The following is a 288,358-nucleotide window of genomic DNA, read 5'->3' as shown; positions in this document are numbered from 1 at the left end:
AATTTGAGAATTTTTAAACGCCATTGATCAGGTTTTGATGGAAATAACTTTGTTCAAGTATGATGATTTTCAAACTTTTTATATCATAATACTTAAATAATCTGTCACCATTGCTGTTGTTCATTATCACAGTTTCACTTTAGCTGAACATACTGGGAAAGCTCATTAAAACCATAGATATATTGTCTTATTTAAATTTCACTTCATAGTACAAACTGATCATTAAGGTGTACACATTTGTTATGATCTCTTGTAATCTGCATTTTGTTAATGTACAAAGATTTGTTAAAATATAAGTTTATTTATTTTAGACAGAGATGGCTCAATTCTTTATTCAATAAAGCTTTGCGGGTAATGTAAAGACAGGGAAAAGTCATTTGTACCTCAAACACCTAGAGAATATATAACAGATACAGGTATTGTGGTTTCATGGCTATTGTCTATTGTATATCAGCATATCCTAAACAGTTTGAAAAAAAAAAAAAAATTATGAATGTGAAAAGTATAAAATTGAAAGAAGTTTTTCAGATATTTAGCTCATATATTATTATTATTATTATTATTTAAATTATTTAAACTTTTCATTTTTTCTTTGAATTCATCATAAAAAATATTGTACCTGTTTGAATAATACACGATATTGAAGTTAGGAATCAATATATAATTTCTTAAATCTACTAATATTTTTGGTGCAAGTCCTTTGATTTTTCACCCATTTACATTTATTGTAGGTTATAAGAGCAAATGTATGATACATGGAAAACAAACACCTTTCTTAGAAAACTACTTTTAAAAATTTAATTTGGTAGCAGATATCAGTAAGAGTAAAAACTGATAATAGAATGTGGTATAAGTCAGTCTTCAGTCTGAAGTACAGCTATTTCCACTGAATTCAATCATTTTCAAAATATGTATTTTTATTGGTTTGTATGAATTGCTGTTTCTGTGAATTATAGCACGGATTTTATGTCAACACTTTTGTGCTTAATCACTATTGTGCTATATTATGTTTGTGCTGTTTACATAATTTGTATAATGTGTTCTACAGCAGAAATTGTGTGTGCATCAGTTCATCAATGTGCTAGTCTCTTAAAATTTGATGTTACACTGAAAACTGAGCATGCCAAAATATATCATATGGTAACATAAATGTCTGATAGAAGTTTTGAAATTTGAATTGAATTCGAGAAAATGTTTTTAAAGTGTTTACAATATTTGTCTTGTTGCTTAAAAGGCCTTTTACAGGTCCTATTGTTTATTGAATATTCAGAAAACCGTTCTCGTTTGATATTGTTCATCACATTGTTTAGAAAGATGAAAGGTAGTTGTTTTCACTATAGACTGCTTAGATGTTTTCAATCTTTTTAAGGTAATACCCTTCATATATGATAGTTGGATGTGGTTATAACATGCTTTTATGAATTACAGACCCTAAATAATAGGAATTAATTGATAAGATGTGATTATCTCCCCTTGGTCTGATATAAATGGTTTTTTTATACTTTTTTGGAAATTATTAACTTATGCTCATGTTCATAGAAGTATAGTAGTTAATTCATATACACATTTGATAGTTTTAGAGGATTAAAAAAAATCAGGACTTTTTGGTTTAGATCCTGCAGCCGTTCAGTGTTTTTTGGATTAAATTGTAATTTTTAAAATCTCTGCAAACTGATGATTTTGATGCCTGCTATATATGTTTTAGATGAACACCATTTATAACACATATTGTTCTTCTAACCAAATCTTACAATATATTCTGATAAATGTGTGGTCTGTGCCATCAATCTGAATGAGTCTATGAGAGAGAATCACTTCCCGGTATTGCACCTTTCTGTTCAGTGCCTGTATGATCTACAACCAAGGCTACACCAAATGCATTTTGTGTTTATTTGATGGTTTCGGAAATCATCAGAGATTTGCATCATTTTAATTAATTTCCACGGCCACAAAAGCAACTTTTTGCAACGTTTTAGTAGTTTGATAATAAAAGAACTTTTTCAAGAATTGAATCATTTTTCTAAGATGCAATCAAAACATGCCATTGAATGCTGAAATTACAATAAAATGAAGTCAACTGTACTATGTCTTGGGTAAAATCGTAAGATTGGTGACAGAATGCATTTTGGTGTGGCCTAAACATATGATTATTCTTGACTTATCTACTGTGATCTGTGAGGGAGTGGGGAAGTTGTTGTGAAAACCAATCAGTCAGGCCAGTTCTTACTTTGAAGTATATAAATAAATGTATATTATATGAAATAAACAGTTTGTTGTTCTTCTTTGATTTTGACTAACGAAATGACCAAAGGGATTGTGTTGTTCACTTTGATGTTGACTTACAAAATCACCAAAGGGATTGTGTTGTTCCATCTTTGATGTTGACTTACAAAATGACCAAAGGGATTGTGTTGTTCACTTTGATGTTGACTTACAAAATGACCAAAGGGATTGTGTTGTTCCATCTTTGATGTTGACTTACAAAATGATCAAAGGGATTGTGTTGTCCACTTTGATGTTGACTTACGAAATGACCAAAGGGATTGTGTTGTTCACTTTGATGTTGAGTTACAAAATGATCAAAGGGATTGTGTTGTTAACTTTGATGTTGACTTACAAAATGACCAAAGGGATTGTGTTGTTTCATCTTTGATGTTGACTTACAAAGTGACCAAAGGGATTGTGTTGTTAACTTTGATGTTGACTTACAAAATGACCAAAGGGATTGTGCTGTAACATCTTTGATGTTGACTTACGGAATGACCAAAGGGATTGTGTTGTCAACTTTGATGTTGACTTACAAAATGACCAAAGGGATTGTGTTTACTTTGATGTTGACTTACAAAATGACCAAAGGGATTGTGTTCACTTTGATGTTGACTTACAAAATGACCGAAGGGATTGTGTTGTCCACTTTGATGTTGACTTACAAAATGACCAAAGGGATTGTGTTCACTTTGATGTTGACTTACGAAAGGACCAAAGGGATTGTGTTGTTCCATCTTTGATGTTGACTTGCGGAATGACCAAAGGGATGGTGTTGTTCACTTTGATGTTGACTTACAAAATGACCAAAGGGATTGTGTTTACTTTGATGTTGACTTACGAAAGGACCAAAGGGATTGTGTTGTTCACTTTGATGTTGACTTACAAAATGACCAAAGGGATTGTGTTGTCCACTTTGATGTTGACTTACAAAATGACCAAAGGAATTGTGTTCACTTTGATGTTGACTTACAAAATGACCAAAGGGATTGTGTTCACTTTGATGTTGACTTACGAAAGGACCAAAGGGATTGTGTTGTTCCATCTTTGATGTTGACTTACGGAATGACCAAAGGGATGGTGTTGTTCACTTTGATGTTGACTTACAAAATGACCAAAGGGATTGTGTTAACTTTGATGTTGACTTACGAAAGGACCAAAGGAATTGTGTTGTCCACTTTGATGTTGACTTACGAAATGACCAAAGGGATTGTGTTGTTCACTTTGATGTTGACTTACGAAATGACCAAAGGGATTGTGTTGTTCCATCTTTGATGTTGACTTACAAAATGACCAAAGGGATTGTGTTGTTCCATCTTTGATGTTGACTTACAAAATTACCAAAGAGATTGTGTTGTTAACTTTGATGTTGACTTACGAAAGGACCAAAGGAATTGTGTTGTCCACTTTGATGTTGACTTACAAAATGACCAAAGGGGTTGTGTTCACTTTGATGTTGACTTACGAAAGGACCAAAGGAATTGTGTTGTCCACTTTGATGTTGACTTACAAAATGACCAAAGGGGTTGTGTTCACTTTGATGTTGACTTACGAAAGGACCAAAGGGATTGTGTTGTTCCATCTTTGATGTTGACTTACGAAATGACCGAAGGGATTGTTTACGAGGATGAAAAGTGTTAAGCCTATCGTCATGAATTCATTAATGAATTTGGTTAGATGCTATATGATGGACATGGCGGTAATTTACATGAAATATCAACGAAATTCAAATCTTTCATATTTCTAAGATCACCATCTTGACGAACATATTTCCTTCCATTTTTCAACAATTATACTTGTCTTGGGTCTGTCCTTCATGAAGCCGATTTTTCGGCGCTGTTTCCTTAGCTGTATACACAAGCTTTGACTGTCGGAAGGTATGGGTCTTGTATCATAAAACTGCGCGGTCATGAGTCTGTTGTCAGATGATAGAGAGGAAATCAAATGATTTTCCCTCTTCACGGGGATATAAGCGTCTTCCAAGCCATAAATCATTCACTAAAGACTGTACACTGGTGGATTCTACATCTATCAGTTCTTTTACCATTTGTTTTCTATAAGGAAGTTCAGGTTCTTTGTAAGCTGGCGTTACTGTAGCAACTCCTGAACGCCACAGCTTGTGACGAAACCGACTGTATTTGATACGTACTGAGCTTTAGTGAAAAGTCGCATCGACGAAAAATATTTGGTTTGGTATCTCAGCTCTTTCTTTGATACTGACGTTGGTAACCCACCAACCAAACCCAAAAACTAATATACCATGATATAGTTAATCTTGATAATCCATCTTACTGATAATCTGGTTTGCTTTTAATTTTCGTGCCATCCATTCTACAAGAAAAAGGTGGGGGAAATCTTACACACCCGATTTCAAAAACCCAGAATTCATATTATCCAAAGCACGAGGACGATTGCCGGAACCCTTGGATCGACGCACGCATTTGCCTTCGTTACATATCTACAACAGAAAGGTATTGAAGTCATGGGAATCCGATCATACACCTGTTCATATTTTCGACAGGAAAAATGTCGTTTAAACGAGGTTTATTATATGACAATGATTGTATTGCCTACTGTCAAATCAGTAATTTTCGTGTAGGATTTACTGCTGTTGAATTCGGATATTGTCCACGAACTGCTGGATTAGTATAAATAGATATTTTACCCATGAAAGCAAGTCTCCACGAAATTGTATGTTTTGAAAATCAGGAAAACTAACTCTCGCGAAAATATAGGATTTTACAGTATTGTGACTCTATCGATGAAGTTAAAAACGGTTAAAATATGAAACGAGCATTTCCATTGGCTTTTTTACCACACCATAACGTAAAATGAAATCATTTTGTAACAAAACGTTTGATTGGCCAAAGCGGCACTGTTTATTTAGAGTACATTTTGTGTATTATGGGTCAATGATATTTAAAAATAATCCAAATCGAGTCTTACATAGCCTACCTTTGATTTTACACCCTACTCATATCACACCATATAATTTTAAATGTCTATTGTCATTCTTGGTTTGGTGTAATTAAATTACTATGTACATGATGCAACGTAATTAATCAATTATGCATGTTTCTTTAAAATCTATCCCTACATACTGTATATTGTAATCAATCGTGTACAGTACCTTTTTATAATGTCATCTACGGTAAATCACTTATATTTCGCGTGGGATTTATTTTCGAATGATACGCGAGGATAGTCAAACGCGAATTCAAATCACTCGCGATTATTTGTACGAAAATAACCGTGGAGGACATCCATTTTTACTCGGTAAACTATTTAGGAGTCTCGCAAAGTCCGTGTCTCTGATAGCTCATTTGAGTTGAAAATGATTTCTAGATCAGCGCTCGCGAAATAATGTATTTGTGAATATGTCTTAAGAGGGAAGTCCGCAAAATAAAGTGTTCACGAAATCTAAGTTATCTACAGTAATCTTTGAACTGTTACTCGATGATAGGTAATATTAATTTAGCGTTTTTGGTATTATAACATGTATCATGTGAAAGTATACAATATGAAAATTATAAACTTTTTGGAGTTAGTGCAACTCTCACATGTATATCATGGATTCCTGTAAGGAAAAACACCTGTCTGGTGGAGCTGAAGTGATTATTTGTCTATACTGATTCTTAATTCCTTTGTATCGACAAGTTCTAAACTCTTCTCTGTTATTTGTACAATGTTAGAAAATATTCGGTTTGCTTTCCGAATTTTTTTCCGTTAAAACGGATGTATACTAGTAGCTATATTTGTAAAAGATTTGACAAAGCGAAAATAATTGAACATAAACAAGTTCGCGTCACGACTTACCTTGCCTTGCCCGCAGTCCGAACCATCCATGGCCAGAATACGTTGACAGTAGTTCGTGTTTTCAATTTTACAATATATCCCGTTAGAGCAAATTGTAGGGTCTGCTTCCTGTAAATCAATTCAAGTAAGCCGTATGAAAACAGGAAATGATGAATCCTTATCTAAGTAGGTTAATGGATGTGTAGTTTGTGTTAACTGTGTCTTATATCGATACGGATTAAAGAGGAATATTAACTGATTGGAAACACGACAACCTGAGCTGCGGAGATGATTTTCTCTATAAGGGAAGTGACGCTATCATGCTCCTACAGTTTACAAAACATTTTACTAAGGTCATGTTTCCATTTTACCAGTACTGAATTGTAAAATTTGACCATCCTTATCCGGGATCATATTATGTAGACACACATTCAATACTTAGATGGCAATACATTCGCAACGTTTTTTTTTTTTTTATAAAAGTTTTGAATGAATCATACAAGTGGCTAGAATGTAAACCAGCCGAATATCACTTGTAGCGGTAGTCGACACTTGATTCATCACAAAGGACGTGAAATATTATCTTAGTATTATTCAGATGCTTACTCAACACTTTCCATAAATGTGAATTTTTTTCTGACAGTCAAATAAACAGCAGACCATGACTTAGAGACGATAAAATTCAGTGTGAAAATTTTAATCAAAACTGATTTTTCCTTTTGTTAAAATAAACCTTATCATTCTCGTAGTGTCTCCTTTGTGTGAAATATGCTACCAATACTCAACATTACCGGATTAGACTTGGGTACCCCGTTCTCTAACAACACACAAGTTTGGTGTACCACCTAAAGCTGCGTTTGCGCGTGTATTACGTGTAAATAATAACCCTGTTCATACTGAATTATGAGCTTGCACGTAAAAATCTGACAAATGCTACAAGATGACAGGCTTCAAGGTGGTAGGGCATTCTGTTATTTCTTGGTGTCTAAATCGAAGTGACCACGGCGACAAACGTCCCAGGTCTGGCAGACCCCGAAAGATCACAAATAGAAAAGACAGACTACTGTGTAGACAGACAAACTACTGTGTAGACAGACAAACTACTGTGTAGACAGACAAACTACTGTGTAGACAGACAAGGCGAGCTCCATTCATCATCGCCAACAGGTTCAGAGGACAATGGAACGCCAATGTTCGTGTTAGCCGACATATATACAATCAACAGACATATGAACAGTATTTGATTTCACTCTCACCAACCAATAAAATGCCCCCTCTTGACCGCAAAGGAGACACACAAGCAAGACTGCGACAGGCACGTGATCTGCGGACATGGATTGTTAGGTCTTGGCGAAGGGTTCACTGGTCTGATGAAAACCGCGTTTTACTTACAAGGGCCGCGCTTTTCTGGGCACAGCAGTATTTGCTGATGACGGTGTTACTGTTTAGGTTTTTTCCTCTCTAAACTTTTTGATTTACTTGCATGTTACTGATGGAAAGTAACCTTCGACGCTTAGTTGTTCCGCATTGCAGTGCCAGATAAATCCCAAACCACACAGACCGACTAGTGCAAGGCTCTCTTCAACTGGAGAATTACTTTCTGCATTGAATCAGAAGTGGCAGAAGCTCCCTCAGGTACGAGTAACAGGCCACAGATTTGTACCGGAAGCGTGATTGCTATACTCGATATTTATATTTTGATATCCAATAGATCGTGTTGATTGATTTGATCTTTCCCTAGTTTGAGCCGGGTAGTACAAATGAATTTGTCTAACCCGAGCCTTTGCCAAGAGTAAGACTATCGGAAATCTCTTCCGAAGGTAGATATATCTCTGTTCTACCCTCAAACTGGGGAATGATCCTTTTTCTAGATTCCAACATACTAGATATTGAATGACGAGACAAATATATATTCACAAATATGGAAACAAAATCAGGAAAATGACAACTATTTATGTGATATATTCATGTTTGTAATCCACATTGTACAAAAACAATCATAATGAAAACTCGTTATAATACATTTAAACTTACTGGTATAACCAAAGATGATCTGACACTATCTTACAAAATATTAAACTTTTTTTACACTGCCAACATCAATCAATCTCAAATTAACAACTTCCGGTGTAGCACGTGTTTATGTTCTTAGCGTGCAAGCTGTTTTACCTTTACCGGAAGTTCGGATATTTCTGTTGGAGTAAAATAGTGTTAATCATCTTGTTCAAACAATACGTTTTGATGATTTCATATTGCATCAAGGTTGAAGTTATTTATTTTTCTAAACTTTGGAAATGCATTTTTGTCTTTTTAATATTGTATTTCCTGTTCTTTCAATTTCTTTTCCTGTCGTCTGTATATAGTTTAGCCAGGTGTAAACATTTCTATATATCCTGTTCAGATCTCATTGAATACTTTTCTTACAGCTAACAAAATTAAGGCTAATCTAAGATATGCGTGGTCTCTCACTTATGGCTAAGTATATGTATAATACTGACTCCCCCCTCTACCCTCTATCTAGAAAGTAATTAGATATATGTATACGTTAGCGTTAGGGTACAATTATATTGAATTCGAAAAATGAATTGTATAGAAATAACATATTTCATAGTGTCACCATTAAAATATGTTATTCATCCCTAAGAGTACTGGGTAAAAGATTGAAATCTTACAATTGAGCTATTTTCCCTGCTTGGTTTAGTTACTACTTACTTGGCACAAGAACGATGTTTTGCCCTGTCTTAATTTACACTGACTACTTAGGTCGTATATTTGTCCTCCACTTGCCAGACCATGGTCCCTATCGTAATCTTTTTTAGGAAAGCTATTCTTCTTTGTACATACACGGCTACCCATCCTACAATAAAAGGAAATGTGAAACTTAGAATGTCAAATAAAGACAATTTTCTTTTGTAAAATCTACATGTCATAAAATTCTTTGAGCCGGACTTAAATTACAATGTAGGCACAATACAACAACATTATATATTTTATTGATGTATCACACGCAAATATTACAGGTAGAGGTAATGAAATTAGCATATTGTTTCAAAACCTATCAAATTGACATCCTGTCAGGCTGACTTATCAGACGCAATATTGTAAAATGTTAAACGTAGACGATTAGGGAAGAAGTCACAATATGTTGAAGATCATCAGTTATCATAATACAATAAAATTGTTCAAATAGGTCTCATTCTAAAACAAATCTTGGATAACAGTGATTTGTCTTATCAGATAAAATTCGCTTGATATTAGAATGGACAACGTTCCACATATTGATAGAATGAAACACAAATATGGACTGAATGTACTACAGAAAGATTTCAATGATATTTTTATCATTGTACATTCTTTTTTATTTAAGGTCATCATTGTTTTAAAGTCAAATTTCTGATTTGACAAGAGGGAGATAAATTATTATTTGAAAAAGTGGAGAGGAAAAATTTTAAAAGGTGCTGAAAAACAATCAATTAAAATTGTAAATCTTAAGTTTAGATTTACATTACCAGATGAATATGGCGTGAAAGCGCCACCTACCTGGTTAAGTAATTGTAAATAGCGTCTGATGAACAAGACGACATCTTCCACATATGTCTTGCCACATTCTGCGTTGATGGAGCAGTAAAAGCCGCCATTATGTATTGTTTGTCATCATTACAACCGACATCTCCGTCATGACTCGACCCCAGACTGTTAGATATAAAGACAGGAGCTCAGACTGTTAGAGACATAGACACGATCCCAGACTGTAAGAGATATAGACACGACCCCAGACTGTTAGATATAAAGACAGGAACTCAGACTGTAAGAGACATAGACACGACCCCAGACTGTTAGACATAAAGACAGGAACTCAGACTGTTAGAGATATAGACCCGGCACCAGACTGTTAGATACAAAGACAGGAATCAAGACTGTTACACATAAAGACATGAACTCACACTGTTAGAGACATAGACACGACCCAAGACTGTTAGACATAAAGACACCAGCTCAGACTGTTAGAGACAGAGACACGGCACCAGGGTGTTAGAGACAAAGACAGGAATCAAGACTGTTACACATAAAGACAGGAACTCACACTGTTAGAGACATAGACACGAGCCCCGACTGTTAGAGACAGAGACACGACCCCAGACTGTTAGACACAGAGGCACGACCCCAGACTGTTAGAGACAGAGGCACGACCCTAGACTGTTAGAGACATATAGACATGACCCCAGACTGTTAGACATATAGACACGATCCCACATTGTTAGAGACATAGACACGACCCCCGACTGTTAGAGACAGAGGCACGACCCCAGACTGTTAGACATAAAGACACGAACTCAGACTGTTAGAGACATAGACACGATCCGTGACTGTCAGAGATATAGACCCGGCATCAGACTGTTAGACATAAAGACAGGAACTCAGATTGTAAAAGACATAGACACGACCATAGACTGTAAGAGACATATAACGCAGACTGTTAGAGACAGAGACACCACCACATACTGTTAGAGATATAGACAATTGTACAAAATTCCAAGTGAAAAGCACCATTCACTATAAATTTAGATTAGGTACAGTACAGCCAAACAATAAACCAAACTGCAACATACGGCTGTTTCATCCTTCTAGGACTCGTTAGTGATGCTATTGGCCTACATGTTGAAACCTAAAGGAGTGGGGGGACTGGTCGAAAGAAGTGTCAAATTCTAGATTGGGAGGTGAACTAGCCTTATTAATCAGTTGATCTCGTGTTATTATTTTTCATCCGATATTTATTTATTTATTTTTCATTATTGATACTTATCTATATCCTGGATGGCAAGTGCCATATTTGAACATAGGCAATCTGCTTTAGAATCCAGCCAGGGATTCTCCATGAGGGATCACCTAACATAGGTAGCCTCAATGATTTTTGGTATACTGTATATTTGGTAACATTCACTGGATATTTAACTTTGCTTTATTTCCGGTTAATGAAGATATCGCGAAAAACAAATACTCAGAAAATATGTTTTCAGTAAATTACTTTTTTTAATGTAAATATATAACTGGATAGCAAAACAGATACGCGTCCTCCTGTAAAGGCAGACAAATGATGCACATGTTCATGCTTCGTCTTTGATAACTATGTACATGACCTACCTGTGGCCTAATTCGTGTGATGCTGTCTGTCCAGTCGTACCGTACGAAGAATCCTCTATAATGGACACCGCCATAGTCGGTGTGGAACAAGTTGTACCCTTGAACGCAACACCTGTTACGTTCAAAGAAATGCAAATATTACACGTGCGAATTATTGAATGTCAAGGGTGAAAAAAACAGTTCAATGCATTAAGGAGAATCTTTATCCGTTAACAAATGTCATTTGTAGAAATACAAAGATTGTACTCAAATTGAAATGTCGCCGAACTTAAATCAAGATCCCATTTACTTTCGGAAATATATCAATTCGTATTTTATACAATATGATTGCGAAATGAAAAACAGAAAGAACGACACACGATCAAATAGATGGATAAATGTTGAAAATAAAAACGCAGTAGTTCAAATTAAACACCATTAGTAAGACACCGGAACGATATTGGCAAGTTCTATATGATACTAGAACACAACAAAAACACTTTGAGTATATTTGCCATTTAATATAAATGCCACGATGAAAATGGTCTACTGTTTTGTTTTTTTCCTTTTCTTTTTTTTTTCTTTTCTAGAGTCAGTGTTTCCAAAACATATATATCTTGCTCATCCCAGTTTTTCATTGCTAGAGCTGTTATAAAAACAAACAAACACAACAAAACAAATAATCAAACAACAAACAAACGAAAGTTTGTATCAGTTTTGCATGATTTATGAGGAAAACATTGCATTTAATAAGTTAACGAGGTAAAGAAATATGGACATGGTTATTTTGGAGCATTTCCTTCAGGTTGTCAAAGGAATAGAACCAATAACAGTTTGAAGTGTGACGATTCGATGACTACACTGTCACTTTCAGACAAACGACCAGTGTGAAGCCGACTGACATACGTAGCGTACGAGATGGTAAGGAGTCGACTGACTTTTTCAGCTGCACTATAAACCTATGTACACAAAGGTAGAAAATAGTTACGACGTTTCAATAAAATCCTCACTGTGTTACGGTAAATGGGATCAATATTATCTCAGGTTATTATGTTCGTGTGTCTCTATTTCTCGCTATTTAAATCCACGAACATTAAAACCTCTGAAAAAAGAAAGTAAATATTGTTTAAACTTCAATGAAAAAAAAATCAACATTTGGTAAAATATCGGACATTTGAACCATCAAAGAAAAACAAAACATATATTATCTTACCTAACAGATCGGTTTGCCATCCATCCTCATAAAACGCAAGATCCCTTCTGTAGACGTCAGAAACATACACAATGAATGTAAAATCATTACAGTGGTCAAAAGAATAACAAGGAATTGATATACAGATGTTTTTATCTTAATTTATTCATTAATTTTTTTATCAAAAATATTTAAAAGAATATATATATATATATATAATACCAAATGTTCGATATTCTATTTCTATGTACGATATAAAACTGGGCGTGCTTGACTCCCGTTGGTTCCGTTGTTGAATACATTGTTTTTATTTGAGAACATGACTTTACTTACTTTTCTTGGATTGATCAAAGTTTATTTGGCGGATGTCGTGAATGAAGCGGAACGCTTACTCTTCCGGAACAGCTGGTCTTATTCTCTTTGTACTTTTTCAGGAGTCTCCGAGTAATTTTTGTTTGTTTTTTTTCATAATTTGTCCGATTTTTATTGAAACTGGATTATGATTTTGCTGATATGTCAATATTTTTCTGATGTTTTTAGTGCCTAAATCAGTAATATTTTCCATACTAATGCCTACTTTTGTCTACAGCTTTGACCCTTTCAATGATTTTCCAGACCTAGCCATATAAAACTAATGTTTAATTTAGTTTTTCTACCAAAACATCTTTATTCAGTTGAAAGCCATCACTGTTTCTTAGCATTCTTAATTGTACGGTTATCTTTTGAATAAAACTAATGTATTATCAATGGTTTACCTGCTGAATTGCATAGCATGGTCGAAAGCCGGCAGGTATTTTCTGTTGCCGTACTGGTAATCTCCAAACATCTTCATAGAATTCTCAGCGTCGAAAATATTGTTGCTCTGAACATATTTTGGTATCCAAGGGAAACCGTCGGGAGTCTAAAAGAAACAAAGAAGTAAAACATGTACGATTTGCTGCTAAAGCCAAAGGGATACCTGACTAAAGAAACCCACTGATCATATCGGGGTATGATTCACACACGTCATGCAATAAATCTTTAAATTCAGTAAAAAAAAAGTCTTTATGATGTCCAAATCTGATAGAAAGAACTATACAATCAAGATTTCAAGTTAGAAAAAAGGCACATACTTAAAAGCGCAATATTAGATAATTCTACAAATAGAATTTGTTTCTAATAAAATATATGTATTAGAAAATAGGTCGTGTCTCTTGACTTAATCTTACCTGAGCAAATACAAATCCGTTGATCATGATGTCGACTTTGAACCTGTTATGTCGATCACTTAATGACTGGTAACGTAAATCCATCTTGAAAAGTCGAAAGAAGTGTGAAAAGAAGTCAGCTTGTGAGGACAGATTGTATCTGAGATCCCTGTTACTTGGCAAAAACAAATCACAATATGTACAGTGTGAAAAATATTCGTTTAGAATTAATGTATCTATCAAGTATCTTCTTAAAGAGACTAAAATGTTAGCAACTGATAAAAGTATTATCATATTTAAATATATGTTAAAAGTGTGTAATTTCTGTTAATTATATTATTTCAAAGTTTGCATAACCATTTCATTGACAACGTTCGGAGAGTGTAAACAGGGTCTTTGCGCTGGCAATTTTACTTTCAGATTAATTCAAATTCATTTATTTCATTTTCTCACGCGAATATCGTGGAACAAGAGGTCGTTTTTCAAAGTAGGAATTGAAAGATGGCTGACACATTAAGTGTTGGGCTAATTACATAATTATACATAGTAAGAAATAATATCCAAACGGCGAGTTAAAACGAGACTTCGGAAAGTCACAGTGAATTAGACACATTGAAGACAACTAATAAATAAAGATGTGCCATACAGCTTCAACCAATCTCGATGACTTATAATATTTGTCTCGGTGCCTTATAATATTTTACCTGTCTCGGTGACTTATAATATTTTACCTGTCTCGATGACTTATATTATTTTACTATTTTACCTGTCTCGGTGACTTAAAATATTTTACCTGTCTCGGTGACTTATAATATTTTACCTGTCTCGATGACTTATAATATTTTACCTGTTTCGGTGACTTATAATATTTTACCTGTCTCGGTGACTTATAATATTTTACCTGTCTCGATGACTTATAATATTTTACCTGTCTCGGTGACTTATTATATTTTACCTGTCTCGGTGACTTATTATATTTTACCTGTCTCGGTTACTTATAATATTTTACCTGTCTCGATGACTTATAATATTTTACCTGTCTCGATGACTTGTAATATTTTACCTGTCTCGGTGACTTACAATATTTTACCTGTCTCGATGACTTATAATATTTTACCTGTCTCGATGACTTACATCATTTGCTATAAGTATGTAGTACATCTTCATTTTCGCTAACGCTTCTTTTTCATTTCCGTCGCTGAGTTTCATGAAACTTTCAATGGAGAAAAGCATAGATAAGTAAAACCAGATAAGACTGACATCATTGACAAAACTTCACTATTGAAATCGTTAAAGTTTATTTGATATTATTTATCTTGTGAAGTACTCGTGTATTTAATTATCTAAACGTATATATTATTTACAAAGCGGGTGGTGTCAATGAAACGAAGGACGCTTCTGAATTCGGAATGCCTGGGCTTTTTCATTTGAACTTTTCAGTTGTTTCTTCAAATGTTCAATTGTTCATATTTTCTCTCGTTTCGTCAATCAGAATAACATTTTTAATTAGTCGGCATTAATTTATCGTTATTTTCTCATTTGATACCATCATGTTGTAGTTATTAATCTACTTACAAATTGTAGATTGTATCATCCAGAAAGACAAGTATTTCAACCACGTGATTGTTACCATGGGATACTGCTCTCTTTCTTACGTGTCTGATGATATCATGTCCTAGAGAATTGACGTCACCTTTTGGAAAACACAAAAGTAAATTTAGTATCAAGCAGTTGTAGTTTTCCTTTCACTACTATGAATCATTGATACATTTATTTGATAGGTTTTCATTTTAATTACTTCTTTTTTTTCTTTTAATTTTCAACCTTAATATAGTATCCGTACAATTCCTATACATTACCATGTAACCTTGAATCGCGATAAGCGGTCACTGGCCTTGTTGTTTTGGCGATGCTGTGATGTTTGCTTCCTTGAGAATGTGGCTGAATTCTAAAATGTTCACCTTCATGGTAGAATCCGCCATACTGAAGCAAAGTAACGCTTTATTTACAATATAATCAAAATAATACTACGCACAGGATGACGCAACAGAACTAATTTTAAAGGGTTATGTTGATGATGTGACCGTAGTACGTAAGGGTAGTTTATGACAGTGTAGCTATGCATAATATATATTTTGTTTACCAGACTACAAGATGGCAAGGTCTCGTCACACTTCAGTAAAATGGAGGCTCCAGTATCGTTGTCCTGATAAGTAGCATAGTTCTGAAAAAATGTTTTCAACAATATAACAAAATAAGTAATATACCATATACAAATATAGATACAATATAGGTATAAAAATGTGTATAATATCTTGTATTTATCTTGTTATATACACTTATATTGATTGGTACACTGCATGGCTGCAGCATACTCAAGCACAAACAGTACTGTTGGTGCATAGTAATTGGGATCCTTCTGCATGCTTATTGTGCCGGTCGATAAGAAATGTTTTATCTGTAATTAAAATTCCCTTCCGTAAGTACATTATTTATATATTCTTTGATATTATTCAAATCTTTAAACCAAATAGGAGTGACTTAATAACATGCCATCAGAACTCCATGAATCGTAATGTTTTCTTAAAGAAGTAAATAAAAACTCTTTATATCAATCAGGCAAATTTGATCCCCCAGTATTCCGTAAAATGTAAAAAAAAAAAAATGATGGCGGGAAATATCACCCTGAAAAGGAAATATTTATATTATATTTGTTAATTAATATATTTCGATATTCTGTTTTAATTTCCATACTCTGTATATAAATATACGTTTTGATGAAGATTAATTAGTCTGGTACGTACTATTGTGTATTGTTGATGAAGTTTTAGGCTATTTTCCCTTGACATAAGATACATAGGTATTTCTCGATCCAGATGGGCTGTTTTTGTGAGATGTAGACGTTTATCCTCCCCTCTGATGGAAACTTTGTAATCGACAAACCCGGGGTAATCGATTTCTTCTGATCGTCGGTTACGTACGTTTATAAACGATGAATCCATTTCAACACTCACAATTTCTGTAATGAATATAACGTGTTTATTGTTTAAAAAAGGAGAGGGGATAATATAGAGAAAAAAGTAATATATTGTTAAACAAATCGTACTTTCTTTTGCTACTTTACTATAATAAGCAATAGATACAGGAAAAATTTAAAATTTTAAAATTTAAAATGTCATCGGAATTAGCTCTTGCTGTAGCCGTTGATAATTTAACCGGGAAATAATTATTTTTAATTTAACAAACCTAATTCACAAAGTGTGTGTATATATGTCCCCATTTTGGGTTTAAAATATATTTTCAAAATATGACCATTAATCACGAGCTCCGTTGAAAAGAAACGGAGCACGTGGTACTACTAACGGCAAATAAATATACATAAGTGAATATTTTAATACATCTCTAGAATTAGATACGGTAGAGCCAAATATTAAATTAAGCTACATCATACATCTTTTCGTCCTTTAGCACATTAGGAGAATTTCTACAATAGTTTTACTCACCTGTTTCTTCAGAATCAAGTTCCTCAAATAGTTTAAAGCAGCATATATGTGGTATCAAAATAAGAAAACATACAGTAAAATGTTCCATAATTATAGAAAAATTACTAAGTAACTGCATTTCAAAATAAGAAATGGCCGAACACCTTGTGACTTTATATTCAATATATTTACGAAAATTAAAATTGCATGTACATGTGACGAACGTTCAGGATAGTGGTAATGTTATTAGATACCATTACTACGTTACAACGGTTCTGTTGAAATGTCTCGGGGCCATCAGGAAATGTCATTGTTCTGTGATAATAACGTCGGCAAGTACACTCAAAGTCGTGCATCCATATATTATAGACAATTAGTACATAAAAGCCAGGGATTTGACTCGTGGACAGGAGGTTTTCGCTTGACCTTTAAGCTATCTTGTCACATTTATTTAAATCATTGCATTCTGAAATATTTTGAAAGTTACGTTATCTATACGCCTTTTATTTTTCAATTTATTTTGTTTATCTCCTTATTTTAAATAATTGTTCTTTATTAATTAAGTGTGTGTGTGTGTGTGTGTGTGTGTGTGCGTGCGTGCGTGTGTGTGTGTGTGTGTGTGTGTGTGTGTGTGTGTGTGTGTGTGTGATATCCCATTATTACATGTATAAAACGTCTTAATATGCTTCCCCCATAACCTAAATATTTACCCTATGACAAAAAATCCATCTGAAGTCTGATATGCTAATACACACTTAACAAGCAATATATGGTGTTCATATATCAAACCTATCGATATTTATATAATATTAAAGCCTCTAGTTAATATTGCTACCAAATCCTGACATGTGAATTAAATCAGCTATAGGCACAATGTTACATAATGTTGTATAATATCTTAAACTTTACTGCCCCAAACTGATTTTATGTCACCTATTGTAACTAACAATAGTAGGGACCCTCCTCGATACGAAAACTATGTATTGTTTCACGGAACGCTTAATTATCATGGCACTTTCAGATTTCCATTCTTCTTGTTTTGATATCAAACCAGCAAGTGAAAATTGTATGCAATGAAAGGAAAATATTAATTTTATCATGATTTACCTAGGCATGGACAGTCGTGTTTATCATTATATATAAACGCAAACATGCCATAAATACCTTTATCTGTGGACAAGCGCCAACCAAGGATCAAAAATATTTTTAATGAATTATAGGAAAAATATACTGAAGTGTTAACAACACAGCGCAATTTGAAAGAAAAAGTCAACAATGACAAAAACAGAATTCATGGTCGTGGTAAAACAAAAAACGTGAAGTGAAGAGATAGAACATATCATTAGCATGGATAACAAAAACTGGAAACAAGACCATCAATACAGTTATCAATGTTAACAATGTTCAGTATATTGGTATGGTATTTAGATAATTGTATCCCTATTGTGAACCTTCTAAGTAGAACAATGTGTAAGAGAAGTCAATCCCGTAATCTACCTGGTTCAGACAAATGCAATTTGGACAGATATATGTAAAACCTCGGGAATTATCGTTCTAGTACAAAGGCTTACACATAGCCGATAATGTGTAAAACTTCGGGAATTATCGTTCTAGTACAAAGTATACACATAGTAAATGCAGAATGGTCAAATGCCGGATAAAACCTGGAGGAATTAACATGGACGAATTCCATGTGTGAAAATAGTCAGCTTAACGATATGCATATATCAGAATGTCAGGTAGAAAGCAATGTGTGCGAGTTTTTCCCTGACCATTTATTTACTCATTTATATCTCTTTTTTTCAATAAAGATATTATATTATGTCATTTGTGAAAAAGACTGATGACAAAAATGCTGAAATGCGTTTTCAAAAACTGTTTGGATAAGCCAACCATACTGTGGTAACTTGAGCCTTGGTAACCATCATACTATAAAATGAAGGGCTTTACACAGGAAACTTAAAGTTTAACAGAACATAATCCGATTTATGTAGTTTATAGTTGATCTAGTTTTATTACAACAATTGACAATATAGTTTAAATACCTGATTGTCGTAGCTAAACAATGAAAGTAATCTGTTTAGTGCAATTTTCCTGCCGAATGGGATTAGCAGCGCCCTACATGGTAAGGTGTAGCACTGTCTAACGATACCAAACCTCTACAGTACGTTTCGGTGACTGATCCAGTATGATGAGGATGACACCTCTCTGCATCAATCGATGACATATATGATGGCAATTGGTGACATGACGTAGACCGTGACCTTATTAAGGAGGGGGCCTATTTGAGACCATGGGGATTGGTGCGTTGCTATGGATATTATTCCTAGTTCGATATTCAGGTATGTAATTAACGGTATATTTCTGTTAATTATGTGACATAGTAAATTGTTTACTATGGGAATATTATCTTAATTATTCTAATTGCCCTTGTTTACTGCAACATTGGCCTTAGTAATATATCATGTATATTCAGAAGTAAGAATTTTGTTTATCCGTTTTTAGTAAAAGTTAAAGGTATGACATAAAATGAGATTTTAATTATATAAATTAATACCGATGAGTAAATATTCTTTTATTTATATATTTAATTATTACCTCATACATATATTATTTCATAAAGCATTATATTTATACAGTATTTTTTATATCTATCCGCTTAACATTGAGCAGATATACAAGAAACTTAAGTTAGTTATATATTGGTTTTAACATAGCAATCATGGATTTGGTTAAACTTCATAAGTAAGATAATTCTGATTTTTTCCGTTGATAGCATTTATAATGATCATTCTTGACAAATACATAGGAATGCTTTACGTATAATCAAGACCAATGTCTGACGGAAAAAATCATGTTAAAGAGAAAAATGTTAATTGATATGCTGTCAATTTTCGAAATAAACAATGAAGATCGTATAAGTGTTATAATAATTTTTACTCTAAATTGATAAAATCATGTCAAAAGACAAACAATTGAAATGCGTAGTTAGAAACAATACCATAAAATCCAGAATACTGATATTCCTGTTTCATTTAAGATAATTTACCATTTAAGAAACCTTTCCTTGTTTAATGATAATGATAAAACCTGTTGTTAATACTCGGCAATGTGTCTGGCACATCTAATTGTCTCACATACTCTTTGAATATGGCGAAAAGATTCTGAGAATAAAGACCATCCGTACACTTAAGGGATACTTTGTTGTAATTTAATTAGCTCGATTAAGAGTTTGGATAATGATGAAAATGAAATAGGAAAAATATACAAGAATTTAGGTTTATTATCGCTGTAATGAGAAGAATTATAGTATCGACTTTTCACTGAGTGGACAAGCTTCAAAGCATTTTAACTTTTCAAGAGGTTTACATTTCGAGTACAATGACTGTTGGATTTAATTGGTATGAAACGAACGGTATTGATTATTGTTTCACAGGTTATATCTCTTATCAGACACATTAGTAAACATTTATATTGACTATTATATATGTGTGAAGTGTATCTGATTTATGTGCTTTTTCAGATATTTGACATTTTCATAAAATAGTTCTTACATTACACTATTGATAGTCACCATTTTAGTTCTAATAGGTTGAAGTCAAAATGGAATTGGCTTTTACAGAAATACAAATTTACGAATGGCTATTATCAGAAAATATATGCTTGACTGAGTAATGAAATATAAAGTGCCTGATTGTGAACTGGTGTATTCATAGATCATATCTACATCTGATTTCTTATAACTTTGTAGAATGTACGTGTTCACTACCCACCAATCTAGAGGGATCCTGGACGAGCAGTGAGCAGGGTTCCATGACCTTCACCTCTACCTCTCTTCTTAACTACCCCACCACGACATTTGGCACTTTCACATTTGCCTGTGATACATACTCCGGGTCACAATATGTCCTAAGGTATATCCTATTGTATTGTACATTGTTTATTATAGTCAGTGAGTCACTGACCATTAACAATACCAAAATGTCACATTTTAGAATTCATATCTTTCATTTACCGAAATATAATATTGAATAAAACATTATGAAGTTGTCAAATGGAAAGATGTAATTATCTGAGAAGTAATAGAGGTTTGAAATATTTGTCCAAGGGCAGAATGTGTGTTTCGGTAATAGATTTTACAGCTGTCCAACTTTGTTGATACGTATTTTTTTATTTCTTACTAGGTCCCCCACTTTTACCTATCTAAGCGTTGATTTTGATGCCTACCTATGTTTAGTATTAACAGAATTATCCTCGTCGAAATTTACATACTTCATTGGCTCAGGTAAGTGGTTATATTTCTACGTCAAAATCTTTCTTTATAAGACTCGTATAAATAACATGCAAGAAAGTTCAGACCAATTTTATCTTTTCCTGACAATACTGTTGACAAATTATAAAACAAGGTATAAAGCTCATATTTAGGATGTACATTAGTACGTTATTCTCATGTGCTTTTAACGGAAACTTCATCACAATGAGACGAGACAGCTCATATATGATTCCTTCATTTGTAGGAAAAGTATCAATGTCACTTCATAGTTCATTCTCTTTTAACGAACGAAAATTTCGAAATCTAATATAAATTCATGCATTTTCCCCCCGAAAAGTACTATTTCTGGGATATTTTATTCGTTGATAATTATAACCAAAGAAATAAGCTTTTAAAAATTTAAACAGTTATTATTCGTGTAATAAGAGTATCCACGAAAAGAATAAAAACATGAAGAAAACACCACGAACAACAAGTAATCCTACAGTATCGGATTTTGGTAAATTTCTACATTGTATCTCATTTTGGAATTATTTCCTTTTTTGTCATAACTTGGCTGTCTCATGATGCTTGTTCCATTTCCAATTTTAAGAGCCGAACAGTTATGCCGGGAATGATCGTCTAAAGACATCTAGTCCAACAACGAATCTTACAGTCGCGAACGTGTGTGACCGGTCATCGTATCCTACGGGAACATATTACGTACTGGTCAAGGATGGTAATACAGTAATACTTTCATGCTCAATAATACTGTGTCAGATGCAGGTAAAACATAGTAATGATTTTGCCTGAGGATTTGATATCGAACCAGCTGAGATCAGAGTAAAATAACAAACAATGAACATTAAACGTGGTGTTTCCAGTCTAATTGTAATGTATGAAATGATGACATTGTATACACATAGACAAAAGTTTTTATAGATGAACTGAAAATTCAATTCAGGCAACTTAGTATCTATGATGTAATATGACATCTTGTTACGTACTCGATTTTTGCACGAATTCATATCGTTTGTCCTGATAAGGAAAAATTCTGGTCAATTCTAGGCGAAATAAACAGTGCCAAAACTGACTTCCCAACAGACCTACAATCAAAATGGACATACACGTATGATAACGGATCCGGAAGTGACGTATGTTCTGGTAACACAACTTCAGCTGATGTCTGTACCACTACCTCCGATATAAGCTTTTCCTATTCATCATGTTCCCAAATGGTTATGTATTCAAGTGAGTAAAAAATAAAATTTTATAAAACAATTTATACAATTTTATATTACAATGATTCTGAATAATTTGCTGTAATAACAATAGCAATGAAATCACATTTTAATATAAGAATAAATTGCAAAAAACTAAGCAAATAGATATTAACTGAAATACACTCAATATGATCCTTAACATGTTCAACCTCTTAATGTTTTAAACAATTTTGATGGAATACTTTTGCTGTTGTATGGAACTTTTGATAATAAAACAAAATTGCTTACCTGGCAAGATGGAAACTATTTTACATCAGATTCCATATCAATGCGAAAACTACATACTGTGAAATCATATATTTAAGTGGGGTTGAATTTTCGCGTTTTTCTTTAAACCTATTTCCGGGACATTGAATTGCGTGAATAAATATAGCTCATTAAGCCTACCTATACTTATTTGAACATTTCGTGGACATGAATTCGAGGATTGAGAGTACCCACGAAATGAAAAAAAAATCTCAAACAAAAATGACTGCTTTGATAGTATATTATAATTTTTCTCATGTAGCAAATAAGATTTTTATTATTTTAAACAATAAAGAGTTAATTGTTTATAGATTTGTACATTATAAAAAAATAACAGACATGTAAAATAGGTAACGCTGATAAACTGTATTAATATCATTATATCATAATTATAATTATACAATATCATTGTCATGAACAATATCATTGTCATTAACATCATAATTCATTATTTTACAGGTGGCGGTATTTTGTATTATCTCTACAGTTTCACAGATAGTTCAAATACCTATATAAATTTGTACAATGCCGACACAACGACAGACGAATCTTCTACATACCGATTTATTTGTCTGGTGAGTTTTACATATCTCAGTAACCTATATAACCCTTAATATCATCGGGTTATTAGAGACATCCCCCCAATTATGTTTAACCTACGTGTTTGACATTATCAATCTTCTAGCAACATGTGTAATTCATCCGATAAATACCTGTTTGGTGCAATACTACCAATTTTATTTTTCACGATAGTCTGTTACGTCTTGTTTGCACAATCGATGCGGTGTAGCACAGAAAACAGTTGTTAAAACTAAAAATTATGATAATGCGCTTGGACATATGAGCGTTTGAAAGAGTCAAAATTGCAAAGCTTCTAAACGACTCGGAAGTTACTCTAAAAATTCATCGGTTGCTCCTTCCTTTTGTTTTATGGATTTTGTTTAATTTTTATGTAATTATTTTTCGCTCGAGTCTAATTTTTTACTGCGAAACTGGTGAATACAAAACTAATTACTACAATCTTTACCCAGCACACATGTTTGGTTTTGCTTCACCGATCATGTGTCACCCGAACCCTTAGCCAATACAACTATACTTTTAAAAATTCCATTTCGTAGACACATGACTTCGAATCTTTGCTGGAATATTTTCATTTCTTTTAACATTGCCCTCTTCAAATATTGTTCCCGTTTACCACTGATAAATACATAGAACTCATACCAAAACTCGTTTTCTAGCACAGAGTTATGTGTCATTTTTTATAAAAATTTTCACCTCTACCATTATATCATGTATCACAAGACCCCAATAATATACAGTTATATAGAAATAATAATTACCGGTGATCTTGTAATAATAACGGAACCCTTCACTTATGTCCGATATATTATAAGCTGTATACTTTTACAGTATTTAATAAACAGCGAGCTATCTAAACTATACATAAATACAAATCATAGCAATCTCTTCAAGAAAATGATTTACCCTTAAATCACTTAGAAAGAAGAAAATCATCAGAAAGTAGACAAATCAATCAATTTAAGGAAAGAATGTATTTTACTTCTTTTCCTATATCATTTGCGATTTGCATAAAATCATGTCTATATTTATTAGTTTCGTTTTGTCTACTTGTAAAGGTTATGACAACTTCTGGAGATAACCGGTATATAACACAATACCCTAAACAATGTCATGAAAACCAGACATCTACGACAGTAAATTCTCCCGGTACAAGCCTCATTTTCAGTCTCTCAAGTAAGTCAACTATGAAATTCTGCACGATTTGAAATCAATGGTGTTGTTTTTTAATGACGCGAAACCTGTAGAAGATACTTCGATAATGTAGGTAAAGTGTTGGTTTCACATGACCTGAAATATCTTCTTTTTTTTGTCATTTTCACAGGTACCTGTCGTGAGTATGCCATTTTTGTTTAGAATCATTAATATGAATACTGACATATTAAAATTTTAGACGTTGCAAAGAAAACTCCTTAAATTAGACATTGTACATAAATTAATGAAAATTAATGTTTGGGTGATTCCGTAACTAAATAACTTTACGACTCTCACAAAATTAACATATTCTTATTCCTTCACATATGTTTGCTTAAGTTACGTCTTATACGAAACTCCGGCTTTCTAATGTATATTAATTGAATTCCAGCTACATCGTCTGACGTGTCGAATGCTGGTACTGTAGCTCTGGCTGTTCTCATTCCGTTGGTTGTTATAATCATTGGGTGTATAATCAGCTACTTCTGCTGGATCAACTACAAAAAAAGGAAAATCGAAGAGGCAGCTAGACCAGATCCTAAATTCGCAAATGGCGAAATTCGCAATCGTCGTAAAAACATTCACGATGGTGTTATACATTCGGATAAAAATGGAAACACAATACGGAGAGAGGAATCTATTGTGATATCGGTGCCTCCTCTTTCGGCACGCGAGGAGGGTATTCAATCACCCCTTTCGGACTTCGATGACTACGGCGAAGATGTTGACTCGGATGATGATGAATACGAAGTGAAGGATATCACTGAGTTTTCTTTGCGTGGTGATATTCCAACAATAGTGGTTCAGTCAGCAACCCCGAATCCCCGAGATGAGAACATGGTAGATGCTGGAACAATAACAGAAAATAATAGTGCTAAACTTAAAAAGAAGCGTCGCCGACGAAAGAAAAGTGCAAAAAGTCGAGTCTCGATAATATTAGAAGACGGAAAGGTGTCCAAACAGGCTTCAGACATAAAGGGGAAGAAGAAAACACAGTCACATACGGTTTGTCACCAATGCCACTATCTTAAAGTAGAAATTTTCTTGGACATATAGAAAATGATGATTTTGTTAATAGCAGTTTGAATTTCCTTTCCAATGAAACCGACCCTCTTGAATGCCAAACCTTCCAGCATGTTGTCCAAATCCTCCGTTGACAAACCTCATACCTACCCCTTTTTTTAAACACCATGATAGCAGAAGATATGTTCATTATACATATTGTACATATGGTAGGATATAACACAGAATCGCTGTACATTTCAATGGATTCATGTATAGTATTAAGTATAGACCTACTACCATTCTTGGACATGAAGAAACAAAGTTCTACATTTACACACGGTTTAAGTCAAAAATTAGTATTGGAGGTACTTGATAAAATGTACGATTTAATCTAGACAATTACTGTTAAGATAAAATGGCGGATTCAGTTTTTCAAAAAACTACAAAATCATCAGTAAGACCAATTGTATTCCTATTTCTCATTTGGTTTTAAAGTTACTCATGTTTTATCTTTCGTCAAATTCACGGACTCACAAAATTTGCGAACGTAGCGGACATGATTTAATTGGTAGGCATTTTCTGTTATAATTGTGCAATCTGTTTTGTAGAAAAAAAGTCGTCTAAATTCAAAAGATAAAATCACATTCGGCACCTCTACGCTTCTATTGAAGATGCCAGTGAAACGACAGAAAAAGAAAAAAAAGTACTTGGTATGTACCTAAGAAAAGGTTTAATTAAATGTATGAATGCAGGTTTCTTAAGCTTTAATAGAATCTTTATTTCTTGTTGATTATCAAACATTGCACTGATTATATTCAATATATAAATTGAAAAAAAAAATGCATCTTTTAAATTGAGGAAATCTAGAGAAATCTGCATTCATGATAATAAGATCCAATCGGCAACCAATATGACTAACATGTTTACCCGTGCCCGTCCTACTCAAACGTGGAAACAAGTAACTAACAGAAATACCCAATCCATGATTTAAACGTTTTTATAGCTATGTTTCTAACTAGCAAACTTTTTTGTAGCGTGCAATCAAACGAATTAGAAATCGCAGAAAGGTACGATGAAATCTGACTTAACAAAATATTTAATTTTATTGAAAGTTGATTTAACGTATGATATCTTTTGAGATAAAAGATTTAGGATCCTCACAGCAAGTCTTCTTACTCCTGTTTGAAAACAAATTTATTCCTGTAGTCAGATTTTACCGTGCTGTAATTGAAAATGGGTGGGTGGTTGACAGATTAAGACTGAGGAAGGAGAGGACGGGATGCCGGAAGTAGACGAAAAAGAGAAAGATATTCCATCGAACACACCCGTCGTTAAAGAAGAATCCCTCAGAGAGAAAGCCTACAAAATGAGGATGAAACGAGGAGAAACGCTGGCGGATCTCATCAAGAAGAAGAAGAAGGTGCCGATCCTCAAACACCCGATGGAGTCAAAAACACAAGTATGTGAAACATTTGACTAAATTTGTTGCTGTACACTGTAATTGGTTGGTAGTTTGTGAGGAACATAATACTAACATAAGGTCAGAATATACCATATTGACAAGAACGCATGGAACGCATAAAAGCTTTAACGCACAAGCACAAAAATATACCTTAGTGTCGATGTGTTGACACAGCCGTTGCCTATATATGTTTAATTATAGATCCCAAATAGCTGTTCTGATTGAATTTATATACTTTTGGCGGGTGTAATTGATGAAGCAGAGGACGATTATCCTTCCAAAATATCTCTACTTATTGGCCTAGTATTTACAAAGGTCCTGCATCTTGCTTTTTTTCGTATTTTGTAAGTAATCTTATTTTAGATGATATTAGTAAAACAATAATAAAAAGACGAGATAATTTTTCGCCAACTGTCACGTACTAGTTTTCCTTCGACATTTTGTCTATAGGATTCCCCGAACGTGAAACCACCAAGTAGTAGCTGGGGTATGCGAAGGGGAACCACGCCCAAAACCGCACCATCAACGATGACGGATGTAGAACGGACAAATATCAACGTAAGCATTACGGTTCTCAATCTAATGTATCATTCAGTTTTTTTTTACGTTATTGAATTTTCATAAGCAAGCTGTAAGTAACTGTATTCTTTTCTACTCGAGAGGCTGTAACTTTCAGGAATAAACTTACCACAAAAAATAAATTGAAAGAAAATGTATGATAAAGGGAAAAATTGTTGCCTCGTGGTTTTCAAGAAAATATATCTGATTTTTTTCAAAATAAAATACAACCAAACAAATAACAAAACAAACCAAATATTTACGGGTATATTCATATTTTCTTTGTACGATTGCCTCTCTATAGATTTCATCTCTATCACCAAAATTCAGTATCTGTCATAAGCAATTCCTAAGTGATATCTGTATGTATGAACATGATTCAATGAATGATCGAAATAAAAAGGTGTAAGTTAAAATTATTTTTCATTAAAATCATCACGTTATGTAATTAATAAGAATTCAATTAAATGGGAAATACCTCGGACCTTATAACAGTCCCTCACCAAATCTACCCTACCGTTGTCTGATGTGAAACTTCAGTATAACAGTTCTTCCTCTCCATTCCCCAAACTCCATCCTCTTGATCCCCATTCATGAATCAATCGGATATCCAGTCTGCATGTGTATCTTCCTTGACTTCCTTGTTTTGTAATTGTTTCCACATGTACTTCATTTGGCCATACCGCTTACAAGGTGTACAGGGGGTATTCTTTGTTTTCAGATTGCTACGCCAGTAAGGTAAGGAATTCTACATGTTCATGTCGTTCTTGATGTTTAGGGGGAATTGCTTCCCCTTAATAAAGAATGCTTTTCCTTCTGTTTAATCATTTTTGTTAGTGATAATACACTCCAATCATTTCGTCGATTAACTTATTTAATTAATTACTATGCATTTGTACCCCTTCCAACATATTTTCACTTATCTCTACATTTCTAAATGACACAGGCTATTTTGAGGTGTAATTCGGATTTTTGTGTGTATTCTTTGTGAAAGACAATTTAAAGACAAAATCATTAAATTATTATACTTTTGAAATATATATTGATGAAGTAATGGAGAGCTATTGATCAAATGTTATTCACAAAATATAGCACTGGTTTTTATTATTTACAGAAACATATGTACGTGTAGCTTATTGAATACTAGATAAAACAACACATTATAAAGCTGTGGTTATCATGGTCAACATAGTAAATATGAAATCTTAAGTCTTTTATCTAGAGTCAATAATTTTCCATATTTACTAAGGGGAGATAATAATCAAAACCTCAAGCCAAAGAGTCGTTTTTTGAACAGGTATCAATGTTAGTAATTTTATTTATGAATTGATTCTGAAGGGACGCGTGGAAACAGCAGAACTGGTGCTTCGATCAACGAGGAGTAGTTGTCGGGAGGTAGGTTGTTACTTTCAGTGTATATGTCACTTTTACAAGTTAGTATCACCTTTTAAAACATGCGTGTAGACTTTTCCAAACTGCGTGCCACCCATCTTCTCCCTTCTCACTAATCCATTCCCAACGTGTTTCAATAGATTTTAATTTGATCGAGGTAAACCCATTTCAAAAGCAGTAGCTTTAGCGATAGTAATATTATGTCATTATTGTTTTTCAATATTTACATATGACGTTAGATGTGTATGGTTAAACATGATTCCTATAATTTAATTGAATACAGGACGATAGCATGGTGATGTTCAGAGCGAACACGGATGTCGATTTATTACCCGAAGGATCCACTCGTGTTAAGGTTCCTGAGAAGGTTACCTTCTACGAACCTGTCAAACCCGCAAATGACGATTTATGGAAAAGAATGCGCGGTATGTGGAATCTAGCAAGTCAAGCGATCACAAGCCCTAGTATGGGATCGAGTTCCGCCGTAGGAATTCAAAGTGGAAAGAAAGCAAAGAAAGGAAAAGTGAGGAAAATTCAGCTATAATGCAACAGCGCCTGTGGATGACTTTTAAATGTTTGTATTTCTTACCCCTGGCACATCATGGAACGTTGTTGAAACGCATATTGACCATTGTTGTACGATAACAAATGTATTGGATATAAAAATGATATTTTTGTCAGTGTACTGCAACCCCATTCTTACTTTATGTTATATTGCATGTCGATTTCCCGTTTATTGCATGAATCAATAAATTGATATATCAACATCAATATTGTTTCGAGTATTTATTGCATAAATCATTATATTGTATTTCATCAAGCTTAAGCTCATTGCATTGACCTTCCTTTCAAGTCTATGTCATCTGTTATTGTTACCAAAGTTTGATAAGTTGACTCATTTCACGTCCTTGAAACAACTAATGTAGCTATGTTGATCTAAATTGTCAAAACTTTTCTTGAATGTCAACAATCTTCAACGACTGACAGCATAACCTTACTGAACACATCCAAATTGCACAAGGAATACAATCTTATTTCCCAATGTGATGATGATGCCGTCTGGAAAAACTTTCACAAAATCTTTAACCCAAGCGTCTCAGTTTACATTTTCTTTGGCGTTATTGACAACTAAGGTTTTTTTTTTTTTTATTCTTTTCTCACATTGAGGAATTTTCCAAAAACCACCCTCATTTAAAAGATTTGTAACGTTACACTGCATGCTAAAATTCTCATCAGCAATTCCGTTTATCCTATTATACTGAAAGTTGATTTTTAACTTCAAGATTCAAGTGCTTTCGTACTATCTAACAATTTTAAGATAGGTTCTTTAACAGATACCTTTGATTTGTGATCGTGAAACATTTAAATGTTAACAAATCCTAAGGATGGTATTGATGTCTCAAGGATGGTATTCCGGGTAGCCTTAGAACTTGTCTTTGGAAACAGTCCGATAGCGTTTTCGAAACGTACCATATTTTGTGTGTCAGCCAACATCATTTATAACTAAATAACACTATTTTAAGTGCCAGCAGAATGATTTTGTAAAAATGATAACTGACACATTATACATTGAAATAAGTTTATTTCATTGGAAGAATCTAGCATAGTTGATAGCATTGTAAGAGTTAATAAATAGCAAACAGCACTTTAAGAACAGAAATCAAACTACAAATACAGTTTATATCTTAATGATGATTAATGATAAAAAAAGTAAGTGAATGCTAAAACACTTTCAGACATAAATTGATGAATGAGATGAATGGGAGGTAATTTCATTAAAATGATATTAACTTCACAGGGTAAAAAATGCTCTTATATACGCTTTCATATAGGTAGGGAAAGATACACTATTCTGCCAATCTTCACTTTTTAATCCGAGAAAGGCTCTGCATTATTGTAAATACGATTTTCTTTGTTGAAAACTGACTGAATTAAATCGTGCAACAATATTCTATCTTGACTGGTACTAATTTACCAGTTCATCGTCTTTCCATCAAAGCAACACCAAAGTGAAGGGAAAGACGCAAATACATGGGTAAGCAGTGCTAGTGTTTTCAATGAAAGGAAAGGGTGAGCTTCACATGCCATATTTTGAAAATGCCATAAAAAGCGAGGGAGGGTGGCTTGTGATAGAAGTGATAATAATGTGCAATGAAATTAAATATTTTAATCATTAAAAAATAAAATTATAATATCTAATTAGAAAAAGATATGAAAAGATAATTATTACAAAAATAAAATGATAATGATAATAAAAAGGAATATTTTCCGCTTACATACTTCAGTTCACTTGAGACGCATCGTAATAATCGCGAAATCTCATACATCTCATTTATATAGTAGCTGCATAACAACGAGGGCCATTGGCATGAAGATGAGACAAATACTAGGGAAACATTATGTTAGGTAAGGGTCGATGTTTGGAGATGTGGAATGAAATTTGATAGTGATCATGTATTCCTATATCATCAATGAAATTACTATATCTTAAATGAATGTCAATGCAAAGATCTCAATCAATTAGAACAATATCTTAATGAATTGGTGACAAAAGTACAACGATCTTCTCTGATTTTAAGCAGATTGTAGAATCGGCTTATTTAATATTGAATAACCTTGCAAATTTGCCCTCATTCATTTATCGTGTTTAAACAAGTTTATCAAGTTATTGAATATAAACATGAGATGTGTTTTTGCTTTTTCTTGGCCAATATGCTTTAACAATTGTATCGAATTTGGTATATGATGACGGAATTATACTACTGTATTTAACTTCATTATGAATCCCAACCATGCGTCCAACTGTTGAACTTCTTGTTGAAAACAGTGTCGAAAACCTATAAACAACAACAAAAAAAACATAATAAAGATAATGATGAATATATACATCAAAACGATTTTGTAACCGCTTGGTTTTGTAATTCCGTGAAATTTATGGATAAATGCTGTCATATTGTATTGAAACTAGAGAGACTATTTACGGTATTTGATATTTAGTAATCAAATTGTAACATGTTACACACAAGGATGAACAAGGCAAACTTAGGTATCCTTTGCACATCCACTGGACATGTGATTTTTGCGATCGGGGCATAAAATGTGCGGTGTAAGCATAAATGCGTGGACTTATTTCTTGGCACATATATAATTAATTATACAAATAAGCAGCAATGCTAAATAATATCGTCAAATGTAGAATTAGAGACGGACTCTGTTAGTTTGCCAGGGAAGTCAATATGAATTTACTATTAGAAATTTCAGCTAAATGATGAATAAAAATTAGACTTCTGTGTTAGTCTATATAGATTCGTCCCTGGTGTTAAAACTTACGTCTTGGTTGTAAGGCTTGTCACGTGCAGGTACCCTTTCAAACTCAGAATATGTACTAGAATCAGTCACTGTCTTTCCCATAATCGTGTTGATTGTCGCCAATTTATTATTTTTTACCTCGCCCGCCATAACGTACCAGCCTTTCACTTTCTTTAGTTTAGGTTTCTTTGGAGGCTGCGTAAAATAACAACATAATTCTTCTATTAGCGAAGGATGACAAAAAGTGGAGATCAGCAATGAGGCGAGCACCACATTAAGACATCGCAATCGGGAAAATTTTGAAAAGATGTCCATCTTAAACACAAACGATTATTAAAACACGCATTCAAATGAACTTAAGCATTTGTCAGGATTCAGTCGGCTGTACTCTGCTTGATAGGGAAACAGATGCTTTCGAAAATACAGTCGCTGTATATATCTGTGCCAAATTCATGAATCTCATTTCGAGCAAGAGATCAGTCAAGCATTGTAAAACCAAACTAGATGGTAATAATTACACATGATTAGGAATTTAGATACGATTATAAAGATTCACATTGATGTTCTGAACTTGGGTTCAACAAGTCGAGGAATGGATTTTTAATCGGATGTTGCACACGAAATATAGCTATTTGAAACTGATATGGACCATCCTGATTCCTAACACATATTTTCCGCCAGATGTTGCATATGCATATTTAGGGACCTACTTTTTTCGCCATTTCATTTAATTATAATCTAACATTTACACTAGAGTTTTAGACTACATGTTTGTTTTCTGACATTTAATGCTATTTAAGTCTAAAGACAGTGAAAAACACCGAATTCCTGTCTGACTTTTTGTATCACGTGTAATTGTAAATGTAATACATACCGGTTTTGGACCTGCTTTGGACTGAAGCACTAGGTAGTTGGTTGCGTGGTGAAGCACTTTTACTGTTGAAGTCTTCTTAGGTTTCCGCTGAAAATGTTTATATCATAGAATGAAACGAATTTTCATGTATCGCAGAAATTGTATAATAGTTATAAGTCTTTCGTATTTGTATTTGTTATATAACCCAATAAACAACAAGGGTCATTTGAGTCGTAGTTATCTTTGTAGTGGCTGGTGGCTACTTCACTGAACTACATGCAGTAGGCATAGTCCATGTTATTCAGAGCAATCAGAGTTAAGTGTCTTGTCCATGGACATGACCATTACTGCACAGAACGATCCGTAATCTCAGCTGCCTGAGAAATACAAACTGTCCAGAGCAGGTCTATAGAACTGCACATCTTAGGTCTTCACCCAAGGTTGTAAAGTCTAGTGTGTTACCGACTAAAGTTTCATGGCTCTCTGTATATTCATTAATATCATAGAAATGTCAATACTTTGGATCGGACCGAACAAAATTATCATTTCAATGTTATTTTTGTTGAGATCTTGTTGTTGCTCCATTTTGAATCCATGACGTAAAATGATTTTCCGTATTATGACATCACAATGGATTTCTGACTAGCGAAGGGTATAATGCATTTGTAAGATATACGCGAAAATGTTATGAGCGAATTCACACTAGATATCAGGCGGATTATGTGATATGTTTTAACTTCATGATTCAAATGTTTGTGGTCTTATTTTTTAACGGAGATAATAAAAATGATTTTTCTTCTATTTGTTTAATTTTCCGACGTAGAAATAACGAAAAATGGGGGGAAATTAGAACCGAAAAAAAGAAGGTTTGACATGTTTGCGTAAAAACCTTTGATAAATGACATGGAAAATGCTACCATTTACTTGTATGGTATAAAATGTTAACAAGAGTCATATTCTAAAACAGTGTTATTGTGATACAGTTAGTTGTTAAAATCTAACACATAACAACGTGTTATTGCCAAGCAATACGAAGGAAAATTGATATCTCTTTGTGATGACAGCTCAGCTTAAGATCAGTTAAAAATGCGAGTGATCGGTTTACATCAGATAATCCCCTATACATTTCTTTAAAGAAAAACAGCTATTCACCTCCGATTTGCGTCTTCGCTTTACATAAATTTAAGAATTTATCTCGTTTCAATACTTCATTTGCATAATGTTGATTCCCTTTTATATCTTTATTTATTTTGTATATTTTCAATGGTTAACCATCATTGATGTCAATTATCATTAATATTCATGGGGGTGACAAGAGAGCAATTGCTTTGAAAACTATCATTCTCATGAAGAAACCATATTTCTTTGATAAAAAAAACATGAAGTCAATTTCAAATTTTGTCATATCGTCAAATATTATAACTTCACCATGTTTCTCCGAATCGAGGTAAAACCCTTTATCAGAACGGATCGCATTTAACCGTTGATGTGAACATCATACAAAATCATTCAAGAATTTGCAGTGAAATTAGCTTCTGAAATTATTACATACTTATCTATCTTTCGTAGCAACTCAAAACATCAACTCCCATATCAGTGTATGTATCCCAGCTTAAACATAAGTGTTACTATGTTTTAACATCAAATGAAAAATCTGCATTTTCAAGATGTGTTCTTTTCACTGCAAATCGAACAGACATTGCTAATAGCCCATGTACAACAATACCAACAAGAAATATACAATAAAAACGTTTTATGAAGACTTTAAATGCCTTTATATATTGTTGTATAAAGAGTCATTGCAGTTATGTTCGACCTATTTACTAACGTTTATTTTTCATATCTAAGTTGGTGTGACGTCATTTTAATTCTAAAGGAAGTTACATTATCTCAAGACAGTGTAAACCAAGTCTAAAATGTAACATTAGATAAAAGCGGAGGTCAATATAAAAGTATTTATTTTGGTTTTCTAGATGTACCTCATATGATTATACATGACCATAACGTCAAACATAAGTCATACATATCTAAATTCAATTAATCCCGATATGGTGTATATAATAGTATTGAAAGATGCAGTGAGCATCGTGAAAATGTTATTATCATCAGATAACGTAGTCAAAATAAACAACAAGTAATAAGATGAATGTGATTTAATTGATTATCAACAATAGGTAAAGATAAACAAAAGATAAACGAAACTGAAAGACAAATGTTCATTTTCTAGTTATAAATGGATATGGAACGAAGAAAACAGTGTGCCTTAGTGAAATTGCCGATGCAGAGAGAAGATACAATAGAAACAACACTATCATCATACATGATCAAAATTATGACAAATCTAATCACGTTCTGATACTTGTATAGCAAACATAACGTATAAGTGTATCACATTCAAACCTTATCAAACAAACTGTCTGCCATTAGTGTATGAATCAAATGTCTTTCATCAATATATGAATTTAACGTGGTTTAAATCTTATGTGACAGCGCTTATTCTTTCTCATACGATCGAACCAGGAGCCTCGCTGGTTCGCGAGACTACCGCTCAATCTGTTGAACTGAAAACTAAATTTATCGCAGACGGCTGAAAGCAGCTGTCTTTCCAGATTGACTTGAACTGAATGAGTATCAAGAAAATACTATTCTATCGCGTTATATTTACACGATATTTATTGTTCGACAGATTAGATGGTTTAACGATGTTAAAATGATGACAATGGACAATTTACGTTTGTTAAGAAAATAAAATAGTCGTAAAGACATATCGGCTACATATCATTTTAGTGAATCTTATGTGTACCAGAAAGGCATGTGAATTTTGAATAGAATCAAATGCCCCAAACCCGCCCATAAATAGCACGTCATTATTTATACATAGATCACAACTTGTTCATAACACCTCACAGCACCGACAAGATATATCACAGAAAAAAAAGCCGTTCCACCAACAACATTCAATCAAAATGTCGTCTCTCTTGGAGGTTTTTGAAATTCGTCCATTGCATCTAATCTGACTTGTGTCATTGGCGTTGGAGGAGCACGTTTCATCCCCTTTTTCTTCTTGCCCTTTGGGGACCTTGCACTTTTTAAATTAAGAGGTGGAACAAGTGACACGGGTCTTGGAGGAATCGGTTGCTGCTCTTCCCAAAACGTTGCACGATCATAAAGGTAATCTAATCCATCCTTCGCTTGAGACTTCAGATCGTCCTCAACATCTTTCCCTCTGGAAGTTTCTATAATAAATCATTAAAAATTTTGATAGTGTATAAATAAGTTAAATGACTATAACATATTGTTTTAGTAAGAAAATAGATTATGACAATAAGAGCGTGAAATATCTGTGTGTATAATTTTTTTATAAATCTTTTCGGAATGACATGCTTACAATTTATTTTCAATACGTTGAATTTTTTATTTCCACAAAATAAAATGAAATCCAATGACAAATGTTTAATAGGATAGACATGTAATGGACTACTCTTTTCTAATACAATTTTTCTAATGTATTTTACGCGGTTTTATTCCATCCTCGGAAAGCGCGAAAAATAAAACTCATATTAATATCAGTATTTTCACTTACTATTGACGTAGTCGAAGTATTTCTTGTCTGTATAAAGTTCCTCAAGAAGTTTTCTCCATCGATTTTCAGACATATTGCGTTTATTCTTAAATTCATTGAGTTCTTTTACGTCTCCTCCAAATTTCTTCAGGATATCTGACCATAAAACCGGCTGTTTTTTCCTATTGACCCGTTGTAGGGGAGGTAATGTCTTTAGTTTAGGTTCCTCATAAAACATGGGAATAGGATCACCATCAAAAGCAGGCTGTGTTTTATCTAGCCAGGCATTCACTTTCCTTTTACGGAATGATTTGAAGGACATTGGTTGCTCGCTTCGTTTGGCTTTCGTCCTCTTCCGTTTTTTCTGCAACAAAATCCTCTTTTCAAACCTAACTGCAATGTAACAACTCATCACAAATTCTTTAATATTAGATAGTATAACATTTTCAAGCTAATTGAAAGTATTATTCCTGTTAACAAGATCAATATATATTTATAGCACAAATAATATAGAAGTTCTTTTCTCAAGCGGTGTCAAAATATTTATGTATATTGATGCTGGCAATTATCATTTAACTAGTCAATTAATCAGATGGTGAAGTACAAACCTTGTCTAGATATGATTAATGAATTATATACGTTGCGCAATATACTGGTGAATAATGCAAATTAGTGAGATGCGTGAAAATTATAATTTCGTGCAAAATATATTGGATGATATATGCGACATATCTTTTTTTAAAAGAAATCGCGGGGATTTTAAGGAACAGTTTCAAATTTCGGTCATTGTATTGTTATCTAAACGCGGATCTTGATGAGCCAATCACAATTGAGAAATGTTCGTTCTGATGGCACACCACCATTAGTTAAAAATGTTCAAGTTTAGCTGATGGTATAGTTAGATATATTCGCATTGTGAATCGCAAATACATATTTTATAAACGTTCCGTTGGAATCCATATCTACTGCATTGGAAGCGTGTTTCTTCCATTTTAATTCTTTGAAAAGAGACACTTTCTTTGGTCCGCTTCAATTGGTTTTGGATACATTTATTGAATTAATATTATTTATTTTGTCTTTTTATTTCCCTTTTCCTTATCATCACCAGTATATTGCTCAATGTTTTTCCCGTTTACTTTGGTGTCATTTATTTCTTCAGAAAGGGTTTCATAAACTAACCTTTTCAGTTTCTTCTTCGACACCGGAATCTCTTAAATTTGGCAGAACCAACCGAGGTACTTCATTTTCAAGGCTCTTTTCCGTATCCAAATCCCCTATCATCATATCGCAAGATATGATGTCACTAACGGTCTCTACGTCATCAATGTCCTGGAGACAACAAAGGGCACGGAGTTACCGGGTTTCGCGAAGGGAAGGGATTCAGTGGGTTTTACCGTGTAAATACCTAATAAAATTCTCAAAGACATATGTATATGTATCTCAACTTCGCTCCAATGTGAAAGTTATTTCTGTGATAATGAAAATGAATTCATTAGAATTTGAATAAAATTCAACATTAATCGTGTTGATAAAAATATGTCAAGCTGCATTAATTTTGTGTCATTAATGAATACTGAATTAGTGTTTAAGGTGCAAACTTTAATATATTTTTGTGGAAAATGTTGTGCATTTCTCAATCAAAAAATGACATTGATATTAATATTGCATTAAAACATCGTGAAACGTTGTCAATCCGGATTTATTTTTCCCGTAAATCCGAAAAAATATATTAGAATTTCATCATTTCATCCAGAATGAAAAAATAAATACCTTGATATTCAATGAGAATAATAAAAATCCGGATTAACCTTTCTCACTGTGATAATAATATTGCTTACTTTTTTCTGCTTCCTTTTTCGTCGAACTTTCTCGTCATCCGTCTCTTGAAATCGTGCTCTTCTTCTACTGTCATTCGGAGAATCATCGTCCATCTCTTCTTGTGCGCCATCAAGATAGATGGTCAATTCGCGTTTGTTTTTAACGTTTCCTTCGTCTTCATCGTCTTCGATATCCTCATACTCATCATCGGTCTCATACTGCTTTTTATCTCCCTTCTTTTTCTTCTTTTTCTTTCCTTTCTTTTTCTTCTTTTTCTTCGACTTCATCAAATCTTTCAATTTTTTCTTACTGGATTTGTCCTTAGGGTCTCCTACTTCGAACTCATCCTTCCCGTCCTTTCTTTTACGAATATTCATGAAGTCTTTTGCATCAATCTGTCAAATTTTGAAAATACATTTCATGTGTCAACTTGACCATTCGAAGATTTGAAGGTAGTATAATATTGATAAAAGTATATATTTTTGCATATAAATATATCATGGTATAATAAATCAATACTAGAAATCAATAGGTCATTCCAATAATATATTTTCTAAACTTGTATTGAAATACATCTTACCATATCCTGCCATCCAAATTCATCCATATACTCATCATCACCGAATCCCTGCAATAAAGAAGTGATATTTGTGTTGTTGTAATTGAGACATATTATAGACCAACATGCAAAAGATTGAAGAAAAAGACACACAAGTCAATAACACCATTCAATAATTTAGGATGAGATACAGTAGAACCGAACAATTAATTAAACTACATCATACAGCTGTTTCGTCATGTCAGCATCCGACAGTGTTGCTTGGGGTCTCGAAAGAAAAGTGAAAATCTGATCGGTGAGGAACAGCAGTCCCATAATAAGATATACTTCATAATCTTAATGTATTAGACAATTTTAGAACAGACTATGAAAAGATGAGAGTGAAATAAAGTATGCATCCAAAATGCGTTGTACTTCGTTCATGCATTGTTTTTCATATATGCTTAGAGAAGTAGCCTTTCCCAATGTTTCCCTTTTCCCACTATTTTTCAGGTAGAGGTGTTATTATGCATCTTTGTTTGTTTGTTGTTTGTTTTCCATGTCAATATATATCTAGTGTACTTACTTCAAAGTTATCCCTGTCCAGAATTTTGCCCGTGACTTTAGGATGGACGTTAGAAGGTGTCAGGAGCTGATCTGGCGTATACATAAGTCGATCAATATCGTATTTCGATTCATCCGGCAAACCGTCTGATAACCCGTCTTCTAGGTCTTCAAGCTCTTTCCTTCGTTTTGCTTCTTCTTCCTCCTTCTTCTTCTTCCAACAGAACCAGAGAGCAAATAAGAGTATGAGGAGGAGAGCTAAGATGAGAATTACGACCCCTACTATGATTCCTGTTGATGCTGTACTTGTAGTTGTTGCTTCGGTTGTGGTAGTCACGGCTGAAGATTGAACAAATGTGACACAAGTCAATAACATCTTTAAATACAAACTTAAAGTTATATATAGTAGAGCCAAACAGTGTTTTAAACTGCATTATACAGCTGTGTCATCCTTCTAGAACTCGAATGAAAAGTCAAAATCTAGCTCCAGAACTCAATAAATTTCGTAGGAAATGTAAATAGATTATTTATTCAATAAAAAATGGCAACAGCTAAACCGGAACACTGATATCAAAGAGAAAAACAAAAACAAAAAAGGAAACGGTTACACTATGTTATAAGTAAAGCCTTGATTCAGTACCGTTCGTCTATACCATGTACCCAGTAGAGGCTATACTTTATCAAGAAACTCTACTCATTGTTGCTGTAATATAAAGTTACAGCATGGAACTAGTAGACATGTATGTTTAGAAACAAACAACTGTGATTAAGATTGTATGCATGACAATTTTAATGTGACTTACGGCAAGTGCCTGTCTGTGTAAAGACAACAGTTGCGCCTGGCGAATTGACCGACGTTGATGTTTGATCACTGTAGCAACCATTGGGGTACTGAGTGGCATAAACGGTTGTCGAGTTTGTGGACATCACCTGAAAAACAGCAAATTACATTTTCCTATATATGCGTATAAATAAAGGTCTGTTAAGACATTAATACGGAATAAACATTTGCTTTATATTGTTTGTTGTCGTTTTTCTTCGTGAGAAACCTTTCTGTATATAAATGAATGCCTGTTACTATACTCGCGGACAAAAGTCATATACACCACGGACAAATGAGTACATGAAATAAAGACTCGATAGCAATGTATTTGGAGTAAAACGTTGGATAGCTTCAGTACTGTATTAATATTTTTTAAATTCCGTTAAGTCTGGAACATGCATTGCTAGTACATAATGTATTTAAGGTCTGACAGAAGTTAATTTACAATAATTAAATAAACATAAACATTAAAAGGGAAACCATTGTATCGAAACGTGATCAAAACGGAGTGGAAGCAGGGTAGGCGTAGGAAAGTCATTATAAGGAAAAAATAGCAGAGGACGTATGATATATAAGGTATCTTCTGTTGTGACACTACAATGAACTCAAAGCAAATTTTAAAGCTCAAGCATTGTAATAGTTATATCGTTTGTTAATTATTATTTTCCTCCAACTTAAGGTTACCAGAGGACGCCTACCGTATATGGAGGTCTTTATTGCTGGCTTTGATTTGTTTCCGTAAGACGAAAGCTTCTTATTATTGTTAACATGAACAGACAAGAAACAACGAAACAATAGCTGTGATGACGATTGACAAGTACATAAGAAAGATGTAGAACGAAAAACAAACAAACAAGACAGAAACACGTAACAAAGTGAAACAAAACAATAATGAAAAAACGAAAGCCAAACAAAGAATGATTTTATCGCAAATAAAGATTTAACGTTTAAAGTAACAATTATCAGATTTTAAAGAACAGGTGCTGTATAATTGATGTAAAATGGCTATATATTCGTTGTCAATCTATACATACGTAGCATGATAATCGATAAGTGGTACTTTGGTCGACAGTGGCGTCTCTGTTATAGACGATAAGATTGGTATAGTCTCCACTCGTAGTGTAGCTTAAACAGTTTACCTGGCCTCCAGCTATCACAAATAAAAAGCAACTCGTTAATTAAAAAGAAAAAAGAGATGAAAAATAAGAAGAAAAAATTTTAAAAAGGAAATAAAATCTTAATCAATAAAGTATATCAATATATCAAATATTGTGTCTACAAGCAGTAATATAGAGCTTCGTAAAATCGTAAGAAGGGCAACACTTTCGAAAAGGCGAGTTTGAATGTTTCTATCCAGACTGTATAATTCAAAACATATGTTATTGTAGGAAATAGGTTACTTTGTTTCCATATTGTTAATTTACCTGTGAATGGTATCAAGCGTTGCGTATTACTTGTCTATATAAATTTTTGTTATATACCTGAGTAGGCCTGGATCTGCGTACAAAGTGTGAGGTTAAAATCCATGAGTGTGGTATCGGTACAGGTATCAAGATATGTACTTCCGGTACAAACATTTCCACTTCCGGCGTCATATGAATATGAGAAGTATCCCTGCATATCAGATGGACATGCGATCTTTTCTGTGTCAATGGTACCTAGAATTAGATAAAAGAAATGATATTTGAAAATATAAATATAGAATACAAATTACCTGTCAATGAATTTAATTTCATTATATAACTGTCTCGTACTTCCAGGTCTCGTTAAATGATGCCAAAGGCCGGAAATCGTCAATAAGTTATAAGATACGTTATAAACAATACGTTTCGAACAATTTTAAAAGAACATGAAGTAAATGTCTCTTTTTAACTGCATCACTATGGGGATTAAGGCGAAGGGCTACAAAAAAATATAATTAATGAAACTGCAGCATTCAGCTGGTTCGTCCTGGTAGCACTAAGCAGTGATGCTAGGGTTCCAAATTGTCATACTACATGGATGAATAAGTAAAATCAAGATATGCTGCGATAAATGTTTTAATGTGATTGTATCGATACTATGATTCAATCAATTCTCTAACTAAAACAACTGCAAATCAAGATATCTTAACAATGAATATATAATCAATTTTATCATAACATGTTTCGATTATCGAAAAATCAAACTTGTAAAATGTTATTTATTCCCTACTTACCATCTTTTATCATGTAAACACTCGTCAAATTAGTATAATCAGTGACATCGCATACTTCAGATACGGAGCTTATAGTCTTCCCTTGTAGAAAGATCTTAATCCTCGTATTTCCGGCATCAGAGAGTTCGGCTGAAATGAAAAATTTGATTCAATCTAGATAAAGGAATGTCAAGACACTAACAATATTTTTTAAAATTTTTTTCTTTATTTATTTTTCATTTTTTTTTTTTTTTTTTTTTATTTATTTATCTTTTTTCTTTATTTATTTATCCTTTTTTATTTATTTATCTTTTCTGTGAAATATCTGTTTCTGATCATTCATATTAAAATTTGAGAAAGAAGAATACAATATTATATATAAGAATTCTAGAGTCGCAAAAATTGTAGACAAAAATATCATAGATCAATTATAATTCTCACTCTTGCTTGATACTAAAGAACATAAAACCAAATTTGCACATAAGACAAACAAATAAAGTAGAATTTGATACAGTACAGACACATACTATTAACTTACTTGTTGGTTGATAAAATGTGTATTGATTTGAAGATATTGAGGTCAAATCCATACATATAAAGGCTTCAAAAGGAAGACCGAATCTATTGAACACCTCTGATCTGTAACAAATTAACAACTCTATATCTAAAACTTCAAAATGGTTCATCGAAAAGAAAATTGAATTTTGAATTCTACACAACAAAGTCAGACAATAAACAAACCAATCTGTGTTGATAAGATATTCCTGGGTCTGTTCACAATATCATGATTTTCGTGCAAGATGTCCACTGACACAGGAATTCAAGATTGATAAAACTCATATGGAAGTTTTGTAATTGTCAAAAAGATCTCATTGAAAAATATATTCTTTGTGTGAAATGAAACTGGACATGTTTGACGCTAGTTAGTTCTCTATTGGTTCCGTTGCTATATATATTGTAATCACTTCAGAACGTGAAATTATGCACTCGGATAGACCAAATTTCACATGCCAGGTGTCTTTAACAAAGCAGAAGTTGCTTATTCTTCTGGAATGTCTGGTCTTATTCTCCTTGTACTTTTCCAGAAATCCCAATTTTTATCTTTCTTTAGTTCATACTTTGTCGTAGTTTAAATAGGAGTTTTAATAATTATTATTAACACATGTTGGTATATTCTTGATTTGATAATGATAGGTTTTACATCCAGTGTGAAATTGATAGGTCGCTTTAATATTAAAATCTTTTATTTTTGTACAGCTCAGATGTCTTAGTTTTTTTAATGCGCTAATTTTTTTTGATGAATTTACTCAATGAAATCAATTGATACTAAAACTTCATGTCAGTTCTAATCCGTGCATCTATTCGTGGATTAGGAGCACCCACAAAATGAATGAGAATAAAACCCACACGAAGTAATGATTATACACTAATGTAAAAAGAACAAAAATGTTATTTTTGTGTCTCACATAAAACAGATATACTCTCAAGATGATTCTAACTTACTTGCTGACATATTGGTTCCCACTACTTATGTCACAGGTAAATGTAAATGAACCGAAAGTATACACTGCCAGTTTGGCCATTGTCGTACTGGTGAAGTTAAGAGTTTCCCCACTTGTAGTAAAGAAGGAACCATCCACGAAGTTTGTTGGATATGTACAGGCGCCATCTGTAGAGAGACAAAGATATACCATGACTTTTTTATTTGTCAATACTGCTGTGTGCTGTCTATACACTTATGGCAAATGTGTCTTATATCTTAGTATCTTTCACGTAATGTGAGTTACTTGCTTGTAGTGTTTGTTGCTTTCCAGGGAAAATAAAAGTTAACCACGGACTCGAAGGTCGTGTTACTGGACCTTTCAATGTCTTGCGTTGTGTTTTGTTGTTGTTTTTTTTGTTTTTTTTTTTCCTGTACCGGACTGAACGATTTGTCAATTTAGATCACATTATAAAAAATAACAAAATCTGAGCATAATATATTAAAACTTCTTTCTTTTATATTTTTCTATGCGTTATTTTGTCTCAGAATAAGTTATTGGAATCCATTTTCTATGTCAGTACCGTCCATCAAATAGGAATACTATTTTTTTAAAAAACTGAACTGATGAACTTGTCGTTAGTTTTGTGCAGTGTAGTCTCTCGAAGAGTTATGTATGCAAATTTGATAGATAGATAGTTTTAATCGTCCGTTACGCTTTATTAAATCTAGATGATAGCCTTGCTTCGCAGCTGTCGTCGATAAAGCAAAAGACGCTTACTCTTCTGCAACAACTAACTTATTCTTGTATTTTTCAGGAGTCTCCTTGTATATCATTCTTTTCTCCATATTTTGCCCTATCTTTCAGTTTGGATTATGATTGTTTCGACATGTTGGTTTTTTATTTTTGTTTCTGTGGGTTTTTTTTTTTTATCTTTTTGACAATTCTTCGCATTCATTCACTAACCTGTACGAATGCTCAAATAGAAAGCCGTTATAAAAATTAGACAAACAACGAAGGAGAAAGAAAACCTGGATACATAAGCAAAAACGTGTTACTTTAAATCAGAGTAAAAAAAACAATATATAGGGACCATCCATAGAAAAACATAAACCCAAATGTTCCAAAAAGGAAGAGTAGATATTGCTAATCAATTAACGATAGCAGTCGTGAAAATATAGGTCTAGTAAGAAATCCCCCTCTTTCTCTCTAAAAAAGAAAAGTAACCACATATAATATAGGTATAGATATGCTTTACAACTTTTGCAAAATTTGCTTAATATATTCGTTTCATCAATTTAGCATAAAATAACAGAATACCTCAAGGCTACTCATACTCCTCATACACACACATACATACAAGTATAATAATTTTAATATACACATATTCACTAACTCAAATACAAATATGTGTGAGGGTGTGTGTGTGTGTGTGTGTGTGTGTGTGTGTGTGTATGTGTGTGTGTGTGAGGGTGTGTGTGTGTGTGTGTGTGTGTGTGTGTGAGGGTGTGTGTGGGTGGGTGTGGGTGTGTGAGGGTGTGTGTGGGTGTGTGTGTATGTGTGTGAGGGTGTGTGTGTATGCGTGTGTGTGTGAGGGTGTGTGTGGGTGTGGGTGTGGGTGTGAGTGTGTGTATTTAGCACATTTACATACAAGTTCATAATTTTATACCGTATAGTATATAAACGCCTTGAAAGTAGGTCATGTATATAGACTTTACCAAGTGTCTCTTTAAATCTTTTAATCTCAGACTTTAAATTCAAATTACGATTTAAACCTACTTTTTCGGTACGTACTAATAAGTAGGCGGATTATGGTATCGATTTCTACAAAGCAATACATGTTCTAGTCGGACAATTTCATATTAAATACGTTGTTAAATTACTGTTCTAGCTTTGGGAATATGTTTACCTTGAGTTCTATTAGTATTCTTCTTCTTCTTATTATTATTATTATTTTAAAGCACATCTAATTAATTCTTAATTGTCAGTACTAACTATCTAAATGAATAATGTTTCATAACATGAAGTAAAAATATATACGTAAATAAACAAATAAATATAACTTAGTAGTTACTTTTATCATTTTGGTATTTGTAATCTGAAAGAAATCTCTTAGTATGAGAATACTCGTATCGATTGTACGTAACTATAATGCCATTGAATGGTAGCCCGAAACTAATGTTATTGATAAAATGGAAATATGAAGAGAAAAGAAAAACTCTTAGATGAAAAAGTAGAAAATGTGAGTCACAATCAAGAATTTTTTAATAAGAAACAGTTACCCACCTATGCCGGAAATGATGCTTAGAAGAACGCAGAAAATTACCAGGCCCGCTGATGTATCCATGTTTTTTGTCATTGATTTGCGTCCTAAACACAAGGGTAACAGGACGCCATCTTAATGTAAAGACGTCATCTTTTGATCAGAGTAGACGGCACTTTCAAAAAAAGTCAATTCTTTAGAATTTGAAAACGTCCATCTGCCACATCTGAAGATGGTGGCGCTGGCTTACCCCATCTTGGTAGGTTCAGAATCCGGACATTTCAACAGTTACCGGAGACCGCCATACCACCGTTCTTTGTGTATTGCTGGGGTAAGTAACACGCAGTGTTGGATTAGGGGTCCCATAGTAATACGGGATTACAGGTCACTAATACCTAAATCCCAGCGTGGTGGTAATTTACAACGGGTTTGATTTCTACCATTTTAACCTATCGGAGTGGTCAAACTCTAACAATACAGAATCAATATATCTGCGCTGTGAATTATCAATTCAATACCCCTTTGGAATTATATAAAGTGTTAGCACTATTAACTCATTTGATTTTGTTGTATTCTGCTTGAGTTATGTCATATTATTTAGCAATATTTGTAAGCCTATTTGATCTATATCAGATATTTTTTTAAAACTCTATTGATTATGCAACTGTGTATGGTCAAAGATATATCATCTGCCCAAACAATGACACAGCAGCTAGATAATGAGAAATGATGATTTAATGATTAACACTAGAAATGTATTTCAAGAGAGTATTTTTATTTTCATATATTTCATGAGGTAATCCAATTAAATCTAAGGGAAAATTCAGGACAATACGCCGAAAATTGACTGTTAGATGAAATATTCTAGTTGTTCAATCAGTTCTCGATTATATGCGCAATTGAGAAAAGGGAGATAATCACCGCACTGTTAACTTCGGATGCATTAAATATCTCTTGCATTGATTTCATTATTATTGAAAAATTCGTATCATATGTGTGATATTTAGATACCAAAAGATGTTCCAAAGAAGATTAATTTTAGCAACAGATATGGAATTATAAGTTTTATTTCGAAATACAAAAAATAAATAAATGCTCTGATGAAATACCAATTCTTCACAACTTTTATTCATTTATTGATGTAATTCTTTCAATTATTCTTAGTACTTTTTGTAAGATATATGATACTCATTAAATCTTACTAAATATTTGACTGTACAGATCTGGGCGTATTCACAAATGTACCTATTTCGTATACCTGGTCATGGTAATTAAGGAAGAGATATAACAGTACGAGAAGATTAAGCTTATCGGATTAGTATTTCCGTTTATTAATCTTGTTCTACTGCGATGTATACATCAATATTTTTCCAAACTGAAAAGAATAACTGTCTTCGTTAAAATAGATTTGAAAAATCATAGAATAATTTCAATATCTGGTGTATCTTTATTTTACATTTCACTTGTGACTTAAGTTGTGAAAATTCACTTGAGCTCTTTTGAATAAAAAAGAAAAAGAAAACCCCTTGAGTGGCCCCTGTCTACGACGTGTTAGCAGGAAGCTAATCCCAATCTCCATAGTCACAGCCAGTACCGAGTTTTCCCTTCATTGCTCCTATGTCAAGCACGGTATCTCCGAATACGTTATCATCTAGTACTGCGAAACTCAGTGACGTAATGTGATGGGGAGTTGAAATATGCTACAGCCATGTCGGCCCCAAGGGAGCTAAGCCGACTGTGTCGGTCAGCAGGGATCATCCTTGTCTTGACCTTAGTGTGTCTCCCTTTCACAGGTAAATTTCTATAATTACTTTTAATTGCTTTTGTTATTTAAATTATTTGGTTCGATTTCAATTGAAATGGATTATGAATTTAAACTTGCAGACATTTTGTATTATCTTACGTGAAATATAATAGAATAAATACCCGGTAACTCATATATATTTATGGAAATTATCATTGTTAGTATTTATCAATGAAGTTTTAATGTATCACTTAAAATAATGTTGTAAAATAATATCAACATTACTTTGCCCTATGAATGTATCACTAATATCAATCAAAATTGATATTTCCTTTTAATATGGAAGACAACGAGATGACATCATCTTTATTGTAATCTTGTGTTAATTGTCTTGAAATTGATTTTACGACGATTTTGACGATAATGTATTAGATTTTGTGGGGTTTTTTTTATATCAATCACTCCGGATGTCTTAAAATGTTTCTATCGGCTACGATCATATTGCTGATTTTTGCTTTCAAGGACTTTTGAATTTACAGAAAGAATTGGATGAATACACTTTGAATGTGGTCTCAGCTGTATCTGTCTTGTTATTATGAAAAAATAATGATTTGTTTATTATTGAATGTGTATATGTCGATTATGTGGGCATTAGATGTGTCAATTCCATCATGATCCTTGAAATAATACTTTTTTTTAAAGTTTTAACTCCTGGAAAGGCACGATTCTATATACTAAATATGCAAAACACCTCAAGTCAAAAATGTCCATCTCCTCCACACATGGTTATATCCCTTCCAGTAAAATACACTTAAAAGGTCAGATGATTTTTTAAAATGACCATTCTGACACCCAGATGGAAGTTGTAGATCATTTCAACTTCAGAATCTTGGTTAGAAAGTTGGCTTCCCATATCTAACTTACTTCAATCCCCGAGGTTTGCCGTAACCTGTATGATCCGTTTTCATTAATTTGAATATAAACACCATTCAGATAACACATTTACCTCTATCAAAATTACCAGATATATAAAAATCAAAAGTTTGATTAATCATGGGGCTAGTGTACTTCCCATCTAGATCGGCATTTTTTTCATCGATCTTTGCTTGCTTCGGTCGCCTCCTAAGTTTCAAAATTTGGCCCTTAGCATCATTGACAAGTCCTAGAAGGACGAAACAGCTGTATGATGCAGTATTACTGACGAACCCTTGAAGGAAGAAACTGCTGTATGATGTAGCATCACTGACAAGTCCTAGAAGGACGAAACAACTGTATGATGCAGTATCATTGACGAACCCTTGAAGGAAGAAACTGCTGTATGATGCAACATCACTGACGAACCCTAGAAGGACGGAACAGCTGTATGATGTAGCATCATTGACAAGTCCTAGAAGGACGAAACAACTGTATGATGCAGTATCACTGACGAACCCTAGAAGGAAGAAATTGCTGTATGATGTAGCATCACTGACAAGTCCTAGAAGGACGAAACAACTGTATGATGCAGTATCACTGACGAACCCTTGAAGGAAGAAACTGCTGTATGATGCAACATCACTGACGAACCCTAGAAGGACGGAACAGCTGTATGACAAGAATTCATTATCTCGCTTTACTGTTTATTATTCTTAATTTGTAATGAGCGGAACTATTCACTTGTGTGTCTTTTGTACTTTTCAGTCTATCAGGATTTGATATAATGCTTTTTTCAGTGATTGAGAATATACAGTTTATCAAAATACAATTTTTTTATAAGCTTTTGTAATCGTATTTTAAATTACAGAAGCGACCTGTTCCTACCCAAGCGACCTCAATGGAGTATGGTATTCCAGTGATTTCGGAGAAGTTACCTTTACTTCCAGTGCCTTCACCACTAAATATAGTGTCTCCACATTTGGTGTACAAACCTTTACGTGCACAGAGAATTCAAACAACTACTACCTCGCGGTGTAAGTAACAATGTATATTCATACCTTTGAATGAATTTTAGATGATGGGGAGTCGTTCTAATCTTACTATAGATTTCCCTTAAAGATCGAATTTATTGCTCGTTGAAAACTATTGATATTATTATATATACAGCAAAGATTGGCGTATTATTGGGGTGAAAGTACAATATCTATCTTCAAATAAAATAATCAGACAATGAACCAAGTTTATGTAGAAGCTATATTTGGTTGCGAAATAAAATGTTGATAGACATGTGTAAAGCGGATCAGATGTAAACGATATTCATACGCAACCTATTTACTTTTATCTATGGCCAGAAAACCAGTGATATTTGAACTGTGTAAAAAAACGGAAGAAAAATAATAAACTGTTGCAGGAGTATGAAACGAAACTAAACAAATGAGAAGACTTCTTTTACATGAAACTACTTATAAAAATATCAATGATTCAAAACTTTATTTCATGCAAGGACGTTCATAAGGATTCCTTGGAATCCTTTCAAAAAACCATTATATAGTATACTATACCATTTTTTCCAGATCCAACAGCTTCCCCTATCTGGGTGTGTCACTACAGCTCGCCCTGTGTCTCGATATGTTTTCTCAGTCTTCAGATAAAGTTGTCTACTACACAGCTCTACGTATGTAATACACCATTTCCCTTCGTTATTATCCCAGAGAGCATATGAAAAAAGTGTTCATTTCACAGCTTAAGGTGCTACATTTTATCATTAATGAAAATGTTGTTGAAGAACTCAGAAATAAAAGTTTTACTTATTAACAGGAATCCGTTAATGATATCGGTTATCAGCATCTTAATTAAATAATACTTGATACTTGGAAATTTGTTTATAAATATCAATTGATTAAAATAGATATCAAACGTTGAAGAGTCATTTAATGAAGATATTGTCACGTTTTAACTAGGTTTTACCTTTTGCAGTTAGATGTGTTAATCTGTTAAAATGTTTTAACATACTTTTCTTTACTGTTTTGCCAGCTGTATTAGCAAATACTACAAACGACAGACTTGTCCTTAAAGTAAGCGGGTATTCTTTTTCCATCAGCAATGATTGTGACTTTTCAGCAAGTCGTGACGTCAGACAAATGGCGGCGTTTGTTAAGAATGGTGAGTATACAGGTACTTGGGTAAACAAAAAAAATATGTGTAGATATTTACATAGCTGTCACAGTGTGTTTGTTTTAACGGCTTTATCATTAAAACAGTTCTGGAAAACTACTAAAAACAATTTCCAAAGTATACTGAATATGTTCATAGTATCAAGGAACTGAACCGCTTCGTTCAAATATCATCTGATAGTGACGGTACTGTTTTGGAATCGTCCGTCAATGTTTTCATTTTTTTCACCAACAGGAAGTATCGCCAATGCAAAAATCAACTGTCCGGATTCTCTACTCGGGATATTTAACTACACTTATGATACTGGATCCGGAAACCTTTGTACTGGCTCGACGGAACTGGAAGTGTGCAGTGACAATGCTGAAATGTCTTACAATTACAGCGCATGTGCAGAAAAACAGGGATATTCACGTGAGCAAAAATGATATATCAAATGTTGTGAAATAATGACGACTGAAACAATGATTTTGCTCGAGCGCCACTCCATCAGTCGGTCCTTCATCATTTTCTTTCCAGAGTATTCTCACGCTCTGAATATTCTCAGCCATGCTATGTGCACTTGATAAACAAAGGAATCTAGTATGATACTATAAGGAAAAGGAAGTTAACCAAGATATTGATTTTGTCATGGTATTATTGTTGAAGCTGTAGAGAAATGAAAAATGCGTGATATAATTATTTCCTGTGTCTTTTTAAAAGAGAGAATGTTGAATTGATATCTAAAGCGTAATTGAAAATGATATTCAAACATGATGAAAATCTGATGTTAGGCTTGTGAAATTTTCGCTGGTGTATTTCGTACTTTGTATTTGTAATTTAAAGATACTAGAATACAGAAGGCACCGCCATAAAAAGGTGTTGATAATGACGGATGCATTATCATAAAGTATTGTCGGCATAATGGAAATAAAACACGTTTTATTTTATTATATAACAGAGGATGGTAAGCTGACGTGTGTATATTCTGAGGAGTCCGGTGATGAAGTATACTTTCTTGCCATGAACACAGATACTACTGACCCCGATGAAAGTACTTATTATAGATTCACGTGCTATGTAAGTAAATAGAGTTCTGAATGACAGGTTTATATTATTAAATCCTAATAATTTTCTTTACTGTCTACTCAAGGCGATTTTCCTTTTTGAAGACAAGTACAAGTAAAAAAACAAAACAAAGAGTCAATGTTCGTTCAGCACTTTGCTGTTAAAATTCATAGAATAAAACCTAGGGAGTTACCGTATATACACTTGTTATAATTTTTTATTTATTACCTTTTTTCAATTTATATTAATTAGATATAGATTCATAAAACTGGTGACTTCAAGAATCAGCAGTACAAGACTAATTGATATAATTGTTTGAAGAGATTTGATAAATATACAGAGAAACGGAACAAAAATCAGAGTTATCTGCCCTTTATGAAAATACACTTCTATCCAGTTTGTACAATCGATTTGCAATAATTGCTGTTTTCAGTTATAAGAGTAGGCTTTCATTAATTTTCTTTTTTAGGAAATACAGAATTAGATTTAAAATCGTTTTAAATTTGTCAATGTTAATATCAGTAAATTTTCAGCACAAAACTGGTTACTTCTAATTTCTAAATAATCATTTGTTAGCTTTTGATTTCAGTTATAAGATGACTTCTTGAAAGCATTAAATCTTGTTTCTCGTCACTGCTTTTACTTTGTTTCGCTATATACTTAAAATCAAATGAAAGGTATTAAGTGATAAGGATCATATGAAAGATTTTCAAGTTTGTAATAAAAATGAAACTATAGCATCGTAACGCCTTGATGGTCGAGACAGTTTTTATTTATTTTTTTTTCTGACTTTCCATTATTCTAATTAGCTTTATTGATTTTGGCCCTTCGAATCTTTGACGAATCCTGACAATGTTGAACAAAATACACAATACGCGGATATCATTTCCCAAAACAAATATAGAATAAGATATAAAATATTGAAATAATGAATTAAACTTCGTTATGCAGTTGTCGGCTTGTCAGACTCATCAGTGATATAAAGGGCCTAAATCGTTGGAATCAACATTGCATCAATCCCACTAATGAATTATTCATTATCATAAAGGACGCAAAAGCTGCAAGATTTATTTAAATGTATTATTTGGCATATACTGTATTCTATTATTAATTTGTATCAAATGGTGTTATTTATATGTTTCCTTGTTTCAGCCACACATGATTTTGTTTTGGTATTTAAAAAAAATCGTATATATGCATTTTTATCAACTAACACATCTACAATGTATATTGTTTTGTCTATATTCTTCCGGGCTTTATTAGAGGTAAAAAAAATAACGTTTCTGCATGATCGCTTTATGTGTTGTTTTATTTAACTATACAGGCAGCGTCTTTGTCAGCCAATGATTCGCGTGTCTCTATGACACAGTTTCCTCAAGGTTGTCACTACTCACAAACTTCTATCAGCGTCGTCTCTCCGGGCGCTTCGCTAGAACTCATCTCTAGTGGTAAGCACTCATAAATCTGTGACGTAAATACGCATGATTTGTTGACGTGAGCGCAAAAATAACTTGCCTTTATTGTTATACAATAAGTATAGTAATGTCATGTCATTTTTTTACATTTCACGCCAAACTAAATATTTCATTATCGTAATACGAATACTCCGTACATGCACAGACTTCTTGATCTTGATACAAACCTGCTAAAGCAAATATTCTGTGACGAATCACTTCCCATGATGATTGACCATGTGATAACAATATATCATTGTGATGTAAACGTGTTTTTATTTTTATGTACTTTCTGTTTATTACAGAAACCTGCGGTAAGTACTTCATGTTAAGTGCTTTTATTTCATAAGAGAAATTAAACAGAAAATCAATCTATTATTTTTTTTAACTTTGGTGGAAAAAATGTATTATGATTGTTAAATTATTTTTTTAATTCTCATTAGTCGAAAATAAAACCCTTCACATACATATTTTGGATTTAATAAAATTGTTCAAAGATAAAATCAATTGAATTTTGATGTTGAGTATTTTGAATAATTATTAGATATATACATTCTCCTTTTGCCTCCTTTCTCACTATAATTGGATAATAATATATGCATTTTTATTTATTTTGTTTATAGTTTGTTCTTTATTTTAAAAAAAATCTCTTTTTCCCCCGATTAGTTCCGACGACATCGTCGACTGACTCTGTAATAAGTGCTGGATCAATCGTCGCCATCGTTCTGGTAACTTTAATCATAATGACAGTTATCGTCGCTGCTATAGTCGTCGGATGCTACAAGAAATGGAAAGTTAAACACGTCACGCCAGCAGTGGAGCCAGTTAAATCTCCACCAATGAACACGTTCGACAGAGTCAATTCTGCGTTTAGCAGAGACGGAATGTTTGCAACGAACTCGCCGTATCCAACGGTCAGTGAAATGGCGATTTGTCGCTTCGGTCCGTCTCCTATACAGGACGATGATGGCGGTATCACTTTGTGTGCCACAACCCCCGGAATAGACGCTGAGAGGATCACGTTAGCTCCAACAACCCCGGGGGTGACTGACGATTATATGGAAATCAATGAGGATGATCAGGGTGTTCAAGAAACCGAACCTGATCCAGAAGTCAATGATAGAAATCAAGAACTAGAACCGGAACTTAAAAATCTGCACGAAGTAGAGAAAGATCCGGATCAAGTAAGTTTACCGGTGTACAGTGAAGTAGGGGGTGAAACTCCAGAGCCGACGCGGCAAGCGGAAGTGGACGGTGAAGCTACAAAATTTGACCCCTGAAAATATGTGTATTGTGTAATCCTATGATATGCTATCAGGCTAAACATTTCCATTTTACTTAAAATGAAATTCAAACGTTCCGAAGCTTGAATTTAAAACTAGCGACATTGTCGCTTATGACAACAAAAAACATTTTTCCCCGGATTTAATCAAGAAACCTCAGATGCTGTTTTCTTTTAAGACCATTCAAAAACAAAATCATTATTTTACAACGCAAGCAAGGCTAAAATATGGGATATCCCTGTGTATCAATCTGAAAGACTGTAAACCTTAGACAAACTGTATGCATTGTTTAGTCAACAATAAAATTAATTTGTATAACATTTACCTTTTCATATAGTTTTATTGTCGCCCTTTGTGATATTAAGACGTCATTACGTTTGTGACGTATTTTTAACATTGTGATCATCCCTTTTTAGATTATGATTTGATTTATAATTGCTTCTCTTCTACGACTTCGTGATGAAAATTCCCCTAAAATGGATAAGTGTCAAGAACAAACGAGGAAAATGTAATATGAATTATCAAAATAAACAAAATATAACAAGGCAAAATAGTTCTGCAGTGACAAATGTCATTGAAATGATATTAACATTCCATCGATGCAAGATTTAAGCACATATGAAAGAGCATGTCTCATTGGTCGTAAGAAAACATTCAGTAAACTCTAGACTTTAATCCGATGGTCTGATACCGTCATTTTGCTAGCTTATTATCTAATGAACATCTGATGAAGCCAGCTTTTTTGATAATTTCCAATGGATAGTTCAGAGATATTTTGATCAAAATGTAGTTTACTCATACCTAATTAATTAATAACATGGCAGATTATCAAATATCCATCGTGTTCGATACGATCATACTACTGATACGTCAAGAAACAATGGTAAGAATAGGTCGGTATAGAATCACCCACCAGCAGCAAAGGAAAACGAAACATACTACATTACCTTTTTCCTGTAACAAAACCAAAACCCATATTTGTTACAATAACAGGATGTTTGGGAATACTAACGCTGAAAGGGAGACAATGCTTCTCAACTAATTACCGGAAGTACAATCAGTGTTCTTTGAAAGTGCAGCAACCTCCTGCATTGAAATCATGTTCTGACGTCTTCTGTTGCACACTGTTGTATATTCTCCGATGATTCGAATTGTTATTGAAGCAAGACACTGTCCTTAGGATAAATCGATTAAAAAATGGTCGTCATTTAAATGTTCATGATAATTCTTCATACTTTATGTAACGGCTTTCATGACCTTGACCTTAAATAGATCGAAATGTTTGTAAACATGACCTAGCAAATGATACCATAGATACAGGGAAATTGGTTTGTGTTGCTATTGATCGATCGTCATTAATATTGACTGATGAGCTTGTCCAACTGAAGGCTCTGTTCAGATCCAGTTTTATAATGTATAGACCTGATCAATTACCTTCGTCTACATTTATCTCAGCTTTGATGTGAATCTTAATTGTTATTCATTCATCAAAATCAATAATAGGAACACTTGCATAAAACAATACTAACATTTTTTTCATTTTTTTGTCGTAACGAATTTGTAAAATTTTGGATATTTTGTGCTCTAACCCTGAGATATCATTCAATAGGTAGACCTTGAATCAGTTTTCATTCCATATGATACTTATGCAACAAAAAGTTTCTTATATAACCCCGATAAAATTATATCTGCAAAAAACCATTCGGCTATTGAGAACTTCTTTATATCTAGCTCGCTGGATCGTCAGAAAAGTAAGCCTACCAAAGGCATTGAGATCAATAATGATCTCCAACTTATGAAAAGGGAACGAATGGTTTATTATATTTATCAAATAACTTTCTAATTTTCAAAATCTACATTTGCAATATTTTCACTTTGCTTTGGTGAAGTCATAATACACCTAACGCAACGCAAATAATGCTGACGTGACAACTGACGAGAGCCTTTAGCAAATCACAAATGGTATCATTACACTTAACAGGTGCTATTACACTAATAACGAAGCATTTATATGATAAAAGGAATTATAAGGTGGATGAAATATATTAGATCTATTAAGAGGATATTGATTATCCTATAAATATCCCATTTGATTACTGATTTAATGTCATTATTCATACACAAAGGAAGATAAAAGGTACAGACAGAACACATAGGGCTCGGATATTAATGATAAAACGTTCAATTACGTAAAAAATCACATTGTTAGAGCACCATGACAATATTAAATAGTATAGCCGAAAGTTCTTTCATCCCCAAATATAGGCTTTGTTGTCATGTTGAGAATACCAATATGAAGTGATGTATGGGATTGCTTAGAAAGTCTTTTTCAAGCACCACAGCGCTTCATGAATAAATGTTACATCACTGATCCAAAATTCATTAATTGTTCAATGATCTTACACAATGCATAAGTTAGTTATACCTTTCAACACAAATTTCTTATTAGATTATAGCCAAATAACGAATTGAGTCGTAATTTACCGCTATTTGTCTTTCTAAAACTTGTCAATGATGTGAAAGTCTATGTTTTTGAAACATAGGAGACAACTGAAGTAAATTCTTAATTGGTATAAATGAAGGTCAAATACCAGAGGGGTAGGACCCCCACCCCAAAACTGAAAATCAATAAGATAGATACATATTCTTAAATCATAGGAAAATATACAATGACTTTCATCACAATCGTATTTAATTGCATAGAAACTTATTACAAATCAATTTCTGTTTTATCATTATCATAGAGAAGAACAAATTATGTATTGGTAGTCTTTAGTCAGCATGTTGGTCAAATAATCAATACATTCGTTCGGGATAAGCATTGGCTATTAATATATCAAAATAAAAAAACCAGCAAAGCACTTTTGACCATGTCGTGGACTTTGCATTTCCATTTTCTGATTAGAAAAAAAAACCATTACTGATCATTAATAATTATATCAGAGAGCGGCATAATTCAGATATTCACCTTACGTGTAGATAATTAATGGGAATCAGCACAGTGATGTTTTTCCATTAGAATCATCATATAAGATACATATTGGGTATATGTGATTACCAAGGCAAACAAACAACAATAGCGCCAGTGCTAGATGATAATATCGCGTGTGACAGCATTAATAATGTGCATGAAATATGATATACATATTGTTGTGACACTCGTTTAAAACAGGTTAGTATGGGGTAGTTTTCTCGATACGGAGACCGCTGTACTATCCTCCATAGTGTTTGTTAGGTTCCTGTCAAAGCAATAAAGTTTTGCCATATTTGCCATAGATATTGGAACACATATTTTGATGTATTCTTCCATTTTATCCACCATGACTAGATCCAAATTTTCGATATATTGAAAAACAAAACATGCAAAACACCAGTCGAAACGTAAGACTTTTTGGGTGTCAATACATGATTATCCTTTCAGATAGATATTGAAGCTTCAAGCGATCAGTATGTTTCCTGGTGGTTTTTTTCAGTTTTGTGTAATCTCGCAGAAATCTTTAGAAGAACCCATTTAGCTTTTTACGCTCCGAAAGAATTATGGGTTAAACACTTCATATCTTATTTATACTGGTGTTTCCCAATATTTGTGTTGTTTTAACACTATAAAGTGTTCTTGTAACGTGGCAAGAGGTGAAATCTATCATTAAATCGTTTGATATAGGAACGGATCTTGTATTCCTCTGATGGGCATCAATAGGATTTTAATGATAAGTATCCAGTTCATTTGAGAAACGTTATGAGCAATGATCACACACTACAATCTGGACTTGGCGAGACTGTTAGGTAGGATAAAGTCGTTTCTTTTTCACTACTTGTGTCCTCCATTTCGAACTGTGTGTTAACTATACCACTAGCTCCACTAATTCCCTGTCTCCTAACACGAAGCTTCTTCTTAAACGTTTGCTCTTTCCTCTCCTTGATGGTAGTGTACTCCCTATAAAAGAGGTACATGACCCCAACTAAGAGAGCAGTACCAACAAGGATACTAACGGATATGAGGAAATAATTGGCAGGTCCGAGACGTACTGGTCCAGAGACAGTTTGACCTGTAAGAAAATCAGAATGTAAGTGAAATATAACTGACCGGAAGTGTGACGTCAAGGAAATAAGTGAATCAGTCAGGCAGAAAACTACGGATGATATTAACACATTTTACGTCTTTATATATCTGAAGTATCATTATATGGACAATTCCTGTCTATTTGAAACATATCTTTTTAATAAAAATAACTATGGGAAAAGTCTACAAGAGATGGTCAGCGTTAACTGATGTAAGACTTGACCGATCGCCTACCGTCAATTGGTCTTTAATAGAATTCTTTCTAGCATCCGATATATTTGTATTATATAGATTGCCATTATATTTTCTGATGTCAAAGACAATCAAGCTTTTTCAAATCTGTATAACCTTAACATTTTTATTCTAATAGCAAACTTGATCGAATTTTTGAATGACATTCCATGTATAGCATACTTGAATAATAGACCATCGATTTTGACAACAGAAATGATTTTGGCCTTAAAAATCAAAAGGAACTAAAGAGTTGTTTCAAATATGCAACATCTGGATAGGGACGAGAGGCGTATAATGTATGTTTTATTTCATTAATGTGGGGTTATAAAGCATATTGAAATGCTTTAACCCACTTTCAATACAACAGAAGTCAAAAGCATTGACAGTCTCAATGAATCACACACAAGTAAATTATATGGCTTTTTGCAATTTGCATACCGAGTTGAAGGGCTTACATGTCAGCTGTTAGTCATCAGTTAATAGAGTCAAACTCGTCATAAAATTGTACCTTTTAAGCTGACACCATCAAAACTAAAAAAAAATGACATACATCGTCATTATATTTTCCGTTTAACAGTTTGTAACGTATGCTTTTGATCAGCCTTGAAGGCCACGAGCACAATAATTAAACAGATGATTTTTTTTTAATTGCAGTAATTGTTGGTGCTAACTTTGAGGACGACATTCTTTGAAGGTCACAGTCACAGGTGTGACAAGAATATGCCTAACAGACTAGCGGATTCGAAAGGATAATACAAGCTTCCCCATCGGCTTTTTATTAGTTGCCATTGTCATTGCAATGCTATCAATACACACAGTTTTTTATTAGTCAATTTTCTCACCAACAATATTTTAACTGAACAAACACTATCAGCTTAAGCCTTAATAAAATATAGAGTATAGATAAGCATTGTTTTGTTTGTATACATATATTTTCCACTGTTAATGTTTACATGATATCCATATATAGATTGTAATTACAAGGGATTGTAATGGTTCCAAGTACTGGTATATATTTATATACTATTCAATTAGTTTACATACACATCTATTACTTATTTAACGTTTTTCTTGCTCCAGGGGGCATTGATGATTTAAAACTGTTTGCTTCAAATCCAATATTACACGCTTACATTCTGGAAATATTTATGTATTATTTGACTCAAGTCTCATATTTCTGCCTCTCATATGGAAAAAAAATTCAAATCGGAATGAATATTTTTTATAAATTAGTTAATCACAAAAAAAGCAAAAATTGATTTTACTTACTCATAGTAGACCAAAACTTCAGCATAAATATAAGTCCTGTGACGTCATCGGAAGTTGTTGTGAGTCGGATGTAAACGGATTTACTACTGGTCGTTATGATACCGTGTGATACATAGCCTTTGCACCACACACGAATGGTTTCTTCATCCGCAAAACCTGACGAATGAAAAAAAGACCACCGATATAAAACACATCCCAAGGTCAAACTGCAAGATATCGATTACGGTTAGTGCATAAATCAATATTTTTATGAATGACAAGATATCGTTTACAGGATGTTGTCCGGTACACTAAAACAATAATTAATAATTTACCTAAATTGAATATGATGTCATTTGAGACATTTGTTGCACAATGGAGAAACGATGCAGTTAAGGAAATGTGGGCAAATATTAATTTACTTACTGTCCTGTTTGATATGGAAGATACCAATATTTTGACAAAACATTTTCGAACAAAATTTCTAGGTGTGAATTTGTAATTTTGAGAAAATAATCTGCAATCTGTAATCTAGATTACCAATTTAAGTTTTTCTTTAATGATTTGAAAGATTGTATATGTGCTGAACAACAAAACATAACATAAAAAATAAACGTACAAGTTGGGACATTGAAATTAGCACAGAAGTAACTTCTTTACTAAATCGAGTTATTGCCTAAGGATAAGCATTCTTTTAAAGGATTGTTAAAAATCTATGTTTAAACAAATGCTTTCTTGTAGGCTTGAAAACACAAGAGTTATTTTGTAACCCCAATGAAAGTCATCATGTTGGCTTGAATTATGTTTTTAAAAATTCTTTAAGTAGCTGAATTTGCTTCCAACACAAAACAGAAAATATCAGCTGTCCTCTCACTGTCTATATTAGAAAACAGTCAGGAAAATTTGTTTTCATTGATTCAAATTTGAACTAGAATGTTTATAAGAGTAGAGCCATAAAATTTATTCTATACAGGACAACATGAAGTATACTTCAACCATCCGTACTGCTGTGAAGCTGAAAAGGAAAAATCATCGACCACATTGAATACATAATCTTTCAGAGAATCTCTTGAAAGTTGAATAACATGCACCAGAAGAGATATTGCTAGATGTTTTAATAGGGAAAGCATTGTGTGTGTCATTCCCACGTGTGTAGATGATACAATGCTACGATAACGCATACCTCGTAATTGGTATACGATTGAATGACCGTTGTAATCATCACCTCGACAGAAACGTTTAATTATGAAATTGTTACATGAAACAGACATTTGTTATTATTGTGTTTCTACCTATAGCTTCAATACTGGCAATGTGTTCGTAATTAGTAAAGGAAAATGTCAGATCTATTTTTGTTTGTTGTTACGTATACAACACACCGTGTAGTGTTAACATATCCAATCGCTGCCAGCATTAATTGATTTTGAGTTTGTAAACAAACACTAGGATTGTACAGTACATTGTAAACACTGTACGATAGGCACGATAGAGGCCCTTGTATCTATCTGGTCAACATGCCTTACAAAGATTTCTCTTTGAATTATTTTGAAAGTATTTATTGAATTTTTTATTCAATCTATTTGACATGTATTTCTTGATCAATATTGGCACATTTTCAAATAAAACAGGTTAGAAGTCCACGAACGTATTTGTTTAATCGAACCAGGAAAACTTATTCTCGGATTTGTTTGTTTATAAACTGTATGTATATACTGCCAATAAACATCGTGCAATAATAATATCTTTGTTTTTGTGACAAATATATTCTTTGCTACTTTGAAAACAACATGAAGTTTAGAAAGGAGAAAATGCAGTCGTTGAGGTGAGATTATGTAATGTCGAAAGACAGTTTTTGAAAACAATGTCCATTGGGTTCTTTTATTAGTGTTTACAATGGGGAGGTAATCGTTGAGTATGGTGTGACGGGTGTTCTGTCACTTCTACCTTTGTATGGGAAAGTTTCATGGTCGCCATAGTGATACCATTGTATATCCTTCTATTTTTGTACGATATGAAGTTGGTCGTGTTTGATATCCGTTAGTTTGCCTGTTGGTTCCGTTGTTGTATACCTTGTTCTCATTTGAGAACGTAACATTACTTACTTAGATAAACCAATGTTTACAAAGCGGGTGTCGTCGATGAAGCAATTGATGCTTATTATTACTGAACACCTGGTCTTATTCTCCTTGCACGTTTTCATGAGTCTACATGTAGGTCTTTCTTTTATTTATATTTTGCCCTAGATTTAAGTAATTTGAATTTGGATTTTGATTATGCTGACATGTTGGTATTTCTTGATGTTTTTTGTTATCGAGACACTTTTGTAATGAGTAATGAAAAGAGGAAATTTGAAGAATAATCATATGCAAGATTGTTACGCGGAAACATTGATTCCTATTTGGAAAATACGCCTAGGATAATCACCAGCAATATAAATTTATCCTGTCGCTAACATCCGTTCCCTACATAACACTTTATCTATTCATCAGGGCCATTTTATGTATATATACATGCTTTTGACGCGATCAATACTTCTGATATCTGCTGTTTTCTACACCTGATGTGGCGAATACACTGGTATCTTCTTTACCTATGCTGACACGTAATACAAACGATCGGTCCAAGGAAACAATCCAAGGAGATCGCTCAGCCTCGAAGATATGACCATTCATCCAGTCTGACTCTTATAATAACAAATAAAGCTGTCAATTTAGTATTAATAATGATAACAGAAGAAATCAATGTAACACCACAAGAGACTTCTCTATCCGAGAGAAAGTCAACAGTGTGAAAAATTGTTAGCTTAACTCACAATTTCCAAATTTCAAACTTGTTTATAACTATGAATAAATTAAAACAATCAAAATCGTTAGATGCAATAAAATATTTTCTTTAAAGAGAAATCAATAAGAGGAATTTCTTGTTTAACACAACTTTTTGTATTGAAAGTGAATTAAACCCGTAATATAAGCGGACAATACTGTAAGGACAAAAATACAAGACTCGACATGTTGTAATCAAACTTGCATTTGGTTTGTGCAAAACGTCTTGCACTGTACCTAGTTGTTCTGTAATTTGCTTTAATTCAACATTTCTCCGCATATGAAAAGAATCATTGAGGGATTAGAGGACTCATACATATCAAACTATGTAAACATTCATACTATGGTTCGCCTTTTTGCGTCCTTTATCGTTAATGAGCACGACGTCGTATGTTTACTGTCTTAATGGACAAGGAAGATACCAATATTTTGACGAGAATCTTATAGAAATATGAAACAAAGTTTTAATGTATAAATTTATAATTTTGAGAAAATGATCTGTATTTAATTGATCATCAATTAAACTTCAGATTATTTTGTCGATGCATGTATCTATTACATTCATAACATTGTGAACGTATTTGGAACATTATTTTAGCTCTGTTCATCCCAAACCGTTCAATGATAGATTATTTAAAGAAGCAACAAAAATTCTCAAAAACATATTGGAACTGGTGAAATTAAAACTCCCAATACATGAAATATTAAGGAATACATATATTATTTTACTAGTGATTTCAAAATAAAAGTCTGTGTATTCGTATTGAACAGGTTCCAACGTTCATATCGGTATGGACGTAGATGAGCACAACATTATTGAAAAAGAAATCGAGCGATAGATTTCAACAATGTTATCCATGTCATAAAAACTTACTGTATTTCAAATTGCTCCTTAAGGTAAAAGTTGATTAAAGACATTAGAGTTATCAATAGAATCATTTCCATATCAGGGGTAGAGGATAAGACAGATTACACCTGATGAGTAGGTAATATTCTGATATATACGTTCCATCAATTTAAATATTTACATCTCAGTCTAATCTATGAGATAAATACAGACTATTGACATAGGCGTTAACAAACAAACTCACGGATCAGGTTACCTTAATTAATGGCTTTTTATTGGCTCGAAGAATTCTTAGCCCAATTCTATAGCATTCAATAGATAATGAATTCACATACAGTCGATTATTTTATAATTGGTTTTCATCTCAGTAAAATTTAGTTAAAAGAATGTATTTCATTTAAATGTAATGTGATCATATTGACACTGACAACGCGAAAGTCTGCCATCTTTAGTGCTTTTCAAAGTGTGCGATAAAAATATTGAAAAGGGTTAAAAGACAGTAAAAGAAATTTGTATTGAAGCTTTGTCACATCAGCTTTTGCATCTAAAAATTACTATTTCCCTGGATATATGCCGTTACATATCAGTTTAGAATCGTTTGCTGTCCAAAGACAGAGGAAATAATTGTGACAGGAAATTGGTATAGCGCAGCGCTATGCTATTCATTCATACAGTGGACAGTACTTTGATGTGTGTCATCATATCATACTCTCGATATCTATCGTTATAGAAATTGCCACATACATGTATGTACCATGAAGCAGCAGGTTTCACGCGTGAGAGTGAAGAAATACAGACGAAGTTAATCATGCGTGTAAATGTGTCTTTGTATATATTCGCAGAGCTGTAGATTGAGTTCAATTTAAGATGAATTTATTCCATAGGTTTGTGGGATATTGTAAATGTAATAAAAGTGTGAAGTGTGAAACGCTGTTGAAATGCTAATAAATGTTGACATTGTGTTATAAAGGGTGTGGCTTTTAAATTCACCTTACTACATTACCTATTGACATAACGAAGTATCTGTCTCCTCATATGAAATGCAAAATATATTTTTAAAATGATAACCGTTTCGTCTGGTTAGATAAAGTACACGAAAGTGATTCTGATATAATTCATATCCAGATTTCAAAACGGATTATGATAATATGAATTAGAAAATTCGTATCCTAGAAATTACCACAAGATACTTATCACAAAAATAGGGTCACAACTTACTAACAACCAAAGTTAGTAAATAAACATTCTCATCATAAAACTTTTTTTCATTTGAATATGATTTTTTGGAAATAGAAAGTTTATTTATTTCTTACCATGATCGCCATAGTTTTAGAACTTTATAAACAAAAGGTTTTTGAAAGCATCCAATTCTGGCTTGATGCTGAACTTCTAACCCTGTCGACTATCTATAAAAACGTAATTATTATATTTTCGAGAATCATGTGTATTTTTAACGAGGCAAAGTTCATCATAACAAACAATGACATGTTCATGACTGTTTACTTACTATTTTAATATGACTACACTCAGGAAACAAATTCTCGTGTTTTTGTTTGTAGTTCAGACAATGTAAACATTCATCTGGGTACATTCAACAGATAACTTGATTTAAACAGTGGGCATGCAAATGCGACAAGGCCAATAAAGAATATAAGAGATAAGAGTGTACAATTTTAACCTTTAAAACCTTCCGATTTTTTGTTGTTTTTTTTCCTCCTCCTCCCCCCCCCCCCCCTCTCTCTCTCTCTCTCTCTCTCTCTCTCTCTCTCTCTCTCTCTCTCTCTCTCTCTCTCTCTCTCTCTCTCTCTCTCTCTCTCTCTCTCTCCCCTCTCTCTCTCTACTTTAATTTCTCATATATCTTGTATCACGACGTGTAAATAACACTTGAAGTATAAATATGATTTAAATATCACCTTAATTCAGTTCCATTTCCCATATTTCAGTAAGAAAAAATGAGAAACAATTAAAGTACTCACAAAACATTTGCTATATTTCTTCAAATCTGCAGGTAAAACATATACTAATACACAAGCATTTGAACATAATGTTGCTAAAAGCCCTTGTCTATAAGTTATAACGCCGTTTGGTGTACAGTCGTGTAAGTTTGGCGGAACTTTTCGGAGAAGAGTAACGGAAACCATGAACGGAATCTACCGGAGACGAATATCAGATATCAAGAAATATCTTTAAGTAGTCAATTTTTGTAGGCAGTGAACTGAAATGGCGTTAAATCAATGCCTTTTCATAAATCTTTGATAAGATAATTTTATTAGGCGGTCTTAGATATGTGACATATTAAATAACGGCCAGGACATCCAGATGACAGGTTGACCACCAACAATGACCTCGTATATTTTAGTCCAACGCTTTACAGCATGGCTACTGGAAAATTTACTATAAAAGGAGCCACGCGGCTTTCGTCCCAAAACAAAGGAAATATAGAAATGCAAACGGAATCATAACTCAAACACAAATTCTATGAAACTAAAGCAAACCATGAACAAAAGAAAGATTTACCAGAAAATTCATGAAAAAGAACAACGAGATTAAGATAAGGTGTTCCGGAAGGGTAAGTGTCTTATGCTTTCTCGACGACTCCCAGCATGTAAATCTTTGCCAAATGAAAGCAGTGTTATCAACGGAACCACCAGACATACTAACGAGCATCAAACACGTCCTGTTTTATATCACACAACGGAACCACCAGACATACTAACGAACATCAAACACGTCCAGCTTTATATCACACAACGGAACCACCAGACATACTAACGAACATCAAACACGTCCAGTTTTATATCACACAACGGAACCACCAGACATACTAACGAGCATCACACACGTCCAGCTTTATATCACACAACGGAACCAACATGTTAATACTAACGAGCATCAAACACGTCCAGCTTTATATCACACAATGGAACCAACACGTATACTAACGAACATCAAACACGTCCAGCTTTATATCACACAACGGAACCAACATGTATACTAATGAGCATCAAACACGTCCAGCTTTATATCACACAACGGAACCACCAGACATACTAACGAGCATCAAACACGTCCAGCTTTATATCACAAAACGGAACCAACATGTATACTAACGAGCATCACACACGTCCAGCTTTATATCACACATCGGAACCACCAGACATACCAACGAACATCAAACATGTCCAGCTTTATATCACACAACGGAACCGCCAGACACACTAACGAACATCAAACACGTCCAGCTTTATATCACACAACGGAACCAGTCTGTATACTAACGAGAATCAAACACGTCCAGCTTTATATCACACAACGGAGCCACCAGACATACTAACGAGCATCACACACGTTCAGCTTTATATCACACAATGGAACCAACATGTATACTAACGAACATCAAACACGTCCAGCTTTATATCACACACCGGAACCAACATGTTAATACTAACGAGCATCAAACACGTCCAGCTTTATATCACACAATGGAACCAACATGTATACTAACGAACATCAAACACGTCCAGCTTTATATCACACAACGGAACCAACTTGTATACTAACGAACATCAAACACGTCCAGCTTCATATCACACAACGGAACCAACTCGTATACTAACGAGCATTAAACACGTCCAGCTTTATATCACACAATGTAACCACCAGACATACTAACGAGCATCACACACGTCCAGCTTTATATCACACAACGGAACCACCAGACATACTAACGAACATCAAACACGTCCAGCTTTATATCACATAACGGAACCACCAGACATACTAACGAACATCAAACACGTCCAGCTTTATATCACACAACGGAACCACCAGACATACTAACGAACATCAAACACGTCCAGCTTTATATCACACAACGGAACCACTAGACATACTAACGAACATCAAACACGTCCAGCTTTATATCACACAACGGAACCACCAGACATACTAACGAACATCAAACACGTCCAGCTTTATATCACACAACGGAACCACCAGACATACTAACGAGCACCACACACGTCTAGCTTTATATCACACAACGGAAATACATAGAACAGTTTTCGGCGTTGCCATTTTGACGATATCTTTTATCTCAAAACACAATATTTTCAAGACATATTCAACTCTAAAGATGGATGGTAACGGCTCTAATCTATGCGATATGAAACTAGCGTTAGATCTAAACTATTTGTTTACTCATGTCATGATCATTTTATCCTAAAACATCATTTCTCAGATCATATCAGAGTACCAGTGCTACATGTATTTTTTTAAATATAAAGTTCGATACTTACTTTAAAACGGAATATAACTTATATCACCAAACTTCATTCTTGCCGAGGAACGAAAGATTACAGCCGCGTTCACCGGCTGTTGACTTTATACAGGGTATGCAAATTAGAATATATACGTTAGGAGGGTTTCGTTACACCTGAGCAGTGTTACCGGTGAACCTGACGCGATGTACTTGTATGCACCTCTGCGGGGTAGCCACAGCCATACCCTTACTTTTGTTCTACGTCACAAACTCTGGGAGGTTTGGATGATGAAAGTAGTAAGATATACTATTGTTTTTTGTCCTAATACGAAACCATGTCACACACCCTTAAAATTCATTTGAAATCAATGAAAAAAGTTAAACAAATATTTTGAGGTTTACATACCTGTAACAGTTTAGAAATTACTCTTTGTAATAAAACTGATGATCTATTTTAACAGCCCTGGTATAAGTAAACACTCAACTTCCGTAGTACTGATCGAATAACAAACACTGAACACTTTACAACGCCACAATGGAAGTATCAATCGTGTTCCATATGGTCCTTGATGATAAATATGATTTATCACTGAGCTGGTAGCCTTGATAATGTTATAAAATTAATTGGACATTCCATATTTTAAATGCTTCATAAACGGCATACCAGCAAAATTAAATTAGCGTTTCACCATAGATGTATCATATTAAATTTGCTTCGAATTTCTTATTACAACGAATCGCAAAATTTAATAAATTACACACAAACGGGAAACACCCTCAACAAAAATGTTCACATTTGTACACATCCGATCCGTCAGACGTATGGCGACAATAAATACAAAAACTATTTGTTTACTTTCGGTAAAATTAGCTTTGACTTTAAAGACAACAAAGACCCAATAAAGACATGATTACAACTAAATGGCAATACATTATTGTCCTTAAAAGTACGTACATGTCCTCGTTTGTTTACTGATCAAGGAAACACTAGGTTTACTACCCAGTGAGATATAAACAAACATGGTAAGTTAATATGTATAGCTCTGTCAACTTTGAAAGTGTTCGTGCATTTTTTTAATTGATTTCTTCGTCCTTTTAAAACATAGCATATTTCGTTTACTTGATATTTCTCATCTGTTGACAAATATTTCGCACTCTCTCACATTCTAAATTAAAACGTATCTTTAAATGTCCTGTTTTAAAGCAGGTGTAGTATGTTTCAAGCTGACTAGGCTTTTAAAATCACTTCCATGTGTATATACGCGTTCTGATGAAGTTATAGGATTAGATTTCGTACTAAGTCTAAGGATTTGTCCGTTATATCACTTTCTCCCAGTGTCAGGAGTCACACATCGATAGTGTCAATACTCGACAACATTAGATACATTTCTGCCGTCATGACACCGAATTTCTATAATACTTAAGCTGTTATCTTCAAAGGCTTACAATCAGATTTACCCCCAATAAAGCAATAAATTCTGCGGTCAAACTTTGGGTGAAATAGTATATATGCTCTCATAGTATACAAGTTAGAAGGGAATAACATTTCTAAAAGGTCCTGTTTCATAGGGATGGTATATCTACAAAATTCGGTAGTATTTGTTCATCCTATAAATAATTACATGTATACTGTTGTCAGTGACCTTCGATCTGACATGATAATTTTGGTAAATAAAAATTAATTTTGATTAATAACTGGAAATTTATGTAAAATTGCCATCAACTCAAATAAATATTTTCACATTTTCTGTTTGTTTAACATAAACAATGAAACTATTGAATTATCTAAATTGATCACAGACATTTTACTGTTCCTAGTCATGGTTATATTTCTCATAGTTGTTCAAAGGTTCGTTTCTTTAACTAGATAGTTTTATTTCTTGTGTGAATTAACATTACAAAAATGACGTCATATCGTAACTTTTTACATTCTTTATAACATAACAATCTTGAATATTGAAGAGGTGACGAATGGAATCGATTCAAATTGATTTTTGTTCTTCACCTCTCCAGCTGAACATACGTGCTGGATCTCGTTGAATATATGGATACTGCTTCACTTAAATGGTCATAAAAATCGTAATTGACCCTCTCTGATTGTAAGGTCAAACAGTTGTAAAATTCAATCATTGTAATATTTGTATACCTTTGGAGAGGATGACGTTATCCATTTGACAAGACGATGCTGGAGACAGGTAGACATTTAACATCTGTATTTCTATTAGGTGGCTTGTGTTGGACGCTCGTATCAGCCAAGAACATCTATATGGCCTGTGGTCCGAAGAAATCGAGAATTAAAACTATCATCAATGTGAAGACAATGTATTTGAAACAGATTATTCTATGCAATATTCAATTAAAATGATTTACAGTAAAACTCCGTTATCTAGAAGTCGGCGGGGTCGTTTGAAAATTTCGAGTTATCCGATTATTCGACATAAGTGAGTTCGAATGTTTTGTGTTAAGTTTGACCGGAATTTTTAGAATTAAATAGTCTTTGAGTTATACAAGTTCGAGATAACGAAGTTCGACTTTGTATTGACTATGATATCCTTTCTAACCATATAAAAATAGGAGACTTAATAGTAAAATGTTATATCAACGTTACAGCTGTTTTCGTAATTCTAGGAAAATCGATAATACAGTTATATCGTAATTATATGGAACACTGGTGATAAAAGTGTCAAATTTGGAGGCCTAAGAAACGAGCTAGAAAAGTAGGAATCTGGCGAAATATTGAAATATAGTATATATTTACATCTAGATTTTGACATTACTTTCGATCACTACAGGCTCTTAGCATCAGTGGCGACTCCTAGAAGGAGACAGCAGCTTTATGATGCTGTTTAATTTACCATTTGGCTCTATTTTATCTTGGAGGGTGATATTTTTTTGCCTTTTGTATAAGCTTTACAACTCACCCTGTTTTATTTCGAGTTGTATCAAGTGACACCAATGTCTGTGAGTAATGTTCCGCCTGTAACGTTATCGTGGAAGCACAACTCGAACATACTGGAGAAAAATAAGAAATTATAACATTTCTATGAAAGACTAAGAGACAATCCTTGTGTCGACAGCGCCATTTTTATATTATTTTGTCATCTATGATGTGATAGATTTTGTTGCCATGCAAAAACGCCATTTAAAAGAGTAATCTAATAACAAAAACACCTTATTATTGTATAATTGATAATAATATCAGGGATTCAAAAGAAAATCAAAATATCACGAAATGTATGTTATATGCCTGAAAACATGGATACCTATGTATAGACATACACAAAATTTAATCGTCCTGATCAAGACCAAACAGGAACAATCGCGAAATCTAATCCACCTGAACAAGACCAAACAGGAACGATCGCTAAATTTAATCCTCCTGAACAAGACCAAACAGGAACGATCGCTAAATTTAATCCTCCTGAACAAGACCAAACAGGAACGATCGCTAAATTTAATCCTCCTGAACAAGACCAAACAGGAACGATCGCTAAATTTAATCCTCCTGAACAAGACCAAACAGGAACGATCGCTCAATTTAATCCTCCTGAACAAGACCAAACAGGAACGATCGCTAAATTTAATTCTCAGAAACAAGACCAAACAGGAGCGATCGCGAAATTTAATCCTCCTGAACAAGACCAAACAATAACGATCGCGAAATTTAATTCTCAGAAACAAGACCAAACAGGAGCGATCGCGAAATTTAATCCTCCTGAACAAGACCAAACAATAACGATCGCTAAATTTTATTCTCAGAAACAAGACCAAACAATAACGATCGCGAAATTTAATCCTCCTGAACAAGACCAAACAATAACGATCGCTAAACTTAATCCTCCTGAACAAGACCAAACAGGAACGATCGCTAAATTTAATTCTCAGAAACAAGACCAAACAGGAACGATCGCTAAACTTAATCCTCCTGAACAAGACCAAACAGGAACGATCGCTAAATTTAATCCTCCTGAACAAGACCAAACAGGAACGATCGCTAAATTTAATCCTCCTGAACAAGACCAAACAGGAACGATCGCTAAATTTAATTCTCAGAAACAAGACCAAACAGGAAGGATCGCTAAACTTAATCCTCCTGAACAAGACCAAACAGGAACGATCGCTAAATTTAATCCTCCTGAACAAGACCAAACAGGAACGATCGCTCAATTTAATCCTCCTGAACAAGACCAAACAGGAACGATCGCTAAATTTAATCCTCCTGAACAAGACCAAACAGGAACGATCGCGAAATTTAATTCTCAGAAACAAGACCAAACAGGAACGATCGCTAAACTTAATCCTCCTGAACAAGACCAAACAGGAAGGATCGCTAAATTTAATCCTCCTGAACAAGACCAAACAATAACGATCGCGAAATTTAATCCTCCTGAACAAGACCAAACAATAACGATCGCTAAACTTAATCCTCCTGAACAAGACCAAACAGGAACGATCGCTAAATTTAATTCTCAGAAACAAGACCAAACAGGAACGATCGCTAAACTTAATCCTCCTGAACAAGACCAAACAGGAACGATCGCTAAACTTAATCCTCCTGAACAAGACCAAACAGGAAGGATCGCTAAATTTAATCCTCCTGAACAAGACCAAACAGGAACGATCGCTAAACTTAATCCTCCTGAACAAGACCAAACAGGAACGATCGCTAAATTTAATCCTCCTGAACAAGACCAAACAGGAACGATCGCTAAATTTAATTCTCAGAAACAAGACCAAACAGGAACGATCGCTAAACTTAATCCTCCTGAACAAGACCAAACAGGAAGGATCGCTAAATTTAATCCTCCTGAACAAGACCAAACAGGAACGATCGCGAAAATTGAATGTGAAACCTAAGTAAAATCAAAGATCAAATTGTATTGAACTTTTTTTTAAGAATGCATCAATGTAGATTATTTTTTTAGTTTCTGTTCTTGCTCAGTATCAGATATTACAGCCATCTTACCTCGAACAATGGTTGTATACATGGTTATTAGAAAGATCCGTGTACACATTGAAGTCATTCCTACATGATGTCCGAATCTCTGAAGATCATCCTCCTGATCCCATGCTGGTCAGTCAGTGATTCACTAGTAAAGGCTACTACGCTTCGATGTCTGAAAAATAAAGAAAATAAAAAGGTAAACATACTGGAACAAAAACGACGATCCAATAGAAAGAAACATACACATTGTAGTAAACGAAAAACAACGTGCGTTCACGCAAATGATCGGATTATTTCATATAAAAAATATTACCTTAGTTTAATCAATGACTGTGAGTTTACAATAATTATTGATAAAGAAGGTGACAGTTAATGCGTATCATCATTTCAGTCTTCACAATAATTTGGTAGGTTTTTCCGTTCGTTTGTTTGTGTGTTTTTTTTTTTTTTTTTTTGTCATTTTTCAATGAAATTCGATATGAAGAAACAATTCCTCGCCGTTTAAAAACAAGAGTAATTCTATGCAGTATGAAAGGTGAGTATTAACGCAACAGTCACCTATATTTTGAACTTTTACATGTTTCGGAAAGAAAAAAAAATGTAGCTTATCTTTTATATTGCGTTAAGTTAAATAATACATCTACCACGTATTCAAATATTGTAACTGTTATCACTGTTTGGGTCCGTTCAATCACAAAAATTCTTACTTCATATTTAAAGTTATTTACGAATTTTTAACAAGACTACACCTCGACAGATTATACATCAAATCACAACATAAACACAATCGGTATTCCTTGTTAACCTGAATAATTCTCACATAATCGTCTATCATCTACCTATAACGAAGATATGTTTGGCAAAATGCCAGGACATCATCGTATCCGTAATGGCTGCCATATCTTATCTATGACATTCCCGGAACAATCTGACTATTAGTGACAGGTTAAACGAACATGAAATATGAATCCATATTCATTAAGTCGTGTCAGCGTGATCAGGTGATCATTTTCATGTGGAGAGTATCTTTCCTAAGTATTAACTCGTATTCATGACCATAAAAGGATAATTTGATAGGATGTTAAACGGAACTAACTCGGAAAATTTTACACAGACAATCTTTTTTAATTAGAATTAAACATTTTATGATATCTATAAAAAGGCTGGAACTTTTTATCATACTCATCTTTTCGAACTCGGGGGATGATTTTTTTCTTGAAAACTCGTGGTATTTATCAGAAAATAAACTTTTTATTTTCTTAAGTGATAACCGTAGGTATTGGACAACAGTTAAGAAGTTTGTGATAAATACAGATACTCGTCGGTGTTCGAGGGCCAGATAGAAATGTTGGAACGACTCTCATAGTTCACGTGTTCGACCACGGAACTGAAACCTTCATTTAACAGTGATATACCCATACAAGGTTTGTATAACTTATAAAATACCAACGCAAATTTGAAAATAGTAAAACACAGGCTGTCGTGTTTTATTGGAGAACACATCTTTTTTAAAGATATTTAACGAAGTGTGACTACAAATATCACGAGATGAAATGTTTGGGTTTTTCTACGATAAACAATAAGAAAATACCAACATGTCTCCTGAACAAGTACAAGAAGAATAAGACCAGGTGTTCCGGAAGAGTAAGTTCGATGTTGAATTACAAAGATACAAAGAATATTTCTATATCATGTCATTTGTCATTCTTGATATGATTTCTTAAGACTATGGTATTCGTGAAATATATTCAAATCAAACATCTACAGGGAGAAAATTGACAATAATTTATATGTTGCAAATACATATTTGTTACCGTCTGACATTAGAGTGTTCAATTTTGAGGAATTAATGAATTATTATTGAAAGAGGCGAGACATAGAAATCTGCATTTAATTGTCTAACGATTACCTGGACTACACCGTCAAAGATGAACACCAGAATTAAATATACTGGAAATGAGTAAGATTGACTGGTAAAAATTGTGAAGGTAATATTCTAAATTCAATATCTATCAGCGAAATGTTCATTTTTTCCAAAGGAGAGATTAGAAAGAGAGAAAATCTGAAAATAAAAGTAACAACTCGTTATTTCATCTAGTTCTAATCAATATCTGCTATGCCAGAAAGACTTTTTACCTTGACTGCAAAGGTCATGCAAATGATTTGTTTCCATCTTCTGTAAATTGCTACCAAACCCAGATTTCAAATGATTAGTCATTATTAACGTAATAGTGATGCGATCAATGAGGGATCGTGTAATGCAAAGATACCCATCTGTCGCTTAGATAACAAGAAATAAATTCGATTCAAATGTGACGTCAATTTCGCTATTACTTCAGAACCACTGACAATAATAACCACAATACATTCAAGCTGTAAATCAATCGGATTCGCCGACATTACAAATAAGATGCATTCCATTTATGGGGAAATGAAGCAATACAGTATATGACTGCTAGGTCTAGGGATGGTAGCTATAGAATCGTTTATAGGGGATGTTTTATTCAAAGTCAATACTTAACTATTTTGCGACATGATGACAATTGAATCAATAAGTAAGTGAACGACTTCCGGTGGCGCCCATGACAGTATTAAAAATTTTACAAAACAATTACATAAAATTGCAATTTAGCAACACAATGTTTCAAAATAGGGACATTTAAATCTACCTCCCTAGTCATATAACACTGTGAACTGATATAGAATCAAACTTTCTGTCTGTCTTTCTTTCTTTAATTTTCTTTTCTGTACAGTCAGACCAAATCCTTGTCACAGAGAAATATATTGCTGCATGGTTACATTGGAAAAAATCAGAGCTTATCAGTTCGTCTGTGTTTATTGCCTGAAGATAGATTCGGCGTCTTTGCTCACAGAGTCATTATGTCCCCAGATGAAAAGATCGGGGACTTTTTTTCTGTGTGTTCATACATGGCATAAGTATTCCTTGTGAAAAGACCTTTCCGGTGGTTTCAAAATTTGTCATCATGTGACATTGACATTGACTTTTGAAAAAAAATAGCATTAGCCATAACTATTACATCATAGAGGTATGGCTTTCATATTTGGCATGTGTGTTCCTCGTGCCAAGACCTTTCCAGTGTTTTATTTTTTCACCATGTAATCTTGACCTTGACCTTTGACCTACATTTAAAAAAATCATTACCACAATGAATACATAAGTGTTTCACAAAGTTTGCACGCAATTGGCACATGCATTACATGATAGTTTAAATGTTCCACTTCTGAATTTTGTTGCAACCGGGGGCCTGGTGTTTCCACAAACGCATGTTGTATTCAATTTTAATTGATATGACCTAATCGATGACAAAAGGAGATCTCCTGAGTGAATATAATCCAGTTGTCTTTTACTAAAAGCAAGGCGATTCTAACTTCACTTTATTGTGACTTTGTTATCACACCTGGGTCTACTATCGTACACCTGAAACTAAAATGTACTGAACTTGCTATTTCAACCATTTGTTGATTTCAGTAACCAAAATAGTGAAAAATGCGAAAACTGAAGAATGTACTAAGTAAACATGTACTATATATATATGTAAATAATAGCAAGATATTCAAAACCATATCGTAATTTTTCCAAACTAAACTGAAATGACTTTAGCATGAATATCGTCCTTTTCTGTAACAGCTGAGATATAGCTTTGTAGTGACATACCTCTTTACATACCTATATAAGGTAAACAACGGTAGAAATCAGATAAACATAATCTTTATCTAAGTAATTTTGATAATTAAAATGATAAATCAATATAAGTGATTTTATCCCTCGCCTTATCGGAATGATTCCAACTTACCTTCAGTATAACTCAAAAGTCCTTGTTACCTGGATGAGCGCCATATTTGTTATCACACATGTCAGTAGGCATGTTGACTGGACCAGTAACCATGGCACCCTGTCCTTAGCCACTGAAGGTCCTGTCGTTATCATATCGACGATGGAAGCTTTACTAAACTAACACGCGTAGCGCTTAAATGTCCTTTTTTCCAAAAGAATACTACGTCACAGGATAAGCAATAATCAATAGCCAACTAATCCACTCAAATTAACGAAATAACATCACTGTTATTGATTTGCAATCGATAACAACATGTTTATCTCATTTCACCAATGTTGTATGCTTAATGGATTGAAAGTATAAACAAGCAGCGCAGCTAAATGTATACATAAGAAAATGCAAATACACCTGTTTGAACTGGAAAACGAAACAAAATATTTCGACATACCTGAGATTAGAAAAAAAAGTATGTAAATATAGACAAGAACAGTTTATCAGTCTAGATGATTGAGTGCACTTACTCCATAATTCAAGAAAGTTCGTCATTTCATGTAAACGTCATGTATATAAGATGGTCGGTTTGAGCAGTGGTAACTCCCGGAGAGGATTAGAAAGGGTTAGGAGTCACCTGCCAGACCACGTGGGTTTGTCCCGGGTACTCCAGTCTCCTCCCACACTAAGATCCCTCGCGCGCTTACATCCGGGCCAACAAGAGTGATAATATAAGTTGAAATAACTTGTTTCGTTGTTTCATTATTGTAGCAAAATGAATAAGTTTAATTAAGATGTATTCCATCTGATTTTAAATATATATCTTTATTTACCAATTCAACATTTTCCGTCCATTTACAAAAAAAATGGAGAGGTTAAATTAAGACCTGTATTTTAATCAGATTGTATGTGTATATTCCGAACCGTCCGACTATTCTGCTGGACTTTTATATAGATCTGAGTCCGTGGTGAAATAAGATAGGTCATTTAAATAATCGATATGCATGTACTAAGACTTACAATATAACATCGAGATACAATTTTTAAAAAATAACACAAAACTCGGTTTTGATATTAAATTTTTATTAAATAAAAAATCTAACCTCATTGCATACTTCATTTGATATGCTGTGTTTTGTCCAGTTGGTGACACGTTTATCTTAACCTATATTACTGATGCGCAGCTGTTGATAAAAGGGTGGGGAATTATCAATAATGATGACAAGGATAGCCCGAACAGGATATACTGTGGTGTCACATGGCCAATTACAAATATACCAGCGCTTATGAACCAATCATTGCGCAGATCTGTATCAAAGCTTTATCATCAAGAATCGTCTATTTTTGTCCTGTGTCCCGATATAACAAGTTGGGTCAGCATAGGTGATTTTAAAAGGAGAAAATCCAATCATATGACAATCGATTTATCTCCAAGTACACTGGTGACATCATTAAAATATACATGGAATGAAGGAAAGAAATAAAGAAATGAGGTTACCTGTATTTTTAGAACACATCTCTCCATTTTTCAGATAAGGAAAGAAAAGCTTTATCATGTCTTGACCTTTGATTTTTACCTGTCCTAGATGATAAACACGGTATTACACAAGTAAAATTCAACGGTTTTCTGTCAGCCAGCGTTCAGGTATGAGATAGTGATTATGTCAACATATTGGAAGATCATTTCACGCGTGAGGTAAAAACATTGCGGTGCCTACATCAGCTTGAATTCGAAGGCATTTAAGGTCTATGGGTCCTTTCTTCTCTATCTACGTTATTTTTATTGTTATTATAAATATGAGAGGCACGATTAAAAAAACAATATACCAGGTCATATTTAAGGGTTTGACTTCTGGCTAACGTATTGCATTATTTTTCAACAGAATCTCCTTCGGTATCTATAAACTTTTGCCAACGATGTTAAATGGCCTCAATGCCACTTAAAATAATTTTCTTGACCGTTCAGAAAGTCCTCCACTGCATGTATGACGTAATCATCAAACCGAATTTTGGAAATAGATGAAAGTCTTATTACCTTCTTCAATACAAGGCTCACAACTTATCAATCAGCCCTTGTATTTCAAGTCTAATGATAAAAATGAATATATGAATAAGTTCATTGTGAAAATATGTTCTATACTGAAAAAATATATTCAAAAAGATGTCGGTCACAATACTGGCTGAATTACAAACTGATGTTGATAAGAAAATATATACATGGTATGGTCTCACATAAGGCGAATATAATTCGAGGATAATTACGTCACAGCATTCCAGTTAATCATCTATTGTTTGTTGTCGTAATCGTAGGTTAGTTGTGTGGCATATCTACTAAGTGATTTAAACATATTTTATTATTAGTAATAGATAAATGGATCAGAGACAAGTTCTAGTAACTTATGAATTCTTCTCCATAAATGAAATTACAAATAATTAATATACTGCACGTGACACGTATTTATACTATAAATATGAAGATAAGTATTTCGTAGACGTACAATGGTAAGTTTAAATCATTTTGTCAAAAGGAGGAGAAGATGAGATGATAAGATAGAAAGAAAAGAAGAGAAAAAAATCAGTGTCGACTATAAACAGTTCATCATTAGGTAGTGTTAAAACGCTTTGTTTGTTTTAGAAACCTTTGAACAAATTTAACAGTATTACAATTAATTTATAATGAGTAAACATCACTGTCGCCCCATAAGATAGTCTCTATATTCAAATCTACGCCTGAATCACACAAAGTATCAAACAATATGCGTCTTCAATTAGAAAATAATGAACATGTAAGGAAATAATGACTTACGTGTTCAATTCCATCACAACACGAACAATTCGGGGATTGGCAAATGCCAACCCTATATAAATCTGAACGCAAGCCACTACAGGAATGTCTAATGCGGCCATGTACAACAGAGAGGTATCGATTATTAGAATGTAAATAATCATGAACTGAAGAGTGGATGTGGAATTGTTTGGTTCTAAATGTTTAAGTGATACAGCCGATTGTCTAAATTATTCCACAAATTTATAGACGACGGAACGAAAGACTTGTTCATAATATCCAGACTACTTCGGGGACTTGATAGTTGTCTGGATTTCTCAACTCCATGTTTAAGTCACGCCTATTAAGTAGTATTAAGCTTTCTAAGGTTTTGTTTTGTATTTTGTAGAAAGTGGTAAGCTTTGATTCCCCTCTTCCCTGTTTGAGTGGATTCCAACCTGTTTCAGTTTTGTAAACTTTATATTTGAAATCTAAGTTATCATTTTGAGATACTCTCATCATGTTCATGACCATTACTGTGAATTATTGTTATTTTACCATAATTCAAAAAAAAAAAAAAAAAGAAGAAAAAAAATCTTAAATAAGTATGAATGCACTTCGTGGTCATTTCTCCTTTTTTGTCTACCAATCGTAACACAGATTTCTCCTTTTTCATCTACCCATCGTAACACAGATTTCGGCTAACGCGTGTAAGAGTTACGTCCCTTCGTTTTCCCAATTAGGATATTATGTTAACAACGCGAAATTTTATGCGCTATAGGTTGAATTCTCATTGGCGTCTGAGCTTACCATCCATATATTCATCCGCTTATATTATTACCTGTATGTCATCAAATTTTACTCATTTCGGTTGACATGATAACAAATTAGAGAAATCTTAATTGCGGATTTTCAGTTTTATTTTATCCTTTTGAATGCAATATACTTGTACATATTAAGATGTTTTATAAATCTAAAACCTTATTTGGTTTTTAATTGTATGTAATGATCAATTGGTTCTATTATTCGTAGTTTACAATCGTTTCTATTTAAGCAATGGCATTGATAAAGATTTAACTTTCCATATTAAGCATTCGGAGAGTTGGACATTACCTTCTTTTAAGCGACTGGGTATCTAGATCATTTGTTTTACATTTTTAATCAGGATCACACGAGAGCTTACAACAGAACCGTGAACTGCAGGCGGTCCCCATATATTGCTAGATGGTTTTGTATTTGACAAATGACATAGATCACACATAAACATTTTTTCTTGTAAATTATTTTCGGTTTTACTTAACTTATTTGTCTCCTCAGCAGATGTATGATGTTTTAGTTTTTGTTTCTAGGAAATCAGTCAGTTTGTGTTACTGCTTCTTTTAGAAGTACATATTGTGAATAGAAATGGTTACCTTAAATATTGGACTGTAAAATATATGAAATTAACAGTAGTTAAGTAGGTTCATTTTTGCAATTAATTGTATGCAGTTTTAGATGCTGCTAGACGTAGTTTTCAAATAAACGTTTACCTGTATATCTTCGTACTGTTCACACATATCGCCCAGTATAGAAGACACTGGCTACAAATTATGTTTGATTTGTTCCACATTTCCGGTTCCGATCCGAACATTCTCACATCTAGATATTTTGACCTATCGATGATTTCGCATAATCTCATCAAGGGCAGTAGCCAATTCATTTCAAGTATTTACAGTAACGTTATTATCACTAGATAAAAAGCCATTTGTCCTGTTATTTTCATCTTCTTTTCCCGAAAATTCAAATTATATCCTTGATATTTCAGCTGCCCTTCGCGAAATTTCTAATTCTCTTTTTGAATTTTCATCATCTCTTCGCGAAAGTTTTTATTCTCTCCAGAAAATTTAACCTTCTTTTTGAGACAGTTCTGATTTTCATCTTAAATGTTTAAATTCTTTTCTCGTTTGTCCCGATTCTCTAACAAAAATGTAATGTTTTTGTCCCTCTAATTCCATCCCTGAATTAACATTCGCTCTCTTCTGTCGATCTCTCATTAGTTCTTTATTGAACAGTTCTCCCAATCGGTCACCCGACTCACAGCTGTGTTGCTCAACAGTTTCAACGCATTATATAGAAGAGTTTGCCCCAACATCTTTCTCCAGACTCTTGGCTTTAACATGAATTATCATTGTTGGTGCGTTCTCCTTGTGACTTTCTTCAGCGGATCCATTTTATTTCGAAGTTGGGTTTTCTTTCGTTTGTACCACAGATGTTATGAGGACATAATACACAAACAACAAAACAAGCTTCAGGAATGTTTATAAAAAGGAAAAACAAAATTAATGATCACTGTTGTACAGACATAAAATAACGCTGTATTCATTATAAAATATCACGTGTTCGTTATCTTTCTTACCACACATGTTTCCTAATATAGATATTTTTCGTGCCAAGACACCGTTTATCAGTAAATTTTAATAAATGCGATAGAAGGAAGATATTTGATATCCACATACTTACTAAAGTTATTTTGTGCTGAAGAGAAAATCAGGATGCTTAAGGGGAAACATGTCTAGTCGTTAGAAAATTAACGCATGTCTTTAAAAGGTCAAATGTTAGAAAATTTGATCTGTTGTCAAGTTATTTAAGTGTTAATTTGTGTCTCGCTGCGGTACCAACACACCTTTTAAAGTTATGATTTCTTACAAATTTATACTGGGCGCAGTCATCTTGGAATCAAACAGATGATTTTCAGTTTTATGTATTAACCCACGAGTACAATGACTACGCCGCTTATAAACGATAATCACACTGACGAGAGTATCTTTTAATCTAAACTGATATCGAGCTTCTATCAACGTGTGATTCTATGCTTGAAATGGAACTCTTCTGTGTAGTGAGCTTTCCATACCCTCGTGGAATTTAGTTTACATCTGGTCTTATCCCTGTTTTTTTCCAGGAGTCTCCGTTCATTTTTTTTTTTTTTTTCATTTTTTTTTTCATATAGTTTTTTTGAATTTGAGGTTGGGTCATGAAAATAATGATATGTTTGTATATTCTTGTTGATTTTTATCACACCAGAAACTGATACTTAATTTCATATTTACTAAGACCATAATGAAAATAGCTTGGTAGAGACATTTGTCGTGTAATAACATTTAATGTCCATGTTCAGGTCAATAGTGTTTCCCGTTAGTCTTGGTCTCATCTGTGTTTGTAATTGTTAATATGTATGTCAAGCGTCTGGCTGAATAGAATGTTGTTGTAACAAGATATGGTGTGGTTCTTTGTATGTAACATGGTGTCAGAAGCGGGATAAAGTCAAATCATTGTCAAAAGATGGAACAGGACAAATACCCCAAAATGGACTGGTCATCAAACGACCTACCGACGGCATTCAAAGCATTCAAAACTCATTGTGAATTTACATTTGGTGGACCGCTTGCTGGTAAGAATGAAGAACCAAAATGTAATTATCTAATGCTATGGGTTGGAGAAAAGGGAAGAAACATCTTCTCTACATGGAATGTAACCGCAGATGAAAGAAAAAAGCTCGAAACGTACTTCAATGGCTTTGAAAATTACTGTGAACCCAAGTCAAATATAATATTTGCACGGTATCGGCTGAAGTCCCGGGTTCAGTCTAAAGATGAACCGTTTGAACAATCCATGACAGACTTGAGAGTCTTATTTAAAGACTGTGGTTATTGTAGTGAAACGCTAGTTTTATATTGTCCGTCCGCTCTGGTAGTCAGGTCAGGGTTCAGAGTTCATTCTTTGTACGTCGTGGAAAAATGCATCATGGGATATGTTTACGTGAAAGTCCAAAGGAAACAGACATGCAAATTTGGCAAGGCTTAGGTGACCCATGAGGTAACTTTAATACGGTTTAAACGTTTGAAATTTGATTAATTTTGTTGAAATATGTTTGTTTTGTGGCTCTAAAGGTAAAATATGTACTAAGGACAGGTTAATTTCTGTATTTTTCAGTTTTTTACCGCAGGTTGGGGCGCAAGCTAGGTGCAACCAAGAACCCCTACACTGTGTTTGTGATGATTGTGGACTATGGCTGTAGGAACTAGGAACTTTGTATATGTAATAAAGGAACTCATTAAAGGCGTTTAGTTTGTATTTCTTTGGACTCATTCGACATCACTGTTATGCTCCTGAGATGGAAGATGAAATCGTCCATGATCACATAATCTTGGGTGTCAAGTCAGCTAAAGTTCGAGAAAAACTTATTAATGAAGGTTCTGAACTGACACTACAGAAGTCAATGGATATAGCCAGGACACACGAAATATCACAGAAACAGCTGAAAAGTATGTTTAGTCAAGAGGACCCCAAGGTCCACATCGTTAAACAAACAACGAATAAGAAGAGCAGAAATACACAAAGTACGAGACAGAGACATGAAAAAACTGAAGTGAAATGTAACAAGTGTGGGTATGAACACAAATTCAAAGGAGCAACATGTCCTGCATATGGTAAGAAGTGTAATCTGTGCAAAAAGATGAATCATTTTGCGAGCCAATGTCGTAGTGAGAAACCAAAGTACAACAAAAAGAACAGTAAAATGTTAGTACAGGTGGTGGAGAATTACCTCACAGATGACAGTACAAGTGATGCTAGAGAGACAGATTTGTATGTAGGAATGGAAAATGACTTGCCAGTAAACAGACTCAATGATGATTGGACAGTGTGTTGTATAGTGAACAACAAAACATTAAGAACACAAGTAGACACAGGGGCCAGGTGCAATGTTATAAGTCAACAAACCCTGAAGTCATTACAGGTGAAAACCCCACTAGAGAAATCTGAAGCCATGCTGAGGTCGTATAGTGGTCATGCAATTAAATCAATTGGAACTGTGAAGCTTCAATGTAATTTCAAGGACAACAACAATCATGTGATACAATTTCAAGTAATTGAGAAAACAGCCCCTACAATCATAGGAGCAGAGAGCGCTATGTCGATTGGACTGGTGAAACGCTTATTTGGGCTGAACAGAAGCTCTACAAACAATGATAGTCAAGTACGCTACGAAAAGCTAAAAGAAGAGTACAGCGAACTATTTAGTGGAGTAGGCTGTCTACCAGGATATCACACAATACATATTAACAGTACAGTACAACAGCCGGTGATACACACCCCCCCCCCCCCCCCCCCACCCCCCCCCCCCCCCCCCACCCCCTCCGAGAAAAGTGCCGGTGGCATTAAGGGACAAGGTAAAACTGGAATTGGCACAAATGGGAAAAAATGGCATAATTGTGCTTGAGAAAGGACCTACAGACTGGGTTAATAGCATGGTAACGGTTACCAAGCCAAATGGTAAAATCAGAATATGTCTGGACCCAAGAGATTTGAATACAGCTATCAAGAGACAACACTATCCTATGTTGACCATTGAGGAAATAGTAGCATGGATTCCGGAAGCCAAATATTTCTCCAAACTGGATGCTACGTCTGGGTTTTGGCAATTACAACTTGACGAGCCCAGTTCAAAGCTATGTACATTCAACACACCATTTGGACGCTATAGATTTCTCCGCATGCCATTTGGATTGAACTCTGCACCCGAAGTTTTTCAGTCAGTAATGTCAAACATGGTGGAAGACATTGATGGCGCAGAAGCTATAGTAGATGACATTTTAGTCTGGGGAAAGTCAGTCGAGGAACATGACAGAAGGCTACAAGAAGTCCTTCAAAGCTTATAACCTCAAATTAAATGCTGATAAATGTCAGTTTGGGAGACAGGAAGTGACATATGTTGGCCACGTCCTTAGCAAGGATGGACTTAGACCACACCCTGACAAGGTTAGAGCGGTTAAAGGAATGAAGGCACCACAGAATCAAAAGGAACTGATGACCTTCTTAGGATTTGTACAATATCTAGCAAAACTCCTGCCAAACTTGTCTGAGGTAGCCGCACCACTAAGACAACTCCTGGGAAAGAACACATTGGGAATGGAGAGCCCAACAGGAAAAAAGTTTCAATAAATTGAAGCTGATGGTGACCAAGGCACCAGTGTTGACATACTTTGACACAAACAAACCGATTGTAATGACAGTGGATAGTAGCTCAAAAGGAATGGGTGCAGCAATCATACAGGACGGTAAACCTATTGCATATGCATCAAGGGCACTAACTCCTACTTAGGAACGCTACTCACAGATAGAGAAAGAGACTCTCGCAATAGTGTACGGATGCACAAAATTCCATCAATACCTTTATGGGAGGAAAGTTCAAGTGGAATCTGACCACAAACCGTTACAGAGCATATTTAAGAAGTCTATGTATAAAGTACCTGCTCGACTTCAGAAACTGTGCTCACACTCCAAAAGTATGACCTGGAGGTGACCTATAAACCAGGCAAATTGTTATATGTAGCTGACACACTGTCAAGGGCATTCCTAGAGGAAACAGAGGAAACTTTAGTAGAGGATCTTGCTGTCAATGAACTCTATTTGTTGGCATATTTAACGGTCTCATCAGAAAAGTACAAAACTATCAAAGAAGGTACAGAGAATGACCTAGAGATGTCAAGGCTGAGACAACAAATAATGACTGGTTGGCCGGAAACCAAACAGGAAGTTGATCAACAAATTCAGACATACTGGAATTATCGCGACGAAATTACCTGCATTGATGGATTGATGTTCAAAGTACACAAACTGATCATTCCAAAGTCTCTGCGACCAGAAATGCTTGACCGGATACATGAGGCGCATCTTAGTATGGTCAAATGTAAGGCACGCGCGAGGGAAGTACTATTTTGGCCAGGAATGAGTACTGATATAGAAGAGAAGGTTGCCACATGCAACATTTGTGCTAGACACACAAACAGCAACGCAAAGGAACCACTTATACCCCACGACATACCAAACCGACCATGGGCTAAAGTGGCAATGGATCTATTTGAACTTAAGGGGCAACATTACCTGCTTAGCGTAGACTATTTTTCAAAGTGGCCTGAAATCTCAAAATTACAAGGACTGACAAGAAGCTCTGTCATTAACCATGTAAAGAGCCAGTTTTCCAACTATGGAATTCCAGACCAAGTCATAAGTGACAACGGACCACAGTTTGCGAGTCGGGAATTTACCAAATTCTCAAAAGACTACGGTTTTCAACTCACTACCACGAGTCCACATTACCCCTCATCAAATGGCCAAGCGGAAAGAATGGTACAGACAGTAAAGGGACTACTGAAGAAGGCAAATGACCCATACCTAGCAATACTCGATTATCGAAACTCACCGATCGATGGAATTGACCTTTCACCTGCACAAATATTCATGGGAAGGCGACTTAAGACCACCCTACCAACAGCAACCCCATTGTTGAAACCATGAGCGTCAGACGAGATTCAGGACAGTTTAAAGTTAAGACAATTTCGACAAAGAAATTATTTTAATAGACATGCAACAAAAGGTCGCAAACCATTACAAGAGAATGACACTGTCATGATGAAAACAGGTAATGAAAGAACATGGACGCACAGCACTGTAGTTGATAAACACCAGACACCTAGATCCAATGTAGTACAGACATCAGATGGAAAGAAATACAGAAGGAACAGGAAGCATCTCAAAGTAACAAAGTCCTTACCTACACTGGATGATGAGGATATAAAGCTGGAGATCACAAGTCCTGCAGTTCAAAGTCCAACAATACACTCCGTGGTTGACCTCAAGTCACAACCTGCATGTGTACCAACTGTCAGTCCTGAGGATAAGCCTCGTGATTTAGTCAAAAGTCCATATAAAACTAAATCAGGTCGCGAAGTTCGGAAACCAAGTCGGTTCCAGTGAATATTAACATATACAAAGCTTAAACAGTTATAGTTCTAGTCAAAACAATATTTAGTTGTGATTTCCTGGCAGGATGTGTTCCAAGTGTTCCCTGATGTGTTCCGTAACGTGTTCCAATACGCGTTCTATTATCATATGTTCTTTGATCTATTCTTTGGTTTGTTAATGTTATCCTACTCATTGACGAAGTTCAAGAACATTGTGATTTATTTGGATATCATTCAATATAAAATAGTTCTTATCATTTACAAGAAATACAACCGTTGTATTGCTTTTATGAAAAGACTTTTGGTCTGAGAACTGTGCTAAATGATAAGAAATAACAAACACTATTGATATGGTAAATATAACTCATTTTATTATTAGTGTTATAGTGTTAAAGATCTTTCAGTTAAAAAGAAAAAAAAGAGAGATGTCGTGTAATCACATTTAACGTCCATGTTCAGGTCAATAGTGTTACCCGTTAGTCTTGGTCTCATCTGTGTTTGTAATTGTTAATATGTATGTCAAGCGTCTGGCTGAATAGAATGTTGTTGTAACAAGACATGGTGTGGTTCTTTGTATGTGACAACATTTACTGTTAAGAACGATTTTACAAATCTATATCGGTAAGTGAGCTCATTACATACGTCATATTACATCGAAATCTGTTTCTACGAATATGAAGGGGAACGTCATCTCATTAACCTTGATCATTCTTTATTTAGAATCTGGCATTGTGCCAACTATTTTGTGACGTTGGAAATTAGATCTCAGTCATGTCTAATCAGTGGGTGTAACGTACAACTTTATTCTGTAACCTTGATATCAGCCATTTGGAATATCACCACTACATACACTTTACTTGGTTGTTTTTGGTACAGAATTTAGTGCACGAAACCATACAACTTGTAAAGGATACTGATATATATCATAAACTTTCCGAATATTGATGATTTCACCACCGTTGTGGTGTATTCCCATTATCTTACCATATAGACAAATCTGACCTCACGATCACGATGCGTGAAATAATTGCCGAGTAAATCTACACACATAACACTTATATTTGAGTTATTTCCCTTTAGATATATATCAATCACAATTCAGGGATTTGTCTCCGATATTTCAAACGAAATATTTGTTTTGGTATGATCGTATAATCCAACTGTTGTACATTTTCTATCATTTCTATCTTAAGATATCATTGTTTTAAGATTTTTGATGAACAAACTTGAAAGAACAGGGATCAAGGTGTGCATTTTACACTAAGTGAGACTTAGAATCAACAACTTTATCGCATATGATGTATTGATATTTTGTACCTAATGACAGGTTTGACGAAGGAAGATAATTTTTGACTTGTGTCCTGTCCAGGCCTCGAACTCACTATCTACGGGACCAAATCGCCAAGCCGAGGGAAAAATGTACATCTGCTCAACCATTACACAGCTATGATATCTCATAATGAATCATCAATAATTTCATAGAAAAAAGTTGATACTGATTTTTTTTCTGTGTTTAGTGTCTAGTGTTTCGGAACACTTCTCAACAGTCTCTTATTGCTACTTTTTCCAGGTAATTCTTTCCGTTTTTGTTTTAAAAAGGTAGTATTGTTCACATATATGTACTTTGGTGTTCTGACAATAAACTGTTTTTGATCAACTGAACATCTGCCATCACCTGTTTCACGTTTTTATCTATAGTTACATGTGAGCTGACAACAAAATCATGAACGGTAGACGGTCCCCATATATTACCAGAAGGTTTCGGACTAGCAGGGTTACACCGATCACAAGAAGGCACTTGATTTTGTGTATTGTTTGTAGATTTTGTTAAGTGTTCTGGCTCCTCAGCAGATGTATGACGTCTCAGGTTTGATTCAAGAAATTCAGCTAGTTTGTGCAACTGCTTTTTGTGACCCGAAGACTCATTTTGTAGTTTTTTCACACTATTTAGTGTTGCCTCCGTCGTATGCTGCAAATCGAAATTATGATGTATGTTAAATGATACTGCAAAATATTTTGATGTTTACTATAATCTCATCTAATTATGGTAAATTAATGGCAATTATGTAATATATGAATGCAGCAAAATTTCGCAAATGTAAAGCAAGGAACGTAATATTGAGATGTTGTGGGACGCCAGGAAAAGCCAACATTGATGTATATTGATTTAACCATGTATACAATAAATTATTGCTATAAGTTGTTGGTTATTGGTTGTCGCATATGTTTTTACCTTGATATCGTCATACTTTGCACATATACTGTCCAGCATTTTGCGAACTTGTTGCAAATTCTGTTGGACATCCTCGCTTCCAGTTCCTATCTGAACAGTCTTGCATTCAGATATTTCAACGTATAGTGGAGTGTGCACAATATCGCTAAGGACAGCAGCCATTTCATTCAAAGTTTTTATGGCGTTGGATAAAAGATCATTTTCCTTCCTCAAAAAATCCTCATCCCTTCTCGAAAGCTCTGATTCTTTCTTTGAAACTGACTTTAAGCTGTTGTCTAATCGATATTTTTGTTTCTCATTCATTTCCTCTTCCTTTTTGTTTGTTATGAGTCGCAATTCATCGTTCTCGCAGCTTTCTACAGTGAGCCCATTTGAAGTATTATCACCAATCTTTGAATGGCGTTGTGAAAAATCATTAATGAAATCCGGTTGGGTATTATCTTGTATACCTTTCTGTTGCACATGCCTTTCAGTGTCAACAGTATCACAACTATCAATATCGTCTGTGTGTGAAAAGGAAACATTGAAATGATCTGATTTCCTCTTTGTTTTAAAAAAGTTTCTTAATCGACGTTTAAGCTTGGAAGAATCACGCTGATGTTTACCTACCGCGTTTTTATCTTTTGTTTCACTATGAGCTTTCCGGAAAAGTGTGTGACTTTTTTTCTTCGCTTTTCTCTTTTCCTCATTTGTCCTGTCCATGGTGTCATCGCTGTTGTCGTCTGTACTTATACAGGAAAATGAACTTGAACGTCTTGATGAAGCACCACTTTCCGTTGAGATACTCCTCATCAGAGGATTGTTAGAAACAGATTTCCCTGTAGCCATTTTGGAAGTAAGCACTGAAAACAAATCTAAAATCATTCTTTTTTTTATGAATATTTTGCATTCTTGTTTACAGCTTAAAGATAACCACTGTCGTTACTGCAGTTTATCTAAATGTTTATATATATATATGACTTCTAAATCAACTGATATTCCTTCACTTAAACGTCACAGATAAATAGTATGTTGTTCACAAATATGATACATAATTGATTATAAGACACTCTTATATGAATCAGATTTCGATCTAAGTACGAGATTTTTACTGATAGATTGGAAGCATTTATCGACGAATGTCCCACAATACACACTGGTAAATTTAGGTTATGTCTTTCGCTAAGAAGACAAAGAGGAAAGGTAAAATTTCTGTCCGTCTCCTTGGAAAGCTTAAAAGTGTACAATGTCATGCTTAACACATGGAGAGAGAAAAACAGCAACTTCAATAAAACAAAGGTAATTAAATATACGTCTGTTCAAATTTTCATCAATATCTTTCAACAGAGGTCGATGTTTTCTTACCTGTGGTGAAAACTGCGGTCTGTTGTAGCGCCTTCACATGTCTGTTGTACCTAATATAGCTATCTAACTGTTCCACGAATTATTTATTTTGTTCTGATAATGATTTGGTTTAATAAATAAACGCAGAGTGCATCAAGTCCATCGAGCAACGCTTATATTTGTCATGTCTAATCATCACAAATACAACAGCAGATAACGAAATCAACGAATGTTCATATCTGAACTGAAATACATATTTATATATAGATTTAAACTCAAGTACACAGAGATTTGATCACAGTTTTTTTTTTGAAAACGTAAACTTGTCAGCAACATTGGAGTACCTCATTTCCATTTAGCGTTTTAATGCCGGTATCCTTTCAATCCAAAACGATAAATAGTGTTTGTAAAAGAAGACAAGATGTGTTTATGAAACACTATGCACGCGGTTGCAACAAATGTCTGAGGTGGCACATCAAAACTTAACTACGGCATGTGCTAATAGCATGGTCAAGGTCACAGGCTCTGATCACATGGGACATACATGCCAAATATGAAAGCTCTACCTCTTACGGTGCAATAATTTTGGGCAGTGTTAAAGTTGACAACAGAGAAACAGACAACACAAAAGCAATATGCCCCCGATCTTTCAATGCGGGACATTAAATGTATAATACATGACCAGAAGAAAGCACATGCTTAAAATATGAAACAGAAGAACGATAGAAAATACTTCCTTTTAGTAGATATATCATAGAAATTTGTATACAAAAAGATCAAGGTATGTAGCCTACATAAACAAAACTACACAAAATTACTTGCATTCTTAGGATAGTGCTAAATATTCCGTATGAAATATTTGCAATCAATTATCAACGAAGATAGAAGAACGCACTATCTATTGATCTTTATATATGTTTAAAGAAAACGCCTTTCAAATATTTTTTTTTTTTTTTTTTTTTTGTAATTCTTTTTTTATTTTTCATTCATTTTTGCCAATTAAAACAATAACAGATAAATGACAAGTCATACATGCAACATCATACAGACACACTTACTCTGACACTTGCACACCGTACTCATTATCCTGTTATAGGCCTCATCATCATCATCATCATCATCATCATCATCACAATCAGGCAGGCCTCAATCATCACCCTGTAGACATCACTTTAAATATTTATTTATTTATCAACTATTTACGTTTAGTGAAGGAAATCAATAGAATGTAAAACATTTCTCTTGTGTCTTAAGGGAATCGGCAAGACTCTACACCTCTATTTGTTTGATGGTTTCATTTTTATCTGACTTTGATTTTTAGGCGACAAAAACACTGATTGTTTTGCAAAAATGTATTAAATATGAGCCGATAGTCCATTCATTTATGTAATATTGGTATTACTGGCCATCAGTATGTCTTACCAATTGTGCATTGACAATTAACTAAGTAGTGTTAAGCCACGACCTCAAATCCCCTCCGACCGACAGGTTTCCGTCGAACAGTGTGTATATAGACTAGGCCTCAGACAAGTAGCCCAGGACATTGGGGTCATCAGAGAAAAGATTAAAGAGTTATAACAAGCAACCTACATATTAGGATCTTGAGTATATTTAACAAACACTAGGTTTAGATAATAAGAAAAATATCTTTATTTTCAATAGCAAATTTGAAGAAAATAGCGAGTTGTGTTCCGTTTAAACCACATTTTTTATGAATTAGTGTCTATGTAATAAATACAATTGCAATTTAAGTAAGAAATACAACAACAGTTACAATTCTAATGCAGTCATTCAATAGATATTCTCATGAACAGTTGATTTTATCTGCCGTTTACTATGTAGAAAATATGATAAATCCTAACAAACAATAATGGCGTACATATGATATGATATATAACAGTATGAAAGAAATCAACGGTCATGAAATTCATATATCTATGGGTTGTGTGTTGTATGGATATATAACTAATAAACTGATAATCAGCTTGTTACCCGGTGAATTTGCTCATGCAGAATCATTGCTTCCAATTCTTTCATCGTCTTCTACCATTCCGGTTCGCATCTGTAGAGTCTTACATTTAGATATATTGATGTGCTGGTGATTTTTTACAATATCGCCTACATGAATATGAGTTTTATTCACAGTAATGATACGCTGTCTAGATAAAAGGACATCTTTATGTCTTGGTATGTTATCCTCTCGCGAAAGTAATAAATCTTTCGATGAATTTTCATCTCTTCTTCTTCGCAATAATTCTACTTCTCCCCTGGAATCTTCATCTTCTCTTCGCGAAAGTTGTAATTCTCTACTTGTAAAACCATCTTCTCTCCGATTTAGCTTTAATTCTGTCTTTTTTATTTCACGTTCTCTTTTAGAAATGTTATCCTCTCTTTGCATTAGTTCACGTTCTCTTTTAGAAATGTTATCCTCTCTTTGCATTAGTTCACGTTCTCTTTCAGAAATGTTATCCTCTCTTTGCATTAGTTCACGTTCTCTTTCAGAAATGTTATCCTCTCTTTGCATTAGTTCACGTTCTCTTTCAGAAATGTTATCCTCTCTTTGCATTAGTTCACGTTCTCTATTAGAAATGTTATCCTCTCTTCGCATTAGTTCACGTTCTCTCTTGGAAATTCCATCTTTTTGCGTTAGTTCTAATTCTCTCCTTAACGAATTCTCCATCATATCGTTTCAGTTATTTTTGCCAGGCACTTCGAGACACTGTAAAGATGTTGTTGACACAATATTCACCTCTAACGTCTTTCCCTGAAGACTCTGGGGGCGACGTAATGTTGTATATGGCTTGATCAGCAGGTACAACTATAAAGAACAATGATTTAGATAAAGCCCCCCTTTATGTTACCGCTATTGTCGTATATGCAGAAATATAGACCTGGAAGTTCTCTTGCCATTGATGGCGAGCAATTTTCCTGAAGATATCTTAATCGTTTAACTTTACAACTGAATTGAGAATGATGAGAAGTATGATGATATTTAAACAGATAAGAGGACAAGTCAGTATAGAGGAAATCAGTCATTCTTTGCTGCTGCTTCTATTTTTCCTATTTCAAATCATTATTTCATTATATCTAATTCTGCAAATTGAGATATTCTTTACTTCCGGCTGTCTTTCATAGAGTTCTTCAGTGGATATTTCATAACAGCTTTTGGAGGACGTAATAACTTACAAGATATATATCGTGTTTATAAAACAAAGGAATATTTAAGCTAAGAGGGCCAGCCGACAAATTCTGTCACTAAACGACTCCAGAAGAAACAAGCAATAAAACACACCGGATAGACATTCAAATAACAACACACGTTAAATACAACCCATTAAAAATTTAGCAAAATAAGCATTAATGAAAAGTATACACTCCTGACCCAGTGACCGATTTTGAATGTTTAAATGAAAATTATGATTTATAAAACTATATTATAATTCGCCGTGCTTTACAAATACATCCGAAACAAATGCTTGCACAGATGTGCTGTCTATTTTGGCAAATATGTGGCCTCTTTGAGAAGAAGCAGGTCCAGTGCTGTTCTGCTGAGGCAGCATCGGATGAGAAGGATGGTCATTATAGTGTATACTAGATAGATGGTATGGATGTCAGTGTATCCGTCAACACACACCTTATGCTTTTATTTTTTTCAAAATGTCTATTTACCCCGTGATACCATACCGTGGCTGAGATCTAAATATTCCAAGGGTTTGAAATATGCCGTTAAAAAGTATGGTAATTGTAAGTGAAGGAAACGGAAGAGTAAATAATATGGATATATAAATTAAGAGGCACATACAGTTTTGTTTGACACTGATGGGTGAGTAATTTACATACCAGGCAATAACAATATCAAAATCCTCACAAAAATGTCCAAACGAAGGACTGAATGCAGTTTACTCAGTAAAGTGCTTCATTCCACAAAAGGGATATTAAAGACATTCCCGGAACAAGTAGTACAGATTAACCGCTATCTCTGTATACCATACATTAGCCCTGCTGATGTTGTCTGAAGTTAGCTGTGTCCTGCAGTATTCTAGTGTCTAGTGACCAGTATACCAACAAGAAACTACGTCGAACCGTTTACGTCACCGACATCTCGATTCCAAAAGTGCATTTCTGCTAAGGGGTTACTTTCAGGTATTGTAATAGAAACGACTATGTAAGTGGTAATTTGATCATGATGCTAATGACAGAAGTTATTGCATGACTCGTAATCATCACTCACCTTGGATTAATACTCCAAAACAACTAACTATGGTGGCTGGTCCACTTGCATCTTCCCTTGTCTCAGTTACTACAATTACTAAGATAGCTATCAATGTTTCCCTGACATAGTTGACGTCCCACTTAAAATTCAATGCACGTTTTATCAGTTATTTCCTATATTAGGGTCACACTGCTATCAGAAAGATTGTACGGTGAAACACGATAAAGATTGCACCGCCTTCTACCTGTTTAACAATACCTAGCCTCATTGTTGCATGTTGAAGGCACCAATAAAAATACATTTTAAAAAGAAATTTGAATACGTGCAGATTTATAATTTAGAAATCAAACGTTTCATGAGATTTGAGAATTTGTAACAATTTGGTTGCGTTAAGAATAGCACAGAGGAAACTATACCGATTGTTCACGTATGAAACACATAACCATACTACACACTAGATGAATAATTGTGTTAGAGTTACAACACTTTAAGATAATTATTTTCACAACTGCATGCACAAGCTTGTAACCAAACTAATGAAGATATTCATTTCAGGAATAACAATTTCCGTTTCTATTTTGAAATAAATTTGATTTAATAATGATTATATATTTTAAACAAAACGGACACGAAAATGACAAATCGTTTTGTTGAACATGAACTGTTAACTGTGGGAAAATCTACATTATATAGTATTATTTTAAAGGATAATATAAATATCCGGAATGTTAAGTATTTACATCGCAGATTGTTCATAACTGTAATCAAAAGGGAGGTCAAATGCCATATTCTTTAATGTACAAAACGGAAAACTATGACTGCAAACAAGACTTCAAATACGATATTATAACATAGTTTACATATGCTTCGCCTGCTAGACGCCGCAAATGCTACGACAGTATTCTTAAACTATCCTCTCCGTCGACCGAAGACGAGAGAAAGACGTAACGCTATATCTTATACTCAAAAAACCCCTGTGATGGAATAGCCAGCCAGACAAAAACTCTTCATTGCATCACACGAAGATTCGTGAAAAAAGTACCAGGAGAGTAAGACCAGGTGTTCCGTAAGAGTAAGCGTATTCTGCTTCGTTGAACCAACCATGAAAATTTTTGTTAATCCAAGTATGTAATGTGACGTTCTCAAATGAGAACAAGGTAAACAACAACTGAACCAAGAGGCAAACTAACGAGCATCAAACACGTCCAGCTTTATATCGTACAACAGAACCAACAAGCAAACTGACGAGCATCAAACACGTCCAGCTTTATATCGTACAACAGAACCAACAGACAAACTAACGAGCATCAAACACGTCCAGCTTTATACCACACAACGGAACCAACAGGCAAACTAACGAGCATCAAACACGTCCAGCTTTGTACCACACAAAGTACATTTTTTTCAAAACTAGTTATGCGAGATAAACAAATTTACAATTTAAATGCCAATATGAATCCAACTGTATATGTGATAGTTTTCTTTTGTAATTTTGTTCTGAAAATAACACAAAAATAGGAGGCGCGTCTCTTCGTTAGAGATGCATTACTCTTGAATGATACATCATTGCGCAATAAACGACAGGTGTTTTTTAAAGAAAAAAAAACATGATCAATTGATTTACAAACAACAATAAATTAAACTAAAAGATACATGTTATCTTTTATGTCTGGATAAGCATTTTTTATTGTTTTGACCTTGTATACTAATGGCAGTATTTTGTTAAGCAGGTAATTTAAATGTCAGTTTACTCAGATAACGAAAAACACCACAATTATATATCATAGTAGATATATAAACTTTTAACTGTAACAAGCAACACTCTTTTTAACCGTCTACCATGTTGTATTGATATCGATGGTGTACTAATGTCTGATTACAATGTTTCATTACCACGTCAGTCTTACAGGTTATAAGGACACTGTGTACAATATCGTCTACACGGCAGTGTGTTTGTTTGTTTGTTAACCGGCCAATCGAACGAAGTGTCATTGGATTCGGACAACAAATGATTTTTCATCAACTGAACATCTGACATTAATTGTTTTACATTTTTATCCAAGGGCAATTGTGACCTGACAACAAAATTACTAACACTGGCTGGTCCCCATACACTGCAAGAAGGTTTCGAACAAGCAAAACTACACCGATTGTATAGGACTTCCTCTTTTTTCTTGTTTGCGGATTTGCGATATTCTGGTTCCACAGCAGATGTGTGATGTTTTAGCTTTAATTCTAGAAAATCAGTCGGTTTGTGTAACTGCTCCTGAACTGATCTGAAGACCCGTTTTGTAGATCTTTCACGTTTCCCAATGTTATCTCTGTCGTATATTGCAATTGTCAAAAGGGTTAATATCAATGCTTTTTCCGAAGTTTGGATCGGATTATTTACTATTGTACAAATGAGTTACTTAATAAGAAGACCTTTAAAGACAGTCCCAGAATATGGTAAAACATAGCCTACAATACAACTGCATCATAAACCTACTCACTTGTCTATGACTCGTAATTGAAGAAACTTATGGTGCAAGTTTTTGAGGCTAGACTGCGTGTGAGAAAAATACAAAAGGATAACTGAGACAATATCATCATTGAACTAATTATATTCTATATATGATAACCTACTAGTCTTTCGAGTCTACGATGTTGACTTTATTTCTTATCTTGATATCATCGTCTTGCATGCAGAAATATCCCTGGTTGCGGTGAACTATGTCTATGACTGTTTTCAGCTGATGATATCCAAATCGCCTTCGCATTCCGCCTTGAAGAATTATTACTGTCATCCTTTTCGGTTGTCTCTCCTAAACATATTTGCTGTTGATGTATTTCAATATAAGCATTAACATTATTTTGGTCAACATTGAGAACGCTTTTTTCAATATCAACATTTACAGTATTGTATGTTGCTGGTTTAGAAACATTGTAGTGTCTTGATTTATATTTCTTTTGAAAAATGTCTGTAAACCGATGTTTTAGTGACAATGAATCACATTGCTGTTGATCTGCCATGTTTTCTGTAGCAATCGTCACGCTGTGGGTTTTTCTAAATATTTTGAAACGTTTTTTCTTACGTTTCTTGTTTCCCCTTGGCGCCTGGTCCCTGTTGTCATCACTATCATTACAAGAACAAAGGCAGGAAAATGAACTCAACAGAAGAGGTGAAACTTGCAGCTAAGTTAGTTCTTATGAACAGGCGGTCGTTGGTAACAGTTTTTTCGACATCCATTTTGCTCATGTCACTGAACTATTTGCTGAAACAAAAGACGTGAACTAGTTTATGATCGAGATGTTTTTACTTATTCAAAGCTTAGAAAATATAAACACATGTATTTTACGGGTTTTTATTCGTAAATTATTTAAAAGATAAAATATAAGACAAAATAAAAGACACTGAAAGATTATTTGGGTAAAATGAAATACATCATCTTGTTTTTGACATTTCTTTTGACAGATGAAGATTTTACTCGACCCAAAGGTAACACTAATGTTGACATAGCTGACAAGTTCTAGAGTGGCACAGAAACTGTGCTATGAAGTTTTTTCAATTTCAGTTTCATAAAATGTTGTTGCCATAAGACAAGGGGATCTGACAGCAGGTAAACCTTATGTCAGTCCTTTCCTTAAGAAAATATGGTGATACTAGAAATACATACATACGTACCTTGTAAACACTAGCCGAAATACAGCCCTCGGGTAGAGAGAACTTCTCTGTAGCTCGACGGGTTGAGCGTCAGACTAGTAAGCTAGAGGTTCCGGGTTAAAACCCTGGCGGAAGTCTTTAAATAAATAATGATCTCGTGTACATTGGCACCCATGTAGGGACCCGGGAATAGTACTTAGCCACGCTCCACTAATGCCCCAGTAGCTTCTCTGTAACCTCTGGAAACTCGAAGACAAGTTGTTTCCTTGAGGGGGAGTATGTAAGCCTGGTATATACTAGCCGCAATATACCGCTCGGCTAGAGAGAACTTCACTTCAGCTGGATCGCTTGAACGTCAGACTAGCAAGCCAGAGGTTCCGGGTTCGAATCCTAGCTGAGGCATTGAAATGAATTATGACCTCTTTCACATTGGCGCCCATATAGGGACCCGAGACTAGTACTTAGCCATGCCCCATCAGCATCGCTATAACCCCAGGAAACTCGAGGTAAAGTTGTTTCCTGGTTCAAATACTAGCTGAGGCAACGAAATGAATAATGACTCTGTTACAATATGTATGAAAGTATGAATCTAAATAAGCATTTATTATGAATCTGTTTGAAGTAAAATTGAAAGAGGAAATACATTAATGGTAGTTCTGTGAATCATTATTGTAATTACTTTTATTTTTCCCAGTACATTTAGTTTAAATCTTCCAATGCTGCCGTGTAATTTATGAATTGAATCCGTCACCTACATGCTTTATCACTGCCACACATGGCTTTAAATGACAATCATTAATTTCAGCCACTGAGTGTTTATCGTATTGTATAACTGTGTAACAATATTCTCCTTCCATTTATTTATATTATTTAGAACAAATACTGTACTCTGAAAACAATGCTGAAGTCACAATAGATCTTAATTTATATTTGTTTCATACCTCTAGATCATGATGTCGAAAATAAATTTGTATTGAGTAAGAAAAGCTTTGTTCTAGTATATCAAAAAAAAATATTTTGGTTAGCTATTTTTTATTTTTATTTTTATTTATTTTTTTTTTTTTTTGCCACGTTTGGAATCCTTTCTAAAGATTCGACTACTTAACTAACAACTAACATATTTCTTTCTAATAATCCATTCCAGTAAGACTGCATGGATATGTTCATTATTCTTACTTTTCATTATTATATATGTAATAGTGCTACTTTTTTAAAATATGATATGATATGATAAATATGATTTTATAATAAGATACGTTACGTTGAAATGGTAATTGTTACGATCGGATAAGGTGGGATAAATGAAGAAATTAATTAACATATTCTACACCATAATATACATTTTGTTTCATCCCGTGATTTCAATACAAGTGTTTGGGGTGAGAGAACAGGCATGGGAAGGGTGAGGTCTTTGTCCTTTATGTGTATGTTTGGCTAGTTCCAGAGATGATACGTTGATACCAGTAACTGCGGTGAGTGCCAGTAAAAATAAGCCACTATAGGTTAGTGTCTGTCATTGTATGTATGTTTACAAGATTGATTTGAGACATAAATCATTGCGCCCTTAAAAACAAAACTGGCAGTTTGTGAAAAATAACTATTTCAACACTGAGAAAAGTATTTTAATACATAGAGACAGTTTTAGAAAAGAATGATTCATAAAATTAAAATAATGAATTCATATTGATTCGACATAAACGCGTTTGTTTCAATATCAACAAAGTTAATTGACAAAAAATGTCAACAGGATAGGACATCAGGTTTTACCTATATCCTCTCTTTATGATAATAAGAGGAAAGAAATGTAGATATATAATGATCTAATGTACTGAGCTTAACTTCCTAGTGTACAGATTAGCTTTGTATTAATTCAGATAGCAATGAAATTTAATTTGATTTATTTACTAAAACCGTTATGTTAGGTGAATAATACAAAATACACGACAAGATTGTGTTGATTTTCATATCAGGTAGAGCTATTGAGTATAAAGAAATGGGGATATTTGATCATCATCCCAAAAAACACAGGACATACAAACAACAAAAACATAACACACAAGTCATACAGGACATACAGTACAAATACACATAACACACAAGTCATACAGGACATACAGTACAAATACACATAACACACTAGTCATACAGGACATACAGTACAAATACACATAACACACTAGTCATACAGGACATACAGACAACATACACATAACACTAGTCATACAGTACATACAGTACAAATACACATAACACACTAGTCATACAGGACATACAGTACAAATACACATAACACACAAGTCATACAGGACATACAGTACAAATACACATAACACACTAGTCATACAGGACATACAGTACAAATACACATAACACACTAGTCATACAGGACATACAGTACAAATACACATAACACACTAGTCATACAGGACACACAGTACAAATACACATAACACACTAGTCATATAGTACATACAGACAATATACACATAACACACTAGTCATACAGGACATACAGTACAAATACACATAACACACTAGTCATACAGGACATACAGTACAAATACACATAACACACTAGTCATACAGGACACACAGTACAAATACACATAACACACTAGTCATATAGTACATACAGACAATATACACATAACACACTAGTCATACAGGACATACAGTACAAATACACATAACACACTTGTCAAACACTACAAATACACATAACACACTAGTCAAACACTACAAATACACATAACACACTAGTCAAACAGTACATACAGTACAAATACACCTAATACACTAGTCATACAGGACATACAGACAATATACACATAACACACAAGTCATACAGGACATACAATACAAATACACATAACACACTTTTCATACAGGACATACAGTACAAATACACATAACACACAGGTCGCACAGGACAAACAGACAATATACACATAACACACTAGCCATACAGGACATACAGTACAAATACACATAACACACAGGTCGTACAGGACAAACAGACAATATACACATAACACACTAGTCATACAGGACCTACAGTACAAATACACATAACACACTAGTGATACAGGACATACAGTACAAATACACGTAACACACTTTTCATACAGGACATACCGTACAAATACACATAACACACTAGTCATACAGGACCTACAACACAAATACACATAACACACTAGTCATACAGGACATACAGTACAAATACACATAACACACTAGTCATACAGGACATACAGTACAAATACACATAACACACAAGTCATACAGGACATACAGTACAAATACACATAACACACTAGTCATACAGGACATACAGTACAAATACACATAACACACTAGTCATACAGGACATACAGTACAAATACACATAACACACTAGTCAGACAGGACATACAATACAAATACACATAACACACTAGTCATACAGGACATACAGTACAAATACACATAACACACTAGTCATACAGTACAAATACACATAACACACTAGTCATACAGGACCTACAGTACAAATACACATAACACACTAGTCAAACAGTACATACAGTACAAATACACATAATACACTAGTCATACAGGACATACAGTACAAATACACATAACACACTTTTCATACAGGACATACAGTACAAATACACATAACACACTAGTCATACAGGACATACAGTACAAATACACATAACACACTAGTCATACAGGACATACAGTACAAATACACATAACACACTAGTCATACAGGACATACAGACAACATACACATAACACTAGTCATACAGTACATACAGTACAAATACACATAACACACTAGTCATACAGGACATACAGTACAAATACACATAACACACAAGTCATACAGGACATACAGTACAAATACACATAACACACTAGTCATACAGGACATACAGTACAAATACACATAACACACTAGTCATACAGGACATACAGTACAAATACACATAACACACTAGTCATACAGGACACACAGTACAAATACACATAACACACTAGTCATATAGTACATACAGACAATATACACATAACACACTAGTCATACAGGACATACAGTACAAATACACATAACACACTAGTCATACAGGACATACAGTACAAATACACATAACACACTAGTCATACAGGACACACAGTACAAATACACATAACACACTAGTCATATAGTACATACAGACAATATACACATAACACACTAGTCATACAGGACATACAGTACAAATACACATAACACACTTGTCAAACACTACAAATACACATAACACACTAGTCAAACACTACAAATACACATAACACACTAGTCAAACAGTACATACAGTACAAATACACCTAATACACTAGTCATACAGGACATACAGACAATATACACATAACACACAAGTCATACAGGACATACAATACAAATACACATAACACACTTTTCATACAGGACATACAGTACAAATACACATAACACACAGGTCGCACAGGACAAACAGACAATATACACATAACACACTAGCCATACAGGACATACAGTACAAATACACATAACACACAGGTCGTACAGGACAAACAGACAATATACACATAACACACTAGTCATACAGGACCTACAGTACAAATACACATAACACACTAGTGATACAGGACATACAGTACAAATACACGTAACACACTTTTCATACAGGACATACCGTACAAATACACATAACACACTAGTCATACAGGACCTACAACACAAATACACATAACACACTAGTCATACAGGACATACAGTACAAATACACATAACACACTAGTCATACAGGACATACAGTACAAATACACATAACACACAAGTCATACAGGACATACAGTACAAATACACATAACACACTAGTCATACAGGACATACAGTACAAATACACATAACACACTAGTCATACAGGACATACAGTACAAATACACATAACACACTAGTCAGACAGGACATACAATACAAATACACATAACACACTAGTCATACAGGACATACAGTACAAATACACATAACACACTAGTCATACAGTACAAATACACATAACACACTAGTCATACAGGACCTACAGTACAAATACACATAACACACTAGTCAAACAGTACATACAGTACAAATACACATAATACACTAGTCATACAGGACATACAGTACAAATACACATAACACACTTTTCATACAGGACATACAGTACAAATACACATAACACACTAGTCATACAGGACATACAGTACAAATACACATAACACACTAGTCATACAGGACCTACAACACAAATACACATAACACACTAGTCATACAGGACATACAGTACAAATACACATAACACACTAGTCATACAGGACATACAGTACAAATACACATAACACACTTTTCATACAGGACATACAGTACAAATACACATAACACACTAGTCATACAGGACAAACAGTACAAATACACATAACACACTAGTCATACAGGACATACAGTACAAATACACATAACACACTAGACATACAGGACCAAAGTACAAATACACATAACACACTAGTCATACAGGACACACAGTACAAATACACATAACACACTAGTCAAACACTACAAATACACATAACACACTAGTCAAACAGTACATACAGTACAAATACACATAACACACTTGTCAAACACTACAAATACACATAACACACTAGTCAAACAGTACATACAGTACAAATTCACATAACACACTAGTCATACAGGACATACAGTACAAATACACATAACACACTAGTCATACAGTACAAATACACATAACACACTAGTCATACAGGACATACAAACAACATACACATAACACACAAGTCATACAGGACATACAGTACAAATACACATAACACACTTTTCATACAGGACCTACAACACAAATACACATAACACACTAGTGATACAGGACATACAGTACAAATACACATAACACACTAGTCATACAGGACATACAGTACAAATACACATAACACACTAGTCAAACAGTACATACAGTACAAATACACATAATACACTAGTCATACAGGACATACAGACAACATACACATAACACACTAGTCAAACAGGACATACAGTACAAATACACATAACACACTAGTCAATCAGGACATACAGTACAAATACACATAACACACTAGTCATACAGGACATACAGTACAAATACACATAACACACTAGTCATACAGGACATACAGTACAAATACACACAACACACTAGTCAAACACTACAAATACACATAACACACTAGTCAAACACTACAATTACACATAACACACTAGTCAAACAGTACATACAGTACAAATACACATAACACACTAGTCATACAGGACCTACAGTACAAATACACATAACACACAGGTCGTACAGGACAAACAGACAATATACACATAAAACACTAGCCATACAGGACATACAGTACAAATACACATAACTCACTAGTGATACAGGACATACAGTACAAATACACATAACACACTAGTCATACAGGACCAAAGTACAAATACACATAACACACTAGTCATACAGGACATACAGTACAAATACATATAACACACAGGTCATACAGGACATACAGTACAAATACACATAACACACTAGTCATACAGGACATACAGTACAAATACACATAACACACTAGTCATACAGGACACACAGTACAAATACATATAACACACAAGTCATACAGGACATACAGTACAAATACACATAACACACATGTCATACAGTACATACAGTACAAATACACATATAACACTAGTCATATAGTACATACAGACAATATACACATAACACACTAGTCATACAGGACATACAGTACAAATACACATAACACACTAGTCAAACAGTACATACAGTACAAATACACATAACACACTTGTCAAACACTACAAATACACATAACACACTAGTCAAACAGTACATACAGTACAAATTCACATAACACACTAGTCATACAGGACATACAGTACAAATACACATAACACACTAGTCATACAGTACAAATACACATAACACACTAGTCATACAGGACATACAGACAACATACACATAACACACAAGTCATACAGGACATACAGTACAAATACACATAACACACTTTTCATACAGGACCTACAACACAAATACACATAACACACTAGTGATACAGGACATACAGTACAAATACACATAACACACTAGTCATACAGGACATACAGTACAAATACACATAACACACTAGTCAAACAGTACATACAGTACAAATACACATAATACACTAGTCATACAGGACATACAGACAACATACACATAACACACTAGTCAAACAGGACATACAGTACAAATACACATAACACACTAGTCATACAGGACATACAGTACAAATACACATAACACACTAGTCATACAGGACATACAGTACAAATACACATAACACACTAGTCATACAGGACATACAGTACAAATACACACAACACACTAGTCAAACACTACAAATACACATAACACACTAGTCAAACACTACAATTACACATAACACACTAGTCAAACAGTACATACAGTACAAATACACATAACACACTAGTCATACAGGACCTACAGTACAAATACACATAACACACAGGTCGTACAGGACAAACAGACAATATACACATAAAACACTAGCCATACAGGACATACAGTACAAATACACATAACTCACTAGTGATACAGGACATACAGTACAAATACACATAACACACTAGTCATACAGGACCAAAGTACAAATACACATAACACACTAGTCATACAGGACATACAGTACAAATACATATAACACACAGGTCATACAGGACATACAGTACAAATACACATAACACACTAGTCATACAGGACATACAGTACAAATACACATAACACACATGTCATACAGTACATACAGTACAAATACACATATAACACTAGTCATATAGTACATACAGACAATATACACATAACACACTAGTCATACAGGACATACAGTACAAATACACATAACACACTAGTCATACAGGACATACAGTACAAATACACATAACACACTAGTCATACAGTACATACAGTACAAATACACATAACACACTAGTCATACAGGACATACAGTACAAATACACATAACACACTAGTCATACAGGACATACAGTACAAATACACATAACACACTAGTCATACAGGACATACAGACAACATACACATAACACACTAGTCATACAGGACATACAGTACAAATACACATAACACACTAGTCAAACACTACAAATACACATAACACACTAGTCAAACACTACAAATACACATAACACACTAGTCAAACAGTACATACAGTACAAATACACATAATACACTAGCCATACAGGACATACAGACAATATACACATAACACACAAGTCATACAGGACATACAGTACAAATACACATAACACACTTTTCATACAGGACATACAGTACAAATACACATAACCCACGGGTCGTACAGGACAAACAGACAATATACACATACCACACTAGCCATACAGGACATACAGTACAAATACACATAACACACTAGTCATACAGGACATACAGTACAAATACACATAACACACAGGTCGTACAGGACAAACAGACAATATACACATAACACACTAGCCATACAGGACCTACAACACAAATACACATAACACACTTTTCATACAGGACATACAGTACAAATACACATAACACACTAGCCATACAGGACCGACAACACAAATACACATAACACACTAGTCATACAGGACATACAGTACAAATACACATAACACACTAGTCATACAGGACATACAGTACAAATACACATAACACACAGGTCGTACAGGACAAACAGACAATATACACATAACACACTAGCCATACAGGACATACAGTACAAATACACATAATACACTAGTCATACAGGACATACAGACAACATACACATAACACACAAGTCATACAGGACATACAGTACAAATACATATAACACACTTTTTATACAGGACATACAGTACAAATACACATAACACACAGGTCGTACAGGACAAACAGACAATATACACATAACACACTAGCCATACAGGACATACAGTACAAATACACATAACACACTAGTCATACAGGACCTACAACACAAATACACATAACACACTAGCCATACAGGACATACAGTACAAATACACATAACACACAGGTCGTACAGGACAAACAGACAATATACACATAACACACTAGTCATACAGGACCTACAGTACAAATACACATAACACACTAGTGATACAGGACATACAGTACAAATACACGTAACACACTTTTCATACAGGACATACCGTACAAATACACATAACACACTAGTCATACAGGACATACAGTACAAATACACATAACACACTAGTCAAACAGTACATACAGTACAAATACACATAATACACTAGTCATACAGGACATACAGTACAAATACACATAACACACTAGTCATACAGGACATACAGTACAAATACACATAACACACTTTTCATACAGGACATACAGTACAAATACACATAGCACACTAGTCATACAGGACAAACAGTACAAATACACATAACACACTAGTCATACAGGACATACAGTACAAATACACATAACACACTAGTCATACAGGACCAAAGTACAAATACACATAACACACTAGTCATACAGGACACACAGTACAAATACACATAACACACTAGTCATATAGTACATACAGACAATATACACATAACACACTAGTCATACAGGACATACAGTACAAATACACATAACACACTTGTCAAACACTACAAATACACATAACACACTAGTCAAACAGTACATACAGTACAAATTCACATAACACACTAGTCATACAGGACATACAGTACAAATACACATAACACACTAGTCATACAGTACAAATACACATAACACACTAGTCATACAGGACATACAGACAACATACACATAACACACAAGTCATACAGGACATACAGTACAAATACACATAACACACTTTTCATACAGGACCTACAACACAAATACACATAATACACTAGTCAAACAGTACATACAGTACAAATACACATAATACACTAGTCATACAGGACATACAGACAACATACACATAACACACTAGTCAAACAGGACATACAGTACAAATACACATAACACACTAGTCATACAGGACATACAGTACAAATACACATAACACACTAGTCATACAGGACATACAGTACAAATACACATAACACACTAGTCATACAGGACATACAGTACAAATACACACAACACACTAGTCAAACACTACAAATACACATAACACACTAGTCAAACACTACAATTACACATAACACACTAGTCAAACAGTACATACAGTACAAATACACATAACACACTAGTCATACAGGACCTACAGTACAAATACACATAACACACAGGTCGTACAGGACAAACAGACAATATACACATAAAACACTAGCCATACAGGACATACAGTACAAATACACATAACTCACTAGTGATACAGGACATACAGTACAAATACACATAACACACTAGTCATACAGGACCAAAGTACAAATACACATAACACACTAGTCATACAGGACATACAGTACAAATACATATAACACACAGGTCATACAGGACATACAGTACAAATACACATAACACACTAGTCATACAGGACATACAGTACAAATACACGTAACACACTAGTCATACAGGACATACAGTACAAATACACATATCATATTTCTATGATGTTTGTATGATCATTTTTAACAACATATGACCGTTATTTCCTTTTTTGTTACCCAGTAAACTCTTCTCTTAAACCATCTTTTATATCTACGCTTTTACATTGCATTGTCTTATAACAAAATGCATGTTCCAGAAAATAGACATTTAAATACTATACCCGACTGCTTACCTCGTAAAATATTTCCTAGTATCTGAATATCGAAACACGATACAGCGTAAGAAATGAATATCCGTACGCATGACATTCGTATATAGCCTGTAAAAAAAAGATCTGGAAAATTGCCAATAACGGTGGTGCACACATAAGGGTTCACCCACGCCAAAAACACCGAGTCTACTCTTAAGACAACATATTGATAAATACAGAAGTTATGTCTGAACATTATGTCGGATTTTATATTACAGAAAACCATAGGACTTCTACCTTAAACACTATACTTTTCCCTTTTAAGGTATACCCTCTGTCTGTTGCTGTATTTACCGTCGTAAGTTTAACGCTGTCGAAACAGCCCTATTGAAATCCGATAGAAGTATACCAGAAGTTTTCATCATGTGTTCGGTATGCGAGTTTGTTTAGCTACTTACGTGATATATTCCGCAGAATGCAAATACAGATATACTACTGGAACAGAATACACCAGTACAAAAACCAATACCCATAATGAGCGCAAACATGTGTATAAATATGTCGTATTTGTGACAGAGTTTTTCTTGAATAGTTGCATTAATTAGGGGTGTGGAAAGATATTTTTTTTTTTTTTTTATAATTTTTTATTTTTCAAAGATTTTTCAAAACATAAATGTTTCACTTGCAGCCTTTCAAAGCCACACATGCCCTCACACACCAATACACAGACACGCCATACAATTTAAGGGCCTAACATCATTTTCACTCTAAATTGTACATAACATAATCATTATCATTCGCAAAGAATTACATGTATCAAACAAGCACCAATCCTCATCATCATCATCAAACATCAATCATCATAATCATCATCATCAAACATCCAGACTATTAACCAACAGAAAATATAGGTGGCTACGGAATTTGGCCCAGCCCATACCTTCTATGGGATGAGTACACACACACACACTCACACACCCTCTCTCACACGTATATACACACACATCCTCACAAGATCATACACACATTACATATGACAGATGGGAAAGGGTGAGGCGGAGGGGAAGGAAAGAAGGGGCAATGGATTGAAGAGGGAGAAGAGAGAAAGAAACAAGCTGGAGGGCTTTATCAGATATTGTCTATTTTAACATTTACAGTTAATATATAGGTCAAAATGAGGAAAATGAAATAATGGTTGAAATTGTGGTGATGTCAAGGTCAATGGAGAAAGTAGCTCAAGATATAATTTATAAGTCCAAAACAGGTTTCCATTTTTTCCAGTTGTTTTCAAAATTCCTTTTTATGTGACAATTTTTAGAGGAAACAATATATTTTTGTACTCGGAAGTGATCTTTTATTGTATTTATGAGACCATTTAAACTTAGAGTTTTGTGCAGACATCTTGTCTTGTATATATATTGTTTAATAATAATCAAAATTTCATTATCTACTACATTAGCCGTAGGAGAAAGAATACCAAAGAGATAAGTTTCTTTGTTCATCCAAAATGGAATAAAGAAAAGGTTGATTAACGATTCAAATCTCTCTAACAGTGTCTGCACCTCGACACACTCCCACAAACAGTGTATAATTGTCTCCCTTTCCATATTACACAAATTACACAAAGGACTAGGACTTAAATTAATTTTGAAAAGAAAAGAATTTGTGACCAATATACGATGAATAATTCTTGCTTGGAACCACTGAAGTTTTGAGTTTTTAGTGATAGTAAATGGGATTCTTAGAATATTTTTCCTCTTCTGTTCATCAAAATCAAACTCTATCCCCCATTTTTGAATTCCAGTTGGTATTGGTGGTCGTTTAATTAAACAAATATAAAAATCCTTTGAACCTTTTTTACTTTTGAAAAATATTTCATAAAAAAGTGGTATGAAAGGTTGTTGAATCTGTACAACCTGAAGTGTATTCTTCCGTAGAAATTTCTTCATAGATGTAATTAGACCAAAGTACTGCAGATAGTTGGCGTTGATTGTTGGGAAAAGATTACCAAACTCATTAAAAGAATAAAATGTCATGTCTTCATAATTCTTTACAAGGTCATTTATGGTATGTATACCTGCATTAAACCATCTTGGATAAAAAACACATTTATTCCCCACCTGAATGTCTTTATTATACCACAAAGGACTTTTTAAGACAGATGTGATATAACATTGTCTAAAAAGTTCCGAGTTAGTAAGTTTAATCATACTTTTAAATACATCTTTCCAGAATGGATTTCTACAATTTAGGCAACAAGAATTAACATATTCTATCCCACAATTTAACATTTTTTTCTCATCTATAATAGAATTCAATAATATTTTCCATTTCCCTGATGAGTGAAATATTCTTCTGATCCAGCCAAGTTTGAGAGAATCTATGAAAGCTACAATATCTATCATTTTTAATCCCCCGTCTATGTAGTTCTGAATGACCACGTCTTTTTTTATCTTGTGTTGTTTGCCATTCCAGAGGAAATCAAATAAAATAGAGCTCAATTTACCAAGAAAACTGTTGGAAGGATTTGGTAGGGTAATAAATAAATAATTGAACTGGGAAATTAATAAAGATTTTATTATACTGATTCTACCTAAAGGAGTAAGCCTTCGTCTTTCCCACACATTAATAAGAGCCTTTAATTTAACAAGTTTCTTATCGTAATTCATTCCAGGAATTTCACTAAGGTTAACACAAAAATCAATTCCCAAAAAAGTAAACTTATTCTTACCCCAAATTAGATTTAACTCTGGAAGAAAAGCTTCCTCACTATATTTCTTACTTCCTATCCAAATAACCTGTGTCTTACTGGTGTTGATATTTAACCCTGATATCTTAGCAAAAGTATTCAGCTCATTAATAGATTCTTTTAGTGATTTTTCAGTTCCATCCAGAATCAGACCTGTATCATCAGCATATTGCACATTTAAAATAGACACATTATTAATTTGTATACCCTGGATATTTTCATTATTTCTAATTCTTGCAGCTAGAACTTCAACACTTAGTATAAAAATATATGGGGCAACTGGGTCGCCTTGACGACAACCACGCTGAATGTTAATTGGTCTAGAAATGTTACCCCCCTGATTAACCACTGAATAAACATTAGTATGCAGAATTTTTACCCACTTCCTAATATCCACTCCAAAGTTAAAGTAACGAAGAACATTATCAATAAAATCCCAAGAAACTGAGTCAAAAGCTTTTTCAAAGTCGACCATTAGTAACATTCCTGGAATATTCAAATCTTCTGCATAACGCATTACATCATAAATAGTACGGATGTTTTCCCCAATATAACGCCCAGATAAGAATCCCGTCTGATCTTCATGAATAAGTTTTCCTAAAACTGATTTTAACCTATATGAAATTACTCCAGATGCTATTTTATATGTAATGTTCAAGAGAGAGATTGGTCTCCAATTTTTTAAAAAATGACGGGGCTTATCTCCCTTAGGTAAGCAAGTTATAACACCTTGTCTCTGAGTAATTGAGAGAAGGCCCACTGAAAAACTATAATTAATCGAACGAATCACAAAAATACCTATGAAATTCCAAAACGTTTTAAAAAATTCTGAAGTAAAGCCATCTGAACCCGGACTCTTATTGTTTTTCATATCTTTCAATACCTTTCCTGCCTCCTCAAATGTTATAATACCTTCTAAATTATTGGACTCAGCATCAGTTAACTTAGGGACACTGCAGTCATGGAGATGATGATCCAAATCAATTGGGGTAACTTCTTTATGTTTGTATAAGTTTTCGTAAAATAGTTTAACTTCTTTTAAAATATCATCTTGATTGGTAATTATGTCCCCATTATCTTTCTGAATTTTTGGAATAATTTTAGAAGTAAAGTTTCTGTTTTCAAGATTTAAAAAATACGAAGTTGGTTTCTCCCCTTCCTCCACCCATTTGGCCCTTGACCTAATAATACTGCCCTTTATTTTTTTTGACCGTATTGCTTCAAGTTCTCTTTTTTTAACATCTAATTCTTCCTGGTCAGTGTCTATATTAGCTTCCATAATTTCGATAGCTTTCTTTAGGTTTTCTTCTTCAAGGTTCTGTTGTTTCTTTCTATGAGATGCATATGATATTGACTTGCCTCTTATTTCCATTAACAATGTCTCCAAAAACAATTGATCATTAATTAAGAATTGAATTTCTGTATTAGGTAAAAGCGAAACAGAGTTAAGATTATATACAGGTAGGCAATATTGTAATTTTATGTCATCTATACATTTTTTAACCATGTCTAAATAATCTAGTTCAAATAATAATGAGTTATTAAACTTCCAGAGACCTCTTCCTCTTTTAAATTCATTTAATTTTAACGCTATTACTGTAGCCGAATGGTCAGATCTATAACTTGGTTCTATGAAAGATTTTCTTGTACTGGATAATAAACTGTCTGAAGTGAGAAAAAAGTCTAGTCTGGCCTGCTTAATAGGATTTTTTCTTCGCCAAGTATATCTCTTAATATCTGGATGAAGTTCTCTAAAAATGTCTATAAGATTGTATGTCTCACTGATTTCTAACACCTTCTCCCTAGCAGATGCATTGTTGATGTTTCTATATGAGTTATCATAATCAAGCTCAGGGTTAATCACGAGGTTAAAATCGCCACAGACTATTATATTTTCATTTCCAAAGCTGTCAATAGTTTCCGAAATCTGAGTATAAAAAATTGGATTATCCTGATTAGGCCCATAAATGGTTATAAGTGTCAATCTACTACCCTCAATATCAATATCAATCCCTAAAAAATTTCCATCTAAATCACGTTTTTCTCTATAAACTTTACTTTCAAAATTATTATTGAGTAAGATTGCTACACCACGAGAATTTGATGAGAAAGAACTGAAAAAACTGTGGTACCCCCATTCATTTCTAATTAAATTTTCTTGTTCTGTTGAAAAATGAGTGTCTTGTAAACAGTAGATGTGGTATTTCTTGTCTCTTAAGTATGAGAAAACATCCTTCCTCTTAATTTTATCACCAAGACCCTGACAGTTCACCGAGAGTACACAGATATCATCCATAACTGAGAAATTGAATGAATGCGTAAGAGCAGCCTTCCAGCTGGGAAATAGGAAACAAGACAAAGGGAGAAGAAATGGGGATAAGAGGGGGGAAAGGTTGTGATAAAAGCATCTTACAAGGTCAAGAAAGGAGCTACACCACCACTCAACACTTACACACAACCTATTGGCCGTGAAAACTTCGGACAATCAGACAATTTGTGCCGCTATACCGGAAATGACAAACAGGAAGTGTTGATACTAATGCACGGAGAATGAACCGGCCCGCGGAACTGTCCGGAATAGACCGGGGGACCTCCCGAGACCACCCGGACCGGAAGTATATATAAAACAACTACACGTTCACCAATTATATTATAGCATACATGCATTTCTGTAAGTTATATATAATATCCCATATAATACCTGGCTACTCAATATAGGTTATTAGCAAGATATTATGGACTACCACGGACTTAAATACTACTACTACCTACGACATCCTCAAAATATAGCATATACATACCATTTATTTTCGGAGCTTAAAAAATCTTTCTTAAATTACGACAGTTACAAATATATTATTTATAACAAGCTATATGCTCACTTTGAATGACGTTACATGTGTATATCTCATTATCATACTTTAAAATCTAAAGTCACAAAAAATACTACGTAGTTATTCTTACCTTTTACAAATGGAATTTCAGTAATGATATATATCCTTTTCACACAGAAGAATTGATCACACAACACACATATACATGTACACCACAGAAAAAAGCACATTAGTATACAACACAAAGGTGATCGGTTGCCAGACACACTGGCATTAAGTCATTTACCGATCACTGTGCACTGTCCAACTTCTATCTCCTTGATATAAAATTAGCATCGTTCATCAAGTAACTTTCTTCCAAGGGTGTATCGTGTAAAAGTCTGCGCTTCTTGCCATTAGTCAAAATCACATATATTTTCCCGTCTGTGCTATACGAATTTTTGACACAGTTCATACGGAACGCTTCCTTCAGTCTCTGTTGATTTAAGGAAGTAAGGTCTTCATAGATAACAAACTTGGAACCTTTCAGGATCTTGCGGGCGCGGATAATTTCATGCTTCTTTCTCCGGTGCGTGAACTTTACTATCACATTCCTAGGATTTGTACCATTGTACTTTCCCAATCTATGTGCGATGTCAATGTCCCTCTCCTGAAGTGGTACTTTCAAGGTGTCACGTACAAATCCCACGATCGTTTGGACACAGTCCTCTACCGATTCCCTCACTCCCGGGTCTGGAAGTCCAACGATTCTAACAGAATTTTTCCGGCCTTGTTGTTCCAGGTCGTTATACTTTCCCGCCATCTCACTCTGTCGATCTTGACTGGTCAATAACTCGTTCTCTAGCTCAGAAATTGTCACTTTCAAGTTGTTATTTTCAGTTTCCAGGGTGTTTACCCTCTCCTCCAGAGCTTCAATACGTTCTGCGTGTTCTAGCTGAATGTCCAAACGGAGTTTCTCTAACTTTTTATCCAACACATCCTCAGTAATAAGATTCCTGAGGATCTCATATATCTCGTCTAGTCGATCGTCTGTGGATTTAGTACCAATACCACTGGTCCTGCTGCTGGGAGCTCGATCTCGCAGGGTCTTGGGAGGCATGATAAACAATATCCAGTAAACAAAAAACTAAGCTCCAGAATATATAGGCTGTAGATAGTCCATCTATAGGTGTACACATACACGGCCAGGTATACGTAAGTGGTGAGTAGTGGTCAGTGACTAGACTCAGTCCATGTTCTCAAAAGTTCCTGCTCCAAAAGTATATTTTCCGAAGAAAATATCACAGACCGATATATCAGTCAACTAGTTAAGCATATTAACTAGATGTTGACAGAAAATTAAGTTCCAATATATCGTGCAAACATACAAAAAGATAATTTTTCACCGGAGCTCCAGAACAACCGACCGACTAGGTCCTGGTGACCCTTGACCCATCCGGAAAGATATTTTTTATTATTTATACTCTATACTCAATCCAGCGATATCAGGAAGTTACCACGTGTTGGTGTGCTCACTAAATGCAGGAATTTCCTACTGGGAGAGCTGCCCGCTCTAGTCTCACAGAAATAAGTAATGCTTCAATGAACCATCTGTTCAGACATCCGCATTTTATTCATTGATATATTTTCACGGTAGGTACTTATATATTTCCTGGTTATCATGACTGGGGACATTGTTGTAAAATGGAAATTCCAAAGAAGCGTAACCCACACAAGTACACTAACTAACTTCAAGTCCAGGTTAACATTTACCTACCTAGTGACGTCCCTTTGCTGTGACAGTAAGTACACAAATGTACTAAGTTGTTTAGTGTTATTTATCTATACCCATGTCTCACACCGTAGGCTCAGGAAGTGGACCGAGATTATTTGATTAAATCAAGATACTGAATCTTAACTCGTGTATATTGCATGTATACCGATAAAAAAGTGAACCTCGCGACCCATTTATATTATTATTATTAAAATTATAAGTACAGAAATGTGTTATCTAAGTCCATGACATAATTCAGCGTCTCATTCATGTACTCTTCATAAAATTAAATATGTTGATCGACGACCTCACCTAAGGAAACTGTGACGTCACGGCTGATAGGGTCCAATTCAACACGAATCACCCCTAGGCTTATTAGTAGTAGAAGGACATGTGAAAAGGGGTCTTCCCTGAACACCAACTCTGCCTATGACAACAGGTTTACTTAGGAGGTCAGTTGTGATGATAATGAGTTATAGTCTGGTGCAGAATTGTTGTACAGGTAACTTTTACAGGTAAATAAGGTAATCAGGTATTGATAACTGTTCAGAAAACTGTTAATAACTGGAAAATAAAGGAATCAAATATAAAACTGTTCCAATCCCAAGCTGTTCAACGAGAAATGTATAAAGGCCCATTACATTTTGGAGAATTATCATATTTCAATCTGAACTTTGAAGCATCAATTTCTCATTGCTTGATTTATTACTTGACTTTTGTCACATATGTAAGTTAATCTTGTACTTTTGTCAGCGTAGTGTAAAGTGTGTTTAATTTGAGTGATAAAAATGTTAATTCTACACCCTGTATAGACCAGTATCTAGTTTTCAAAATGTTTGTCCTATTAATAAACTTGAGTTCGCTTTTATTATGTATGTAACTTTTCACCGAACTTATCAAATGTTACAACGTTACGTGGACGCCGCGAGATCTCGTGGAACCGTGAGTTTGACGCGAAATTGGACAGCACCGCTCTCTGATTTTCCTGACCTCAAACTGATAGCAAATGAATCTAAAGCGTGAGTATAAACCATTGTGTTCTAGTTAGGAGCTGTGAGTTTCCTTGTGGATACAGAGTTAAATCTACACACTGTACAGATCAGTATCAAGTTTTCTTTGAATGTATCCCATTACCAAAAGAGATTATGGAAAAAACAACACTGAAAACCGGATTTTGTTGGAATGATGATCAGAAATTAAAGTCATTTTCTTTTGGTTTATATACGCTTAAGCTCTCTTCAGAAAGAGAAATATCATAAAAAATATTTGTAGAATAATTTTAGATAAGTTATATGACCAATCAAATAAAACAGGTTTTGTAGCGGTTTTCGTTTGTGTTCCTTTCATTTACTTACATAAAAACAACAATAACAATTTCAATAAAACATGTTTTATTTATCTCTGTGGAAAGTAAACAAAGTGTTATTTAACAATGATAACGGCAAAATAGATTTTTCACCTGAATTATTTAATGCTTAGCCAAACATAGAACCTTTAAGAATCAATGCGATTTTAATCGTTATTGTCCAGTGATGGTTGGTTTCCCTCTTTGCACAATTGCTGTAACTATTGAATGCTGTTTTACTTTAATTTTGACCAGTTATTACAAATTTGGGGATATTTTTTCCAGTTACAAATTAAATTACTGGATGTTCCAAAATTATTTCATCTATATAGAAAAGTATTTCAACAAGAAATAAAACATCGCGATGTTTCATATAATAAAACAATAACGCTAGTTCTATTTTCCAGTCAAATTGCCACGTAAAGGTCATGACCTTCTTACCTACCAATGAAAACACTTAATCAATGTGAAGCCATGTTTGCTAGCACCTTGACTTTGTCACCTGATTTTCGCACGACTTATTGAAATTAATCAACAATGAGTAAAATGTATTGAACGAAAATATAATATACAAATGCAATAATAATATAGGGACGGAATCCCATCCAATATCAATCAATATAATATCAGGTATTTTCAATTAATCAAAATTTTTTGAAAGATATTTTAGTAAATAACCCCCTTCCTTTTAATAGATGACCATGTTTAAATATATTTTGGTAAACATATAGTTTATATTTTTTTAGTTGATATATAATTATCATTATAGTTACATAATTTAGATTGATCAACGTGTGTTGTATAAACTATATAACTATTCCAATGTGTACTTATTTCTTCCAGATTTAATATTTTTATTGATTATTTTCATGAAATAGCACCAACGAATTTATATGTATGACTTGCTTATCAATCAAACATTAAACTACAAATATAAAAGAATAATAACAACATTTAGTAAAGCAGAACACAAAAATGAATAAAATTGACTAGTACGAAAACTTCCGGAATAATGAATTTCCAGATAGTAGGGTATCTCGGGATATCAAGAATGTGTTAGCTGTTTATCCGGAAAAGAAGTTTGCAATAGGCTTTAACATAAATCCGAGTTAACCTTCAGTGGAGGTCGGACTCTGTTATACAAATACAAGTCTATTAAATAATCCTACGGCTAAAAATAAATATCGAATACAAGACAGCGTATTACAACTCTGTGCCACAAATATCTCTGTAATTCTTGTTCATGTACTTGGGAACAAATAGTGTTCTGTTATGGTATTTAGATGTTGGCAACAAACCTACTGACTTCCAGTTTGCATTTCATTAGTCGCTTCCCAGATTTCAACCATTGAGGACTTTATCATTGGACGAAACAACTGTATGAATCAGAGTAATTCCTAATTTGGCTCTGGGGTATCTTATACTGAATTTGTAGTACAAGGTGCTATTAACTTGTATTTATTTAACAATGTTCTATCCCCTGAGACAGTAACCTTAATAACGATTTCACTGAGGCATATCACAAACAGTTTTACAAGTTAGATTTACAAATGGAAACAAGGTATGCTGAATAATCCTATATAATCGAACATTTCAGAATACGATTGGAAAGCTGTATCAATCCTTTCAGTGAATCAACTATTTAAACATCGAATAGTGAATACATTGAAAGGTACAATATAAGCGTATTCTGTATTTTTCCGCGTCCTTGACACCTAAAACACAAGAATATATAAACGACACACATGTGTTTATAAATAACTATACGTACATTTAAACCTGTTCGTATATTTACATTTCCTGGTGCGACCTGTTTTTCGACTTGTTAACTCACCTGTGTCCAGAGCGTACACTCTACCCAGCTGAGATAAGCCATAAATACACTCACACAATTTATGACAGTCAAAAAGGACTGGAACATTTCATCATATATCTACATATACATGTTTATTTTTTTACATGATGCACCATTTTTATGAATTGAAAAAAGAACAAATCTATGTTGGTTCAGTCGCACATTAATTTCCTTATATACTGGAGTTAAGTAAAATTTAAGCCATATGTATAAATATGGCAATATGATACACAAGCGGAGGTCTTGATAACCCCGGTTATTCATATCTAAACTATTCATGTTGGCCTTTTGTTCCGACACATGTCTTTGTATTAAAGTTACCCAATATTTGATTTCGTTTCCTGTTTTCTCTTTCACGCCTTGTAAAGGACATTTGGATTCACATTTGTCAAGATTCGGTTATTTAAACTGTAAATAAATTAACATTTAATCTACATTTACTTTGGAAACTAGGTAAGGATTGTTTAATCTACGACAGGTGATATAACTACGGTAACAGTATAAAGCATTTCGCTCGGTATTTCCATTGAGTTTATGATGCTTCACTACTTTGACCTAATGTCTGATCTTATATCTGTGTATCTCATGTCCCAAACAGCTTGAAGATAATGTCAAAATACAATACAGATAGTAAACGCCTAATTATTACGACAAATCAGTTACGCCAAAAGAAAGTATATTTTCTGTGAATGAACAGTCATAATCGATTAAACCATTTCTCTATAAATAGAAAATGGGAGTGATCTAGACCCAAACATGACGTAAAATTTACTAATATGACAGGAAATTTCCATGAAGATATTGGCTGTGATTAAACGATATCAAATGTATTTGTAACATATTCGACTGTTCATTACTAATCAAATCAACTCTATTGATAAACACTACTACAGCCACACAACTGATTCGTTGATGGCAGGGATTTCTACTTCGACTTTTGCTTGAATGCCTAGTAATAAGTTCATCGTTACTTTTGATGGAATTTGCAAGCTGGTTTTTGTCATCAGTTGTGTTAAGGATCATCAAAACAAAGGGAAAATCTTTACAAAATATCTTATTTTTAAAGTTCCCTCACAATCCGGATTGTCAGAATATCATATACAAATACTATCAGAACTTCTTAGTTATGTAGACAACATTGATAGTAAAGCAAAGCATTCGTGCATGATATGAAAGTCACATGGGATACAATATAATAACAATATTTCAACCTTTAAGTGGGAATGAGGGGAAAATCAGTTTCCCTTCTTAATTATTTCTACCAAGAGACATTTCAAATGATTCTACGTTCTCCACGTGAATATGTTGGTTTACAACAGCACGCTTTTCCTTATTTTTCTTCAATTTGCTCGTGAGACAAGATACTTTGTCGCTTAACATGTCTATGCATTTATTCTGTCTGTTGATCGTCTTGGACTGCTTTACCAAGGTTGTCGTCATCTCCATTAGTCTTCTCCTTAGCACGTGATTCCTTTTCTCTTGCCGAATGAGTCGCTGTGTTGTAGACTTGATAACTACAATATGTTGGATGTGATTTGTGACATAATTATTTTCGTTTTCCCTGTCGTTGTATATACCAGAAAATCCAGAACACTGGTTGATATCCAACATCGGCAAAACAGACCTTGTTAAATTCGGTATTACCATACTGAACATTTGTAGCTGCACTGTGTTTGCATTCCCTGTCCAGGGACAAATATCTTGTACAGGACAGACAGCTCCGAGATGCGGAAAGTTTCCATCCGATGTCTGTCCAATTGATGTATCATTCTCAATCAAATCAACAGTTTTAAGTTCTATGAGAGGCATATCATTAATTTGTGATTCTGGACATATATTTTCCGTATATAGAAACTTGCTTAATTGAAAAACACAAGGTTCAACTTCCTCCTCTTCGATTTCGTCATTTACGAATCCTGGATTATCAACCCCATCATAGTCAATAGCATTCAGTTGTTCTTTTAGAATTATGTTTGACTTTTTCTTGTGATGCTTTGGAAGGGTGGACTTAAGCAGCCATCGTTTGATCTTAACCATTCGGGATACTTTCTGGCCCTCGTCGGATGACCTCATCCATTTTGGTTTGAAGAATGATGTTGATTTCGATCTTTGTTCTTCCACCTGTATGTGGAAAGATACTGATGATTTTGATACGTGTCGAATGCGTTCTTCATTTCCGTCATCAAATTCAATCTGTCGAATTTCATTCTTAGAAATTCGCTTCCCTTGGTGAGGATGGACTCTTTTGTGCATCTCGGAACTAAAGACGAAACAGAATGTGATTGTTAGATAAATTCGGTATGTTGACCAAATCAATATGCGTTTGCGTGGTTCTATTTATAGCCAGAGCGGCCATTTTGTATACCTTTCTTTGTTCACAATTTATATACATATATTACTACCATTTAATATTTTTTTTGTCAAAATGAATGTTTCTATGATATTATGTTTGAAATCTTTTGGCATATTCATCTTGAAACGTAGATCTTAAAATAGAACTTACCCGTATATGCCTACGTGTCTTGATAATGTTATCCGGGTTTTATTGAACGAACAATATCAATTTTAAATCTCACAGCCTTCCACATTGAATTAGTTCTAAAATGATCTTCTTTAATACTTATATTTTCTGTATCTCACATGCATTATTGTCTGTACACTATCAGCGAATGATGCACACTGTTTGTTTCAGCACTTCATATCCGTACTGTCAGCTGGACACGCTGTCGTAGTAACAGTCGATCCCATTGGTTACCCAGTATGATACTATATATAGCTGACATATTCAAATAACAGTGGAAAAGTACTCAAGAGAAAATTCAGCATTGATTTGCATATGGAAAATAAATAAACAAAGTCACCAGACGGCATTGTCCCCTTAGACTCAAACATTTACTTTTGTCAATGTCAGGTGTCAAAAATTCTTTTAGGGATTATATCGTCCCCGTGGTATAATGCAAACAGTGCTATAACAATCAGTTCATTTAAAGAGAAGCTGGAGAATATAATTCGGAGTAATATTTTATTTCTAATAAATTATTTTTGTATTTACCAATTAAGTAAGTATATTAATCATATACAGATAACAATTATTTACATAAGACACACAATCATGTAAATATCACGAAACATTACTGAATACAAAAACGGTCATCATCTACGTAGGATAATCCATAGCAAATTTGGAGAATGCGAGTTTCGCCCTCGCTGTTGATATTCACCCAGTGTTAGTTTCGCCCTCGCTGCTGATATTCACACAGTGTTAGTTTCGCCCTCGCTGTTGATATTCACACAGTGTTAGTTTCGCCCTCGCTGTTGATATTCACATAGTTTTAGTTTCGCCCTCGCTGTTGATATTCACCCAGTTTTAGTTTCGCCCTCGCTGTTGATATTCACACAGTGTTAGTTTCGCCCTCGCTGTTGATATTCACAGTGTTAGTTTCGCCCTCGCTGTTGATATTCACATAGTTTTAGTTTCGCCCTCGCTGTTGATATTCACCCAGTTTTAGTTTCGCCCTCGCTGTTGATATTCACACAGTGTTAGTTTCGCCCTCGCTGTTGATATTCACCCTGTGTTAGTTTCGCCCTCGCTGTTGATATTCACACAGTGTTAGTTTCGCCCTCGCTGTTGATATTCACACAGTGTTAGTTTCGCCCTCGCTGTTGATATTCACACAGTGTTAGTTTCGCCCTCGCTGTTGATATTCACACAGTGTTAGTTTCGCCCTCGCTTTTGATATTATCTTTGGGAATCTTTATCGAAAAAAATATGTTAAGATGATTCTGATCACCAGGACAATTCACATCAAGATATTTCCACGTAGTAATTAACACTGCCTACCTTAAAAAAAACTGCGCATGGGTATAATAAGCTATAACTTAGGAGGTACGTCAGAAATCGACAAAATATTTTCAACAGGATTTTATCTTGCCTTTATGAAACACCAGCTTAATTAATATGGTTATTGTGTCAGCAGCGTCTGGATAGAGATCAGTTTTCACAGACGTTCTCTAAACAAAGTTCAGCTCATCAATACCCTGTATATCCACCACTGGAATCAATGTATGCTTGACAACGACGTCTCATTGATGCGACAAGTGTGCTGAAAATTATCTGAGGAATGCTCTCATATTCTCACAAGCGCATGTGACAGGTCAGGTAAGGTCAACGGCTGATTTTTAGGCGACGTAAGCGACAATGCATCTCATCCCATATCCGGTAAAATTGCAGGCCAGGACAGCACCATTAACACTGTTCTGGATCAAGAACTCGGTGACGGCCCACGCGACCTTCGGGTGAGTGTTATCCTATTACAGCGTGGCGTTACGTTGCCGCACAAATTGAAGGACGTGAGGCCGGATGGTTTTGTCACGGTATCTGATGTCTGTAAGTGTGCCGTCCACAACCAAAAGAAGTGTTTTGCAATGGATTTAGACCCACTCCAGACCATGACACTACCTCTGTGGAATGGACGTCGTTGATCAAACAACTGGCACGGAAACGTTCACCAACACGACGGTACACCTTGGGACGACAAACTGTCTGGAAAAGTCAGTATGACGTACACCAGTTTCGATCATGCCTAACAACGCGGCATCTGTCAGCTTCATGCAACATTGGCATGGTGTATCAAAGACGTTTTTCAAAATTATGATGATTTTGTGTGTTACAAGTATTTACATTACGCTTTGACACAGGTTGAGGCGACAAACGTTTTTGCGATTGGGTGCTGGCTGAAAGTGAACGTGAAATCGGAGAAGTGGACATGCACTGACCAGTGTAAATGACGGAGAGACATACACAACTTACCTGTGGAAAGTTTCGCTTAAATCAATAAAATTGAGCATTTTACACATGCACAGTTTCTTTTCCCGCTAGTATATTTTGATACACAGATATTACACAGTGACAATAACGAAGTCGACATACATTTTATTTTAAAAGTGAACATTGACAAAACATACGCACATAATACAGCAGTAGTTGAAAAAGCAAGTCTAGGAAAGTAGAATTCTGCATTTGTAATCTAGAAGAAATAAACTGTCCTTTGAGAAGGATTTTTAGTACCAAAAACAAAACAGAAATATTTCTTTCGCTAAATTGATACGAACCAGACCTTTACAAACCTTTTTATCGCTATTTTCCTATGTTTTAATTACTTTAAGTACCTTGTCTTTATCTACAGGTACTCGACCATTATAATGTGGTTTATCAAACCTTCACAATTATCAGTCTTTGTGAAAACATGTCCTTACATATATTAGTAATATCTAATAGACAAAACTTTAGGGTCAACAAAAAACAAGGGAAACAAAAAGAAACAAACACGTGATTCATACGACCTGCAATTTTTGTGGGTCATCAAGAAAATCGGTCGACCACTGGATAAGGATTTAACCAAAGACATTCAAACATTTGACAAGCATTATTTACCTAGTTGAATAATATACATACATGTGACCCATTCATATCTATATCGAGTACATTATGCAAGTGTGTAAATAATTTTCACATATGCACTTCCTATTAGGAATTTCCACTCTAAAAATAGGACATACATCACCATAATTAAAGGAATTTTTTAACCGTTTAGACTTATAAAACTAAGGCAATTATAGCAGACTATTAAAAGAATGCGTGTCAATTTATGAAAATAAAATCATGTTTGATCAAATTTGTTCAATCGACCAAGCCATTTATATGTCTATCCAATCATCAATAATGTTATATTCACCTGATAGGTTACACACACGTAAACATTTACAGAAACAAAACAAAACACAACTCCATAAATTCTATCTAGAGAATGGTACGGTGAACCAATTGTCGTGAGCAATGATTTTTGATTTAAAGGTGAGTTATAAACATATTTTCACATGTAAATATGACAACCCACGTCAACACCAAACTCCATCGAAAACATTACTATTGATACACTCCTGGTTAAAGTTATAAAGTGTTATGTTATATAAGTGGATTAAGTTGCAGGGAATTTATTATGGAATAAGAGTTAACAGGTGGCTAGTTAAAAGAACTAAAAAAATGGGGAGAAACCGTGCATTTCAGTCCGATAACCATTTAGAAATCATGAAATTAAACACAAGTGATAAAGTATTTTAAATGGTCAAGTCAAGAGTATAGCAAGTTCAAAGGAACTCGAAACTTGTGAAATACATCGAGGCCATCTCGTTTAACATATGGAATACAAGCGATTAATTTGTTTTCAAATCTTACCAATGTCAAGGTAAAACATAATGTTGATATTTTTGATGCCATGGCACTAAATTCATGTTTACACAATCCTAATATATTCAAAAGCTGCTTTAGTCAGACTTCCGCATGGCTATATACATTGTATGTCTGTATTTATTGTTTTGTTTTTTTTTTTTTTTTATAATTTTTTTTTTTTATTATTTTTTATCTTTTATATTTTTTTTTATTTTTGTTTTTTGTTTTTTGTATATTTTTTATTATTAATTTTTTTTATCATTTGTATTCTTTAAGATTATTTTTCACTAGTCGGATTAATATTAATAATGCTGTCCTAAACAACCATATCTATATGGAGAATATATTTATTCTTCTCGTTGTTTTCGTACATTAGCGGTTGGAAGACACTGTAACATACATATTATAATCAAACAAACAACAGGTAATGAAGGCAATAACTCCGAATTAAATTACAGTAAAATAAAAAAAGAATCAATGTATTACAGTCATAAGTTACCAATTAAACAGTTATAAATATAGTAACGGTACAGGTGAAATATTAGCTTCCTTGGTGACTGTTTAGGAAGTGTTCAGTTGTAGATCGCTATTAACTACCTTAATTTGTTGTGTTGTCAATAGCCAAATGATTTCCTTGTTAATGACTATCTCACTGAACACGATATGGAAGGTCCGTCACATGTTACCCAGAATAACTGCGTTAAAGTGCCATGAGACAGAAACACGACTGTACAAGATGTGATATTCCATCTTCCTGCGAAAAACGAGCTAACGATTGTTGTATAGTACAAATAATGAATATATACGAGGGGATATCAAAACGTTTTGAGAGTCACATATCTTCCCTGCAGGACGGTAAAATGCCTCACACCTAACATACGTTACTGTAATATTTGTCTAAGCTATTGATTTCATATCTACATATTGCCTGCTGCAATTGTTTACACACAACACCTTACTGTAGAGACATACCTGTATTGAGTTGGTAAAGATAGAGTTTCTAACCTTGGAGGATCAATCTTCCAAACAGGTGGAAAGCGAGTGGCAACTGTTGATTGAGAGCCTTCCCATTCTCCAGCAACTATCAAACGCTGATGAAGGAATTTCAGCACAAGCATGACGCATCGATGACAACGCGGGCATTTTCATCAGACAAATGACCAGTGTGAAGCGTACTACCACTGATGTACGTAGTGTACAGAATAATCAAACATTTTTTTGGCTGCACAATAATTTTAAGTCGAAAATAGTGTGACGAGGTGGTTAACCGATTACAGAAAAAATTACATAAGATGATAACAATGTATTATAGTCAATTCGGCTTGACCTGGGCGAAAAAATCCGGAGATTTGAGTATGATGATGGGCAGTGCTGCTGTGTAAAGAGACCAAGAGCTTAAGTTCTGCCGATCGACCATCAATGACCAGAAAACAAGATCGAACAACTATTTGGAGACTACATGGAAAAAGAAAGCAGTATCTAAATGACTTTCTGTGACTCAAAACCTTTTCATATCCCCAGAAATTGACATAAATTATATCAATGGCATACGTCATTCATGTGCTGTAATTACCACGGCGAAGGAATATTTAATAAAAGGCACATTGTGTGCAGATATATATCACATAAAACCTTAAAACCAAAGCTAATTTGTAAATCATTTGCTTAAAACTTCGGTAGCCGACTTTGGTGTCATTCGAGGTCACTCATGATATTATGGAAACAAGGCTTTTAATTGCCTCTTGAAACGTAGAGAGCGATCTCTAACACATTTATCTTTTCCTTGAGGTAGGTGGCTTCACTCCATTAATTACCGATCTTTCCAAGATTCTCAGAATAATGCAAAGACTCTCGAATATAGCATCCTGTCGCACAATTACATTGTCTATCACATCAGTACGGCCCCAAACTACACATCTAGGAGAGCCGGCAGAGCTTTCACTGTGTGCATACTTGGAGATATCGGGAGTAACACGCGCCTGCTGAAGATAAGAATCTACCGGAGTGTCACGTGAGGGATCTTGGCGTGCCGAAACAGTTTTTTCAATAAGCTCTCGCACTTGTGTTGTCCTGTCTTTACCCAAAGAATTCTGCAAATCCACTACTTTTTCCTGGGTGTCTTTTGCTATTTTCTGTTGAAAAATAGAAATATTTCTTAAAGACTAGAGATACAATATATCTTCAATGGAATAGATAAGATTATTGGTTACCATACTATAAACACACTTCTTGGAGGTAATTTTATTTTGGCTTTCAAAGGATTCTAAGCTAAGTGTGATTGCGCTGATTGCACTTTCAATATGTTGTTCATATGCAATTTTCGCGGATGCTTATTTGTTCAAAATCGATATTGCGCTAAAATTTTACTACGCCAAATTAAGTCCGTTTACACTATTGGTGAATGATTAGTGCTGTTTAATACCAATCAACAACGTTCTATCAAATTACGATGAACAAACCTTGACATCATCGTCGAGTTCACAAAGGTCGTCTAATCTTTCCAAAATGGGTTCAAGAGACGTCTGTGGCATACTAAACTTGTCGCCTACTTGTAGATTTTTACAACCCTGTATCACCACGCATCGTTCATTTTCTGCGAACCGCTTCAATTCGGATATCAAGGTGGTTTTCCATTCAATAGCATCCATCATTTCTTTTCTCATTTCGGAGTTTTCAGTTTCCACTTGAAGTAATTGTCTTTCAAGATGTTTGACGCATTCACACTCACAAGTAGGTTCACAAGGTGTGAGTTTTTCTTCAATATTTTTTTCTGAGAAGGATTTATATTTCTTGCTTTCGTCCGCCCATCTTTCTTCCTGGGGTAGTTTGGGTAGTTTATAAGAACTTTTTATCCGTTTCGGCGAAAACCAACCTCTAACATGCTTTGCGATGGAAATGTTCTTTTTCTTTTTGTCCAGTCTTGGAGAATTCGTGTCACCGACTTTCTTTTTTGATTTAAATAGTCGCCTCTTCTTTGTTTTCTCTTTAATCCGAGTATCGTCATCTTTCGTTTCTACTGTGATATTCATCTGTGACAAACATTTCCTTTCAAAGAATCTGTCTTCCTTTGGTTTCTCATCGCGCTGGAATTCCCTGAGGTCTGGCATGGATTGTCGCTCGGCGGCCATTTTGTTTTCTAATAGTGGATGTAATTATGCACTTAACTGAAAAAGAAACAAAGGTAATAAAAGAATTAATCTAACGTTACAAACAACTTATCACCCCAGAAATCTAGGTGTTAATACTTTCTTTAGTTATTACATATACAATTTTGTCATGTTCGTTAAATTTAGATCAGGACAAAAGTATGTCTGAGACAGGAGAAAACGTACAAACGAATGCTAAATCTTCTGTCTCATCCATTTTATTAAGACAAATATCAGACTTTTTCTCTCCTGTCGTGGATCCGCAAAACAAAGTAAACAAATCGGAAGACTGGCAGCAAGATTTATTGCGCCACAGGGATTGTTGAGTTGTACTTTATCTAAATCCACACCCATGCATTGTTTACTTGTGTGTTTATTGTATGATAGCATGATATCTGCTAGAATAACTATCATTTAGCACTTTCATTGATTGCAAAAAGTAAACATCGAAGTAAAGAATTTTCTCTCAAAACACTTTTTTCATAAAGAAACTTACCCTAGAGTACAGTATCATTAAACCCCGTTATTCCAATGTAAAATGAACCGTTGTCGACAGCCCGAACACTCCATTCCTACTGCGCATTTCTTGTCAACGGTCTACTATGGCTTATGTCATAACCAGTGACAAATCAATAACCAATCACTGAGATCGCGATATACTTACCAAGATATATACACAAACTAAAATCCACAAAATGTATTTATAAAGCGTTTAGAATGTAACGTAATTCAAAATTAAATATATATATATATTTGTTTTCAGCAATACACAAAACGCTGCAGAAATTCCTTTCAGTTTATAGTGTAAATATTGGCTGAAGAAAAACAAATTTGCTCTTATCCCTACTGTTTACTTATAGTCGTACAAAGAAATAAAAAACTAATACCAAAAAATTGGGAAAAGAAAGGGCCGCGTGCATATTGTCAACATTCCGTGTCGCCTGCACATTGCCAATGTGCGGTTGGTTTATTTGCTGAACCGGGACACCCGCGTGCAGTAATAATCATTTCGAAAATCAAACGACAAAATTTAAAACACAGATAAACAAAGCCGATGGAATGGTTAGTGATATAATTGATTTAACTTTCAATAAGTCAGAATAAATGAAGTAGATATATATTTTTTTTTCGACCTTCTACCTCCCACATTCATTAAAATCTTCTTGTCGTTGTCTACCCATATAGTATTACCTAGTCCAAAATGTGTACAATCAATTGCTCTTAAGTATTTCTTCTTCAGAAATATAGGCCTTGACCTTTGATGTATCACATCAAAATTAATTGAAGAATTTGGACTTTTAGGTCCGCTCTCGGAATCTAGTTTTGTCAGTGAGGATGAATAATAACCCTGGCCTTTGACAAACAGAATCTAACTTTTCTTCAATAAGCATCCAAAATACAAGGAATGCCGTAATCAAAAGTTTTGATATAAGTAAAACTTTCAAAAACAATTTACCTTACAACACCTTAGTTCCTGCTTATATCGATCCGGTCAATATGAAAACAAGTCTTTTCCTCTTATCTTATTATATGGTACGGGACTTCCGGTGAAGATCCAAGTTGTATGGTTCGGCGCCTCTTAACCTTGAACGTGTGTGTTTGTCAGGAAGCTTGCGTTGTCATGGTTATGCCCTTGGACAGTCTTCCCATACGTTTTTTAGGCTAAACGTACTCAGTACTCAAGTTTTTGAATATAAAAAGTTTGCGCTTCGTAGGCAAGGTACAGTTGGTGCTCATGATTTATGAATAATATATTTTTAATACTGTACTGATCATGATGTTGACTTTGTTATAACTTATATTTTTTGTCTTTTAGTTTTATTTGATGAAGGTTGATTGTGCTGATTTCTCAAAGTTTGTTAATGTATATCAAAGTTCCTTGAAATGAAAATATTCCTTCAAACAAAGCGCGTATAAAACCGTAACCGTGGGTGGATAGACTACCAAAACCCCTTCTTTGGTTGGAAAATGATTTAATTGTCTGAAGAAGACCTAAAATTAAAAATACAATTATAAATACACATTCACTCACACACCTTGCACACTGCGGTAAATTATGAGGAATGTATTTATAGTTTGAAGATTACAATATATTAATGTGACTTATATTAATTAAGCTTACCAGGGACGCCGGCTTTGGTGCTCTCGCTTCAGATTTGACAGGTTAGCCTACGTGTTGACTGTCTGAGTGATGCTGTGCGAGTGTGGTGGCTCTTGGTGGGAGTTGGCGGTGACTGGACAGAGGACGTGAAGTCCGTGCTCGACGTGCACATACATACATTCTTTCATACTTGCTTTACGCGCGATGATTTTAAAATGATGTATTCTATCACCTGGCTACAAAACAAAACCCAAAATATTCATGTTTATAATTTTCAATTAACTAGAACGAAATATTTCCTTAACATATTTATTCATTTTGCGTGTCATGTTGACATTATCTAATGCATTGGAGATCAGAAATAGTAATAGCTATAGTGAAAATATTGTAAATTTTGTATATATATGGAAATCTGGTTTAATCTCATAGAACTATGTCTTTATAGATATAATTACTGGAAGAAAAGTCTAACCATCATACTTCAAGGAAGATAGGCATGTAAATACATTTAATGTAATTATTTACACTTTTATCTATCTGAAATGCTGTGTACACCTTATCTACTTTCCTCAACCACAAATATAATTACAATAAGTAAGGACTATTACTTTGCAATACATTTAAAATAAAGAAGTAGGTAGTCCTTTCGATTTGTCTAAATCCTCATATTGATAGGATAGTAATTGCAACATCTTGGGTATTTCAAAGGTTTTATTTAGTCAACTTCATCATAGAGCTATTTATCATTTGGCTTGTTGGCGATAAATATATGGTTGTGTGTATTTTTTTTTTTTTTTTTTTACCTATTTTGATTTGTTCATATTATTGTCGTCAATTTTGAAATAAGAATTAAAGAATATATAAAATGGCTTAAAATTAAGAAAAATAGCCTCTGGTTCTCTTATTTTAGTAATTTTTGCATTCCAAAGTGTAGGAGTATGGGGAAAGTAATATAGCTTAGCGATTATTTGCAAACATTTTCAAATACGTTTAGCCTCTCAGTACTTTCAGTACTTTGATTTATTGAAGTGGTCACCATCTACTACAAGGTGTCTCTTCTTAAACAAGACCCAGATCGTTGACGGGGCGATAAACCTAGCAGACAGACCAATTCTAGAGATGGTATGAGTGTTAAATGTTAAAGATAGTGGCAAGTACACAATTTATCGGTGCCTACATTATCCAATTATCATTGACTTTTCAATGATGAAATAAGATAAATTTCAAAGAAATGAAGTCAACGTAAAGCGAAAATAAAGGATTCTCAACATCTAGAATGTTTCTGGATGTTGAAAATCATTTATTTAAGCTTTATGTTGACCACATTGTAAGGAACTCTACAGAATACCTCTGGTATCCATTCAGGAACCTAGCCGCAATCTGAGACATAGTGTGCTGGTTCTTTGATATTGTTTTTTCTTAAAAGAAATAAAGTATACTACCAAGTTCCAGCTTAAAACATTCAGAATTAACACTTTGTGAGAGCTCAGCTGACCTGGTAGAAATATTAGCATTCTATGTCGGGTCTGTATGGGTTTTTAACTGTGCCAGTTAAACGATGTTCACAGGCTTCCATGACTATTCTTGAAATATATAAAAAGTTGACTTTATTTATTCATTTATTTAACAGGTTTAACGTACGACCTTCCAGCCATTTAGTAGACGAAATAAAGTTGAAAATCGGCTTATTTTGCACAAAGTCTGGACACAATTTACACAGGTTACCAGATATTAGTTTGTTTTTCTAGATATTCCATCAAAATTCCTTGTAAAGTCCCAAATGAAGTCCCACCTGTAGTAAAGAGGAGTTGCTTACAGGCAAATTTGTGTTCGAAATGGAAGAAAAAAGTCGGGGTGGGGAGGGGCGATAATGTATCCTTTTTATAGTTTTCAGTCTTTGACATGGTCACTTTTTTTCTCTAATATCTAATATCCCAGCTACCATTCATTTCCCCCTACTCCCCCCCCCCACTCCTATTCTTAACTACCTCCCAAAATCCCTTCCCAGTTATCTCTCTCTCTCTCTCTCTCTCTCTCTCTCTCTCTCTCTCTCTCTCTCTCTCTCTCTCTCTCTCTCTCTCTCTCTCTCTCTCCTCTCTCTCTCTCTCTCTCTCTCTCTCTCTCTCTCTCTCTCTCTCTCTCTCTCTCTCTCTCTCTCTCTCTCCTCTCTCTCTCTCTCTCTCTCTCTCTCTCTCTCTCTCTCTCTCTCTCTCTCTCTCTCTCTCTCTCTCTCTCTCTCTCTCTCTCTCTCTCTCTCTCTCTCTCTCTCTCTCTCCCTCTCCCTCTCTCTCCCTCTCTCTCTCTCTCTCTCTCCTCTCTCTCTCTCCCTCTCCCCCTCTCTCTCTCTCTCTCTCTCTCTCTCTCTCTCTCTCTCTCTCCCTCTCTCTCTCTCTCTCTCTCTCTCTCTCTCTCTCTCTCTCTCTCTCTCTCTCTCTCTCTCTCTCTCTCTCTCTCTCTCTCTCTCTCTCTCTCTCTCTCTCTCTCTCTCTCTCTCTCTCTCTTTCTCTCTGTTGTATGAGCACGAGTAATTAACATATAGAAGAGTTTTGTTTATTTCAACTTATACTGATCACTTTTGTTACAAGTACGCCAGGGATCTTAATGTGGGAGGAAACCGGATCAAATAGTGCGCTACCACTGTGCCATCCGAGTATCTGACATATCTGTTGCTGACACACCTAGGTCTTGGTTTATTCGTCTCGCGCAACCGGTACCTTACTGCCACTGCATCTGTCCTTCATACCATAGTTACTCATAATCGTCCTATCCATGCAAAAACTGCAAGGAAACGATTGCGGGAAGTTCGTATGCGGGCACGTCACTCGTTTGTAGGTCTGTCTCTTACCGCTGCTCGTCGCCAGCGTCGTATGGCTTGGTGGCGGCACATGCCATCCGAATATTCCCGTTGAGGCAGTGGAAGCGGGTCGTGTTTACTCATGAGTCCCGGTTCACCTGTTTCGAACGGTCGATCGATTATGGTATGGGAGGGAATCTAATATGGAATTAAATCACCACAGGTTGTGGTTACGGGTAATTTAACTGCCACTAGGTATAGAGATGAGATCCTCCGATCCCATGTTGTTCCATTATTGCAGCAAAACAACCTCACATTCCAGCAGGAAAATGCTCGGGCCCAGGTAGTGAGGATCTGTCGCGACTATCTCACTAACAATAATATCCACCCACTGGACTGTCCGCCATACAGCCCCGACCTATCCCCTATTGAGCACTTGTGGGACCATCTGGACAGACAGGTTCGATGACGCCAGTCTCCCCCTGTTACTCTGGCCCAATTGAGAGCAGCCTTCATCAAGAAGAATGGTCGAACATCCCAATGAGGAGGATAAACTCACTCAAGAATTGCATGCCTAGGAGGATCAGGGCTGTGGAAAGAGCGAATGGGGGGCATACCCGTTATTGACTAGCCAGCTCCCACAATCAGTCTATTTCGATTTCAGATTACAGAGTTCTGTTTCAATTCCCTTCAGTTACTACTAAATCACTTATAAGATACAAATCGTTGATTTAGTAGGTTCTGTATGGATTAATCTCCATTCTTACTTCAAGATATTGAACATTATACTCAGAACAGAATATTAACAAGAGATCCCAGAGGGATCTTGGCGCCCATCATTGTTTGATATTTATATGCTCTTTCAAAGTAGGATCTTTTCCCTTCTTTTATCTTCTCTTTTCTGTTTTTGCTCTAAATGATATGACATTTGAACATTCCTTTGCAAAAATACCGATGATAATCTTTACTTGCCAAATCCACCTGCCACCTGGAAGCCATTTTGTATCTTTTGATAAGTCTCAAAATCAAACGAGCACAATGAGAGACCAAAGGAAATATACGTATGAAATTCGAGAGATATCCATTCAGTACTTCTTAAGAAATGGAAATAAAAATCTTTATTAGGGAAAATCCAAGAAGGCTGTCTGTCGGCCATTTTGTTTTTTTCTGATCAGTCCAAAACTCATAAAGTCACAACTATGGATCTAAAGTAACCTTTACACGAAATCTGAGAAAGATCTATATACAGTACTTCTCACGACATTCGACGTAATAATCCAAAATGGCCGCTTGTGGGCCATTTTGTTTTATCTGATCAGTACCAAAATCAAAAGGCACAACTAGGGATCAAGGAAAACATGCACATGAAATTTGAGAAAGATCTATGCTGTAGATCTTAAGAAATAGCGATAACAAACTTTCACAATTCTAAGATGTCCGTGTGTTGACCATTTTTTTAAAAATCAATTCTAAAATTTGATGGGCACAACTAGAGACCAAGAGGAACTTACATATGGAATTTGACGCCGGCCTACTCATGCAGAGCGATTTGAACAGCGAATAATGATCTTGTAAAACAACGTACTGGGCTGCTTTCCGTGTAAGTTAAGTTACACAGTAAAATAAAACATGCTTACTAAATATTAAAATTCCAATTACAAAATGAACATTCCGAGTACGTCAAATTAAACAGGAAATAAGACATATGCTTACTTACTAAATATTAAAATTCCAATTTCAAACCAACAAAGACAACTCAAACGATAGTTCCTCCACTTTCCATATAATTTCCTTTCGTGTTCATTTATATCCTTCATTCGTAATGGATTTCATATTTATCACGTGTGTCGTCTATTCCATGTTGTGTCAAATTTTAAAACTGGAGATGTTTCACAGTATAAATCTTCACAGCCACCGTAGCGTTTGCATGCATATAATTGTTTACGGTCTTCGATCATATCTAAAGCTGACTCCCAATCCTGCTATTATCCATTCGGTGTGAAGAACAGAAGGCTGAATGGGCCTGCAGCACTCGCCTGATATATATATATCTATCAGCCAAATATCAATCCTCTACGCCTTTTAGTTCACGAGAAGTCATTTAAATGTTTATACAAATTTGACCCCTGTGAACTTGAATATAAGTCAAGGTCATTTCTTTTCGCAAACTTCGTCGGGCTTTATCCTATGAACTTACCTACGAAATATCAAAACATTTGCTCCATTGGCTATTGAGAAGTTGTGTAAAGGAAAAAGTTAACCTCGGAAACGGCACAAGCTCACTTAATCGTTCAGGTTAGGTGAGCTAAATATAGAATCCAATCTGTGAAACATTTACGATTTCAAACCATTCATTGCCATAAGGAATCAAAGAAAAAGTAGGCATACTTTGTCCTGCTAATTCATGTCAGTTTCAGAAATTCAGGCCGTCTAGGAAAATGTTCATAAAACCATTGTCAGATATTGTATATCACCGTGCTTGGGAGGGGAATCAATTTTCTTACTTGTGTTTGTATGTGTGAGGGTGTGTGTGTGATGGTGTATGAGGGTGTATGTGTGTGAGGGTGTGTGTGTGAGGGTGTATGTGTGAGGGTATATGTGTGAGGGTGTGAAGGTGTATGTGTGAGGGTGTGTGTGAGGGTGTATGTGTGTGAGGGTGTGTGTGTGAGGGTGTATGTGTGAGGGTGTATGTGTGTGAGGATGTGAGTGTGAGGGTGTATGTGTGTGAGGGTGTATGTGTGTGAGGAGGTGTGTGTGAGGGTGTGTGTGTATGAAGGTGTGTGTGAATCTGTATGTGGGTGTATGTGTGAGGGTGTATGTGTGAGGGTGTGTGTGTGTGAGTGTGTGAGAGGGTGTGTGTGAGGGTGTATGTGTGTGAGGTGTGTGTGTGTGAGGGTGTATGTGTGAGGGTGTATGTACATGAGGGTGTGTGAGGGTGTATATGTGTGAGGGTGTGTGTGTGTGTGAAGGTGTATGTGCAAGGGTGTGTGAGGGTGTATGTGTGTGAGGGTGTATGTGTGAGGGTGTATGTACATGAGGGTGTGTGAGGGTGTGTGTGTGTGAGTGTGTGTGAGGGTGTGTGTGTGAAGGTGTATGTGTTTGAGGGTGTGTGTGTGAAGGTGTATGTGTGTGAGGGTGTATGTGGGTGTATGTGAGTGAGGGTCTATGACTGTGAGGGTGTGTGTGAAGGTGTATGTGTGTGAGGGTGTATGTGGGTGTATGTGTGCGAGGGTGTGTGTGTGAGGGTGTATGTGTGTGAGGGTGTGTGAAGGTGTATGTGTGTGAGGGTGTATGTGTGTGAGGGTGTGTGTGTGTGAGGGTGTGTGTGTGAAGGTGTATGTGTGTAAAGGTGTATGTGTGTGAGGGTGTATGTGTGTGAGGGTGTGTGAGGGTGTATGTGTGTGAGGGTGTATGTGTGTGAGGGTGTGTGTGTGTAAAGGTGTATGTGTGTGAGGGTGTGTGAGGGTGTATGTGTGTGAGGGTGTATGTACGTATGTATAGGGGGTATCTTTTATATCTTACCTCTCCCAACAACAGACTTATTGACAATGTAAATTGTACATACCACAACAGGAACTGGTGGACAGGACAGATTCTTTCCAAGAACCAGCCAGGACAACTTTCAGCCAAGATGTATTATAAGCACATTAACTTTCAAATTTCTCTTTTGCAACGTTTCCGTTTATGGACAACAGCATGTCACACTTGATTCAATATTCAAAGGCTTGTGCACAGTGATACTATTTTCACACATTATATTGACAACAAACAGATTGACTCAGAACACTTAGTTTCAAGAAATTCCTGATGAGCCATATAGGGAAGTTTAATAGTCAACAAATAATCTACTTTGATTATTTCCGAGAGGCTTAACATAAAATCTGTCTACTTCTGCATATCAATGTAGCACAGGATCAGTGCCAATTCCTGCCATCTGGAGGTCATTCACTAACAAGCATTTTTAGTAAGTTATATATCACTTACTGTCACTATTACTTCATTGATCATATATATATATATGAAAAAACATTTGGTCAGCTGCATATGTAAGCTATTAAAATAAAACCTCAGATCTAAGAGAGGAGTAGGGCTGTAAATTGAGAATTGTCATGCTCTTTCTATTAAAATTTATGTGATGTCATTGCTACAAAATTGAAATCATCCAGATTAAAAAGATTTTATTCAAATATAATGTTAAATTACCTATCTTTTTTATTTCATTATATACATCACTTTGGTTAAAAATTAATTTTCACAAATTGCCTCCTTGGTTTCAGCATTTTAGATGGACTTACCATAACTGACAAACCCTTGAAAGACCAGACATCAGTGTGATTTCAATCCCTTCACTATCTGACTCTACTGTATCTACTCAAATTTATGGACATTTTCTTTTCGTTTGTTTCTTCCTTGGATGGCAGTTAACGTGTCATAATCACAATCCAATCTCATATTGAATATGCTAAGGCAAATTATGAAAAAAAAAATTAGATTTATAGGGATAGTCCTGAAACGGTACAAAGAGAATAAGACCAAGTGTTCCAGAAGAGTGAGTGTCTTCTGCTTCATCAACAACACCCGCCATGTAGATCTTGGTCATTCCAAGTAGGTAATATTATGTTCTCAAATGACAACAAGGTTTACAAACACAGAAAAAACAGAACCAAGAGGCAGACTAACAAATCTACTAGATTAATTGCAAAGTACACTCTGTTGTTTAACAGTTGTCTTCATTTTTTTTTAAATCAATCATCGTAGAGCAGTTTAATTCATATTTTCCCCAATTGTTTCCCATTCTAAATTTTCATGGAAAAGTAGAATTCTCTAATGTGGCTTCTGTACAATACTGACATCTTAAATTTACTGCTTCTTTGAAAATCTCTCTTGAGATCAAGTTCTTTGTTCTCATTCTGGGTAATTTTTAGGAAATACTGTACAGAAAACATGTGATAAAAGCAACTTTCTATGTGAATTTGAGGAAAGATTCAATACACGCTGAATAAAACTGTGTGGCACATTTTTTTCCCAACCTCTTGGATTCTTCAGCGATTGTTATTAAGGACCTGAGAGTATATTTCCTGAGTATATCATCCCTTGAACAGATAGTCATTTTTAGGGTGGTGTCTTCTTGAAGTTTGAACGTTAACAATAGGCCAATATACAGGAGCCCTTTTGCATGCTGCTCTGAGCAATTTGGGTAAAGTATCTTGCCCAAGGATACAACCAGCATAGACCGGCCTGCTTCCTGAGGAACACAAACCAGCCATAGATAAACACCATCTAATAACCTGTTATTTTACACAAGGCCAATGTTATAAATGACACAAGGGGGTGAGGTGGGGGGGTTGGGGGTGCACTTTCCCAAAAATTCAAAAATTTGATAAAGATATAAATTATTAGCAACTGAACAGAATGGAAATACAGAAGTATTTTTAACTACTACGGCGTATGGATGCATACAATTTTTATTGCTAAATTTAGAGAATAAAAACATCAAATCTTGTTTCTTAATACATTTGTTTTCTCTTGCTTTCTTTATCTTCAATAGTTTTTATGATAGCTGAACAGTCAAAGGATTTAAAATTGAAAAGTATAATGACTGATCACATTATAAAAGCTTTAAATTTTGTTGTGCTCTTCACAATAACTGATTGTGTATGTGTATTACCAGAAACAAACCAATTCAGTAACTATACCAAAATATCAGTTACAGAGGAATGGTGGTTACCTGTATTTGGAAAGCATTACAAAATGATGAACTGATAGAATGACATTTTTTCTATTTGTGAAATTTAAAAACAATTAGACGTTCAAAATCTTACAACAATTTATTCCATATTCATCGGTATTGGTTGTCATGGATCATTTTCATTTCCTTTTTTTTTCTTTTTGACTAAACTGTTAGGGTACAAGATTTAAAAGTGTTGGATAAAACTTTCTTGCTCCAATATTTGACTATATTTAAGACTTGACAAACTCTACTCAAATGACACTACGACATCAAAATTAAAAATTATGATTTATTTTGTGACTCTTTTAATCTTAATTGAAAAAATCATCATAGTAGCATGACAACCAACAATTTTCTCTTTTATACAACAATCACATAATTTTATGAGATTTTTGTAAATGCTGCTTTTTTGAGTTTAGAGCAACAGAAATTTGGACATTTTCAGTCTCTTTGATGCTTCATTGTAAACTGTACAGATCAGCAAACAAATTTATTTGCTTGAACTCGCTGAATTTCAAATAAGTTGCTTATACAAAAATTTCCTAAAATTCTTCCATCTAATCAATCTTCCAATAAACCTTGTTTGTATCTATCAGAGGGAAAAAATTCCAGAATAAAAAATGAAATTAGAAGTAATTTTCAAAATCAGAAGTAAACAAAACAAGGCAATTCAACAAAGGGGCATAACTCTGTATTTGCTAAGGTGCACCACCCAATATCAGAATCACAATCTTAGGTTCTACAGAATGTGATATCAACTGTTCAATATTGTCAAAGTGGGATACAAGTTATGACTTTAATATTCAAAAGTTATCAACTGAACAAATATGCCCAATAAAGAGAGCATTATTAGGTTTATTGTATAAGAAAAAGACAGGCGACAATACCTTTCTTCTTGTGGATGAGTGCACCTGTCCTTTCCTGTAATGACCTAGGTTGTTGGTGGGGGATGGGGATATAAAATGGCTCCAGTTGATGGTATGGTAAAAATTCAATACTTGCACAGAAAAAACAATAGCTATGATGAATGCTAAATCTATTATTATGTTAAAAACTTTACATCACTGTAAGGGATATTAAAGCAGAAAAAAAAACAAAAAAACAAGAAAGCTCTTTGAAACATGACTGTGTAACATAAAAATGATGAGATAAACAAAAAAATTCACATCTTTTAAAATCTGAACTCATTCTGAGGATTCTAAATGTTACGTTTTATAAAAAAAATTGAATTAAACAAAGACAGTTTGTAGAAAAATCACTCTATGACTCAATCAGTGTGTTTAAAATTTTCAAAACTTTCAAAACAATAACTGACCTTCGGAATGAAATTGATTCTCATGTTATAATGCTCTTTCAACACATCACATATTATTGAGTAAATGACTACATCCCTCATATTCTTGTCAGCACTTACCAGTAAGATTGAGATTCCTACCTGATCACTTCCATTATATTGTTGCAGCAATACACACTCAAACCATTAAAAGTTCCTCGACAAATGTTGATTAATTTTTCCAAAGACAATTTATTCTTTCAAAGAATAACCTGCCTCCTTTACAATACAAGGAGAGCAAATAGATGGACCTATTTTCAAAATATTCAAATATAACTGATTCGGTTTTTCAGTCTCACACTAACAGTAAAGTATTAGTCTTCTACAGTAATCTCCATGAAAAAGGGGTTGGGGTCAAATATCTTGAAAATCTCTTGAGGTGGTGACCTATGAAAATGTTCTCAATCAAAAAGATTCTTATCAGTGTCAAATAAAAATCAACAAAATTGCTTACAGGTTGACTAGTTATTTTCATCATCAAATCCACAGTTGTCACATATACACAGCATACAGCATTAATACAGAATCTATAAACCAGAAAATATTCCAATATTCTTTCAATTCCTTCCATTTAGTAGATAACCACTAATGTATTCGTCTATGTCATGGTCTAGTGTTTTCTTTCTGGAAATCAGCTCTTAAAACTGTGGACGGGTCATTTTTTAGTTTATCAAGAACACGTTTCCTAAATTTTCCCTGTAGTCTTCCAAATTCCATAATGTCTTTTGGCTTTGAGTCGATCCAAAACTTGTCAAACTCAAACAGCATGTAGCCTGTAAATAAAAAAAAGACTATTATCATTACCAATGAAGATTGAAAAATATTCATTTTCCATTTCTTAAAGTATTATTGACATTATCTTTGTGTTGTTGAAATTTAATAAATTTAAATAAACAAAATATGGCAAGATAAGTGACCATAATGGTTTTTTGAATATATTTAAACTTGCATTGTCAGTTTAAGTCTAATTTGTGTCAAATAAATAACTCCAGATTATATCTTAAACACTTGACCCCAGATTCTGACATTAAAAAGAGTTCATCATATCATGAACATGGCCAGGCATGTTGAGCTACATTAGTCTTAATAACAACATAATTTTCTCTGAATCCGACTAACATTTTCTTCCATGACTGATATTTCTGTGTTTATCCGTTTGTTTTCTCCAGTACATGCTGACATTTTCTACACAACGTGATGACAAACTCATGCAACATTCTACATTTTCCTCACATTCTTGTGTATTCAAATTGATTCCTTGTTACTAACCCCATTTGGAGTAAGACAACTTATGATGTTAATAAAAATTCTACCTTTAGAGTGAGAAGTGAAATTTTCCCTATCAAAATACTAGATTTATGCATATTCATTTGGTACAAATTTTCTAAATGATCTTTTTTGTCTCTTCCATGAAAGTTTACTATTTCTAAAATAGAAAAAATAGCACAAATGTTCTTTATCTTTCTGATTATTTCTTCAAAAAGTTGAAAATATGTCTCACATGGTAAATGGGTGGTCAAGGAAAGCAGAAAAGTTATTATTTGTTTGTTTGAGTAGAAATAAAAACACTACTTTGTGTTTTTCATAACTTACAATATACTTCATGGAAATCCTGGAGGAAAGGTTGATCCTTTGATGTATTGTAGAAGTGTGTGCGTAGGGCTCCACTTTGTAACAGTTCATATGCGACTTTAGTCATATTGATGCCAACCACAGCATATGGATACCTAAAAAGAAAACAAAAAAATGAAAAGAAAAAACTCTTTTACAAATTTTTTTTTAACACAGGAGTTTCAGAAAAAAAATTCCAAGATTTCCAAAACAAGCACAGTAATATGGACATTAAAATTCATGTGAAAATGTTGTATTAATTCTAGTTGTATAACCCCAATGCTTGTATAGGTTATTACTGTAACCATATAATAGTAAAAACTTCTCCTAGCAGTATTCTTTTTTCTTTTTGAAGGATTCAAATCTTTTTTGTATTTCCAAGCATTTGGAGGGTTGCCAAGAATGGAACCCTGGGTTCACTGAGTCAAAGGGATGTTTAATACCTGGCCTTGGTTACTGTTCAAAGGCTGGTTAGTGGTAATCAGTGGTTAACGCAAATTTTCAAACATGTATCAAACATAATGGGAAATAATTTCTACCATTTCACAGCTATGGATTTGTTAAGATGTGTCAGATTGATATATTTTGAGTATAGTTTTGTTTTTAACTTTTTTTTTCTTTCAGTCACTACAATTGAATTCTGTCTTGAATCACATGTTTAAATAATAGTGGGGCTTTCATGCTGCTGGTGGTGAAACATGCCCATGGCATTAATAATGTCTTTCACTGGGGGTGTTCCTTCTCAGTTAGAAATCACATCTGCTATTTTTACCTATATTTCATATTTTACTTATATACCATTTCACATGGTCTATTTATTTCTGGAAGAAACAACTGATTACATAAAGAAAATTATATATATATATTTTTGGCAATTTTACACAGCCTTTTTAAGTGAAAATATAGTAAAACTTTCGAAGTTCAAGGGAGTACCAAAAAAACTTTGATACATCAAGACTTTGAATCATTCGTGGTAGGTTTTATCGCCATCATCATGTTCATGGCTATAGATGATTGATGACAAGATATTTCTACCTGAACAAACACAACATATACCAAAACTCAAGTTTAAATGAAAAGATGCATTTTCATCTTAAAACAAAATATTTTCATTCATGAAAAAAGATAAAATAAGAAATCGATAATGCATGCTTATGTCTACATTAGTGCTGTTATGTCCCATTTTAAATGAAACAGTCTTCAAGTGTTACAGTAATTACTTCAAGACTGATACATAGATGTTTTAGGCATTTATGAATTTAAAAGAAAGCAAATTAAGATCATAATGTCCAGAAACGACAGCATTAACATCATACATCTTTGGTCGTAGAAATTACAACAGAGTTTGCCGATGTTCTGACAACGGCTAGCCTGAATCAATCAGAGAATGCATGAGTGACAAATAAATCACTGTGTTTATCATGCTTTTATGCTTAATTCTAAAAAGTGACACTTTGTGAATGAGTGAAATCATTATACAAGTGATAGGATTTCCTGCAATTGTTTCCAAAATTCCATAAATTAGACCTAAGTAAATGTCATTACCACAATGGTGGTGGTGAACATCACACAACATCCCATTATTTTCTATCAAACATCATGGCTTGTAATTAAGCAATAAGATTTAAATCTGTATCCGGTCATTAATTAACCTCGTAACACAGAGCCAATGATAGCAGGCCATTGTAATCCCATTGTCAGGAAACACTCTTCATTGAAATGTATGAAATTTTGCCACAGGGCAAAAATGCCTGTACAGAACAGGTAAATGCTTTGATCAAATCATGAGGTGTCAATTACTGCGAGCAAGTTTGACTGTGTTTTGGCCACTTATCTAGAAACAAAGTATTTTTGATTTCTCAGACATTTTCCCAGTAAAGAATTACAAATGATGAAATCAATCACATTTTGATATCAGGATATACAAAACAGTTCATTCCTCAATACTCCCTAAATCTAGGATTAAAACTGATCACAAGATTTTTACTTCATATATATTGGTGCAATAATATCAATAAACAATAATCTTCCATTACAGGATGTACTTGCAAGCAAAACTTAGCAATTTGTGGGTGTAATAAACAAAAGTGGAACAAGGGTTGACAGGAATGGGTTATGCTCCCCAAATAGGACAAAATTTAACAATGAAAAATAGCAAAGGGCAATAACTCCCATATTATGCAAAAGAGAATCTTAGTTCTTGTGCACTGTCCTTCTCCTGCTTAAGATCTATCTATGAAGTTTTATGTTGATACCTCATTTAGTTTTTCTGTTAAGCTCGGAACAAAATTAAGACAGACAGACAAAACTGCGATTATATGCTCTCCATTCGGGAAGCATAATAACCCTGTGTAGAGCTAAGGTACAATATACAATATAATTTTACTTAATGTGCCTTCCTGGAACATACTCACAGGTGCAGGAAAAATTTGTAAAATTGTGGAAGACAGACATTCCAATGGAAGGTAAATGTTTAAAATCAAATTAGAATTCACAGTCAGTCTAAATTATAAAAATAACATATTTCCTATTATATATTAAATGTTCCTATTAATATAGAATATTTGTGCCTGCAAGCACCTGCTTTTGCAAATCCACTTATATTACATCATTATTAAATATTACGTTATGTATTAGCAACTTCATTATTACCTGTAGTGAGAGATTAAGTAAGACGTATTTACCAATAGGTTGGATGGTGGGAGCGTGATAAAATTCTCTGACACTGCTCCGAGTGCTCCACAGCGAAATATCTAGAGAAGAAAACATCCATCAACTAATCAATGATTACATTTACCAATACAAACTCAAAGCTGGAATAAACAAAAGGCTTCCATTGCTATTCCTGTAATAAATGTCTCCTTTTATGCATATCACTTTTTCCTATTTTCCCCCAAATATAATATGCATTATTTACATTTATTACCAAATTTTGAATCTAATTCCTGAATACATGAAACGAAAGTCATGGCAGATGGCAGATATTAATTTTACAAAATGGTAGTATCATTATACAAATAATGTAAAGTTCAAACATGTGAGTTAAAAATATATCTTATCAACAATAATGGAGGTCACCGATTCAAAAGTATTTCAAATTAGTATAGTATTTAAGATCTACATTTTTCCCTTCTCATTTATAGTAACACTATACAATGACACTTTAATGAATGTTCATAAGATTTAACAATAACTTTACCATATCATAACATTGTGATCAATATATTCAAGACACATCTGTGTGAATACTAACAGAAGTTGGTACAAGCCCAGAATGCCCATGCCCCGGAAGTCAGTCTTGGGGTCGTCACCTTGGAAACCAATTTCTTTCCATTGGTCGCTGATCCTCATCTCAAGTTTAACATCAGGCATCATGACCTTCCATAACTGTCCAGGTGAAAATACACAGGTAATTTACATATGAATATCCAGGTAAATACACAGGAATTCAAACAAATTTACAAAAAAAAATTTACAAATAAATTAACAACTAAATGCATATGCAAATTTATGAACAGGTCAACACATTGTTTGATATATGGACAAAAAGGTAAATCATTTATGGGCAAGATAAATAAACAAGTAGCTAAGATGCAGGATAATATGCACTTCGATAAACAAGCTTGTACATAATTATGTAATGCTTGTTTGTTTGTTTCCTTGGTTTTTGCACCATGAACACCAAGATACAGAGTTTTCTTGTATTCTTGTATGTACCTCACTGAACAAATAGGGGAGACCCTTTTCATGCCATTCAGAACAATCAGGGTTAAGTGTCTTGTCCATAGACACAACCACGTCAATGTAGACTGGTCTATTTCTCAGCTTCCAGAGAAAAACAAACTATACTGATAGTAAGTGTTAAACCACACACCTAGGATTTCCACCCGAGGTTACATAGGCCAACAAATAAGACAAAGGTTATAATTATAGTATCAAAATGTATAAAATGATATGAAGTTGAAGGTAAATTAGAACAAGATGACAGATAGTGTTGCATGCAACACTCATCCCCTGATGTTAATTACATTTTCTAAGCAACACAGATGCGAGGCCCTAAAATGGTGATAAATGAAAGTGACCTTCAAGCCTTTACAGTTGACCTTTTGACTCCTAATTTGATCCCACCATTTATATTTTCTAATAATGAGATTGCATCAAGTTTCAATACAATCGGTCAACAACATTATCTGGAAGCCAAAACGTATGAAGTTTCAACCATTCCACCATTTCTCGAGTTATCGTCTGGTAACCAACATCCAGACAGATGGGCGGACTGACAGACAAGGAGTCAAGTACTAAGTCTCCTCTGGCTTCACTAACTTATAGCAATACAGGTGAGATTATTGGTTATAACTGATGTACAAAAAGGCAGGTACAATACACAAAGGCAAAATGATATAAGATTTAAAAAAAAAATAAAGATAACGCGTGAATTAACAGTAAATCTTATGATACAAATAGGACACAAGTGTGGTTGTAATTGTCTGGCTTCACTGCACAGTACATCACAAAACAGGATGAGCTGTAAGTCATGTGTGGTTGTAATTGTCTGGCTTCACTGCACAGTACATCACAAAACAGGATGAGCTGTAAGTCATGTGTGGTTGTAATTGTCTGGCTTCACTGCACAGTACATCACAAAACAGGATGAGCTGTAAGTCATGTGTGGTTGTAATTGTCTGGCTTCACTGCACAGTACATCACAAAACAGGATGAGCTGTAAGTCACGGTAATCATTTACAGGATAGGATGAAATTCATGAGTTCAAATAATAACACTTTGATATCTGCAATATTCAGAATGCTTACGATTAATTTGACTGATGACAGTGAACACACACAGCACAATACCTTCAATAGCTTTGTTTCATGATCTGGATTTTCTGCGGAATATGGCACTTTTTTTATGCTGTCCACTTCATTCTTCAGTTTTTTATATCCACAAATCTGACAGAGACAGACTTGGAAACAGTCCATAAATCTGAGACACAATAAGAAAAGTGTTAATTCAATATTTACATCAGCACCACTGATAACTTAATATAGACCTTCAGGTAACAAGGATTACATTAAAAAAATCTAATGCAATTATCTAAATGTTCTACTTAGGAGACTATTTCCTTTCAAAAGTGTCAACTTAAATATGTGCATAAAACTCAGTTGAGTTGCCTCCCTTTAGCAATGATCTAATGTATCTCAAACAATAGAATGTGCCCTTGCCACTCTGTATAGATCTCCTATCTGTTTTCTTTAAACAATTCCAACACTATACTGGTCAGCCTATAAGCCTTAGAATAATTAACTCACCCATATAAATTGTCATTCAGTAGCATGTTCAACAAATACTTCTTTATTTTCCTGTAATAAGCCCACCTGATTACTTTGAGACACAGGTGTTGTAATGCCCTCTGTGCTAATTGGAACAGGGTAAAAGCGACAACCTTTACAATGTGACATTTTGTTCTGAAACCATTCAATCTGTGTAAGTTTCACTATGTTTAAACTATTTTCTTTTTATAAAAAAAATTAAACCGAAAGTAATGGTTACCATCTAATGGATTCCACTTGCTTCCAATGAGTTTACAGTGACCATTGTTTACAACAACCACCTGTTTACAGTGACCACTTGTTTACAATGATCAATTGTTTACAATGAACATTGTTAACAACAACCACCTGTTGACAGTGACCACTTGTTTACAATGATCAATTGTTTACAATGACCATTGTTTACAACAACCACTTGTTTACAGGGAACATTGCTAACAACCACTTGTTTACAGTGACCACCTGTTGACAGTGATCACCTGTTTACAATGACCATTGTTTACAACAACCACTTGTTTACAGCGATCATTGTTTAGAGCGACCACCTGTTTATGAATTTTTTTTCTATTTTAGGAGTTTGATGCCTAATAAAGGATAAATTGACATAAATACAGGGCAATGAAACTTTGGTATGACTGCAGAACTACAACAGATTCAGGAGTTATATATTTGCAGGGTAACTTAAGTGCTTAACTTTCTAATGTTAACCTCTCAATGTTATATGTTCTTCAGGTTATGAAACCAAATACTACCTGGGATGGACCTCCGCTACAATGGACTTAATGGTCATCACCTCTTGAGCAGCAACTGTAACATCTGGGATGTTGTCAGACTTGTAGAGCTCCTTCAGACAGGTCACCCCAGAGAGCTTCAGCGACTTTTCTTAATAAGTAAATAAAAAACTAAATATTAATTTTCAAATTTTTAGTAAAAACCAAATAATTGTGGTATCTGTTGAAAAGTCAATTCTCACCAATTCTCTTGGTACGTTTAGCGCCCTCATCATACTGGTATGATATGCGCAGAAGCTCACACTGACCAGTGTACTTGCGAAGTACCCACTTCCACATTGGTCTCACCAGGTAAAAGTACAATGCCGTCCAGGCATTCCCAAGCCACTCTGTTACCATGGAGACACAATTTTTTTACACATCCAGAGGAAGAAGGTAATCTCTCTGTTGTCTCTGTTTCTGGAACAGTCCAAAACAGATTCATATGACGGAAAATACTTTGTACTCACTAATGCCAAATTTACTAGAAGATAAAAGCATAGCTAAAGTCAGACTGTGAGACATAAATGCCTTCATTACCAACAAATAAGTAGTATCAATTTTTGACAAATTTCTATAAACAGTAACAATAACCTTGGCCTGACCTCTGCCTTCAGGAACTCTTTCAAGGTATTTTCGAACCTAACATTTGTTTCAACATAAATCAAATTCCCTAAAGTAATAGGTTGTTTCAGTGACTTTGAATCATGATGAGAAAAAGCATAAATTGTATTTATTGTATATACAGTATATACTGTGTCTTTCCTATGAAAAATTCAAGCATAAATATGACATTAGCTGCGACTTTCTAAAATATCATGGCATAGCATCAGTAATAACAAAAGCACTACACAAACATCAACAAAATAATGAACATGTATCAATAAAATACCAGTATATTCTCTTAAGTTTAGAAGTTATTCTAAAAAGCAAGATGGAAGCTAGACGCATGTATAAGGCATTATGTAAAAATAATGTCACACCCACTGGTAAATTAAAATGGATTAACTACAATATCAATGATGACACATGGAAACAAATCTATATCCTTCCTTTCAAAGTTACTAAAAATACTAAATTTCAATGGCTTCAATATGAAATTAATCACCACATTTTGATTACCAATTCAGATTTAAGATGGGATCAACTGATATTTCTCTTTGTTCATTATGTAAAACAGATAGAGAAACAATTGAACACATCTTTTGGGATTGTCAAGAAGTGAGATGATTGCTACTTAACTTTGAGAGATTGTCTCAGATTTTTCATACTAACTTTGTATTAGATAAGAAATCTTTCATCTTTGGAATTTTAAGTAATGATAAAGCAAAGGCTACAGTCGATAATGTGATAAGTTTAAGATTATATATTATTATATATAAAAAACAAAATGTCTTAAAAACAGCCTTTCTATATTAGCACTTATTAATGAAATTAGGAAAACATATAAAGTACAAAAGCGCATATCAGAAAATCAACATGAAGCCAAGAAATCAAAAACCCAGGGAGAGAATGGTCAACTTTATCAAAGCCTGATTGTGACACCTAACCTTTCTTTCTATTTTTTCAAGAGCTGCTTATTTAATTATAATAACAGAAATATTTATGTCCCTTCTGTAAAGAACAACCAATAAAAATTGATAAGCATCATGCTTCTTACAGCCCTGCATTTTGTTACATTGTTTGTCTTATGTCTTGGCTATCTATTTATTATCTCTTGTCTGGTCACTGTCCATTTGTCCGTCCTGTTTGTTTACCCTGCTTTGTTGTTTATGTAAGGAGATTTATTTGTTTGTCTGTCTATTTATATTAGGTATACCAGAATATTTTTTTTATTATAATATAGCTAAATGTGTCAGAATGTTGAATGAGAGGCCTCCTGCGTGATGGCATTCAGCTGTTCGAGGATTGATCCCAGGGCTCCTCAACCCTGGCAGCCTCCTTTAAGTTAATTGCTGAGGAAATAAATATTTTTCTAAACCTGAAAAAAAAAGAAGAAATAACCAACTAAATTTCAAATTTTCTTTAAAAGTCTATTTTAATATTCTAGATTTCAAAAGAAAATTTGAAATCTAGTCAATTTTTTTTGGTTCTTGAGTTATAAATCACTTATTATAATCTTATATTGGGTTTTGGGATGCAGTCCTAGACTGGGTACAGCGCCACTGATCGCTGGCATTAAAATTGGTCAATCTTGTTCATCAAACACTCACTGAAAAGATAAAACATTTCTTTTTGGGGTTTATGTACTTGTTCCTAAGATCTGTCGCCTCTTGAATATCAAAAAACATAATTGATATAAATATGTTCAGTTTTTCCTTCCTAAGAGCTATACGACTTGTCACTGTAACACACACATGGACAGTGTATCAAAAATTAATCTCTGTGATATGGCAGAAGAATGTTTACTTTAGGCTTTAAACTGCATATTGTCTCCAAAAAAGATTACCTTCCAAATCATTTCATTAACTATGTTATACTATAATTTAAGGCACTGACACTGCTCAAGGAGTTGGACAAAAGTGCAGTTTTTTTACATGTGAATTCATGGATCGTTTTTTAAAAGCGATGGTCATCCGTAATACATCAACTGAATTGCATCAGAAATAGCAATTAATTTTTAATATATATGTACATGAGCATTCTATTTATCCCACCACATAAAACTGTCAATCTATTTACTATGTCAGCTATGTAAATATATTGACATATAGTTTATTATACGCTATGCTTTAGAACATATATGCAAATGCAGATAACCTTAACGAAATTGTGTTGTGACGGGTACCTATCAATTCTGGTATTGAGTATCTTGGTATGAAACGAAGGAAAAGAACTTGATTTGACATAGTAATAATCAGTTCTTCTTGTTTTCAAAGAACTCCATCTATATTTATAATTACGTTCTTATGTGTTAGATCAGACACCAACTTACCACAATAGTTATATATAAAATAGTCTTTAAACAGGTGAAACTTAGTTAAAATGAGACAGTTTGGTGTACAAAACACCCATGTGGGTTAAACCGGAAGTAAACAATGAATTGACAGATGGCGCAGTCGTTGAACACATACACGGCAAATTTCAATTGGTCAATCTATGATAAGATTATTTACCGTATCCATTATTTTGCGTAGATATTTTGGCATTGACAGTAGATGTTTATGTCATTCTTATTAACATATCGTGTTTTCTCGCAATATAAACCAGTAACTCAGGTGCGCGATGCATATTATAAACGGAAATGGGTCAATATAGGGTTACCAAGTTACAACCAATCACGAATCCGCAATTCCGATATGAAGTAAAGCTGATGTATTTAGTTTCGCACAAAATATTTAATTACATAGCAAACATTTATTTCTATCACCTGCTGATTATAACAGTGTCAGATATTCTTGTTAATAATACCGCTAATTTAAAGATATGCAGTGATCTTCAAAATCTGATGTTTTCATTTTTCACCTGTCGGGAAAATGAAAAATTTCTTGTGATACAGTGGAAACAGCATGGCGCGGGTAGCTTGTCACAGAGAAAAGATGTCAGTAGAATGGTTTCATTTTGTATTATTATTTCACAGTATTCAGAATTATTTCCCACATACAACAGCAGTAGAAAGTCACAATCAAGGTAAAGTATATATCTTTTCTTATATATTGTCTGATTATTGGAATTTCCAGTTAATTTTGGGTACACAAGTGTCACCTCTGTAACCGTAACGTAAATGTTTACAAACAAATGAATCGTTGATCAGACCAAATTTACATTTGCTTATCAGCGTTGTGTGTGGATTTAAATAGTATCTCTGAATTCAAATGACTTCTACACGCATCAGAATACAATACGATGCTTTGGGATTTACATCATTTATGTGTTTACAGCGTTACAAATGTACATATATAGGACACATTTTATCATCCGGATACGATAACAAGTCGTGGTGTACTATCAGATAGATCTGGGTCAATATCTCTAATTTACACATAACAACCCACAATATGAACAGATTGATACCTGAAGTATGTATTTAGTATCACCAATGACCAGCATATTCGTTTAGTAACACATGTATACAGAGTGCATGCAGGATGGTCTGTGAACTTGTGTCCCCCTCCTTGCAAAAATTCCTCTCCTGCGAGATTATTTTTGTGTTTTCATTCATTTGCTAAGTCCACTACAGTATATCATGGGTTGTTTTTGCTTGTATTTTATATGTTAGATTTATAAGTTAACTGGGGGACTATAAATATCTATTATTCATCATCCATTTATGAAGAACAATTTAGTTTGCAAATTGTGTTAACGAGGTCCTTTTTCTTAATTTGTACTCGATAATCATCAATCTTGTAGCGTTCTATTATTACACGCATTCAAGTCCTTATTGTTTGTCAAATATATTGAAACCTTGGTGATTGCCCTATTTCCTTGTTTGTAACTGTATTGTTCATAGTAACAGTGAAATATTGTACACATGCAACTTATAGTTTCCGTAGACCATGCTTAATTTTGTTTGTTCTTCCTGTTGTGTAAACAGCAAAGTAGTTTATATACAATTTCTTCCCGTAGATATATTCTGAGTTTTTACATGATGTCATTTATTTGGAGGCCATCCATAAATGAATTTAATTTAATATGTACCAAGAGTCAGATTTCTCTCCCTTATTAAGTTAAAACAGGTCTGGATCATGAGTTGATATATAACTCATTTCATTCTAAATGATACAACAGCAAATATTTCCTAAATTTATAAAAATTATACTTGTGTTAATTATAATGTTTGATCTAAAGGCAATTACTGGTTGGAGTAACCATATGCATGACATAGTAAATGATTAGATGGATGAAATAATAAATATTGCATGCCACAATAATCTTTTGTGTCGTCTCCAACCAGGTGTGAACATGAACACATTACTCGATATATATATATATGTGCAATACATTAGAATATGTATTCCCCTGAATCCTGAAATGTTTTTGCTTTATTGATCATTGGTGGTAAACTGTCGGTGGATATATTGAATAAATATCCTTTCAATTTTTCAGATATAATGGATTTTTTGAAGGCAATTATTTTTGCATATTAAATGTTTTGACTTACAGGCGACTAGTTCATATACTTGTAGGATTTCTTAGCACATTGAGAAACATGATCTTTATACTTGTTTACGTTCTCAGCCCCATATTTTCACAGATATGTTAAGAATAGAAATGGTCAGGTACAACTATTTATGGTCCAGTGGTAATATATATGTATAAAAGATTCAGTTACATATACTATATAGCATACAATTTGAATTCGTTTCTTATTGAGAACAAGACCCCATTAACAAAAAAGGTGTAAAAATTATACATGACCGATTACCTATAACAAATCTTTGAAGAACCCGCCTCCTGTCTGTTGGATTGATTCATACCTATTTAAGCTCACCCCTTCTCATCAATCCCCTGCATACCCTAGGGTATCCAGGCGGGAGGCGAATAACCTGCAGACCTCTATTAAATACAACAGCGGTGTTGGCTCTATCCTTTACTCAATTATACATAACGTTATCATCATGTGATTTGGTTTTCTGTCCATGTTTACTTCACAATATTTAAAATACTTGGAAAAAAAAAAGATTAGTCCTTATATTGCCATAATTGTCAGCTGTTGTCAAAAACCCAAACCACAATGTCCACATTATCACCTGGAACTGCAATGTCAGTTAAAATTCAGGTAATTACTAAGGAATGAGGATGTAATTATGGTTTAAGTAACTATCCAATTACTATACTACAAAAGCTGAAAAAGCAACAGAGTAAATGTTGTTTTCCAGGGTAATTCACAACAGCTAAATTCTGGAATTTATGGTTAGCTGGAGATTTTTAAGGAGAAGTTTAAATTTGATCACAAAGTTTTATTGTATGGAGGTAAAATGAAATACATCCGGTATTAAAATACATGTTTCAGTGGAAGGTAAAGTTTGATAATTCAGGTATATAGTCGGTAGAGCTGACACATACAGTAATTGTAAATAGAAAATTGGTCAGGAATATCATGTGGTGCCTACTTTTTATATTATGTCTCCCGATTCATTCTTCTACTTAAATTAGTTAGTTAATGATTAGATCTTGCTGTTATGCTATAACTAGTCTTGAAAAATGAATGGTCTTTCAAGAATGTTGGTTTGTACTTACATAATGTACCTATTGTTATGAACAAGCTATGTCGGTATAATATAATGATGTGATTGTTTGAGGGTGCTCAACCTCCAGTTGTATGTTTCTATTACATACCTCAAACACACAGGCAAAATTGAATGTGGAAATTATCAATGAAAAGGAAAGAAACTCTAAATGCAAATATTCCATTTGACATACAAGTTGGTTTACCAGAAGCCAGTAATGTACCTCCTATGTGAAATTTCATTAGCCAATATCATGAAATAATAGAAAAAATTATTATGAATTTACTTCAATTTTAAATCCTGGACATTTTGGGAAGATGCCACCTTGTAAAAAGTTGGAAATTGAGCTAAAAGTATGAAAGAGAGGAGGATGGGGGTATAGCATTTAGATTATTCACATGCAAAATTTTGTAACTTTTTAGCAATTGGATAGAATCGTCTTTCCCAAGTATACAACCACATTATACAAAGGTTCAGTGCACAATATCAGCTTTCCAAGGAACACAATTTACATAATCAGGCCTAGACCTTCCCCAGAGGTTGCATCAGGACGTTCTCCTGAGGTTGTGTTTGTATTCCACTGATTTTGCTATAATGGCCACTCATGTTAACTTTGAAATGACTTCAATTACAGATACCCAGATTTATCTGATTACGACGGAAACTGGTTTAGTTATGTTCACATTATGAGGTTTAAGTTAGAGCAGAATTTTATGGTCAGAAGTATTGTCACATACAGCAGTATAATGTTTATTTCTTTCAAAACCGGTTACATGTGGGAACTGTAATATATACATGTATGACCAAAGAATTCATGTTTTGCATTTCAGACTATACATTAAAAATTGTCATGGTTTATGGATGTTCCACAACTCATTAAATCTAGACAGAAACATGTTGATCTATACCAACCCTATGCAGCATACAGTCCCTTAACACTTCCTCAATGTTTCTGTTTTATTTCCAACTTCCTGTTTACCATTGACATGGATATATATGTAACTTCAGTTGTGCAATAACTTGTAACTTGTTTTTATTAAAGTGCCATTCTAGGAATATAAGATTTCAGTGGTTTTCAAATATTTCAGTCATAGTCTCCTGTTTTTTCTGTACCCACTAGATCTCTCCGTTACTAGTCTCATCAAAATTTTGGAGATGGAGCTCTGAACTCACTAAAACAAAATCCTGCAAAAAATTTGTGTTGAATATTAATTACATTTTATAATTATTATACAAGTAAAATCATATGTTTTTGTGTGATGCAATTTTTTTGATGCATCACTATATTTCATGGATAGATATATTGAACAATGGCTCAATCAATTTATACTAATTTCAATGGTTTGATGACAGGAATTTGTCAATTAACAATAAAAATTCCCACAAAAATGATTGATTTTACAGTAACATGCAATTGATGTACAATGGGATGATCTCTTTAAATACTAATTATTCAATTATAAAGAACATTTCACAGTCAGTTTTTATTTACGTTCTAAATAACCTTGTAAAAACAAAGAGACTTTATGATGTATAGAATTATATCAAAGGGAAAAAGTTTTTGTAATGTTCACACTTATTTGAATATCAAACAGAAAATTATGACACCATTAATTGACAATATATTGTGATAACACAGTAATAATTTGTATGTAATAGGCTTTATTATCAGTTCTGAAATCAGACATTAGAAAGATTCCTATTAAAAGTAGAAAAAGTTCTGCATATATTGGCAGCTGCTATGGCAACTGTTTATATTTATTACTGTTTCATTGATTGGATGAAGAAATGAAACCCAAGTGTGTCTCTTACTGTCAAATGAAGAGATATTCTGAAATATTCTCTTCAGTTAAGTGTGATTTGGTACTGGGAATAAATGTTAGAATATATTGGACCAATTTCTGACAAGCAAGAAAATAAAACCAGATGATCTTATTTTTGTTCATATATACAATGATGACTCTGGGACCATTTAGGTTTTTCAAAATTTTCAGTATCAATTGTTTTCTTTATGCTTAATTTCAATTTCTTGTTTCAGTGTTAGAGTTGCCTTTAAGCAGCCTTCAGTGAGGCACCAATCTTTTTTCATTGAAACTGCCATTATCCATGAAAATAGTTCCATGCAATAGCTTTTAAACTTGCAAATACATGCAATACCAGTAACTTGCATATGTTCCATTTTGCCAAGATCTTCAATTCAATGTATCAGTGACCATCATTGATTTTTGAACTATTACAAGTTGTTTCGTATTCAAATGTACAAGTACAAATATGAAAGGGATTCTTTTTCAATTCATTTCTTACAGTCACTTCCCCATACATGTTTGATTTTGAATCGGATCCCACATTTCATTATAAATATATATATATATATATATATATATAAATATATTTGTATATGCATGTCTTTTTCAATGGAATTCTGACTACATGATAATAATAAAACATCAGGTGTGTTGCAATATTTAACAAATCTTTTTTTTCCTAAATGTATGATATGTACAAGAGCAAGATTGCTGTTTTTTTATATTGTAAATATACAATTTAAAGTTAAGCACTGTTGATCAGTTGGTCATTCTTTTCCAACTTATGTATAATCTAGTTATTACAGAACCATGAATCAGACTCTGAAGGTCTCATGATTCAACATCATTGGCGACAGCTGGTATTCACAGTGCATGCATACCAAATACACAACACTTGTGACAATATCAAACGCCAACAGAATGACCATCACAAACAATGTGCATTTTCACTGACAGTTGTTTACTTTAGAAATACAGTATAGATCATTCCTATTCTCACTAAAAATGCCAATTTGTAGATTTTTCAATTAAAGTGAAAATTCTTGTTCCTTTATCTAATACCATTGTATAGATAAATTGCTAAAATCTAATTCCAAAATTAGAAATCACCTTCTGCTCCAAAACTGACTAGGAATTACTCATAAAATTCATTGTTTTGAAAAATTTTAAAAATTCATTAATACTGAAAAATTCTGGTAGATGAGGGTTAACAAAAATTTTACTTTGAATTCCAGATACTTTCCCAAATGTAGTACAATATGCCTGTGTTTAGTACAGGCCCGTTTCTTCTTGTATAAATATAGATTCATTAATTTCTTACACATTGAGGTCTCTATTGACATTAAGAATTTACATTTTGCTTTAAATTCTTGCAGCTTTTATACAGACAGACAACCATCTTACATACATAGGTGGAACAAGAGACCTGACCGGCATTCCTTTAGATGTGAGTATATTCTCTAGCTGAGAAACAGAGGATATTTCTCTTGTTTCTGTTAATTTTAAGGCACTTGGGATTGTCCTGCCATAATTCTGTGCAATCTGAAAGTTTTATGTAAGTTTCTCTGGTTGGTATTGAATACCATTTTAGAAATAGTTTAGGAAAAAATATTTGATGGCCTTCAGCAGACAGTTGTATCACATTTCTAAGAGACTAGCAGATTAACAGTTTAGTAGGTGAACTCATGGTCAAGTCTTTCAATGTCTGCATGAGACAAGGATCAAAATTTCTGGGAATTGTTTGGCCATGTTGTCAGGTTTATCACCCATTTCTGTGGAACATTTCCTGATGTTACAGCCTGTTTCATTAAATCAAAAACTTTTTTAATTGCTTATTTTGATGCAATATAGAAACAATGTAACCATTGAAATGACAAGTTACGAATAAATCATAAATCATGACTTTCTAAGACACACCAACTGATCGAAGACTTAGTCTTGTCAATAGTCTTCAATGACAAATTGCATTTGAAAAGTGATTCTTTCAGTTTCACATAAAAACTTTCATTAATCTTTATATGATTCAGTGTAAACTTAATATGCAAATATAGGTTATCAATTTAAATACATAGTTTTTTACTCTGTATAACCTTTGATGTTGGTACACAGCTCTATAATCGAATGCCCATGTTCTTTAAAAACCTTTGAATTTTATTTCCAGGTAAAACCAGGTCATTTACATGAATATGATAGGTAAGTCTGCTATCTTGGCATGTTATTTGTGTACAATTTCCTGTGATGTGCTTGGTGTCTATTTCGGGTGAAAAGTTCACCTTGAAAGATCAGTGTAAAAGACCGAGTAATACATTAAATTGCACATTGATGTAACACATAGATAATACAGATGTTGTGAGGTCCGTTTGGAATCCAGAAATTCTTCTTAACCTTTCATGGGCTGTTTGTCAAAAAATCATGAGAAATTTGTGTGTTTTTATTATTGGCCAATGTGGGAGTATTTAGAGTGTAATTTTTCTCTGTAGATATGGGCACTACGTAGCCAATTCATGAGCACTATTTCATCAGTTCGAAAAGTGTAATTTTTCTCTGTAGATATGGGCACTACATAGCCAATTCATGAGCACTATTTCATCAGTTCGAAAAGTGTAATTTTTCTCTGTAGATATGGGCACTACATAGCCAATTCATGAGGACTATTTCACCAGTTCGAAAAGCGTAATTTTTCTCTGTAGATATGGGCACTACATAGCCAATTCATGAGCACTATTTCATCAGTTCGAAAAGCGTAATTTTTCTCTGTAGATATGGGCACTACGTAGCCAATTCATGAGCACTATTTCACCAGTTCGAAAAGCGTAATTTTTCTCTGTAGATATGGGCACTACGTAACCAATTCATGAGCACTATTTCACCAGTTCAAAAGAATATTTTAGCGAAGTGCTACCAATCCATTTCAGCGAGATTGAAGTTGATTTTGTATTAGCCCCTACAAGAGAAACTCAGTTCTACAAATATTTGGCATCTGACAACATTGTAATATCAGATGAATTGAAAACATTGATTGATAAATGCATTCATTAAAAACAAAATGAAAGACCTGTTTTTAAGAATCGAGTATACTGCATTCCATTTTTGCACAGAATATAATAGATTTATTTTCAAAAAATTCTTTGATGATGATGTTTTTTCCCCTGTGAACAACTGATTAAAATTCTACGTTTTTCATTTGTTTAGAACCAATTCAATCATATTTTCAGTTTATGATAAAATGATAAATAGTTGCGTTACGTTATTGAATATAAATTTGACAGCTTGATTAAAGTTGTTGACATGAAAGCTTGATAGAGCACGTTGGTAGTTTGTGCAATGCAAACATTTTATTGCCCAAGACTCTGTACAGAATATTTTTCAAATAAAGTCAAATATGATGTGTCATACCAATGGTTAGTAACAAAGTCTCACTGTGTTATTTTCACCTGTAATGAAGTTTGCTTTTATGTAAGAAAAATGGAAGCAAATAGCTTTATTGACATGCTCAAATCATGCTCATCATTGACAGATCTGATAATATTGAGACAAAGTGCTTGTTAATGTATTAGAAATTATGTGTAATTGAATAGGTTTGTTATAAATGAATTATCTACACACCTAAGAAATTGAGATCACAGGATGTGCTAGAAATGTCTCTCATAAAGATCATCTCCATCATCTACTCTGTGAAGGGAACAGCCAGCTGTGGACCTTTCCCCATATTGTATATCGTATGTCTGGGTCCAGGCCCTCCCTATATAGTGTATAGCTTAAAATGATGATATATTGAAGGGATCAATAATGGTCTGTGTGTATTTATGTCTGCTGGCACTGCTTCCGCACAGGATATTTGTACCAATCACCATCGTCCAGGTAGAACATTACCTGAGCATAAATAGACTGAGGCATCTGTTACAATGGACAATATGACACTTTCGCATCATAGCCCACGGTTCCATACCTTGGGGATCTGTCCCGTAAAAAACACTGGAGCTCGCATAGCTTCCATAAAGGAAATCTCTTATGTTGCTTATTGCAACTTTGTGGGCAGTAAAGTTTATATTGAATATATATGAAGGTCATTGATTGCTGTTTCTTTTCATGTACCTAGCAATATTTCTGTTTATTAATTTATCCTGTATCGATCGTCAGTCGCCGATTTTATGCAGACGATAATGGGATGCAGGTGATTTTAATGTTGTACATTATTGAAGATCATATCAATAGTAAATCTCCTAGTCTGGAATCGAATCTGAAATATTGGTCACATCAAAAGATTATAGGTCTTCAACAAAATAAATTTTCCAACATATCACTTTTGCTTCAAATTCTATCAACAGTGCTTTCATTGATGAAATTGCGTATTTCCATCTTTTGCAAACTAAAAAAAATTATGTATACACACAAATGTACAAGTTTTTGAACAAACAGTGTATTTGTAATCATTGGTCATAATAGTAATATAATGCCAGTGTATTAAAGTGTCAAGGACAAGTGCATAGATATGATTGATTTATTTGTTATCCAGCATATATATAGGAACATTTACCCCATGTCCGTGTTTTGTGTTGTGTAACATAAAGGTAGATTATTAACACATGAGTTGGTACATTCAATCAGTGTTGGTCCCATTGTGAGCTTGTCCTAATTAGTTGTTTCCTCCTAAATTAAAGCAATGTTTGGTTGTGAATTCTGAGATGACCATATTCTGTGTGTACCTGCACATATATAATACACCTGTGTATCTATGTACTCAATGTATTGTTTACAACTCAATATGTTGATATCCTCCGCCAAATTCAATACGTAGAATTGATTACATGTTAGTCTGTAGTTGAAGTTGATGGTTAAACACATATAAACACAGGTTTGGCTATATATATAAATGACAAATATAATTATGAAACCCAGACTTAAGAAATTTTCATATACAATGTATATAGAATTCATATCAATGGATAAATTTCTTACTTAGGATTTAGTGATCATGCTTTTATCAAGTCACTAATTATCAGGATCAGGAAGACAGTCGAGCGTTATTAAGGAAAAATTGAGCCCTGTTAACATCTAGTTGGTTATATTGGACTGTGATTAGTGTTAATGTGTGGACAGAAATCTGTTGACCTTGTGTTATTCTTATATGGCTCCATTGTTTGTAAATGAGTGAAAGTGAACAGGTTATTTCTTGATTAATGTTGTATTGTCAGATGAGGTTGTTAGCTATCTGTCACCTTCACGATTGGCTCCCGAGGGAAGTGCACAAGGTCCATGTATGACCCAATTCTGTGTCATGTTTTGATGGTAATGTAATAAAGTGCTGTGATGTTGTGGAACATGGTGACACTGTAGTAGTTCCGTTGGTGTAGTGATGGCACATGATCTCCTACTAGATGGCAGCACGGATTGCAGACCAGTTCTGTCATACAGACTGTTGCTGGATATGCCTGGCTCGGTGATATTGATCTTGGGGCTCATTCATAATACATCTCCATTGGTACTGTACTGTATCCATATATTGTAGTGTGTATCAGGGTACATGCAGGTCACACAGTGTCACACTCGACCGATTTTGTGTTTTTAATACCTGTTTGACGGCCACAGCTAACATACAAGTATCTGATGTCCTGGTGTGTAGTTTCGATCGTATGCCAAGTTTATGTGTGGATTCCAGCTGAATGCATTCGTACAAATTGTAACTGGCATACTTCACCTGTAAAACACAATACTCTCTTGTCATGTTGTTACCAGATTTGTGTCCTAGTATTCTTGTCAAATAAAGTGAAAAATATATTGAATGTAAAAAGTCCTCCATGCTTAAATGGACACATTTAAAATTTGAAATGCATTAAAGTTATATTGTGAATGGTTGTCAATAGTGGGCTGTTTTTTTTTTTTCTCAAACGGTAAATTCAATTTTTTAAAAGAAATTGTGAGCAAGTTATAAATATATTAATGTAGAAAATGCTCTTAATTCATTCTTTGAAGTTTAAGATTGAAACTTGAAGTGATATATTATATAGGTAATGGGGTCTCTTATCAGAAGCTGAATTATAGGATAATAAAGTAGTAGTTAAGTTGATGTGAAGGACTTTTTAAATTATGGCTCTATAAAGTCAAGGCTAATTGAGAGTTTTTGATAATTATAAATATTTGCTCAATGAAAAGAACAGAGTTTTTATCTTCAATTTGAAATTTGGTGATATAAATAGAAAATACTGAAAAAAGTCATGATTTTGAAAAGACATCAATTGAATTATAATTAAAATTTCCAATGTAAGTTACATACATGTGATGTTTGACACTAATAATAGGCCCTTGTTTGGAAATAAACTCCTACTTGTCTATTGCTGTTCCTTACAATTACCAATAAAAGATTTTTACATTGTCTGGTAATAAGCCCAAACCTGACCTTGTATCGGATATACTCTAAGCTTAATGTAGGATCAGTTTGCTTTACTAGAAGGCACCAGACCAAAAAAAACACAGATATTCATATTTTTGATAATTTGTCTCTATACAAGCCCATGTCTTGTAATGCACCTGCTTATTTTTTCACTGTTAACTTGTAATCTGTCAGACTTACTTCATTGTCCTGTAATAAGCCCTCTTTGACTCAGCAAGTAATATGATGGCTTTCTGGGCTTGCTGTAGGATAAATACAGTATGAAAAATATTCATTCCTAGAATTTAAATGATGAATATTGAACAAAGAGTACAGTTGGTGAATCAATACATGTTTATGTAATGAATATATTAGTTAGGATATATCAGTGAAAGTGCAAATCCTTGTTAAACATACACTGTGTAAGGGGCCCTGTGGTAGGGATGGGAAATTGATAAAAACTCATAATCAGTTATCAGTTAATATCTTATTAGCTTCCCAATGTAGTAAATAGATTACATCATCAGGATCAGCGGACTTGTGTTTAATATTCATAGAAAGTAAATGCATTCTCCATTTCTTATTCATAATATGAATATTATTTTTCGCTAAAACGCAAGAAAACATTTAATGTACCGAAGATCAATTATGAAAAATTACAATCTATCATTGCATCAAATGAAGTTAAACAATTATCAGGTAGGTAATCAATTATATCAGACCTGTTTTACCATATATATATACACACACCATATATGGGCTTCATTCCCATAGCAATTAATTTCACAATATGGCTAAATTTCCAAAATCTGTAGTTTACTTCTTAAAATACCCTTATCTGCCGATCAATTTTCTTACCAAGATGAAATAGATGGTCCTTGCTCTTAACAACAGAAAAAACATTTCCAGTTATAAGCCCATCCATGTCTGTTAATTGCTGTTCATAACATTGCTAAGAAATCTTATCCCATTCTCCTGCATTTAGCTAAACCTTAAAATTATATGTCTCCTCTCATGGGCCTGTTAAAGGATAAATATTTATTTTTCAATCACCTGTTCATACATATGCTTGTGTCTAAAATCAATATTTCAATAAACAATCATTATATAGATATATTTAATATATAGTTTTACCTGTAAAGTTACAAATATGACAGCAAACCCTGAGGTGTATTGACCACCTGTACCACTGTACAGGTAATAAGTAAAATATTGATTGACATTCAAGCATAACTATATGTTGTATCCTGCATAACCATGGCAGTGCCCATCCTGATGTGGATCAGAATGACTTGATGAATTATTTATTGCGAAAAAAGAATAGAAAGTCTGTAAACATGATGTGTAGCTTTAAACAGGTGCTTACATTTGTTGATAGAAACATATTTCAGTACCCTTACAATATCCGTAAATCTGATTATTTGATTTATATTAAGCTTAAGAGTTTCTGGGATGTATATAGGTCCTATACAATCATAAGAGGTTATATGTGAACTCAGCGACACTACCAAATAAGATATTGAGCCCATGTTGGCCCACTTACTTCAGTTTCATTATATTCAGAATAACCAATAAATACAAATATTATTTTACAATAGTTGTGAAATAGGTTATTTCAATTCATATTAATCGCTCCACTTAGCACAGATGTAAGTGCTTCATTTGAAAGGAAACTGAAGCACCCAGGGGAAAAAAGTGGTTATGATTTCATACTTTTTCATGTCCATTCGGTAAATCCAACCTGGATGTCTAGGTAAAAGGGAAGTGTGTTACCATAACAATGCCTAATTACCCAATATGGGATATAAACCTTTTCCCAACCCAAATTTTAATCAGTTAGCGTTGCACTTATTGCAAAGTATTTAGCTACAACACCGTATAAGATCGGTCTTAGTGACCTACATTTTACTCAGTAAATATGTACAATACTATACATAGTCATAACATTTTGTAAGAAATTTAACAATTATGCATGTAGCTACAACATTGTATAAAATATGTCACAGTGACCTACATTTTACATGGTAGATATAATGTTGTATACATAGATACAACACTTTAAGAAAGATCACAGTGACCTACATGTTACACAGTAGTTATGGTACATAAACTTGCAACACTGTATAAGGTAGGTCATTTTCACGATAATGTAGTTTTCTGAAAACCTTGCTTCATTTGTACAAACAACAAGCAATATACATTATCTCATGCATTAATATTCAGATACAGACGTAGAGGTGGTTTCTTTGGTGACCTTTAATTGTGACAGCAACATTTTTGAAGAGAAAATTTTGAAGCAGTAAAATATTCAAATGTTAAAAAAAATCCATTTGTAAGGATTTGGAAACAAGTTTTAAGTCAGAATTTTGTATACATATTTCCTATTTATAGAGCCATTTCTCCAAACCAGTTATACAAGAGGGTTTTTTATATCACATGTTATCTGATATATTAGTTTAGACATTTAGTGTCTTGACTAAACCACTTTGAATGAAATTGAATACTGGTAGACATGTGTTGTGCTCCATCCACCCACCCGCGACCTGTATCATACACATTGTTCATGAGCCGACATTGATTATGTTTACAAAATATGCATATACCTGATGTGTCTGCATTTTAAAAAGGTGCTGAAATACATGAAATTCTCTAGTAAGTGTATTTTGATGTACTATAAAAAAAAACCAACTTCAGCTTTATGGTTTTGACTAAAGTACATTTGTTTATCTTGTGATGACATCTTGTTGCTATTGTGCCCCGATAGGTAAAGATAACAATTGATACTGAAAAAATTATATTTGATAGTATTTCTGCAAAATTGTTTTCAGTTGTTATAAACTGTTCAAAATATGTCTAGACATTTTCAAGGAATTCAAAATGAATTGAGTTTCCAGAATTTTTAATGGAAATATATTCATTTAATCATCTCAATTTCATTCATTTACCTTGCCAAAAGCACATAAAACACTACCTTCCTTTGTCTTTATATATATAGATAGAGATGGCAAAGGGAAAATACTCCAAACCTCTAACCTCTATCTCTAAGTCAGAGGATGGGCTTATTATATTACAGGACCATGAAACAGCAGGGTGTAGGGATGCAGGTGATGAAGAGAGAATAATCCAACATGACCTAGATTCTATATGGTTGACCTAGTCTGTGCTATATATATGGCCAAAACTTGGACCAATCTGATCGTTTTGATATTAAATAGACATTAGGCCTAATTTATCACCCACTCAAGATCATTTACTGTAGATCAATGATCAGTGATTGCTACTTCATGTATTACAGCATTAAGGTGAGAAGTCCTGGTTTATTTCTACTCTAGCCTAAGTAGGATCATTATAGCCCCAAAGCACTACAATTGTAATTAACATTTTTGTTTTAGAATGTGTACTGGATTAATCATTCTACTTCAACAGTTTTTATCTTATTATTTTTCCTAAGAAATGTAATGAACTTGGAATCAAGCATAACATGCAGTTTATCCTACATGCAGGGTAGAGGGGTAACATATACTGATTCAGGGTAGAGGGGTAACATATACTGATTCAGGGTAGAGGGGTAACCTATACTGATTCAGTGTAAAGGGGTAACATATACTGATTCAGGGTAGAGGGGTAACATATACTGATTCAGTGTAAAGGGGTAACATATACTGATTCAGGGTAGAGGGGTAACATATACTGATTCAGGGTAGAGGGGTAACATATACTGATTCAGTGTAAAGGGGTAACATATACTGATTCAGGGTAGAGGGGTAACATATACTGATTCAGTGTAAAGGGGTAACATATACTGATTCAGGGTAGAGGGGTAACATATACTGATTCAGGGTAGAGGGTTAACATATACTGATTCAGGGTAGAGGGGTTACATATACTGATTCAGGGTAAAGGGGTAACATATACTGATTCAGGGTAGAGGGGTAACACATACTGATTCAGGGTAGAGGGATAACATATAATCACTGATTCAGGGTAGAGGGGTAACACATACTGATTCAGGGTAGAGGGGTAACATATACTGATTCAGGGTAGAGGGATAACATATAATCACTGATTCAGGGTAGAGGGGTAACACATACTGATTCAGGGTAGAGGGGTAACACATACTGATTCAGGGTAGAGGGGTAACATATAATCCCTGATTCAGGGTAGAGGGGTAACATATACTGATTAAGGGTAGAGGGATAACACATACTGATTCAGGGTAGAGGGGTAACACATACTGATTCAGGGGAGAGGGGTAACACATACTGATTCAGGGTAGAGGGGTAACACATACTGATTCAGGGTAGAGGGGTAACACATCACTGATTCAGGGTAGAGGGGTAACATATACTGATTCTGGGTAAAGAGGTAACATATAATCACTGATTCAGGGTAGAGGGATAACATATAATCACTGATTCAGGGTAGAGGGGTAACATATAATCACTGATTCAGGGTAGAGGGGTAACACATACTGATTCAGGGTAGAGGGGTAACATATCATCACTGATTCAGGATAGAGGGGTAACACATACTGATTCAGGGTAGAGGGGTAACATATCATCACTGATTCAGGATAGAGGGGTAACACATACTGATTCAGGGTAGAGGGGTAACATATAATCACATATCATCATTGATTCAGGGTAGAGGGGTAACACATACTGATTCAGGGTAGAGGGGTAACACATACTGATTCAGGATAGAGGGGTAACACATACTGATTCAGGGTAGAGGGGTAACACATAATCACTGATTCAGGGTAGAGGGGTAACACATACTGATTCAGGGTAGAGGGGTAACATATTATCACTGATTCAGGGTAGAGGGATAACATATAATAACTGATTCAGGGTAGAGGGGTAACACATACTGATGCAGGGTAGAGGGGTAACACATACTGATTCAGGGTAGAGGGGTAACACATATTGATTAAGGGTAGAGGGGTAACACATACTGATTCAGGGTAGAGTGGTAACATATACTGATTAAGGGTAGAGGGATAACATATATTGATTAAGGGTAGAGGGGTAACATATCATCATTGATTCAGGGTAGAGGGGTAACATATACTGATTAAGGGTAGAGGGGTAACATATAATCACTGATTCATGGTAGAGGGGTAACACATACTGATTCAGGGTCGAGGGATAACATATACTGATTAAGGGTAGAGGGGTAACAAATCATCACTGATTCAGGGTAGAGGGGTAACACATACTGATTCAGGGTAGAGGGGTAACATATAATCACTGATGCAGAGTAGGATGGCGGGCTTATTACAGGACAATAATTGACTTATGAATGTTTACATGAATATGTAGGAGGTATTGAATATCAGTAAGAATTGATCAGTTATAATGGGGGGATTGTTGGGGAGTATCAAATCACATACAGACATTGACAGCATCAGATTGAACAATGTAGATAGATACTGCATTTCATAAAGTATATTTTATGATATGTTAATGTAATATCCTTAAATAGGATACTGAGCCTTTCAACATTTGAAATGAGATCCTCAATGAAATAGAGAAACAAATTGCAGCTTCTTTTTAAAAACCTGAAAATTTGATCTTTGAAATTAGATACTTAACAACTGGTTGATATAGTTTTAGTAATAGGGTGCAACACAGTAAATTGGAGAGTTTTGAAATGAGAAACTGATATTAAAGATGAGGATGTATATCACAGACAATGGTAATGATACATATGGTGTGATATATAAATGGACAAATGCCAGAGGGAGCTGATCAGTGTTTCTGTAATGCCTGCACATTTATTGTCAACCCTATCCACCATATTGATCTGTTAGCTGGTCGCACATTAGTCAATGAATTTACTGGTCATTGATGCTGGACGCCCAGGGAGGATATTGTGTAAACTCACCTGTACAAACAGCTGCGGTCATGACATACCTTTAGAATGATTCAACTTAGGTCACAATATAGTCACATATTGTTTACCTGTACAATCAGCCTTGGAATATAATTCCCCCCACCTTACATTTTTGTGAGAAGGGTAGGGAGATATAATGTTTCCCATGTCACTCTGTCACATCCTTCTGAAACAAAATAGCATTCATTCTTAAAAAGCAGATAATCATCAAATTTTATCAAACCTCTTCGGTGATGAAAACGATAACCTATCACAGCATTTCTTTGTGTATAGTTTAGATTTGTTTATTGTTAAAATACAATTCTATATAGGATCATCTGTAAATAGAATTTGGAATTCTGCTTGTATTTATTTTGAGATCATTTTTCTGTACTGATAAAGAAAGTTTAGATCTTGGTACATGTAGGAACAGTTTGCTGTGGTTAAGGAAGTGTTGACATAGCGCTCCTATTCAATCTGTCTGGAGGTAGGCCCATACAAACTTAAATTTGTGTGTTACTATTTACACACAATAGAGCTCATCATCTGAGTGGTTGTTTTTTTTTCTGCATGTTAACATCCTTGTTTCAGTCTGGCTGCAATTGCTAGCAACCTAAAGCCTAAGCTTTCATAAAGGAGTTTAACACAGCTACATTGGAATGCCAGGAGTAATCACATATTGCATGTGGTTTTTTGCCATTTTTGTCAACTAGCAGTCATGTTTAATAAAAGAAAAATGATCAAGAAATGCATGGAAGGGGTGTTAAAAACAAAAATCTACTATCTTATTGTCATAGTATTTTTATTTTTGTTGTCAAATATCTTTTCAAAGGATGTGTGACATTTCTTTCTTACGTCTAAATGCTTCTTTGAACATCTTTTGAAAGATGTGTTTGATAAGCTATATATGTCACATGTCCTAAAAGCATGTGATATCAAATTATAATTTGCACTTTCAGACAGGAAAGAAAGAAGTGAACATTTTATTGTTAGTTTTAGATGGTATTAGGGCCTTGTTAAAATCCAGGATGAGGTCATTGAACTTTTTGTTTTTTTCACACTTAGTTTTTTGCATAGCAGAAGGTACAAGTAAGGGGGCATGTCACGTTATGTTATCATTGTCATTATAAAATATTATTGAAAAAATTCTAGAGGTATTATTGTTTTATGGCTTATCTGTATTTTTAGGCCAATATAGACCTATGACTTGTAGCTACAGGTGAAGATTCAAGGTGTGTGGTATGACACTCCCTACCCATGTCAGTTTGTTTCTCAAGAAACTGAGAAACCGACCAATCTGTGTTTTTCTGGTTCTGTTCTTTGACAAGACACTTTAACCGAATTGCTATGCTTGGCTGATAATGGACCTTCTGTATGTTGTTCAGAACTGTACCAGCTACAACACCACAAAATTATCTTTGTTTTTCACTGGGCAAAAGCCCAGAAAACTAACGAGAAATTAGCCCGTCAAGTTAAGCAAGTGATATGTTGACTGTTGTTTGTGTACATAACATTACTTAGACAAGTCCCCACATCACTAGAGGTATATCCTGATGAACAGACAATACTGCTCTCCAGATTGTTTGTATACAACCTAGCTAGATCACTTAAAAGTTTTTATCCAACTTCCTGGTGTTATCTGTAAGTTTCAATAGCGTTTAAAGTCTGGCCTGCAAGTTGTTACAAGCTGATCATACAGAACGTATTCAATATTTTAAAAGCTGTTATTCTTTAAAAAAAATTTTAGCCTTATTCATAGATGCTTCAGAAAAAGAAATCCTTTATCCAGAATTGCTCAGGGACAACCAGCATGCATCAGTACAAATAAATTGTAGAGTGTGATCAAGTTTACATAGTTGTCAACAATGGCTTAACTCCATGTATACATAAAACTCCGCCTCTTTTAAAATTGTGGTTGAATTGTCACTTCAACAAAAATTTTGTTGAATGTTTATGATGTTTTGACAGTTGTGACCCACTTTTATGTAAAAGCTTATGTTTTGTGTTTGTTGTTATGATCTTGTGTAGTCCCTGGGGCTATAAATAGTTGACCTACTTATTACATACCCACACCATAAACTTACCAAGACGATCCATCGTAGGATAGTGTAATATGTTTCGCAGGGAAACAGGATAACAACTTTGTTTTCTTTTATCTTCCTGATATATATCCTGTCATTTTGTCACCACCAGAACTTCTTCATGTACAGATACACCTGATTGTAAAGTTTCATTGCCCAATATACACACAATTATATACTTTTTGTTTTTTGGGGGGATTTTTTGGGTTTATTTTAGGAAGGGGGGCATTTCTTACCTGGGAGAAAAATTAAATTGATGGCAAGATTTTCAAATCTAATGTAACAGGGAAAGTTTTTAAAAAATATTTGCCTTGAATAGGGACATGAGTGGTTAACAAAAGCTTTCACAGAAGATTTGTGAAGTAATGTGTGTGTCCTGTAATAAGCCCTTGGGACAACATTCCATCTGGCTTAAGTAAGATAAGTGAGGGGGGGTTACAAGAAATGAAATAGCATTTGTTTGCAATTCTGTTGCATTAGATGTTTCACTTGACAAAATTTCCATTTTATTAGTGATACATCATATATATAAAATAATGTCACATTGTTCTCTATGGGTCAGCAAAGCATGAGACAGTTGTGGTTGTAATCAACAAAGTATGAGACAGTTCTGGTTGTAATCAACAAAGTATGAGACAGTACTGGTTGGAATCAATGAAGTATGAAACAGTTCTGGTTGGAATCTACAAAGTATTGGACAGTTCTGGTTGGAATCAACAAAGTATGAGACAGTTCTGGTTGGAATCAATGAAGTATGGGACAGTTCTGGTTGGAATCAACAAAGTATGGGACAGTTCTGGTTGGAATCAATGAAGTATGAAACAGTTCTGGTTGGAATCTACAAAGTATTGGACAGTTCTGGTTGGAATCAATGAAGTATGAGACAGTTCTGGTTGGAATCAATGAAGTATGAGACAGTTCTGGTTGTAATAAACAAAGTATGGGACAGTTCTGGTTGGAATCAATGAAGTATGAGACAGTTCTGGTTGGAATCAATGAAGTATGAGACAGTTCTGGTTGTAATAAACAAAGTATGGGACAGTTCTGGTTGGAATCAATGAAGTATGAGACAGTTCTGGTTGGAATCAATGAAGTATGGGATAGTTCTGGTTGGAATCAATGAAGTATGAGACAGTTCTGGTTGTAATAAACAAAGTATGAGACAGTTCTGGTTGGAATCAATGAAGTATGAGACAGTTCTGGTTGGAATAAACAAAGTATGAGACAGTTCTGTTTGGAATCAATGAAGTATGAGACAGTTCTGGTTGTAATAAACAAAGTATGAGACAGTTCTGGTTGGAATCAATGAAGTATGAGACAGTTCTGGTTGGAATCAATGAAGTATGAAACAGTTCTGGTTGGAATCAATGAAGTATGAGACAGTTCTGGTTGGAATCAATGAAGTATGAGACAGTTCTGGTTGAAATCAATGAAGTATGAGACAGTTCTGGTTGTAATAAACAAAGTATGAGACAGTTCTGGTTGAAATCAATGAAGTATGAGACAGTTCTGGTTGGAATCAATGAAGTATGGGACAGTTCTGGTTGGAATCAATGAAGTATGGGACAGTTCTGGTTGGAATCAATGAAGTATGAAACAGTTCTGGTTGGAATAGTTTGGTTTTGTACTTCATTGAGGATTGAGGATAAAAAGATTTTAGACATCATAGTGAAAAACGGATAAACAACACTTGATGCCCAATACTTATTAAACATATATTTTGTTTTATACTTTAGCCATAACACATAGAACTTATTTATACCTGTAACTTTATTGTTAGGTTGAACAGATCTAGGAAATTATTAAATACTATACATTCTTTTCATTAAGTGGCATTGTATCATGTATGTTGCAATGTTTTTCAGAAGATATGTACTGGAAATTGCTTCCTCTTTACCAGGAAATTTGTTGTTGGCCCCGAGCTCAGGAAATATATCTAATAAATTTGGACAGAGTTTATATATACACTATATAGATCATACAGTTACTGAAATAGTGATATATACACTATACCCTATTTCTGTTTCATTTGGCATATCCCTTTAACCAACAATGAAAATATTTTCCGAAAGAAATTTGTAATAATGTATCAGTAGAACAGGCCTCATATATAAGTGATATTGTCATTTATGTTTGTGGAAAAAAACATTTTGTCAAAGGAATGAATAAGATTGATGAAAAGCTATTCACAATTAATCAAACTTGAACCATTCTTTCAGAAGAATAGAAGGAAAGTTACATAAATGATGTCATGAAAATGACATTTATCTTTGTCAACAAAACTGAGTTCCTACACATGAAGCTTTTACTTGTAAACTACCCCACCCATTCCCCCACCCCTACCACCAAATGAAAAAAAAATAATAAAAAAAAGCCTGCTAATTGAAAATGACTTGTGGCTTCTTTGTTGTGATCAAATGTTCCATGTATTGATGTATATTTTTGGTGTCATTTCAGTCCAGAGGATATCTTATTTAAAAGTTCATCGATACGACTAGATCCACCATGGCTGGATTTTCAAGAACAGTAAGTACAGCATATTGAAAACCACATCACATCCTATTGGCTGCAGAGATAATCCTGGAAGGGGGCCAGATGGCACTGGGCCCCTCAAAACTCAAACTGAATGCTGCTTTTTTTCTCTCCATTTGCTGTATTTATCCACTGAATGTCCACATATACAAAAAATATTTACACATTTAAACATTTATAAAAAATGGCCTATTGCTCTCAGTTCCCAGGATATTCAGTGTAGCTGCACAGTTGGTGTTATATGAATGCTCATGTTATATTGAATAAGCAATTAAAATGTGGTATTGACATGTTTGATATTCTATTTCTCATGTAAGAAATATTCATTAGAAAAGAAGACTTATTCATTTTCTTAAAAGACACCAATTTCGACTGGACTTGCGTTTATTGCAGAGACAGTCAAAACATTGAAATATACCTTTTATATTTATAACACAGGCATATCACATGAGAGAATGGGCAGTTCATGTGATATATACTGTATTCTACCGGTGTTGAGTCTGGTGGTAAATCAGACCATTCTATGAACATATTTTATATTACAGAATCATGGAATTGACCACCTGTTGGCATTCATATCGACTATGAAGAGCAGTGATTAATTGTATCACTATTTGGTCTTCATTCCTGTCCCACATACCAAATTTGGAAGTGCAAATTTCACCAAAAAATTTTTAAAAAATTAACAAAAATCTGAACCAAAAAATTTCACATGAAAACCAAAGTTAAGCTTGAAACTGTAGATTGACACTGACTTGAAAATGGGTCAGGGTCAGCCCTTGTTTTGAGGTATTGCTGGCATTATATATTGTGATCAATCTTATTTGTCTGACTGTCCATCTAATTCTATACATTTCAACCCTGCTCTCCCCTTCCGCTTGCCATTGTTTACAAGCATGTTTGATTCCCGTAACTTGTAATAGAGAGTACACTAAGAGTGACATGATGAAGATGTACGTAAGAAAAAGAAAGGGTTGCCTAATCAATTATCTGGGAATTGTTTGACTTGAAGTGTAGGCATGTGTGTGCGGCTCTTTTGCGAATCAGCTGGCATTTTGATCCATTAACGACACTGTGGCAGTATTCTGCATTTATCGACAAGTGTCACACAAGGCACTACGGGCTACAGTTTCCATTTTCAAATGTGTCCTTCTGAATGGTTCATGACAACACGGGGTTGCCATAACAACGCTTCAATGTGTTGTATGGAACAATTATTGATTTTAAATAGGAACGCTAATTTTCCAAATCCCTCAAGTGCTGGACAAGAACTCAACTTATTTCATTGGTGATAATATATTTTTCTGTGACAAATTTCTATGGTTCCTAGCACAGGTGCTTAAAAGATCTGTTCAATTGTATTTAGAAAAAATGAGAATGAGAAATAAAAAAAGAAAAGGAAATGGAAAGACAGAATACATCTGTTTCTTGTTTGAGATATATGGATATATATTCAGTTATCCATTGTGTATCACAATACATTGTACATACAGTAAATTCAAATAATGTACCAACATTTAATGTCATTTTAAAGTGTTTGGTAGGATTTTTGATAACAATTTATTTCAATTGATAAAAATAATGGAAGAAAAAGAAAGTGATGTATATCAAAGAATTGTTACGTCAGATCTTTTCAAATTGAATGTCTGGACCAATAAACAGCTGAGAGACATGGTATTATGAATTTGGAGAAATTGTGAAATCAGACCCTTGGTACTTTATCATTGACTACTGACCATCATAATATGATAAGGTATATAACTGTTATGAAGATGTGGGTCTAAGCATGAACCAAAGCTGCTGACAGATTCTCAGAACTCTAAAGAAAGTTATTTCCCCCCCTTCTCCCCCTATCTCATCTTGTTATATAAAATATCTGATGCTAGATTTAATTAACCTATGACATCTGTGTGTATTTTCAGATCTGTAGGAATGCCAAAGATGGAGCAGGTCATTATACAAAATACAGACCCAAAAAATTCATTGCACCTTTTGTCAATATCAGGCAGCACGGTGCATTTTCATTGTTCATTTTTTCAAGATAAAGTAAGTATCATTCAGAATATGAAAGTTGAATCATACAATTTCATGCAGGGTCTTATTTTGTTTGTTTTTGCTAAAATTTTGTGTGAATAGCTCTTCAAATGCAGTTTCACTTATATTTCTTTTTTTTCTTTTTTTTTCGGAAATAATGATCATGGTGGTATATCTCGAATGGAATCAATAGCTACATTTTAAAATTTCACTTTAGCTTGTTAAAATACAACAAAAATAACTTTATTAGAGAGCATTTTAATTAGGTTTTTAATCCTTACATAGATTTCAATTTTTATTTTGTTAATTCTAGCTGCGCAACCAGTGTAATTAAAAACAGATTTGGAAAAAATAAAAATAACCTGTTTTTATGTCTTGTAACCTTGAGCTCCTAAATTTTAATGATCTGTTCTGCCCATGAATGATGATATTTTTAAGCTGTTATGATCCAAGAATTCTTTGGGAGATTATTCAGCAACATAAGGGTACTTTAATGAAATGTGACTGTAGAACATATTTCTTGAAACATAATTAGAAGAGCTCTCTGAGGTTTACACAACAAGATGTCTTCACTTAGATGGCTATATCATGTCTTTAAAAAAGTAAATTCATTGAAAAAATACCTGTAGGTGATTTGATGAGTTATTTTTCCCAGCAATCACACCATGGCAAAACCTTTATTAGTTTTTTTTCTGTTGTTTAACTTCTACCTAACTCTAGTTTGACAATATCTACACTGTCATTTTAATGTCATATTTTGTGTTTTGTTTTACAGACAGTCCCTCCAGGAGGCAATACCACATTTGATGTTGTATTTTTAGCCAGACAGGAAGGAAATGCAGAAAATACATTATACATACACACCTCACAGGGGCCATTTACATACCATGTAAGTAATTATGTATACTTACCTTGGTATTTATATATACTTCTGACATAGGAATTTTCACAGCATATATGTACCAATACTTAAGATGTCATGTTTGAGATGACAAAGAAATTTTTATACTTCTCTGTTTATTTTCTGCTCATGAATATCATTGTCTTTTCTCGCTGGTTTGGAATTTTGAAAATATATTTCTCGGTAATGAGATGTTGTTATTGACTATAATTTTTTTCTAGTGAATGACATCATCCACACAGGTCCACCATATAAGTACTGTGTTCTATTTATAGGTATTTGGCGTCGGCATCCCCAATCCATATAGATTACGACCTTATTTAGGAGCAAAAGTTCCACTCAACAGTAGTTTTTCACCTATAATACAAATGCATAATCCTCATTCGTCAATGTTACAGGTGAGTGAACAATATACTCTAAAATGTATGATGATTTATTTATTAGTGCAGACAACCTTCGACTTTGGAAGACTGAGTTTTATGGCTTAATTGTAGTCACAGGTCCTTGAGCACATTTTTTCCTCCTTTCCATGTACATAATATACTATTGATCATCATATCCTTATTTGTTTTGGGAAGTTTAATCTATGAGACTTTATGTATTATGTTTCAGGTTTTAGAAATGTTTTCCAGTGAAGGTGACCTGCACCTTGAATTACCCACAGGGGAGTTAGAGGCACCAAAGAATTTATGGGTATGTATGAAAACTGGCCAAAGTTACAGTCCACAAAAAATGTAAGTCAGTGTCACATTACATGAAAAAGTATAGGTCATTTTGTATTATAAATTCACAAAATATAGGTCAAGGTCACATTACACCACAAAATATAGGTCAAGGTCCACATTACACCGCAAAATATAGGTTAAGGTCCACATCATGTGGTAAAATAGAGGTTGTAAAACAAAATTCAAGCCTCATTATAGGGGAAAAAGTAAAACACAAAAAATACCAAAAATTGAATCAGTTGTTCAATTCACAGTTAATTCAGGGTTATATTACAGAACAATTATTAAGGTCATACTTCAGTCAATTTCATATTCCATAGAAATGATTGAAGGTCAGGAAAGATCACTTGTTTCAAAAGTACCTATTAAGAAGTAAAATAATATACTGATATATTGAAAGGACTTGCAAGACCGTTTTTTTTTTATTACAATTCAAAATGTCAGAATTATCTTTCTTACTTTGGGGTATGGGTACATGCAATTATCCAGTTCATTGTTGTATGAAATATTTATATGTATATTTCATTTCTTTCTCTTTTTATTCAGGAGATCCCTCCGTATGAGACCAAAGCAGTCATGAAGGCGAACTTTATAGGGAGGGTTGAGAACAACCATACAGCTTTCATCAGAATAAAAACTAACCAGGAACACAAAAACCGACTCCTAATACTTCCTCTGGAAGTGGAGGTGTCATCAGGTACTTTTTTTGTTTTACGCCTCATTATATCCCAAGGTTATAAAAAGGCCAGAACAAGGTGAAAATGTTCACTTGCAGAAAGCCCAGAAGGGGTTTTATGTACTTGCTAGGGATTGAAATACATTTTTTCACCCCTGAAAGATTTTTTTAAAAAATTGATGTCCGATAGATAATTTTATTTAAATTATGGCCTTTGAACAAGTAAGTGGTAAGAAATACATTTTACTGGATTGACAAATTAATTTGTTCTGATGATTAATGTGCTTTTGAAATAATCTTTGATTAAATCTTAAATTAAAGTGCTTGTTTTAAGAAGGTAAGGTAATGTAAAGGGTAAAATAAATAATTTTTTGACAATAGATCATTTTTAGTTCTTTGACTATTGAATAGATGGTGACTGATAGTAACTGCATATTTTGTATTGTTTTTAGTTCCTGGGATCTATTCTCCATTAGAATTGATAGACTTCGGTATTCTCCGGACGCTGGACGAGCCGACCACAGTACAGCTCAGCTTACTTAACACTGGCACAAAACCTTTACATGTGACAGTAAGTTTTATGTAACATTTACATGTGACAGTAGCCTTATAAAACCTTTACATGTAACAGTAGCCTTACAAAACATTTACATGTAACAGTAGACTTACAAAACCTTTTCATGTGATAGGAAGTTTTACAAAACCTTTAGATGTGGCAGTTGCTTTACAAAACCTTTACATTTAGATATTATAGTTAATGAAATTTGTTTTTCGTTTTCTACAGGGAATCACAGTGTCTCCTCCAAACAATGCTATATCAGTAGAATTTCGGCCAATCCGACTACAGCCAGACATTATAAGACAAACGCCAGTGGCACAGATAACATTTAAAGGTGAGTCTGTTGGTACATTGGAGTGTTTACAGCCGTTAATGGCACAGATAACATTTAAAGGTGAGTGTATAGGTACACTGGAGTGTTTACAGCCGTTAATGGCACAGTTAACATTTAAAGGTGAGTCTGTTGGTACATTGGAGTGTTCACAGCCGTTAATGGCACAGATAACATTAAAAGGTGGGTCTATAGGTACACTGGAATGTTTACAGCCGTTAATGGCACAGGTAACATTTAAAGGTGAGTCTATAGTTACACTGGAGTGTTTACAGCTGTTAATGGCACAGGTAACATTTAAAGGTGAGTCTGTAGGTACACTGGAGTGTTTACAGCTGTTAATGGCACAGGTAACATTTAAAGGTGAGTGTATAGGTACACTGGAGTGTTTACAGTCATTAATTAATTTTCAGGGATAGAATGTATTTATTAGCACAACAAAATTTAATTGTGTACAAATATTGTCGGTTGATGTGGATTAGAATATGTAATAGCTATGTTGATTATTTGGTGTTATTTGCCAGTTTACTAAAAGAACATTTCATAAATTTTCTTCAAAAGCAAATACATTTTAATTCTCTTTTGTAAACCTCAAACTAAATGAAAATTGATTTATTATCATAAGATCATTGTGTTTCCAATGTCTCATTATTGTTTTTGTATTGATTTAGACGTCCATTTTCAAACTTAAAGTAATTAAGGAGGAAAGTGATATAGGCCATGCCTGTTGTTAAATTCTGTTTATGTAGCATACTAGTTTATATTTGTTGAGAGGCAAAATATAGTAAGATGAAATGATACGTAAGTGAAAAATTTGTGAAGTTCTTAATGGTTTTGATGCATTAATATTGCAAAGCACATATAGATTTCTATCAGCAACTGGAGTGAAGGTAGAAAGTTGATCTGCTCTCTGCAACCAAATAGTAAAACACTTATTCCACCTTAGTGTTTTTATGATTAAATAAAACATGATGCAATATTGCTGATGAAATGATAAAACTGCATTTGCACGCTTGGCTGACCGGATGTAACCGTAATATGTCTGTGAATTAGATATCATACCTGGGGTTGTCCTTGATGTTGCTGATTTTTTTTACATTATTGTTAGTATACTTGCTCCAGGTCGTAGATAAATTCTCCTTAACCTACTTAAGACTGGAGTACTTTGTGAGAAATATAGTATGAAAAATATTTATTATAGAAAAAGCTAAGCTGTAATTCAAGTTTCAAATATGTAGCAAGTTATCTTCTAATGAATCAGAGTTTATCCAGTGTAAATTCTCCTGTATACTTTAACTTAATTATTGATGTCGTGTCAGTGAACGCTGACTGTTTGCAGCATTTCATTACTTAGTTAGCGGATCATAGATGTTCCCATAGTCATTTAAATGTTTTGGTTCATGTGTAAACTTCCTAGCTCAGTATCTCTGTTATATCTTGTCACACTTTACTGACCTATTTATCAGGTTAACAATATGGTTGATGAGTTCCAGATAGATACAGTCGTTGTTTGTATAAATTTGAAACAATTGTAATTGAATACTTCATCATTTATGATTGAAAGTTTGTTTGTTTTAAAATGTTTTTACTTGAAATTGAATAATTAATAGTTTTCAAAAATTTCTATAGTTGTTGGTGAGAAACTTTTTTCTCACAATGTTAACACCAGTTTCAAGTCTACATTCTAGATAACCTCTCTTTATCTGGAGTTCTCCTTGAAAGAATAAAGATAAGGTAGGATGTACCCTTAAGCAAAGTTTTCAAACAATTTTTTCTAAGGGAGATATTCTTTAGGTAGATGATTTCTAGAGAGTATCAAAAAATAATTTTGAAAATCTTGCTTTTTCAGCTGCAAAAGCTTTTCATCCAAAACAGTGGTCGGGAAAAATTATTGTGAAAACTAAAAACTCCCACGTGAAAACTGTGATACCATACCAAGCTACTGTACTTCATGGGTAAGTTTCATCTACATGCACTTTACCATGTTGCTGTTACTACCTACTCTTCATGTGAAAAATAAATTACTCTACCAAATGACTTCCTTGCTTTAGAGGTAACAAGACGACAAAAGAGGGAACTAGATATTTCATATGTTGTTATAATGTATATAATCAGAATTTATAGTTGCTAAATTGTTGTTTAGTAATTTGTAATGAACCAAAAAGATAGGGTCACAAAATTTCACAATTTTTGCTTTTTTTTTTTTTTATTATTTTCACTTAATAGCATCTCTTTATTTGTATTTTTCCTTAAACGTTTATTTTACAACAATTATGTCACTTAAATTTGAATTACATTTTTCTTCCACAGGTCATTGGTATACAACTCCAATAGTTCACAGTTCTTCAGTGCCAAAAACCTGATGAACATCACACGGGTCATGACATTTACAAATACATTCAACTTCTCTGTAGTTGTTTATAATGTCACTCTTCCTCGTGACATAGCACACTTCTTTTCTGTAAGTATGTCCTGCAGTAAGTCAGGGGGCCCTCATATTAATATTGTTTCTGGATGGGCAAATTACCAGGACAATGGTATAAAATTTGGTGATTTTGTACCGAAAATGTGTGAAGATGGGCTTATTAAAAACATGGGCCTATTGTCGTAAAATACAGACTGCAGTTTTGTTGAAATATACAGTTTGGCTTTTGACACTGTTTGATATCGTTCAGGCCTTTTCTGAATTAAGTGTATGACAGTCATAATGGATGGATCTTTTGAATTATCTTTGAAAATTATACTGATAACTCAGTATTATTGAGCGATAAGCATATAAAAACCTAACATTTAACATGATCAGGAATTTAGACTCTTATCAAAATGGTAATGCCATCAAAAGAATTAGAATTTTTTTTTTAAATGTTTATGAAAGAAAGTTTTCACTTTATATGTCTATGTCTATTTTTCTGTTGTAGATCCTCAACTTTACAAAGCCTGTGATATTACAGCCACAACATACACTTGTACCATTCCTGCTGCAATTCCATCCCAATGAAACGCAGCTCCACTTCAACTCTCACTTAACACTGCATACAAATGCCTCCACATTCACTGTGCCCATAGTCGTCTACAATGGCCAGCTAAAGGTAGGTTCTGTTTACCTCCCCTTTACAACTCTACAACAGTCAGCTAAATGTAGGTTCTGTTTACCTCCCCTCTACACCTCTACAACAGCTTGGTAAATGCTAAATGTAAGTTCTGTTCACTTGCCCTCAGTGGGCCCCACCATCCCATCCCCTCCTCCAAGAAAATGGTCTATAATGGTAAGCAAACAAATAAATTCTGTAACCCTGGTGCTGTTTGGTCTAGTATTTGACATAGTGACCTTCAACAATTTGATAAATTTCTGGGTAATAAAGTCTTGTGCAGCTTTTTTGGCAATGATCAACTAAAAAGATTTTGATCTTGAATCTGTATATTGACTTGACTCCTATTCAATCCTACAGGTGATACCCCATAGACCGGAGAGGTTCAAAGGTCAGCTGGATTTTGGTACGATGGGAATACAGGAGACTAGAAGTATGGTGTTTACCCTCAGAAATGATAACCCTGTAGACGTGAGTACACTCTGTACATCTGGAGGAGGAGAAGTAAAAACTTCTGAAATAACATTTTGAATTTAGATAAAAAAAAAACTCAAATTTACAGACTGATAAAAGTTGTTCCTAGAGGCCTGTCTTTTTTTCCTGCAGGTTCACATAGGGGAGATAACTCCGGACCTGAATGGTACAGTGGTGCAGTTTTTAGGGATGGAGAAGGGGAATGGTACAACATTGACAAGAATCCATAACACCACTGATGTGGATTATAACTTTGTAAGTACATGATGATCATAATGTCCTAGAAATGACACGGAAGCTTTTCCACCTCAAAATCAGCCACAACTTATATGTGATTAAAAGTCTCAATAAAATTGCTTACAAGAAATCTTAATTATAGCATCTAGACAGAAAACAAAATGTAAAAAGTAGTCTTACACAAAAATGATTTTGCGAAACATTTGTATTGCATATTTACTTTTGTTTGCAGTTACTAGACATTAATTCTGATTTGTTTTCTTTGCAGCTTAAAATAAAACCATACCATTTTGCAGTATTCAGCTTAAATTTAACAGCACCTGATTACGAAGGAGATTTCTCTACAGATATGCTTATAACAACTCAGTTCCAGGTACTTGTTAGTTTGTTAAATCGTTCTTAGTTCAAATCTTCAGTATTATAGAAAGTGCCCTTTTCACTGTCTGGAATAGATATTCACTCAGATTAATTGTTTCTTGTTAAAAGTTGTATTTATAATTACAACTCAAGAATTATTATTGCTTTCCAGGGAAATAATATGGAATTATTCAAAATTTTAATTTGAATTCAATAAGAAATGATTAGGTTTTTGTAAAATATATTATACTTTTGTCGTTTAATGTGTGGGTGAATATTGTAACAAGGCAGTTTAGTGTATATCTTTATATTTTGTTGTTTTACACCGATTCGAACTTGAACTAAAGTGCAATAAGTTAATCATTATGAACAGGATTATCCTTTAGATAGATCAACTTGTTTGGCAGTTTATTTCTGTTGTCCCTATGGCTACATGTTGACATCGTCAGGGAGACCAGATATATGTTCCATTATCTTTCCTGTATCTTTCTAATTTTTTCAATTTGTAACATGTAAATGTAATTTTACTCTGGAGTTCTTTCCCACTCATTTTCAATAGGGTCTTGTTATCTCATTTTGGAAAACAAATGATCAATTCGGAAGGATAGTTTTTTTAAATAAACTATTTATTTTAGGAATTTGGTCATAATATGAAGTGAATCCAACTGGGCATGGGGCCCATTGTCAGCCCCACGTATGTGGCAGAAAAAACCATGATCATGATATATGGTGTTTGTTTTATAGGATATATGGATTCCTATATCAGTAAGAACAGCTGCTGGGAGCCTGCACTTTATACCAGAATCACTTGTATTTGACAAAGCATATCCTGTAAGTAACACTAGTCATTGAAGCAATAGATCATGTAATAAATAAAATTAAAAAGCAACATATAAATTCCTAATTTTAGTGGTTTTCATGCATAGATGCATTTCAGTGATTATATTTTTCATTGTAAAATAATTTAATCTAAACCTGTATCAGAGAGACTACCTGCAGTAAAAAACCATTTTATGGTCTACTAATAAGGTGGCTAGGTGAATACAGTTTTGACTTTGCCATAACAAATTAATAGTCATCTGTTTGAAAAGTCAATTACTCAAATATTTTATAATGTCATTTCATAACAGTCATTTCCATATGTGTTAGTGATTTTTATGACTCTTAACTCATTGGGAGCATACTGTGAAATCACCATATACTCACGAGCTTTGTAAGCTAGTATAAGCAGATTTATTGAATTATATTAATCCATGAAATCTACCGAAAAAGTATGAAAAATATGAAAGTTGATGTCTGCAAAAAACATCTGATTTACAGTATATAATTACACAACATTTTTCAAACCTAAATCAAATATAAATCAGATGCAAGGTTTGCAGAAATTGATTGTTTTGTTATTGGACTTTCCAGGGGAATATTCCATACAGAGTAATACAGATATACAGTACATTCCGTGAATACATGACAGTGACCGGCGTGTCGTTCCAGCCGTCAGATCCTAGGTTCTATTACAAATCAACCAACACAGACAGGATCGTGTTGGAACCTTTACACAATACTGTAGTAAGTTTTTTTCTTGTTAGTGAAATTTGTTCTCATTTAGTTTGAATTTCTTATGACATCATATGATTATCTAAAGTCACAAGTCATGATTATCTAAAGTCACACATCATATGATTATCTAAAGTCACATGTCATGATTATCTAAAGTCACACATCGTATGATTATCTAAAGTCACACGTCATGATTATCTAAAGTCACACGTCATGATTATCTTAAGTCACACTAAAGTCACACGTCATGATTATCTAAAGTCACACATCATGATTATCTAAAGTCACACTAAAGTCACACGTCATGATTATCTAAAGTCAAACATCATGATTATCTAAAGTCACACGTCATGATTATCTTAAGTAACACGTCATGATTATCTAAAGTCACACTAAAGTCACACGTCATGATTATCTAAAGTCACACATCATGATTATCTAAAGTCACACTAAAGTCACACGTCATGATTATCTAAAGTCACACATCATGATTATCAAAAGTCACACTAAAGTCACACGTCATGATTATCTAAAGTCACACATCATGATTATCAAAAGTCACACTAAAGTGACACGTCATGATTATCTAAAGTCACACGTCATGATTATCCTAAGTCACACGTCATGATTATCTAAAGTCTTAATAAGCTAAGAAATAAGCAAAAATATGAAATTCACTGAATAACAAGGAAATCATGTGATTGGTATAAATACTGATTTTATTCATTTTATTCAGGAAATACTAAGTACTGATTCCAGTAAAAATACAGAGTGATAAATTATACTTTGTCTTGTTTGGTTCAAGAAATTAACAGAGTAAATTTGGTCCAGATTTGTCTTTGTAAGGAATCTTGCCATAATTTAAATTCAAACCAATCTCTGAAACATCTGTTTTCTTATTGCAGGTTGGCAGAGTTTATTTTGATGCAAAAAAGGAATGTGGCGAAGACTGCTATGTAGGATTACCGCTGAACACACCTCGTAAGTATTGCCGATAATCACGAATCATTCGCACTTACATAAAATATTCACACAACCATGGAAAACATTTACAAAATAATATTTAAGTAGAACAAGTGACAGTTGATTTAAACTAAATGTGTCATGAAAGGCTTATTTTAACCCACAGCTGGACATCAGTGGTTGCTTGGGCTTACTTTAGAAAAAGAAGTTGCCGATACAGATCAATATTTTTTCACAAGATTGCAACAAAAATGGCATAAAATCCAACAGGCTGGCCTTCATACGTAAGTACATTATAAAAAGAAGACAGAAATAAAAATGAAGGGGTAAAGATATAATAGAAATAACATTTACTGTCCAGATGTGCAAGTTTGATATTCTTGAATAAACAAATGCATGAACTGACTTAATGTTGATCAGATTTGATAACTGAATCTTTGGTTCTGGTGAGATGCTGAGATAATGCTGTATCAAACATAAGTAGAATGTGGTACGAGAATAAAAAGAAAGCATTTTTACATATCTGTGTCATTGGTGCAGGAATTTCACTAGCAAAATGTCTGAGGCTAGTAGATATTATTACAGAGCTGAGGGAAAATTTAACCATCTGTTTAAAATAAATATTGGCCTGGAAGAATTATCTTAAGTCTGTCTATTGGTTGGTGCACAAATATAATATTGTCAAAGTCTGTGGAACAATTGTACATATTCTTTTATTGTTTTTGCTTTTCAGGGCCAATGTTACTATAGAGTTGGATACAAGTGAAGTGAGAGGCTTTTTATACTCGGCTCAAGCCCACATGGAATGGCCTTCGCTTGTCAAAATGTGCAAGATCCGATTTCCTCTTACACAGATCGGAAATTCTTCTGTAAGTGACAGAATTAGATCCAGAAAATTGACAACTTTAATAAACATTTGTTTTACTCTGAACAATAAACCAGTTTAGTCTTTAAAAAATCTTTTCACATCAAGCTGTTTTGCCGCTGTCTTCTGTTTTTCAGTCCATTTGAAAAAAGGTGTGTCAGATTAAAAGGATTTCAGATTCAGCATGATAAACTTGAATTTTCTTACTTCAAAATTGTAATTGTACATGATAAGTATATTATTTGTCAACACTTAATCATATTCTTTGACAAATGTTACAAATCTGTTTAATCACTCCAGACCAATTTCCTTCATATTTCAATTTTCGGATGATTTTGACAGACGGCAGACTTCATCGTAGAGAATCCTGGTACATCTCCAGTACTGATACAGATGGTTCCACTGGCTTTTTATCCAAATGCTCAAACTTTGCTGGATATGCTGAATTGGAGGTAATTTATATGAAAAATGTATGGAATATGGTGAAAAAGACTTATATCATTCCATGGCTTCAAAATTCTGAAAGTTACCAGTCCTCCATATGGTTTAAGGAGAGTCTGCTGGGCAGAAATTTCCCCTTTTACAGAATTCAACAAGTGATGGTGATATTTACAAAGAATTTTTATGTCCTAGGCACTTTGAAAGGGGAGCTAATATTATTACCTATACATATTCATTGTGTCGCATTCTGAATCAGTGTTGTCTTAGGGGAACTAATACTGTAAAACGTCTATTTGACCCCAGGACTCCAAAAAGTCACTCCTATTCATGGTGTGATTTCCTGCCTATTACTTCAAAGAAAATTATCAATAATATTGAATTTTATGAGTGGGACCCATAAGCAAAACTTGAGTTTTACAGATTTGGTTCATGTTTACCGCATTTTATCATTACATCATGTTCTACACCTATCAAATTTCTGGTTTGTAAAGGAGCAAGGATAGACATTTTTCTCAGTTTAGAGATATATTCTTATTTTACTGTTAAAATTCATGTTTTGTTCTGGTTTGGAAGTTAATATTATAGAACATTTAATCTTGTTTCAGTAGGGCAATACATAGGATAGGGTGTATCCCAGAAATAGATAGGTCCAGTAGAAATAGTGAAATAGTGAATGTTTAATCTGTATAACCTTGAGATAAGAAAATAACATGATATACCTTGTGAGAATGTCATTAAGTGAACTTATTTTTCTTTTGCAGAATATCATCAGAAATTACAGACTATATCGAGACAGAAGATGTAGATATTTTTACTCTTCCTGATTTAGAGAGATACAATGTAAGTGCTGCGTAACGCAATTATGGTTTCAGTCTAATGTCACAGCCTTTGGAACTAATTGTTAGTACCAATTCTAGCTTTCTGATTGGTGGAAATATGTGAATAGATTATTAGTGGCATCTAGCGAAAGTCTTATGCTATAATTTCCCTCAAAGTGTGTGAACAGTTTTGAATATGTAATGTTCTTGGATTTATTCAATTTAAGCCACACTTTATTGAAACCATATGTTTTCATTCCGGATATTACAAAATCAAATGCTAAAAGTTAAGCATTGACAACTTAAATTGAATGACATTTACCTTTTTGTAAGTTTTTCATGCTTTGATTGATCAATTTTAACATTCTTTCTTAATTGTATAACTGTTATAATCAGTACCAAAATGATCGCAATATTTTGATTGTGTTTTAAATATAGATATATGTCTTTAACTTTTGGAACACGATGTAGAGACAAAAATATCTTTACTTATTTTTCAGACAAATCCAAAAAGTGTAGAGGATAAATTTGGGGTTAAACCTCACCCAGAGAGCATCACAACTATTTTAGGCCCAGATGGAAAAATCAAAGTTCGAGTTGGATTCCACCCAAAGGATGATATTTCACGAACATCTCTAATACTCATCAGGAACAATGTGACAATTTTAGACGCTTTAGTTATTCAGGGACAGGGCGGTCGAGGCGAGATGAAACTCAGCAACAAAAAACCAGGGTCTGGTATACCACTCCAGTTTGACATGACAGAGAAACATCTAAAAAACTGTGATAGTAAGTAGGAGACCTTAAATACATTAAACATTTTTAGTAGAATAAGCAAATTTTAAATATGGAATTGTTAATGTTGGCAAAAATTACAACATTTGTAAAATTTAAGTAACTATTCAGGTTATTCACGTTTTCCTTTCATATTCTTTACTAAATTGAAAATTGCTTATGCAAATATATTGATGAGAAAGAAAATAGAGGGAATTTGATATGATTTTGATATCAAATTTGTGATACTGTTTCATTGTTTAAGTTCCTTTCTCTTTCACATTTACAGAAAAGAAGCACACAAAAAGCATGACACCCAATTTTACTGTTAGAAGATCCTTCACTCTGAAAAATACAGGAGAACTACCATTTTATGTGCATGGTTATTGTATCAATGGAGCGCCTTGTGAGGGTTATGGCTTTAGGGTACTTGATTGTGATGGCTTCCAAATGCTTCCCAATACCAGTCGCAAAATTGATATAGCGTAAGTATAATATAATACAATATAGATATAAATTAATAAAGGTATTAATTTCAAAATTAGAAATTTATTTGTGATTTCACCTGTTTATACTACAGCAAATATATATGTGAAATTTTAACGGATGAAAAATTTCGTGACATAAGATAAACAGGATATCTTAAAAAAATATATTCACATTTTTTAGTTAGTTTTGATCAATATCAACTTCTAAAAGAATAGAATTAGTTGGCATTCAACCATTTAAGATGTTTTTAATGGACAAAAAAAAAACCAAGCATATTTGTTACATTGATGTGCTGTTTTACAGGTTACTGTTAGTGGAGAAAATCAGATAGACTTTGTAAATGTATATTTTGATATCACTAACAAAGCTGATGACTTGAATATTGACAAGGTGTTATTTTACAGATTCTGTGACGTGACTCATTATACAGTTGGAATTTCAGATTAGGAAGGGAAAAATAAAACTCCGCACACTGAATCAGCTCTTTACTCAGAATGTATGACAACTAGTATTTTATAGTAACACCGAGTGTTTGTGTTTGTAGGTTCACCCCTGACTTTACCATGTCTAGGATACGTCGGACGCTGACAGTATACACAAGTCTGGGGGCACCAGCTAACTATACCCTCCAAGCTACTGTACCACCACATACTTTATCCAAGTGCTCCGCCGCCCTACCTCGGCCTAATTGGGAACCTGTGCTCTATTACTCTATAGTATGTGCCATGGGCTTCCTGCTCTGCTGTATTTTAGTAGCAGCTTACTTTGAAGCAGATAGAATATTTGTGTCTGATATTATCCGTAGGAAGATAAAAATCAGCAGTTCCACACAGACCTTTGATAAGGGTAAAGTATTTGATCTCAAGCAAGTGGCCGGTATAAATAACTGTGCTCCAGTAAAGCTTTCCCAGCTGACAGAGGGACGTAACCCACCTAATACAAAGCCCCTAATGGAATTATCCAATGGGCATGTAGAGCACAATTCAAAAACTCAGCCCTTCTATTCTACTCTTCTCAGTATTGCTAAGAACTTTTTCTCTCCGAAACCCTCTCGTGCTCCTGCTCGACCAAAAGTGGAGGTGCAGGAATCTTCTGAATCTACACAACCGATAGGTAATAACTGTAAACCTGGGCAGGAGAAAGAAAAACCTTCTCTGAAGCAGGAATCATTTATATCTGAGAAATCCATACCCACACAGAAGACAAAAAAATCCAAGGCAGCTAAACGTCAACACGAACTCCACCTTAACACAGAGAATCATTGTCTTCCCACACGCGGGGGAAACAAGGAGACATCAACCCTGGACAACAAGAAACTACCAAACGAGTCTGTCCGTCTGTCCCTAATGGATAAGATGGACAAACAAGAACGATATGGAAAGACACGGTCAAGCTCAATGACCGATACACTAGACGATATCACCTTACCAGATGAATTGGTCAGCAATACTCAGGCGACCATGGACGGTAAGTATGGGACATTTGTCATTTGTGTCATTATGTAATATATGTTATATATTGGGAATGTATTGGTTGATTTGAAATTAGATATGAATTAGAACTAAAGGTAACCTAATGAAAGTCTTCTCGGTAGGTAATATTGCAATCGCTATTCAAAGCTAGTGACATCTAGATAAGTTAATGTGTCTTCTGAGAAAAAGAAAGCAGGAAAGATTCCTATGTAACAGAAATCTTTTAGATAACTAAGAATATGTCAATGTATTTAAATTATTGTTTTAACACTGCTAAACATCATGTAGTCATACAAGATTTCTTTGGTTCAGAGTTTTGACATTTTTTCAGATGGTTGCTGCTGTGTTAACTTACTTACGTATCTATTTAGACTGATATGTGTGCCCAGTGAATGACATTTTCTAACTTTGTGAGTTTATTAATAAGCATTTCCTTCGAAATTGTTGATCTCAACAGGTAAGAACAAAGGCAAGAAAAGAATGAAACGCTCAGAACGAGATGCAATCCCCGTCAATAGATATGTGAGGAACATCTCCGACGACAAGGACGAAACGTCCTCCACTACTACAGAATCCTCCGTGGGAGATGGTGATGAGAAGGTTAGTTCCTGGACATTAATGAAACGGTTGGTTTCTTCTTACCTTGGTATCAACATGACATGTGATAACTTTAATGAAGTAACATAACATTTAAAACTTCATTATTCTTGTTGGCATGGATTGAAGCTTAAACGGGGTTGTATCATGTGAAAAAGTAGAATAGCTATAGAGTGTTCATGTAGTTGGGCAGGTAATTGATATTTTTATGTCTGATTGGGAAATCAAATCCCAGTCATCACAGAGATAATGCAATATACATTTTCAGTAGAAGGCTCATGAGCCTGTTTTTCTTTTACAGAGCTCAAGTGCAAGAGATTCCACTCCTGAGCCCCCACCATCCAAGCCACGCAAGTCTAAACCCCGAACAGTCAAAATGCTTGGTCATTACGACGATACCTATGATGATGATGAATTTGAATTGACCTCCAAATCTAAGGCCCATAAGAGGATCAAGGTCAGCTCCAAGGACGCCTACGGTGGCAACATCCTCATGCCTGAGTAAGTACAACTTAAACATTTGATAGATTCTCTGCATCCACAGTTTTATTAGTCGAAAGATACATTGTTTCCCATTTTTTGTCCCTTCCTGAATACTTCTGCAAAGAATTAGGTCAATGATGACAATTCCTTGATAAGTTATTATTTCAGGGTTCCAATGTCAAGGTCACTGTTATTGTTTTTTGGAAATAATTTGTTGACAATTGAAATTATAAAAAGGAATCCTATCTAGCACATTTTCTTGTATGACAGAAATTAAGAGAAAAAATAAACTCATTTTGAAAATCAGACATTCTTCTGTTTATAAAAAAAATTCTTACAGACATTTTAATGAGTTATTAGTAAGGCTGGTAAATGTTCTTATTAGATTAGATATATTTTTGTCTCCATTTCATTAACTAATATGATTACTGAAGTGTGGAGTTACATAAACATTCATGTATTAAATTTTGCATTTAATCCTAAGTCTTTTGCTTGAACAGTACCTATGATCTACCATACAACTTGGAAAATAAGACAGAAAAAAATAAAAATGGCAGCAATACCACTGATAACAACAGAAAATCTGGAAAATCAAAGACTCAAACTAAAGGTAAAGCAACATTCACATATAGTGCATACAACTAATAGTCGTTTTTCTTTTCTCTAAACTTAACGTTTCGTGACTTCATATCTGTGTCGTATTGGTGGATTTTCTGGGTATGATCTTTCATGATTAATTTCAAGACTACATGATGATCAAAATAATCAGAATTGTTTGATATTTGTCACCATTTATCATAATTCAGAATCTGGCCTTGGTTTCCACTGCACGTCGCATTGTAGTGCAAAATGAAATGAGAACATTTTCAACTGTACTTTTATCTTTACTCCTATTACAGTTCATGTATTTCTTGTAATGATTGTTGTAAAGAAAAAGAAATCTGTATTCAGTTTGATTTATGCCTTGGTTAGATAGATGCATGAGATTGTGAGATGAATTAAGATATTTTTGATATGTACCTGTATAGAATGTCACCACGTTATTGCCACCACTTTATCAGTGCTGTATTGGATTAACAGCCTAGTGCTTTTTAACAGTATTGGCTCAGTATTATAAATGTTGTGTTTGTCTGTTGCTAAAATCCATATTTGTTTGAATTTTGAGTTGTATCAGATGCACATAACAAAAAATGTGAGAGAATGCTGGTTAAAATTTAGCCTCTGATATATAAAGCTATAATGAGTGTCCTTTGTAATTTTAAAAGAATTTTTTTTTGTTTTTCATATAAGATATAAGGTTAATTCTTTTTATCATGTCTTGTAATTGATAAGTCTGAAGTGGTATGAAAATTCTTTTATATATGCAAAATCACTTTGCAAACTGACTACCTTATTATTTGTCCTGTGTAAAACCACAGTAATATTTAGCATTGACAGGTTTTTCAAATTCAACCATAAACATGTTTCTGTGAATTGTGGAGAATTTCCATCTTCAGGTAAACTTATTTGAAAAAAACAAACGACCAAACCAGCTTTAATGATATGTAAAATCTCCTTAAAATCTTGTCAGATTTACATGGTATAATAAGAATAATGACAGGTATAATTTGATATGACTTTGATTCTTCATGAAAAAAAGTCTTGGTAATGAGTTGAAGATGGAATACAAAAGACTTTTAAAGGCAAGTGTTGTACCCACAACAGACCAAAACAGATGGTAGAGGGACATCAACTTCTGGCAACAGGGAGAGATACACATATATCATGACAAATCTTCTCAGAGGCTTTCATGTAGTATACACATAGCATTGATTTTAAAGCAACGTCTTGTCAACAGACTTTTATCCAACTTGCAATAAATAGTGGGTGGCTGTAGGTTTTTCAGTTGTCAGTTTTAGGTTCTAAGATGCTCGAAAATTTGATTTTTAAATAAAAAGTGTTTTGAATTTTTCCAGTAGACCATTTCTGAAAATATTTATATTGAGATCTGCTTTTTGTAAATGTCACTCAGTGTTCTTGTCCTAAGGTTATATTCTTATTGGTTTGTTAAGATTTAAGTATGAATTCAAATATCTCACAGATATCTTAAGTTTGTTTTTTAAGGTGAATCTCAAAATTAAAGTAAATTACATTATTTGACTTAAGAATATCGAGATTGGGACAAATTGTTTGAAAATAATCATGTTTTACTGGTACAAGGTAAGAAATGTCAACTTTTTTGAAAATTTACTTCATATCAAAATATGTTTTTTTTTCAGTTTCATTAATGTAAAATTTGCCTCAAATTTATCAGGAGGAAAAACCTCTCTCCTGTTATTGATAATAAAGTATTCAGCATATACTGAACATAGCCAGTACTGTAACAACAATACATATAGACAAGTCTTGTTTGTATACTATGTTAAGTCTGCATGGCTTAAATACTAAATATCTGACGGGACAGTCACTGACCATACAACTGACCAACAGAAACAGTCTAACCATACAAAAGTGGTCGGTAAGGACAGTCACTGACCATACAACTGACCAATAGTAACATTCTAACCATACAATAGTGACTGATCAGGACAGTCACTGACCATACAACTGACCAACAGAAACTGTCTAACCATAAAATAGCGGTCGGTAAGGACAGTCACTGACCATACAACTGACCAACAGAAACAGTCTAACCATACAAAAGTGGTCGGTAAGGACAGTCACTGACCATACAACTGACCAACAGAAACAGTCTAACCATAAAATAGTGGTCAGTCAGGACAGTTACTGACCATACAACTGACCAACAGAAACAGTCTAACCATACAATAGTGGTCAGTCAGGACAGTTACTGACATACAACTGACCAACAGAAACAGTCTAAGCATAAAATAGTGGTCGGTAAGGACAGTCACTGACCATACAACTGACCAACAGTAACATTCTAACCATACAAAAGTGACTGGTCAGGACAGTTACTGACCATACAATAGTGGTCGGTAAGGACAATCACTGGCCATACAACTGACCAACAGAAACAGGCTGACCATATAATAGTGACTGATCAGGACAGTCACTGACCATACAACTGACCAACAATAACATTCTAACCATACAATAGTGGTCAGTCAGGACAGTTACTGACCATACAACTGACCAACAATAACATTCTAACCATACAATAGTGGTCAGTCAGGACAGTTACTGACCATACAACTGACCAACAGAAACAGTCTAACCATATAATAGTGATCGGTAAGGACAGTCACTGACCATACAACTGACCAACAGAAACAGTCTAACCATACAAAAGTGACTGGTCAGGACAGTTACTGACCATACAATAGTGGTCGGTAAGGACAGTCACTGGCCATACAACTGACCAACAGAAACAGGCTGACCATACAATAGTAACCTGACTGGACAGTCACTGACCATACAACTGACCAACAGTAACATTCTAACCATACAATAGTGGTCAGTCAGGACAGTTACTGACCATACAACTGACCAACAGAAACAGTCTAAGCATAAAATAGTGGTCATCACTGACCATACAACTGACCAACAGTAACATTCTAACCATACAATAGTGGTCAGTCAGGACAGTTACTGACCATACAACTGACCAACAGAAACAGTCTAACCATATAATAGTGACTGATCAGGACAGTCACTGACCATACAACTGACCAACAGAAACTGTCTAACCATAAAATAGTGATCGGTAAGGACAGTCACTGACCATACAACTGACCAACAGTAACATTCTAACCATACAAAAGTGACTGGTCAGGTCAGTTACTGACCATACAATAGTGGTCGGTAAGGACAATCACTGGCCATACAACTGACCAACAGAAACAGTCTGACCATACAGTAGTAACCTGACCGGACATTAACTGGTCATACGACAGATCGAGACCAAGACAGACAGTCTAACAATACAATAGTGTTTAGCCAGAACACTCACTGACACAACAGACAGAGACTGTTTAGTGACCAACCAGTCACTTAAATCTAGAACTGTTTGACAAGTATTTCCTGTCGACAAGTGATGTTGACATATAAATATGTAAACATCAGAATACACTGAGGGCTTCACATCAAGGTCTGACATGATCATAGTAGTAGTGTAGTATGCATGTCAGCTAGCCTGAGTGTGGATGTTGTTGTGTTTGTCTAGGACCGCTCCCCTCGTCCTGGCCGGGACTGGACTCGAGCGAGGATAGTGACACCCCACCTAACTGGGATACCCCCAGTCCAGTACCTGGTCAGTTTTCTTTTCTGACATGCTTTATTGGTGCCTAGCTTGGCCAGACAGCATTTCATACTACAAACAGTATAGCTGTACATCAATGCAGCTTCACTGTTTCACACACACAGCATTGCTAATGCTTCCAAGCTTTATTATGCTATTCCTGCTGAAGTCGCACTTCTGTTGAAAATTTCTAAATCACTGTTTATAAGATAATGGGAAGCAATGATAAGGTTCATTATTTGAGCTTTATTGTAATGATAAGCAGCAGTTCAATAGAAGACTGATTTTGTCTTTGAGATGAAACCTAGAATTAGGTGGAGTCATGTAAACTGAAAGTCTTTAACAACAGTGCCCCCCCAAAAAAAATGAAAAAAGGCATTTATTTTCATAGTTTTACAGGAGAATATATATTTTGTATTGAAAGTAAGAAAACAGTGTGATCTTTATGTAGGGAAATATATCAAGGCTTGGTGTCTTGTATCGGATACAGGGCAGGAATGCTGGGTAATTGATCAAGGCCAGCTACAGTAGTTGATAGTTTTATACTGCAGGTTGATACCTGGGTATGCACAAGGTGAAGGAAACTAACAAGGAGTCTTTTTTATTTCTCTTTTCTTTCCATCGAGGGTTGACTTGTTTTTCAGGCATTTATTCCAGAAAACCTTTAACATCAGTTTTTAGTCAGTAGTCCAGATTGTAGATTTGTTGTTTTGCAGGTTACCATTTCAGCAGCTTCCCTAGATTTGAATTCTTACCAACGTCTGGTATGTGTGGTCATTCCTGCTTCATATATACAGCAGGTGGAACTATTTAATCGGAAAACATTCAGATTTGTTGAGGGTTACTGAAAAAGTAGGAGATATTACAAAAATAGCCACAATGACCATTTCATATGCAGTAAATATTGTCTACTGTAATCCTGAAATAAACATGATGTCATGAAAGAAACTGTTAATTTCTCTGATACTTCAGTTCTACTTTCCATGGTTTCTTTCCATCTGGTAAAAAGCAAAGAATAGAAAACAACAAATATAACAACCAATTTAGTGTTGGTTTTTTTATAAGAAAAGAATACAAAATTACAAAAAAAATCATAGAATGACCATATTTAATGAATTTGGTTGATGGGACTACCAATAATTTCACACAGGACTTTCATTTTGTGATAGAAGACTCTAGATAAATGTAAGATTTCAAAATATTGTAAAATGTTTGTGAATATATGACATAAGTCAGTTGAAAAATATCTTGGTTGGAGTAGTCATCATTACTAAAAATTACCTCTGGACTTCCTTTATGTCTTCATTTTGAAGTCTTCAATTGAAATCCATGAAAGCTTTAGGTGAAATCATGATCTTCAAAGTGATTGAGTCAGCCATACTAAAAGTTGCATTAAATGTGATGATAAGCTTCTAAATGATGAATATTGCAAAAGACTGTTCTGATAATGTTGTGGTAAATACGTTGCTGTCTAGTAAATTGACCACAAATACTTTGAGTAGTGCTATTAGATTCAGTAGACTTGAGATATGTGATTGACAGCTACTGAAAGTTAAGTTCAAGGAATGAAAGTAGGCAACTGGCTAAAACTAAAGATTTATTAGTTTCAATAATGATATATGGAATATATGTACTCTGCAGTCTACAAACCACTCTGTTGTAATAAATTCAAGTTGTGTGCTGAAGATTTTGTAAGAAAAATAAATGTAAAAGGGGACTAAACATTGAGATGGTCTGTCCTTTGTAAATATTGAAAATTTTTGAAACATAATAAAATTACAAAGAAAAAATGTCTCCTTGCTGGAACTGGAAATGGTTCAAGAATATTAGTGAAGATATATGGTGGAAGAGAAAGTTTATGGCAAGTGCAAAAATTCAAAGCCGGGACATCGTTATAATGTAATCTACTGTCATTTGTCATGATTTATCATGTGACCTATCACATGACTTGCTATTGAAAGAATAATTCTTAATTATATATGTATGAGTGTGTACTGTGTACTATACTTTACTTTGATGTGCATGTTTTTGCCGATTTGAACTTTGCACCATCCCTTACCTTGCCTAGTAGTGCTAGATTGGGTGAAGCTGTATAAAGATGTAGCAACATTTTGGATTTGTAGATTAGCAGTGTGTGGCTGGAGAGCGACAAACTGGGGTCCTATTGGTTCTTAGAAAGTCTGGATATATTTAAATACTTTGTTTAGTGATAATATATATTTTCGTTCACAAATTTATCACCAGAAATAGTTGATAATATAAGTTTTAATACTTTGCGTTCTGTGGAGATATTACTTATGAAATGTCTTTTTAGTAACAAAGTATCAATAAAACAAACAGAAATAACTGAATGAAGCATATATATTTATATATTTTCATAAATTGTTTTCTTAAACTTAAAAAAAAACATGTATCTGGTATTACCACCTTTATATTTGTGCTTTAATTACAATCAAAGTTGATGAATGAGTTATCTCCCTTCGCAGAAGACCTCAGTGAGCTGTCCATTCAAACAGAGAATTTTGCCCAGAAACAGAAATCACCAACGGCAAATGGCTTCAGTTTCTCCCCAGACGGATTGACGAGCAGCAGTCGCTCAAGTAGCTACAGTAGCATTGTCAGTAACAACAGCACTGAGGGACAGACCAAGCCGAAGGCCAATGAAAAACGCTTCCCTGCTGGATTTGTGCCATTCTGTGGTGAACCTCTTCTCCCAGGTATTTTGATAAGAATTTAAATTTGTATATGGTTAAGTAGCAGAGATAGTTGTTTACCATTATAGTTTTAAATTTTGTTCAGCATTATTTTTTAAATATTTTATCACAATGATGTGATGATGATTAAGGATGATTTAGAGTTTTAGAACTTTCTCTTAAGTCGGCTTTTGATTATGGCATGGTGATACACATTGAATATTTTTTTAAATTTCTATTTCTGGGTAAATGTCACACTGTTGTATGCTAATGATATTTTATAGATGCATCTATTTCTGATTTTAGTACTCTGTCATAATGTTTTCCATGCAGGCATTGTCAAATTAATGCCATTGGCGATTTCAAATTTGTTCTGTTATTAGCGACATTTCCAGGATGACTGTAAGGAAAAATCAATGGCGTTTAACTTATTTGTAACGAGTGACACAGGTAAATTTTGCTTCGAATGTTGTGTAAAACACACGCCCACCATCAACACCAGACTCTTGTGTTTTGACAGCAACGTTTACCTGTCTAAACAGCAACACATCTGTAATGAAAATGTCAATTATCCTTATATCCTTGTTACATCTAGATAGCATCTGCCGTGAACAATTGTGTGAAAGATGTTGTTTTATCGGGAATTGGCTTATGGTAGGTCGATCATTAGGGGTGTCGATGTCGTTAATTGGACACGAGTTTGTGATTTCTGCAGACATAACTTAGTAAACTAGTGTATTTGAATACTTTTCCTTTTTGATCGACTATTAAAATAGCAAGAAACACAAGATATAATTTTGTTGTTTTTACACTATGTTGCCGATTTTGTTTTATATTTTTGTACATATTTAGTCCAGTGAGCCCTTCACTAAGTCTTAATGTCAAGTGAACTTGCATCTAGAGATCTGTGAACTTGTTCCACGGTTACTTGATCCTTGATATCCAGTGAACTTGATGTCTGTAAGTAATGAGTAACCTTGTCTATTTTCTTGTCTTCCAGCAACAACAGTTTTGGTCTACAGACAATACAGGAGACTCGTTTGACATCTGGTTTACAAGAATCTGGATCTGACCCATTCGCTCAACAGGACACTCCATTTGGAAATACAGGTAATATCTTCCTGTCATTGACCTTCTCTAAGATACACCCTTCAGCAATGCTAGTCAGTTGTCTGTAACATAATGTTTAAAGAATTAAACAGGTCTATGAGTGTTAACTCAGTTGATAGATCGTCAGACTTTGTAATGTCAGATGAAGATGTGAGGTATGCAATAGTCCCTACTGGTGGTGGTGTGTGGTTTGATGATCCCTACTGGTGGTGGTGTGTGGTTTGATGGTCCCTACTGGGGGTGGTGTGTGGTTTGATGATCCCTACTGGGGGTGGGGTGTGGTTTGATGATCCCTACTGGGGGTGGTGTGTGGTTTGATGGTCCCTACTGGGGGTAGTGTGTGGTTTGATGGTCCCTACTGGTGCTGGTGTGTGGTTTGATGATCCCTACTGGGGGTGGTGTTTGGTCTGATGATCCCTTCTGGGGGTGGTCTGTGGTTTGATGGTCCCTACTAGGGGTGGTGTGTGGTTTGATGATCCCTACTGGGGATGGTGTGTGGTTCTATGATCCCTACTGGGGGTGGTGTGTAGTTTGATGATCCCTACTGGGAGTGGTGTGTGGTTTGATGATCCCTACTGGGGGTGGTGTGTGGTTTGATGGTCCCTACTGGGGGTGGTGTGTAGTTTGATGATCCCTACTGGGGGTGGTGTGTAGTTTGATGATCCCTACTGGGGGTGGTGTGTGGTTTGATGATCCCTACTGGGGGTGGTGTGTGGTTTGATGGTCCCTACTGGGGGTGGTGTGTAGTTTGATGATCCCTACTGGGGGTGGTGTGTAGTTTGATGATCCCTACTGGGGGTGGTGTGTGGTTTGATGATCCCTACTGGGGGTGGTGTGTGGTTTGATGGTCCCTACTGGGGGTGGTGTGTAGTTTGATGATCCCTACTGGGGGTGGTGTGTGGTTTGATGATCCCTACTAGGGGTGGTGTGTGGTTTGATGATCCCTACTGGGGGTGGTGTGTAGTTTGATAATCCCTACTAGGGAAGGTGTGTGGTTTGATGGTCCCTACTGGGGGTGGTGTGTGGTTTGATGGTCCCTACTGGGGGTGGTTTGTATTTCTCTGGAAGATCAAAAAACCATCCTGTGCTATTGTGTCCTTGGGCAAGGCAGTATTGAGAAGGCTTGTTGTTCAATGCTCAATATCTCAAAATGAACCAGACTGTTTACAGGAGGATAGACCCAGCAAACAAAATACAGACCATAAACAGTTCTCCTTACTTTTATATCAAATTACACTCTATTTCTAACGTGGGGAGACTTTGTTATATGAGGGCACCACTAGATATTGGTGTTACCTGACTGTACAGACCACTAGATATTGGTGTTACCTGACTGTACAGACCACTAGATATTGGTGTTACTAACTGTACAGACCACTAGATATTGGTGTTACTAACTGTACAGACCACTAGATATTGGTGTTACCTGACTGTACAGACCACTAGATATTGGTGTTACTAACTGTACAGACCACTAGATATTGGTTTTACCTAACTGTACAGACCACTAGATATTGGTGTTACCTGACTGTACAGACCACTAGATATTGGTGTTACCTGACTGTACAGACCACTAGATATTGGTGTTACCTGACTGTACAGACCACTAGATATTGGTGTTACTAACTGTACAGACCACTAGATATTGGTTTTACCTAACTGTACAGACCACTAGATATTGGTGTTACCTGACTGTACAGACCACTAGATATTGGTGTTACCTGACTGTACAGACCACTAGATATTGGTGTTACCTAATGTACAAACCATTAGATATTGGTGTTACCTAATGTACAGACCACTAGATATTGGTGTTACCTGACTGTACAGACCACTAGATATTGGTGTTACCTGACTGTACAGACCACTAGATATTGGTGTTACCTAACTGTACAGACCACTAGATATTGGTGTTACTAACTGTACAGACCACTAGATATTGGTGTTACCTGACTGTACAGACCACTAGATATTGGTGTTACCTGACTGTACAGACCACTAGATATTGGTGTTACCTTACTGTACAGACCACTAGATATTGGTGTTACCTGACTGTACAGACCACTAGATATTGGTGTTACCTGACTGTACAGACCACTAGATATTGGTGTTACCTGACTGTACAGACCACTAGATATTGGTGTTACTAACTGTACAGACCACTAGATATTGGTGTTACCTGACTGTACAGACCACTAGATATTGGTGTTACTAACTGTACAGACCATTAGATATTGGTGTTACCTTACTGTACAGACCACTAGATATTGGTGTTACTTTACTGTACAGACCACTAGATATTGGTGTTACCTGACTGTACAGACCACTAGATATTGGTGTTACTAACTGTACAGACCACTAGATATTGGTGTTACTAACTGTACAGACCACTAGATATTGGTGTTACCTGACTGTACAGACCACTAGATATTGGTGTTACTAACTGTACAGACCACTAGATATTGGTGTTACCTGACTGTACAGACCACTAGATATTGGTGTTACTAACTGTACAGACCACTAGATATTGGTGTTACTAACTGTACAGACCACTAGATATTGGTGTTACTAACTGTACAGACCACTAGATATTGGTGTTACTAACTGTACAGACCACTAGATATTGGTGTTACTAACTGTACAGACAGGCTTTAACAAGATCTGATTTAATTGTGCAAGTTTACATTGTATTCTTCAACTGATTAATGCAACATCACACTGCAGCATTATCTTTAGTGAAAGATGGCAGTATTATCTGTAAGGTATCAATGGGTTGTATAGAAATGTTAGTGATTTTTCTCACTCTTAAACTCTTCCACAGGAATTTTTCTAATGATTTAGTAAATTTAAGGTACATCTGCAGTGCCTTTAATATCTTGCAAAATATTTTTCAAATATTTGATTATTTTAAATAAGAAGAAACATTGATTTAATGCTTGTCACTTTGTTTATAGTCTTCCCAGACACTCCTCTGTACAACTACAGTCCCACTGGCACCACAAGCGGTGGCATCAGCCCCACAACACCTTCCACGCCTACGTCAATTGCCACTAGCACTGCTGCACCAGGATTCGACCAGCCACAGACGATGATGCAGAAGCTGATGGCAGACAGACGTCGACGTGTCAAGGAACACCAGATCAGATTCATGAAGGGTAAAATGTTTTGTTTGTACCTGGTGCTCGTGTGTTGGGACACCAGCTATGAAACACAAACGTCCAGTTCTCTAATTATAGTCTTGTATGTACAAGTAATACCTAGACTCTTTGTGGAGATTAACACCAGTAGCTTAAACATAGAAATGATCAAAACGCTTTGAGGCAAAGAAAAGAAACATTGATGAGAGAATTTTGTTTTGATATTTACCATAATCTCACATATTTAAGTAATGTGACGGAGTTCTTGTTCAGGAAGTGATATCAGTTTAAATGTATGTAGATCTGTTTGATAAACAAACCCTTTCTTCCTTACAGGACAAGAGTGGCCAGGCTTTGATTACCCCGCCGTAAGGAGTGAGAGTCTGTGGGACTCGGAATACCATTCCATGGAGAACAGAAACCAATGGTCCACCACTACTGACTCTCCACCGACTTCCTCAGTATGTACACTAGAACATTCCACATCCTAAACTTACATTTTCTGTAGAATAATATTACACATGTATTGCAGTGTCGTTAGAAATCTTGCTTCGTGTCAGTTAAACAGAATGAAACTAGACATGAGAAGAGGCTATAGCACCATTTCTGTATATATATATAATGAGTCCAATTTCAAAAAGTTTACAAAGATTCCATTTTGAAAGAAAATTGAATAAAGGTGTTACTTAAATTTTCAAGTTCATCAATGTCTGCTTAAAGATACATTTTAAAATGGCTGAGATTTATTTGAAGATTGACTGCCATTTATGTTTGAATTTTTCTGTTACTTATAGAGTGGAGGTCTTTGGAGCACTCTGACCAATAGTGCTAACTCTGGCTGGAACTCTCTGATGTCTTTCACCTCTGGATGGAGTGGCAACACTCCAACCTCGGTCTCCACTTCTGCCGATACCATGACGACTGAGAGCTTCAACGGCAATGATGGCACCCACTCTCCAACCCCGAATAGTACTCCCGTAAGTTTCACTACACTAGGCACCCAATCGACTGAAATTTTGTCTGTACTGTACGACCTCCTAACTGCTTACTGATTTATTGTCTTTGGATGTATTGGTTGTATCCTTGATCTTAATTGACCTGAGCATTTCTTTCATTACTCATTTATTTAGGCCTTTATGTGTGTGATTTTCATACTCAATACAGGACGCAACTGTGGACAAAATCTAAATGAAAGGAAAATCTTTCTGTGAATAGAATAACACGCACACAAAAATATTTGTCATTCTATTTTTTCAGTTTGAAATATCCAGATAAATGGAAGAACTTAATCTGAAATTTCACATCTTTGCAGTGAGTTAGAAATTTAAAAAGTCCATTTTCATTAAATTTATATATCTCTACATTAGATTCCTTTTCTTTTCTAGGAAAATGTTGGAACTTTCGACCCATTCAACTCAATGGCTAATATTTGGGGACCAAATGCTCCAAACACCAGCAGTGGATGGAACTATCCACCACCAACTGGAGATAATATGAACTATCCCCCACCAACGGCCGACAATATGAAATTTCCCCCTCCCTCCATGGAGGGTCGGAGTATGCCTCTACATGCAGGCGAGGCCAGAAGTTTCTCTGCACCAGCAGGCGACAACAAAGATCGTCAGTTACAGTAGACAATTTGAGAGCACAAGCAGCCTTCCATAGTTACCTCCCTTTAAGCCCTTTTCAGTATTGCTTTTTACACACTGATAAGTACATATTTTTGAATTTTTAATTAATGTCCAATTATTGTTTTGTTTTTCCTTTTAATTTTCTGTGTAGTTGATACCCCAGTCGTACCTGTTTGATCATGTTTGGGTCATGCTTAGTATGACTGATATGAAACTAATAATTATAGAAATATTGCCGAGGTTTGTGCTCAGTTCTGTTGCATGTATATTTTGGCAATAAATAAACATGACTTAATGAATATTCATCCCAACATTATGAATATTCATCCAACATTATGAATATTCATCCAAACATTATGAATATTCTTGCTCACTTTATGAATATTCATCCCTACAATATTGCCATATTGCAATTTGCTGTGTTGGTAGACTTGGAATGTTTTGAATTTTTTAATAACATTACTTTTACCTGTGTTTTATCAGGATTCAATGATTTTATAAATTTAGATGTGAACCATCATTGTTTTCTCTTTATGTTCCAGTAGTGATACACAAAAAAAAACTGTTTGTTCACGATTTGTTAATCATGTGTATTAGGATCTGGCTGTCAGATAAGCATTCTTTTTAAATTTTGACTATGTTAAGCCCCTGTGATAGTACTCCAAGGAAGGCTGCTTGTACTCTACAACTTTGTCACAACTGTAAATGTCACAGATACTGTTGTCATGACAACCTCATATTTGGTGTTGTGTTTGTATATTTTATGGGGAAAATTACAAGTAACTCATCTGGAATTTTAGTATGTGTAGAATTGAACCTTGTGGAAAAAGAAGGCTTTTGTTAAAACTAAAATACTGAAAAAATAAAAACAGTCGTTTCATTAACACTGCAAACAAATTCTAAAATTTACATGATAATTTTACAACCACATGATGCATTATCTACCTAGAAAAATCAAACCTGTTACCTGTTTTCAAACTAGAGTTTAAAAAAAATCATATTCCACTTGGTTGATTCCACATCAAGAATTCCTTAAATGAAATATGATGTGTTACCACATCAAGAAAGAACCAATTTGACAATATAATGTACCACTGGTTGAAAATTAATCCATCGGACCAGAGTCTTAAGGCCAACTGGTAGATGGTATAGATGACCAATCTGAGTGGTGGTACCCCCAAACTGGACAGTAAAACCGGACTTTACTTTTTATCCTAATGATACATCACAATCGTGTCCAGACAATGGAGTACAAAAGACATTCATGTTATAGAACAAGATGTTTTAAGAAAATTAGAGCAAAGATATTTCTGCTCATCTAATGATTTGTGCCAAGTTTACTGCAAGTAGTAAATATTGGATCTGTTTACTAGGTTCTGTTTATACTCTTTTTAATTTACATTAAAAGGGAGTGAATGTAGTGGAGAACAAACACCAGGCACAAACATTTTTAAAAATTAGATTTGCAGATATCTTTGTCAAATTCTCCATTTAGAATCCTTAACTAAGGCTATATAAATCCTCCACACCAGTGGTCTGTAAGATTATTACAACAAAATGTGACTTATCCCTAGGTAGGCCCCCTAATGTCTGATAAACGGCAGTCCCCGTGTGGATGGCCGCAGCAAGTTCTTGTGATGATCAGGCCTCTCCTTTAAGAAATCCATTGTTTTTGTTATGTTTGATCATTTCTTGTTGTCCTCTATATAAGTACAAGGCCAGATCGTCATGACAACTGCTGAAGCCCCTCCCACCGGTGATACAGCCTCCCTAGGACACACCCTACTCAATGTCCTGATCCTCTCAGGCTTCTTAAAATCCTCGGTTGCCACATATAAGTGCATGCAATGCGTTCTATCAGGCTTTTGTCTCATTACTAAGATTGAAGTTTATTGGTACATTTATAGCAATAAATAGCACTATTCAATTCATTTCAAGTATGTATACAGGAATATTGAAAGTATTTAACCATATAGATGAAGAACTTGCTATACATTATCTCCGCTTCAATCAGTCTTGTCACTGATTCATATTATTAATATTCTGCAGCTATTATAGGGATCATGGTTTAAAACTTGTTACGCATAATTATGAAATATTAGCTTTTGATTTTACCAATAAACAGGCTGGTTGTAATGAGAATATCTTGCGTCTCTTGGCTTAACATGTGGTAACTCTTCAGTCTTGGACAAGATATGGATCATGTCAACAAATGACAGAACTATAAATGTCAAAATTTTCAAGACCATTACATATTAGGTTGTTAACATGTGTGACCTGCATTGTACCTAGAACTTACTTGTGGTTGACTGAAGATTTTAAGATGCCGCTGGGTTGGTGAATAACCATCGATTTTGACAAAATTTTAACCATATTAGGATGTGACCTTGCATTAACTTCAGGGTCGTATTATCCCATGGTTGTAGAATACCTATGTAGGAATTATTCCCTCCTCTCTGTTTTGGTTTTGCTTTCCTGTAAGTTTTGCCTGACATTGATATACTTGTTCTGTTTTAAATTATGGCAAACTTTTAATAATGTAGTTTAAATGTACATCCCCAATTTCTCTCTAATTTTGACATCTTCATCTTGATTAGTCTTCCTTCTATCTTCATGCCTTCCTTTCTTGCCATGGTTCTCCTTTTTTGAAGATTTATTCTCTTAAGCTATCTTTCCTAGTGTGCTGTTTGATTAACCTGCCGAATATAATATTCTGTGCTATTTTTGTATGAATAACCCACCAGAGTTTAACGGATTTGCTACATTTTTAGGCTTTCTTTACTCATAAAGAATTGTTAACTTCAATGAACTCCGTAGCACCTCTCTAGATCAGAGGTTCTGATAGATATTTATTTTATTGCAATTTAATATGTTTTTTAATGGTATTGGAAAAGCACTTTTTTACAAATCATTAGGACGTGTTGAAAGTGATTTCCCTTCTGTATACTTATTGTTAAAGAAGTACTTACCCTATATAAACTTGAGTCACATTTTGTTGTCCTGATGTAGCGCTATCTCGTGTATTTTGCCCGATTTGAGACTTGTTGTTTCTGGATTGATGCCTCGCTCTGTGTATAAGACCAAAGTGGTCCAAAGTTGTCAGCATGGACTCCCTTGTGGGGTTCGTGTCTGGCTCACTTTATTTCTGTGGAGAATCTATGATATTACTATTTTAACAAACACAGTAACAATCTAGCTTCCACGTTATAAGCAAACAACTTTTGAAACTTTAAAAAAAAAAGACTTGAATAAAAAAAATGTTTTTACTGCATTTTCTTGTTTTTGTTGTTCATGAAGTAAATAGTTTGATCAGCAGATGCACAGATCTCACTTCTGTATACCTCTTTAAAATAATTGTGCTCTAAGTTCTGTTTTGTTAAATAGATGAAGTTGTGCTGATAATACCGTTTTGTAATAAGGGTTATCTCCCTTCTTGTGTATAACATTCTGATATCAACCCGTTTTCATTGGTATGAATATTTTTAAGAAGGTTTAATTTCTTATCAGTAGACAGTTTATCCAAATGTTAATGTCCGTGAAGGAACGCTGACAATTACAAGTGGAAATGAAATATTCCTTTGTGTTTTATTCATTTAGTGACTTCACTTGTTATCAGTTACTGTGTATTTGTAATATTTAGTGCTGTTTTCTAATCAAAATGTCTGTGATACTTTTCCCTTTCTTTGTTCCAGTTATTATTTATTTTGTCATTTAAGAAACTTTGATTAATCAAAATGTCTCTGGTAAAACTTATCTACTGTACAATGTGCTGAAATTGCAATTATCACACAATTGTACCATGTCCTTATTTTTGTAACAAAGACAATTGTGGCCCGAATGGTTCTGGCTGTCTTACCGGGATATATTTTTCGCTTTCATAACAGTGGTGATCTTGTCACCCACCACTGATCGATCTTTCTTTGTTCTTTGAAAGTTGGTACTTTTTCCTTCTATTTTCTGTTTTGCTCTTTATAAGAAATTTGAATGTTCCATTGCAGAAATAACTATAACAATCGTTAAACGGCTATTTTATTTCTCTGATTAGTCCCAAAATCAAACGGATGCAACTAGGGACTTCAGAAAAATCTATATGTAGCATTTCTAAAGCTATAGCAATTACAAATTTTCAAAGTCAAAATCCAAGATGGCCACATGTCAGCCATTTTGTTTTTCTGATCAGTCCAAAAATCAAACGAGAATAACTAAGGATCAAGAGGAACCTACATACGAGATTTGAGATAGATCTATGCAAATGGCCATTTGTCAGCTGTTTGTCAATCCCAAAATCAAAAGGTCACAATTGAGAACCAAGGGAAACCTATATATGATATTTGAGAGAGATCCATCGAGCACTTCTCATGAAATAGTGATTGCAAACATCATTGAAAATTTCCAAGATGACCACCTGTCCGCCATTTTGTTTTTCTTATCAGTCCAAAAATCAAATGGGCTTAACTAGGGACCAAGGGAACCTAAATATGAAATTTAAGAAAGATCCATCCAGTACTTCTCAAGAAATAACGATATCGAGAATTGTTAACAGATGGGCAGAACATGGACATAGGGGTATTTGAATAGCCAGATGATCATGGGCTAAAAATTGCAGATAAGATGGTCAGATTGAAACCTTTTCTTGTCGAAAGAACTCTTTTGTATATATATAGCATTTATGTATTGGATTTAGTTTTCAGTCAACATTTAGCTCATGAAAAACCTTTTGAACAAACAACAGACAATAATATTTTGGCTCTATATACTTTAATTATAGAGGACAATGATTGTTTCTGACCACAGACATTGTAAACAATGGCCAAACTATCTCTCATCACCATGGAAACCACTTTCCATTTTTTCTTAACAAGCTGCAAAAAATATCTTTATTTTTCACAAATTAATCATATTTCTAGCCCTGTAACATATTTCACCCTTAAAAAGAAATAGGAATTATATCCAAAGGGTTCCACGGCTGCGTTATACTCTCGTCCACTATTCTATATCCCACATTGACACAAATGAAAACTTTGAGCAATCGGAACTATCACACTATTAACAAACATTCACGCAACATCACACTAACAAAGTAACAATCTATACGTTACCATAGTAACCATATCTAACAAAATGCATAACTAGCACACCAAATAAAACATTCAATAATAAAAATGTTCCTCAGACTTTAATGATCTTTATACGAGGATTATTGCACTTTGACACTTGACCCTGTAACCCTGTGAACTTACAGGGAGATGAACTTATGACCCCACGACCTTACAGGAGATGAATCTATGACCAGTGGGATGACTTTGTGACTTGGTATAGGAATGATTAAAACAATATAGCATGTGTATGTTATATGAAAATTTAAATACATTTGAAAATTTATTTACTTTTAATAATTTTCAATTTTTCAAAAAAAATTTTTAGTGTGTATTGTCTTCTTTTTTTGTTTTTGTTTTTTTTTTTTAAATATTTCATAAATCTTTTTTACTTCAATCATTTGGAAAACCTCAAAATAATTCGTCTTTAAGAATGCTGTCATGTTGAAGAATAACCAATCATTGAGACAGATTTTCTTGATTTGTTTTCTTTTTTTCTGACCAAATATTTTTCTTAAAAGCTGTTGAAAAAAAACCGATAAAATAATCATCGAAGTAATTTGAATAAAACAATTATTAAAAACAGAATACTGATAACAATGAAAAATACCATTCACTCTCTATAACTATATTCCACAGGGTACATTTCACACTGTAATCACCAAAACAACATATAGACTTCTGTAAAAATTACCACATTCATAGAATCAATTGGTACATGGTCTATTTACATATTTACAACAGGTCCCTCTGGCAAAGGAACATATCTGTTCATTTATATTTACAACATTATGTTCTGCAATATCTATTGAAATACTGCAATTAAATAAGTTAATGATAAATAAAGACATAATTTTCTATATACAGCACTTAACAATGATACAAGGATGAATAACAACAAATGAAAGAAATCAGGGTCATACAAATACTTGAAAGTGAATCAGAGTTAAAAAGAAGTTTGAAAGAAAATTGGGGCACAGAGATGTTTGAATTATAAAAAATGTTACACATTTTGTACAATGAAGTTTCATTAAAAAAGGTTTGGTTAAGACACAGAATTGGGCAAAAATATAATCTGGGTATACTTAGCTAGGTATGGGTAATTGAATATTAAGGATAGCTGTTTTTGAAATGATATTTGATACAGGTAGTGAAGGAAAGCTGTTTCTGTACATTAATATACATAGACATAGCACCATGTTTCAGTGACTTTACATAAAAATAACTGAATTATATTAACACAAAAAATAATTTACACAAAAGCACTGAATTATATGATCTTTATACAGCAGGACAGACAATAAAACAGTCTCAAAATGACCTGGGGATGATGAGATTTATTGCTTACAGTAAAATGAACTCCTCAAACTTAACACTCCACACAAAAAATTTGGAATATTCTCTCGGAAGAAGTACTTATATTGACTTAAATTTACGAAGATCTTTACTCATTTGGTTAATCATTTCAAATAGCCACATGCTTCAACATATTTTCTATCAATATCTTCTACATCAACATAATGTTGTTACCATTCATTTATCTTAACAATGCGTTTAATGTACATGTAACCAGAAATTAACAGACATGATTTCTCTTCTTATCCATCATTCTATGTCAATCATTAATTAAAACAACAAAACAGTTCTAGGTATAACAGTGAATTAAACAAATTTAAAGTAAAATTTTATTAGAAAAATTTAAATCTGAATTTTGTTATCAGTTGACCAATAGTGAAAATAACCCTTATTTTTACAACATGTTCACTGCAATAATTTCCTACACTATGTCTTTATAACTTTTTACTTGAATCACAGAACATATCTGGCAAGATTTTGAAGGAAGGAAATTCAAATCACAGGTTTTAACTTCGTAGATCATCACCAGGGAAGAATGTGTCAATCAATACCAACTCCAGAACATTGTGGTAAAAGATATATACAAACAATGAAGGTAAATAACCAAATAAACAATAACAGGTAAATATTGCTTGACCTAGTACAGATTATTGCAGATTTCTGGAAGACCTCAGGGAAATGTTTGTCTATATTGCTCATAATTGACTAATACAGCTTTATGTTTGTCTGGGTCTTAAAACCTCTTGGCATTGTGTCAAATCTGAGACCGTAATTGACTCTAGTGCATCAAAACCACCAGTGCACATATAAAAAAAAAACAGTGCACAAATGAAAGTCACAAATTTCCATTTTGAAAAACTGAAAAAAAAATTCAAAATAGTTTTCTGTAGATACAATTCATACTGTCTGGTTTGCTTCTTGAAATTTCAATAAAGAAAGAAAGAAAGAAAGAAAAAACACAATACATGTTAATTCAAGTTTCTAAGTTTCATGAAGAATGTTGTTCAACAGGTGTGTGTAACAATAAACATAGGACTGAATTGCCTTCGTGTGTATATGAGGAAGTCTGCCAGGAAATTACCTCGATGACCTGAACTGTCTGTTTGTCAACATCCGGAGTTGTTAATAACAATGAGACAAAAGACTGCTTGTATGTTTTATGGTTTTGAAAGTTTAATGCTGAATATTTTCGTGATTTTCCTGTAACTAGTGAAATCTGTACCACACTTGCCTAATGAAATAAAGGAAAAAATTATACTTCCAAAACATTTGTTGAAAATGATATCATAAATTTAATCTAGGTAAACATTTGAGATTTAAAGAGGTCAATTTTTTTTTTTGCAGGGATATCATCAGAGAAATCCAAAGCAAATGATGCTTTGAAAAGCTAGAAGGTTTATTACTATAGGTGGGAGAGCAATACTTGGCCTGGTGGGGTGATTTGTCAACTTAATCAACATGTGTGTTATATATTCTTTAAAACTTTCACTAGCTCTACACAGAAATTATCCAGCATACAATGTATGCAGAAAGTTTTAATTCAGTGGAAATAATTCATTATGAAAAATTATAATGAAATTTGTGGTTTTATGCTGAATCCAGACAAAATAACTGGAACTGTTCTAATGTATCTTCATGGTATCAGTTCAGTGATCAATGAAGCACAAATGAAGATAAATGAACTGTGTATTGTGACTTCTCAGCCAACCGCACGTGTGTGTATTTCTGTGCTGCCTCCCACACACAGACCACTTAAACACTCACGATTGCATAAGCTTGTTCCTAACAAGCATTTGGCATTTTGGCAGTGAAAACAAATTATCTATACATTTGGTGAATACTGTCTCAACTGAAATTGCCTGCTAATGTACCGATCACAATTCTGTCAAGCTTCTGTCAATCACACACATGAGGGGCAGGGCTTAGCAACCATCATCACTGTCAGACATTTGTACTTGGGACAGCAATGAGCAATTCTTATACAATGCAATCATACTGTGGTACAGAGTTTTGTACCCTGCACCATGCACATTGTCAATCACACATCAGCCACAGGGCCTAGTTTGCCCCTCGACATTGTCGATCACACATCGGGGCGGGGCCTAGTTTGCCCCTGGACATTATCAATCACACATCCAGGGCGGAGCCTAGTTTGTTGTACACTGTCAATCACACATCAGGGACAGGGCTTTACAGCTTGCAAATACTAGCCATGCAGTGGACACAAACTTGAATCAAGGTTTTTATTTCCCCTGTTTTTGGTGTATATTTCTTCTCTGTCCAAATGGTTGCTTAGCAACATGACAGGACAGTTCCCTACATAAACTCTGACTGCAGCCTCACTTTCAGCTTAAACTTGCCGTAAGATCCTCCAATTTGCTGAGCAAAAAACTCATTGGCAACTGAGAAATTCTTCTGGGACCTAAGCCAGGTGATTGGTGTCTCTTCAATAATGAAGACATTTATCGGCGTTCACAGCTGCATGAACTGAACCCGCAGTTCAACAGGCAACAGCCTCAGGTTTATTGCTGGTGGAGTTGGTTGGCATGACAACCATAGGAAATGGAGGATCATCACCACTGATATTGGAATCTACTTGAACAAAGTACATCCTACAACACAGAAATAAAACATCATTAGCCAAATGATTAAACAGGAAATCCTTCTACATTTTGTTTGAGAGAGTATCAAACATTAATTTCCAAAATGACAACCCAAGGACATCATACAAAACAAAAATTGAAACAATTTCATACTTTCATTTGATCAAAATTCAGGTTGTGCAATCAAAAGAATATTCTCTAAAATAAATTTGCTATAATGCAATTTTACTTTCTTTTTGAAAAATGTATGCAGTTATCTCCCTTACCTCAATGTCTTTTCATATGCAGGGCCAGATGATCTGACCGTGAGAAGGCTCTATCACAGACGTTACACTTGAACGGTTTTGCACCAGTGTGTTTTCGGTAATGTCTGGTGAGTTCATCAGAGCGTGCGAACCGCCAGGTGCATCCTTCCCAATTACAGACATAGGGCTTCTCTCCTGTCAACATCAAATAGTGCATTATATTTCCGTTACAACAAGGTTAGAGACGACAGGTGATCCATTTACCTGTCTCCCCTCCTCCTCCCCACTAGGATCAATTCTTCCCTTCTCTCATTCCCTCCTCCCCTAGGCAATGTCATAAAACAGATGCACAATCTGTTTATTATCACCATTTTTAATCATTTCAATTCCAAACAGGAAAATATTAAAAATTACATTTCTGTTAAAAGTTGATTTCAAAGAAACAAATACAAGATTGGTCATTTAACACAAAGCATAGAAAGAGAAAATGAAATTACTCTTTGTTTCAAATTTGAGAAACCAAAAGGCAATTTTAAATTCATTAATAAATTCCAATTGAGTTAATTTTGTACAATGATAGCTACCTGTATGCGTTCGTCTATGAGCCTTCAAATGAGAGCTTTTTGTGTATACTTTGTTACACCCCTCGAAGTCACAACGATGCACTCGCCTCTTCTTCTCGCGTTCAAGGAAGGTATCCATCCCAGCAGGCACCGGAGAGATGGAGTAGGGATTGCTGACAGGCAGAGGGGAACTCGCAGTGTGTGGAAGTGTATGTTCCAAACTCTTGAATTTACTGAAATTAGCAATGGATTTATAGTTACAATTAGATATTTCATGTAGCATATTGATTCGTTCACCCAATGCCTGTTAAAAAGCTCACACATATCGATTGTAGTTTCAATAGAAAAGTCAACAAATGCAGGGCCAACAATGAGTCTGCAATTGTGTTTTACACACCATACCAACTGCTCGATAAAAATGGTGTATTGTGTTACATTCACCTCGACAGGACTGAACATCAGATGTCAATAAGCTTAACACATAAGTGATTGTTACACAAAAAGAAACTCATTCTGACACTGAAACTTTATTGCATCTTGAAAACAAAGTGAGCAGATGCTAACAAAAATATACCCCCCTCCCCTCCATCCTCCTCCTCTCAGACCGACTAATCGAATGTAGATCTTAATGCTATGGTGTGAATTTTAACTAAGTATGTTTTGTTGTTTATGGCTATCATTTACACGAGGTTTTTACTTTGAATGTGGTCAAAGGGTGAACTTTTGACCTTAAACTTTGACCAATGACCATTAAAATCTAATAAGAATAGACTTTAGTGGTGTTTCATACTGAAAGCTCAGGAGTATATAAGCTTTACCTATTTTTTGGCAAATTGGACCTGATTGACAAAATCAATCAAAGAAATCAAATTTATGGTGTTGAAGTTAAAAATAGGATACATACTCTGAGGCCTCTTTGATCCGTCGCAAGGACAATAGTGCTGCCGACCCGATCTTGTTTACTGCTTCCAGAGTGACATTTGGGTGGTCATCCATATCTACAACACATACAAGTACATGATCAGTAAATATTTGTTACTTCTATCAACAAAATATTGACACAGAAAACATCCACTGAATGATATCAGGATCATTTCTCAAAGTTCTGCTTTAAAATTTCAGTTTTTCATCAAATTAAAACTGAGTGCTCCATACAATATGTATGAGATTACCTACTTGTTCAATCTATAATGAAATGCCAGTCTCTCCCATTTTACTTCCCAGTACATATTTTTACCCATTTCCATAGCTGGGTCGGCAATTTTTTTTCTTCACTGTGTTTTCCATGACAAAAGATTCAAATATTTTTTTCCTTTGTTTGATTTTTCTATCTTTTTATCAATATGTAATTCCGTATCAATGTCTTACAATGTTCATGTAATATTTGAGAACTTCTTTTATTTTCAAAGGCGAAAAAATCGGAAAAAAATCGGAAAAAGAGCTGAATAATAAAACAAAAGACAGAGAAATAAAAGGCGAAAGATTAAAATTTTTTAAACAAAGAGATTTAGTTTTTACAAGGTACTTTCATTGACAAAGAACTGAAGTACTTGCAGACGGCCACTATAAAACCACATGTTCCCACATGTCATCAGGTAGCTACATATATCTGAAGACATGTTTTAACAATATCTCTCAAATCAACGTTTAAACACTTCAATTCCTATTCTAAACCTAGAAACATATCATTATTGACGAAACTTGTTTTGACAAGATTTCAGAAAGGTGGATAATCTCATAATTCTTTATCATGATTTTTGTCTGAATGGGATATAAAACATTTTCATGTAATCATCCTGAGGAAACGCTTTAAATTTGTCATAAACACATTCACATGGATGAATCCTCTACTCCACAGCTGTGTCGTGGGCGAAAAGGTCAAACACATCTTTTTTTTTCCAAACAGGTGAGAAACAATGGTTCTCACATGCACACGATGAATCATCCTTTTTTTATTTCACTTCCTCTTTTTCTATTTTCAAGATTTTCAGATAAAGGAGAGAGAATTACAGCCTTTTATGGCCTTTGTAAAGAATGAATTGATGTTTGGAGAAAATTGAGGACGATTGATAGATAGTGAATCAATTTGATGTTACTTGTAGAGATCAGGGTCCTTTGTTTTATTGCTGTTGGCGTGTTTCATTACGTAGGCCTCATATGGTACTCGACGCAGGTGTGTCTGTGTGTGTATACAAGATCCACCACTCCCTTTATACTACGGGAAAGGATTGGCCTTAACAATTAATTTACTAGGTCGAAGTGTCCTCAAATTGATCTCCAGCTCAACACAATCAATTCGACAAGACATTCGATATCAGTACCTGTGTCAGGGTACCTGAAGGTGTGAATCCAGCATCTGCATCCACACCTTAATACAACCTTACAGGTAGACTTTCTACTGTAGTAGCATAGGGTTTTGTTACAGAAAGCTTAGACTTGTCCACTTGTCCTAGAATTTAGATGGATTTTAACTTAGGACAGCGAAGATCACTGGTAATTCTAACTTGGACAGCCAAAATTTAATTCAAGATGACCTAAATTTAGGATACATCTGACCTATGACAGCTTTGATAAGAAACACAATTTCTTGGATAATAGACTTAGGATTCTCCAAACTTTGGATGGTTAAGATTAATAACAGCCCCAGCATGGACACTGCTGCCTTGGAATTGTCCAATATTTGACAGGCAAGACTCAGGATAGCACAATGTAAGGACAGACTCTACACAGGACAGGCAAAAAACTTGACAGATCTTAGATATGAAAGACCTAAGAAAGAACATTAAAGATGTAGGATAGCCCATTCCTAAAACTGCCTAGGTATAGGATAGCTTTAAGGTCCAGGCACAGGATAGACTACAGGTCAATAACCTAGTGCAAAATTCCATGGTTAAATCACAATAAAAATATTTACAATTTCTCTGCCCTCCTTACCTTGAATAACACCAAAAACACTTATAAAGTGATTTAATCAATTTTAGTTATCTGATATACATAAAAAATATTGTGTACAAATGCTTCTAATCTAACCTCTGACCTCTCTACAGTGTGAGGTAAACCAAAGATCTTACAAGCTGAGTAAAGATTTTAAAAGTTAACAGAATTTTTTGCAGATATCTTCACTAAATCTCTCATGTACCTTTGTATAATGATAGCTATTCAACACACATCGTGACAAGAAAACGCCCTATCAAATATCTGCAATGTCGTTCTCAGCTTGACTATTCGACGCATCGTCAGCTTTGCTGGCTTACTAAGACATTAAAAGAATATTTCAATGTCAATATTTTTATAATTATTGAAATTTATTGCAAAGCTGTATATGTCTAGATTCTTAATGATCATCTTTAACAAAAAGATGAAACACTTGCCGACTTGTAAAAAGAAATGAGGATTTAAGTGTTCTTTTCATGGCATGTTAAATTAACATTGCTTTGCTTCGGTTGTAAAAATGACAACAGCCTTAATGTTACTCTAATATGTGACCCACTAGCCCTGTCTTGCATGAGGTGCAAAGTCAGAGGATATGGCAGGCTGACTCTACTGCATGCGTCCTAGTACCGACAGCAAGTGCTTGATCATCAAGGCATTTAATAGTAGACAAATACACCATTCCTACCTGCTCTACCCGTGATCCACCACTTTGTGTGTGTCATGCCTGAGTGAACACAAACTATCTAACCAAGTCAATACACATACAAGCAGGTTTAAACACTGACATAGTGGCTTCGCACTCCAGGAGGGCTGTTGATCAATCAGGGCAGTACCATTCGGTACAATACCCCACCCACCCCACTCTACACCCTACAATCACCTTAACCTGCCAACACAGACACTCAAAGCCATCAAACGTTAAATAGTATGATTGATATTCAAAATTGAAAAAAAATACTAATATTGCGGTGAATTTTCCTGTCATAGGTTTTTTTGTTAAATTTGCTAGTCATGGTATTTGGAAAAAAATAGTTTCCTGAGGGGTCTTACTACCTATACATTACACAGGATTACAAACAAGCTTAAGCCATTGTCCAGTGTCCAAACATTGTCCAATCATTGTCCAGTCACTGTCCAGTCACTCTATAACCTTCACCTCAGCCATCCAGCAATTGTCCAGTACATTGCTGGCCATTGTCCAATCTTTTAAGCTACCAATGTAACACGTAGGTCAACGTCTTTCAAGCACCACAAACAAATAACTTATCTAAACCGAAACATGCACCATCACTAAAGCTCATTGCAGACAATGGCAGTAAGTAAGGAGATTTACTTGACTGCTGATCAGAGGTCAGTCAGGACACCATATTGAAAATGACCACAGCAGTGGACACAACTTTGGACAATCACCAGGAGAGCTGATTAAGGTCTCTGGCATGTTGTTATGATTCTGTGTAATGTAAATATTTCTTTGTATCGTGAACACAACATGTCACCAAAATAAAGCTGTGTGGAGACCAAACTCTGACAATGTTTTTCAGCTTTATGTATAACACAACAAATAAAATTTTGGAAACTGAATTTCTTTTTAAAACACATTAAAACAAGCATGAATATAGCCAAACAAAATACAAATAACACATTTCATATATTACGCTTTCATTACTTACAAATTTCTGTCATTGCATAATGTGATTGGGATTTGTTTGGGTTTCGTTTAATACTTCTACACAGTTTTCCCTAATACAGCTCCATGTTTCCCTAGCTTTACCATGATGACAATATATATACTCTAAACCTGCTGTTGTAACTTGGGCAACCTGCTGTTTACATCACTGAGGTGGACACTGACCTTTACGCTGTACCCGTAGATCAAGCCCCTGTTGCGTCCTGAATGTAATCTCACCAGGACTGCATGGCCGTTTGCTGCTAACAGATAGATCGACTGGTTCTGTCTGTACTGGCTGAAACATACAAATACAAACATGACTCTGAAATAACTTAAAACAAAATTTTCATCATTTAAATTACCAAAATATTAAATCAACTTTCATAATCAAGTAGATTTATAAATCTCTTATGAAAATACAATCTCTAGATATGAAATGCATTTCATGTCTCCATCCAATACTTGAAAATCCTGTTCATCTTTGTGTAAAATCATTGGTCTATAATGAAAATTTCTTTATAATGAGCACTTCAGTTAATGAAAAGCAGTCCATAAAAGGCACCTGTCTATAATGAAAACCTGTCTATAATGGACACACAACCATAATGACACCTGTCTGTAACATAAACCTGTCTATAAATGACACATGTCAATAATTAACACCTGTCTGTAATAGCACCTATCTGTAATAGACCCTTGATTGCAATGAAAACCTCTCTATAATGGTCACCTGTCAATATTGGCCACCTCTCTATAATGGTCACCTGTCAATATTGGCCACCTGTCAATATTGGCCAAATGTTAATAATTGACACCTGACTGCAATGACAGGTAAGAATTCCCCTTTATAACAGAGGTCTGTATATATATACACATCTAAAGCTACCTGTTCACTACAGAAAACTATACAATCAGGATTCATGATACAAAATATCACATATGTAGTTTTAATACCCTGTGACACACCTTACCTTAAATATCTCCCTACACTAAGATCAAAATTTTAACAAGGTGAGCTAGGTCAAAATAGCACATCTTTTTAAAAGATTTCGGAGCATAAACAACACCTTGTGGTAAGGAAGACATAAATCAGAGCCCAGCCACTACCAAGGCCTAGACAGCACCAGGGTGTGACAAAGGTGGAGTACATTAAAGTTTATAGGTAACAAGCTTAAACCCCAGGTGATACAGACGACTTGCCACACCTGTACTATTAAATGTTAATCAGGTAAGCTAAAACGAGATCTCTAGTCTCTCCTACGTCATCAACATATCAATCTGGTGTTAATACACTCATTTCCTTCCTTGCCTAGCTATCTTGTAGCTCCGTGCAACACGCCCTGCTGCCGAGGACAGGTACAGGTAGGATGGGGAAGAGTGAATAAATGGATTAGTGAAAAGTGAAAAAAGTAAATATTGACTTCATAGATAACAAAAGAATAAGACGATAATTTATACAATCTACACAATAATGAAATGACTGAAAAAAGGAGTGCAGATTTAAAATATGCATTCACGGCACCAAGATCTGAAAAACATCCAGAGACCCTTTAGTAGGTTTTACACTCCAGTTTGTTCTACATGTATACCTTCAAGTGTAAAATGACTGATTCTCTAAAATGGATGCTGGAATTTTGTTGTTTTTGTTTTTTCTCATGTTTTCTTAACAAAGTATGCAAAAGTTCTATATTCTCGTGAAATACTGGCTCCCCTAGCAATGGTTACATATGACCTCATGGCATTGTTGTTCATATCATATTATCTTCAAGGTGAAATAAATTATGTCTCCAACCGAGAAACGACATGCAAGATGGAGATTTCTTTCACTCCTTTATTCAAGTCTTACACGAGATTCACATACAATTGATTTGAATTACCTGGTATGTTTAAAAACCTTTTATCTTTAACACTTGGTCAGCTAAATCAGATTTTAACAACAGGTAAATGTCTTACTTTATTACAGGATGTATATTAAACAAAGTTTTTCTAATCTTCATATTCACAACATCATCACACCCTAAAAGTCCTCTCTAGTTACACAATCTTGACATTTTTTTACTTTTTTTTGTAAGAAACATGATAAAATATCTTTTGTAAACCTGTATTGTGGCAGCAGAATGCTAAACGCAGGTAGCTGTTATTTGGAAAACTGGTTTGGATAATATGAGAGGCATTGTGTTGGAAGTCAAAGAAAATATAAACCAGGAGAAAATTTGATAATGTATGAGATACATTTCATAGCTATATCACTGAATCACCAATGACAGGACAAGAGATTTAAAACTGCCGGCACAAATTTTTAAATGCCGAAATGCAAATCTTCATTTAAAGCACACACAAAATGTCATCATGAAGTTGCTATTTTTTAACACAATCATGTATTACCACCCCAGGTGGCACAGTTACCTGCAGATATGGAGACTTTCAATTAAACCTATTTCTCGATAATATTAACGTAAAAATCAATATAGGTATCAGAAGGCGAGGAGCTGAAGTGTTGATTTGAGTGTTCATAGGTTACAACAATATGGTAGTCTTGTTTCATATCTATAAAGTGGAGGAGATATATTTCATAATCGACAGACAGCTCCCTGGGGAGTCAGGGTTATCTGAGGTGATGTACCAGGAAGGGCCTGAATTTAGCACCCCAAGGTTGACACAACCCCAGCAAAAGTTTTCAACTATATAAAGTAAACGTTGTAACACTCATCTCAAGAAAATCTCTGTCATGATCTCAACCTTAATACTCATTACATAAAATAGACTACTGTTCCACTATTTGACCACGCTTGTCATTATTCAAATACCACAACAAGAAATTGTACAGAAAAGTTCTTGGAAAATTCAACGTCACCAATTGTTCACAAAGTCGCATTCATGAACCACTTAACCTCGGACAGATACAGACATCAATTTTCCATCAAACTTGTTGAGAAGTTGAAGTGTTAACATTTAGTGGTGTAATGCAGTGCCTGTCACCATGGCCTCGTAACATGACCCTAGAGTTACAGCCCCCAGGGTCACATCTGTACTGCTGTGGTTACAAACAACCCAACCTGGTCCTTGGGTCACCCTTAGCAGTCCCCGGAAGTTTTCATACAAGGATGTTCTGGCTTATTAAAGTCCCAGAATTTTTCTGTGTCAAAAACGTCATCTCTTAATTCATACATTAGTAATAAAAATGAAATCCACATTATTAAATGTCTATTTCATCCCCTGGGGATTTGATCCCTGCCCTCAGGCATGCTTTCCTCCAAATGTGTAATCCCTCAGAGAAAATATGGAATATATAGTGTATCCTCCCAGGGTTTCAAACTTCCAGTGGCAATTTACTTCAATTTAATTTAATCTAATTTGTGAATTATAGGATTGGTAGTACTTATCATATACAAAGGATAAATTGTACAAGTTACAAAAGCAGTGACGACAGTGAAAATCACACAAATAAAACACCCTCATATTAAAATCACCAGAAAACCCCAGGGGGTCACACTCAAAAGTATGCTATAGTCTGCCAAAGGTCACTGGGGGTAGGAAAGTTAATAAAATTATACTCTAAAAGAATTCTTGTCTGAGAAGTTAGGTTATGTGTATATATATGCTCTGACAGCGTCAGACAGACAGTTATAAACAATAGTAATGAAACTCGTCAAAATTAGACTTAAAGGCCATCAGGGAAATCTTGACATTAATTGGTTACGTCATCTAATTGGTAAAAGTAGATCAAGATACTTGACCTCGTTAACAGGTGAGAGAGAGAGCAAAAACAATAAACATACCGATGGAAGGCCCGGTGGGTAAGGTAGAACTGGAGGACACGCAAGACAATGGTTCATCTTGTATAAGTAATGTAAGTGAATTTCCTCCGCCACGGAAAGATGCATGTTGGTTTTCAGTTATCCTCCGAATCACAATGACCCGACAAGTCTCAAAACACACTGTACACAACCACTTCCTGGATATGACGCTTACAATTAATATGATACTGTGAGGATAACTAGCCCACGCGTCAATGTAAATTACCATCAGCTGTATACAGCGCAGCACTTGGATAAGACACTCCCGCACAACCCGACTCACGCGGGCCGATCAAGCGACTGGTGTCACTTACCTGGGCGACTGACTATTACCTCACCCAACCCTGCCCAGGAGGTAGTGTATATGCCTATTCACACTCAGGTGTGTTTAATAGCGGTAGGCAGGCTGGATTAGACCCCCTAGTTCCTAAATACTGATCACTTATCTCGACAAAACTACCGGAGCTAACAATAGCTCTGTCAACAATAAGCCACTAGTGAAAATGTATTCCCCTGAAAACACCTACATAATCATAATGATAACATTGCACTGGAGTCGCGGATGAGCGAGGAAAAACTAGCATGAAGATTGGACCCATTGTGTGTTCGTTGGGGCGTGACAAGACAGCCAAGAGACAATGGGAAGTTGAGTGGGTGTTGACGGGCGGAGCGGCTGGCTTCAGTGTGACAAACTGTCTGATCTTTGTAGGCAGGCAGTCACAATAATATGTGACCTTAATCATAGGTACATTTTGTATCCATTGTCCTATATACACCAGAATATAGATATCACACAACTGTGTACTGTAGATATGGAAGTTGAAGGGGGATAGGTGCAGGGGACAAAGGGGAAAAGGCAGGGGTGTACTTCAGGTTGATGAGTTTGAGGGAGATAGGGCAGGGATCAAGAGGCAGGGGCAGGGAATAGAGAGTTATTGAAGGGAGTAGGGTTAAGAGCAAGAGGGTGTGCTGAGGCTAGGGGAATTGGAGGGGAACATATGGGGGTACTGAGGGTAGGAGAGTTGGATGGGACAGGCTGTGAAAGGAGCTGAAGGAAAGGGACACAAATGAGGCAACAGATTCAACAAAGGTGTTGGGGATGTTGGATGAAATTTTGAAAGTTATAGAAACATATTAGGGCAAGATGTAACAGAAAGTGTTACACTTAGCAGTAAATAGGGATCACAAGGGAAAGTTACTTAGAAGATAAAGATTGGGTAAAAGGGATCTAGAACATGGAGGATTTGAGAGAAATACAACATACAAAGAAGGGAAAGCAGGCAGGAGTGGGAAAAAAGGAAATAAACTGAAAGGGTTTGGATCAACCTGGGTTATTTTTGTGGGAAAGGGATTAAATGTTGGTAAAGTTCTAGTAAGAAATATAAAACTTTGAGAAGGATAAATCCTAAATTATCTCGTACAATGAGACAGTGAGAATGTAATTGCATGTAGATTATACAATCCTCTAGGATCTGTTTTCTTTACTATTTGCGTCAAGGTTCAAAGGCACAAAATCATGTTCATTTAATTTTCTGTTTAAAAAAAAATCATCTATTTAACATTATCAAAATTTCTTAATTTGTTTTTCTTGACCTATTACTACTAATAAAAGAAAATTTAATGTCAACACAATAACAACTTTTGAGAACCTTTTTGCTTAATTGACCAATTTTAGATTCATATTCCTGGATCAGTAATCGGTAAACATTGCCGTCTAAATTTCTGTGGGGTCAGGGTGTCTCCTACAAAGACCACATGCCAAGGTTTTAACTTTAATTATGCGCTTGTAAAAATAACGATTATAATACATAATTGTGATGATTTCATCTGGTTTTACTGCCGAGTCAATATTGACCCTGACTAAATACAACTCCCATTCTATTTCCTGTAATGCTGTGTATTGTTCAGATAGGAGGTGTGTATGTTATCCCTTTCAACACCCGTTTACCTTCTGTTGTGAACCCGGTCACAACACAAAATGTCGAACAATGTGACTAGAGGACAAAGCACCTAGTGTTAGGGGGCTACGATGCGGGACCAGGGTGATTCCAATCTCTCCCTGGGGGTCTCATCCTGCAGTTTCATGGGTCACACAAGGTCACAGCGCCCTAAAATCGGCTGTACTTTTGCTGGTCATCCCCCACTGGCGACATAATAGTGCGATTTTCCACGGGACGGGTTTGCTTTGTTTGGTATATGTGTGGTTTAATATTACCTGTCCTATCCTGGGCGTGGTGGACCTTTTGTTTATAACTGAGCCAGCCAGCTGTAAGCCTGTGACATACCTGTATAGGTAAAGGCCTCCAGGTGTACACTAATCCAACGATGTAAGAGGTCCATTTAATCAATCTACCAGTAATTTTGACATCGAGTAAATGCAGAGGTAATCAGTACACTACCAGCTATTTAAATAAACTCTAGTGCTATTTAATATGTTTTGATTTCTAGAAAATTAAAGATGCGTGCTCGATATTTCCTGGCATGATCCCTTTAATTTGATGTCAAAGAAAAACTCATTTGAAATATATATGAGCTCCTATGCAAAAAAATAAACAGTAATAATATTGATAAACAACTAAAATAAGATAAGATAAAGTGAAATCTGTAATTTTTGTAAGATTTATCTCCCTTTTAATCACTGAAAATCTTCATCTAAAGAAGTAATAACACATCATTTGGTGCTTTTTAAGTGTATGATAATCACTAAAGGAATGAAGCTGCTAGAATGCTGACAATGTTTTTTTCTAAAAGTACAAAGTGACCTTGACCAAAAAACACTTAAACTCAAACTTGTCCAAAATATTTTGGTACTTAATGAATAAAATTTGATGAGAATCCCTCAAGGAAAGAAGTTTGTTAGTATTTTACACAATCTACAGAACAACCTCCATAAAGAGTGACATTCCTTGGATACCGACGCATCAAACATCAGAATTAAACTGCAATGACATTTTTTATTCCAGAATGTACCTTTCAGAAATTTAATATTTAATATCAATTTCATAGATAAATCTTTACATTTTACAAAGATGAATTTCATTAATTCAATTACCCTATCAGAATTTTTCCCTGAAATATTGAGAGTTTTCATTGACTATCAACCTTAATCACAGACAAATTGAAATCCATTCCACATGAACATTTACTATAATCTATATTCAACAAACATCATATTGAAAACTTTATTGAAATAGATCGAAGCTAACAAACTGCCTCTGCATTCATAGATCTATGAATGCAGAGGGTAATAGTTATATGTATTATGGCATCATCAGGTCTAAAATGAAAGTCACAGAACAAATGTAATTATGGACACATCAGATCTTTTTTCTGAGTAAACATCCACAATACATTCATGTGTATTGCCTTGAAAAAAATTAATAATGCAATATCATTCATGATCAGTTACACATGAGTTTTCCCCCTTTGCTGGACATTTCCCACAGAATTTCTCTATCATCATTTCCTGTACTCTTACAAAGTTACTTAACCGATAGCCTTTCATATACAACTAGGAAGTTTGTGTACCAGGAAACAGACAACGATCGGAAATAAACGTTTATAGGATCATGAATGACATGCAATACTAATGTGAACTTTGTCTCCTAGCACTTGACATCCTTTAATGTCTATGATCAACAAGGCTCGAGATAAAGGCTCGTTGTTACAGTTATTACGTACCAATATACATTCACCTTCAATGCTTTACGTGAATTATGAGGAAAAATATATGGAAGCTTCATTTTCAATTTTATTTTCGTTATATTTTTGAAAGTATATTGGTGTAATATCTGATCTAATTCATTAGAACAAAGTTGAACAAAAAGAAACAAAGTGATAGAGATGAAGAAATAATTCCCACAATTTTCTAGGAATTCTCATTTAACTTCATAAGTAGTCAGCAGAAATAAGAACAGTTACAAACATTATTTGATACCTCCATCATGACTATCTTTGAATTATTACCCACAATGCAATGTTGTTTTTTTCCCCAATTGTTTATTTCAATTTCCTTAGTATTTTCAATAACATCATTATTTTTCCCAAATTATGTAGTTTTGCAATTTTTTTTTTTATTTTTTGAAGATTGAACTTCCTCATAGTTAGTAAGGTTTGGCCACAAGACATCATTTCACAGTAAGTGAATGTAAATAAACACTCACCACTTAAAAAAACTTCACAACCAAGAAGATGAAACGTATTTTGTCCACTTATAGAACCAACCTAAGGATGCTCTAGTTAGGGAACGAGGCTAGAATTACAGTACAAGGAATATAGGCCAGACCATTAAAGTTGCTTAACTACCAAGTATCTGTATAACAGGTAGCTGACACTCGGTACTATTAAAGTGTGATGTATGTGTTAACCTTGGAGATCTTGGCAACCAGAGAATGACCTTGGAGATGGCCCCTTACAACCTTGGGCCTGTAGCTATCAGAATTCAATTTACATCATCCAATGGGCCATGTCAGATTTATTCATTTTGCGGAGAAAAGTCTGGTAGCAGAGCAAGAGTAAAACAAGCAAATTACAAAGAAATTAATCTATATTTTACATTGACAGGCACTTTTCCCTCTGTGTTTTCTTAAGCTAATATTACCTACACCTTTCATACATAGAAAATCTCTATAATTCCTGGAGTTTCATTAAAAAAATTGATTAATATAGGATAGATTAAGGGTATGAGTAAAGAAAAAGAAAAAGAAAAAGAAAAAGAAGAAGAAGAAGAAGAAGAAGAAGAAGAAGAAGAAGAAGAAGAAGAAGAAGGTGGTGGTGGGGTAGGGGGTGGGGTAGGGGATGGGGCATTGGTGGAGGGGGGATGTGCAACAGGATATAGAAAGGTTGTGTTAGTACAAACTGTGTAACCACATTACAAGACGTAGAAACAAAAGCAAAACTACAAGAGATAGTCAAAACAATTACTTTTTAACAACACAACTACTACTACAACTATATTTAAATATTAGAAGTCAGAAATGATATTGTTTCCTATCACTTGAACTGTCCTGTAAGAAACACCTAGGCAATCAGAGAAAAGTGGCCTTTATAGACAGGTGGCCTTTTTAAAGAGGTTTAATCATTATGAATCATATAACATTAACACCCAATAACAGTGGCCTTTGCTAAGGACTTTGTCATACACAGGTAGCCTTTCAGGCAGAATTGACTGCATATACCGAGTAGAATCCTTGAAAAAAATACAATATTTTTCTGGTATTTTCTTTTGATTTGCAGCAGAAATTCTTTCTTGCAAAACAAAACCTGATTACTCTGAAACCTGTCCAATCTCAACTCTAAAACTAAACAAAGAATTTTTTATTGACAAGTTTCTTAATGGAATGTAACACTGTACAATTAATGACCTTTGATGAAATTGATAAAAGGTTTTATTAACCACGGCACAGAAACTGTTTGAGGCCCATCAGAGGTTATTAATTCACATTGTTAAATTTTGCAGAACATGCACGCTGGTTAGGATAAAAATTACATTTATCTTTTCCCCAAAAGCACACCAACCTTTCTTGAAAATGTTGTGTAAAGTCGTTACATTCACATTGGGAATGAATCAGTTCCATGTGTAAGGTAAAAGATAAACTTATTTCTGTATATTTATATATGTGGGAAAACACTTTCACTAATGGTGAAACACACATATAACTTGTGAACCACTTCAACATTGCTATTTTTCCCATGTTGATATTAATGTGTGCAAGTCACCACAAAGACATATAGCAACAAGACATAAATCAATTAATGCCACATACAACACTATATAATATTCAAACGCCCGTAAATTTCATCTGACAGATATTAACCAAAGTCTATATCTATAAAGGTGTTACAGGTGTAATCTTTACCAACACACATACTTTCAAATTTACAACACTATTTGTAATGACACAACATTAAAAGATTAATATTATCACACCCATGATCATTTATAGATAATGCCTTTACACTTTCCAGTTAATTGCGTATCATTCTTTGACAACCAGTCACCATTTGTAAATCATTCAAAATTAAATCAGGTTTAAGACACTTTCCCTTAAGATTAAAGTATTACCACTTATGTTAAAAGTTTAAGTGACAATGCATGCTTTGCGAGTCAAATTACGCATATCGTGAAATTTCAACATAGAAAGCATTTAAATAAACATAATAAGTCATATTGCTTTACACAAGATTTAAGTACAAAACCAGCTATAATTTATTTACATAAATTCATTTAACAAAGAAAAACATCCCTATGACAACTACAATAAGAGAGCCATCCATTTTATTTCACAAGTGTCAAATTTCACTATAGAACAAGTTTTTTTCCTTCTATTTTCTCACAACTGAATAACCTATTTCTCTCACAACTGAATAACCTATTTCTTTCACTTTATACCTATAAAGTTATCTAGTTAACATGGAATCACATTCCTCACCAGTCTGACCCCAACAGTCAACAATGACCAGCCATGTGCCATCACAAAACAGGACATTTATAGGTACTTAACATGTCATCTGCATTTCCGCAGTGCTTGACACCTGTACGACCAAAGGGGAGTGGTCTATGCTGGGGGTATCGTACCTGTACACCTGGAAACTCAGGTGCAATGTCTTACCTTCAGATCTGGGTACATGCACTTTGTAGATATGACTGTGCTTTTGTGTGGATAAGTAGACGAGATCAGTTTATGTAGCAATAATGAAGTTCGAGATGATCTTTGAAAGGAAACGATTATCCAAGGTTCTTTGTAAAGAATAGTATTGAAATGTCTTTACAAATCATGGCAGAACAGTGTATTGAAAAAGTGAGAGAAAGTTTCTCCGAGACGCCGACTGTCTTGAAAACATCACTAGTTCTAGGTGACAGTTTAGATGGAGAAATTTATAAAGAAGTGCTTGTGTACTTTAAAACCTGTCTTCTTCAATGTTTATCCTATATTGTCAAGGGCAGGAAGATAAATGGTCTTCCCAAATCTCATCAAAGGTGGAGATTTTCCAACACATCTGTCTTTCCTAATGCCTTTTGGTGAAAAATCCTCAACCAGCGCAACATTTTAAGTTCATATCTCTTGAGTTGGTAGTTCCAATTGACCCCATGACAGAAATAATCTCAAAACGAATGAAAAGGATACAAAAATATACAAAATAATAAAGAACAAGAGAAACAGAAATAAGAAGAAACAGTGACAGAAATGCAAATTCGATCTGCCACTCTGTCATAGATGTGGAAAATTTGGCAAATAACCAGAAGAAGATGACATTGCCTCGTAAACAGTGTTCTTTGGATTATTTACGGATAAGTAAACGTGTGAACCCCACGGGGCAGGGATTGTCCCAATACACATGTGTATAGTGTGACAACGTGCACATAGCTTATGATAACCCTGTAGCTACCATTTCCTTTTTAATGTGTCCTCTCCTCTTACACAGTGAACAATGAGAGAGACTTGTTTACCTCGGAAGCTGTTGAGGGTGCGTATCATACCAACAGTATGTCAACCAGATCTGTGACTACTAGTTTCAGAGAGAGGGTGTGACTGTACTGACTGACATCCTGCACTTTCAATGGATGTGGACACTGTCTAGTTTATCTTCCAGCGATATATAATTTGGAGGTCACTCCTGGGTATTGGGGCCTGAAATACATTTGTACATTTGATTTGTTTTGCAAACCAAGACTAGTGAATTTTTAAACCTCCCAAACAGAATAAGATTTGTGTTTGGAGTTGGTTGGGGGGAGGGGGGAGTTTTATACCTCCAAAAGCTTATTTTCATAACTCTAGGATTTGAGAGTAGAAATAAAAAAAAAAATTAAAAATAATCCCTGCCCCGTCAATCCCTCCCCATCCATGTTGTCACTCCATCCATCTCCCATGATCAAATTAAAAAGCAACAAAATATTGTGCATGATTATTACACTTAGTTCACTTTTGTCCTTTAACATGCATGACTTCATTTCCTTATATGAAGAGGTCAATAAGTATACATATATTCTTCTACCCAGAATATGTAAACATTTAACTATATACACATAAGGTTTGCTTAAAGGGATCATCTTTACATCAATATGTCTTAACTTCAACTGGATTTTGAAAATGGCATTTTCATAATATTAAATAATCCTTGAATTTCTATAAGTACACAAATTGTTTTTAATCAATTCTTTTTTATTAAAATTGACAAGCGAAAATCAACAACCAATTTTAATATAGATTTTACAAAAAAACATCAATAAATTAAATAAATGATAAAACAAATAAATGTTAACACCACAGGGACAGTTGACATGTGGAGGAATTATACAGCATCAATCTATCACCAAGTCCTACCAGTTATAACTATATATACAAAATATTCATTGGAAAATACTGAAGGGGATACAGGTTGCCCCCTTATGTCACCAGAACACTGACATTTGTCTGTGAGACGATACCCGGACATGGGAGGAGTCATGAAGACGGAAAACCTGTCAGTCAATCAATCAGAAAAATTCATTGCAATTTTCATTTACATTGATATATATCTGAGGTCTGAGATCTTTGTGGCAGCTGTCTGTTCATAATGCTTTCTTAACCACCATCTTAGTTTTACCAACGAATGTCTTAAATCTTTAAAACAAAAATGCTAAGTTTTCCAGATGAAATTTATGTACAAGCATGATCTGAAGGCTTTACATAAACGTTTACACTAGAGGGAATGCCTACTAAGACAAATTCGCTATCTCAGATCTTCACATAAAATCAAACAAGGTCTTAAGATGGTTTTTCTAAAAGACAAACTATCTGACATCTTAACACAAATTGCCTGAAGTCTTAAGGAAGCCTTTCTGAAGTCTTTAGAGCGAAATGAAAAACTAAAAGAAATCTTATAAGATAACTTGTATGAAGCCTTAAGATAAACTTACTGCAGTCTTTAACATAAATTATCTTATATCTTCAAAACAACTTGTTGTAGGCGTTCAGATAAACATTCTGAAGTCGATAAACTCTTTAAGTCCCTACCTATCTGAGATCATTCTTAAGACAAACTATCAGAGATCTTAAGACAGACTGAGGTTCTGTAGATTAAATGTACTATGTGACATATAGCCGTCAGCAGATCTCAGGTGCTCTTCTCTGATCACTTACAGCTTTCCTAACAATTTCTCTAAAAATGCCAACAGTAATTAAGATGATAGTTACATACACTGGCTACTCCAGCCAATTAGAAGTCTTTTGTACATTTGCCTTCCTTACTCTATAAATACTTTTCCTCTTATGTCTGGGTGCTAACTCCCGCTAGGGGGATAACATGCTGGTATTTTTGCTTCAGTTTTATCATGTTGATGTTAGAAAATGTCACACTTGCCAGACATCGCTCTCCCTCAGTCAATATCTGTATCATACTTATCACAGAGTAAGAAGTTCAAACTGTTTGGTCACAATAGCATATTTATAGTCAAACACAATGTTTAACTAAATAAATGGTAAAACATTGCTATGTAGACTGTCATATCTCTTTTAAATAAAGTTTTCTTCCACTACAATAATTTGTCAGTAAATTGATGCCCATATTGATAGAGAAACTACGTTATAATGCCACCATTTAAACCCTGTCATACTGCCACCATTTAAACCTTGTTACTATGCCACCATTTAAACCCTGTCATATTGCCATCGTTCAAACCTTGTCATACTGCCACCATTCAAACCTTGTTATACTGCCACCATTCAAAACTTCTTATAATGACACCACTTAAACCTTCTTATAGTGCGACCATTCTGACCTTGTTATACTGCCACCATTCAAAACTTCTTATAATGACACCACTTAAACCTTCTTATAGTGCGAGCATTCTGACCTTGTTATACTGCTTCCATTCAAACCTTGTTTTACTGCCACTAATCAAATCTTGTTATACTGCCATCATTCTAACCTTGTTATTTTAGAACCACTCAAACCTTGTTACACTGTCACCACTCAGACCTAGTTATGCCGCCACAACTCAAACTTTGTTATACTTTCATTACTTAAACTATGCCACCATTTTGACATGTTATACTACATTCATTTAGAGGCACATCAAAAAGTTTTCTGGCATCCTTGGTGTACCTTACCAATCTCAACAAGATTTCAAATGGACTCTACATTAAATGACCTGACATTACAACATCATCCCCATCAACTGCACAATGACAACAAGCTGATACCCACCTTGCCATCTGGTCTCCGTGGTGGTGATTGTGAATCCTCACTCTCCTCCTTGATTGGCGAATTAGGAACAAGCTCCGCCCCGCTGATTGGGGAAAGAGCGGGATTAGAAAGGGATAAGTCTCCATTAAGTTGAGCCTGTTTGATCCTCTTTTTCAGGGCAAACATTTGTCCCACAGATGTTGGTCCACTGACACCAGAAGGTCGCGAGGAGAATGCTGATCGTATCTGACTAAGTTTGATAAGTGACATTTGTTTTTGTTCGGCTGTTTGATTTTTTGGCACTGTCTTGGTGAATGCACTCACCCCCTCCTCCCCAATTACTGGCGAGTGGTTTGGCGACACACTCAGTGAGGGACGGGAGTATGGAGACCCCCGCGAGTCCGGGCTCAAATCTGATGAAGACATTTCAGGGCTTGGAGCCTCAAGTTTGATTTGGAAGTTATTTGGCACAACACACAGTCCTGACATTGCCATGGGCGACTCATACATTCCTACATCTTTCTCATGTTTAATCCTCCGTTTAATTTTGAAAGGTGGTTCCTCCATGGAGGAATCTTCCTCCATCACTGGAGAGCTCTCTGTGGAATTCCGCACTGAATTTTCATGGCTACAGTTGTTGTTATGCCGGGTATTGTTTAATACTGGAGAAGTGTCCTCTGTCATTTTACTCAGCTGAAAATACAAAAACAATCGATCAAAACCTTCATCGGAGAACAGAATTATTATTTCTAAGGAAATCTACAATCAAAATGACATGAAAAACTTATTTTCAAATAGTTCTTTTTTTACCACAAAAAAGTTGAAAGGATGCTATTGCAAAACTTTGGTCTGATTTTGTCATTGAGAAAGTTTACTGCTTAGTTTCTGCGATAAAATCAAAATCTCATCATCTCTGCAACAAATTCATCATCATCAGCAGCAGCATACTTGTGACAATTTCACGTTGTGGCAATAATATTTGGCAACATTTGTTTAAATAAACACCAAAATGTTATGCCAACAGCTGGAGTATCTTCCACAAAACGATATACAAACTCTCTTCTGAAGAATATGGTTCACCATGCTCCCTGATTTACACTTTTGAAGCATACACCCGACAACACACTGTACAAGCGATTTTTTCATAATCTGTAATCCCATTTATGAACAAAAAACATTTTTCTTTTCACACACAAAGTATATTTATTTAAGGCTGCTCCAGAAAAAACCAGATATACTAACTGGGCTATTGAAGAAACCCCAAATAAAAAATTACCTCCTAATCTGTTTTTACTTAATTGATAATTCAAGGTATCATTTTTTTCTCCACAAAAGATTCAATTTTCACTTAAAAGTTTTCTCAAATAAAAATTTTGAAGAAAAAAAAAAAAGAAAATTACAAACATATATACATATCGTAGAAAATATTTTGTGTACGTATTACTTTCACAATATTTCAATATAACAAACAAATACATTGCTAATAAACATTGTCATAAACAACAATAAACATCAATGTAAAAGCTGCTTCATTACATCATTACGTTATGACCAGTATCAACTGCTTCAGTATAATGACAGGTCAAAAGGTCAGCCATTATCATTGCTCAGCTGGAACATTAACATCCGTCGTTCACACTCTGTATACATTTTACAGAAGTTATCAGTAACTTTCCTTTTAAGTAAAATCCAAGTTTATCATTAATACATACATTACTCATTGTGTCTAGTTTCCATAAAATCAATTCCAGAATTTCACGCTTTCTGGAAAGTATTCTCAACAGTCCTGATGATATTCATGTCCTAAAGAAGTTTGCTCCATTGAATTATCCCGTATGAAAATTAAATAATTACACCCCAGGAAAATTCCGAAGGGGAGTGGAAACACCTTTCCTTCAGAAGCTGACATTGTCCAGTCATTATATGTATGTACTACACTGGTTACAGGGTTTCCTTTATCTGCTATCATCCGCTAACAGCTGAAATCCTGAAAATTAAATCTGTCGCCCAGATCTCTGTTTATCTCCTGATAACACAATGATGACCTACCTGTGTTCACCTGTCCTACCTCTGTATCGCTTACCCTCACTGACCACTGGTCAGTGACTTTATAAATACCCAAAATAGCATCAGAATTAGTGCCTGTCTTGACTGGGGGATATACATTGTGGTCATTCACACTTCAAAGTTACAAAGAATTTGATTAAAAGCATAATAGAACCCATAGCGGATAAAACTCTACCTTAAGCCCTGTGGTCAGTAGATGTAGTGGTCAGTCTTCGTCACCTGGTATGTATTAAGTCCTCTAGGTGTGGTCATTGAGATGACCCCAGGCAGAATTTACAGTTATATGTTGTATGTGATGGAAGCTGATCTGTACACAGACACACAACATACACACCCTTCAATACACACTGCTTCACACGTATAGCCTCTGACATACAAACACACTTACCATGCAAATTAACTCATATCATCCAACATTACATGACGTAATAGTTCTTTCAGTTTCTAGCCTGAGTATTTCAACCCCCGTACTGGCTAACAATTTTTTTCTGATGTTGAAGTCACTCCCCACTTTCAGTTTGAAGCTACTGTTGCTGGCATTCCATCAAGTGTTGTCACCCCCACTACAATCACGCACACACGCACATACAGGACTGCCGTTCCATCACTAGACGCCCTGCCCACCAGACCACTCCCTGTCTACGCCCCGAGGTATCGTGTTGCTGGTTCATGTCAGTCTATAATAATCTGACAGTGGGAGCTGGTACACTGACCTTCACCACCGACTACCGAGCTCACCCTATCAGCGTATCCTACTAATGCAACCTTTGTACAGACAAACCGGCACACGCAACATGCTTGTACTTTATATAAGTGGGTATAATATGGTTGTAAATATCAGATGACCCAGCCTTGTTCACCCCCTTTGTGTACCCCTAAACTTCCATGCCCTCTATACCTCCTGCTGTCAACAAAATATCCTGTTTTTCACTCCATCTCTGCCAATTTCCCATCTGTCTGCTGTTATCAAACATCATTTCCCAATCCTATACCCCTCCATCTCTGCATTTTCTGCCCCTCCATCTCTTTCCTGCCTCTTTTCCTCTCCTCTCTGCCCTTTCCTGCCTGTAACTTTCTATCTTCAGCTCTGGTCAGGTATTCTGCCACTATCCTCATCTACTGTCCTTTAGTCTAACCTTAGAACAAGTTCGTCCTATATCTTGTATCCTGCCACTTTGCCCTCACCTTATATTTTGTCTTATATTCTGTAATTTTTCCCTCATCCTATACCTTGTCTTATATTCTGTAATTTTCCCCTCATCCTATACCTTGTCTTGTATTCTGTCTCTATACCTTGTCTTGTATTCTGTAATTTTCCCCTCATCCTATACCTTGTCTTGTATTCTGTAATTTTCCCCTCATCCTATACCTTGTCTTGTATTCTGTAATTTTCCCCTTATCCTATACCTTGTCTTGTATTCTGTCTCTATACCTTGTCTTATATTCTGTAATTTTTCCCTCATCCTATACCTTGTCTTATATTCTGTAATTTTTCCCTCATCCTATACCTTGTCTTGTATTCTGTCTCTATACCTTGTCTTGTATTCTGTAATTTTCCCCTCATCCTATACCTTGTCTTGTATTCTGTAATTTTCCCCTCATCCTATACCTTGTCTTGTATTCTGTAATTTTCCCCTCATCCTATACCTTGTCTTGTATTCTGTAATTTTCCCCTCATCCTATACCTTGTCTTGTATTCTGTCTCTATACCTTGTCTTGTATTCTGTAATTTTCCCCTCATCCTATACCTTGTCTTATATTCTGTCTCTATACCTTGTCTTGTATTCTGTCTCTATACCTTGTCTTGTATTCTGTCTCTATACCTTGTCTTGTATTCTGTCTCTATACCTTGTCTTGTATTCTGTAATTTTCCCCTCATCCTATACCTTGTCTTATATTCTGTGATTTTCCCCTCATCCTATACCTTGTCTTGTATTCTGTAATTTTCCCCTCATCCTATACCTTGTCTTGTATTCTGTAATTTTCCCCTCATCCTATACCTTGTCTTGTATTCTGTATTCTGTAATTTTCCCCTCATCTATACCTTGTCTTGTATTCTGTAATTTTCCCCTCATCCTATACCTTGTCTTGTATTCTGTAATTTTCCCCTCATCCTATACCTTGTCTTGTATTCTGTAATTTTCCCCTCACTCTATATCTTGTATTCTGCCCTGTATTTCCTCATACCTCACATACTGGCCTTTAGTCTAACCCTAGAACAGGTTCACCCTATATCTTGTGTGGATGTAGTTTACTTGTCAACGTCATAGCTTTTTCAGTCAGTACATTGTAATTGTATGCAATGAGAAATGGACACTTTCCCATCATAAAACTGTACCATACCACATATTTTCAGCTCTCAGGCCCTGTACACTTGGGCTTTTTTTACCGTATAAATCACTGCCTCGTTTGGTCCAAGCTCTGGAAAGTTGGTAGCTTCCTGTGACAGCGCAATCCATTACCATCCGCCTGTGTGCCTTAGGGTTAAAGTGGGTGTGTCACCCTGGTCTGTCTATATACCGCCTCACCTTAGCATGGCTACAGGCTAGTTAGTATTGATCACTGCCACACCTGAGCAGCTAATTAGAACCTTCCACTTGACATCTATCAAAACACTTGCAGGTACATTGGCAGAATAATTCCGAAAGCTTCTGAGTTTAATTATAGTAATTTCAGGCTTAATCAGGTATATACGTAAAATCTATGGCATGCCTTGAAGATGCAGAATGGCTAGAGTTTTGTTGTGTACTACAAACAAAAGGTTAGCAGTCAGTTCATAAAGTCGCTGGTCTGTGTTGTTTATCTCTGATCTGTAAAGAGTACTGTCGAGCCTGATTGATCCGACTCCCACACTGCAATCACCACGGAATTAGAGAGCAGATCGGAAAACAGAACTGACGAACCAAACATTACACAAAACAGAGTGAAACTGGTTTCATTTTTATGACATCACCATTATGTTATTATCAATAGGAAAGGACCAAATCAATTTCAATTCCAATCCCATATAACCATTCCATTAGTTTACAGATTTGAGAGAAAAAATTCATTTTTCAAAGAACTGTCAAAACTTAACCAATATCAGGGATAATTCTTGGTCATTGATTTTATAGGGGAAAAAAATTGGGGTTTTGAAGAAAGCAGATTGGACCTTCCTATACAATGTAGTATATTCTGAGAATTTCAAAAAGATTTTCAGCAAAAACATGAGTAACATCACAATACTACATAAAAAAGCAAGGTGCTGAAACTATATTACTTCTAAACTGAAAATATCACAGCACTGCATCAAAATAGTTCAGTCCTAGAACTGAGACTTCAGTGCTACAATAAAAGGCATTTCACCAAACTCCAGGACAAAAACAAATTTTATGTGGTTATAGTGCAGACTTCCCAGCCAAGACCAGTGTACTATTTTTAACATTTCCTCGTGTTGTTTTCAACTGCACACTAATTTCACTGCAATTTTTGAGTTAAAATGATTTTATTTAACAGCAAATCTCAAACAAGAGCCAAACGAAAGACCACACAAGAGACTTTAGCAATGTGTGTTTATCTATATTTGTGTCCATCACAGTCTTTGTTTTTTAAAGACATTCATTTTTGTGTATGGTTGTATCACTTTCTCAACACGAAGACCCTTATCAACAAACATCATCTGTCCTGCTGTACACTTTAGAGACCTGCTCAAACCAGCAATCCCCCTAATAAGAGACCAATGTAGTATAGCCATTTTCCTCTGAAAATCTTCCATCAGTGGGAAACTCCCTAATCATCAACCTCAACATTCTGGAATGTTTCCCAGAGGAACTTAAAACCTGTTTAACCCGACAATCTCTGTAACTTAACACTTCACTATAATAGTGGGCACCAATGAATGATCATCATTCTTAAAGTTTGTTTACCTGTTGTAAAAAACTATTAATTCATAAACATAGGTGATGAAATTCATTAAAAGAAAATTCATTGCAAAACATTCGTTACTTTTCAGTTACAAATTAATCATAATTATTCACTGTCACTGTTAGTAACAGCTTGACAGAAATGGCTGCTAACCTTTGACCACGGGTGAACATGCCAGTGAGCTAGAGCGGGATCATAGTATCCAAGGTGGGATGTATCAGACATTGCCATGACAACAGTTGTTCCGTCTTCAGTACAACACTGTCCAATTCACTGCCAGAAATTAGGTCTCACAAAATGGCCATGTAACAATACATCAAATCAAGCCCCATTCGTCGATGGTGTCCATAACACCACACCCTTCGAAGCTCACCCACAGGTAACAGTTTTCAATGTTATGCAAACATTTGTTGGAGACAGCAGCAAAAATAAAATCTTCAAAAACTATCAAGATTCAAACAAGAACCTTGGACAGACCACGACATTTGTCTAGCACAAGTCCATGAAACACCTCGAGAAGATGGGTGCAACCATACGGCCCTGCCCAAAGGGAGTGGGTTATATAGCCACAGCCTCCGAGACGGGCGCTGCCATTGGCTAACCCTAATAGACACGCCGGAGACACATGTTGGATAATATTTTCACTTTCAAACATCCCTGGCCCATCAAACAAGCACTTAAGTCTACTGATAATCTTGCTAGATTACGGATGACAGGGGTTGCTATTCCTGGCTTCGAAGACAAACCAAATGACCATGTTTACCTGATGTTTACCTGGGGAGACTGAGTCTTCTTTGCCATGCTACCTGTACCAGGTGAAAAGGGAATCCTTGACGTAGCTGGCCTGTAGCTGGCCTTACCTGGACGGCTAACGGACATGAAAGTAAAGCCTATGAATGTGATGGAGAGAGATAGTAGCAGCCACACCTTAACTGTTTGCTTACTTTATCTAATCGCTGGCTGTAGCCTTCCGTGGACAAACCGGTACACTTCCGAGGTAGTATCATTCATGTTAATCTAACTAAATATAAATATATTTTTTATCACATATAGGTAAACTGCATCTAAATGTTTGCTTCAATTAATCACGAAAGCTTTTACGTTAAAAATGTGCCATATTGTAAAATAAAAACTCGGATGTGACACAGCAGTGTGCGTTCAATACTAAGTAACCGTTTCCATGACGATAAAGACACTTATTTAGAAGAACCCCGCCCAAGCCACACTGACAAAAGTAATGGGTTTATGTCGATTGCTTCATGGGAATCAGAACACACATTTCATCTTAATTATCTATTGGAGATTTTTACAAATATTATCTGGTTTTCATATAGATCTGGTACTTAGTGTTTATGTCTATCTTCAGCAGCAAAATACAGAGACATTTTCACCCATATATGTACATGTAAATACTTCAGTCATTTTATTTTTTCCTTTTTCAATTACACTATAATCAACAAGATCCTTGAAATATTCTTTCTCTTTTGATTTTTTTTAAAAGTCCAAAAACTTTTTATGGACTTATTTTTCATAATTTTACTTACAAATCAGCTGGACCATGAGTTGACTGATGGTCACATCAGATCTCCACATTATGCTAAACACTTCCCTAAACCATCACACAGGCAGATGTCTATCCCCAGGGTTAAACTTGTCACCAAGTCATGGTTAAGACCTATAGATGACCTTCAACCTCTACATGGCAGGGATTGAATGCCAGTGCATCATGTTACCACCAATTCTAGGTTATATCCTATCAAGACAACCTGTGGATACTGTTGGTCACCAACATGAGGACATTCAAGATTACTTATTTATTAGGTACACAGAAATCAAACCCGTATGCATCATTAAGACATACTACTGTCAAAATTTTCCAACAAGATACAACTAAATCAAATTTTCCTATACGAAAATTAAGGGCAATTTACTCTTTATCATCTTCACCTCCCTTGGCAAGAGAGTTCCAATTTAAGACCCCACTAAACTCCAGCACAAATTACAGATACAGTAATATCAGGTAAAACAACTTCTTAACTCTCACAAAAGTTACAGGTCAAAGTAGCATATATCCTTAAGTCTAACACAAATAGAGAGAGTGCACTTTTCTCAACCCTTAACTCAATCAAAGTTAAAGAGTATAAAGTAGCATAGATCCCTAAGTAACACAAATAGAAAGAGAGTGATCTCCCTTCCAATCCTGAACTAAAATTAGAGAATAGAGGTAGCATATATTCTAATAATACAAGTTAAGAAAAGGAGAAAGGGATTTCGTTTCTAACCCTACCAAAGTTAAAGGTATAGAGTAAAAGGTACCATACATCTTTAAGTCTGATGCAAATAACAGTCAACATACACCAGTAGATAATATATTATAGCATTAGGTGACAGCTGGTTCAAGGGAGATAATCACAAGCTTAAAATAAACTCCTTGATAAATTGGCCACTCCTATTTGTGGTGTAGACATCAAAACAAACTTGTAACCATGTAAAGATACATGTAAGTGTACAAAATTATTGTGGTAAGACAAGAGAATTTTGAGGCATGTACACAAGGCACTCCCTCAATAATACTATATTCATCTCGCACACTGACAGACCATCTGAAGACCTGATTAGAAATGACAAGTAGGCTTCTGACATAAGTACAGGCTCTTAAGGTGAACAAACTTAAAAGGAATCAAAGTCATGATCACCATATGTGAGTCACAAACACTAAACAGTACACAACAGTAGCAGGAAAGGTTCTTAAACATTTGTAGTGAATGGTGCCTATTCTCCTATCTGATTACAGTGGTTAGTATGGCTGCCTTGCCTTCATCAAAATCGTTTCTTTTCGCCACCTGCCTAAGCCTCTATACTCACTTCTCCCATATCCCAACTACATCACCCTGTTCAATCCTCATACTCGTCAGAACGTCGTCTACATTCCTTCCCAACCAGCCCCTTGTTCAAATTCCCATCCTCATTAAATTCTTGTCTCCAACCTCTACCCTATCCTACCTTGTCTCCACCCTCTACTCCATCACACCTTGTCTCTACCCTCTACCCCATCACACCTTGTCTCCACCCTCTACTCCATCACACCCTGTCTCCACCCTCTACCCCATCACACCTTGTCTCCACCCTCTACCCCATTATACCTTGTCTCTACCCTCTACCCCATCACACCTTGTCTCCACCCTCTACCCCATCACACCTTGTCTCCACCCTCTACCCCATCACACCTTGTCTCCACCCTCTACTCCATCACACCTTGTCTCCACCCTCTACTCCATCACACCCTGTCTCCACCCTCTACCCCATCACACCTTGTCTCTACCCTCTACCCCATCACACCTTGTCTCCACCCTATACCCCATCACACCTTGTCTCCACCCTATACCCAATCACACCTTGTCTCTCCCTTCTACTCAATCACAACTTGTCTCTACCCTTTATCCCATCACACCTTGTCTCCACCCTCTACCCCATCACACCTTGTCTCTACCCTCTACTCCATCACACCTTGTCTCCAACCTCTACCCCATCACATCTTGTCTCCACCCTATACCCCATCACACCTTGTGTCCACCCTCTACCCCATTACACCTTGTTTCTACCCTCTATCCCATCACACCTTGTCTCCAACCTCTACCCCATCACACCTTGTCTCCAACCTCTACCCCATTACACCTTGTCTCTACCCTTTATCCCATCACACCTGGTCTCTACCCTTTATCCCATCACACCTGGTCTCCACCCTACACCCCATCACACCTTGTCACTACCCTATACCCCATCACACCTTGTCTCCACCCTCTACCCCATCACACCTTGTCTCTACCCTCTACTCCATCACACCTTGTCTCCAACCTCTACCCCATCACACCTTGTCTCTACCCTCTACCCCATCACACCTTGTCGCTACCCTCTACCCCAGCACACCTTGTGTCCACCCTTTACCCCATCAAACCTTGTCTCCACCCTCTACCCCATCACACCTTGTCTCTACCCTCTATTCTATCAGAACTTGTCTGCTATAGAGAGGTGAAAAAGCGTCAAATACAGAGAAATGCTAGTCAGCCTCAATTCTTTTAATCTCACACTTAACCTCAGGCATTTCCTTCTATCAACCTCTGACCTTTCCTTCTATCAACCTCTGACCTTTCCTTCTATCAACCTCTGACCTTTCCTTCTATCAACCCTCTGACCTTTCCTGCTATTGACCTCCTAATTAGGTACCAAAATATTGGTTTTTGAAAAATGAGGCATCAAAAGTAAAGTGCAAAGGCAAAAGACAGCATCAGTAGGGTGTCCCATATATGGGTACAAATTTAACCTTTTACATTTTCTAAATTTTCTTATACATCAACATTACAAAATATTCAGAATAACAATACCAACCTTTTATTTCTATTCGGCCTTTTATTTATTTTACAACTTTTTGATAGTTAATGACATAAATTTTCAAGCTAAAAGTAGCTTTGTGGAACATAAAGACAAGCAATATCATCACCATTCCAGACGACTCCCTTGGTAACTTGACCCCTTATAAACCACGCAGTATTTCACTCATAACACACAGAGGAGTGGTAGAAATTAAAAACACATCATGTGAAAAATGTTCACACATTTATCAGCCGTTCTAGACCAAGGATGATTTAGGAGGATGTAAAAATGTCTAAACATACATAAACAAAACAAAAAATAAATAAAATTTCAAAGGAGATATGATTTTATATTTCTTAAACTTTGGTAAGGTTTCAAATCATTACTGTTGTTTCGTATATACGAAGTTGTAAACTCCATATCACGAGACAAACATATCAAATTTAACATGATTTAAGAGTGCATTTTTTTAGGGTTAGCCTTGTCTAACTTGACAACATATGGGTTACAACATATTAGTCTGACTAAACAGGATGTCAATATACCGTGACCTTACTTATCATCTGCGATGGATGGATTAGACAGGATTTCAGAATAGACAGGTTTTCTTAAACAAGACTTATCCTCTGATATCTGAAATATTTCTGAACAATTTGGAATAAAGACAGTTTCTATAAAGGACATCTGATATCAGAAATGTTGTTTTCAAACTTGGATTTTGCTGTGGACTTTTGTAACTGTCATGAAATTTTGATTTTCACTTTCAAAAAACAAGGCTTTTATTCACTGTAATTTAGAGCTAGTTTCAGTTTTTAGTTCAACTCTTATTACTTTATTGCTGATGATGTAAAAATCTTGACGAAGATTCTGGCAAGATAATATATTTGCAAATATCAGACAACAGATCCCATAAAAAATACAAGACAAACTTTTATGTTGGTGTTTTTCATGTTGCACTTATTATCGGTTAAAAAATATGAAATATCCATAATTTATGGTCAAGGAAAAAATGTGCATGATAAAAATAACTTGTTACAGTAAAAACCATGTTAATCTTGAGAGAAAACATTCCTTTTATTTAAGTTTGCCCCTCCTTTTTGCGATATTTTCAATCTACACTGAGTTCCCACACTGACAGGTACATCATAAATACTTATAACCTATATATTTTATGCAGGAAATCTTCACAGATAAACCGGACACTACAGAACAAGGAACACAAACTAGCTTCATAGGACTGATAGGCAAAGAGAGGGGCCACACCTCTTCCTGTGATCAACCATCGCTAGTGAAATATTCTGTTAGCTTGACTGAAATAACTTAAAATTTGACTGTTGTTTTCTTTCTGATAATTAAACTGAAATACCTGCTTAACTTTAAGTAGTAATTGATATTTTAAGATGTTAATATGCTATTTAGAATTTTTCTTTTCCTTTTTCCACTTTTAAACAAAATAAATCAATATGAAAATTTCATGTTTTCTTTATAACTAAGCTAACAAATCACTGGCAACTGGACCTTGCTAGATAAAAACCTCTGCAACCACTTACTTGAAGTGATTCACAAAGCAATTATTACACCATACAAACGCAAGTTACATCTACTCATGTAATTCATTGTACCTGTGTTTAGATGAACTATTTAACCCCTAATTACAGCACAAAACACGACCACCTGAGGTCAAACCTGGTGCAGAAGAACAGTGGCACCTCACCCCTCATCTTAGTAATAAATTCTTCAAACCACTTCAGTTAACCATGCTGTATAAAAAGGTATCACATAAGAGGGAAGTAAATTCTATGATGAACTGGCGTTCATTTACCACGACACTGATGTTGAATTATGGCTTTTCAAATTCTTTTAAGTGCATTTTACCTATCTCTATATATGTGCGACTAATTTCAATAGAGGAGAAAAATATTACCAATTACAAATTAGAACTAATTAAACAAAAATGAATTTAATAAAGATCAAATCACATTGCATTTAGAATTTATTAGGTTCTTTAGGTCTGTAATCACACACAAATATATATTCTGTATGTGTGTTGTTAACAGTGAGCAGCTGTCCGTTCCATGGCAGGTTCATGTCCTGTCAACTAGGGATCTGAAGACAAGGATGTCCAGGAGGTTTAAGAGATTTAGGATCAATGCAGTGAATGACCAGTCAAATGACCAACTGAGTGACCGGTGACAGATGACTTTACACTAACATTATATTAGCAGTAAATCGGTATTAGCCCTTGGCAACAGACTTTCTTCTGACAACCACAGTAAACCTGTGGAAAACGTACGACATCTGGATATCTGTCTGTGTGAGGACATGTTCATTGCTATGCCTGCTAATAAATATAGGGACTATCTGTACAGACACTGACAAATAATTGAAAAATAGGAGAGATGTTAATCCAAATATTTCCTTTTATTTGTGTTATTGTAGAGACTTTGTAAAATTCACCAATCCCACCTGTAAATTAATCTAAATCCACAACCTATAAAATGCTCTAAAGGGTTAATAAAGATTAGTTGGTAAATTTTCAAATTCAAAACATGAATAAGGATACCATCAGGAAAGTCTCATAAAAACTCAATAATAATATCTCACAAGCTGGAAGGTGAATGAATCACTACAGAATTTTAAGTCAAATAACAATACAAGTTTAGTTGAGTCATAGATAAAATTACTAAATACACTCACTACCATCCAGTTTGAGAAAAATGGCATCCTCTTTCAAGGGTCACTTTTATAGTGCCATCGTACTGAAATGTTGTACCCGTACTCAGCAGCAAAGTACTATTCCATTCGACTATGTCAAATTTTAATGAATTTGCCAATTCTTAGCATCACCAAATTAAAACTAAACATCCGGCAGAGAGGAATATTAAAATCAAACTTTGAAAGAGGCTAAATGCTCTAAACGTACCAGCTAAAGGCAAATGTTCCACCAATCGTGGTGATAGAAAACAAGTCAACAGTTTGGAAAGGACAGCAAACTTTCGTATTGAATGTGGCAAATCTATTTGTCACCATCTTGTCCAAAAAAAAAAAAAAAAAAACAGACCTGTTTAGACTTTTATCAGTAAATAACTACAGATTCACCAGTACATTACATAAAGTGTTATTCTGAATTACCAAGTCCCTTGCTTTACCATGTACTGTTACTAAAGGTTAGGACACATAGACCTCCCTCTGTTAACCATGACGACGCAGAGGGAGTACGACCTCCACAAACCAAACCCAGGCCCAGCCTCCGCACCACTCACCCAAACCCACCGATAGGGGTACAAAGTACACACATGCTTAAACGGATAACTTTACATAATTTAAGGCAGTAAAACAATTTGAGCAACATAAGAGTGGCAGCTCATGCAACCAGACTGCGTTACTACGGTGATGAGGCGATTACCATGACCCGATGGTTATCACTCTCGCTGTTTTGCCCTATAAAACAGCAAAACATGGATGTGATATTTCTATCATTTAAGTAGTTTATCAAGCCTATCACATGACTTCTTATTCACTTTGAGAGATAAAAGGGGACAAGGTCAGAAGTGGGAGGTACGGAGGCTGGATAGGATCCAACATCTCACCTCTGGGTAACGTCTCCGTCTCTTGGCAGTCTGCATCCTCAACTGCCATCGTCCATCAACTCAATCACTCTACTTTACCCAAAATATCAAATTTGTCAACTTCCTGATTTAAAATTTGTTTGGGGAAAAAAACTGTCTTTGAAATATAAACCAATCCATATGTTAAATGATACTTAAGATTTTGATTGTTTCAGCAAAAAAATAATAATAGTAGTAATAAGAGAGGAAAAATGCAACTCATCAGATTAGTATGTATCTTTATAGTAAATATCTCCATTTTAAAGTAAAATACAGAAAGTGTTGACAGTATATAGTAGGACCTATGTCCAATATATGTATAGTTACACCATAAAAGTAAGGGTTTTAGGAATGTGGCAAGATTTTTTGTTTTTCCCACACTAAAACTTTTTCCTGATGCTAAAATTAATAAGAAAATTCAGCAAATTTCACTCTCCAACCAAGTAAGGAATAATATGCTGAGAATGCAATGGATCCATGCCCGATAAAAAAGTTCAAATAACTAGAAGTGTAAGAGATAAAGCACTTTGATGAAGGTCAGAGGTCAAAATATGTAGGTCCCAGTGACCTAATTCCAATACATGAGATCCCCCCACCAACATGATTCCAAGCCCGAATATCAATTTCAAGTAAAAGGTATTGCAGGATATAGGTCTAGAAAAAATTGTCATTGAAGTAGGTCAAAGGTCAAAATAAAGGCCAGAGTGACCTGCTTTTGATACACAACAATTACCTCACTATGGTAAACACAAACCCAAAGTATGTAGTTGAAGTGACAGGTAGTGATGAAGATGTCCAGGCAAACTTTTTTCTGTGATGTTAATGAAAGGTCAAAATGTAGGTTCCAGTGACCTACCAAGGTGAACTCATACTGCAAAAACAGAGATATAGTAACAAGTAGTGTAGTGCCCAGGCAAAAACCAAAGGAACACTATGCAAACTTTAATTAAGGTAGACACACGTCAACTTTCCCTAATCCTTGTTCAAAGTCAAGGACTAATAACTAGAGATAACACATGATGACCTTTACTACTCTTTTTTCCCTATTTCCCACCCCTAGTGTAATAATATCTGAATATTTAACCTCTTGTTGAAGTCAGCACTCCTTAATTACATACATTTACATGGCAAGCTTCTAAAACTTCAAAAAAATAGTTCCATGTCCCAAAGCATATATCGACCTTAACCAGAGCACTCAAAAACTTACATTGTCAATTACATATACTACATAGTAAAGGGGTGATTTAAACAAAAAATTACCCATTCCGAAATTTTTAACCTGGTATACTTAGATATAACAGGAATCACTTTGTCAGATTCTCTTCTCAGTGACCTCCAACTTTCCAGGAACATAAACAAGCTTGTTACTCATATTTTAAAGATGATACTCTCTCAAATATTTAAATAAATTCTTAAGAGCAATTTAGACAACACTTCAATGTGAACATCATTTAAAGGAAACATTCCAAAAATTCACGAAAGTTCATTAAATTTCACATATAAATGGAACATATAATAGATGGAGGAAATTTTACAATCAAATAGAATAAATCAATAAATTTAAAAAATCCAAAATAGTCAATTTCTTTTTCCAACAAGAGTTTTTGCCCCAGTCTAAAGATATTTAAACTTTCAGAATTAAACAGTTTTTCAAAAGAAAACTACAGGAAAATTGTTATAGAATCTTTCATACAAAGTAAAGATTTTAACAGAAAGAAAATGAAAGTTAAGGAAAGCTTGTAAAATTGGGAATTAGTAACTTAAGTGTTCATGTTTTCACACTGAGAAAATCCATTTCCATTCCAAAAGATTTCTTGGCAAAGACACCAGTTTATTGTCAATGCGAGTTGGTCAATAAATTGCTGACACCAAAAACACTTACACAAAATACCGATACAAATGATGCGATTTTGAATTAAAAAACTAAAATTGATTAAATTTTCTTGATTGTATCACCTTCACTCACCATCACATTACCAAAACCATGCCACAACAGGGAAAGGTTGAAAGGAAATATGTAGTCATCCAATTATCTCCCTTTAATCTCTTTGATTAAAAAATGCCTCCAAACATGAAGTACATCCCACAGAAATTTAAACGCCACAACTTTGAAACCACACTCTATAATCTAAGAACATCAACATTATAAATTTGCAATGGAAAAGATACATCACCCTATGTACTACCATCCAATCAAAAGTTATCTTTTATGTCAACACCCAATAAAAAAATGTCTTCTTATAATAGTTTTAGTATTTTAATGTAATAAAACTTTGAAAATAGAATATTTTAAAAGATTTTGTAAAAAAGCTAAGATAAAAATCTGTGTACTGTAGAGACACTGGATGACAACACACCTTTATCTCCTGTAGAAAGACTTGACTGGTTATATACAGATAGTTAGTAAAATGTACACATCCAAAGATAGGAAAAAATGTCTGGTTGTTCAAGTCATTCTATTTATATCAATACATTTAGCAAAGTTCATGAGGTGATAAATACAGTTGATCACATGCCAAATTGCATAATTGGCCAGACCTGCCATCTTTTAGATTTTTAAAAGAAGCCGATTAGAAGGTAAGATAACCTCACCTATCTAATAAATAAATATACATTCAACTATTTACTATATTAAATTGTGTTATATTTCAAACAGTCCAAAGAAAACCACGGCAATAAGGTCATCTTCAGCCTCTGAAGCCCGACAATAAGAAACAACAATAACCATAAACAGCCTTGCTTTTTGAATTGTTCCTTGGATCCTTAGAGCATATCTAACAACACAATCAATTCCCTGTATTAACTCAAGAGAAAGTTTCTAAACAATCCAATGTATTCATAGAAATAGGCCTGCCCTTGATCAACCTCACAAATGTCACACAGGTAAGTTAGGTCACCAAGGAGAACTTTGCCCTTCATCAATTCAATGACTTCCTTGAGCAGAAAGCTTCACAAGGTCCAAGGCAACCAATGGAAAAACTAGATCTGTCTATCAGTTTCTTGGCCCTATAAGTCCTTTGAGCAAATGTGTCCCACAGATCACTGGTACCTATGCAGATTATTCCCAAACATATGATCAGTTGTTTCTTCCCTGGATTCCCTGAGATTTGTAAGTAATCTGGAAACAGGACAAAACTCCACATAGCAAAAAAGCCTCCCAATGGTATCCAGTTAGATCACTACCCTAATCATCAACTCCATGAATACCCTGGGCAGCCAAACTTCACAAAAATCATAAGTAACCATGGCAACCTGTCCTTCTTATATAAATCCTTACACGAGATTCAGTAGATATCCAAAGACAGATCAAAGGGAACCAATGAAATGAGCTCTTCCATATTCCTAGATCCCCAGGACAAAAATTTAAAGTATATATATATATATATAGAACATTGAATGAGTCACCATGGAGATGAGCCTGCCCTTAGCCCCCTAGATCTTCAAAACAGAATGACAGATGCACACAGGTCTGACATACTACAAGCATTTATCAAAGGAAAATTGACATTTGAACATGTGACATTTACATCTGAATGACCTCAGACAATTTAATCGCTTTGCGTTCAAGGTGAAGGTCAGGCAAGAAATCATGACGTCCTTTCATTTACAAGTTACAACTTCTATTACAGTTTGAAGTGTTTGTTGCATGACTGGTCTTATGTGAAATGAAACTTTAAATGTAACAAAAAAACAAGTTGCCAGTCAATTTGACAGAAGTAATATCTGTAGCTGACGTAGTGAACTAGCCATGAAAATACCTGCGTTAACACCTTCATATCACAACCCATGTGCCCCTCATATCCATGAAAAATAACATAGAAGGATCCCTTATAACATCAAAAAATAACATAAATCAACAAAAACACCTTTAACCCTCATAACCACTAAAAATATATCCTGACATTAACAAAAGTAAAACCCACTATTCCCTAACAGGAGATTTATATTAGGTTTAACTTATCTTAATTTTGTAAAGCACACACCAAACAGAAAATCCAAAGAGAATTGGCGTCAAAAACTTTTCAGGTAATGATCTGTATGTACTATTCACTATTCAGCAGACAACACACATTTTATATTCATAAAGACACACAGCAGATTATTCATAATAAAAATTTGAATGAAAATAAAACCTATAGTCTGCAGAAAGAAGATGAAAATTTACGTAATGCTCTTTTCATGACTTGTGTTTATAATGTTTAACATTTCACAACCTGTCCCCAAATCTGGATTCCTTGTGCTGGTTCAGAATGCTAAGGGACTTGGCATGGCTCTCCATGGTTACCATGGGGTCGCTTACAAGGGGAGATAACACCAGTAACATGTAAAAGTAATAGCCACTAATCGCTAGATGTAAAGAGCTCTCTTGGGACTGTCACATCCTCAAGCCATAATCATTTATCATCGTATGAGACATAAAGTTAGCTACATACCTTAAACACTGCCTATGTTTTCTCACAAAAATTCTTAGCACAAACAGGTATTCACAAGCAAACAAAACCGATACAAATTGGTAGATCATGTATTGTATCTTATTTCATCTTTTTAAATATCTCAGTAAAGCAGTTTAACTGAAAAGATATGCAATATCAAAATAATGATATTTGGAAAATTTTCTACAGAATTACAAAGAGTGTCCAATTCCAGAACAGAATGATTTAAAAGGTGTCCAGAATTTTAAACATTGGTGTAAACAATATCCAACTCAGATAGGAGTGTCTTTAAGTTACGTATCTATTGCAGAGGAAATGAAATTTGGCCAAGTCCAAAGTCACTGTTCAGTTAAGACCAGTCACTAGCACGGAAGTTCTAAGAACACAACCAATAGATAAGTGTGTCATTATGATGACTACACGGTTACCATGTAGTCCTCAATGTGTAGTCACAATTCTACCACTCCTTACTCAAATTCAAAGAATTTGTCTGTACAACTCACACTAAAAGGAGTCACAATTCTCACTAAAAGGAGTCACAATTCTACCACTCCTTACTCAAAATCAAAGAATTTGTCTGTACAACTCACACTAAAAGGAGTCACAATTCTACCACGCCTTACTCAATATCAAAGAACTTGTCTGTACAACTCTCACTAAAAGGAGTCACAATTCTACCACTCCTTACTCAAAATCTAAGAATTTGTCTGTACAACTCTCACTAAAAGGAGTCACAATTCTACCACTCCTTACTCAAAATCTAAGAATTTGTCTGTACAACTCTCAGTAAAGACCAGTCACAATTCTACCACGCCTTACTCAAAATCTAAGAATTTGTCTGTACAACTTTACATTACTTCTGTAACATCAGCTCTACTGCAAATGCTGAATGCCACATAATACCCTAAGTCAAAGATTTCCAGGAAAATTTTTGACCTAGCGATACTTTCTGTCTACGTTGTACACAGATGTGTATTCACAAGTCAAATAACGGTGAAATTAAAAGTGACTTTTGGTCATTTGGGAGGGAATTTATCTTACTGTTAATTCAGTTTTAGCCCCTATATGATTCTGTTACGTTCTTCATGCTGGTTATTATAGTGCAAATCTAATAACTGTGAAGGTGTGAAATCAATTCTGTTTTCTCTTTTTTTTCCTTTGCTATATCTTCAATAAATCCAGTGATCATTTCCCTATGCTTTATCACCAATTTTTCAATCAAAGATCTGTGTTCACAAATCAGTTATTTTGATTAATGTCATGAAAGATTTTTGAAAGCTGTGAAAAGTTAATAAGAAATAAAGCAATTTCTTCTCTACTTTTCCACTGAGATTGTCTTTGACACACAAAAAATTATCCTTGAATGATTATCTTTCATTGATACTCAATAATTATACTTGAATGTTTATCATTCCTTGATACAATAATTATCCTTCAACTTTTATCATTCAATCAACACATCAAAGAGTATCCAAAATAGGTCAACCATTTGAAAACTTTGATAAATAAAAAAATGACTCATTCCACTACAATGTCCCAAGGTCATAACATTTTAATTAAGCACCTTGACACAATTAATTTGACCAAGTAGCATCAGGTTGTTTTTTTCTTGCCCAGGGGAAAAACCTCTACCTTTGCTCTGACGAAGCCTAAAATCTCACGGGTATAAAACAAAATTAAGTAGCACTCTTACAAACCCAGCAGTTTACAGTAAAACTTAGCACTAAATCACGGAGAGTCACAGTCAGATATCACAGACAACAGATTCCAACTCATAAATTTTAACATCCCCTACAATTTGCAGGATCTCATGGAAGCAAAAATGTTGAAAACCATGACAATTCTCCTAGCACTCCGTTGGGAACACACAATCTGGTAACAAAGAACGTCTACAAGCGCCCCCTGGAGGGAAAAACTCAATTTAGTTGCTAACATCAAGTAGCGCCCTCTACGGAGGGGAGCAGAAAATACAACTTCAGTAAGAACTACAACTCACTCAATTTAACACGTCAATCTGATCTCTGCAATATTCATGTAAATACTGTCCCTATGGGAACTGGTAGTCTGATGTACATTGGCATGTTGGAGTAGTGTTGACGCAGTGTCTCCTTTTCAGGTGTAAATTACAACAGACTTGTAAATTGTAACATTGGTTTGCATCCCTACCCACTCCTTCATCGCTCTAATTAACATAGGCCACCCCACGACACAACCAGACATTTCAGACATTGCAAGTCACTAAAATTTGTTCTATTTGGACGACTAGTCTTGAATTATCGGATATTTTTCTTCTTGTGTTTAAGAGTACATTCTGTAATCTTTCAAGACCACATAAGGACTTTCGATCTTTTATCTAAATCCATATATTATAACTGAAATTATCAAATACTTTTCTTGGCTTGTATCACTACATCTGAAATGAAGACAAAAAATTTCTATTTCTTTTTTAGCAATATTTAAAAAGAAATCTATCTTGAGTGAAATTGTTGTCAAGGTAACAATGCTTCTGAACTGGACACTTCAGCCTCGTAAACTTCATTACACTTAATCACGAAAGTACAGTACTAAAACTCGAGAGATCAGACAATTTTATTTATTTTCTAGGAGTAAGCTAAATTTCCTTACCCATTTGTACCTTACCTAGAAGTGCAGCATGTACATAAATTGCATTTGCAAATTGATTGATTTTGGAGATTTGGTTTTATTTTTTCTTTTCCGAAAACATACATGAGAAATTTAAGTAAAATTGTATGTCTACAAACATCCATAATAGATAATCCAAAAAATGTTTGACATGCAAAATGTGGAATTATATATATCACTATCGAATAGCCAAGATAAATAAGGAAAACGTTCACCATCAATACGGCTGATCAGAGAACAAGCTTGATCTTGAGACAAACTGTAGCATATAATGTGAATATTACACAATGAGCACCAAAATCCTGCCGATCAAACCTTCTCAGTCCTCTAGAACGCTAATATTTGAACTAAGACACTGAAGCATTACACATGTCAAATTCAGCATCCGCAACATGGACTCTGTAGACCGACCTTAGTTTTTATTATTCATGCAAATAATGAAACCGAACCATTCAACTGACAAACCTTCACCTGCTGAAGTGCCAAAAGTATCTGAAAACACTGATAATATTTGGTTTTTGTCAGACATATTACAGAAACCTTTTTTATTATGTTTAATTAGTCCTTATCAATATGAAAGCTGATTCTCGTCAATGTGAATAGGACAATATGGACAACCTATCAGTAGAACTTTTGAACATTGCTAATGTAACTTGATATCAACCTACCAAGTAGGTACTCTATGGTTATCATTATAATCCTATTGCTGTGGTCAATATTTGTAAACAACTGGCCAAAATCCATTTACAGTTAATACCTCAAAGACACAAGAAACAAACTGAAATACCCTTCAGACCACAAACTGACCAATTGCAAATTAAAAGCTCCTTGGGTAGATAAAACAGTGAGATCAACCTCATCTTGTATCAATACTGATCTGTTCATTGATACCTTTCTGAGTAACTTAAGGTCATATCATTATCAAAAAACATTCCGAGATATCAAATTTGAAAATCAAAATTTAAACATGTATTATAAGAAAAATCAAATTACTGATTCATTTTTTCTAATGGAAAGAAAAGTATTGATATTGCTACTTAAAAGATGGAGGGCAGAATGGACCACAGAATCAAAAGGAAGAGAATAAGCAGATATCAGAAAAAGAAGGGAAAAGTAAAGGAACTAGGAAACTAGAATACAGAAAAAAGAACACACCAGAGGAAGAATGAAAATGATGTGGCAATGGAAAGGAAAAGACATGGTAAAAAAGCTTCAGCTCGAAAGGAAGAGGAGGAGGGGGGGGGGGGGGGGGGGGGAGGGGGGGGGGGGGGGTTGGGGAGGTGGTGAGTCGGGATGAGTGGGGGTAAGGGGAGATGAAGAGCAAACTTCTAAATATGAATAGTGGAAAGAGAAAAAAGTGGTTGATAGAAAAAGGGGGGAGGGAACATGTGTTGCTTAAGAAAGATGTAGAGGGGAAAATTCATCTGGATAATGGGGAAGGGATGATGAAAAATGGAAGGGGAAGGAGAATGGTGAATAGAACACATGTAAATCTGAAGATGGTACAAAGGATAAGGAGGAATTTAGATGTCCTTGGTAATATAGAATACACATACAAACTTTGTTTTGGGAACATAGAGGGGACAGATAATAGACAAATACAAGGGATTAGGATTAGTTCAAACATCCTGTGAACAAGCTTTAGAGACTAGAACTACAAACATTGTACTGGGGTTATAGAGGGGACAGATAATGGACAAATACAAGGGATTAGGATTAGTTCAGACATCCTTTAACAAGTTACAGAGACTAGACCTACAAACTTTGTACTGGGGTTATAGACATCCTTTAACAAGTTACAGAGACTAGACCTACAAACTTTGTACTGGGGTTATAGAGGGGACAGACAATGGACAAGTACAAGGGATTAGGATAAGTTCAGACATCCTTTAACAAGTTACAGAGACTAGACCTACAAACTTTGTACTGGGGTTATAGAGGGGACAGACAATGGACAAGTACAAGTTACAGACATCCTTTAACAAGACTAGAACTACAAACATTGTACTGGGGTTATAGAGGGGACAGACAATGGACAAGTACAAGGGATTAGGATAAGTTCAGACATCCTTTAACAAGTTACAGAGACTAGACCTACAAATGTTGTGGTATGTTGTTCTAGCTACTCTCAACATGACAGTGGAATGTTTTCAGTCATTTTCATGATCAGGTGCCAGTAATAAACCTTCACCTGTCTGGAATTCCATGTACCATATATTAGTTAGCTTAGGAAGCACTGTTGTTTGTACATTTAAACACTTAAATTATAGTTTACACCCCACAAAACAGCAATCTAAACTTATATTATCTCATTTTCCATAAAACATTGAAAAATTATTCCAGTTTAAACAGTCAGAAATTGAAAGATTTAATTTCTACTTACGTCCACTTATGCTAACAATGCTGAATGTGATTTCATCCAGACACAAAGTAGAGAACGATATCCATTATTAGCTTTGTAACATAGGTAAATTAGGTCTCAGAATTTACAATCTGCATGTCGGTAATTTGTGTCTATTTATTCGGTGAATTCCTGAGTGAAAACAGAGCCATGTAACCTCGCATAACACACTGTCCAGACCACGCCCAACAGCTAACACGGTAAAATGTCAAACCATCACCCATTTGCAATTATAGCTTTCTCTATGACGTAAATCTCTGTCCCTAAGTTCAAAGTTAGACCATAACAAAAAAAGCATTTTCAATCTGGGCGGGGGTGGAGCCAATTATGTGTCTTAAAAATTAAATTATTTTATTGTCAGATGACTGAGTACACACCAATATGACACAACATCCACAACAAAATGTCATTGTACAATTTTTCATTTTAATTGTATTACCTAGGTCTATTTATCCAACACATTGTCAGCTTCAAACACTCTAACAAAAAATGAAACCAAACTTTTTTAAGAGAAATCTTAAACAAATATTTTGATATCTGAATAGTGACCAATTTTCACAAGTCATGTTTTTTCATTTGAGACTTATTTAGCTTTTATTGTTTTTTTATTGTTTTGGGGGGATTTTTTTTTAGATAGCTTAAACTAACCAAACTTTGAGCAAAGAATCTTTGAATCATTTACTGTAATTAGGCATGATACCATATTAAAGACAATTAATTTAGCTTTAATGTTTTATCATTCTGTTACTGCCTTATGTCAATGACATATATAAAATATTCTGACTCAAAAACATCATTCTTTAAATGAAACAATTAATATCAAAGGATATTTCTCATGGCTTTTCCAGTAAAATGTCCTATCACTTAAATATCTAAAACTGAATTACGTAACAAAAAACAATTAATATCTATTAACAACAATTTCTAAATCATTATGAAAAGTAATCTTTTTGGTGTAAGGTAAATATTACTTTTTCTTTAGATAATTTTTTATCCATAAGGCATCAAAAAGTTTCCTCATGGGTCCAACTTCACTTAAATGTAATAAATAACATGGCCAAGTGTGTTCAGTTTGATCAAAATCTGTCTAAGGACACTAGCAAAATTTTCTAAAAGATAGCTGTAGTGACCTTGACCTTACAACTTTGAAACTTTTTGTAAATATTATGATCCTTCATAAAGTGTTTGAAGTCTGATTAAAACTCTTTGAGAAATTATGCTGCTGGATCCCTGACAAGAATTTTCTAAAAATAGTTATGGTGGCCATGACCTTGACCTAAAATGAAATTCCATATTAGTAAGAGATAAAATAGTTCCAAATCCCTCAAAAAATGAAGCCACTAAAGTGCTGACAACATTAGGTCATGTATATTCACACAATGATGTACGTCTGTTAAGTGCATTACTGAAAGGACCATCCCTATATATTCTCCCTGACATTCATCAATGTAACCATCAATTCACATTTATAGCTTAAACCTGAACAATTGTTTTGCTTCTATGTACACTTCTTACGTCACAGGAAAACAAAAGAAGATGAAAACTTAGCTCTTGAGCAACAACGCTTTCAACTGATACTGTATAAGCAACTCACCTGACACCAAAAGAGGTTCTAAAAAAAGTCATTGATAAAGTTACAACACTTCAGACATGACGTCACATCATGTTCTTTAAATGTCAAGATGTCATCAAGGGTGGCAACTTATGGCCATCCCTATGCTTTACCTCCCACTCAGCCATAGCTTCATATTATAACGGCTTTGTCACTTTCTTTCTAATGCTACCACAAAGCTAAATGTCAGCTCCAGGAGGACAAACGAACCACCTAGTGAAGCATCAAATTATGTTTTTGTTGTCGAAAAATTTCACCGTTGATGGTAAAAGCATCACACCAACACAAAAAAAAGGCCATGACTTCTATCATCAGCTATGTTACCTACCACAACTAATCTGAAATTCCAATATTTCAAATTTTCTGCATGTAACATTTGTTTATCACATGTCTTGTTTTTACAGACATTGCAAGTTTTATAAAGAAAAATAATTTGAAGAATTTTCAAGTTTTTAGTGAATATTTTGTATAAATTTAAATGTTAAGTTGAATATGGAACAATGAGTTAAATATAAGTATGTGTACATCTGAACTACAACAGCTAACTTTCTCTAAATATGTATCATAAATATGTATCTTCACTATAGAGACCATGGCACTACTGAGACCACCTTGCAATGAAAAGATCAATTTTTAACAAATCCCAGTTATCAGTTTTGCATTAAATGTAATCTAACCAGAGAGGTTTCACTATATTAATGTAACACTAACTTTGATAATGGCTAATATTCAAATAATTTCATCTTTCTTTGACTTGATCAAGTTCGTCAAATTAAAAAAAAACATTCATGAAACACCAAATGTCTTTGAAAAGTGACCTTGACCTTTCTCAGAGTCTGCATTCCAATTTATCAAATTAACTTGTTTCTAAAAAGTAAACCAACCTGAACAGAATTGCCTTTGCAGCATTGTCTTCTACATAATATACTTTTAAAGATTCTTTTTAATAGGTTGATGGAAATTTAAACATCATCATCAAGGTCTAACACATGAGATATTTATAGATAACTGCAACTATCTTATAACAAATCGAGAAGGAAAACATTTATATGTACCTGGTAATACCAAAATTTCCTGGACAATAACACAAACACATTTATCATATTTCACTTTTCCTAATTAGTCTTAAATAATGTTCATCAGTAACGGCCTACAAGAGAACAAGAGAAGTAATCACCTCATTGACAATATCATAATACTGTATTGAGAAACATTTTCCATGACAAGGTCAGATGATGATAAAATGTTATCCTATTGCATTGGACCCACAACCAAGGCCAATGGGCTTCTTATTTAGTTACACTATTGTAAGCATCAGTGTATCATACTTCCTATGGTCAAGATTGAAACAAATGTCATACCAAAAGCAGATTACTTTAAAGATATTTTCAAATGTTTAGTGTGAGGGCTATTTTTCACTGGTTTGAGATGGGAGGCATTTTGTCACATTTCAGGAAGAAAATTGGTGAATCGTACAGGAAAGTTTTAAAAGAAAATTGTGAGTTTTTAGAATTTGGCTTAAATATGAAATAATTTTAATTGGGGAAGGGGTCCATTATCTACCCAAAAATCAGAAAATCTTAAGACCATACATGTACTGTGTATGTCAATTTTAGTATACTTCTCATTGTTGAAGATATACTGAAACATATGAAACTTCTAAACATGGCATTTCTTTTGCACTGCCTTTTTTTGGATGGAGAATGACTGATGTATGAGTATTATGGGATGGAAATTGACTGATGTATGAGTATTATGGGATGGAAATTGACTGATGTAGGAGTATCATGGTATGGAGATCAACTGATGTATGAGTATTATGGGATGGAGAATGACTGATGTATGAGTATTATGGGATGGAAATTGACCGATGTATGAGTATTATGGGATGGAAATTGACTGATGTAAGAGTATCATGGTATGGAGATCAACTGATGTATGAGTATTATGGGATGGAGTTTGACTGATGTATGAGTATTATGGGATGGAGTTTGACTGATGTGCGAGTATTATGGGATGGAGTTTGGCTGATATATGAGGATTATGGGATTGTTCTTGACTGATGTATGAATATTATGGGATGTAGATCGACTGATGAATTAGTATTATGGTATATATATTTAATGATGTTTGAGCACTATTTACCAGACAGATGAGCACATTAAATATTACAGAAAATGTAACTTACCAATGGCTGATCATTTGTATCACTTAAATCTTCATCTTCTTTCATACTGTCAATAAAAATTGTTTTAGATGATTAATAAATTCCCAAAGTGTCTCTGATATTTGTATTAATATTCATTTTTCATTCATTTTTTTTTTCATTTGTTATCAAAGGCGAAACCAATGCCTACTTATACCTCAACACCAAATGAAAAACTGTTCAGTGGACGACAGATCTACATTAACAATAAGAAAATTTTGTATGGGAACCTACTGCAAGAATATCTTCTTCAGAAATTTTGTCTAATAAAAAACAAAAAGATGGAGGTTGACAGCTTTGTATGACACACAATCCTTCTGGCTAGAAATGACAATATTTCAGAAAAGAAAAAAAAGTTGATTGCAGACGCTAAAAAAGTGAACATCCAATCATATTGAAATACTGCTTAGTAATAATTTTCTCCACCATGACACCTTTGTCTAGACATAAAATTACCATATATATGAAGTTTCCTCAAAAAGAATTCTGTGTTTAGAAGTAATTGTCTGAATGGAGATTTTGGTACAGGATACGAGATTAGTTTGGACTGCGTACTGATGCTACTGTCACATCTATGTTAATCCTGATATACTTTTTAGCATCATATATAGTCATTCAGGAGTTATAAGTTGGTCAAATTTATATATAAAACCTCATCATACTTTTGAAAATTACAAAAATTTGAACTTTGAACTCTATTCCTGTGACCTTGAAGTGTAATGGTTACAGGGTACAATAAATTGAAATGCTAAAAGAAACAACAAAATGTTTTGCAAAAAGAAACATTTAAATAAACTTCTATTGCAGAATAAAGAATGCCCTTGATTTTTTGACGATAAGACAATTCAACCAAAGTCACAATCTGTGTATTTCGATTTCTTCTGATAGGAAAAATGTTTATCATCAAATCAGTAGTTAACTAAAAGCAATAAGGCCCTTGTTCACACCATTTAAGGAAACTCATTCAATTAAGAGTTCCAAGTCGAAAGGATTTTTTGGGGTTTTTTTTGCCTTCCCAAGGACAGACAGTGAAAATTCAATAACCATGACAAATATTTAGTGCTGGTAGTCGAATGTGTTGTGTGACATTAGTGTGAAATACAGCTGTACCTTGATTGGTCAGACAGCGTCAAGCACACCTCACAATTAAGCAACCTCCAATATCAGCTCATCTAGAAAATGCAATTAGCGAATTCTGTACTACAAACCATTCTTTATAGTTACCATGACAACCCTGGCAATGGCTCCACCTTGAAATTCCGAAAAGCAAGACAAGATTTTCAATTGCTTTCCACCTACCACAAGCACGAAAACTCCAAACACCCATCAGACTCCTAATTCCTCATAGTTCAAAATGTCCACAACAATATAGAGTAAATCACAAGAATGTTTTCTGTCATTGGATTATATGTCAGATCTCCCACAATGCACTAGTATTAGAATCAAAATGCCCACTAATACCTGAGCCATCATGACCTTCTACTTCCTAACTACCATTCAGTGGTCCAACAAGCAATGGCAACTATCCAAGGCCTTTACAAATTGGCAATGACAACAAACACAGAGTCTGACAGACCACTGACAAGTAGCACTATTTTCACTGGACTACTTACTTCATTATACGTTCCTGAAATCGTGCTTCCTCATCATCTGGGGAAAAAAAATAATTCAGAAACTAAACAAAAGTATACAGCAATATACTGCTCAATGCAACCTCCCTGAACTTTTCATATACCAAAATAATCTTAATTTTGATAACGATATTAAGGCTGTATCTAATGATACTAAGAGTTATCTCCAATTATCATCAGCAAATATAACTAAAACTGACAATTTCAGATAGAAGTTTGAATTTGAGAGGTATGTTCAAATGGTCCATGGGCAGATTCATTTGAAATGGTTCATAGCCACGTGACAGGTATATATTTTAAGTGTTAGATGTATTAAAGGATGCTTATCATGCAAAACATCATAATCATTTTATCAATACCAAGTTTCAATGAAATGCCATCAAACATAAGAGTTGAACTTGCACATATAATATTCTGGGCAGATGGAGACAGGCAGATAAGGTAATTTTTATACAACCCCCCTCCATCCTCCCCAACCTTGACGTGTTTTGGGAGGGGGTATAAAAAGAAATTGAAACACAAAAATAAACAAGTTGCATATGAGATTCATGTTTGGTTATGTGAAATTCATGATGTTTTCAGGCAAATGTGAACATTTTTGTTTGACATCAGTCTGTAAAAATATATATGTCAAGTGTCTAAGTGTGGATTAACTCCAGGGATTGCCAGCAAACAAAACTTGAGAGAATTTTTTGTCAAAAAATGTGGAAAAAAATTGGAAGAGTCAAGAAACTGGAAAGTTATTTTGTTGTGCTTTACAAATATTCAATATGTCATACATACATTTCTCTCTTTAACAATATATACAATAGGTGAACTGTAAAATTGTTAACTGTCTTGGCATTTATATATATGTCTATCCATCGTTACTGTTTTTTACTAACGTTAACTTCACCAATCTATTTTAAGAATATGTTTTCACATAAACCTCCATGATAAATGTAAACATCGTGCGACATTTAAATACCACATGACAGTGTACATCACGTGTGCATGGGTCGGATTATCGAAAGCATGTGGGAGTTGAGCTCGGGGGATGGGGGATATTGGATAAGATATATATTGTAAACAATTCCAATGCGGGCTTGCCTGGAGTTATGCAGCTTCACCGTCAGTGACACAGTTGAGTGACCCCGGTAAACACAAACAATCGATGGCTCTGCAACGTGCGTCACAGGAACAGGTCTTGAAATGTTTATATTTAAATTCTCTATTGGCAGTTGGCCCCAGTCTCGTGGGTCTAGACTAACATATAACGGTCCAAACACCGAGATGAGAGGATCTGTATAGCGCGAGGGCAAACTCCCATCAGCTGACGCCCTGTACACAGTGTATTATTGCTCATTCAACTGGAACGTGATCGTTACCTGTTTCAGAAAAATCCTCTTCGGCTGAAGTTCGTAAACTGTCTGTATTTCGGGGGGACATACTCTTCTGTTTCAGAGTCTCCTCGACTGCACCATCCGCCATGTTGACATTGTACTGAGGTTTGCCACGCCTTACATCCGGGAGCTCAGAACGGGACACACCCACTCCTCGGCCAGTGGGTGTGTCGGCGAGGGTTCACCACGGGTTACTGTCTGTATTGTCAATCATCGGATATTTCCGCCCGCTTGAGCAGACACGTTTTGCGCTTGAGTGATCACTTGTCTTGCCGATAACAGTATCTTGTTGTATATTACCGAGTGAGAACAGTGCAGATAAAACGGAGAAAAAGCAGACAGCTTTTGGACATGTGAGATACGGCTCCCCTCGGGCACCTTACCACACTCTATAACGTTGGTTCATTTGCTCTATACACAGATAGCACGGGATGTGATATACTGATAAAACGGCCAATTACAAGATTACTTTTTACAACTGCTATTAGCTTTTTTTACATGAGAATGATTTAAGAAATACGATAAACACACTGTGATAATTAAATTAAAACTGCGCAGTCTTGGTATTTTAAAATAATTATAAGGACAGGAAAACAACACCGCATATCGATTCTCATACAGCTAGTTGTAACTAATAAGGAATGTTGGAAGATATGACACTTTATTCAGATGGTCATTATACTGCCCAACAATGGTAGCACATCCTCTGAATCGCAATTCCCCCAAACCTATCCCAGCCCCACCCTCATGGCCACCCCAAACCCCCAATCATCAACTCCAACATCATGCATTTTACTAAATTATTGTAGACTTTTTTTTCTAAATGTTTATACATGTAAGCAAAACGACCTGTGTTTACTCTATTTCATCGCATTTTTATCGCGTTTAAATGTCTGATGTCTAAATTTTATTGTGATTTGAATAGTGAAATCATGGTTAAAACAGAAACTTTGCAAACATGCCAGTTTCTTGTGACAAAAAGAGACTGCATGAGGTATATGTAACAAATGCACTACACCTAGTTTTACGTCTCTGATTGGAGTTTACGCACTGTTATGGGAAATATTTTTTGACCGTTTGCAGCATCACTGGGTGATCCCAAGTACCTTGTATTTAGTTTATCTGTCCCAAGACATCCAAATAAGGAGAAATATAATGAAATATATTGTTGGTTTTTAATTGTTTTCCGATATCCGAACTGCCAGTATGGTTCGATAATCCTACCTGTGGAGGTTTGTGTGGGTTTTTTTTTTTTTTTTCTTTCTTTCCCGGGGAAGTTGAGAAACGAACCGGTCTTAAGGTGCCGTTGTGGTTGTGTCCTTGTATAATAGACTTTATTCACATCGCTCTGTACGACATTCGATGACCTGTCTCATATTGTTCAGTGAAGTAGCCACTAAAGTTTCTGTAAGTAGATCCCGCCTCAAAACAACCCCACCATCTACTATCATACAGCTGCAACACCGTGCGGAGAGTGAGATTAACGGAGATCTTATGTGATATAGTGTAAACGCGATACAAATAAACTGTCTGGCTGTTAAAAACAAATCATTCAACTAAGTTATGATACTAAGTTTTCCATATCGCCTCAGTTTATGATTAAATTCGGAGACGGAGCGTATCTATACGGGAAATTACATCCTACGTTGTGACATTTTGACAATTTAAACGAATTGAAACATGTTTTATTGATATTTTATAGTCATAAATGAATTAACCACCAAACAACTTGTTATTACCCGTAACAACATCAAGTTTTTATTTGAAATATCGATATGCTATTGTGATGATTTGATAATTACTTTTAACTGGTGTATTAAATCGTAAAACGTTACAATGTACAACCTCAACCTCTCTCTCTCTCTCTCCATTGCAAACAGGTAACAAATAAAAATGCAGATCAAATTAGTTTACAACCCATTAACCAACTCGTTCACAATCTTCATCATTGATACCAACACACAGTAGAACTTACTCAAGCCACAACCATATACGATAGCAATTTTCAACCAATTCGGTTTACATCCAATTACCTTTAAAACCAACTCCATTCATATTCAACTCTATATTCAACCAACTTCGTCTATAACCGTCTTCTTGGAAACCTACTCTGTGTTAACTTTCCGTTAAACCATCCGTTGTAACTGAATGTAACGTTCTAAATTCCCGTGATAACGTGATAAGAACATGGCAATGACTTACTTTTTCCATCACAATTCTGAAATCCTTTACACAATTACCTTATAGCAGCGCGTTTCAGAAATAAAATATCACTTAAAAATCCAGGAATTTGGTGAGAGAAACGTTCCCACACAGGCTGAAGGGAAGGAACTCTGACTAATTCATTATGCAGTAAAATTCATTAGGTTCATCGAGTTCCCATGTAGCAGACACTACCGATGGATTATTAGTTTCTGAAGTTTGCCGTAATCTGTATGTCACTTCAATTCATACACATGCGCTTGATGCTTTCATAAAATTTATTTATATGATTTTTCACATTGAATTCGACCAGTTTGACTTTACTCAGTCGCCCCGTGGGATTCTGTCGCCGCATATAGGCCTTTAGCATCACTGACAGGTCCCAATATATAGTACAAAAGAAAAAAATACTAACACCATTTAATGCAAATTTATAGTTCAGTGTAATAGAGCCAAACAAGAATTAAACTGCATCATACTTCTGTTTCGTCTCAAGTTCTAGTTCTCGTCAGTGATGCAAAGGACATAATTTTTAAGTCTAGGGGACGACCGAGAAAAATCCAAAGTGATCGAAAGAAAAAGCCAAAACCTAGACGGGGATGAGCTGCAGCCAAATAATTAAATTAATTTCGTTATTTTAATATATTAGATAACTTTAGAACAACGTCCGGTGACGGGACGTGTACATTTTGAACAGTACCAACATTCCATTGAAGGACGAAGCAGTTGCGGTTTCTACTGTATCTAAATCGTTCGTGCCAGAGAATCGGGATATCTACGTGATTGTGTTAAAATTAAGTTTTCCATGGTAGTCTGACACCAGAGACGTATATATACGTGTTATATATGTCTCTGCTAACACAAAGGCTTCAAAACATTTGTATCATATGCAAATGGCCGTAACAACGAGATGCTCGAATTTAATGAAGAAAACAACGATATCGCCACTTAAGTCACTCGTTTCATATAATGTCGTTCAATACTATATTTCGGGTTAGGAAGATTCATAATTGATTCTTATACATGTCTCATTTTAGGGCATTTACCGTAATAAGTATACATAACGTTAGCATAGCTTGAATTTTCAGTTACTCATCCACTTGAGCAACATAATCAACCAGCAGATGCTTGACATGCAATGAAAACCACCGATTCAAAGTTCAAAATCTAGATTAAAATCTAACGCACTGTGGCATTGATGAGTATTACGTCATAATGGAAAACATAAAGTTATAAGCAGTAGTGGTGCGGAGTATCCTCCTATTCCAATTTGATAATACGAAACGAGGGCCTAAAATAAACTCCCACACATTAAGGTCTCGTCTGAAGTACCGTTTAAATCTCGTTGACCTGAATTGAGAAATTCTCCATGATGGCGCCAAATCAATGTACAAAATGTTGTTATTTATTCATTATAATTAACAGGGAAGATCCTAATTGACGATTCAGTGGAATATCTTTAAATTAATATTTCCTACAGGAACCCGTCCAGCGCCTTCAGCGGTAAGACATCTAGACAGTTCGGTATCTAAATATGTAATGTCAAGGTGTGACAACATCGCTTCGTAAATGGACGTCTCTATGAACTCATTTCTATCTTGAGAGTTTAGCTTCTTCAGCATAAAATTTATGTAAAGTCCATCTTCCTGGTCTAACTACAGACATTGCCTTAGCCCTTCTTGCTATATGCAGATTAACAAATCGATGATCAGCCACGGATCTTAGCTTTTATTGGAAAACCGCCAAGAACACAACGCGTGTTTTTTCGCTTTCTTCAACGTACATACCATGATCGAATAATTTCTGAGAAATATTGTTATTCTTCAATATTTCATTGTAGTTAAGTGCTATAGTTGTTAGTTAGTTTGTAGACATTCGTCTGGAATCGCTGACATATGTAACAGAATACGCTGAGCCATGAAAAATGCTTTTGATTAGTATGCGAGGTGTCTAATGACGCAAGAAAAGGCGGGATTTTTAAAACGTCAAATAAACCAAGATAAAAAAAAGTTATGATGTCAATTGAATTCTTTGTTGGTTATATATATGGCTATATGTTTGAAGATATTGACCACTTAAAGGTAACTGTTAATCATCTGTTTACATTCGGAATAGTCTGTTGACGTCAAGTACAATTAAAATGGTTCAACAAATTGTGTTATATAAATCACTATCATCTAGAATTAGTTCTCGGCAAAAGGCAAAAACTACAAAACGAAAAGATTACAGACTACAAAAGTCTGACCACTTTGCTGTTCATGGTCAACTTTCTACTGATCTTTAAAACCAAGTTTCTGAAACATTGTCGAAAGGTAATATGAAGGAAAGTTCAATCTGTGTTAATAAATTTGACACTAATTGGAGTTTTTATGCTAGACTTCGCTAAAATTACTTGTGTTTTATCCAAAGATCATTTAATATAGTACTATATAACTATATAAATTTCACAGGATAATATTTTGCTGTTGTATTGGTCTGGGCTAGTTCAGGCCAAGTTGAGGAAGTGGTTACATGAATGCAGATATAACAGATATGTTCTCATATCTTCATGCATTATAGAATTGTTTGCTGGGTATTCAATTTTGCATCATCTTAATTGGTCACAAATTTTGAAAAATTAAATCTCTTGCAAAAATTTCCAACTATAGAACTTTTACTGAACTGCTTAGAGTTTAGGCTATGAAAAAAAAATGAAAGCCAATCAGAATGGCTAGCAGTTGGGTAAACATACACATAGGCTATGCACATGTATTTTGTTTTAATTTAGTTAGTGATACATAGTGATTATCACACACCATGACATTGATCGATTATTATTATTATTATTATTAGTATCATTTTTTTCAGATCCCAAAAGCAATAGTGATGCCATGTAGCTTGTCCACAGGAAATTCTTTAATACTAATTAAGGTAAGGAAATCAAACATTTTTAAGTTAAAAGTAATGATCATTAGTAGGATTTCTGTTTAAATAAGGTAAAAAATGAAAAAAAATATATATATATATTAATAGAGATTTGAACATGCACACATACATGGTCTGTTATTTTGAAGAAATAATAAAATGACAAACATTTGAGCAAGTGTTTACTGATTGACTTTTTTTCTTGGATATGTTATTCAAACTTTGCCATCTGACTGCATTGCGATATTCTTTGATTATGAGAATATTTGTAGAAGTTGAAAGATTTGAATTTTCTTCTTTTAGACACATAAACCACTACCATTTTAAGTCATTTTAACTTGAATTCTTGCAGTATATTGATGAGATTTAAGAATTTCTTATTTCAGCAGAAGAAATTTAAAGAAGGGAAAGAATTCCCTATTGCAATAATTTCTTTCATATCAACTCATAACTTCTCTAAAACAAATCATCTGCTAATGAATCAATTAATTCTGTTGTCTCTGCTATTTACCAAGATCATGATGTTATAGTGTAGAAGTGAAAAAAATAGACTTGGGAAATCGATATGGATGATTATCTTACTTCAGGTTTGGCTGCTATAGCCCACTGAGGAAAGGAATGCCGCCAAATAAAAGCAAACGTCCATTTCGAGATGAAAGTCCAGGTATGCTTTTGATATTGATGTAAAAAAAAAACTCATACCCACCAAGATATTAGAAATATCTGAATTGACTTGATTGGCTAAAAGAGTTATGTATATTATTTGCCCTAATTTTGTTTCTTTCATGTAACATTTAAAGAATTGTGGTTATGAAAATTTGGTAAATAAATGCCTGTTTGCCCTAGGTTCTAGCACTCATTTGAAACTTTTTAAAACAAAAAGGGAGGTTAAAATGGATGCTACCCATAACGGATATTTATATCATATTCATGTCTGTAAGTTATTGCTGAAATATTTTGACATTATTGTCTTTATATCTGGTTCTGACACCAAGAATATTTAAACAGAAGTGTCTTATAATTGAATCAATGATCATGATAGTTTTTTTAAGTTTTGTGGAATTTGTGTCAGAATCATTATGGTTTAAATTTGTTAGAGTAAAGATAATAAAAGTAATTCTAGTTGGTTCTGTATGATAATGAATAGTCCAGGGTTACCTGTAATGTCTCGTTTGTTTAATTGCAAAAATAAAATGCTATTTGTTAAGAACAAGATGGGCTTTCTAAAAAACCAAGGCCAGATACAGAGGAAGATGAGGATGACAAAGAAATGCAGGATGGCGACAAGAATAAAGGTAACCTAAGATTTTGACTATGATGTACAGTTAAAAACGGATATTCCATCCAATTTGGAAAAAAAATCTGGCTATTCTGTACCTTTCAATAACACATTCTAATGACTTTTAAAACGATCAATGGCATCAAAATATCTCTTCTGATCAGTTTGGATAGGTGAAATTGGTGGAAATACTCCCACTAAAACTGTCCGAATATAGTGCATCAGGAAATCCTTAACTGAAGGGTCACTAGATCACTGGATCTTAGATTTTAAGCAGAGTGTAGGGTAAATGCACCAGTGTGTATGCTCGTTTTTTGCTGGGGTTACAGTTCATTAGACTTATTTCATGTTAATTTTTGTAATTTACACATATACTTGATTCTGCAAAACAAAATTGTTATGATGCAACCCACACAATTAAATTTGTTACTTCAAGCAACCCCCAAAGAATTTTATTTTCCACTTAACACGACACCTACATAAGTTCTGTTGCCCCCTTTTCACTGCCAAATATATGTTGCTTCCCTGAGCAAATATATTGTAAGATTTCCCAAAAAATTGATATGAAAATGTCAGTTTCTTATTTTTTTCCAAACTGTGTGAAAAAGATTGATTGCTTCCAAATTCTGCTTACTTAAACGCACTAAATATGGATCAGGGCTCTTGATCTGTCAGATCTGGGGCCAAATTCCCAATGCAAAATAGTATCTTTTTTTCCCAATTTAGACCCCAAGTTTTCCCAATTCTAAGGAAAACACCATTATTTTCCCCAATTCTAAGGGCCCCAGGCCCCAGTCCCAAATTGGGTGTGAAAGCCCTGTGGATATTTCAACACAAAAAAGGGGGGAAAATTCAGTACATTGCCTGACTAGTCAACTCAAATATATTGATGTGAATTTGTTTTACCAACATACCACGAGTCATCTTGTCCAACTTGTTAATGAATGATCCCATTAAGGATTCAAAGCCATTTTGGTCAAGCCAAGTAGCCATCCCGTGTATACTCAGTTATCCTTCCTCATTTTTTGTTTAAGTTACATTAGTTCTTGCATCCCACAAAGTTTGAAAACCAACACCTAAGTTATCTCCCTTGAACTTTTGGATTGGGAATAAACATGCATTCGGAAGAATAAATTAATGATTTAATTTCGATTTCATGAAGAATTAATTTGTGAGAATGAAATTGAAATGGAGCTATTGAAATTAGAAGAAAAAAAAAGATTCTGTTGTTCAATTGAAAGAAGTAACAGAACTCAAAAGTTCATACACCAAAATAGATAGGTTTCACTGGTTGTGTTATAAGAACTTCTTTGCTAATGACATAAGCATCCTGAAGAAAGTGATCTGAAATAACATTAAAATTGTCACTCAATTACGACTTCACTGCAAATACTAAAGTGGCACCACAGTCGGTGTCATGTCAAGTCTGGTGAAATGTTCAATGTTGAGTGTGAAATGATCGGTTGATTTTGTATCAATTCAATAATTTGGCTTCTCAGAATAGATAAATTTTTGTTGACATATATTTTGATCTATGTTTACAGCCAACTCTAGTAAAGCTGGGGGTAAGGTACTGCGTAGTCCCAGTGTATCGTCCCACAACAAACCAGCAGAGGTAAGTTACCTGAGGCTACTGTTACAGGCCTACTACCCTCAGACTAGTGACTTTTTTGAAAACTTTACTTAATAGACACGAAAGTATATACGTTCATTTCCAAGGGCTCAATGGGTCCCATTCCCAATAGGATTTTTTCATAATATGGCCAAATTCCCAAAATATGTAGTTTACTCATAAAAATCTGTTTCCTAATTAATCCCATCATTTTTCCCAGATTTTTCTTTTTATAAAAAAGGGCCCATTCACAAATAGGTGGGAAAAAAATCTGGTTTCTGTTCATAAGAATAGCCAAAACATATCTTGAGCTGTGATTTTTTAGAATATATTTCATTAGATGAAATTTTAACATAGATGGAACAGTTTCTGCTGTAATGATGATGATCTGTTGAGTACAACATTACACAGACTTGGCCAAGGCTGGTGCATCTTCTATTGAATTTATCTGTACCTTTTTATTAATGATTAATCAGTATTTTCAATGCAAGAAAAAATTCAGTTCAAATTATATGTATTTAGTGCTTCGATTTGACCCTAGCCCTTGGCTCAAAAAATGAAGAGTGAGATATTAAGACATGTATTTGATTGAAAACATATTGTCAAATAGAAGAGGAGGCATTAACTTCATACACATTTAATTCAATTTGTAATTCTAATGAAGGAGACTGATTTAGTAAGTTTGAATTTTTCATTTTCCTACTGATCTTCCTACAGTTATTCAGAAAAGACTTGATTAGTGCTATGAAGCTAGCAGACTCGGAGCCTCTCAATGCAGAGAACTACCACCTCATAGCAGACCAGTGGAAACAGGATTGGGAGAAGGGTGTCCAGGTACCGGTCAACTCTGAAGCCATCCCTACAGCTGAAGTCAGGTTTGTATGAAGATCATTGCAGGACATATATTGTTCCAAGAGGTCAATTTTACTGTTTCACTAATTTTCTTGTGTGACAATTCTGACTGTATCTAGTGGTGTAACGATAGGTTGACTTATTGTTGTAGTGCTAAAAGCTTTGCTCTCAATAGCAATAGATCAGCAACAAATTTTCAAGGCGATAACTGTCACGATAGTTTGCTCAACTATTGATTGTTACTAATAGTTTTATAACTAAACAAAAAACTACTTAAAAAGCAAGAATTCTTTTTGCTGAGTTATTGCCCGAAAAACAGCTGCAAGCTGCAATTTATGAAAGCGTCTTTGGGATGTCGATCGGGTAGTGCTAAATACCAGAACAGCACTATCACTGACTTAGAATCTAAACAGAATTTTAAGCACATGTTGTAACATTGTCGAGAGTTTATATCTTACGTAAATGTTATATCGTTATTGTTTCCAATATGATCTAGTTAAATCTACAAACTAAAGTTGTTGAGGAGGTGAATTCTTTAAGTCTGAGTCTGTGTTTTAGACCCATCCTTGAAATGACCAATGTATTTCAACAACATGGTGGAAGGTAGCAGTAATTTGAAAATTGTTCTCAATAAAAATGCCCAAAAAAGTTTGTGGTTAGTGACTTCACTTTATTTCTGGGTTAGAAAACATTTTGAAGGGAAAAACACTATTGTGATAGCGTCACATTAGTCACTTGGCTATCGCAATAATATTGCAATAATAATTTTACTATGGCAATAATATCGTGATAGCTGTTTTGACCCCAATGATACCCCGAACTGTTTCAGTGTTACTATTCTGTGTTGCTAAGTTGTATGAATGAGCCTACTATTATCATATCAGGTGATGGGATTTTTGAACTCCCTTTCATCTGTTGTCAGTCCTGTTAACAATTCTCCTTTTTTTTCTCAAGAATTAAAATAAAGACAGGTCAAAAAAGCATCCTAGTTATGCATGCCACTATGATCAGATTTTCAAATTGACCTTGGTTAGATTTTGGCATTAGAAGTTCGTTAATTCAATTTCTAAGGATTAATGAAAGGATTTTCAAAAAGCTCTTTTAGAACTGGACATCAGGCTTGAAGTAAGATTAACACTGAATCAAAGACTTTTTGCAAGTCCCTATAATTTGTAGTTATCGGCTTTAATTATTAGGTTTTTCAATTTTCAGTGAAAAGAGACCATGGACAAAGCTTGGTGGAGACTTTAAAATGTAAGTACTTGATTGTACGAAAGAAAGAGGAAAAAAAAAGGGGGGGGGGAATGTAATGTGCACATTTCCATATTTTAAAAATAGAAAAATAAAATTTTCAAGTTTGAATATTAAATTTTTTTTGTATAGTTACATGAGTTTGGTATCTTGGTTGTAGACCTAGAAAGTTCCTTCATGCTATGAAAGACGAGAGTTTCCAGCAGAGTGTCCATGAGTTCACTGGGATGCAGCAATTGTCAGAATCAGTGGTCCGTTATGACTTAGATGATCTGGATGTCTGCTGGCTTCAGAAAGCAAACGAAGAGAGAGAAGAAAATGGTGAGAGAGAAAAAAATAGTGAGGAAAAAACATTACTCTTCTCATTATTCAATTTCATTTGGTCCAAAATATCTTGTGCTTTCTTGAGGATTTAGAAAAGGTTGTTCAGAAAAAACATTATGAATTCTTTTTTGTCACATTTTCAGCTTTCTGTGTTTTCAGTTAGAGTACCTGAAACTTAAACAATAAGTTGCTAAAAGAAAAAGTTGATTGTTTAAAGAAGCCAACTAACCTCTTCCTCTGTGTTAAGAGTTATTTCCCCTCTTATGTACCTTAACTATGTAGTTTTGTTTGTTACAGCTGAAATCCTGATACATGAATGGACAATGGAGAGGATAATTGAGGCTTTGGAGAATCAGGTATATATTTTTCATTCATTAGCGTTTCTATAAGTTTCATATCACATGAGAATATACCAAAGTAACATTAAAATCTGAAAGGAGGTTAATGTGAAAATATAGTGTCATGTTAATACAGCAAATACTTAATTCACCTTCAGTTCGTATAAGGTTTATTTCTGTCTCTGTACTACAAATATATTTGTATTTTTAATTCTTTTATATATATATTGAAAAGTAAGTTAAAAGGATTGAGATGAAGATTTCTTTGTTTGTTGTCAGTGTTATGAAAAGATGCAAAACAAGAAGAAGACAGAGGAAGGACTTGGTATCGAGTATGATGAGGATGTCGTTTGTGAAGTCTGTCGTTCGGTAAGGTTTTCAGAAGGAAGATATCAGTATCTTGTAAAATGTAGATGCTGATCTTATCAATTGTTTAAGGAAGAATGGTTAAGAAACAAGTCTAATTTGGATGAATGTGCCAAGTCTGTTTATCATAGTTATTTAGATTGAACATAATTCTTTTCTTTCTGTTATCAGTCAATATAACTGTGACATTCATGGACTGTGACAAGACTTAATTGGATAAACAGAAATATGTCTTCAGCATTAAAATTGAAGTTATTCTGTTGTATCTTTGAATACAAATGAAGTTAAGAGAAGTTATCAAATCTTAAACACTGAAATGTTAGTAAAGAACTGAGAAATTTCAAGAAAAACATTGAATGAAAACACGCTCATTTACTATTTCGTTGATTTCTTGTTACAGCCTGACAGTGAGGACAATAATGAAATGGTGTTCTGCGATGGCTGTGATATATGTGTCCACCAAGTGAGTACAATCACAACCTTGTGGTCAGACTTAACTTCCCATTTCTATGTAGTTATGGAATGCTTTGTGAACTTTTATATTTTTATACAATTGTGTTAGAATATTTTGAAACACTCGGTTCAAAAGTGAAAATAATCTATATGAATATTATTCTATTTTATGCATTCATATTTTTAATTTGATAAAAATTAAAGTATAAAACAACATCTGAAATGTTTTATAGGCATGCTATGGCATACAGAAGATCCCAGAGGGGAGCTGGTTGTGTCGGGTGTGTGCCCTGGGCATCAAACCGCGCTGCATCCTCTGTCCCAAGATAGGTGGTGCCATGAAGAGTACACGAAGTGGGACCAAGTGGGCCCACGTAAGTTGCTCTCTATGGATCCCAGAGGTCACCATTGGCTGTGTAGAGAAGATGGAACCAATCACAAAGATTTCACAAATACCTGTAAGTTATTGTTCTGTTGTAGGTGTGAAACTAATACATAAACAGTGCCTCAGCAAATTTAGAGGGAATATGTCCAAATTAGGGCAATACTGATGTACCCATATTTGTTAGAGGTATATGTTTCAATGTCTTTTTGTTTTGTCGTTTTTTTCATATAAGAGTACTTAACTCTTGCATAATATAAACATTCGCCCAGGTTAAAATATGAATGAGATGATGTTGAAGTTGTTTTCATGGTTGACTGTACAGTGACAAAAATGAACATTTATGTTATTAATATGAAGTTCTGAAAATTCTTTTATTTTCACAAAATTACACATACATATGTGTCTTAATGCTGAAGATGTAGATATTGCATATCTTGTTCTTTGGCATGTTATTTTGAAAAACATTTCTCTTGTGTACAGGTATATATATTTAGAATTATTAATTTGATTTCAGGCAAGTCGATGGGCCTTGATATGTTGTTTATGTAAGGAGCGGACAGGAGCCTGTATCCAGTGCTCGGTTAAAGCATGTAAGACTGCATTCCATGTGACCTGTGCTTTTCAATACAAACTGGAGATGAGGACAATTCTCACAGAAAATGAAAGCGATGAGGGCATCAAGCTTAAGGTATATAAAAATTTTGCTGAGTGTATTCCTGGGCTAAGATCAGTGAATAGAATCCTGAACCATGAGTGTAGACCTTGGCTTAGATCTATCTATAAACAACCAAAACCGTTAGTCATGTCTTGGCTTGGATCTGTAAACAGACGTAAAGAGAAGCCTTGATGTGATTCATAAATGTTCAAATTTATATTAGTACAGTCACTGTTTTGAAGCTAAATGTCTACTTTCAGTTTTTTTATGAATATTTTACAACTACAATACTTGCCCTGTTCAGATTGATATACACAAGGACAGGAAGACACAAAATGCAATTAACACATTTTTCAGTATATCCAACTCCAAAGAGTACCTGCACATATTACATGGGTTTTTATGTCACTCAACCCTAACCCTCTTATCAAATATTGTTGACTTCTTACTCAAGGTGTCAGTGAAATTTGGACCTTTAAAATCTTTTTCAGAAATGAAATTGAAAACTACACTCTATCAATTACAAGAGTATGTCTGATTCTTTTCAACAAAAAACAAAAAAACAAAAGTGAAATTAACTCCTGTTGTAAATTTGCTTTACAGGGGTATTGTCCCAGACACAGTAAGAATCGAGAGCATGGGAATGCTGACTCAGATACAGACTCTCCAAGGAAGAGCCTGTCTGGTTCACCTCGAAAGGAACTTACTGATGAGGAGATCGCCAGAATGAGGGCAGAGAAGTTGAAGCAACTAGAAGAGGAGTTTTATAAGGAGATTGACACTGATGAGATATCCAGTGCTCTGCAGGTGGATGCAGGCACCATAGAATTGATAGCAGCTTATTGGAAACTCAAACGCAAGGTAGGGCTAAAAGTACTGGTGAACTTAATGGAAACACAAATACATTTAGGGTTAATTATACTCGTAAGACACTTGTTGGAAAGTCAGACATGGAGCAGACAAGCTAGGATGAAACGTAGGTTTATTACAGGCTTACTGGAAACTCAGAACTAAGGTAAAAGTACCAACAAACGCTTAGTGGGAACTCAATGTAGAGCTTATAGTATGCACCGAGGCTTATTGGAAATTTAGAGGCAAGGTAAAGTCAATAGTTTTTCAAGAAGCATACTGGAAGCTCAAAGGCAAGAGTTAATAGAACCAAAATATGGTTTACAGAATTTCAAACAACAGGAAGACAGTTACAAATGCAAATTGTCCCTGGATGAATGTTTACTGTAATCAAATTGAATTTCAGATTTTTGTATTTTTTTTTCGATGAAACTTCTGGAAATTGAAACTTTTTGTGGGAAATAATGTTAAAAATCAGTATTAGTATCAGTGTACTTTTTAACTACTGATGGCTGTTAGGTTTAATAAATCATATTGGTTGAGTTGTATGACAAATCTTTTCCTCTTTATACCACTAGTTTTTTTTTTGCCACAGTTCTATTGTAAGTGAACAAGAGCTTACAAGCTCAGATGAAGACTTGAGGAATGTAGTTGTTTCTTGGAAATGTGAGATGTATTGTCATGTACTATTGAGAATGTTTCCTTAGGCAAGGCACTTTTTCCTTATTGTTCTAGATAGTGTGTAATGAGGTCCCTGAATGTTGGTTATTGTGGTAGCCTGCAGCTGCTACAGTGAGACTGCTTAAAAATTACCCTGGTTATTCATGGGGTGATAAACCCAGTAAACAAATTACAGTTTTCACACATTATGTTGTAGACAATGTTTGATGCCCCATTGCTGATGCCGAAGACAGAGGAGGAAGATCTGCTAGAGAAACAACAGGAAGACAGCCTCATAGCACGGATGAAGATGTTTGTACAACTAAGACAAGACCTGGAAAGGGTAGGTTTGACCAAGGTGTTAACTGTGAGTGGGTGCAAAGTATTTAGGAATGATCAAACCAAAAAGCAAATTCTCATATATTTTACTTATTCAACATTAATACCAAAATTCAAATGTCAAGTCTGTAATCAAAGCATCAACATTCATCAATTTATGAAGATTCCTTTCTTAATGACATTCTTTCTTGCAGGTGCGAAACCTTTGTTACATGGTTGGTAAACGTGAAAAGATGAAAAAACAATTCTACAAGTTACGAGAGCATGTGTTCATGGGTCAGGTGAAGGTGTTGACAGACAAGAAACTGTCATTGACAGATAGGGAGGTGAAAAGGATTGTCAGGAAGTATCATCACCACAGTATCTATGACTGGAAGACTGTGGAAAAGTATGGTTTCAATCCTGCACCAGTCGATGATGATGAAAAGGAAGAAGATCCCTATCTGGTACTGGATATGCCCGGGGAACACCTTCCTCTGGACCTTAATTTAGCATCTGAGAGTTCTCCATGTGAGGAAAGCATAAAGACAGATTTAGATTCTAAGCCAGAATCAAAACCTGTGTTCTCACACAGGACAGGCTTGGCATCTAGAAAAGGATTTTCTCGCAGGAAGGCAAAACATGTTAAAAGAAAGTTGATGAAAGCAGCATTGACCGTAGAGAATGGTGATGAAGACATTGATGTTGTTTCTGATATTGTAATAGCAAAAGATCCTTTGGATGGCCTTGACTGCGTATCTGAACCTGAGCAAGAGGTCACAGAAAAATTGCATCGGCGTGGTCGACAAAGTCGGCATTGTCGAAAAGTTGACTTCCAGCTTGAAATGGAAGAAACTTCTGAAGACAGTTCTAATAAGGATCGAAACTGTGAACTGAAGGAAAAACGTACAAGGTCAAGTTTTCCTTTTTGTTCAGAGGAAGTAACAAAGACAACAAAGTCACCAGTTAAAGAGGAACTAGAGTCAAAGAATTGTAGTTTGGATCTCATTTCAGAAATTGATGTGAAAACTGAGAAAGCAGATGAAAAGAGTGAGTGTTCCGTAAAGGAAGATGTTGAGGATGGAGATTCTTATGTGGGCTCTAGAGAGCTACGGAGTGCTTCTGTTAAATCTGAGGTGGTAGTTTCAGCAAAAACAGAGGGATCTTTAAAACCAAAACCAAATGGAAAGGTGTCTGACCGTGTTAAATCTGAGCTGGGTCAGTTAATGAAGATAAACAAACTCATGGTTCCTGATAAGATCAAGATGAAAGTGCAAAGAGGACTTTTTAGGGCATCCTCTAAATCTAGATTAAAACAATTAAATGGTGTGCTAGACAGAAAACAAACACGTCTTGACAGTTTCTTTAAAAATGGCAAAAAAACTGACGTTGTAGAATCGACAGTGATTGAGGAGTCTGCAATAATTAATGGACGAAAGTCGATGTCACGAGTTTTGAATGAAATTTCTCCCTCAAAGACACGTCAATCAGGAAACAGTTGGTACGGTTCCCCAGCAATCTCTCCAAAAGGATACAGATCTCCACCGGTGTCGCCAAGGAGTAGCCTTGGTAACTACAGAATTCCTAAGAAAAGCAGTTCGGGTGATGGACAGATCGTGTCACGTGTAGGGGAAGATACATCAGTGACAGGGTTGATAAACAGCTCCCCAAGGCCTGAAACGCGGAGTTCTCGTCGCCGTATAGAGGGAGCAGATTCCAGCAGTAGAGATAGTTTTAGTCGTCGTAGCAGCAGGGAAAATTCTCCAGATAGTACAATAAGTTTACAAAGTCGAGGCAGTAACTTTCGGGGTCTAGTGAGGGTTGGGGAAAGTGACCGTGTTCTGACTAGGGCTAGCTCTCCTGCATCATCGTACAAGAGTCTTGACCACCACACAGATTTCATTGATGTAGAGAACTTGTTCCATGAGGCAGACATTGCCCCAAAACGTGTAACTCGCAGTCAACTCAGCGACAGTGAATGTTCACGAGATTCTACAGATTCGTCAACTAGGCGGTCACTGTCTCATGTACGCAGTCTCATGTCCTGACCAAGGTGAAGACACTGACACATTCAAATCATATCTTAACAATATTTGTTCAATTAATGGCTCAAAAACTTAAAAAGCTTGACAGCAGATAGAATTTTTTGCAATTGATGTGTAGGTAGAGGATACCATGAGATCATGTTTAATCAATATTTCAATTGATTGTGTCGATTGTTCAATTTTTTCATAACATTAATGTTGGTTCAAATTCACATAATTTCCTTCAGGAATCATTTTTGACAGGCCCATGAGGTTTAAGGTCATTGGTTGAAATTTGTTAGCGAAAAGTCTTTCAATCTCGAAAGATTTATTTATTGTGAAAGATGTGAATTGATTTAATTTAGAAACTTTGCAACTTTAATCTAATCAGATCATTTAAGGTTAAAAACCACAAGAATTTTTTTCTGGTGACTATTTTCTAGGCTAGAAATGTTTCCTTATTCTAAATAAGGAATCTTATTTAGGTTCGTAAGAAAACGGCTTTCAATTTTCATCTTTATTATTTCTTTAATGCAGAAAATAATATTTTTGAAATTGTCAGGTAAATGTGTAATATTGTAATAAGGAAACTTTTTGTAGTACCAAGAAGCATGCTAAATTTTTTAGAATTTTGAATTCTTCTGTATTTGTCTGAAAATACCTATTTTTAATTGGCTTCATATGCATGAGTAATGGTAGGAGGCCTCATGTCTGTGATTTTTAGTATTTGTTAGCCTCTATTTTATTTAAAACAGAACCTAATAATTCCAAGTCCTATATTACACTAGTTTTTTGGGGTTTTTTTTCCAAAATGGGCTTATCTCCAAAAGTGGCTTGTGGCGATAATGCAAATTCTATCAAATTTAGTGTGTATGATCTGCTTCAAAACCAACAAGATTTGTTTTTGTTTTGTACACAAATCTGATAAAAATGTCCTTCAGCATCCTTCAACAAGATCTGGCTATTAGAAGTAGGAAAATGGTGAAGTGAGGGTAATATGTGGATTATGCTTGTCTTCTGTAATAGAAATTTCTCGAAATCCATGGAAATATTTTAGTTCATTAATGATGTGAAATACTGTATTAAAACATTTTTTTTAAACATGATTTTTTTTTTTGCAATTTTTGCAGGTTTGTTTTCATTTAGTAAATAGAATTGTAATGGAAAAATTTCATATGAATAACATAAAAATTCAAACTTGGGAATTTCTTACTAGTTTGTTTTAGAGTTGATTGTTTATGAAAACAAAAAAATGTGATTGAGTTACTCATTTTGTTTGGTCAAAAATTAATAATGTTCATTAGCAAAGTTTTTTAGAAATAATTAAGTTTATATCTGAAAATTATCCCATACAAAAAGCATGCATCCTGATATATTGCTTTAATTTGTTGTTAATTCTGATAGGAGCTTTTCATTTGTCATTTTGTCTGACTGAATATATACAGCCTGTAATGCTGCTTCTACATGTGCAATGTTCCAAAGCAAACACTCTTTGATATGTATTTTTTTGTTTTAGGTCACCTGAGACAAAGTCTCATGATGACCTATTGCGATCACCTTTGTCCTGTATCATGCATCTGTAAACATTTTGACTTCTCAAAAACCCCTGAACCGATTACCTCATTATGGTAAGATTAAAATTTAAAATACTTTTCATGGATGGCAGCATTTTCAGATGCTTTACCAAAATTATGAATTTCGTGGCCCAAGAGGGGTCCATTTGATTCAGATTTCAAAAATCCAAGTTTTTCCTGGATGAAAGCATCTTATGGTGCTTTACCAAAATTGGTCTCGCATTTGTCCCACAGGAGAAGGTTACTTTTACTGTGATTTGCATGGAAAAAAATTTTTGGGCATAACATTTATTTCCCATTTGAAATAACTTTGTCAGAATTATTACTATAGGATGACAGTGTTAATGGTATGCATGTATTGACACTGGTTTACTCTCATCAAAGTCACAATTTCTTTATCATGACACTTTAAAGCAACTTACATTCAATCATTATATTCAATATTGCTTATCTCAGGTGACTGCAAGGCTGCTATGCCTCTTTTTTTTTCAAATAAGTGGGAAAAAAATCTTTTCAAACACATTAACTACCAGAAAGTCAACAAATCAGAAACATTCTAAGAATTTTGTAAATGAAAGAGCAATCTCCATGAACAGCAAGACATTAAAAAGTTAACATTGCTTTAACTCAGGGAAATAATTTCTGCATTTAATTTAGTAGAGTTTTGTTGTAATGATTGCTACATCTTGTGCAATAATAACAAATATGGTATGAAATCCACTTAAATTTTCATTAAAGTACATTTAGTAGATAAAAGTAGGGATATGGAATGAAATAAATTAGCTAATTAAGTACATACAATAGATTTTATAATTATTATTATACCATGAGCATACATTTTGGTATGTGTATTTGCAACAGCCTGTAGTAGAGACCTTTTCCATGTCAATATGTATACATCCATATGACCAGTATTTTAATACTTCAGGTAGTCCATGGCCAGTACCTGATGTGAAATTGAACATTAGTTTTGGTAGAATATTATTGTTGGCTGTTGAACCAGAAAATATATAGACAGTGTTTATCATAAAGAACATAAGCTGATGTAGGTAATTGATGTTAGAAAATTAATCTCATAATTGTGCACTACAATTTCGTCATCCATCTCTCCACACCTGCTTTTTACATATTGTATCCATATGGCATTTACACAGTACTGGAGTACTGCAGGCAGCTGAACATGTGCTAGTGGTCATCACCCATTTTAAACCAAAAATGGGATAAGATTGAATACTCAAACATGCATCTAGTCCCGGGATATATTTGGGAATGGGGGAGGTGGAGTTATTCTAAGGATGTATGGTATTTTAAACTTTGTCCAAATTGATTGATTTGTTCGAATTTTAGGAAGTAACAAGTAGTTTTTGGCAACCGTATTGAAAACAATTCTTTGATATATATATATATGAATATTTCACATTGTTCTTAACATGGTTTAAAATGATCGATGTTTACTACCAGTGGATATTTTTGAGAAATTATATATTAAAATTTAAATATAGCCATGAGAATTTATCAGATGAGAATAGAGAATATATGTATTTATTGACTTTAGGATATTTTTATTCATATATTTTACTTTCACAAAATAATCTCTCAGTCATAATTGAATCTTGTGAGTGGCATGTTTCTTGACTTATTAATTACATTTCATTCTGCAACTATTGTTGTTGATGTCCTGTGAAGCAATGCAGTTTTCATTACCAAATGGTTATTGGGGAGAATATGTAATTTCTCAAATGTTAGATATATAATTGTTTTAAGGATGTAGAGAAAGAAACCATAAACATTTTTTATCAAAATGAATCGAAGGGAGGTAACTCTTCATTGCAAAAGAAATTCTTAGACCGAATGCAAAGTTGAAAATATTAAAGATTGAAAAGACTGTCCATAAATTAATGTTGATGTAAATAATATCTGTCTTAGGTGTTATGTAAATATCATTATTATAGAAAATAATTTTATGAAAAGAAAATCTATAAAAAATAAATGCTGTGCCAACACAAATAGTATTTTTGTTGTTTTCCTTTGACTAATTGTTATCATACAAATCATTTTCATCAAAAATTGTTTAAAGTGTGCAAACATAAGTGTCTGCCAATTTCTATCACTTTTTCCTGAGAAGCACGGAGTTGGATATTGCTCAAATTTGGATGACTGGACTGTGTTTTGTGTCCTTGGCCAAGATACTTTCCCGAATTGCTTCAGCTGGCATGGATGATGTAGTGGGCCTTCTGTCTGGTGTTCATTGAGATAATTAACCAATGAGTTGATTGACCCATGTTCTAACAACCCTAGCTGTTCAAAGTTTGATAAACCTAACAATTTCCAAAGAGAAGGAAATCCGGTTATATTGATTCAAAAGATGTCCTGTGGTTGTTCAGAGCCGAGACCAGTGGGCCATTTTCCTTTTTTTTTTTTATCCCTGATAATGTATTTACCATTCAAGAATAAACCGACACATTCACAATAAATTTCACTGGCATTCATATCTGTTTTGTACTAATGAGAGAAGCAGATGAAATAAGGACATCAAACATGCTTCCTAAATTAATTTATTTAAAGCTACCAAGTCCCTAGTTTCAAATACCTAATTTTCACGAACTCGTAATTTAAAAGAATAAATATCAAAATGAAAAATGATACAAAATTGAGTTTGAAATGTAAGGATGAAGTATTAGAATTGTTGATACTAAGTTCCCTGATGACTTTATGTGTACGGATTAGCTGAAGTATATCTACCTGGTAGCAGGTTTCAGTCTGCATTAAAATAACACCGAGATGGAGTGAGGTATGGACACTACACAATAAACACTGGTCAAAATTTCTAACGTTTTGATGTAACCTAGACAATGAGAAATCTGCCTGTCATGAAAATTTGGGCTTGAAATAGCATTGTACCTATGTTAATGTGTCAAATGTGGGTGTCGTCTGTGAAGATTTCATTTCAATTCCCTCCTGGCAGCGAGCAGAAGACTAGAAAACTCATTCTTGATGCCAAGATATGATAACAGAATGGTAATTATAAGGAATAAGTCAATTTGCTCCAATTTTTTTTTTTTATAAGATATGTTGCTTGGCCAGAGGACCAATGCTGAACTTACATCTGTATTAAATGGTATCAATTCATTATGACGGCCCTCAAAGAGATGCTGGTTCTAACAAGATCAGGATACATAGACTTTGATGACCCATCTGAAAAGTCTGAACATACCAAACACCATTTTACCAAACAGTATTGAAGGACCCCTCATCTTAATAACCATTAAGTCTCGATTCTATTAGAAAGTCTAAAAAATACCAGCGTTTGAAAGGAAACATTCTTCATTGGTCTATGTTCTCTCTGTAAACCTACACAGATTAGAACCCAAATATTAATTTTGCTTAAAAAGACACATCACTACATCAAATCAATTTCAGTAAATGGCAAAATGCTTGCAACAGACTGATACATGTATTAAGAATTTAGATTAACGAAAGTCTATAACGTCTTATGTTGCAGAATTCCTGTGGTAATCACTAATAATAGGATGAGATTTAGTTACACGAAAGAAAGCGGGATGGTTATCGCAAATGTCGACGTTAATTCTATTTTATTCAAAGTGTATTCGTGTTTTCCGGGAGTAATATCAGGACCACAAATTCCATTCATATTTCATGACATAATTTTTGAATATTCATGGGATTATCAGTTATTCCTTAAACGCATGCAACTGACATGTTCACCCGAGCGTGATTTCTTACTGATAAGAGGGAGCTATCGTGTCGTTAGTCTATTGTAATTCACAGGTAGCTGCCAAGAATTCCCTACCACCTGTTGTGTATTCACCTGTATCGGGTACAAAAGTAACGCATTATGTTCAGGTGAATTCATAGGGTAAGAGTCAAATCGAGGGTGTTTACTTTACGTGTGAGCCACGTGGGACGTTCAAAATTTCAAAACAGGATGTTTATGATTTCATTACATTGATTATAACAAAAACCACCGGCAGACGGCGATAACACGAAATATTTAACATGACCTACATCAAGGTAAGTGCATGTATAATTTACTTATCACATATAAAGCAGCTTCAAAATTAATTTGATCAATGTGATCTTTGAATGTAATGCACCTCCAAGTTACATACCATACATCTTTAGTGTGTGCTCGTGTGAGCGTGTGTGTATGTGTGTGTGTGTGTTCGTGTGAGGGTGTGTGTGTGTGTGAGGGTGTGTTCGTGTGTGTGTGTGTTCGTGTGAGTGTGTGTGTGTGAGAGTGTGTGTGTGTGTGCGTGTGTGCACCAAAATGTCTAATATGTGGTGGAGGAGCAAGAGGAAATACAGGCAAGTCAATAAATATGTGAATATTTCATAAAAGACTTCCTATCGAATTTTGTCCTATCTTGGACACATAACGCAGATCTGAATTTCGGAGGAAAAAGAGAAGACCAAGAAAAAACATTCAGGAAAAAATATGCAAAAAATTCTATATAATAACCAGAAAGTTGACATGACAAACAAAAAAATGAATACGATACTCTTTAATTTCTTCTTTTTCTTTCTTTATATCATGGTGTGTACAGGTTTTCCTTGGTAGTTCCTATATATCTAGTGAAAAGTAGGATGGGCTAAGTGTCATGACTTCTCCGTTCTTGCTTATGAAAACGTCAGAAGAGGGGTTGTGACAATTTGATAATTTCTACTCGGTACACTACAGGGACATAGAAATGCAAAATTTGTTTTAATTGAAACATAATTTGATATTAAGCTGGCTGTGACAAATACATGCGCGTCTCTAACATCTTACTGATCATATGCCCAAGATGTTTGTTCAATATCCAAGTCCATGATATATCTTAATTCTTCAATCTGTACCCCGTCTTAGTTCAATTTATTTACTAACAACTTATCTGGAAAAGAAAAATAAACTTGTATTAGTTTGAATAATCTGCCTACAGTTTCTTCGCGTATTAAGTAACGTGACGGGCGAGGAAGGAATCAAACGATTTCCTAAGAAAGTATCTACATCCGGGCGATTACAAGTTGTAAAATACTTTTTCTCACAGAGAGTGGGAAGTGTAGAGTTAAGGGTGTGACAGACACGGAACTTGTCCGGAAGTTCTCTTATCTTAGTAATATCTCATGTTTATCATCATACGCCCATGATTGAGAGCAGATATTTAAAAGTTATCGCAGATATATCTTATTCGTTTTATAATCACTGGAAAAACATCCATAGTTTTCAAGAGAAACGTGAAACACACACGTGGTATCATATATCGATATGTGTCTTTAGATGGATGGTATGGGGTCTGGGTAGTTTTCAAAACAGTCTGACTAAGTGCTGTACCGTGCGAGATAGATATAATCAATCATCGGATAGGTATCCTTTTATCAGTGTACTGACACCTATGTTAAGAAACACCTGTATTAACACCTAGAGGGTCTGCGATTGGCTGAAATTTTGTGTGTCCATTGTGATGTCATAAATTATGGCGTCATCTGCAACGTGGCGTCACAAATGATAAAAATACGACGTGAAAATATCAATACAATACAATAATATTTTATTATAGTGTCACATATCATAGTTTACAATAAAATATTGCCAATCATAACGATGTCCAGCCGGATTCGGCTTAGGAGACACTGTTAACAGTTCATGTTTATCAAAATAAAATACGTATTTTACGTTATACATGTATCAGTTCAAATTACATTTTAAAAGAGAACGTCTACGCTTCATCACGAGATAATTTGGTTTTAACGAAATATATCGAGTTTCTTCGGTTTGTGAAAATAAAATTAAAATATCACCAGTTTAGATATCTAGGTGTTGTGATAAACATGACCTTACATCCGTTTGGACAGAAATCTGTACCCCCTGCTCTGTTACAATGTATATATAATACTAACAACAGTGAAAACAAACAAGCTTTGATACAGTGATTATGAAAATTGTATTCCAAAGGACATACATCATTTGCTATTATACAAAATGGACCCCAACCAATTTTATCATGATTATTTAGATGTAATAAGAATGAACTTGTGACGTAAACAGAAATATATCACTTAATATAGGATATACGTCACGTGATATATACTGTGACGTAACGTAATTAGATTAAATACATCATTGACATCTGCATGTTTAAAAATAATATTGTTTTATCGCAAATACTATAATAAACTGTCAAATAATTTCTTTACATATTTCCTACAGAAATGTCACTTTATTCGTGTGACTATCAATATGAATATGGCTTTTCACAAATTTTATATATGATATATAAAACACTAACTATCTGTACATAGTAACAAACGGAAATACCGACATGTTAACAGAATCTTGATTCAGACATAAATTCGACGAAACAATAGCAAAATAAGAGTGTAAAGGAGAATAAAGAGCTCCGGAAGGGCAAACGTTTTTTGCTTGTTCGACGACATCCGCCATCTGTAAATATTGGTACATCATTTAAT

General features: G+C 34.6%; 14 protein-coding genes across 16 annotated transcripts; 6 read left to right on the top strand and 8 right to left on the bottom strand.

The window, feature by feature from the left end:
- Window positions 1–4,621: 4,621 nt before the first annotated feature.
- Window positions 4,622–13,665, bottom strand: LOC132562582 (metalloprotease mig-17-like). Its single transcript, XM_060227334.1, has 8 exons — window positions 13,582–13,665; window positions 13,129–13,274; window positions 12,395–12,441; window positions 11,203–11,314; window positions 9,601–9,753; window positions 8,773–8,917; window positions 6,082–6,189; window positions 4,622–4,723 (listed from the first exon to the last, which is right to left on the bottom strand). The coding sequence occupies exons 1-8, from the start codon at window positions 13,663–13,665 to the stop codon at window positions 4,622–4,624; spliced, it is 897 nt and encodes a 298-aa protein (XP_060083317.1).
- A 5,670-nt stretch (window positions 13,666–19,335) lies between these two features.
- On the top strand, window positions 19,336–29,557 carry LOC132563114 (uncharacterized). The gene is made up of 13 exons (XM_060227876.1): window positions 19,336–19,384; window positions 20,794–20,956; window positions 21,227–21,327; window positions 21,908–22,033; window positions 22,363–22,545; window positions 23,283–23,398; window positions 24,461–24,578; window positions 24,727–24,735; window positions 24,988–25,601; window positions 26,210–26,311; window positions 26,854–27,060; window positions 27,514–27,621; window positions 29,297–29,557. Exons 1-13 carry the CDS (start codon window positions 19,336–19,338, stop codon window positions 29,555–29,557), a joined length of 2,157 nt encoding a protein of 718 aa, XP_060083859.1.
- A 6,579-nt stretch (window positions 29,558–36,136) lies between these two features.
- On the bottom strand, window positions 36,137–46,496 carry LOC132563103 (uncharacterized). Its single transcript, XM_060227866.1, has 13 exons — window positions 46,424–46,496; window positions 44,160–44,325; window positions 43,195–43,295; window positions 42,678–42,806; window positions 41,962–42,138; window positions 41,515–41,630; window positions 40,461–40,587; window positions 39,680–39,996; window positions 39,136–39,183; window positions 38,576–38,950; window positions 37,917–38,066; window positions 36,759–37,101; window positions 36,137–36,411 (listed from the first exon to the last, which is right to left on the bottom strand). The coding sequence occupies exons 1-13, from the start codon at window positions 46,494–46,496 to the stop codon at window positions 36,137–36,139; spliced, it is 2,397 nt and encodes a 798-aa protein (XP_060083849.1).
- Window positions 46,497–48,108: 1,612 nt separating this feature from the next.
- Window positions 48,109–55,012, top strand: LOC132562572 (uncharacterized). Its single transcript, XM_060227323.1, has 9 exons — window positions 48,109–48,193; window positions 49,928–50,093; window positions 50,634–50,734; window positions 51,094–51,222; window positions 51,469–51,645; window positions 52,172–52,290; window positions 53,603–53,726; window positions 54,038–54,046; window positions 54,399–55,012. The coding sequence occupies exons 1-9, from the start codon at window positions 48,109–48,111 to the stop codon at window positions 55,010–55,012; spliced, it is 1,524 nt and encodes a 507-aa protein (XP_060083306.1).
- Window positions 55,013–58,762: 3,750 nt separating this feature from the next.
- On the bottom strand, window positions 58,763–73,511 carry LOC132562654 (uncharacterized). The gene is made up of 5 exons (XM_060227414.1): window positions 73,454–73,511; window positions 71,409–71,499; window positions 70,634–70,758; window positions 60,579–60,734; window positions 58,763–59,061 (listed from the first exon to the last, which is right to left on the bottom strand). The coding sequence occupies exons 1-5, from the start codon at window positions 73,509–73,511 to the stop codon at window positions 58,763–58,765; spliced, it is 729 nt and encodes a 242-aa protein (XP_060083397.1).
- Window positions 73,512–84,134: 10,623 nt separating this feature from the next.
- LOC132562561 (uncharacterized) lies at window positions 84,135–85,680 on the top strand. The gene is made up of 2 exons (XM_060227312.1): window positions 84,135–85,046; window positions 85,243–85,680. The coding sequence occupies exons 1-2, from the start codon at window positions 84,135–84,137 to the stop codon at window positions 85,678–85,680; spliced, it is 1,350 nt and encodes a 449-aa protein (XP_060083295.1).
- A 293-nt stretch (window positions 85,681–85,973) lies between these two features.
- Window positions 85,974–87,319, top strand: LOC132562551 (uncharacterized protein K02A2.6-like). Its single transcript, XM_060227301.1, has 2 exons — window positions 85,974–86,079; window positions 86,286–87,319. The coding sequence occupies exons 1-2, from the start codon at window positions 85,974–85,976 to the stop codon at window positions 87,317–87,319; spliced, it is 1,140 nt and encodes a 379-aa protein (XP_060083284.1).
- Window positions 87,320–89,374: 2,055 nt separating this feature from the next.
- LOC132562544 (uncharacterized) lies at window positions 89,375–90,826 on the bottom strand. Its single transcript, XM_060227291.1, has 2 exons — window positions 89,999–90,826; window positions 89,375–89,734 (listed from the first exon to the last, which is right to left on the bottom strand). Exons 1-2 carry the CDS (start codon window positions 90,824–90,826, stop codon window positions 89,375–89,377), a joined length of 1,188 nt encoding a protein of 395 aa, XP_060083274.1.
- A 25,158-nt stretch (window positions 90,827–115,984) lies between these two features.
- Window positions 115,985–116,773, bottom strand: LOC132562534 (uncharacterized). The gene has a single exon (XM_060227282.1). The coding sequence runs from the start codon at window positions 116,771–116,773 to the stop codon at window positions 115,985–115,987; it is 789 nt and encodes a 262-aa protein (XP_060083265.1).
- Window positions 116,774–121,875: 5,102 nt separating this feature from the next.
- LOC132562742 (uncharacterized) lies at window positions 121,876–122,880 on the bottom strand. The gene has a single exon (XM_060227504.1). It carries the CDS (start codon window positions 122,878–122,880, stop codon window positions 121,876–121,878), a length of 1,005 nt encoding a protein of 334 aa, XP_060083487.1.
- Window positions 122,881–140,710: 17,830 nt separating this feature from the next.
- Window positions 140,711–152,894, bottom strand: LOC132562717 (ELMO domain-containing protein 2-like). 2 transcript variants are annotated; one of them, XM_060227485.1, is made up of 8 exons: window positions 152,789–152,894; window positions 149,876–150,092; window positions 149,655–149,784; window positions 148,426–148,555; window positions 146,826–146,959; window positions 146,257–146,325; window positions 143,555–143,688; window positions 140,711–142,734 (listed from the first exon to the last, which is right to left on the bottom strand). In XM_060227485.1, exons 2-8 carry the CDS (start codon window positions 150,030–150,032, stop codon window positions 142,565–142,567), a joined length of 924 nt encoding a protein of 307 aa, XP_060083468.1. In that variant the 5' UTR covers window positions 150,033–150,092; window positions 152,789–152,894; the 3' UTR covers window positions 140,711–142,564. The 2 variants fall into 2 exon arrangements, with proteins under 2 accessions (XP_060083468.1, XP_060083462.1); XM_060227479.1 differs by lacking the exon at window positions 152,789–152,894 and adding an exon at window positions 152,608–152,710.
- Window positions 152,895–153,181: 287 nt separating this feature from the next.
- On the top strand, window positions 153,182–208,428 carry LOC132562522 (transmembrane protein 131-like). The gene is made up of 38 exons (XM_060227271.1): window positions 153,182–153,302; window positions 159,024–159,094; window positions 159,809–159,840; window positions 174,430–174,498; window positions 176,427–176,550; window positions 177,314–177,427; window positions 177,715–177,837; window positions 178,052–178,132; window positions 178,711–178,861; window positions 179,293–179,411; window positions 179,625–179,733; window positions 181,580–181,685; window positions 182,041–182,191; window positions 182,649–182,819; window positions 183,180–183,290; window positions 183,426–183,548; window positions 183,799–183,903; window positions 184,632–184,718; window positions 185,301–185,453; window positions 186,350–186,425; window positions 186,574–186,691; window positions 187,141–187,276; window positions 187,615–187,724; window positions 188,475–188,553; window positions 189,032–189,320; window positions 189,595–189,790; window positions 190,339–191,261; window positions 191,724–191,866; window positions 192,165–192,364; window positions 192,847–192,956; window positions 196,512–196,598; window positions 199,073–199,303; window positions 199,879–199,933; window positions 200,280–200,389; window positions 203,344–203,544; window positions 203,863–203,987; window positions 204,321–204,503; window positions 204,912–208,428. Exons 1-38 carry the CDS (start codon window positions 153,182–153,184, stop codon window positions 205,158–205,160), a joined length of 5,742 nt encoding a protein of 1,913 aa, XP_060083254.1. The 3' UTR covers window positions 205,161–208,428.
- A 1,470-nt stretch (window positions 208,429–209,898) lies between these two features.
- On the bottom strand, window positions 209,899–264,006 carry LOC132562872 (Krueppel-like factor 3). Of its 2 annotated transcripts, XM_060227649.1 has the most exons (9): window positions 263,830–264,006; window positions 262,445–262,481; window positions 260,814–260,859; window positions 233,609–234,280; window positions 219,807–219,918; window positions 215,925–216,018; window positions 215,042–215,253; window positions 214,479–214,652; window positions 209,899–214,221 (listed from the first exon to the last, which is right to left on the bottom strand). In XM_060227649.1, exons 1-8 carry the CDS (start codon window positions 263,930–263,932, stop codon window positions 214,480–214,482), a joined length of 1,449 nt encoding a protein of 482 aa, XP_060083632.1. In that variant the 5' UTR covers window positions 263,933–264,006; the 3' UTR covers window positions 209,899–214,221; window position 214,479. The 2 variants fall into 2 exon arrangements, with proteins under 2 accessions (XP_060083632.1, XP_060083639.1); XM_060227656.1 differs by lacking the exons at window positions 260,814–260,859; window positions 262,445–262,481; window positions 263,830–264,006 and adding an exon at window positions 235,830–236,078.
- Window positions 264,007–267,447: 3,441 nt separating this feature from the next.
- LOC132562684 (bromodomain-containing protein homolog) lies at window positions 267,448–281,475 on the top strand. The gene is made up of 16 exons (XM_060227443.1): window positions 267,448–267,549; window positions 268,894–268,956; window positions 269,538–269,614; window positions 270,159–270,245; window positions 271,774–271,844; window positions 272,559–272,716; window positions 273,906–273,947; window positions 274,105–274,265; window positions 274,566–274,624; window positions 274,886–274,975; window positions 275,373–275,435; window positions 275,659–275,883; window positions 276,325–276,498; window positions 277,069–277,326; window positions 278,192–278,317; window positions 278,508–281,475. Exons 3-16 carry the CDS (start codon window positions 269,569–269,571, stop codon window positions 280,338–280,340), a joined length of 3,393 nt encoding a protein of 1,130 aa, XP_060083426.1. The 5' UTR covers window positions 267,448–267,549; window positions 268,894–268,956; window positions 269,538–269,568; the 3' UTR covers window positions 280,341–281,475.
- The last annotated feature ends 6,883 nt before the right edge of the window (window positions 281,476–288,358 follow it).

The sequence above is a fragment of the Ylistrum balloti genome, unplaced genomic scaffold (assembly GCF_031769215.1).
Source record: "Ylistrum balloti isolate Yb309-2 unplaced genomic scaffold, AGI_CSIRO_Ybal_v1 Utg369672, whole genome shotgun sequence".
NCBI lineage: Eukaryota > Metazoa > Mollusca > Bivalvia > Pectinida > Pectinidae > Ylistrum > Ylistrum balloti.
The sequence above is the reverse complement of the archived record's forward strand: the minus strand, read 5'-3'. Positions and strand labels throughout refer to the sequence as shown.

Excerpts from the sequence above, each read along its gene's own strand:
- LOC132563114 (XM_060227876.1), top strand. The coding sequence starts at position 19,336 with ATGGGGATTGGTGCGTTGCTATGGATATTATTCCTAGTTCGATATTCA. Across the intron at positions 21,328-21,907 it reads TACATACTTCATTGGCTCAG|AGCCGAACAGTTATGCCGGG; the intron begins GTAAGTGGTTAT and ends TCCAATTTTAAG. Across the intron at positions 27,061-27,513 it reads CGATGGAGTCAAAAACACAA|GATTCCCCGAACGTGAAACC; the intron begins GTATGTGAAACA and ends TTTTGTCTATAG.
- LOC132562684 (XM_060227443.1), top strand. The coding sequence starts at position 269,569 with ATGCCGCCAAATAAAAGCAAACGTCCATTTCGAGATGAAAGTCCAG. Across the intron at positions 274,976-275,372 it reads TTTGTGAAGTCTGTCGTTCG|CCTGACAGTGAGGACAATAA; the intron begins GTAAGGTTTTCA and ends TTCTTGTTACAG. Across the intron at positions 275,884-276,324 it reads CAAAGATTTCACAAATACCT|GCAAGTCGATGGGCCTTGAT; the intron begins GTAAGTTATTGT and ends ATTTGATTTCAG.
- LOC132562717 (XM_060227485.1), bottom strand. The coding sequence starts at position 150,032 with ATGGTAACAGAGTGGCTTGGGAATGCCTGGACGGCATTGTACTTTTAC. Across the intron at positions 146,960-148,425 it reads ATGAAACAAAGCTATTGAAG|TTATGGAAGGTCATGATGCC; the intron begins GTATTGTGCTGT and ends TCACCTGGACAG. Across the intron at positions 146,326-146,825 it reads CTGGGCTTGTACCAACTTCT|ATATTTCGCTGTGGAGCACT; the intron begins GTTAGTATTCAC and ends TTTCTTCTCTAG.
- LOC132563103 (XM_060227866.1), bottom strand. The coding sequence starts at position 46,496 with ATGACAAAAAACATGGATACATCAGCGGGCCTGGTAATTTTCTGCGTT. Across the intron at positions 42,807-43,194 it reads CACATTTTATCAACCAACAA|CCGAACTCTCTGATGCCGGA; the intron begins GTAAGTTAATAG and ends TTTTCATTTCAG. Across the intron at positions 39,184-39,679 it reads TGGACAGGGATAACTTTGAA|GGATTCGGTGATGATGAGTA; the intron begins GTAAGTACACTA and ends TCTTTATTGCAG.
- LOC132562534 (XM_060227282.1), bottom strand. The coding sequence starts at position 116,773 with ATGCCTCCCAAGACCCTGCGAGATCGAGCTCCCAGCAGCAGGACCAGT.
- LOC132562572 (XM_060227323.1), top strand. The coding sequence starts at position 48,109 with ATGTCGGCCCCAAGGGAGCTAAGCCGACTGTGTCGGTCAGCAGGGATC. Across the intron at positions 50,094-50,633 it reads AACAACTACTACCTCGCGGT|ATCCAACAGCTTCCCCTATC; the intron begins GTAAGTAACAAT and ends CATTTTTTCCAG. Across the intron at positions 51,223-51,468 it reads GGCGGCGTTTGTTAAGAATG|GAAGTATCGCCAATGCAAAA; the intron begins GTGAGTATACAG and ends TTTCACCAACAG.
- LOC132562544 (XM_060227291.1), bottom strand. The coding sequence starts at position 90,826 with ATGGCTACAGGGAAATCTGTTTCTAACAATCCTCTGATGAGGAGTATC. Across the intron at positions 89,735-89,998 it reads CAAAGTATGACGATATCAAG|CATACGACGGAGGCAACACT; the intron begins GTAAAAACATAT and ends TTCGATTTGCAG.
- LOC132562654 (XM_060227414.1), bottom strand. The coding sequence starts at position 73,511 with ATGACTTCAATGTGTACACGGATCTTTCTAATAACCATGTATACAACC. Across the intron at positions 70,759-71,408 it reads ACAACTCGAAATAAAACAGG|GCCATATAGATGTTCTTGGC; the intron begins GTGAGTTGTAAA and ends TTCGGACCACAG. Across the intron at positions 59,062-60,578 it reads GAAGTTTTGGTCTACTATGA|GTCAAACTGTCTCTGGACCA; the intron begins GTAAGTAAAATC and ends ATTTTCTTACAG.
- LOC132562561 (XM_060227312.1), top strand. The coding sequence starts at position 84,135 with ATGGAAGATGAAATCGTCCATGATCACATAATCTTGGGTGTCAAGTCA. Across the intron at positions 85,047-85,242 it reads ACAGCGAACTATTTAGTGGA|AAAGGACCTACAGACTGGGT; the intron begins GTAGGCTGTCTA and ends ATTGTGCTTGAG.
- LOC132562522 (XM_060227271.1), top strand. The coding sequence starts at position 153,182 with ATGGCGCGGGTAGCTTGTCACAGAGAAAAGATGTCAGTAGAATGGTTT. Across the intron at positions 179,734-181,579 it reads GGCACAGATAACATTTAAAG|CTGCAAAAGCTTTTCATCCA; the intron begins GTGAGTCTGTTG and ends TTGCTTTTTCAG. Across the intron at positions 199,304-199,878 it reads TGGTGAACCTCTTCTCCCAG|CATCTGCCGTGAACAATTGT; the intron begins GTATTTTGATAA and ends ACATCTAGATAG.
- LOC132562582 (XM_060227334.1), bottom strand. The coding sequence starts at position 13,665 with ATGGATTTACGTTACCAGTCATTAAGTGATCGACATAACAGGTTCAAA. Across the intron at positions 11,315-12,394 it reads ATGGCAAACCGATCTGTTAG|GTGTTGCGTTCAAGGGTACA; the intron begins GTAAGATAATAT and ends TGAACGTAACAG. Across the intron at positions 6,190-8,772 it reads AAACATCGTTCTTGTGCCAA|GAAGCAGACCCTACAATTTG; the intron begins GTAAGTAGTAAC and ends ATTGATTTACAG.
- LOC132562551 (XM_060227301.1), top strand. The coding sequence starts at position 85,974 with ATGGTGACCAAGGCACCAGTGTTGACATACTTTGACACAAACAAACCG. Across the intron at positions 86,080-86,285 it reads TGCAGCAATCATACAGGACG|AAACTGTGCTCACACTCCAA; the intron begins GTAAACCTATTG and ends GCTCGACTTCAG.
- LOC132562872 (XM_060227649.1), bottom strand. The coding sequence starts at position 263,932 with ATGGCGGATGGTGCAGTCGAGGAGACTCTGAAACAGAAGAGTATGTCC. Across the intron at positions 216,019-219,806 it reads TCTACGGGTACAGCGTAAAG|ATATGGATGACCACCCAAAT; the intron begins GTCAGTGTCCAC and ends TATGTGTTGTAG. Across the intron at positions 214,653-215,041 it reads TCATAGACGAACGCATACAG|GAGAGAAGCCCTATGTCTGT; the intron begins GTAGCTATCATT and ends TGATGTTGACAG.
- LOC132562742 (XM_060227504.1), bottom strand. The coding sequence starts at position 122,880 with ATGCACAAAAGAGTCCATCCTCACCAAGGGAAGCGAATTTCTAAGAAT.